Genomic DNA, 269,417 nt, shown 5'->3' on the forward strand with positions numbered 1-269,417 from the left:
GCTGAGAAAACAGTCACTATATCACTATAATAATATTACATGATTTCATCAACACATTTCTGTCTCAAGGGGCCCAGTTCTATTTTATTTTCTAGTAACACATTACCTATCTAATTCCTGTCTCTGACTTAAGAGATGAGCAACATACAATTTCTTCAATGTCTACTTATCACATGAGGAAGTCAACAAACCTCTTTTCACAGTTACAAGCAGTTTTCAAAGACGTGACAGTTCGCTCCAGTCATCAACTGACCCTGAACAAGTTGGAAAATATAAAAGGATCAATAAATGTGAGAAAGACCTTTGGTATTAGGGAACCCAGACAAACTGGTGCAGCTTTCTTCCCTATTGATTCAAAGAGAATGCTGTTTCACTGCTGCTTATATGGATAATCCACAAATTATTTGCTATTCTTTTTAGCCAAAGGGCTAAGGCAGTACCATCAGCAACTTCATAATATACCCTGAAACAAGAATCAGATATTACAGCTCCAAGTCTGAGGAAAGAGCATCAATGATTAAGACAGCTGTAACATGGAAGGCATGGTAAGTGGCAGTTGTATAAGGCCCTAGCAATTTATCAGGGCTCTCTTTCAAATGCTGGCATTTTCTGTGACTTTGATTTTGCCTATTATTATGAGATCATTACATCACCTATCACACAAGTGTAACTTTGTTAACTTTGAAATAAAAGCTGCTAGACAATATACAACACAAAGTGAGACAAGCGAGGGAAGTACACAGTGATTTCACAGGCAATCTGGAATTGGGCACCTGACTTTAATTCCTGACTTTGAAAACCTCTCTCCAAATGATTTACCATCTTTCACTAAGATCCAGCAGCAGTTCTCTCCTGTGCCTCATGCTCTTCTTTAGTCATCCAAAGCCCACGGAGCTGCACTGCAAGCTTGAAGACCAGTATGCCAGCTTCATGTCCTATTTCTGTCACCTAGTTTTTATGTACCGTTTCTCGCTAATCAAAAGGCCCAGTGATTCCTCATCACACATCACACTTGAGTTAGTACATCCAAGCATTATTTTTGCAGCACTACATTTACACGGATTAGCTGTTGAACCCTCCAGATGAGGTACTGCTTTTCAAGAAGGGTGTAGTATAACTGGTGAGAGTCTACAGTAAGTCCAAGAGGGTGCTCAATGATGTACAAAAGTCTGACTTCAAAGTATAAATTGAAAAACAGCTGCTTAACCTGGAAAGGGCAATACTGAAGAGAAATAACAATGTTTAAACTCTAAAAGGTAGCTATAAAGAAAAACTTTTGTGTAAATCCACTGCACACAGGACACGGAATCATGGGGCTTAAATTACAACCTGAAAAACTTAGGGTATGTAGCAATCTTTGCAACAGTAGTAATAATTACAGGAAATGTTTAAGAATAAATTAGGCAAGCATTTGTCAAGAATGATACAGAAAGTTGATCATTCACCTCTAGAATGAGAGCAATACTAGACTATCTTTAAAGGTTCTTCTTTCCCCATTGCTGTCCCTCTGTGTATTTCTACCCTCACCAAACACAAGCATCATCCCCAGCTGTGCACTTACATTATATCTGCATATGCACATGTCTACATATGCAAATTTATTTCTTTGTTACACACAGTTGAAGGAGATTACTCATAGGTAAGCCAATTTACATAAACAGCATTTGAAAGTTAAACACCTCAGCTTCTTGCAAAACGTTAGCCCAACAGAACACCGGGAGCGGTATGTAATCCTTATTCCAAAACTGTGTTCTCTTAAATCTTATGAAAACCATTTCTAATATAAAGCCTAACTTGTCTATTTTCTGACATTCCCCTTCTCTGTCATTAGGTACTTATTAGATAGTAAAACAACTGACTGGGGGCAAACACCATAACTAGCAAAATAGCTGACTTCTGTAGCAGTTGCATATCATGTCTGAATAAATGTGAGTTTAGTAGGTATACAGGTAGATACACATTCATAAATGCACAAGAACTGAAAGGAGTAATCTGTAACTGGTAGACTAAGAACACTGCAATAGGATGCAGTGTAAATCAACATGCATCTATAGGGAAGGGAAGTACAGAAACATTCTTCTGGATTAAAAAAAAAAAAATACACAGCAATGGTAGGAAAAGGTACTTGGAACGTGTCACTTTCAATTCACTGAAAGAATGCCTGCAACAGCAGTAAGAACACTGGCAAACTACCTTCTCTGTTCCGCAGTGCCTTGAAACCAATATGCATTGTCTGTTGCCAGTTGCCATTAGCAAACAAAGGCACTGCGATCAGTAGAAGTGTGTAGGACACCAAAAATGAAACTTTTTAATATGTCACATACAAGATCCTCATTCTCAGTACAGTCTACAAGGTTACACAATTGTAAAATAATTTGTGAGAATGAGAATCCTGAAGTTTGCCTTGGGTTAAAAAAGTTTTAAAATTCCGTTTTGTTTTGAGTTTTTTTCCAAGGGTTTTAGAAATAAAAGCATCTTGGTAAAGTGATTTTCACACACTGCACAGACACACACAGTGTTTTTCCCACTGTGAGAGGAGTATAAAAATACTCTTATCTATATGTTAGACAAGAGTGACCAAGGTCACAGGAGAATATGTACTTTTCCACTAATTACAAGGAACGGGCCAGGTGCTTTGTGCCTCCTATGCAGCCGGAGCATGCAGTTGCCTGGTAACTTGTTCTGAGCTATTGCATTTTAATCACACATACATGTAGGAATACCAAGCTGACCGCTTAGGTTTATCAGCCAAAATAGTTTACAGCAACACAATAGTTTATAGCAATTCAGTAAGTTTAACACTGAATTTAGGTATGTGTTTATATGGTTTGATGAACAGAACTTTTATAAATGAAAAGGAAACAACAGAAGTTATTTATATGTGACTTTAGAGCATACAAAAGGTATAGTCTACAAACCAAGTATCAATTATTAGCAATATTTATCTATTCAAAGGGCATCATGTAATGTTTCAGACTCAACAAGCATAAACTGACAGACTGTTATGATTTGAAAATTTTACAAAAGTTCTAATAGTGTACCCAAAACGGAGGTGTTTCAGTGTTCAGGCTAGACTCATTGTCTCCAGTAAATACATATCTTAATTCTAACACAGGATAAAAACTGATTTATAAATTTCCTCTTGTAAAAATGAAACTGTTCCAATTACACTGTTCACTCCTATTTAAAATCTTAAATAGTGCAAATAAGAAGTAACTTTAACCAATCCCTCCCACCCAGCTACAAACCATGACCATATACAGTCCTTGCAGACTACACAAGACCCTGTTTCATTCCAGCCATATCATTAGCATAAGCTGTGCAAACCCATTTAAATCAACAGGTTTTTCAGGCATAAAAGCAGAATCCAACAGCAGTTAAACCACTTCTTACAATTGACAATGTAATACTTCCATCACTGATGATAGCACCATAACAAAAAAGAATGGGTCTTTATTGTCCTTAATGAACTTGAGGGGCTGCAAGAAACCAGTGAAGTTACGAGCGTGGATTCTGTAAGGTCACTATCAGCATAATTTCCAGATCAAAGATCCAGCCTCCTGTTAAGATCATCAAATATAATTTTGATTTCAGAGGACAAGTCATCACAACACTATGTTAGGTAGAGTATAAAACCTTATCATCAGATTCTCAGCTAGTTTCAGTCAATGTATTCTGTGTATTCTGCTGAAGTCAATGAAACCAAACACACTACCATACGACAGAGATATTTCAGTAAGCCTCAGACCTGGAAAACTATCTTGAAAAATGTCCATAACTTTTAACACAAATTCTCTGCATTTCCCACGATCTCTCAACACTAAGCAGTAGTAAGACCCTAACATTTACTTGCAACATATTTCTTGCATAACATTAAATTTTATTTTAATTTTAAAAGGGGCAACTAATAAATAAGATTTTTGCAGCTACTCACAAAAATCAATAAGCAAATACATCTGTTCCAAGATTTAAATTACTTGTATAATTTAAAGACTATCAAAGCTCTATAAAGTAAAATAGATACATTTACCTACTAATGTAGGAAACTACAGACAAACTTCAGGAAATGACCAAAGGTGCAGAGGATAGGCTAATAGGCTAAGGTAGAAAAATAAAAAAAAAAAAACAAACCAGGAGTTCTATGGAAAAATGAGTGAGCAGCCCACAGCACTGGCAGACAACAGACTTTTTATCCTCACTTCCTCCACCCCTTCCTCTTCTTTCTCTTCCCCCCCCCCTCCTTTTTTTTAAAGGAAATAATTTTTCTATTGTGAAACATATTGTCAGTGATGCAGTTGAAGCCAAAAGTTTAAATCAGTTCAGGAGAGGACTAGCCAAATTCTAAGACATGTGCCAACACAACTGCTGTAGAAAGGATCTGTATCATGGTGAAATGCAAACAGCTACTCTGATAATGACACATTATTATTCACTAAATTTGCCTTTTACCCTGTTGTATAGTTACTAATGTTGAAAAGAGTCACTGCTGTGCAAGAAACTAAAACTTACGGTGCTTTATGCTTGGAGAGAACTGTGGCCCATCAGCTCATGGCTGTGAAGTCTTACAACTTAACACGTTTCAGTTGCACACCAAAAAGTTCTCAGGTGGACTGCTGACTGTATTCAATAGTCACAGCTGATGTAGGAGCATATGATAAACTTTATTTATTTGCCTTTAACCGATGCTCCAAATATTTTAAAGTCATTCTTAAAGTAGGTTACCGGTTTGATTACCCTTCATACAAAATCCTCCTTCAAATGTAGGTTTCTCTTCAGATTTAAGGCATGAGCAGAAATCACACCTGCATAATCACTGAAATCAGTGCGTATTTTTCAATAAACTTTAGCAGCATCAGAATTTGTCCTCAAGTACCGTTCATAAAGCAAATGCTTCATTCTTCAAAACTTTTTTTGGCAAATGTTAGTAATGCTGTACCACAGACTCTCACGCCCAGTCACACATGTTCTTCCTGAGACTGTTATGCAGCTTAGTATTTTAAAAATCACCATCCTAACTGTGTACCTGATACTGGTTCTCCCCTTTTTAAAGTCTGATGTTAAGGAAAAGCTGCAAGTACTACAAAACCAGGCAGACTTGCTTGTTCTTGCCAAAGAGAAAAAGGTTAAGCATTATTAAAAAATAAGACTATTGCCTATCTCTAAGTATCCATAAAGCTATGAACATGAACTGTATGGTGGCTCGTTAGCATCAATATTTGAACACAGGCATGCAAAATGTCCTTCAGTTAAATTCCAAACTCTATGAATTAATTGGTGGGCAATTCCCCAAGGATAAGACATCTATTAAAAGCCAACAGTAAGCCAGAAATCTCTTTCCATTTCATATGGTAAAAAAAATAAAAAATACAGTGAATCCTGAAAAAAGAAATAGATATTAGACAGGGAAAGCCTATATAGTTATAGGACAAGTAACAAAACATTTAGTGTTTTATTTTTTTCTTTATGTCATCACAATAGTTAGACAAACATGGAAACATTTGCAACAGCAATACTTGGGTTACTTTAAAATCTTGGTAACACTGAAATACAGGTCAGCAAAAACTAATGATGTGGGGAGGGCACTTTAGGTCTTATTATTTTCATACACATTCACACACACACACGTATCTATATACACACGCACACTCCACAACTCCAAAGAGCTATCTTAACTATGTCTGCAAGTAAACTGAAATAGTAGGCAGAAAGGAACCATATCCATACTAAGACAGTTAGCTGTGTCGTAAAACTGAACATCACTGCAACCAGTGCCATCTTAAAGAAGAAAAAAAACAACCAAAAAAACTGAAAGGAACCATCACTGTGCATGTCATAAGCATGAAGTTATTTTAACCTGATGACTACTCTGCTCTAAACTTTAAGCATCATTAAGTTTTTATGTATTTTTAAAATCTAAGGTTATTATTTTAAATGACCTACTTGTAGTGGCAGCCTAAGTAGCATTCTGGAGAACACCACAGTGTCCACAACTTGTACAGGACACTGCAGTATGATTAAGCACTACATTTCTAGGGGAGGAAAACCAAAAAACACTACCACTCATTTATTCAATTGAAAAGCTTATTACCTGCACTTCCAAAGAAACAGGCTACAGGAATACTGAATGCAAAGTAAACCAGACCCATCTGGAATACTTTGACTTCTCAGCTCCAAGTTACACATCTTTCATTTCATATTTTAATGAATTAACAGCATTTGGATGCACAGAAACTGTCTTTACAGTGATGTCTGCAGACCTCCGAGTCATAAGTTAAAATGTCTTCCTAAAATATAACAGTTTTAGCACTTCCTCTCAAAGGAGTGAAAAATCCACAACCAGGGAAGGAGGAAGTGACACAATACTAAGGTTTTTTTCCAGAGATAACAAAATCCTGAGAGAACAAGATGTTTGTGCCATCAGAATAAAAATCCCCAAAGAAACAAAAGAGTTTACCTTTCTATTTGAAAAGTTACTTTTGAGTCAAGATCTGCTCTTTTTCTCTCCCAAGCATGAAATCTCTCTTCAGCTTAAGACTGTCTTCTACTGCAGTAGAAATTTAGTGCACACACTGGAACCTGTATAGAAACTTATTAAAAAAAAAAAACCAATACAATAGTACTACAGTGGCTAGAAATCTTTTAAGTATTCTGATGAAAAGACTCAAGTTATTTCTAGGAAATAAAGTGTTCGGGGCCAAAGCCAACAGATGATGTTCATGTAAGGTTTAAAAAAAATTTTATTTATTTTTTTTTTTCAAATTGATGTATTGAAAAAAGCTGGAGAAGGAAGTGGGGACAGAAATGAAAAACCATTCAGGGAGTCAGTGGTATGGATTGTCACCATGCAATCTAAATATTGTAACTGCAGATCACGTAGTCAGAACAAGTGAGTCAAAAGTAGCACACTCCCTGGGAGAGGGGTGGGAGTCTCTTTCCCCTTGTATTTCAAGCCAAGACCCAACTAGCAGAAGGCAGCTTTTCTGTCAGATAAAGCAAGGCAAAAGGATCAAGTACAGCAACTTCCTTGCAGCCTCTTGCTCCTGAGCGCCCTTCTTCAACTCTTTCTTTCTTATTCTGGTGATGGGAAGGCAAAGCATGTTCTGTTCCTGTGAGCCCATACTGCTTGTCCCTATAGTAACAGCAGGCACCTGTGATTCCTCTCCAAAGACATTTACACACAGAAATCAGTTGAGTAGTGTGTTACGGAAGCATAAGCTGCAGTGGACATAATTTAGAATCAGTTATTTTTTTGTCCATCATGACAAAATAAAACCAGCAATTTCTTACTTTATAGAAATTCTCCTGAAGTAGTACTTGCCCCCAATAGCTGTCAAGTTTTTGTATCACAGGAGAACAAATGCAGCCAAAAGAACGTTTTCTCTAAAATGACTACTCAGAACTACACAAGCAGGCAGGCACAGGCAGCTCCCAATTTAATTAAGTATATGTATACAGCACCACTTAGTGGTGCAAGCAGAGTCACCACTGACAGGAATGAGAAGTTTGAACACCAACCTTCCTGCCCCGGCCCCCCGGACATGAACGATGTCTGGTCTGTCTGTCCTCACTCGCCAAATACCACTACAATGCCTTTACTATAAGAAAGTACATCTGCCAAGCAAAACAAGTCCAAGAGTGCTGAACCTCAAGGCCAGCAGAACCAACGGCTGCTGAGCATCAAACAGATGCATCCACTTTGAAGAGCTTTCAGAATTCTACAGCACTCTACCACATGGTTTCTGGTGACACAGCCTGAAGCAGTGTTTAAACAAATGATGCAGCTTAGTATCTGCCTGTACTGCAAAGAATAGCAATCTCTTGGCTCACGATTTGAGTTTTATATAGACTTGGGCCATAAACAAATGCAATAGATGTAGAAAAACTGAAGACTGACAGCAACTGGAACGTAACTATTATTTTTCCACTCCATCAACCAGCTGGAAAACTAACTCACTCGTGCACTTACATAACAGAACACAAAGAGAACAAAAAAAAAAGGCTTTTATTCAGAACAAATTAGTGTGTCTTTACAAGAAAGTAATGATTTCAACTTACTAAATCAGCATTATCATTAGCGATGCACCTTTCCTGAAGGGGAAATCCTTCTCTTATATCAAATGTCAATTCCAAGAGTCTGTAAACAAAACAAACAAACAACCCACACCAAAACCCACCCACACCATTACCCCAAAAGCTCTGTTTAGATTACACACACACACACATATAAAAAACATGTCTTCACAGATGACAACTGTATCAATTTATACTTCAGGTCCTTCTCCTCCAGGAACCCCCTATAAAAGAAGACAACAATTTTGCGTTTGTGCCATAGATCTGAGTTTTACAAACCCATACATGACAGTTCTTGCTTTACAACATTTTAGCAGACGGAGACTTCACTGGTAGACCACAAAAGCGGTTTTTCGATTCAGTATTATCTTCCTCTCCCAACAGAGGAAGTCAGTTATTGCCACAGAAGCATAGGACAGAAAGAATCTCCAAAATACAAAGAAAGTTTAACAAAACACAAAGGAGTTCCTAGATAACAAACATTTTGGTTTTTGTCTTTGGTATTCACCTCAAGGAAATGATTCTGTCTAGAAACACTACAGCTCATTTTTAAAAGGACAAAGAACATCCTTCCTTTCGTGAATAATTTCTCCAATTGCTGATTCCTCCCCAGACTGTCACTATACTGGGAAGTTGGTTTCCTCTTTCCAACTTCTGTCGTTAAGCAGAGCTCAAAAACTAATACAGAGCCTGAACCCTTCCACAGGCAGCAGGGACTAATTTTCCTGGGAAGAAAGTAAAGAACTGAACAACAGAAAAAGAAATACAAAAGGAAAAACATGAGTGAGGGAAAAAAAGAAGAGGATAACCATTGCTTTTACTGGTACATTCTTAATAATTAGCTGAGCACTTCTAAAGAGGAAGAACTTCACTGCTTTCAGGACCGAAGTAAGAAAAAGTCTAAAGCATAGTCTTCCTGACATGGGAAGATGTGTCCGCAAGAGAGACACAAGATCTGATACAGAAACCTATCTCTGTCTCGCTGAAAATTTGCACTATAAGCATCACCAGCTTCTGCTTCAAGGGCAGTATACCACCAGCTTAACTGGATGGTAGTAATTTTACCCCATACAAGAAGTCAGAACATGCACTATCCTTTAAGGAGGCAGAACAATAACCAAAGCAGAAGAAGGCTTAGAAATTAAGTCAAGACAGCACTTGCTCAGACACACAATGAGGAGGTGCAAGGTGGGTAAGAGAGCAAAATGGAGATTGTTCCTCGTTCACACAGAGCTGACTTCGACTCAAGTTGGTCTTCCTCTCCTCTTCCCACAAAATTAGGAATGCTTTTACATAGGAAGTTCCGACTTTGTAGCCATCTATGCTGACAAGCAAAAAACTATTCTAGGTCTGCTTTTGTGGTATTTAGGAAGTTGCAGAATTCGGCTTAGGGATGCATAATCACAGTATTTAATTACTGTTTCAGTACTGATCTACATACACCAGCAGATAACAAACTAAAAATCATAGTGCTTCTGATTTGGTATAATCCAACAGACCTCCAGATTTTTTTCAGAGCATGTAAAGGTACAGCTCTCTGGGCATCACATGGTAATCATAACTGCCAAATGACTTGACGAGCTTGTAAGCATCCAAACTGCTGCAAACACATCTATACATACAATAATGGATAAAGTGTAGATGCATTCCACCTACATGCTTATGCAGGCAAACACTCATGAGTTAAAAGCCACTGTATGAACCAGCTTACGGAGTGCTTAACAAAGCCAGTGATTCCCTTGCACACCTGAAGACCAGAAAAACATTCACCAAAATAAAGTTAGGGACATGCTTTTTTTTTTTTTTTTTTTTAAACTGTAACATGTACTAAGACAGCAAGATCACTTTTCTAGCATCGTTCATACACACATATGCCCCGGAAGCTACTTGAAAGTACCTTGTGTAATGGAATTGTCTGGAAAGCTCAGCTTAAAGTAGTTGAGCTCAGTTACTGATCGATTTACAGGTACAGAAAATAAATGCATGCAGCATTTTAACAATGATGACTTACCATTGTTATGTTATTTCCATTTAGCAAAATCTGGTCTAGCTTTGTGATTTTTCTGCCCTCAGATGGAATCTCACTGAAGCAGCATTAGAAAAAGTAAGTAAGAACACATAACCAGGGGCAACGATTCCAGTTTTGATTACAGAACTGACATAAATCTCTACATTAAGATGACAGTTGTTGGAACTAACAAATAAATTGGCCACACTGCAGCCTGATCTTGATAAATTGACCACCTGGGTAAAGAAAGCTATCTGGCAACTAAAAAGATCCATTGTACTTTTCTGCTCAGTACACATAAAGATACAGATTCACCCTCTAAATCTTGGCAATTTCTTGAATACCACCAATACTCAGAACAGGTTTCAAATAGCAACGTGGCATGACAAAGTAATAAATACTTATCCTTAAGTCTGCTAACTTTTAAAATCTTTGCCTAGACCTTAAGGAAATGTAAAAGCAAACAAACTACTGGAAAGTTCAATACACAATCCACGCAAAGTTAAGGCTACAAAGTAGGAACCTCATTACAAGTATAAATCATGCAACAGCTACTCTGTGACATGGCTGTGCTGAATAGACCACCCTCTATAGTTTAAGTCCAAGGTACAAACCATTCAGCTGGCAAGTATTCAAAAAATATAAAAACACTTTGCTTACAGATCTTACACAGTATTTTTCCTCAGGAAACCAAACGTTGAATAGGAACAGGAGGCAGAAACAATACTTACAATTCTGTAACGTCTTCTAACACCATATCTGAAAATCCAGTTTCAAGGAAAATAAGGCCCCAAATTTAAAAATAAAACTATTTAAAGTTATATCCATGTCACACTGAGCTGTGATTTTACCTGTAAGATAAAAAAATCAGAATAATACAACTGATCCGTACAAAAAGGCTCTCCTATCCGGTGAACTCAAACCTCTCAAAAGCAGTAACATAATTGAGCTGGAGCATAAACTGGACAGCCTTAAACACCTCCATCAAAGGATACGGACAAAGTCATCAAATCCTAGAAGTGTTCCAACAATTTCTTATCAGTCTTCATCACAATATGAACGCGTGGACCTATGCATTTGTCCACAAATTCTGTAGACTGAAAGGCACAAGAGATTGCTTTATAGAACATACATTTTTCGAGCAAAAACCTTAACATTGTGGCGGCAAAAAAAGTAATTGCCGCGGGCACTGGTAAAAACCACAAAAAGAAGGGGGAAAAAAAAGAGACAGGAAAAAATACATTGAAAAACCCGCTTCCTCGCACGCTTAACTGCTGCCGGTACCTCCACAAGTTTCTGGGGCCGCAGGAACACGTTCCCTCCACCGAGAGCACCTCGGTGTCGCCGGTCCGCAGCACATCACCGCGGGTCTGCCGAGCGCCACAGCTCGTCCCCAGCCGGCCTTTGCAAACCTCGGCCCGGAGCCGCTCCCCCGCTCGCTGCCCGCGCCGGAGACCGGGACGCCCCAGCGCCTCTCCGCCGCCGCGGGCAGGGGCCGCGCCGCTGACAGGCCCGGCCGCGGCTCCCGAGCGGCGGGAAGCCCCGCGGCCTCACGCAGACGCCTGACTGACGAGACCGGAGGGCCGCCCCGCCCGCAGCCCCGGCCCCTCAGCCCCGGCCCGGTGAGGATTTTTCCCTTGTCGGCCAAGAACGCCGGACGCTGCGGCCGGACCCGCGCACTTCACCCCGGCTGCGAAGGCGACGGGCTTCGCCGCCCGCCGCCGCGCCGAAGCGGGGGGGCGGCGCGGCGCGGCCCGGCCCCTCCCCGCTGGCCCCCCTCGCCCCATCCAGCCGCTCGCCCTCCCTCGCATCCCGCCGCCTCCGCACAGACCGGCACCCCCGGGCTGCCCGAGGAAACCCTCGCCTCACGGGCGCCGCCCGCCGCCTCCTCACAGACCGGCACCCCCGGGCTGCCCGAGGAAACCCTCGCCTCACGGGAGCCGCCACCTCCGCACAGCCCCGCACCTCCGGGGTGAGCTGAGCTGATTGGCTGAGCTCCAATCTCCGCAGAAACCTCTGCCCTGACACCGGAGTCTCTTAAAACAGTTTCTGACCTCTTTTGGCACGTTTTCTACTCGCCTCCCTGTTGTGGTTTAACCCCAGCCAGCAACTAGGCACCACGCAGCCGCTCACTCACTCCCCCCCACCCAGTGGGATGGGGGAGAAAATCGGGAAAAGAAGTAAAACTCGTGGGTTGAGATAAGAACGGTTTCATAGAACAGAAAAGAAGAAACTAATAATGATAATGATAACACTAATAAAATGACAACAGCAATAATAAAAGGATTGGAATGTACAAATTACGCACAGTGCAATTGCTTACCACCTGCCGATCAACACCCAGTTAGTCCCCGAGAGGTGATCCCCTGCCCCCACTTTATACACTAGATGTGCCGTCCCATGGTATGGCATACCCCGTTGGCCAGTTTGGGTCAGGTGCCCTGGCTCTGTCCTGTGCCAATTTCTTGTACCCCTACAGCTTTCTCGCTGGCTGGGCTTGAGAAGCTGAAAAATCCTTGACTTTAGGCTAAACACTACTTAAAAACATCAGTGTTATCGCATACTGAACTCAAAACATAGCACCATACCAGCTACTAGGAAGACAATTAACTCTATCCCAGCTGAAACCAGGACACTCCCTCATTGCTGGGGAGCTGTGACATCTGCCTCCACCTGTGGAAGTCCCACCCAGCAGTCCCACCCAGCAGTCCCACCATAGCTCTATACCCTCCCCTTCCTGAAAATTTTTGCTTCCCATTTTTGGGGGGTCCTAATTTCCCCTTGAGCCAAGGGTACTGGAGGTCCTGTCCACACAGAGTCCACAGCTACTGACCCCATTGCCACTGAAGCTGTCATCATCTTTGCTGTTGTTATTGATACTGCCGGCATTCTGAAAGAAGTTTGGCTGAGTCCTTGGCTGAGTCTTCCTGAAAACACAAACCCCACTACTTAGACGTTTGTGTGAGACAGACACCTCTGCCTCCAGTTGAAACCTCACTTTCCCTCTCTGTGTCTATTCCCACGCACCATGGTACCTAGGGAAAAGCTCATCTTACCTGAGAAGCTGCCATGATGCATCCCAGCACCAGAAGATGGAGTCAGGAACATAACACAAATTTGCTCCTCCGTTGCTCTTTCCTCGGATTGGGGTACCTGTGCCCTTCATGTTGGCGCTCTACAGGATGCTGAACCTGAGGCTGGATTTACAAGGAACAGCCAGATCCTGCCACCTCAGCCCTGTCTGAGCCAAGCCCTGATATATCCCCACCGGGTTTCTTGGTACTGCCAGTCTCTGCCATGGCTTATCACTTATCACCCTCTCTACCACTCCCTTTTGCCTCTGCCTCAACTTTGTTTTCTCTTCATCCACGTTCTCCAGTTTCTCAGGGACGCAAGCTTTTGGCTCTGAGATTTCAAGGCCACGCCAATGAATTGCCACAGTCCCCAGTCAGTGGCTCATAAGTGAGGCTCTTCCTGTTGTCCTGCTATGGGTCTTCCAGGGAAGGACTTTTCTCTGTGCCCTAGTGGGATTTCCACTGTTCCAACTTGTGCACATGGGGAAACTTAAGACCAGAGTAGGATCTTCCTGAAGTACAGGGTGTAGGGCCTTGTAGTGTTCACCATGATTGAGCTCCTGCCAGGCATGGACAGAGCTGCTGCAACCCCAGACAAGGCATGAACCATGGTGCATGAGAACATGAAGGGCTTCTTATTCCATTGGGGTGACTGCCCCATTCCAGAGCTGAACTGAAGTCCCACAGGCAGTGAGGCATGGGGCGAGGGCAAGTGTGAGAGCACTGACTCCTACCTTGTTCCATCTCCTCAGCCTCAAGTTCTGTCACTCCTCCTGAAGCTGGGGTAAGAAGTGAGGCATCCAGGTACCTAAACCCATGTGGAGAGAGAACTCGGGCATTCTGCCCCTCCCCTTGACAGCAGTAGTGAGTGATTAGAGCCAGTCAAAAATTCACCCTGCTGGGAGGACACTAAGAACTTTGGCATTATTGTGATGATTGATAAGCTTTGATTCCCTTTGTGATTCCCTGTTTCCCAGTGGAGGAACTCCACTGCCCTGATTCTCAATGGAGGGGTCATGGCTGAGCCAGAGTCACTGGGGAGTGGTGGAGTGTCGTGGTCAAATGGGGAACTGCAGCAAAGTCTTGGACACATCCCCCTTTTCACAGCAGAGCCTACAGTCCCCGCGGTGCCTCTCACAGCAGAATCAGCAGAACCAGCAGAACCAACACCTTCTCAGCTTCCTCCAGGCTCCCTGCAGGTGAAGGAGAGACATTGGTGACACTCCAAGGAGGGGAGAACAGAAGAAGGAGCTGGGATGAGGCTGGGAGCCAGAACGCCTGTGTTCCCACCTCAGTGCCAGGTAGGTAGTACGAAAGGTCTAGGAGGCCAGATGCCTGCCTATAGGGCCATGACTTGATCTGCTGGGTCCATGAGCCCACAGGATGGGACACAGACTTGATCATGTTGACACTATTATTCACAGGGGATTTCTGTGTTCCCCTACCACGCTGGGGAGATGTGCCCTCTGACCAGAGGAAGAGGAAGAGGAGAAGAAGGAAGAGGAAGAGGAGACACAGGGCCAAGAGTCTCCCCTCCATGTTTGGCTCTGAGCAGAGCTGATGGGAACCGGAGCTTTGACCAGATGTCTGCACGGGGCTGCTCCTGTCCACCCATAGGGAACTTCCTAACCTGAGCAGGGCCCTTGCCTAATGTGCTAGGCACTTCACATAGGTCCAGCAGGCATTGTATATGTAAGCCATGAGGTTTGTGCCTCTCTGCGTGTGCGTGCGCACGTGCGTGCACAAGGTCGGTATGTGCGACCATGGGATTGTGCGGCTGTGTCTCTTTGTGTGAGAAACGGGGTGCGTATAATGGTGTGTAATCACAACAGGGGGGGTGTGTACAGGGAGTGTGTTCAACGTGGTTTGTGGGTGTACACGTGCAATGAGTGTGTGTGAAACTGTGAGTACACACGAGTATGTGTGTGTTCGTGCACGCCATGGTGTGTACCCAACAGTAAGCATGTGCAGTGGTGTGTGTGTATACACATCCATGTGTGTTTCTGTGGGTTTGTGTCCCCATTTGTCCATGTCTCCCCCTACCCCCAAACATGATTACCCTGTAATTGTTTTCCTCTCCCTGGCCTGCTGCATCAGGGAGTGATTGGCAACGTGTCCAGGGCCTGGGACTGAGATTCATTCAGCTGGAAACCAGGAACCCTGGAGATCTCAGGTAATGGGCAGTGGAAGGATAAGGGGAGAGAATCATCATCACTGGGAATAGTCTTACTAGGGCCGGTGTGGAGGAGAACCTTGCTAGCACTGGTTGGGCACATATGATGCCCAGGGGAGAGGGGATCTCACTCCTGTCACTCTCTGGGGCACTATGCACACCCTACAGGCAGAGGGGTCAAAGGGGACTGAGTGCCTGAATGCCGGGGTCCTCTTCCCTTCTATGGGGAGATTCCAGGGCTTAGTGGAATCGAAGTGAGGGAATGGGGGAGCAGCCTGGGTGCCCAAGCTGTACTGGAGGGATTAAAGCCCCATGTGTGAGGAATTAAAGGTCTTGCTTTTGTGATAATTGTGCCTGTCTTATAAGTGGGGAGGGTGTTTTGCTGACACCCAAAGATGTCTCCTGGGGCAGAGCCCCCTGCTGTGGACATCACTCTGGTCCTACATTCTGTCATGCCAAAGACAATAGTGATTAACAGCCAGAAATGAAATCTCTTTGGATGAAGGCTGAGAACAGGACCCAGGTATCTGGCTTCTCAGTACCTCCTTCCCTTTCTGTATCGCTGTGGTTATCTGCTCCATGCCCAGAGCCAGAAAGAATCCAGATGTTGGAGTTACTGTTCCTTTTATGCCCAGCCCCATACTTCTTTCCCGATGGAGAGGTGATGCACCTGATTTGAGGTGGAGTGCAGACAACCTTCCCATCTAGTGCTGGGCAGTTTATTTGTCCCATAAGCAAACCCCAGGAAAGAGAATGCACAGTTGGACGGGTGCAGTTGAGATTTTGACCACGCGGTAGGACCATTAACTGCTGAAAGAGCAGGACTCTCTGCCGCTCTGTGTCCATGTCACGACCGCCCTCACGTCCCCAGTCTGCACCCAGCTCCTCCAAAGTGTGCAGAGGGGCTTCCAGCCCTGGCTCAGCAGGCATCCACATAAGATCCCCCAGCCAAGAGGGGGATGTATGCTCACCTGCCATGTCAATACCATTGGTACATTAAAAGCCACCCCCCAACACTTTCCCCAGAAGTGATTGTGGGAGGCTTTTCATTCATCTGGCTGTAAACCCCCTCCTCCTCAGGGAAACCAACATCCAGGCATGCCTTGCTCTAATTCCCCAAATCCACTGCCCTCCGAGGAATAAAAGGTGTCTGGGCCGCTACCCTGGCTCTAATCTGCAGATACACCTGGCTTCCCAGAAGTAGGCTGAGAAAGCCAGCATTAAGGCAGTCCTTCCAACTCCTAGATCCACAAAATCCTCAGAGAAAAGAAGAAAAATAGCCTCTTCACTGCAGCATGAAGTAAATAAACTTGGGGGACACAAGAGGCCAGTTCTCCCGGGGTCAATGGAAAGGAGGGGTGGATGCAACATATCTGAGGATTTTCCATGTGCACAGCTGAAACACCCATGGCTCAAGCAGGGATGTATCCCATTTATGTCAGTTCCTCCCCATTTCTCATCCCCAAAAGACAAACTCGGGCCTCTGCCTTCTCCATGTGTAGCTCCCCACTCCCTTCAGCATGGAGCTGTGAGGCTCTGGGTTTGTGGAGAACCACAGATGGGAAACCAAGGCTACTAACGGTGACCACAGAGAACAGACCAACTTGGAGGGGGTGAGGAGGGCTGATGCGCAATTTCTACATTTGAATTTGCTGGGAACTTTGTGGGAGTCACAAGCTTGCAAACCACAACCCCAGCTATCTAAGACATGGGCTTATCACGATCACAAACCTCCAGGAGGAGGCAACCCAGGAATTACCTTGAGCCAAATGCAGGGGCAGTCTCCCCACCTGCCCTGTATTGGCAGGCATTGGGGTCTATGGTTTAAAGGGGTGAGGGAGGCAACAGGAGCTAAATTGTGAGTTGTCCCCACCCACAGCAGGAGATGTCCCAGGTGAGCCATGGGATGGCCCTGGTGACCAGGATGAGAAACACCTGGAGAAGTTTCAGAAGGGATTGTTGGGACCTCCACTGTTTCCTAGCATCTGGTCTGGCCCACCCACTGCATCCCCTGATGCTTGCCTCAAGACAAGAGGGCTGCCCTGACTTGCCTACTCTTCTTTATCTCCAGTGCTGCTGAATAGCTGGATAGTGGAAGTCCCCGGGGGAATCTGATGCTCAGGTGTATTTTCACAGGCCACCAAGGACAGAAGCTGAGAAATCCTTCATGGATTGTGATGCATAGGCCTGGTCAGGTGTGCTCCAGTTCATGCTGTAGGTGTGGCGAGAGGGAGATGCTGTCTGGCACACAAGTGTGCAACACCAGTGTCCACCTGTGGATCCAGCATCTCCTGCTTAGTACCTGCGTGCAGTTTTTCTCATGCCTTTTGGTGAGCTTTCTTCCTCAGAGAAACAGCGAGTTGGGTGACACCCCGCCAGCCTTCTCCTTCCCAGCACCATGAGGCAGAAGTACCACCAGGGATCCTAGCCCATTTCCTCCTGCTTCTCCTTCCCTGTCGCCAGGTAGAGCTCCAGGCACAGAGTCCGACAGTTCCTATGAGGAGGGAGAGGTGCTGCCAGCAGGGCTCAGCATGGTGGAGACCTCTGTCATTTGTTGCCTGGGTTCCTGTCACCCTTGCCACTCTCCCAGCTGTTCATCCCTGCGCCCATCGCGCTCCCCAGCTAGCCCGTGCTGAATTTGCCCCATTCAGGAGAGGCCATGTGGATGTCCTTCTGAGCAGAAACACCTGAGGGCGCTGTGGAGAGGGTGCCAGTGAATGCGGGAGAGGATGCTCACCTGAATCTGGTGAGCCTGTGAGCAGAGCAAAAGAGAGGTGTCACTGGTAGAGCATGAAATTGCACCGTACAGCTGCTTTCAAGACCCTAGTGGTCTCACCGGCTGCATCCCAGCGGCACCTCCCCCCCCCCCCCGGAGGACAAGCTCAGTCCTGCCAGAAAAGGAAACCATCTTGGACAGGTTGACTCACAGGGCAAAGGGGGCAACGACACAGATGGTCTCAGTCCCTGAGCGCTCCTCCAATCTGCCAGACAAAGTGTGCTCCTGAAGCAGAGCTGCCAGAAGCCCTTGCCCCAGAGGCAGCACCAGGCTGAGACACCCAGGGCTCCCCAGCTAGGCCCCAGGGAGAAGCCGTCTCTGGAAGAACTTGGGCTACTGCCTGTCAGGAAGGAAGGTGGAGGGAGAGGCCACCCTGGCCCCAGCTCTCAGCAGCTCTTCTCCCCCTTGCCTCCCGCTCTGGGCCACACTCGATTCTTTCTTCCTTCCCATGCCAGTGCATTGACTGTCCCTGGGCTCTTCACAGGCGTTTACCTTCCTCTCCTACCCCTCTCACCAGCTCTGCTGGACCAGGGCTGGAGGGAGCCCTGCTCACACCCACCCACACACACCGACCCCTCGTATACCTCCTGTCTCCGTCACAGTGATTACCACACCAGCCTGGAGCTCTTCCAGTGCTCAGACATGTGCGTGACTGGCCTGGCTGGAGCGGGCAAAGGCTCGGGACACTGAGCACCTCCTGTCCCTGCAGTCCCTCTGTGGAGGAGAGAGGGCTGCGGAAAGCAGCCAGGAAAGGGGCTCCTGCCCCTCCTAGTCCCAGGATGAGAGGTGTTATGGCTAGGGATAGCATGGGGTAGCCGAGACCCCCATCCCACTCTTTTTCCTTTGTGATGTTCACAAACATTCCCAACTCTGCTGCAGAGAGTAAGAGAAACTATGTGCACTGGGACAAACAGTTCCCTGCAGGAGAGCGGCTGGAAGCTGCAGGCACTGTTTTGCTATTCAGGGAAAGGGATGGGGGAAGAGCTTCACTGCAAAGCCCATGAGAGCCCTCAGCAGGTGGAACGCTTGGGCTGTTGTGGTGTCTTTCCTGGTCCTGCCTCTCACTGACGTTAATTGCTGTGCTCACAGTACTGCACAGAGAAAAAGAGCCCTCACACAGCCAGGGGAAAAAAAAACAGAGAACCAGCCACGGCTGGGGGAGAGAGGTAAAATGCATGGGAAAATGCAAGGGGCCTGGGTGTGTCCTTCGTACCTCATCCCTCCAGCTCTCAAGGACTTCAGAAGAAGGGGACCTCTCAGCATTCCTCTGCCTTGCACACACTCACACTCACATGCAACCTCAGCATAGTCCTGTCCACGCAACCCCCTTCTCCCCTCCCGCATCTCTGCAGGGTTTATACTTTCCTGTGATTGTGTGCGTCATTCCCCAGTGTTCCCAGCCAGCCAATCCTTTCTCACATTTCATGTCCTGCCCAACCCCGATATGTCTCCTCCTCATTCAGTGCTTCCTCTTCACACATCTCTGGGCAGCTACAAAAGGCAGGTCCCTGAAAGGACAGGGCCTTTTTCCCCATGGTTCCCTGCTGGTTCTTTGTGGCCATGCTGGCCCCTGTGGGTAAGTGAACTCAGCTCACCCCTGAGCACCTACATCGATTCCACTGCTGCTGTCCCAGCTGTGTACCCAGTTGCTGGCAGTGCTCCATTCCCCAAGGCTTCCTGCGCTGAGGATGGGCAGTGAATGAGGGGGGCAGGAATCCCTGAATCCCCTGCAATGGCTGTCTATTTTTTCTCCTGTGCACAGCCCCCCCAGTGGTTCCTTTTTTGGGCACAAACTGCCCAGGAATGTTTCTTGCCTATCGGAGAGAGACTGGAAACTCACCTGCTGATCTGAAGAGCTGTCCCATCCCTTCCACTGCTCCCTAGCCCATCCTGTTCCTTCTCATCCTCTTCTCTACCAACCCATGGTGCCTAGTTCACGTTTTTCCATTTTTTCCTCTTCCTCAACGCTCCTCCTTTTCCCTTCCAGTGTTGGCTCTGGAACAGTCCCCAGACACAGTGATACGACAAGGCCAGTCCACGAATCTGAGCTGTTCCGAGAAGAAATCCTCCAACACGGTTATGTACTGGTTCAAGCTGCCTTTGGGGAAGGACTCCAGGCTAATCCTAGTGGCTTCTGCAATAGAAGGTACTAAAGCAAACGTTGAGGAGGAATTCCGCAGCCGTTTCAGCAGCAGTGAGATACAAGGAGACAGCGTGACCCTCTTGATACAGCGTGCCTTTCTCAATGACTCGGGCATGTATTACTGTGCTGAGAGTGAAACACAGTGGCTAGGCTGCTGAGGGAGCTGAGCGCAAAACTCCTGCTGCACAAAAGGGACCTGCTTTCCTCCTTGTTGGTGCTGCACAAGGCAGGATGATCCCTTTCCACTCATTACCTCCTCTGCTTCCTAGCCTTCCCTTCCTCCTCTTCTCAGACTCTGTGAGTTTATTTGCCCTGCTTTCTCTCCTTGCCACCCCACTCCTCCTTGCCTCCCTCTTCGTTTAACTCTCATTTCCATTATATTCACTTCCGTCAATGCTTCTTCCCCTCTCTGCCTCCCTTTCTCTCCCCACCTTCTTCTGTCTGTCTTCAATCTGCACTCCACAGGCTTCCTCTAACTCCAGCCAACCCTGCTCATCCTTCTCGCTGTCAAACAGAAAGGATGTTCGTGTGAGAAGTTCTTGGTGCACCTTTAGATACAGGCAAGGCCAGGCAGGGGGTGTAATAGCCAGTACCAAGTGGGAGCTGCCCACATGCTCCTGTGTTACAACGACCTATTTGAGGTTATTCTGCAGCCAAGGGATACGTGCAGCACAGCACAGGCCTGCGCCTACTCAGGTAGGCTGTTATGTAGACCACTAACTCCTCCGTGTACAGTGGTCTCCAGGTCAGGATCGCTACCTTCCACCCCTTGATCCACCTAGACTTTACCTTTCCCAAAAATATTACATAAATCACAGATTGTTAACAAGCTGTGCAGCTAACTGAAAGTTTCCTGACTGGTTAGAGTGTTCTCTCTGTCATAACGTACAGCAGTGTGCGGCACAAGCCGGCACGGGGCAGGTTCCCACACTGCAGCTTCTCATGTTAACATGCTGGCTTCTCAAGCCCTAAGCACAAGGCCCAACAGAGCAGGCATGGCCTGTTCGGATCACTAGCTCCTCGAACACCACGTGTTCTGCAAGGCTCCCAATGCACTGCCCTGCCACCTGCACATCCTGGGGAACCCCATGGGAAATGGAGACCCCTCCCATGGACACATCAGGCACAGCCTCCTCTCAGCTGGAGTGCTGGGAGTGTTGGGGAGGGTGTTCTTCCTGTTGCCCGCACAATTTAGCCCACCGTCTTTGTTCGTTTCTCCCTTTCCTTCTGAGGAATCCGGGGTCATTCCTGAATCTCCCGTAGGCAGTTTGTGGAAATGAATGCAATGGGACACACTTGGACCTGCAACAGAGGGCCTGGGAGCTGGAGGCGTTGCTGCAACCTTCTGCTAAAAGGACACAGAGGAACGTCTTCACTGCAAAGCCCATGACACCCTTGAGCAGCTGGATCGTGCGCTCTCTGGTATGGGCCGGCCTTCCACTGTGTGCATTGCTGAGCCCACTGCTCATACAGTGAATACCCTTCTCAGAAATCACTCTGTGGTGCAGTCTCCCGAGAGGCAGTCCCAGTGCAGAGCCAAAAGCAGCCTTTTCTCTGCTTGAGATCTCCCTTTGGAGGAAGAGGAGAACAGTTGGAGAAGTCCTCTCTGTCATGCTACAACAGACACCAGGATGACAGGTCAGCAGCCTTTCCCATACCTGGGCAACATGATGAGCAGCACTGGGAGAAGCAGAGAAGATTCCACATTGCAGCTCGCAGGGTTGGGAGTCTGTGGGTGCGAGGGTGTCTAGAGAGGAGGCTCAGCTGAGGAGCACAGACTGAGCTCTCTTCCTCTTCCCTTCATTTGGTGCCCCTTTGTGCATCCCCGTGCCGTGCACACACTCAGGCTGCCACAGAGCACCATCATGCTCCTGTGATAACATTTATCTCCCACACACACTCTCACACACGGCAGGAAGTCAGTGGAGCAGGGTACGCGCACCTCACGCCTGCACGCAGGTGTCCTTCCCCACTGTTCCCAGCCAGCCAACTGGCTTCTCACATTTCAGGCTCCCTCTCACTGCCCTGCCCAGCTGCAAAGAGACGTGTCTCTTCCTGTCTCAACCTTTCCTCTCCACACATCTCTCGGGCAGGTTGCTGGAAGGAGGTGGCCTTTCTCCATGGTTCTCCACTGGTTCCTTGTGGCCATCCTGGCCCCTGTGGGTAAGTGAGCTTCCCTTCCACTTGAACAGCTCCACTGGAGCCGCTGCTGCTGCCTCCGCTGTGTGCCCAGTTGTTGGCAGTGCCCCATTCCCCAAGGCTTCCAGTGGGAGGGCAGGCAGTGAACGAGGTGAGCTTTTCCTCAACCTCTTAACTCCAAAAACTCTACAGATCTACAAATGGTTTTTTTTTCTGTCCCATTTTAGTACTTCGATTGAGAGTACTGAAGTCATTATTTTTCATAACAAATTTGCAATTGTATTTGAAGCTGCTTTGTGGGTTTTTTTTCTCCTGTGTGTCTCTCAGGGAAATGGGACAGTGTCCCATAGCTTGCCAACATCCTTATGACACCCCACCCCACCCCATGTCATACTTCAAGGATGTGTTTTTGTGTCCCCTTCAGTGCGTTTCACTCCTCACATGTCTTCCCTTCTCTTTCCAGGCCAGGCCCTTCAGCAATCGCCAGACACAGTTGTCCGAGTGGGAGACTCTGTGACTCTCAACTGTTCCCAAAAGGGAAAAGTAATCTACACCATGTACTGGTACAAGCTGCCCATGGGGAAGGATGCCACTCTGCAGCTGGTTGTACGCTCAGTGGAAGGTGGCGTGGCAGAGTTTGAGAAGGAATTCAGAAACCACTTCCAGAGTAATGGGACTAAGGGCAACCGCTTATCTGTGAAGATAGCTCATGCCCTACTCAATGACTCAGGCACATATTTCTGTGCTGAGCAAGACCCACAGTGATGCAAAAGCTGGAGCAGCATAGCACAAACCTTTCCATGCAAACAGGGATCTGCCGCCAGCACACACACAGAGCCCTGCATTTGACAGCACCCCATTTTCTCCCCGTGCCCTCCAGCTCTGCCTACTTAAGGAAAGTGGTGGTATCATCTGTCTGTCTTCTACCTGGTCTCCAATTTCCTTCCTGTTCTTTCTCATCTCTGAATCACCTTTTGACCCTCCTTTCTTCTTTTACTCACTGCCTTGCCTCATTTCTCTGCCATCCATAGACTGCCTCTCCCTTTCCTCCTCTACTCTCTTTCTCTCTGTCCCCTTCCCCTTTCTGCTCTGTCCTCTCTCACATCTGTCCCCCTCCTGTTCCCTTCATCCTCTTCCACTTCTCCCTTTTAGCCTGTTACACTAACTCATGGCTAAGCAGGATGTGGAATAGTTCACGCAGCCCTTTCCTTCTCCACCAGCTGGAAAGCCAAGGCCAACCTGAAGATGAATCTGGCACGGGATCCCAGAACTGAGCACTCCTGCGTGTGCTTGTGTGTCTGTGAGCTTCAAGGGTCTCCTGCGATTGCTCACACTGCAGTTTCCAAGAGTACAGGTGCCTCGCTGGTAACCTGGGGCTCAGCACGCTGCCATTTGTGAGGGGCTCAGCGTTCCAGAGCGCCAGCAGAACCATGCCACTGAGCGCTTCTATGTGCGTGCTTGTCCCTTGGCCCCACCAGACTCCGGGGAATGGGCATGCTGCTGTGCACCAGGGTCCCCGAGTTGCGCCACTACCCTGTGACCTGAACGCTCTCATGTATGCGATGTAGCCCAGGTCTCGATGGCATCTGGGGATGGAGCACAGCCCTGTAGGTGAGGAGCCCCAAGCCGCAAGGTGCTCTGTGGCAATAACCCACCATACCTGTGGCTCTGCTAGCCAGAATGGAGCTCTCAGGGCCAGGAAGGGGATCATTCCGCCACCCTGTTCCACACTGAGGGGGCCACAGCTGTGGACTGGAACCACCTTGCGTCCCCAGGACAAGGCAAAGTCTGTCAGGGGTCTTGGAGATGGTGAGCACTGGAACACAGGGCAGGCGGGGAGCGGTTGAGGGTTCTGGGTTTGTCTGGCTAGAAGACGAGAAGGCAGGGGAGCGTTAGTTGCAGCCTCTCATTCCCCGGAGGAAGCTGAGGACAGGTTAGAGACAGACTCTTCTTGGAGGTGCCCAGGAAGGGACTGAAAGGTGATGGGCACAAGCTGGGACGGGGAAATTCTGCTGAGGCAGAGGGACAAATCCTTTGCCAGAGGAGTGAGGCAGCCCTGGGGCAGGGCCTGGTACTCGAAGGAGTGGTTTGCATCTGGGGAAGCTTTCCAAACTGCCCTGGTCCAGGCCCTGAGAGACCTGCTCCAATTCTAGAGCCAACCCTTACCTGAGCGGAGGGCAGACTGGAAACCTTTGGATACCACCCCACCAAGTACCTCTGTGAGCCTTTGTTGTATTCCCCAGTGCGGTACAGCTTTCAAGAAGAATGGGGGAATGTTGGATGAGAGGGTCTTTGTGGTACTCACATAGACTGCTGGTTCTCCATTAAAGTCCTGCCAAGAAAGACAAATGTGTGTTAACCATCTCTGGCGACGGGAAGAAGGGGATAGAACGTTACTCTCTGTGGAAGAAAGGTGCCCTCCGTCCCTCTTCCCTATGCAGACCATTTCATGGTTCAGGTGTTACAGGTAAACACCTTTGCTGAAACCAGTTCTGGGGTTCTTAAAAAGCCCCTGTGATTTCAAAGAGATTCTAGTGGCATCCCATCACACAGGATTCCAGTCTTAGATCAGGGCCCCAGGCTTTGTCCAATATGAGTGTCCTCAAGCCATGACTGAACATCCAGTGCTCCTTACTCCATCACACAGAAGAGCTCAGCTCCCTTTCAGCCATTGGGGCTGCACTCCACTCTACCTGGACCTCTCTGGACCGGACCAACCCAGCCTGGCTGCCCCTGTCCCCACTTCCCTTTGTCCCTTGGTCAGAGTGGGATGGATGCCCTGCCTGAGGCAGGAGGTGGAGCCAAGGCCTGGGGTTTCTCCCACATCCCACTTACATCCTGGCCATTCAAAGCATTGTTGACCACGATCCTGCTGTTGAACCTGCCTTTGCCCTGGGAAGACAAAGGGATGTCACCCTCTGCCAGTGTGAAGCGGGGGCCACTCTGTACCACTGCCCAGGGCCAATGTTCAGCTATCAGCCCAAACCTCTGCCCACACAGGTCCAGCCTGGGAACTGACTGCTCTGCACTCCTGTCTCCAGGTTATAGGGCGCAGACAGCTTCCCCGGAGAAGGAGAGGTCATAATCCACTTGGGGATTAATCCCATAAGTCCCCGAGGAAGTGATCCCATAATTCTTTGGGGATTAATCCTATTACCCCAATGAAAAGAATTCTGTAATGCCGTTGAGGAGTAATACCATAACCCTCCTGAGGCTAGTCCCATAAGCTCAGTGGGGATTAATCCTGTAACCCCAAATGGGAAAAACTCTGAAATCCCATTTGGGATTATTCCCAAACTACACATGGGCATTAAGCAGGTAATTGCTATGTGATTAAACCCATAATTGCAATTCTATTTCTCTCATAATACCAGTGGGAAATAATCCCATATCCCTGCCGAGAGAGAAGCCAGAAGTAATCCTGAGACAGAGACCATCCACCTTTTTCCCTGAGGGAGAATCACAGGGCTGCAAACGGCGTGGTTCAGGATGCCTAAACCTTTTTGTGCAATTTTGCATAGTAGGTATTAGGGGTTAATTTTTCTGCCCTCAGCTGCAGTGGCAACACAAGACTGCCTCTCAGGGAACTCAGTCCTCAACTTTGGACCCAGCCCTGCCCTGAGAAGAGGGGAGAGTGAGGTCCTCGAGGAGACCTCCCTCTCCACCTCCCTGGTCCTTCTGTGTCTGTGGTCCGTACCCTCCCTGTCCCCAGGTTTGTTACTCTTTGCACATTCCCCAGAGACAGAGACTTGCCCCACCACTGCCCTGGGCTGTGTATGTTTTCACCTGGACTTGGCAGAGAAGCCCTAGCCCCACTTCATGACCCTATGCAGAGCGCTCAGCCTGGTGGGAGGAAGGGGCAAGTTTGTTTGCTACTCATCACGATGAGGATATGAAATCTGGGTTCACGGCACACAGAAACTCTGAAGAGGAACACAGGGAGCAAAGCAGGTCTCCCACCACCACCTCCCACCCCCAAGCCAAGGAGAGGAGAGGGGCCACAGCTGCATGCTGGCTGCTCACGGTCACCTTTCTGATTCCGCCATTGTTCTGAAAGCTTTCGGACTCCCCCATGGAAGCTCTTGCATGCAATCAAAAGGGTGATGGGTGGGGGTGGAGGGGTATGGGGGTGGGGGGGTGTGAGCTCCATGCTTCCTGGGACATGGAGGATCTTGACTTTTCCCCAGACCCACCCTCTGAATGATATGAACCAGATTACACAGAGCCAGTCCCCAGGGATACATGGAGCTAGGACTTGGTGTCCCTATATTGGGCATGACGGCTCCTTGGATCCCCTCTGTGGGGACTCCAGGGGTAAGCAGTAAAACCAGACACCCTCTGTGGTGCCGTTCTCAGACACTCGGTGGGTAAACCCCCGAGTAGCACAGAAGCTACTGTTATGGGGCAGGTTGTTGGCTTTGCTCTCCCAAGTGACGTCCCGGGAGCACAAGATGTTTGACTTGAGCCCTAGGCTCCTAAGCCACGGAGGAGGCTCCTAAATCACTTTGGACTCAGTGACATACCCTGAGGAGGAGCGCAGGGGCCACCAGCCCTCCCTGTGTCCAAGAGTAGGCACATCAGCAAAAGAAACAGACCAGGCAGGTTCTCCACCCCTAGGAAGGTGGGATTTGGGACGGCTAGGCCTCCTTCTGTGGTGCCGCAAGCACAGCACACGACGTCCCAGTCAATCTCCAGGCAAGGACCAACTCTTCCACATGGCAGATCCAAAGTCTCTGCTTCAATGCCCTGCCTCCTTCTGACCTCCTCGCAAAACACCACCTTCTCTCCTCTTCCATTCCTCCCTGCTCCCCCTTCCCTCATTCATACAATGCCATGGATCACCTGCCCTTCCAGCAGGGACAAAATGGTTAGCAGTGACACAAGTTCTTTCCTCCAGCTCACATATTTGCTTTCAGCCATCCAGGGAGCTACAGGCAAGTATGAGCATCAAAACCCACAGGAGCAGATCCTATGCATTGGCCCAGATGGCACTTTGCGCACAGGAGACATTTCCGTGCAAGCCTGGAAGTCTGTTAGTGCACATAGCTTTCTCCGGCATATCTTTCACCTGTGAAGAACCCAGAAGCAACAGAGCTTTTGAACAGCTGCTTTCAAGTTCCTCCTCATCCTTCCACTCATAAACAGAACCATAGAGCACTATGCTTGTAAAACTGCGTATCACAGTACCTCCAAAGCACTGAGCCAGGCTGTTTAAACGTGAGTCTGGCAAAGAACAAGAAAGCTTCTAGGGAAAATGGACACATCAGCCCAAGGACAGAGTTGTCTGGGAAGGATGCGGGTGAGTGGATGTGGCTGTGTCTTGATGAAACGAGGCTTCCGTGCTCTGAGTGTGTGTCCCAGCAAGCATTCCGCTTGCTGCTTTCATAAGGTAGATGTCCGCTTTCATAAGGTAGATATCCACTTTCATAAAGTAGATGGACATGCTGACCATGTCAACTATGCAGGTCTTTCCATCAGCACACTGCTTTTTATGTTACATACCATCAAGAGCACTGGACGTTTTAAAGTGGATGCAATCCATGTGAAGGAAAGAAAGTGTCCTGTTCTACCACAAATGACCCTCAAGGAGGAGGCAGGCATTAGATTTAACCTTGTCCTGTGTCCTTGAGGGGGAATTCCTGCCCAGCTTCTTCCCACTACCCTTACCCCCAAATAATCATTTTCACTCCCAGTGTAAGGCCAAGGGAATTTTTTTCTCCCTTCAGATCTCTCTTTGGAGGAGAAAGGTGCATTTGTGCAAGTCCCCTCTGTCAAGCTAAAACGGACACCAGGATCATTACGTCAGCAGCCTGCTCTGTGCCAGGGGCAATGGCATGAACAGCATTGGGCTGAGCAGAGATGATCCCACACTGTGGCTTGTGGGGTCAGGGCCTGTGAAGTTTTGGAGAGTCTAGAATGGAGTGTCAGATGTGGGAGAAAGAAGCAAAAAACATGCCCCATATCTCTGTCTCTTTTGCATAATCCCTCTTTTCTGGACATCTCAGCTGATGCAGAAGGAAGAAAGGAAAACCCCACAGCATCCCCCCTGCACTGCCTCGCACTCAGGCTCCCATCCAGCCCCATCATGTTCCTGTGATTGCACGCACAGACATACACACATATAAAGACAGCTGTGCAGGCTTCAGATGACCCACTGCTGCGTGTGAGTGTTATCTGCCACTGATCCCAGGAAAAACCAACTACTTGCTCACATTTCAGGCACCCTCACACTGCCCTGCCCACCGCCAATGTCATGGACACAAGTGTGCAACACCAGTGTCCACCTGTGGATCCAGCGTCTCCTGCTTAGTACCTGCGTGCAGTTTTTCTCATGCCTTTTGGTGAGCTTTCTTCCTCAGAGAAACAGCGAGTTGGGTGACACCCCGCCAGCCTTCTCCTTCCCAGCACCATGAGGCAGAAGTACCACCAGGGATCCTAGCCCATTTCCTCCTGCTTCTCCTTCCCTGTCGCCAGGTAGAGCTCCAGGCACAGAGTCCGACAGTTCCTATGAGGAGGGAGAGGTGCTGCCAGCAGGGCTCAGCATGGTGGAGACCTCTGTCATTTGTTGCCTGGGTTCCTGTCACCCTTGCCACTCTCCCAGCTGTTCATCCCTGCGCCCATCGCGCTCCCCAGCTAGCCCGTGCTGAATTTGCCCCATTCAGGAGAGGCCATGTGGATGTCCTTCTGAGCAGAAACACCTGAGGGCGCTGTGGAGAGGGTGCCAGTGAATGCGGGAGAGGATGCTCACCTGAATCTGGTGAGCCTGTGAGCAGAGCAGCAGAGAGGTGTCACTGGTAGAGCATGAAATTGCACCGTACAGCTGCTTTCAAGACCCTAGTGGTCTCACCGGCTGCATCCCAGCGGCACCCCCCCCCCCCCCCCCGGAGGACAAGCTCAGTCCTGCCAGAAAAGGAAACCATCTTGGACAGGTTGACTCACAGGGCAAAGGGGGCAACGACACAGATGGTCTCAGTCCCTGAGCGCTCCTCCAATCTGCCAGACAAAGTGTGCTCCTGAAGCAGAGCTGCCAGAAGCCCTTGCCCCAGAGGCAGCACCAGGCTGAGACACCCAGGGCTCCCCAGCTAGGCCCCAGGGAGAAGCCGTCTCTGGAAGAACTTGGGCTACTGCCTGTCAGGAAGGAAGGTGGAGGGAGAGGCCACCCTGGCCCCAGCTCTCAGCAGCTCTTCTCCCCCTTGCCTCCCGCTCTGGGCCACACTCGATTCTTTCTTCCTTCCCATGCCAGTGCATTGACTGTCCCTGGGCTCTTCACAGGCGTTTACCTTCCTCTCCTACCCCTCTCACCAGCTCTGCTGGACCAGGGCTGGAGGGAGCCCTGCTCACACCCACCCACACACACCGACCCCTCGTATACCTCCTGTCTCCGTCACAGTGATTACCGCACCAGCCTGGAGCTCTTCCAGTGCTCAGACATGTGCGTGACCGGCCTGGCTGGAGTGGGCAAAGGCTCGGGACACTGAGCACCTCCTGTCCCTGCAGTCCCTCTGTGGAGGAGAGAGGGCTGCGGAAAGCAGCCAGGAAAGGGGCTCCTGCCCCTCCTAGTCCCAGGATGAGAGGTGTTATGGCTAGGGATAGCATGGGGTAGCCGAGACCCCCATCCCACTCTTTTTCCTTTGTGATGTTCACAAACATTCCCAACTCTGCTGCAGAGAGTAAGAGAAACTATGTGCACTGGGACAAACAGTTCCCTGCAGGAGAGCGGCTGGAAGCTGCAGGCACTGTTTTGCTATTCAGGGAAAGGGATGGGGGAAGAGCTTCACTGCAAAGCCCATGAGAGCCCTCAGCAGGCGGAACGCTTGGGCTGTTGTGGTGTCTTTCCTGGTCCTGCCTCTCACTGACGTTAATTGCTGTGCTCACAGTACTGCACAGAGAAAAAGAGCCCTCACACAGCCAGGGGAAAAAAAAACAGAGAACCAGCCACGGCTGGGGGAGAGAGGTAAAATGCATGGGAAAATGCAAGGGGCCTGGGTGTGTCCTTCGTACCTCATCCCTCCAGCTCTCAAGGACTTCAGAAGAAGGGGACCTCTCAGCATTCCTCTGCCTTGCACACACTCACACTCACATGCAACCTCAGCATAGTCCTGTCCACGCAACCCCCTTCTCCCCTCCCGCATCTCTGCAGGGTTTATACTTTCCTGTGATTGTGTGCGTCATTCCCCAGTGTTCCCAGCCAGCCAATCCTTTCTCACATTTCATGTCCTGCCCAACCCCGATATGTCTCCTCCTCATTCAGTGCTTCCTCTTCACACATCTCTGGGCAGCTACAAAAGGCAGGTCCCTGAAAGGACAGGGCCTTTTTCCCCATGGTTCCCTGCTGGTTCTTTGTGGCCATGCTGGCCCCTGTGGGTAAGTGAACTCAGCTCACCCCTGAGCACCTACATCGATTCCACTGCTGCTGTCCCAGCTGTGTACCCAGTTGCTGGCAGTGCTCCATTCCCCAAGGCTTCCTGCGCTGAGGATGGGCAGTGAATGAGGGGGGCAGGAATCCCTGAATCCCCTGCAATGGCTGTCTATTTTTTCTCCTGTGCACAGCCCCCCCAGTGGTTCCTTTTTTGGGCACAAACTGCCCAGGAATGTTTCTTGCCTATCGGAGAGAGACTGGAAACTCACCTGCTGATCTGAAGAGCTGTCCCATCCCTTCCACTGCTCCCTAGCCCATCCTGTTCCTTCTCATCCTCTTCTCTACCAACCCATGGTGCCTAGTTCACGTTTTTCCATTTTTTCCTCTTCCTCAACGCTCCTCCTTTTCCCTTCCAGTGTTGGCTCTGGAACAGTCCCCAGACACAGTGATACGACAAGGCCAGTCCACGAATCTGAGCTGTTCCGAGAAGAAATCCTCCAACGTGGCTATGTACTGGTACAAGCTGCCTTTGGGGAAGGACTCCAGGCTAATCCTAGTGGCTTCTGCACTACAAGGTACTAAAGCAAACGTTGAGGAGGAATTCCGCAGCCGTTTCAGCAGCAGTGAGATACAAGGAGACAGCGTGACCCTCTTGATACAGCGTGCCTTTCTCAATGACTCGGGCATGTATTACTGTGCTGAGAGTGAAACACAGTGGCTAGGCTGCTGAGGGAGCTGAGCGCAAAACTCCTGCTGCACAAAAGGGACCTGCTTTCCTCCTTGTTGGTGCTGCACAAGGCAGGATGATCCCTTTCCACTCATTACCTCCTCTGCTTCCTAGCCTTCCCTTCCTCCTCTTCTCAGACTCTGTGAGTTTATTTGCCCTGCTTTCTCTCCTTGCCACCCCACTCCTCCTTGCCTCCCTCTTCGTTTAACTCTCATTTCCATTATATTCACTTCCGTCAATGCTTCTTCCCCTCTCTGCCTCCCTTTCTCTCCCCACCTTCTTCTGTCTGTCTTCAATCTGCACTCCACAGGCTTCCTCTAACTCCAGCCAACCCTGCTCATCCTTCTCGCTGTCAAACAGAAAGGATGTTCGTGTGAGAAGTTCTTGGTGCACCTTTAGATACAGGCAAGGCCAGGCAGGGGGTGTAATAGCCAGTACCAAGTGGGAGCTGCCCACATGCTCCTGTGTTACAACGACCTATTTGAGGTTATTCTGCAGCCAAGGGATACGTGCAGCACAGCACAGGCCTGCGCCTACTCAGGTAGGCTGTTATGTAGACCACTAACTCCTCCGTGTACAGTGGTCTCCAGGTCAGGATCGCTACCTTCCACCCCTTGATCCACCTAGACTTTACCTTTCCCAAAAATATTACATAAATCACAGATTGTTAACAAGCTGTGCAGCTAACTGAAAGTTTCCTGACTGGTTAGAGTGTTCTCTCTGTCATAACGTACAGCAGTGTGCGGCACAAGCCGGCACGGGGCAGGTTCCCACACTGCAGCTTCTCATGTTAACATGCTGGCTTCTCAAGCCCTAAGCACAAGGCCCAACAGAGCAGGCATGGCCTGTTCGGATCACTAGCTCCTCGAACACCACGTGTTCTGCAAGGCTCCCAATGCACTGCCCTGCCACCTGCACATCCTGGGGAACCCCATGGGAAATGGAGACCCCTCCCATGGACACATCAGGCACAGCCTCCTCTCAGCTGGAGTGCTGGGAGTGTTGGGGAGGGTGTTCTTCCTGTTGCCCGCACAATTTAGCCCACCGTCTTTGTTCGTTTCTCCCTTTCCTTCTGAGGAATCCGGGGTCATTCCTGAATCTCCCGTAGGCAGTTTGTGGAAATGAATGCAATGGGACACACTTGGACCTGCAACAGAGGGCCTGGGAGCTGGAGGCGTTGCTGCAACCTTCTGCTAAAAGGACACAGAGGAACGTCTTCACTGCAAAGCCCATGACACCCTTGAGCAGCTGGATCGTGCGCTCTCTGGTATGGGCCGGCCTTCCACTGTGTGCATTGCTGAGCCCACAGCACGGCACGGACCTGCAGAGGCTCTGTCAGGCCTCTGACAGACAGAGAGTGTGTCAGTGTACACAGACAGCAAGCCGCACTTCCTGCCTGCAGTGATTTCCCACAGCCTTGAGTTAGTGAACAAGGCTGTGCCCTATGTAGAGAGGAAGACAGGATTTTCTTCTGTCCATCCTCATCCTGCTGCTCCTTTGCAGAATGGTACAAAAATGAGAGTATCAGCTCTTCTCTGGCCTGGAGAATGTAAGTCTGTACCACCATATCCCACGGTGAATACCCTTCTCAGAAATCACTCTGTGGTGCAGTCTCCCGAGAGGCAGTCCAAGTGCAGAGCCAAAAGCAGCCTTTTCTCTGCTTGAGATCTCCCTTTGGAGGAAGAGGAGAACAGTTGGAGAAGTCCTCTCTGTCATGCTACAACAGACACCAGGATGACAGGTCAGCAGCCTTTCCCATACCTGGGCAACATGATGAGCAGCACTGGGAGAAGCAGAGAAGATTCCACATTGCAGCTCGTAGGGTTGGGAGTCTGCGGGTGCGAGGGTGTCTAGAGAGGAGGCTCAGCTGAGGAGCACAGACTGAGCTCTCTTTCTCTTCCCTTCATTTCGTGCCCCTTTGTGCATCCCCGTGCCGTGCACACACTCAGGCTGCCACAGAGCACCATCATGCTCCTGTGATAACATTTATCTCCCACACACACTCTCACACACGGCAGGAAGTCAGTGGAGCAGGGTACGCGCACCTCACGCCTGCACGCAGGTGTCCTTCCCCACTGTTCCCAGCCAGCCAACTGGCTTCTCACATTTCAGGCTCCCTCTCACTGCCCTGCCCAGCTGCAAAGAGACGTGTCTCTTCCTGTCTCAACCTTTCCTCTCCACACATCTCTCGGGCAGGTTGCTGGAAGGAGGTGGCCTTTCTCCATGGTTCTCCGCTGGTTCCTTGTGGCCATCCTGGCCCCTGTGGGTAAGTGAGCTTCCCTTCCACTTGAACAGCTCCACTGGAGCCGCTGCTGCTGCCTCCGCTGTGTGCCCAGTTGTTGGCAGTGCCCCATTCCCCAAGGCTTCCAGTGGGAGGGCAGGCAGTGAACGAGGTGAGCTTTTCCTCAACCTCTTAACTCCAAAAACTCTACAGATCTACAAATGGTTTTTTTTCTGTCCCATTTTAGTACTTCGATTGAGAGTACTGAAGTCATTATTTTTCATAACAAATTTGCAATTGTATTTGAAGCTGCTTTGTGGGTTTTTTTCTCCTGTGTGTCTCTCAGGGAAATGGGACAGTGTCCCATAGCTTGCCGACATCCTTATGACACCCCACCCCATGTCATACTTCAAGGATGTGTTTTTGTGTCCCCTTCAGTGCGTTTCACTCCTCACATGTCTTCCCTTCTCTTTCCAGGCCAGGCCCTTCAGCAATCGCCAGACACAGTTGTCCGAGTGGGAGACTCTGTGACTCTCAACTGTTCCCAAAAGGGGAATTTATTCTCCAATATGTACTGGTACAAGCTGCCCATGGGGAAGGATGCCACTCTGCAGCTGGTTGTACGCTCAGTGGAAGGTGGCGTGGCAGAGTTTGAGAAGGAATTCAGAAACCACTTCCAGAGTAATGGGACTAAGGGCAACCGCTTATCTGTGAAGATAGCTCATGCCCTACTCAATGACTCAGGCACATATTTCTGTGCTGAGCAAGACCCACAGTGATGCAAAAGCTGGAGCAGCATAGCACAAACCTTTCCATGCAAACAGGGATCTGCCGCCAGCACACACACAGAGCCCTGCATTTGACAGCACCCCATTTTCTCCCCGTGCCCTCCAGCTCTGCCTACTTAAGGAAAGTGGTGGTATCATCTGTCTGTCTTCTACCTGGTCTCCAATTTCCTTCCTGTTCTTTCTCATCTCTGAATCACCTTTTGACCCTCCTTTCTTCTTTTACTCACTGCCTTGCCTCATTTCTCTGCCATCCATAGACTGCCTCTCCCTTTCCTCCTCTACTCTCTTTCTCTCTGTCCCCTTCCCCTTTCTGCTCTGTCCTCTCTCACATCTGTCCCCCTCCTGTTCCCTTCATCCTCTTCCACTTCTCCCTTTTAGCCTGTTACACTAACTCATGGCTAAGCAGGATGTGGAATAGTTCACGCAGCCCTTTCCTTCTCCACCAGCTGGAAAGCCAAGGCCAACCTGAAGATGAATCTGGCACGGGATCCCAGAACTGAGCACTCCTGCGTGTGCTTGTGTGTCTGTGAGCTTCAAGGGTCTCCTGCGATTGCTCACACTGCAGTTTCCAAGAGTACAGGTGCCTCGCTGGTAACCTGGGGCTCAGCACGCTGCCATTTGTGAGGGGCTCAGCGTTCCAGAGCGCCAGCAGAACCATGCCACTGAGCGCTTCTATTTGCGTGCTTGTCCCTTGGCCCCACCAGACTCCGGGGAATGGGCATGCTGCTGTGCACCAGGGTCCCCGAGTCGCGCTGCTACCTGTTGCTTTGGGCTTCGAGCCACCCAGGAGAAGAGCTTGTCCTACTAACCCCCAACAGAAAGTGCCCCACTAGCATCACACAGCATCACCTGGGCAAGGGTTTTATAAAGCACAATCACAGCAAAAGGGAACAGCTGGGAACTTCACTGTTCTCATGGGTTTCCACAGGTGGTCACTGAGTCAAGTGCTCCCACAGCTACCATGTGACCTGAACACTCTGATGTATGCGATGTAGCCCAGGTCTCGATGGTATCTGGGGATGGAGCACGGCCCTGTAGGTGAGGAGCCCCAAGCCGCAAGGTGCTCTGTGGCAATAACCCACCATACCTTTGGCTCTGCTAGCCTCCCTGCTCCCTCTTCCACATGGCAGATCCAAAGTCTCTGCTTCAATGCCCTGCCTCCTTCTGACCTCCTCGCAAAACACCACCTTCTCTCCTCTTCCATTCCTCCCTGCTCCCCCTTCCCTCATTCATACAATGCCATGGATCACCTGCCCTTCCAGCAGGGACAAAATGGTGAGCAGTGACACAAGTTCTTTCCTCCAGCTCACATATTTGCTTTCAGCCATCCAGGGAGCTACAGGCAAGTATGAGCATCAAAACCCACAGGAGCAGATCCTATGCATTGGCCCAGATGGCACTTTGCGCACAGGAGACATTTCCGTGCAAGCCTGGAAGTCTGTTAGTGCACATAGCTTTCTCCGGCATATCTTTCACCCGTGAAGAACCCAGAAGCAACAGAGCTTGTAAGAGGGCCCTGTAAGCCATGTAAGAGGGGAGATCCTGTGAGGATATTCCAGCAATCTGAAAATCAAGAATGGCCTATAATCTGGAAAATGCAATTTCTTCTTTACTGACTGGAGACCTTGACACATGGGGGGATAGTGACAGAGGACTTGGACTGTTTCCAGACTACTCTTCTCAACATCCCTGTCTGTCACATTTGAGAATGCACTCTGCCTGACAATAGAAGTATTTCTTTCCCCCATTTTCATCTTGTCATCTTTTCATTGCATCCTCTCCTCTGTCCTCCAACTTTTTCTTCTTTCTCTAACATACAGGCAAAGATATCAACCACCCTACACTCACAGTGGTCAGGGAGGGAGAACCTGTGACAGAGGATAAGAACTCTGTCTCCTGGTCAAAATAGGCTGAAGGGAAGGATGCCAGGCTACAGCTCAGGGATTTTTTCTGGTAAAGGGCATACGCAGAGAAGGAATTCAACAAGTGCTTCCAGAGCAACGGGATGCAAAGCTAAGGTCTGATCCTGTTTGTATATTGTGCCTATCTCAATGACACAGACACCTCTTACTCTCCTAGGAGGTATCTCAGTGACAATGCATCTGAGAGCACCAGGCACAAACCTCTTTGTAGGCAAATGGCACTTGTTCCTTCATGCCCTGCTCTTATCCTCTCCCTCCCTTTCCTCCAGTGTCAGATTTCTTTTAATTTTCACCCCACTTCACCTATTTTCTGCTCTTTCTATCCTTTTATTTTACTCCAACTCTCTATTTCCCTTTTCTTTTTCAGAAGACAGCTACACAGCCTTTTGGCAACTTTGGCAGCTTTATCATGGACTTCCAACTCCGGTGCCAGTTGGGGTCAGAAGGAGATAAAACCAGAACCCAGGAACATCTCTGACCTTTTGACTCTTCCAGGAAAACTATGCAAGCCCAGCATGACCAGTTAACTTAGCAAAAAGGTATAGACAGCAGCCCCAGTGGCATTGGTACATGAAGAGAATGAGCCCTAGCAAGAGGTTGTTTCATTCCCCAAGTAGAGCTTTCAGGGAGGTTCCACCAGGGAATGTTAAGTCATATTGTTGGGGGTGGGAGCAGGGGGCTGGGGAACATTTGTGTTGCTGCCTGCTGTTTTCTACAGTAGGAGTATGCTGCCTGTGTGATTCAGCATACTCCCTCAGCTGGTTTAGGTAGTTTTGTAGCACCTGAGCATGTGCTGATAAACAGAAAAGTTGTTCTGCTCCAGAAATGGCTGCATGTAACTGACTGAAAGACACCTGAAGATGAGTCTGCAAATTGTTCCAAGATCCTGCTAGTTGAGAGGCACTACAAATATTAAATATTTTCTCCAGAGTGACATTCCTTGCCTTTGTCCTCCATGCCGTAGCCTATGGAAGTACCCAGAGAAACGTTGCACAAAGAAAGGGTGCCTGAAAGTCTTTATTTTTTGATAATTTTTGTATGCCCAGTCCCAAAACAAAAGAAAATGATGAGAAGAAAAAGTGGGTCACATAGAACGAGAGTGTCTCAGTTGGCAGACATAGTTGCTTTGATCCAGGAGACATAATTGCAAACCTTAGTGTAAACCCCGGGATAGCCTTTCTGCGCACATCCAATACCCCAGGAAACAATGCCCTGGAGCTGCCCATTGCAGACTACTGGACCACCGGAATCCCCCTGTGCACATAAAGAACACAGATATTCAGCAAATGGTATCAGCGTAAGTGGTGAGCCAGAGGTCCCAGAAATCACTGACATTCGAGGGAGCTCCATTGGGCTTTTTCTACACAGAAGTTCTACAAAGGTCATTTCTGATTACCACTCTACACCTGATGCTACTGTGCCTTACTTTATCTCCAAGGGCACCACAGCTAAGGATGAGTAAGCTCCCTATTTTTGATGGATGCAGTCCTTGGCAGACACTTAGGATACGTGTGTCTTAAACATTATTCTGCCAAATATTTCCATGGAGCTAGGCACATGTAAAATGCAGAGCAATTGTCAAGTGTGTTCATTTTCCAGACTGCCTGGATCTTGGCATACTGGCTATTTCATTTTCAGTGAGTCCAAAACTAACATTTGCATCATAAGCTCTAAAGTCACTGTGATTAATATTGACTCTCTGGTGCAGCACTCCTCCATTTTCAATAGCCTAAGGTGCAGGAGGTGGCATAGTCTGCTTGTGGAGATATAGGGCAGAGGTATTCGCTGACTCAAAAAAGGGACAATGACTAACTGAGTGGAAAAAAACCTAGTCTCACTCAATAAGCAACTTTCACCCTAAGCCTCCTCTGTTGTTCAAAAAACCAGCATTCAGACATGCTAGTGCAGTGAGTATAGCAGATTCTCTAACATGATGGCCTCTTCTACTGGCAAAAGGCAGGAGAGAAACATATGTGAAAGGAGAGGCAGATGTTTTACCTGGCAGGAGTCTTTTCCTCCCTCCATGAATCCTACACACATCATGTTCTTGGTAATTTCCCCAGGGTAGGCTTTGGTGCACTGGCTTGAGGAGAGTACAGGAGCCTTCAGGCACTGCAACGTGTCTGGATACGCATCTACAATAAAAGAGGGAGAGATGGTTGATTACATCTCTGAGTTCATGTCAGAGCCCAGAGAAGATCTTTCTTAGCAGAAAAGTAATCACTGAATTTCCTGGTTTAGCAGTCATCATTTTTCCTCTGAACAGTAATCACAGCATGGATTCCTTTTGTTTAGATAGAACAGGTTCTACCCATGGGTCCACCTTTCTACACTGCAGCCATGTTAATTTTTCTGATACCTAGAAAATCATCAATTGGCAAGTGTGGAGCTAAGAGCTACTCTTATAGCACATACGCTGCAGGGAACCTGGGCCTCAGGAAAACCATCCTCTCCTCTGGTGTAGGTTTCGTTGTTGTCAGTGGATTAGACACCAGTCACCATCCACATCTCTGACCATGGAGCTCTCTTGTAGTAATTTTAGATCGACAGTCACAGATCTTGATCTTGTTCTCAGAGAACTGACAACTCTATTGACATTAGTTAAATCGCCAGTGCTTGGCACTGCACAGCTGATAGCGCCAGGCCACAAAATTTATGGCAGTGTGAACATGCTGATGAACAGCACATGGATGACTTAAGTGATTCCATGTTCGTAACGCAGAACAAGAGGAAGGACCTTGTAAAAGCTTGCCTTTAAGGCAGTTAAATGGTTACTGTCCTACACAGACTGATTGCTCAAAAAGGCCTGTCACACAGCACTTCTCTGTGCTTTACCCTGTACTGTTTGGAGCCAATTATGAGGTCTTAGAGTGTCTCCCAGGCCCTCACGATGCTGTACATTCCCCAGAGTACTCACTGGCATTGCTGAGTGTGTTGCCCCAGCCAGAGATTAGGCATGTGGTGCCTGTGGTCACACAGCTGGTAGGCAGAGGAATGGTTTGGACAGCGCGGTTGAGCTGGGCTGGTTTGGCAAGTTTGATGAGCATAATGTCATTGTCCAGTGTTCTGGAGCTGTAGCCAGGGTGGCGGATTACTGCAGCTGAACTAATCAACTGCTGTGACGATTCTGTGAGTGCCAGGTTATGTTTCCCGAGCTGCACTTGGATGCGACTGGAAAAGAGAAGGAATGGTGTATACGTTACTGCTACCGACAGGTTATGGGGAACCTCCCTGTTACTGCATGCACTCGCTTCAACATCGCTACCGTAGTTGCTGTTTCCATGCAGGTTGTCTGTCTTGTCCTGCAATAAGTCCTGGGGATCCACGCTGAGATCTTACCCACTCCCACTACAGGTGGTGAATTTCTGCAGGTTTATTTTGCTGAGCTGGGACAAGTTGAATATCTAACAGTGCTTTATACAAACATTCTGGCAAAAAGCAAACTGCTATCACCCTGACCTTATTCCTCTTCCTGTTGTCCAGTAACTAAGTTTTAGCAAGATTAATGCAATTTATAAGAAATCACAGCCCGTAATTCATTGCTAGATTATCACATTATCACTTCAGAAAGTGCTCTGCATTCACAGAAACTTTTGCAGAAGTGGAAAACCCCTTATGATGCCTCAGCCCAGCTTCCTGAATGAGCCACCCATTCCTTGACTGTCTCCTGTCAGAATGGAGTCACTTACATATTTGGATCTCACAGCTCAGAATTCCTGCTAGAAGTGAACTGGAACAAAGAAGCAGGTTATGGAAGAATTTATTTTTTTCTACTTACGACTTGTAGCAGTGAGCAGCTGACACTACCCACTGGCTGTTGATGAGGGAACCTCCACAGAAGTGATACCCAGAATTCAGGGACACCTGATAGGGGACAGAGTTCACTGCACAGGTGTAGCCTCCCACAATCTTGTCATCATCATCATCAGCGGCAGCGTCGATGGGGAAGGCAACTGGGGGATAAGAAGTGGCATATGTCAACATCTGGCATAAGGAATCTTGTGCCTCTGTGACTGACTGAAGCATCTCACTTGTAGGCTCTACTTCTACAAAAACTCATGGTAGCAGTGTTGGGAAGCACTCACCCATAGTCCAAAAATTTAGAGAAGCTTTAGGACTTCCTGGGCCAGAGGTGTTATCTTTATACCTCATAGTCCTTAAGAGAAAGACAGTCTTTTTTTGAACATATGGACACATTTCAGTATTCCTGGGTCAAGAACACCTGTGAAGGCATTCATTCCCCATTTTGTGACACAAGCAATTATGAACAGACAGCAGTCAGAAGATGTTACAGTCCTCTGCCTTAAAACTTTTGTAAGTTGAAACTGGACTTCACTTTCCCATAATAGACTACCTTGTAAATTTCCTCAGAAAATAAGCTTCCTTATAAATTACAAAAATAGAAGGAAAAAATATACTTACCAGCCACACCAACAAAGGTGACAAACAGTATGTACTTCATGATCTTGACACAGCCTCAAGCCCAGACTGGTGGACTGGAAGCCTGAGCTGCTAGAAATACATTTTTTGAAATGGCCTTATCTCTAGTCCAAGGTTTTCTGCAGACAAAAAGTACACAGTGGAAAATTTGAAGATCCAAATGTGGGCATTAACAGGCACTGCTAGAAAGTACAAATAACATATCTGTTAATCATAAACCTTTCCTAAGATAGAAAGCTATCTAAAATTATTTCAGAGTGCAGCCTTCAATTTAAAAATACGTTTGGGCTTTGAAAGATGTGTAGTTGTTTGCCTGTCTCATTCTTACACGCAGCATCTGTTGAGAGCAACCCTCAAACCCCTTTGAGGTTCCTCTGCGCTGATGGTGTCATTCTTAAAAATGCATATTAAAAATGCTGAATATTGTAGGTAATGGACAGTAAGATACTATACATTTATTTTGGAAAAGAAAACCAACAAAAAAAACCCAAAACAAAACCAAAAAAAACCTCTCAGCGTTAAGTTTGTTAAGTTTATTTTAGCAAATTCCTTTTCTTGAATAATATGTGTGTCTGGTTTTATCATATAGAACACAGTGTTCTCCCAAATAAAATTATTCAAAAGTAATTTCAATAAGTGAGTACAAAAAACCTATTCTGTGCCCCCCCCCCACCTCCCAAGTTAAACAGTTTAATGTGGGAATGCACACCCACATTTCTCTTTGAAAGATTTCTCCCTTTCCTAATTTCTCTCCCCTAATCTATATGAAAATATTGGCCCAAGTACTGAACCACGTCTTTTATTTAGCATTGGAATGTTCTACAGACACTCATGTTTGCTACAGAAGGATTTCAATATAACGTTGATGTTTATGGAGGTAATGTATACAAACAAAAATACTGTGACCACAAATCATGAGATCTTCTGAAATCCTTCTCTGAAAGAGTGATAATTTCTCTCACGATGCTGAGTTTGCTAAAGCTTGATGCATTTGATGAATAATCATTTTCCAAGCAGCTGCCAACTTCATCATATTAGCTCCTGAAAGACAAGGGATAACCTCAAGTGACAGTGAACAGAAATCATACGCTTTGAGATGCTGAAATGGCATGAGAGACTAAATAGGAATAATCTTTCTACTCCATTTCTTAATCAATTTTTTTGAGAGCCCTGGAGGACTGGTACACACAGTGGCACTGTCCAGGTGGAAATTTTCTTTCATGTTAAAGGGCAAGTCCAAGGCCAGGGACTCCTCCAGGGAGATGCATGACTTGTCTTGGGCTTTAAACTGGTATCAGTGCACAGTTTTCTTACAAACATGTTTTATCCTGAGAAACAAATAAGGACTAGAGGCTTCCTGTGGAGAAGGGAAAGATCCATAATAGGACTAAGCATGGCAAAAATTACCAAAGCTATCCAATCCCATCCTAACTAAGCAGAGCAAGAACAATTCCTAATCTACAGTAGTGTATAATTTGATGTCCCTGTGGATTTGTAATTTCTTTGTCCAAAACATGCCATTGGCATAGAGACAGGCTGTCATCAGATATTTTAAAGTATTTTTCCTGAGATATAGCTCTAATAACCTATTAGGTAACACCTAGGCTATGAAGGACAGCTTCCTTTTCCTTCTTTTCACAGGGTTTAATATTTGGTTTAGTACCCACCCAAATGTCAGGAAAATCCAGTAATTCAGCATCTGAATTGGGAAGCTCAACCATACCTGCTTTTGTCTTTGTACTTTCTGTGTTTTCACTTGTTACTTATTTAATCTACTCTGATCTTTAACTGATCAGTTATTCTTAACAGCAGGAAAGGCATCATATAGGGCTGGCTCCTTTCTCCTTGAAGAAAAAGGTGTCTCTGAGACTCTCTATGCTACTTGCTTAAATCAACTATTAACCCCTTCCCAGGCTACTGCCAGAGCTCACGGCAGAAGTCCTGGGTCATAGTTCCTGTGGTTCTGGTGTTCCTAAGGCTATGATGGCAGACATCTGGTGAACATACCTCACCCAAGTCCCTCCCATTCTCCTATGTGCCTCTCAGGGCCCCTTCTAGAGGCTCCCATAAATCCTAGAACTCCACAGTGCATGCCAGCAGGGCAGCTCATAGAGCAAACTGATCTCAAATGAAGGCAAATGGGGTGTTTGTGATGCACAACTTGGAGGTCATTCAGCAGACAGACTGCTTCAGAACAGTCCTTCAGGCCTTTCAGTGAGAGCTGTGAATGATGAACAGACTTCTTTCATTCAGGCTGAAATTGGAACACCTCCTCCTGCCTCTCCTTCTTTTCTTTAAGACTATGAATGCTTACCTGAAATGTAAATACCGCCTCCTGCTCAATGCTGCTGAACATTCAACAGACCATTGTAAGGTTTTTTTCCAGGGTCTTTCAAAAAGTACGCTCCGGGGATACATCTCCAGCTGCAGACAAGTTTCTCATTTAATGCAGTGATGCTGCAGCAGGATGCTGGTGGCTCCAGGGACACGGGAAGGAGGAGGATTGGTGAATGGAGGGCAGATGTGTTAGGTATTATCAATGGACAAGCAATGGCAGCTTGCATTTCTAGAAACCTATGTTCCTAGTTCAAGTATTTCGGTCAACTGTATCACCACTGGACTCAGATAAAGTAAATAGGTTTGTCCAGGCTGATGCAAGATCATGGGAAAAGGAAACCTGGCGAGACCGCAGGCTAACAGAGATAAAGCTTCCCAGGAGCATAAAGCAGAGGAGTTTCTCAAGCTAGTCTTTGTACATCTCACAGAGCTTGGTGGTGGAGGTGCCATTGATTCTCTTTTCCCAAGTCTCTCCTGCCTGGGAGGAGCTGGTTGAAAGGCACCCCATGTGACCTAGGATCATCAAGTCCCCAGTTGCTGGAAGCCAGGAGAGTGTCTGGGGAAGGGTTTTGCATCTTCTGCTCTTTGCATCTCCAATCGATGGTCAGAGACAGGCTCCTGGTTTACAATGTTCCAGCGCAGGGGTCTCCAAAGGGGAGTCCATGCACCCCTGGGGGTGTGCATGACGATCCACTGGCATGTGGGAAGAAAACATTAGAACTTCAGTATTACACATATATAATTATCAATTACTAAATATACATATACTCCGGGTGTGTGCTCAAAAGTATTTTACTGATAGGGGTGCACAATGAAAAATGTTTGGAGACCACTGTTCTAGTGGTTTCAACAAATAACTTACACGTTCTTTCTTACATTCTGCTATAACATCAGCCTCGAACTCTGCCGAGCCTTCATGTTCTCTCCGATTTCTTCACTACCAGGGCTTCCTTCCTCTCTTGCTCACTCCTAGCTTCCCCCCAGCAAATTAAAATTCTGCTGACACTCTCAACTGCATTTGCCATTTTCCATTTCTCAACCTACACAAATGTGCACCATGTGCTCTCCACCATGACACAGCTACTGCATCGTGTTCCAAAGGTGCCATGGAAGTGAAGGTGTCAGTGTGAAGACTGCACACGTTTGTTTGTGAAGTTCTTTGGCAGCTTCTAGGCTCTTCTGTTCTCCTCCTGACTCAGGGTGGTAAAGACAAAGCCTCATGTTTCAGAGTAGCACAGAAAAAACTCAGGACGATATTTCAGGAATTGCTGTGAAGACTTCTGATGTTTCAAACTCTTTCGGCTCTTGCTAATTCCTCTGTAGCTCATTGGCTACTGCTACACTTTAAGACAATGGATTCAGGTCTGGTGCTGTGAAACGCAGTCCTCTTTCTCTCAGTTGCTTTTCCTGGGGACGCTGATGATAACAAGATTGTGGGATGCTACAGTTGCCCAGAGCATTCAGTTCCCTACCAGTGTCCTTGAACGTTGAGTATCACTTCTGCGGTGGTTCCCTCACCAACAACCAGTGGTTCCTGTCAGCTACTCACTGCTAGAAATTGTAAGTATGGATTGGGTTGTGTATCTGGATTCTAGTCAAATCTTGCAAAGTCACCAGATTTGGAATATGATGCCTACCAAAAGAAGAGAATCCAAGGTGGCAGCACATGGTGTATCTGAAACCAAAGGAGAAACACTACCTTCTGTCTCACTGCATTACATGATCTTTCTAATATACCTGCACTCTCGGCATCCTTTTCTGTGCATCCTAACATGCCCTTCTGTGCACATTTGCATTCCTCCAGACTTTCTCCATGGATCTTTCTTGTCCTAATTTTAGGGCATACCTCTGCAGAGAGAGCACAGATCAAGGATCATGCTCCTCTGCAATAGGAAATGTAATCTTCCTTCCCTAAGCATTGCTCTCAGTGTCTGAAGTGATCCATCTATTCTGGCACCAATTCCACAGTTGCCAGCTGGGGATCCACTGGACAGGATACCCAACTAGCAAGGGTCTCCAGACTCTGTCTTTCATGAAATCATAAAGCTCCTAGAGCTCTGTGACACATGCACCTTTGATTAGGGCAACACTCCCTTACTCTATTCCAAGTGTCTGCCAGTCCCCCTGTGGCACCAAGTTGTTCTACCCATGGTTAATGGCTGCTCTTCTCTGCTGGCAATTTTGCAGGCATATACAAGTCAGGATGGGAGAGTACAACGCTGATGTGAAAGAACACAGTGAACTAGTCAGGAGTGCCACATTAATCATTCACCATCCTAGATATGATTCAAGAAGCCTTGATAATGACATTATGTTGATCAAGCTGGCAACCACCATGGACTACAGTGCTGACATTCAACCCACAGGTCTGCCCAGCACCCGTGCCAAGGAGGGGCCCAAGTGCCTTTTTCAAGGTGAGGAAACACGCTGAGCAGTGGCTGTGAGTATCAGTGTATGTTGCACGTACCTGGTCACGCTTCTCCTCCTTTACTGCCAGGCTCATGAGATCCCTGTACGTTTCACTCCTGCTTTGCAGCCTTTCCATGTTCTGCCTGCATGTTCCCCAAACGGTCCTGCCAGTGTGCCTCAATCAACAATGCCCTTTGCATTTGCTCATGCAGGTGAAGGGGTCGCCCTGCTTTGCTGGATGGCTCTCACATATACATCTACAGGTTTCTCTCTTCACTGACAGTGCTGAGTCCCAAGACAAAACCTAATTTTCACTGCTGTCCCAGCAGCCAATTTCTCTAAGGTTCTCCAGTGACTGAGAGCTCCAGTGCTGAGTAACCAGAAGTGCCAAGAGGCTTACCCGGGCCAGATCACCAGCAACATGATCTGTGTAAGATTCCTGGATGGTGGGAAAGACTCATGCCAGGTAAGCATTGATGTCGGCACAGAGCCCTGGGTCACACACTTGAGGGTGCCTCAGGTGCACAGCATATGTCAGAGCTTGGCAGAGTGCTTAGGCCTCCTCATCTCCAGGTTTTCTGTTCTGACACAGTATCCTTCAGCAGGGTTTCAGTACAGAATGGACTTCACCCAAACTAGCAGGTCCAGCTACATCTGCTGGGCACTGAGTGCAGTAGCAGTGAATTGTTGGGATTAGGGGAGTCAGCAAATAAGGGGTGCTATCTTTCTGTGCTCCCAGATCAGGACTTGCGGCACTTCATTTTGCATTCCCTGGATTTTTTTGTACCAGGTCAAAACCTTTCGAGGTGAGATCAGCTCATGCTTCTAAATTTTTCTCTCCAGGGTGACTCAGGTGGCCCAGCTGTATGCATTGGAAAACCCCAGGGAATCGTGTCACAGGGAACTGAGTGTGCTCTGAAAGGTCATCTCAGTGTCTACACCAAGGTTTGCAATTACATTGATTAAATAAAAGAAACCATTGCAGCTTAGTGATATGTTGATGACTGCCTGGCTCCTTGGCCACTACCTTCCTGCCCTATCACTCCTCTTAAGAAGATAATAGCATAAATAAAAGTCTTACTTAAACAGCCTTACAGATAGATGTGCTGGGGACTGACAACCACCATACACAAGTGGGGTTCCCTGCAGCCTCACACCAGCTCCTCCTGAACCTTCCCTCCTGTTCTGGTTTGGGTGTGTATGCTAGGAGCAGTGCCCTAGAACTGCTGGGCTAGGGGATAGGGAACTGTGCAACCATCTAGGAAGTCTTCTGAGCCAGGTACCTGCTTTTCTTTACTCCTGGCCCTCTTACTGAGAAAGGGAGGAGAAGGAACAAGTCCCTAGGGAGGAGGTTCCGACATCTGTGGGCTGGAGTCCCATTTTGCTCCTGCCAATGGTGAAGTTATCATCTCACTGGTACCGTGACAGCTTTGACAGTGGTCATTTCAGCTATGGTGGTAGGTCTAAGAGTGATCAGAGACCACAGGCGCAGAGCAATCAGGTCATGGGCAATGGCCGTGACCAATGATCATCAGCTTTCCCCTTCACTTCCTCAGGGACATCTGAGGTGATTGTCCTGAGGGACATCCAGGTGAATCCACCTGGATCTAGCAGGTAACATAGATTAGCTGCTAGGGAAAGGAAAAAAAATAGCAAGCAGGTGGGGAAAAGGCCCATGACCTCATAGTAGTGTAAAGCATGGATTAAGAAAGGAAGGATGGGAAGGTGAGGGGCAGGGGCAGTGGCAGCACTAGCTGCATATTTATGTTTACCCTGCTGCTATTCTGGTTTTTGTTAAGTTCTCTTTTTCAGAAGAAGGAAAGTTATGTCTTCTTTCAGAGTGCCTGAGCTCAGGAACTACGGATGGATCCTGGACGACTGCGGGCCAGAGGCACTGGGGGAATAATGAAGTAAGGAGAGACCATGGTACTGGGGAGAAGGGTAGGAAACGCATGAGAATAACAGTGGTCCCACATGGAGCCAGAAGTGGATATACTGCCACAGCCTTTGAGGTAAGAAACAGACTGCGTCCCAGGAATCTTCAGGAAATGGCTAGACCAGAAAGGAAAGGAAGGACCCTGAAAGGACATAGCAGATGGGAGAGATCAGATTTTAAAGTATTAATTTAATCCACCTCATCCAGCACATGATCTGTAGTGAGCAGCCAAAAAAACCTCCCCTGAAGGGTCTGTGCACCCTAAGCCTGTGTAAACTGGGCCCCTACTGGGCAATTCTAACATCTCCAAACTTAGAAACTGCCCCTTTGCTGTGAGAATAAAGGTTGGAGAGTTTGGGAAAGAAAAGGGAGGCCAAAGAGGGGCTGGAAAAAGTGTAAAGGTGGTGAGATGGAAAGTCAGGTGGTCTAAAAAAGCTGGGGAAGGAGTTTAGAGGTGGCAGCCAGTGAGGCTGGCACAGTGAAATAGAATAGATGAGGAAGGGGAACTTGCACCAGATAAGCAGACACAGCTGGATTAGAAATGGAATTAGAATGGACTGGTTGGGGATAAGAGATGTGAAAGGAGCAGCACAGGTCTGACTGGGCAAGGAATCTGGGATGACAAGCCTGAGGAGGAAGGATTTGTCTAAGAATTGTCTGCAAACAAGTGGCCCTAGAGAAACTTTCTGTACCCCCCTCCAATAGATGTCGGGGACTCCCCTGCTCCCTCAAGTTGCCACCTCCCACTGGTCTTGCCATTAGAGACACACACACACCTGGAACCCAGGTCACTTCACTTACTTGTTAGCTAGTCTGGCTTCATGTTCTCTAGTGATCACACACTCACATACCCTCCTTTGCCCCAGCTGCTGGCATGACGAACATGGCCACTCTTACCTGTGGCCCTAGTCCAGTTTCTGGCACTTATGTTCACTCACTCTGGTCTCTCCAGTTGCTGGTACCTGTGGTCTGACTCTAGTTCCTAGCACTTAGACCTCCATACACAAAACACATGTGGACAGAATAGACAGTCCCTCCCTCAGGGAAACACTTAGAAATGGAATTTCATAAGACACGGATACACTGAATGAAGCAGGCACAAGGCATAGCCAGACAAGCATACTCGCCAGCAACCTGTTTACCCTTTTATAACGTTATTCCTCTATTTTCTTACATCTATTCTTCCCCAAATCCAGTAGTTCAGGTTCTGATTTGGGAAGCTCGGCCATATCTGCTTTTATCTTGGTACTTTTGTGTTTTCCCTTGTTTCTTCTTTAATCTTAGCAGAAAATAGACTGAAAGAATTAGACGTTTTGAACTGAAAAACTAAAAGGCTGTCAAGCTAGCTACTCTTCAGAAGGCAGCAACATGTTAGGCAATTCCTGAGAGACACACTAGAGGTCCTGAGTTGCATCCTCCAGATACTTCCTTCTTTCCAAGAGTGTGCAAACATTTTTTGGTTTCCTAAAATGGAGAAGTTACTCTGAATAAAAAACTTCATCCTGGAATGAGTAGTAAATTCTAATGCATGTGACTAGAGAAGAATGTGCAGCCCAGCTGCACTGAAATGATTTTGCCATGTCTCAGAGTTCTTACACAGCATAATCTTAGAATTAATTCCCACAGTCTCCATAGCCTGTTTCATTTCCCATCAAGTTTCTGAAATAGTTTCTCCCTTCAGGACTTGAGGTCTGATTACCACTGGAAGAAAAGTTTTTTAACAGGTCCAGCCTGACAGACAATAATCAAACTAAAAATCCTGTAGTATCTCCATGCACAAGACATGTAGGGGTCATTTTAGGACATTCATCAAAGCAGCAGTGTCCCATGGAACTGTCTCAACATGGTCCATGGAAGTGTCTCAAGGAGTTCCGTCCTAGCAGTAAGGTGAAAGGGCAAAATGTCAGTAAATTCAGATGAGATGAAGAACAAGCAAAATCAAGACAAGACTTCCATGGAAGATCAAAAAGAATAGGTTGTAGTGAGTAAATGCTAAAAATATGCATTAAAGGATAATCCGTGTCAAAACAATAAAAGAATATAAAGGCATATTAAATTTGGTCAAACTCATTTGCTAACTGCTGTATTGACTTTGAAAGCAGCACAAAAATTCAAAGAAAAATGTAAAAGATATGGAAGGTAATTAAAAAACAAATTCTGTATTGTCTACAATTCCTTGACAAGTCACTGAAACTGTAATACACCCAGCACAGGGCTCAACCTTGCTGGAGCACAGGTAAGGAATAATTTCTCCTGAGAAAACCTGCAGTGGCAAGAATTGGCAGGGACTGAACAGGAGCCATGGTCAAAACCCTAATTCTCATATACTAAGTGTCCATGACACTTGACATCATACAAAACTTTTACACATCATAGAGAATATATTTTCTTTCCTGTCTGGGAAGAAGCTATAGCTTCTCAGGTAATTTGTGTTAACTTCTTAAAAAAGCAGGATTGAAAAAGTGAGACAGGAAACATTCACTACCAAAATTTGTGAGATCCACACTGCTCTGAATTCTGGTATGACCCTAGGAGCTCAGCCTTAGGCCCAGACAAAGTACAATATCACTCGGCTCACAGACAGAACATGCCTTTTCTACAAATACATAAAGGTCAAGGGAAGATATGAATCTCTCTAGAGCTTCAGGCAAATATGGGAGGGGGGATATCAACAAAGTGGGAATAAAAAGAGAAAACCTCAGTAATATTCCTTATTGTTTGGAAGATGCAACATCAGGATTACTGAAAAAGATAATTGAAACTAAATATGTATATTTCATTCAGAGTACTAGTGAAGAAAGAATCAGCTACAATAATGTAAGTTTTTTGAACCTTACATATTCAGAAAATAATAGAGTGGTATAGGTTAAGGCAAGGCTTGTACTTGGCAGACTAGAAGAAACAGACTGTTCTTGAGGCTAATGTCTAACCACAGTTTTTGCTTTCAGAAATAAAAGCTGGCAGAGATGCCTTGTTTTTTGCAATTAGAAAGTGAATTAGAGCTCTCAGGAGGATTAAACTGCAGGGAACATGCTTCCCTCACTGGAAAACTGAAGAAATTAGGATGTGATTAAACACGATTTTTGTGCCTCCACTATCTTGGTCTATCATCTTTGCTTCTGTCTAACATAAGTTCTGAGTTGTGAGGTATCACCTTTCAGGTATTAAGAACATCTCTCCGGACTGAAACAATATATGTTTACATTTACTGGAATAGACCCTTCTGGAAAGATGGCCTGAGTTCTATCCACAGGTGCAAATGAGTCAAAAAATCATTTATGAGGCCAATATTCCCAGGTTCATGGCTGACAGATCCAATATGCAGACATGCATGATGATGGAATGACAGACAGTACAACATTCAGCCAGCAACTTACTGGTCTGCAAGCAATCCCACATTTTTGTCAAGAGCTCAGAACACTACCTGTCTTGTGGAAAGGCTAAAGCAAAACTTACAGTCACATGAATACTTAGCTTTGCTTTTAATGGCTCACCAAAGAGGGTATCAAAGGTGGACTGTCTCCTCTCTTCTCTGCCCAAGCTTGATGGAAAGATCAGAACAAGGGGAGGGGCATCAGTCTCTCTAGCTTCTTCTCTCTTAACTGACAATGAGCAGTAACACACTGTTCTGGGACAGCTGACGGGCCATGCTGACTCTTTTGCTTGCTCTTTTACCTGGTGAGAGGCAACGGATCCATCTGCAGCACAGCTCTCATCCAAGCCATGCAGAGCTGGTGTGAGGTAGAGGACCTGTTTTGGCCATCATCTGTACTTCTTCTCCTCCCTTTCTCTTTTTCTCTCTCACTCATGCAGGTGCTGGTGTCGGAAGGCTCATCACACAGTGGCCAGCAGAAATCCTTAACAGAGCTGGAGAGACTGTGGACATCTCCTGCTACCAGAATTATACCACACTTGCCTATATGTTGTGGTACCAGCAGACTCCAAGAAATGGTCTGAATTTAGTAGCCAGTACTTCTCCATGGATGCATAACTCTTATGAGGAAGGTTACAATGAGGCCAAGTTTGAGATAAACAGAAATCATAATGATCATTCTGTGATGACCATCAAGAATGTAACATCCAAGGATGCAGCCACATATTTCTGTGCTGCGAGTGATCACACGGTACAGTGAGGGGGTTGAACACTAAGATAAAATCCCCGCCTTGGCTGAGTGAGAGATGGAGTCTCTGAAAAAAGTGAGACAGATTGGAGAGGGGCAGAGGAAGAGCAGAACTAAAACAAGGGAGAAATGGGGGAATAGAGCCAGGACTTTTTGGAAGGAAAAGGGACAAAGCAAGCAGTGCAGCAGCATCTAGTTTCAAAGACAAAAAGCCTTCAGAAATACAAACCCATGGATCAGCAATAAGAATTGAGGCACTGCTGCTGTGGTTAGTGAAAGGCAGCAGATACTTCTTAAGATTGGTACTACAGAAGCACAGCCATGTTCTGGGCCACTAGTTCCCCACCATAGCACCAAGAAAAGAATACAAACCAAGAGGGAGAATTCAAGGTTCTTCCACACACTCATGATCCACCCAAAGACAGAGGTGCCCTGTGAGAGATTGATTGGTGTGGGAGGAGATGCCAGCCTCTGATTATGGACATAGGAGGATGGCACCAGTACAGGTGGGAGGAAACATACCCAGGGGACCAGGCATATCTTCCACTGTGGGAGGAACAGCCCCTTGGCAGCTTTACAAGCAACAGTGTACCCTGCAGCGCTTCTGTTCACCTGCTCCACACACTGCTTAACTGCAGGATCCCTCTCTTCCTTGCCACACAAATGCATACAGTTCTGAGCTGGACCAAGGACTTCACAGCAAAACCTCATGAGCAGAGAAAGGAAACCACAAAAAGCTGCTGTCACCTGGTACTCCCCTTGTAAGGGACAGCTGAAGGCAGAAATTGCCTCCCATTGTGCCTCTGTCTTCATTGCTTGCAGAGATGAGCTTTTGATGAACTAATTGCTCTTCTGTGATGGGCCTGGGAAAAGTGAGGGCAGGGTATTATGAGGGTTCCCCCACCTACCATTGCCTGTCTGTGCTCCTGTTTTTATTGCATAACCTAGGACTTATCTTTTCTTCAAAGAAAGGGAAATGGCACATAAAAGAGCAAAAGCTATCTTTAAGAAAGTATGGCTATACACTTGTGTATTGGGGGCTTCTGTTTTTAGGTCATGTCTTTGACAGTCTGTGTACCATTGAGCATGGACCAATTGTTTATCTCATATGCTCATATGGAAGACATAGCACAACTATCACAAGTAGCAAATGTACTATCCTGCTCACTGATGTGGCAAAACTGGATATGCTGAAATGAAACATACTATTTGATACAGCAAAAAAAGGTCCTAGTCTCCTGATCAACCACACTGTATAAATGTTACTTTGCCTCCAGGCTCTGCTCTAAAAGAAGCTAAACTATTCCTGGCTAGGGAAATCTGGACACGACAGAAACTTGTGTTCATTGTAGTCTCACCCTGGAGGTGGAGGCTCTCAAGAGGCTAAAACTAGTTGCATCCCAGACTTACTCCAGTCCTCCAAAGACATTTCTGAAAGACTCGGCTTCACACACCACTCCTTGCACACCTTGGTAGCCAGTGTTCTTCTGACTCCAGGAACTGCTCAGCAACAAGTGTTACACACCATTCCTTGCTCCCAGGGAGCACTCATCTGCTCCTCAGAACACTCTCAGGTCCATGATCTACTCACTGTTCATACCAGGCTACAGACATATAGCAGGGAAGCACTGGGAAAGCATTGTGTCTCACATAGCAGAGGCATGCTGAGTTTCTTATTCTCTTCAGCCTCTGATCTTCTTATATAGAGATCATCTTTACACAGGTACCAAACACATTCACTCTGTTGCTGTCTGGAATTACTACTGCTGATCCAAATACCCTGTGAAAGTTTTAGGAAAAGTAATTTATGCTAGAATCATTAAGGAATATAAACACCATAGTGGTAACTTTGGGAGTGACTTTTGGGTGATTTTTTTTTTTTTTAATTCTCTTTTAATAAATTACCAGTTCATGAAAATCATAATGTCACAGTCCTAGCTCAGACCTCTTGCATAAACACTGAAAAACAGCTTTATCAGTTCTGGGAACATAACAGAGGAAGGATCCCTTTCTATTGCTCAACTCTTGAACACTTTTAGTTTAGAGTGACAAATGCAATTTTAAGGCCCTGTGAAAACAAACTTATCAGTAGCCTTCAAAGTCCAGCAGATTAATGAGCTGGCTATTGACTGGTCACAGCTGTGCAATTTCCAGGTCTCCACAGAGGTCTCTAGTGGTCATTGCCATCTTGAAGGTCTGCAGTCACAGTTCCCTATTCCAGATCTGACGTACAATATTCTCCTGTGCAGTGCTTCTTTTGCCAGCTTGAACTGGCACTGCACAAAAAGCAGCTATTCTAAGAAGTTTCTCATGAAACAGCTGCTCTCCTCCTTGTTGCACTCCCCGTCCTCATATTTATTCTTCGTCTCCTGCTGTAGAAGGTGGCAGGGGAGCTGTAGCTACAGAAACCATAGTCAAAGGTACTTGTTTTAGGTGCTCACCACTGACATCTCAGGCACGTCTGTGTAAACAGCTGTATATTTGCAATGAACAGCCTACCTGCAGTCTAGATGTTATACTGGCTACTCAGAAGATAAGATGATGGAAGGAGAGGCTGTGTAAAGTCACATCTCTACGCAGATAATGATGTTATACCATGTGATGTGGTCATCCTGGAACTACAGGGAGGGTTTCGAAGAAACATAGAACCACAGAATCACAGAATGTTTGAGGTTGGAAGGAGCCTCTGAGGGTCATCTTGTCCAAAACCCCTGCTCAAGCAGGGCCACTAGGAGCCAGTGGTCCAGGACTTTGTCTAGACAGCTTTTGAATATCTCTAAGCATGCAGACTCCACAACCTCCCTAGGCAACCTACTCCAGCGCTCAGTCACCCTCACAGTAAAAAAGTCTTTCCTCATGTTCAGAAGGAACCTCCTGTGTTTCAGTCTATGCCCATTGCCTCTCGTCCGGTCACTGGGCACCACTGAAAAAAGCCTGTCTCCATCCTCTTTGCACCCTCCCTTCAGGTACTTAAATACATTAATCAGATCCCTCCTGAGCCTTCTCTCTCTAGGCTAAACAGTCCCAGCTCTCCCAGCCTCTCCTATCTGAAGTGCTCCAGTCCCTTAATCATCTTTGTGGCCCTTTGTTGAATGCTCTCCAGTATGTTCATGTCTCTCTTGTAGTGAAGAGCCCAGAATTGGACACAGTACTCCAGGTGTGGCCTTAACAGTGCTGAATAAAGGGGAAGGATCACCTCCCTAGACCTGCTGGCAACATTCCTCCTAATGCAGCCCAGGATACCATTCACCTTCTTTGCAGCAAGAGCACACTGCTGGCTCATGTTCAACCTGCTGTCCACCAGGAGCCCCAGATCCTTTCCTGCCAAGCTGCTTTCCAGCTGGGTGGCCCCCAGCATATACTGGTTCATGGGACTATTCCTCCCCAGGTGTGGGACTTTGCACTTCCCCTTGTTGAACTTCATGAGGATGCTGTCAGCCCATTTCTCCAGCCTGTCGAGGTCCCTCTGGATGGCAGCATGACCCTGTGGCGTACCAGCCACTCCTCCCAGTTTGGTGTTGTCTGCAAAGTTGCTGAGGGTGTACTCTCCCCCATCATCCAGATCATTAATGAAGATATTAAACAGAAGATGTTTCCCACTACAGCTGCTGTTTCTCAGGCTTCCTGTGACACAAGAACTGACACGGAACAGAAATAACAGGACAGATAACCTTGTGTTAGTCATCCAATACAGGTATTGGGTTGGGAGCAGAAGATGAACTTTTGGGAAACAATATTGTTCTTTAGTGGAACAACTTGGGCACAAATCAATGGCATCTAACAAGAAGCTTCAGTAGACACAGGCTGGAAGAGAAGGGAAATAAAGGAAAAATACATACGTAGGATGGTATAGCATCACTATCTGCATAGGGATGTGTATTGGGTCTGGCTGGGATGGAGTTAACCTCCCCATAGCAGCCCTCATAGTGCTGTGCTTTGTAGCTAGAAAGGTGTTGATAACACACCAGTGTTTCGGCTACTGCTGAGCAGTGCTCGCACAGCATCAAGGCTGTCTCTCCAAACACCCCCCTCCCCACCCCCGCTCCTCTCGTGGTTTAACCCCAGCCAGCAACTAAGCACCACGCAGCCACTTACTCACTCCCCCCGCAACCAGTGGGAAGGGAGAGATAATTGGGAAAAAAAAAGGTAGAACTCGTGGGTTGAGATAAGAACAGTGTAATAGAACAGAAAGGAAGAAACTAATAATGACAATAATAATAACAATATTAAAATGACAATAATAAGAATAAAAGGATTGGAATATACAAGTGATGCACAATGCAATTGCTCACCACCCACTGACCAATGCCCAGTTAGTTCCTGATGAGGGATCCCCCCAGGAAAACTCCCCCCAGTTTATATACTGGGCATGACATCACATGGTATGGAATACCCCTCTGGCCAGTTTGGGTCAGCTGCCCTGGCTGTGTCCCCTCCCAGCTTCTTGTGCCCCCCAACCCTTCTTGCTGGCTGGGCATGAGAAGCTGAAAAATCCTTGACTTGGTATACAACAACTGAAAACATCATTGTGTTATCAACATTCTTCTCATACTAAACCCAAAGCATTAGCACTATACCAGCTACTAGGAAGACAATTAACTCTGTCCCAGCTGAAACCAGGACAACTCCAAAGGCCAGTAGGCTGGGTGTGGGCAAGAGGTTGGGAGGGGACATAGCCAGAAAAGCTGACCTGAGCGGACCAAAGGGATATTCCATACCATATGATGTCATTCTCAGCAATAAAAAGCTAAGAAAAAGGAGGAGGAGCAGGGACATTTAGGATTAAGGCATTTGTCTTCTGGAGCAACTGCTACATGTACTGAGGCTCTACTTCCCAGAACGTGGCTGAATATCGCCTTCAGACGGGAAGTAGAGAATATATCTTTTTGTTTACCTTTGCTTCTGCATGTGGCCTTTGCTTTTTCTTTATTAACTGCCTTTATCAGGATGCACAAGCTCTTTTTCATCTTATTTTCTCCCACCCATCCTGCTGAGGAGGGGAAGTGATAGAGGGCCTTGGTGAGCACCTGGCAGCCAGCCAAGGCCAACCCACCACAGTATGTGATTTTTCACATCCTCTCCTTGCATCATCTTGTCTTTTCAGTACACAGATATTCCCTGAAAAGGGGCTGTTGCTTAATTTTAGGGGTTTGTGGCCAAAAGAACTGAATGTTTATGAAAAGAACTTCCTATTGTCCCTAAAACAAATCTGTAAAGCTCAGGGTGTCTCTGTAGTTCTGCCTGCTTCTTTGTAGCTGCTTCTTCTGTAAACTCTAAAGAAGAATCTAGTACTGATGTAAGTGATACGATCACTATTTTCCTGTGAAATTCCCCACTAAAATGACACCATTGTTAGAAAATACAGCCCTAAATGTCTCTTGCTTGCATATTCTTGCCTTTCCTTTTTGTCTGAATTTTTACACAGCTTGGCCCATGAAGCCTCCTATGAGAGACATGGAAATAAAAATCAAGGAATTCTCTTTCCTCTCTTCTCTCCCTCTCACCCATTTAAATTCATGGCCTACAAGGCCTTTCCTTTTGACAGGTTACAGATGAACAAAATGGGGCAAGACTGGTCTCTGCTGGCATATCTTGGAAATTCCCTTATGAACATGCCCTGAGGAGATTTTAGCATCACATAGAAACACTCCTTCAAAATTAATAGAGGTGATCTGCTTTTTTTTTAAATGAAAGACACCATATGGGAGAGAGTCTGTTAGTGACAGTAAGGACACTAATGGAGCTGTAGACTGGAGAGGGAGACAGAATAATCTTAAATGAATTTCAGTAGAATGGTTTTAGACCCTGAATAAACAGTCCTGAGATCAGAGGCAGACTAAGACCAAGGCAGGCAAATAAGATCTCACTATTAGTGTTATTATTTAGGCAGAGCCAGACAAATAAAATCCTAAATGTATTTTTAAAAAGACTTCAATCTAAACAAAGACAAATGTCTGCAGTCATTCCCGTAATTAGTGACTTAAGCACACAGTTTTGCTGTTGTAGAAGACAGGATACTGTAGGGACACCTGAGATCAGCTGTCCAGTATCTTACCTTCTGGAATTCTATATCTTGGTCCTAAATGTTTCAGCTTAGTCTATGTTTCTCATTCCCTTCTGGGACACTAACAGCTGTTCCCAGCTGAGCAGGCTGTATCAGAAATTATGGGTTCTTCTGTGATACCTGAAAATAAAGGAAAATAATTTGTGATTTTCCTAGTAGAATTACCTTGTTTCAGAGGATTGTGTTCTGTACCTACAGCCTATTTTTTTATATTAAGACAGACTGAAGTGAAACCATTAATGACCAATGTGAACTACATGTTTACTGCAGGTACTCAGTTGCCGACTAGGTGTTGACCTTTTATGTGAGAACACTAGGTCAGGATGGGCTGCGTATGCCCCAAACCTAAACCGGTTTGTTCATGTGCCTCTCTTTCCCTGTATTGCCTCAGTGTGTGCTGGTATGCACAGTCTCACGGGCACAGATCTTTCCCTCTTGGGAGCTACACGTCATACCTGCACAAACCTATGGGGGAAAATACAGTTTTGTGTCTCCATTTAGTTATGTGTAAGGGAGGGAGACAAAAGTATCCTGTTACCTGTCACTGCCAGTCCCCATCCGCTTCAGACAGTCCAAAACAAAGTCACGCTCCTCCTCCTAGATGAAGCCTTTTCATAGTAAGGGTCACAGGCACCTGGAGAAGCTTGTACTTCTGCTTCCTGTAACAGGGCAGTCAGAGGAATACAAACTTAAGAGCGCAGCACCCTGCTTCCTGCCCTTTCAGAGCAAATGTCACAAATGCAGCACAGATCAAAGAGGATATTCACAATCTGGTCAAGCTACAAACAGAAATACCAGTCTGTAGTAAGCAAATTGCTCTCAATGCAAACTAGTTACTGTGGGCTTGAGGTCTGTTTATCATCCTGAGCAGAAGAAAAAAAAGAGTGGGAAGGAAAGCAGCATGAACACTGTCTTGAAGTTACCAAGTGAAAAATAACTGCATTTAAAACCAGCTAATAAAAGAAAAAAAAAATTACTTTTTTGTCTATAGGATAAAATTGTCGGGATTATAAATTCAGGGATAATGGACACACTAAGAGGTAATCGGGCTTATCACACAGAAACAGCAACGGCAGAGGAAGGATGTGGCTGGTGCTTCCCATGGCAATCTTTCATGGTGACTGCGTGACAAAAATGGGAGGGCGGAGCCATGGGTGGGATTGTTTTTGTACAAGGTTGTATCGTTGTGGGGACAGGATCCACAATGATACATTCCCCATGAAGCCTTTACAAAAACCCGTATGTGCAAAAAGCTTGTAGGAGAGTGTGTTAAGGCAGCTACAGAGAATTCTGCAGCACAGCGGGCATGTTCTGTCTTGTTTTTTCTTGATAGACCTAGCATGCTAGGACTTACTTTCATCATCTGAGAACCAAGCCTACCCTCTCTGGAAAACAAGCCAGGAGATTCTGAGACATAGAAATAATTTTCAGCAAGCCACATTGACTGCAGATGCACCTAAAACCTATCAGAGGACGTGAAGCAGAGAATTAATATTTTTTTTTCTGATGAGATAATGTTTGCAATAGACCACAAAATGCTTCTTTATTAATGTGATAAAAGCTTTAGAAAAATAATTCTGATGTACCTGGTATCTTTCAGAGGCACTAAATAAAATGTATTGGGGTTCTCTCTCTTAAATAAGCCTCCGGTGTCCACTGACTGACTCATGCCTGTGAGCACAAAGGTTTTCTCTAATCCTTCTCCACACTCGTCTCACTGCAGTTCTTCCTAATGGATATCAAGGGTTTGTCTGAGACCAGCCAACTGATTCTTCTGGACTCTCCTTGTGTGGATTACTTTTAACCTATCAGAAAATTGAGTAGGATCCAGAAAGACTATTCAAGATGGCTGGCCTGCCATTGAAGGGAAAACAAATGGATTCGTTTTAGTTCAGTGCCACAAAGGTGAACCACCTATATGAAAAGGCATGTGACTATGACAACCACAAAGCAAGTATTATTTGATTATTAACTCCGCAAGTTACAGAAGGGAAGGCTTTGCAATGCTTAGAGTACAAGACTGACAGTAAAGAAGCTCTAGTTGTAGAGGAATTATATTTCTAGACAATGACAACCTCTACCACTTTGGGTACATCTGCATGGTTTCTACATCTGCAAAATCAGAACAGCAGGTAATATCAGTGAGATAACATGGAGATTAGAGAAAGGTTGTAAAACAACTTGAGGTGAAATGTAGACATTAAAATTAAGTATCAAAAAACTCTGGGAAATGCTTTTATAAATGCTACAGGTTATACAATGGGATTTCAAGCTGGTTTTCTGCCAAAGCCCTTCAGACAGAGATTGAGGGATCTTTAGGGTTCCACATACCGTAAACAATGCTTAAGCTTCTGCTTACTAAACTCGGCTGCAGGGCATCCATTTTCTTAGCTTATGATACAACACTTTGTCACTGTGACCAACAATAAACTGACTTTCGGCGATGGCACAAAACTTACAGTAATAGGTAAGAAATTTTTATTTTTATCTTTTAAATCACTTCAAATTCCAGGTTTTCTCTTTAAAGATCTTCACTTATTCTCCCTTTCATTATTAAACTGGTGTTTTCCTGATGTGGTAGTAACCCAGTCTACTTTGGAGAATAGACTAAGTTTAGTACTCTAGGTAGGGACACACATTTCACTTTGGTGAACTGAATGAATGCATTTTCAGTGAATAAAAAGTTGTCCATAGAAAGAATTAGGATGAGGAATTGGTAAAGAAATATGTGTATATCATAAGTATATTGTCTTAATAAATCAACATCTGCAAAAATCACTATTCCCCAGAAGTATTCTCCATAATGCTAGTTCTCCTGGGGCTACAGGTGATTACAGACAAGTCAATGAAAGGCTATCTGTCTGGAGAGAACTGAGTTACAGTTACACTTTGGGACAGGTCTAGAAAACAAAATCAAGACTCTACAAACTTAAATTACTTTGGATCTTTTCAGGGTGAACTAAAGCATGTGTTATCTCAGATAACTGGGAAAGACAAATAAGCGTACTAGCATTTTTAGTTGACAAAACAGAAGCCACAAATAAATACTCAGCTTTATCATAAGCAATACTAACAGCTCTCTGCAGCTGTTTAATTCTTTGTTGTTATAGAAAACAACTCTCCACAGCACAGCAAGTTTCTTTCCACAAAACAGGCTCATCAGGATGGTGATGAAAAGATCATTTAGGACAATGGTCTTACTATTTCAGAATAGATGCTAAAAGGCCGCTGAAAACCACAAAAACAGAATATGTGTTCGTTTCAAATAAAAGTAGCTCTCAGGGAATGTTTCTCTTTGGGTCACACTTCTGGATTTGGACTCTGTCCAGAGGAAAACAAGGCTGCTTCTAAGACTTTGATAAATGATGGTGATCTCGTCTTCTCATGGTGTTGTTCCTGGAGTCAGAAGAATTGATGCCTCAGGCTTTTGTACCACACCATTCCACTGCAGAGTAAAATCATTACAAGTGATAAAATTCAATCTCCATAGGAAAAATTCAGTTATCAGCACATTTTTTGAAATCCAGGGAGAATCTGAGGTGCCTGAGCTGATGCAAATCAATACATTGATCCCTCATTGACCATAGTCAATTATGCAGCTAACTTTAGTAATCATAGCTAAGAGAACAGAGAGAATAAAAGCAGAGACTTCCTTCCAGAGAAAGAGAAAGCGAGGGATCTTTAGGAACTGCTACAATGGGGAATGTGGACCAGGGTCCTGTGTTACATATTACGAGTTATTTTGTAAGTAAAAAGACAGACAGACATTTGTTTTACAAGAGAATAATATTCATGATGTTGAAAGGAAATGAGGAAATTAAAGAAATGAGGCTGTTTAGGTGAAAAAAGCAAAGAAAATTACTCTGTCTGCATATGGGAAATACTTTCTAATAGTACACCTAGATAAATAGATAAATGTCCTCTAAAGAAATGGTGAAAGTTGCAACAACTGATTCCCCTAAGCCTGAAGCAAAAGGGCTCTGGAAAAGGTATTTCTGAGATTGATCTCACCTGGTTAGATACACAGATGTGGTGGTGTTCCCTTTCAGACCTTTCTTTTTTTTTAGGGGACCATAAATTAATGTATGTTGTGTTTCTTCTTTTGCTGGTACTGCATGAGGGGAGGGTTAGTCCACAGGTTTGGCTCAGGGAACTGAGAGTAGAGGAGAGGTTTTCCTGCAGCTGCGAAACAGTGTGAATAATGAAAAACTGTACTTTGGCAGTGGGACAAAACTCACAGTCCTAGGTAAGACAGAAGCCATATCTCTGTGATATATGTGATACTGGTTTAAGGGGCAAGAGCATTCTTAATTAACAGCAGAATAATGATTTTTTTTCATACAGCCATGAGGACAGGATTAATGCTTTATTGGTTGCTTATTAAAATCGGATGTGCCTATATGTGTAGGATTTGCAGGCATGAATTTTTAGATCCTTGTGTGTGCTGCCTTTGTCTTCCCTTACTGGGAACTTCATGGAGAAAGGTAGAAATAATTCTATTTCCTCCTATTCTCCAAGAAAACATTGTATAGGTTGGGAATGAAGGATTGCTCTCCGGTCTGCAAAGTTTTGCCATTCATCTATGTAACAATCAAAAGCAACATTTCAGAGGTAGAGTCTGGATTCTTGTGCCTGCTGAATCAGGCAGGGAAAGAGTAGTCTTGCTGGTACTTTGCTCCCTTCTCCATAGATGGTGGGCAGGCTGCCTAAAGTTGCTTTGGGACACTAGCTTCCTCTAACAGTCCTTTTCACGACTTCTAATTCTCAAAAAGGACTATGTTCTTTTTCTCTCAGTGCACTTTTCTCCTCTATTCTTTCTCTTTTTCCCCATTTGCTTTCTCTGCCTTCTCCCATCTCAGGAAAGGATTTAAAATCACCTATATCAAGGCATTTTGGAATCACAGGGCAAAATAACCATCTACTGTTGTCACATCTAATAGCAAACTGTAGAAATACACACTGGTGTCTGCTCCTTTAAACAGTACCATTTTAAGGAACTAAGTGGCTGGCAAGAAGAGCATAATGACACTGTGGGTTATAGTCTGATCATGTACAGCTGTGCTTTTTAACTGCGCCACTTACCTTTGGAGATGGCACTTTGCTCAGAGTTATAGGTAAGTAGCTGTGATTAAACCAAGTGCTCAATGTGGAGGACACTTGAAAATTTCCCTCGCATTAAGGATAAGTAGCATATACACTGATGATTTTAAAATAAGAGTAGGAGTGAAAGATAACAAGAAATCATTAAACTGACCTTGCCATGATGGGAATGGAAGAACTGTGGTACTTTTTCTCTTAGGTGGGTGAAGAATGTGTGACAGGGAATGCATGAGTTTATGCATGGAAGTGATTGTGCCAATGTCTGCCATGAACACCGTGGAAGATCAGAACAGAATGGGCTGTTGATAACACTTTTTTGTCATCTCTGCTCCTGCTTGTACCAGTCTCCTTACTGCATTTTAGGCATGCTCATTCTCTGGCTTTCTTTGTCTTTCCAGTAGTTTTATCATTCTTTCTGTCTGCCTTTTTCACCTGCCTTCCTCTTTGTCTGTTTTTGGTTTAGTCTGTTAAATCTCTCTCATTTTTCTCTTGTGTCCTCCCTGTCTGTTTCCATGTCTTCACTCATTAGCCATTTAGGCTATGAGCCAATGAATTAATGTCAGAGATACTTTTAGGATAGGAAAAAAATTCATAAAGCCAAGTACTAGAAGGGAGCAGTAAAAGTGATCAACCTCTCCTCATATCCACTGGAAGAAAAGCAGAGCAGTGCCAAATCTTCTAGGGAGTTATCTCTATTACTATCTAGTTACCTCTTCCGAAGTCTGTACAAGCTCATACATTTTCACAGAAGCATCCCAGGGATCTTTGTAGAGTAAGCACTGACAACCACAATTAAGGTTAACAGTTGAAAGCAAACACTAGGGCTTAGGGGTCAAGATCTATGCAAGATATAAGTTTCTGCTAATTCTGCTAATTCTCTCCACTCTAGAAAGGAGGGAGTCATCAGAAAGAACATCTACAATTTATAGTGTTATAGTGCCTTCACACTGAAAAAAGTAAACATTTTCTCTTTGGCCCATAGTTCTCTCTGCATTTCTGTTTCCATGTGCACTCTGCAGACCTGGAATAAACCCTGGTGGGTTTATCATGCTAGATTAGTAAAAAAGGCACTCTAATGAAGTATATGACACCGCCCCCGCCCCATGTTTTTTAGAGTCACTACCTAGCTTCTGAGTAACATCTCATTGTTGCCTTGTACATCCTTTTGACTGTAGAAGTCTGTTGTCTTTAGTCTTATATGTAGATATTAAACAGTTTAAGACAGGGGAGAGCTTTTGGTTTGTGAGTGTATAGAATCTTGCATCATTTTGGGAAGATGTGTAGTCTAGGATGAGGGCTTCTCATACCTAGGATAACCTAAATAATGAAGAACATAAAGAGAAATTTCAGTCTTAAAAAAGGATGGCAAGGCCTGAAGCAAAACTTGTCCTAGGCAGATTCAGGTTACCTACATAAAGTGTTCTTCACTTCAGACAGTGAGAAAGATTAGTTCCTCCCTTTCAAGTCACGTCTTAGATGGGGCTGGGGTTGGGGGGGGGGGGGGGGGGGAGGGGGGGGGGGGGCTGTCCATATAGGGTATCACCTGGCAGTATAATTCTGAAAACTGCAATAACCATCATGTTTTACTATGTCTCCAGGAATGTAACACAGACAGTTGAAGATGCTTGTGCCTTATAAAACAATTAGTTGAAGATGCTTGTGTCTTTTAACACAGACTCATGTCTATTAGTACAATATTACAAATACAGGCTTTATAGCACTACTGGGTACTTTTCTGCCTACCTGTTTGCTCAGCTTCTTTTCAGCTTTCCTATTCTTCTGACAAATACTAGAAATTCAAACACTCATGCATTTCTGTAGCCAGACCTTTTATTTTTCTGTGTAGTGAGTGAAGACAAATGCTTTCAGTTTCCTGGTGTCTACGTACCTAATAGATATTAATCATCTAATAGACAGTTGTTAAAAGGCCAGATATATCAGGAGTCACACAGCACAAATACAGTACAATTTTAAGGGGTTTCTGACTGAAGACAGTAATGAAGGCTCTGGGCCATATTGCTTTCTGTTTCAGGGAAGAACGATGAAATCATACCTCCAGCTGTGGCCATCTTTTCCCCATCAAAGCAAGAGATCCAACAGAAGAGCAAGGCCACGCTGGTATGCCTGGCCTCTGGTTTCTACCCTGACCACCTAAATCTGGTCTGGAAGGTGAATGGTGCTAAAAGGACAGAAGGGGTGGGGACAGATGAGTTTTCCACATGGAATGGGAGTACCTACTCATTGACCAGCCGACTGAGGATCTCAGCCCAGGAATGGTTCAACCCTTTAAATCGTTTTGAGTGTGTTGCCAATTTTTTTGAGAACGGAACCCTGGAATCAATACACAAATTACTCTACGGTGATGCTGGTGAGTAAAAAATATGTATCACCATGCTGTACAAACTAGAAATCACAAATCAAAAAGGTTATGATGTGAAACACTTCTATATCCAACTTCTATACAGGTGGTTGTTATGGCACAAATATATATGTAAATATGTAGGTATTTTCATATGTCTCTTCCTACTCCTGGGCCTCTGTATCTTCATTATCATTATACATCTATAGTTTTTCAAAGTTTTCTTCAGATTTTCACTAAGAAATCTCTGTCATATATTATTATACTATACATTTTACTATATACAGTACAGTAAAATTAATCAGGCAGTATATAGTAAACTGAAGCTTCTAAAATTTGTGTTCTGTTTGTATTGAAGAGAAACTTGACTTTTAATTCATTTTTGTCTTTCAGGTTGTGCACTCACGGAAGGTATGTGTGTCTTCTCACAGGCAAATATCTGTATGTATTTTAATTCCAGTTTTACTTAACACTAAGTACAAGCTGTGTGAGATTTCTACTATAAGAATAACTTGTACTTCCTCATCAATGATTTGTATGTTAGATTTTAAAAAAAAAGAAGAAAAAAAGACTTTGGGATGGTTGTATGTGCATGCTGTTGAGGTTTGGGTTTTTTAGCTGTTCTTTATGATTCCCTTTCAAATTAATGGAAGAAATTTTGGAACCTCCCTATAGAGTGTAATTTGCTCTTTTTATCATCTCCTCCAGTCCTTAACACTGCCTTCTGCTGGGAAGCTGCTTGCTCAGCCATGAAAGAAAAAATTCATACTTAGACAAGTGATTATGACATCAAGATTCAGAATCCAGAATTCTGAATATTTCTCAGTATCAGGTTCAGAATACTTCTGATTACAAGCCACATTCCCCTCCAAACTGTGAGGATATCCGTATTAAAAATTATGTTTCTTTCCTCTATGTATGCATATTTACACACTCTTTTTTTTCACCAACTTCTTTAATGCTTCAGGAATCTTAAGGCTGAACAAAGATCAGGCTGGTGTCTCCATACTACTGCAATTCCTTAAGAGTAAAAAATCTACAAGAATAAAAGTTCTAGATACCATGTTATTCTGGGCTATGTAAAACTTCCCTGATATATAAGCAGCACTCACAAGGCCACTGACAATAACAAGTGAAAAAAATTCCCATCTTGTGATGCAGCTTAATTTGAGTTTCTAAGAGGGGATTCACATGAACAGCCTAATTTTTCAGTAGATGTGGCAGCACAATGGTCAAACATTCCCAATCAGGACATACTTTCTTTGCATAAAGCCAATCTCTGTCTTTCCTAGACTCACTTTCTTTTTTGGTTCTTTGAATCACAGTGTTCTTTCCCATCCCTTGCTATTTTGTGTCAACAGAGCCATTCATTTGGCTCTAGTTCCTTTGTGTCGCTTAGCTAAAGATTTCAAGGCCTCATATATGATTAAAGCTACATTAGATTTTGTCTTTTGTGATGATGATAATTCAATACACAAATGATGTTTGATTTGCAGAGTCCTACTTGTGGTATGGAAATTCTCTGAAGCTCACTTACCTCATTCTCTGTGGCAAAGCCTTGCTCTATGCAGTTTTGGTGAGCAGTCTGGTGTGGACAGCCAAGGTAGGCTAGTGTGCCACGTGAAGGTTAAGCTTACTCACTAGTACAAGGATCAGTGGATACAGACTAAATCTGTTCTCAGTTGTGGGGTTGTTCTCCATGTGCTCTGCTGGGCTTTATGCAGGCTAGTTTGAAAAATCACAAGTTAGGAGTTTTCTATTATTGATTTTCCAGAACTCAAATAAAATAAATGCTATCTAGCAGAGAAATTCCTTCTCAAAATACTCTTTAAACACATGGAAAAAGATGAGAATTAAGGACAAATTCTCCAGAATGTAAAGAAGGGAAATATCAGATATATCATACTTTTTTGTAAGCATTGAAAAGGGACTCATGCCTGCTGTGAAAGTAATAAACAGCATTTTTGAGGAGTAAACGTGGGATAATCTGAACAACGATTTACAAAGATTTACAAAGAACAATGGGCTAAATCCAAACAAATGGGAGAAGTTTAACTAACTACCAGGAAATACTTTTTATCAGTAAGTTTCTCATATGGCTGAAAGATCTTCCTAGTGAGAGTGGTGGAAGCCTCAAAGCTTGTTCCTTTAAAAGCAGGACTGGGAGATGTATTTGAAGAGTAACCTGCTAGAGTTGAGGGTGAGTATGAGCACATCTCAATTATGGTTTTGTGTCCTTTTTCAAAGATACTAGAGGGAGTAGGTTTGTACTTTACTGGATCACAGTCATAGAATCATAGAATGGCTTGGATCAGAAGGAACCTTTAAAGGTCATCTGGTCCAACCCCCCCCTGCCATAGGCAGGGACATCTTTCACTAGATCAGGTTGCTCAAATGCCTATCCAACTTGACTTTGAACACTTCCAGTGATGGGGCATCCACGGCTTCTCTGGGAAACCTGTTCCAGTGTCTCACCACCCTCATCATAACAAATTCTTCCTTATAGCCAATCTAAAGCTACCCTGTATCAGTTTAAAAGTGTTGCCCCTAGTCCTGTCACTGCAGGCCCTGGTGGAAAGTCTCTCTCCATCTTTCTTGTAAGCCCCTTTGTATATTGAAAGGCCACAAGAAGGTCTCCCCAGAGGCTTCTCTTCTCCAGGCTCAACAACGGCAACTCTCTCAGCCTTTCTTCACAGGAGAGCTGTTCCAGCCCTCTGACCATTTTTGTGGCCTTCTTCTGGACCTGCTCTAACATGTCCATGTCTTTCTTGCACTGGGGCCCCCAGAACTGGATGCAGTACTCCAGGTGGGGTCACATGAGTGCAGAGTAGAGGGCCAGAATCGCTTCCCTTGACCTGCTGGCCACGCTTCTCTTGATGCAGCCCAGGATACAATTGGCTGTCTGGGCTGCAAGTGCACATGGCCGGCTGACATACACTTTTTCATCCACCAGTATTGCCAAGTCCTTCTCCACAGGGCTGCTCTCAAGCCATTCATCCCCCAGACTGTACTGATCCTGGTGATTGCCCCAACCCATGTGCAGGACCTTGCCCTTGGCCTTGTTGAACTTCATGATGTTCACATGGGCCCACTCCTCAAGCCTGTCCAGGTCCCTCTGGCTGGCATCCCTTCCCTCAAGCGTATCAACTGCACCACTCAGCTGGTGTCATTCACAGACTTACTGAGGGTGCACTCAATCCCACTACCAATGACACAATGAGGGCGGTATTAAATGGTATCAGTCCCAGTATGGACCCTTGAGGGAAACCACTCGTTACTGGTTTCCACTTGGACATTGAGCCATTGACTGCAAGTCTTTGGGCATGGTCATCCAGCCAGTTCCTTACCCATGTAACTGTCCATCCATAAACCCCATATCTCTCCAATTTATTGGCAAGAATGTTGTGGGGGACCGTATCAAAGGCCTTACAGAAGTCCAGGTAGATGACACCTGTAGCTCTTCCTTTGTCCGCTGGTGCAGTCACTCCATTATAGAAGGCCACCAGATTAGTCATCTAACACACAAAGTTGTACGTAAAGATATTTGTTCAGTATGTAAGTAAATAATTTGTACAAGTTAAGACCCTTCCTTGGTACAAAAAGGGGAGAAAGCATGGAGGTACATGGTCATTTCTGTTAATGCTCTCAGGAGACACAACAGTTGGGACACATAAATATGGTCTATTTCCTAGATTATTGTATTTGTTCCGTTTGCTTCTTTTTTTAATTTGTTTATTCTGTTTTGTTTTCAATTAGGCTGGTGGCAAGTTGTATAGAGAATAAATCAAGAGTCCTCTTCATCACATCAGCAGGAACACAGCAAATTATACTTTCTACCTTTCCATAGCAAAGGATTTATGCTTCTGTCTATGAACTTCTGAATATTATTTCTTGGTGACTCTCTGTCCCCCTCCTGTTCTTTCCACTTTGTTGTAATCACTGCTGGGTTTTCCCTGTACTTCAATATCACATTGTATTGTATCGTATTGTATCATATCATATAGTATCATGTCTTTAAAACTAACACCTTCTTAATGATCAGAAGCTGAGAACCCAGCTCCTTGAATTAGGAATAAAGTTTTAGCTTCTTTTCCATTCAAGAAGCACAAGTTGTTGTTTTTTAATTTGGTCTTTTGTAGCAATAATGTCCCACAACAAAAACTTCCAGTGATGTGTAGTACCATAAGGAACTCACATTAAAGAACATTCACTGACAATCCTTATAGGAATACCTTATCTGTTAGAAGAACAGTAGAAGGCTCATCCGGTGTTTACACTGTGTACCAACAACTGGAGTGGGGCTGTAGGCTTCAGAGGCTTGCACACTCCAGTACCAGTGACTGGGAGAGTGAGCATCCAGGGCCAGCTAGCAAGCAGACTGCATGTCTAAGGCTAGTTTCTGGGTCTGTTAGTGCCATCTGTGTTTGCACGAGTGTTTCTGTCTGTATTGATTTGTGTGGCTGTCTGTCTGTACAAGAATATTTGTATTGTGTATGTGTTTGCATGCCTATTGGGAATACACACTCAGCCTTGCTAGTGGGTGCACCTAGGGAAAGGGAGCTGCAGCAGCCTTGCCACTATTGGGCTATTGGATTCAGTAAGCCCAGATAAAATAGTTAGAACTTACGATTCAATTCTAGCATCTTAGAGTATTTAGGACATTAATCAACTCATGCCTACTGGACAGCACTATTTCGATGGACAGTGGTACATTTTGTCGGCATTAGGAAAAGTAGACTTCCTATGTTTCATCCCAACCTTGTCAATAGTTTTTGTGCCACAGCTGTTCAGAATCTGCAACGATGGGTCCAATCTTAGACTAAATGAAGAAAAGAAAAATGGGGGTGGAGGGTAGAAGGGGTGAGGCTGTAGTTTTACAGTAATAAATTTACTGGCTGCAGAGGAAGGAAAAAACTAGAAGTCTTTAGTCTTTTTTGGTATTGCCTGCAATATTATGCATGTTGCCTTCTGGGAAGTATGGAAGCATCTACACACCAGCACAGCTCCCCCATACACTTATTATGAAATGTAACCCCTGCTGCTGTTACAGCTGTTACACTGCTGCCTTTCTCATCACAGATGCTAAGTACTACATACGCCATGAAGACTGAGTTGCTCTTTTGCCCATAGTACAGAAGCTAAAGTAAGGGTACATCCAAGTAAATGAAGTTTAGACACTTATTTGGACAAAAATTTTATATATTTATATAGATTTTTTTATATTTAAAATTTATATATTTTATATATTTAAGATTTATATATTTTATATTTATATAGATTTTTTTATTTATTTATATAGAATTTATATATTTCAGAGTGGTAATAAAAGAAAATAACAAATATATTTTTTAACTCCTACACAAAAAGAAGTACTGGCAGGACATGTGTGAACAGCATTCCATCTATTGTGTACTACTGTTTAACACTCATAAGGCTCTTCAGTATGTCCTCCTGTACTTTTGCCCACACCCACCCTGATATGTGATTGGGGTGATGCTATTGTTTTTATATTGCTAGAGGATAAACACACTGTTCTACTGCATCCAGCAATGGATAAGGATGTGAGATGATGGTATCATGTGAGAAATGCAGGAAGGCTGTGAAAATGAAAGTTTGACTACTATCAAAATGTAATCCTGGGAAGAAGACTGAAAGTAACAGAAGCAACATCTCCCAAGAAATGTGTATAGTAGGAATTCTTTCTGGCGGTGATGATAAAACTTTACCTTGAAAAGGACATCTAGTTTTGGGTCCCTCATGACTTGAAGCAGGCAGACCATTAATTATGGGAGAGGAGAAAACAGATTTTGCAGGTTAGGCACCTGATTATTGTAAGAATTATAGGAAGGAGGGTGCATGGGTAAGGGATTTCCAATTAGGTGATTCAAAATTCTGCAGAATTAAGGAAGGCATGAGGGCAAATGTCAGGCTGTGTGGTTACACTTTAGTGTGCTGGACTGTGAAATGGTAGGATATATGATGGTAAGTGGCCTAAAAAAAAAGAAAAGTCATTGTCTGGAACACTTAACAGTCAGGGTTTTGCTAAATCCCATGCCTAAAAGCAGTATTTGTAGGTTCATGGGGAAGAGGCTACTTAATGTCAAAACAGATTAAATGAAAATATTTTTTTATTAAGCTTGAAAGAAAGGGAAGTAAAGAGACTGAAGGACTGCAAGGGAAGGATGAACAGGATCTTCCCTGTGGTCCTGGTATTTCAATGCTGTAGGCATTACCTAAGTGAAGTAGCATATTGCATCTCCAGGAGCTAGTACAACCCTTTCAGGAGCGGGGAATCTTTCAGGAGTGGCTTTTCTGGGTATGGTAGATTAGGAAATAGAAACTTTGTGCCAATGAGGAGGAGGAAGAGAGAACAAGCTCCTCAGAGAATTTTTATATGAAGGCCAGAAGTAATACTGTATTTTGAAAAAGGAACATGGCTCACTGTTCTAGGTAAGAAAAAAAAAAGTGCAGTGGAAGAGTTTGAGTCAGCAGAGCTTCACTACGAAGGCTAAATATGGTGTTTCAGGAAAGACAGGTCAAGAAAGAAGGAGATAGTAGGGACTGTGAAGAAGAAGAGGACAAATTAACCAATTGAATTATTGTTATTAAATTTGCCCTGTGAATAGGACAGTTTGGTGTTAATCTGTCAGATTAATAAAACTGTGGCGAAAGGTAGCAAGCAAGCAAGCTTAATGGAATAAAATGAAGGGAGTGAGAAGGATGAGACAAAACCAAAGAAGAGACCTCAAGTCAAATAAGTGTATTTTGAAAGAATATATACTACTTCTACAATGCAGAACTCCCAAAGGCTCTACTCAGTGTTTGCTGAGTCTACTGGCTCTATTCTACCAGAAATTAACTGTGTGACTGACCAAGTCTTTTCCCCAGAATTAAATTGCCTACAGAATGAACTAATCATTATGATTCCCTCTTATTCCTACAGTCTATCTCCCACTGTTATATCCAAATGGAATGTGTGTCCATGAAAAAGACAAAGGCAAAAGAAGTAGGACTGGAAAGGATGTGCAGGTATTCATAAGGAATTGACAAAAGATGTGGAGGCTGGAGAGAAAGAAAGTGAGAGTGGATACAAATGAAGGAGACTGGATCTTACAATATATATCATGATTCCTAAAAATTGTGAGGATATTGATGTCAAACTACAGCACCAGACAGTAAAGTGCTTTACTAATGACAGAGAAATGAAGGGCTGTTTTTATGCTGTGATCCAAATCATCATTAGAAAACAATGCCAAATATTTAATAACCAAGTACTACAAAGATAGACTGATATACTTCCTTTTCAGCACAGCTTTGGCTACTAGTCTGCAAAAAAATATGGTATTTGAAGGTTTAACATGGTTATCACTGGACAGCATCCCAGGACACGTGTGACTAGTTTTGATATTACACTGTGAGGCTGTGCTCTGCCAATACTCAGTATTTTGGAGAAGGAACAAAAGTAACAGTTCTGGGCAAGTGGGAATCATGAGAAGAGTGTATTAGGTTGTGCAAGGGGCAAGATTCTGGGAGTGTGACAAGAGTAAACACAGATGGAAGCCTTTGGATTCAGATGATGGGTTCTTTTCCCAAGATGCCTCATTATTCATGCTCTCTAAAGTTAGGGTAGACAAGAGCACAGCAGAATGGAGTATAAAAAATAATTCCAGCTCTGTCTGGAACACATTAAGGTTATAAGGACATTTGGTGCAAATGGCTGCATTTATCAAGCCTATTAAAAAAATCCTGATCAATCTTGTTCTCACGCAGACTTTCAGAGTGGTTATGGGGGAGCTTGGTCAAAGTGAATGGGGGAGCAACTTGGGGATAAGTGTCTTGGAGCAGACAAACTACATTTTGGAGGAGTGACACAACTAAACAGTTCTATGTAAGAAAGAAATATAGCAAATACCAGAGAGTTCCTTTAAGATTCTGGAATAAAAAGGAAGAGAATTTTTGATGGCATCTAAATCAGTAGAGTCTGGTGATTCTCACTGGGATTCTCTAGAAGATAGAGAGAAAAAAGCCAGGCAACACAGCATATTTAAGAACAGGTAAGCAAATGGCCATTGTGGTGCCAAAGTACTTTTGTGCATGAGTGAACAAACCTACTGTGATCTGGCTCTGGTGAAAATCAATATATAGCTGAAGAAATCCAGTTCGCAGTGTAGATAGTGTGATACCATCTATGCATTTCCTAATTGACAGCATTTATGCTTTGAGAAGGTAGGATCCAGATACCATTTTAAGGGAAAGAGAAATGACCTGCATATCCAACTACATGAAAACTGGCAAAATGCCATTTTTCTCAAGTTAGATGCAGGCAACCTAGTGCTGACCCTGAACTATAACACTGGATCCAGAAAGCAAAATAGAAAACCAAATAAAGTGTTTCATTGAAATGAGTAATAAAGCTTCCACCAATTTCATCAGAGTCAAAATTCTACCCTCCATTTTTACTTGCAGTCTGGTTTCTTATGCACTATTTAGAGTCATTAAAGTTATTTTTACCATGACATCTCTAAGCTGTCTACCATGCTGTGTGGCTGTTCAGATTTCAGATGTATACGCTGCATTCCTAGCAGACAGATGGGGAAAGAGAAAGAGCGGAGAAGGAGATGGTCAAATGAGTCTGAGAAAGAAAGTCAGGAAAAACTATAAATGCTGATGTGGGAAAAAATTCTGTAAAGTCATCCAATGAGGGTGTAAGAAAAGTTAAATGGGAAGAATCCGAATTAAAGAGGTTATATCACAGAACATTTCTGTAGCAGGGGAAATATTCATACATAATGCACACACAGAACCACAAAACTCAAGCATTCATATTTTCAGACACAGAGAAACAGATTTTGGCAAGAGGAATTATTGTCTAGCATTTAACCCTGTTTTTTTCTGATCTCAGTTCTTTTCTGCATTGCTATCAGTTTATGCAAGGAGAAAATAGGAGGTAGTTTTAATAGAAATGATGGAGCTGACAAGTCCTGTGACATTGGCACAAGAAACACAGCTGAAGTACCATTTGCTTCTTTTCATAGTCTAACAAACTTGTACTTTGTGTCCTTTTTGGCACCAAGAGAAAACACCAAGGATCTACTACACTTATTTTTCCTCAAGCAGAATGGAAATGGTATTAGCAGTGCAGAGTCAAGCTTTCACAATTCCAATCCTTATTTTGCTCAATAGGTGTGTGGGGTGGGGGATTTATTACTCTGGATATGAGCAACGTTTTGTGGCAGGAACTAAGCTGACTGACTTAGGTAAGAAAAGATGGCCTACTATTTCTTTGCTAAATAAAACACATTCACTCTTAGTTCTTTTGGGAAACTTTGTAGGTTAAAAATTTTGTAGGTTATACATTTGGGGGGGTGGTAAATTTTTTTGCTTGTTTATTTTTGTTTTTAAAACTGTAGGAGAAGGAGAAGGAGAGATTGAGGTGAAGTAAGCCAAGAAATTTCAGAAAAATCTTGACTCAGGACCTGAGGAGATGGACATACACAGAAAGAGATAAAAACAATAGAGGGTGAATGCGCAGGATCAGTTTGCCCCCTGCTCATTTTATAGCTTAACACAACAAACCAGAGAACTAAATTGTTTTTCAATTAGTACCTTAGCTTCAGTAAGCTCAGCTATTTTGTCAGTAGCCAGAGAAAAAGTTTTGTACTCACTCTGTACCTTTATATTTTAAATCCTGGAGCCACATTCTGTTCAAGTAACCCATTGAATTTGATTTAAATGGCATAGATAGCATGGCATATTTAGTACATACTATGTTGGAAAGACAATTAAAAATTAACATAAATATAATGGTCTTTTAGACTGAAGGAGGCATAGAATGGAGACCCTGAAGGGAACTTCTGTCTAGCATAGTCAGGGTCATCAACAGAAGGGGGAATTATCTCTGAAGGCCTCAGCAGAAAACAGTACCTCAGAACCAGAGCAGATTACATGCCAAAATGCACTTGAAAATATCTCTTTAAGGGAACAGCAGTTGAATTTTAGCAAAACAGGATGCGGTTTGACATTTACTCAAAAAAATGTTCAGATAAAGCATCAGTGTCTCTTACCACAACATCACCCCAGCTTCTCAGGATGAGGCAGCGTGCTGCTCTCACCATATTACAGTTGGACAGAAATAGTGACACATACGGGCCTTATGAAAGTTGGTGGTTTTTTTGTCTCATGTTACCATGCAGCCTTCTTGTTATTGAAGTCTGCAGATGGATTTTGCATGTGCAGCTGCTGTTTCTGTTGTGCAACACACAAAAACCGAAAGACTTGTGGGTTTGGGGGAGTTGCTGGCCTGCTTTTACGAATTAAAAAAAATCCCTACACTTTCTAGCTATCTCAAAACAGCAAAGCAAGATGATAAAAACCATATGCTTGTAGAAAAATTTTGATGGAAGGGGACATCTGGAGGCCTCTCTGTCCAAATTGCTGTTCAAACCAGGGCTAACTCCAAAGCTAGATCATGTTGCTCAGAGCCTTGTCCAAGTGATTTCTGAATATCTTCAAGGACAGAGATTTGAACAGCTCTCTGACAAATCTGTTCCAGTGCTGAAGCACCCTCAAGAGGATGTATTTTTTTGTTATGTCTAATCAGAGTTTATCTTCCTGCAGCTTGTTCCCACTGGCTTCCACTGTGCCCCTCTAAGACCTAAACTCTGTTTAGGCAGTTGGAGTCATGCAATTAGCCATCCTTTAGCCTTTTTCTCCTCAAGATGAACAAAATCAATTCCCTCAGCCTTTCCTCTTACGTTTCTGCTCCAGTCCCCTGATCATCTTAGTGACCCTTTGCTGGACTCTCTACAATTTGTTGCTATCTCTGTGGTACTGGCGCTGGGGCGGGGTAGCGGTGTGTATGAACAATACAGGTAGTATTCCAAATACAGCCTCAAAAGTGCTTCAACATGCTAACTGCATTCTTGCTAATGCAACCAAAAAATGTAATTAGCCTTCATTGCTGAAAGGGCTTGCTGCTTATTCATGTTCAATTGCTTTTCTGCAAAGCTGTTCCCCTGCCAGTCAGCTGATATTTAAAGGACTCAGATAAAGGTTCTTTCACATTTTCCACAGGGAAAGTGCCTGTAATCCAGTAACTCCTTTCCCAATGAGGAAATGCTGTGCAATAATCACAAATTGAAATTTCCCCTTGAATATCAGTATGCTTATCCTGCACATGTGGTAATATAGATACTTCCTTGCCCTACAGCATTTACAATATAATTTGACATAATTCAGATTGTGATAAGAATAATCTCAGAATGTGGATGCTGTGTCTAATTACGGAATGTTCCCATTCTACTTCCTTTCTTTAAACTTTCTAGACCCCTCTGACTGGAAACACATTATTATTATTCATTTCAGTACTAGGTGACTTTTACACATCACAAGAACTTTGCTTAGTGCTTTCTTGCTTTAGGACAATTTAGGACAATTTGTTATATTACCATCATTGAATGCTTACACCAAAGAGTATCTCATGCTATGACTAATCCCATTGCATCAGTGACACTATCTGGGAGAACGGTGGTGCTGGAAAGACACTGGTGGGTGTTTTTATCTGAGACACAAGACTTTTCATGCTAAACCTGAAATATTACATCAGGAAGAGTTTATATAGTAAATAAAATTACATTCACATCCTGCTTGTTCATCCTTCTACTTTTTCATCTTCAAAATATGAATGCTTTCTGGAGTAGTGTTCATATTAGGGCTTAGCTCAAAGTCCAAGAGAACTACAAGACTTTGAATGAGGAACATCGCAAAGTTGCCTGGGAGAAAAAAAAAACCTCAGAACTCATCCATAGAGAGAAGAAATAAACCAGATTAATATAGACTGTGTTGCTGCTTATTAAGCTGTGAGAGAGGTATAAGTATGAGGCATAAAGAGATAGATGTGACACACATAGTGGCATGTGTTTCACTGTGTAGCCAGAAGTAAACTGGATAGTCAGAACAATTTCTGAGTAAATGGAAATCTACATGTTATTTTTCTTGAATGTGAATTCATTTTAAGTTGCATACTACTTTGTACTATCTCCCTTTCCTCTTTATATCCTCCATACACATGTAACTTTTCAGGACTGTGTCTATGCACTTGCAGACCACAGTAATGGCTGCTCTTCTGTCATTTTAATCCAATCTGTGGCATATTAGTTCTGTTTAGCTTCTATTCTTATTTCATCTTTTCTTCAGGCCCCTTCTCATTACTGTTGACAGTCTTAGCTCTACAGATTTCTTGTGATTAGGGTAACCTTTCCAGGCACAGTGAAAAACATTGTGGCTTTCACTGCTTGATAATATTCAGAGAGGAATGAGAGTGCACATACAAGTCACTATCTCTAAAGTATTTCAGACTTAGACATATGTATATTTCACGTAACTGTTCTGTGTTAGGTAAGAAGATGGCTTAGGGGACAATAATTTGTGGCTGTGTAGATTGCAGTTTCCATTTCCTTTATTTTATGTCTGCATTTGGTTAACAACCTTTATTGATTGTTCTGATGAGATAGAGAATAAATGGCTGATCAGGAAGGAGTTCAGCAATTAACCTGCACTTCAAAGACCTATTCCGCCCCTCTTGTTCCAACTCCTTGGCAACATCTGGTTTGTGAATAGGCTATCGGCCTGCACACCCTTCTCCTGTGCTGAGAGCGGCTCCCTTCTAAGGGAAGGTGCTGGAAAGGAGAAAAGTTTACGTAAAGAAAGCAAGCGACTTTGAAGTGTTGTGTCCAAACTGCTGGCACAGAAATAAACAGCTGAATCATTCATCTTCACAGATAAAAGTCTGTGAGGTTTAACCAGTTAGCTTTGTATCCAGTGTGAATGTCACCCTCTTGTTCCTGATTTGCACCAATGGAATAATAGAGCAGTTGCAGCCCCTTCCCTGGCTGCTGCAGATACCAGTATATAGAAATGGGATAATCATTTTGACTGCATGTTAGAGTAGCTTTCTCATTTTCTTTCAACACAAGACTTGAGGTTTGGGTCATTTTAACTCCTATAAGACAAAGCAAAACAAAAACACAGTAAAACAAGTAAACTACATTATCCCAGCAGCGCAGCAGAGCAGGTATCATGGCTCTACTGATTCCTTACTTGCTCCAAAGAAGTATGTGGCTACACACCAAGCTGTCCACATCCTCATTTCTGCCTCAATAGTCAGTGAGCATGCCCCTATAAGGGACTTACATAGGTCCATTTTACATGTTTCTCTTAAACCAATAGCAGATATCTCTGTAACAGCTAAATCTATGTTGAAAACCAAGTTCCTTCCTGCAAGAAATTTCAAGCGAACACTTTTAAGTGTATCTGTTGAAAACACACAGAAAGTTTCATACTAACTCAGGTGGAAGTACTTCTTATTCTACCAGACAGGATATTGTAATATATGATGCTTGTCTTCTTATTTACCCTTGTATGTTTTATTTTACCTTTTGGTATTTTGTTTCCAGAATAAAACAGAAAACGTTTAGTGTAACCAAGCAAAGCAGGTTTTTTGCATTGGTGACTGCTAGAATTTTTCTTTTTGGAAAAAGAGCAGATACAATACATATGCTCAGACCTTAATAATTTTTCTTCCTTCTCCACGTATCAGAACCAGCATGCATGATCTTGTTTTGGGAAGAGCTTTATATGGGAGCCTGTTGTAGCCTTAGCACACACCAAAAGTGAAGGAAACTTGGGTTGTTCCTGAAGCAAACATCTAATAACTTCTTTTCCCTTAGTTGTCCCAGTAGTACTGTACTAATTATAAACTCAACTTCCAGGATTCAGAGTGATACCACTGTCTCTGACACAATCTTTTAACCTGTGTTAAGAAGACTGATCACTGCTCTACCATGGTATTTTGGATGCACAGTGGGAACCATCACAGCAGTCATATTTGCCATCTATAGCTTTGAAATGAGGCCCTAGAGACCAATGCCAAAATCAAACAACCTAAGATCTGTGCTACTGAAACTATTCTTTCTTACTTAAGTGAAAGGATACCATCTGGTGGAACGAATGGGTATTTACAGTGATCCCTAGGGGCTGTATTTCCCACAGTTCTCTATTTTTGCGTTGGCAGAACTGCATAGAAGGGGAACTGGAACTAATGCACCAGAGGTATGTATGTCTGTCATTAAACTGGTGACTGTGAAACGCTGAATTGAATGTGTTGACTCAGAAATACACAAGTTCTTTATCTGTAGGAGAAAGATCTCAGACCTGATATTGAGAATGGGATTTCACAAAGCCAACATAATGCGGCTGAGGGAGGGAACTACCGTGTGAAGTAGTTGATGAGGTACCTAACTAGATAGGCTGTAAAAGTTGTCCTAAGATCCAGGTAAATGGGCTGGAAAAATAAACTTCCTTTCACACAGAACATAGAGTTTTCTTCTGGGTCTGTGTGGGACTAGGGGCAGAGGAGTGGCCTACAGCAATATAATAGGTAAAACATTCGAGGAGAATATCTAGATTCAAAGACCATGTTGTTGTTGTTTCAAGCCAGACAAACCAACCCTCTAGTGTACTATGTTGTAGGGTATCGTGAAGTGATTAATGACAAATGTTTTTCTACTGTATAAAAAATACACATTTATAGCCTAGACTTTTCACATGAGACAGATTCTATGTCTGATTAATAAATATTTAAGTGAAAGAATTGCAAGAGGAAAATCTGACCCACAACATCCTGTTACACACCAGTGCTTAAGTCAAGGCCAAAGCAAGCACGGGGAAGAATAAAACCTAGTCTGCTAATTTGCAGCTGAGTATTTTACTTCTAGAACTACTAAGTGTGGGCAGTTGGAGGGAGAGACCTCATCACCTAATCCTGGCAGTGAGTTTGTTGGGAGACTGGACTTCTTGATGGAGTTGTAAAAATAAAGGTATCAAAACATCTTGCTATGTCTCTGAGCATAACGTGACCTGGGTAATCATCAGCTCAATGCTGAGGTTGGCTTACTTTCTTCTCAGTGGGAACGAATGTCTGCGACATGGGCTTCATGAAGTTGGTATCCAGGAACATAGGAAAGCTACATCTGAGGGCATATAAAGCAATTGTTTTGAAAAATTGCAGCACTACTATCTGTGGGACCAGACCACTGAACACCGCTACATCCTGACAGGGTATTATACAAAGCTGGACCAGCATATTCAGATACTGTATGCTCTATGTACCTAGGATACATATAAACACATTTATAGCCACATCCCATGACTGCACCATTCCCCAAATATGCCATGATTATCCTTTTAGCCAGTTATTTGGGGGTTTTTGTGTGACTCTGAAATTGCAGAATGTGGAAAAAAATTGTTATTAGCAAGGTTAACATTTACAAGAACAAAACATGCTGAGAACTGCTTCAGTAAATACAAATATGTCTTCTAAGAAAAAAAAAATATTACACCTACAATTTAAAAAAAGTTTAGCAAAAATACTGCTTTTTTGTGAAAAAAGTTTATTTGTTTGAATCTCCTAACCATCATCCTGTTGGGGAAAAAAGCCAAGATGAAATGTACAAAACATGCCCTTTTTTTCCTGGATTCCTCCAATTTATTTAAAAATTAATGTCAGATTTGCCACCTTCCAGTCATATGTATCAAGAACATTTTACATGAGAGATTACGCACTCCTGTCTGTAAGGCAGCAGTTTCAGACTTGTGTTGTCATAGGATTCGTATTGGAAAAAGATCTGATGATGGCAATTTAGTATCATTTGCTTGTTCCATAACCTATTCTCTGGTCAATTCAATTTCAGACAACACTTCTGGTGAGGACCGGTTACACAAAGGATTTCAGTATGGGTTTCAGCATGGATTTCGTCTGTTTCATAGCATCAACAGATGTTAAGAAATAATTTAGTTCATTTGCAGGTGTCTCTTAGCACTCTTTATTGATAGAATTCTGAATGCTACTATTATTCAGGGCTGAGTAATAGATTTCCTTTCAGGAGATCTCTAACTCATTGATAGTGCCTCTGCTTCAGATCCCTGTGTGTTACTTGCTCAATATACCTGAGGGTCATGGAAATTTCAGCACAGCACAAGACTGTTGCTCTTACTGTTAGGCCACTGGCAGTGTAGATCTGGTACTATCACCTTCCTGCTCAGTTCTAGAATTTCAATCCAGATTCATTGAGATGGCTGCTTTTTTTTCATTTGAACCAGTTCTAAATTCTTATTGCAGATACTATTGTTTTGCCATCAGCACAGTTTATCTGGGCTGTGTATTTTGTATTCTCAATTATATTATTCTGCTCACTCTAGTCTTTCCTTCAAATTTCTGGTCTGACATGCCATGTTCAGTTAGGGCTGCACATACCAGTTCCCCCTCTTATTTATTAGACTTTAACATAAGTGAAAACAGATATATCACTGTTTTGTTCTCTTCTGAGCATCTTATTTCAATTGAGTTCTCTTCCGCATTCTCCACCTGATTAATTCCATCCTCTGATCTAACCATCTCCTGAGATTGAAGAATTTCCATTACTTCAACCATAAAAGAAACATCATCTCAAACCATCTTCTGCACTTGTGACGACATGAAAATATATTAATGTAGCTTGAATCACAGTGCAAATTTAAATAGAGAGGCCTATATAGGTACCTATTAAGACTTGAGATATCAGATAGCCCAGCAGCGGTGAGGCTGCTGCAGCTCCCTGTCTCTAGGTTCATCCACTAGCAAGGCTGAGCGTGTATTCCCAATAGCATGCAAACACATACACAATACAAATATACGTATACACGCAGCCAGCCACACAAATCAATACAGACAGAAACGCTCATGCAAACACAGATGGCACTAACAGACCTTCATCCTGTGTCCCTCTCTGGCTGATCAGGATGAAGGTCTGTTAGCAGGTAACATGTATATAACCACAGTGCGGACAGCCCCAGGTCTAACTGGCCTTAGACACTCAGCCTATCCAGCAGCTGGCCCTGGATCCTTGGTATCCTCACGCACTGGCACCCGGACATATGAGCCCCTGGGGCCTGCAGCCCCACGCCACGTCCTGGTACAGAGCCCCTCACTCACAGGTACAAACCCTGATGCATTCCTTTGCACACGTGTGCGCCTGCACGCGCACACACACACACATGCTGGACCCCGGTAACTGGCCTTAGACACTCAGTCTACCCTGAACTCCCTGGTTCTCCGGTTAGCTCACACAACCACATGCACACTGCAACCCACACAGATAGATTAGCTAGATTGGAGCACTGGGCAATCATCAGTGGCGTGAAATTTAACAAGAACAAATGCTGGATTCTGCACCTGGGACGGAGTAACACCAGGCACAAGTATAAACTGGGCACTTTGGAACCTAATGAACAGAAGCAGGTAAGATCTAACTACATACAGTTCTCAGAAGGGTGACTCTCACTGATAGACCTTGCAGAAGTAGCTCCATGACGTTTCCCATAAAACCTACTGTATTTCTAGGATGACATCTCCCTGAGCTTGTTTGTACAAGGCCTGAGTTACTCTCTCAGTAATGCTAATGGGATCTGAGAAGGTTTCCAATCAATGTCTGTATTTTGGCAAAGTAATATAGCCTTGCGTCATTGGCAAGACCTTGAGCTGGCCTTTCCTGAATGACACTCTGCCTTTAAAATGCTCCCAAGAACCTTTTTGCACCAATCCAGTGGTCACTAAGCAGGAGAGAAAGCCTTTAGATGAGCCATCAAGAGACTGTCAACATGAGAACAGGCAATTTGTAAATATGTTCCATGAGAGACCACTAGCGCTTTTTCTAACAACAAATGCAAAGCAGGACAATGGTGCATCTCACCCAGCAACGCAACAAAAAGTACCTCCCAGGCAAGCAGCTCGCAGCTCCTCCTGGTAACTGAATGCGCTCTGTCACTGCAAGGAAACTCCAATGTTCCTGATACAGAGCTGTGCACTACAGCTCACTTGAATAAAAATGCTTCGCTCACTAATGCTCAGACTGAGCTGCATTTCACCCTGTTTTTGCTTTAGAACTCAGCATCGCTTTCCTTTTGCACACCTCATGATTTTTTTTTTTCCAAAAGGAGGTGTCTCTCCTAACTTAACTGGCTCTGGGTGTGGAATCCTGCTGCCCTCTGCTGCTCATTTTCTGCTGTCTGCAAAAAAGACAATGTTCTTGACACTAGCTGAAGGAGCTTTAGATCATGTGGCAGAAACCACGTATTAATCAAGAAAAAGCTGCTAAAAGGTTGGAGGTTTTGTTGCTGTGGTGGCACTATGCAAGACCACCCTGACTTAGTCTCAAGTCACCTTAGGTAGTCCAAATGAAATTAATCAGGATGACATTTCTCTATAGCAACTTCATTCAGTGAAGAAAAACTGGCTGTTGTGTTTGAATGTTCTAAGGTTACTTCTGTTTCAGCAGTTGCAACCTCAATTTTCCAGTGTGTAAAACCCACAGAGATGTCCTAGGAAAGGAATCACACTTACAGACAAAAATGTAATTATTCTACCAGAATTTACCACCAATGCGAGCTTTAAGAAAAATAGAACAATAACTTTAAAAACCTAGTGATAATGACATTAATATTGAGCTTTTCTGGGAGCAATAAGAGCAAGGGAAGAAGGCTGTTTCTTCCCACAACAGAAGAAATGTAAGACCACAAGACAGGCAGAAGCAGCATCCTCACTGATAAGGCCACAGTCCCACAGTACCCAAGCAGGGCTGGTAACAATGAGAGGTTCCATCAACTGATCATCAAATAAATACAAAGTGACAAGCCAAGTCCGCATTCCATCCATGAACCAAATCAACATGCCAGAAACAACAAAGGCAAAGGCTAGGTACTACCTACAACATAGCTTAGACAGGGAATGTGTGCCTAGGTTTGAGCTCAAATACAGCTCCTGGGGCAATGGACAGAGACTGAATTGTTGGAGGGTGCAGGTGAGGTTGTTCAGGGCAATTAAGGCTTATTGGTGCACTCAAGACTCTGATTGTCTTGGTTGAAAGAGTACAGCTTCAGCAAGCATCATAGAGGAAATCATAGACTTATAGAAAAAAAGACTTCTTTAAAAACTAACTTAATTTTCCACAGTGTAACACCACATTGTGTCACAAGGATAATGCTGAATTTAAACAGAGAGCACCCATTGTTTCAAGACATTTGCTGCAGCACAGAGAAGCCCAGCAGTGTAGTAGTTAGTGATTAATCACAGTCACTTAGAAATCATGAGTATCCCTGCAATGCCAGGTAGACATGGTAGGTAGTTTCAAAATAATTTCTCAGTAATGAGTTCAGTTGGTTGAAGGAAATAAACCTACCCTGAACTATGCAGTGCTAATAAGTACCCTGAAACAGAGAGGGTTAGTACTTTTCCAAGCTTTGTTTTTTCCATGGAATTTCTAAAATTTTTGTACACAATGCTTTTATACCTCTCCTTCTAGTAAATGGTACTCATGTGAAGCATCAGCTGGAGATCAGTGGAGACTGATATCCCTACTCGCAGGTTTTGTTGTGCTTTGCGATGCTTGGATGTTAAGCAGCATGCTGTTCTGTTAGCTAACAATACCACTTCTGTCCACGGAGTAGCACTGTTCAATTACAGAAATACAAAGTGGAGTCCTCTGGTCCCCAACACGTGGGTTTTGAAAGAGGCACTCCTAAATTGCATGCTTTATGTGATTTTACACCCACAATGAACTAGAATTCCATGCTTTCTCGAAAGAACTAGGGAAATGCTAGACTCTCCACATATTACCTTAGCGTCTGAACCCCTGTATACAGACTTCAGCGCAACGAAAATTTTATTACTCCTTCTCAAACACCTCCCCTGGCTCTCTATTCTCTCGAGATCCAGTTCAAAAGTACACTCCCTTCTCCAAGTTCTTCTTCAATTCTTTTGTCTATTATTCTCACATATCTTAGTCCTCTCTGTTCACATCCTGGACTCGAATACATACAAACTGGGGAATAAGAGGCTGGACAGCAGATCTGTGGAAAGAGATCTGGGGGTTTGAGTTGATGGCAAGTTGAATATGAGTCAACAGTGTGCCCTGGCAGGCAAAAGGGCCAGCCGTGTCCTGGGGTGCATCAAGCACAGTGTAGCTAGCCAGCTGAGGGAGGTGATTGTCCCACTCTACACTGCACTGGTGCAGTCCCACTTTGAGTATTGTGTGCAGTTGTGGGCTCATCAATATAAGAAGGACATCAAACTATTAGAGTGTGTCCAGAGGAGGACAACCAAGATGGTGAAAGGTCTTGAGAGCAAGAGGTTACTTGGTTTGTTCAGCTTAGAGAAAAGAAGGATGAGAGGTAACCTCATCGCAGTCTACAACTTCCTCAAGGGGTGCAGTGGAGGGGGAGGTGCTGATCTGGTGACCAGCAATAGGACACAAGGAAATCATAGAATCACTTAGGTTGGAAAAGACCTTTAAGATCATCGAGTCCAACTGTAAACTTAACACTGCCAAGTCCACTGCTAAGCCATATCCCTAAGTGCCACATGTACACATCTTTTAAATAACTCCAGGGATGGTGACTCAACCACTTCCCTGGGCTGCCTGTTCCAATGCCTGACAACCCTTTTGGTGAAGAAATCTTTCCTAATATCCAATCTAAACCTCCCCTGGTGCAACTTGAGGCCATTTCCTCTTGTCCTATCACTTGTTACTTGGGAGAAGAGATGGACACCCACCTCTCTACAACCTCCTTCCAGGTAGTTGTACAGAGCAATAAGGTCTCCCCTGAGCCTCCTTTTCTCCAGGCTAAACAACCCCAGTTCCCTCAGCCACTCCTCATAAGACTTGTTCTCTAGACCCTTCACTAGCCTCGTTGCTTTTCTTTGGATGTGCTCCAGCACCTCAATGTCTTTCTTGTAGTGAAGGGCCTGAAAAGGAACACAGTATTCGAGGTGCGGCCTCACCAGTGCCGAGTACGGGGGGATGATCACTGCCCTAGTCCTTCTGCCCACATTGTTTCTGATACAAGCCAGGATGCCGTTGGCCTTCTTGGCCACCTGGGCACGCTGCTTGCTCATATTCAGCCAGCTGTTGACCAGCACCCCCAGGTCCTTTTCCACCAGGCAGCTTTCCAGCCACTCTTCCCCAAGCCTGTGGCGCTGCATAGGGTTGTTGTGATGCAAGTGCAGGACTCGGGACTTGGCCTTGTTGAACCTCATACAATTGGCCCTGGTCCATCGATCCAGCTTGTCCAAATCCCTCTGTAGAGCCTTCCTACCCTCAAGCAGATCAACGCTCCCGCCCAACTTGGTGTTGTCTGAAAACTTACTGAGGGTGCACTCGATCCCCTCGTCCAGATCATTGATAAAGATATTAAACAGAACTGGCCCCAATACTGAGCCCTGGGGAACACCACTTGTGACTGGCCACCCACTGCATTTAAGTCCATTCTCCACCACTCTTTGGGACTGGCCATCTGGCCAGCTTTTTACCCAGTGAAGAGTACACCAGTCCAAGCCATGAGCAGCCAGTTTCTCCAGGAGAATGCTGTGGGAAGTGGTGTCAAAGGCTTTACTAAAGTCCGGGTAAACAACAGCCTTTCCCTCAACCATTAAGTGGGTCATCTTGTCACAGAAGAAGATCAGGTGAGTCAAGCAGGACCTGCCTTTCACAAACCCATGCTGACTGGGCCTGATCACCTGGTTGTCCTGTACGTGCTGTGTGATGGCACTCAAGATGATCTGCTCCATAACCTTCCCCGGCACCAAGATCAGGCTGACAGGCCTGTAGTTCCCTGGATCCTCCTTCCAGCCCATCTTGTAGATGAGTGTCACATTTGCTAACCTCCAGTTAACTGGGACCTCCCCAGCTGGCCAGGACTGCTGATAAATGATGGAAAGTGGCTTGGTGAGCACTTCTGCCAGCTCCCTCAGTACTCTTGGGTGGATCCCATCCGGCCCATGGACTTGTGTGTGTCCCAGTGGTGTAGCAGGTCGCTAACCATTTCCCCTTGGATTATAGGAACTTTATTCTGCTCCCCATCCCTGTCTTCCAGCTCAGGGGGCTGGGTACCCGGAGCACAACTGGTCTTACTATTAAAAGACTGAAGCAAAGAAGGTATTAAGTACCTCAGCCTTTTCCTCATCCTTTGTCACTATGTTTCCCCCAACATCCAATAAAGGATGGAGGTTTTCCTTAGCCCTCCTTTTGTTGCTAATGTATTTATAAAAACATTTTTTATTGTCTTTTCATTCGATTGAAATGGAATGAAGCTGCCTCAGGGGAAGTTCAGACTGGACATCAGGAAAAGGTTCTTCACTGAGAGGGTGGTCAGTCACTGGAACAGGCTCCCCAGGGAAGTGGTCATGGCACCAAGCCTGTCAGAGTTCAAGGAGTATCTGGGCAGCACTCTTAGTCATACGGTTTAGTTTTAGGTAGTCCTGTGAGGAGCAAGGGAGTTGGGCTTGATGATCCTTATGGGTCCCTTCCAACTCGAGATATTCTATGATTCTATAATTCTGTGATTCAGGAAGATAGGCAAGAGAGATGAGATGATTATAATAGATCATTCTCCACCATGACAAACAGAAGCAGTCATTCATTGCTACTGTTACCTTTGAGGTGCTTGCTCACCTTTTCCAGGAGTGCTGCCTAATACATAGGAGTTTTATTCTTTTCATGTTATGCTGTGGTTAAACCTGGGTGATTTCCCACCCCCATACCCCCCAGTGTAGCAGATTTACTGAACAATGGCATTTCAACAATTTCTAGAGGCATTTCCAAGTTTAGCTTTAGTTTCCTGCATAGTTTATGAAGGATTTTCTTTCTTTTCCAGCTTTATTTTTGGTGGGTAGAGAACAGTTTCAGTCACTGACTGCAAGAGCAATGGGTAGTGAAAACCCATCCCTATTATGGGATACTCCATATTAAAGGCCTTATACTCTAGGGAGTGGCTTATGTCCACTTTAAACATACATCAACTGGATTGCTGCTAAAAGGGGCAGTCTTGCCTCTCCCTCCCCAACCTGCACATTCTCTGCCTTCCCATCCATCTTCCAGCTGTAGCATTTGTACAGCTCTGTAAAGTCTCCTGCACATACTCTAAAATTTTACATACAATTTTTGCTGAATTAGTTTTCAGCTGGATCAGTTCCTTGATCCAGGTCACTGCACAAATCTTTGCTGCCAGCACAGGGAAGGTGATGAGGACATACATCTCAGGGCAGAGAAAAGAGAGAGTAAGGTTGTCTATCTCAGTAGAGACTTGCATTCTTGTGGGGTTGAAATGTCTGTGGGACCACAGCCTTAGAAGCAGTTCCCATTTTGCACTACAGTGATTTTAAACTGTTTTCTACAAATATGTTGTCACCACCAGGTTCCTGAGCATGCCAGTCTGTGCATGGGAGATGGAATGAGTGAAGGGAGAAAATCATGTTTCCTGTTGAGATGTTTCGATGCCTTACAAATAATTAAGCATTCCCTGGGGAAGAAACTGGCACCCCGGCTACAGACTGGGACCCAGGAACTGCCAGGCTACAGACTTGTTCTGTTCATGAAACACCTCCTCTGACAGCAGATTTATGTATCTAGCCGTTCATTTCCCTCTTTGAAGAGCTCCTGAAATAAGTAAGTTAAATGGAGTATTTAATGCTAAACAAAATTAATTGTTTTAACACTTCCCACATTCTTTTTCTCTCAGAAAGAAATTATTTTACTCCAATCCAAACTAAACTTGTAGTTCTCCTTCCTACTCATTTTTCAGCCAAGAGCTAAACTGAAACTGCAGTTATTTAGATAACTGTAACCCTTACTGTAACCTGGAGCAGGCTCAGAGACGCTGTACTTTGACACAGGGTGGTGCAAGCTGCCCAGTTTGGGAGCCAAAGAGAACCAGTCCGTTGGCACCTTATGTTCTCTTACAGAACCTCAGCTCCATTCCCTTTCAGCTTACTGATAGTGTTTAACCTTCACTGCTCTGCCTTTCAACTTCAGTAACGTACTGTCCTTATTTTTCTGCTGGGCTTCCAAGAACAAGTTGTATGTTATGGGATCTTTTTAGCAAGGCAATTTTGCTTAAATCTTTCATTCTTCAGATGAGCAACATTCACCTAAATCTAGCACAGAACTGCTCTAAGTGTGGAATACTTCTAAACACTCTTATTGAAGCAACAAAACACTGGGATAATTGCAGTTTATTTGAGCCCCTCTTCCTTCCAAGTCAAACAGACAATACTGAAAAAAGTACAGTGGTGCTTTGTCTATGCTATTCCAACAAGACTTTGCAGTTCCTGTTGTTCTCAAATCCAGCAGAAATTAGAAATCTCATGCTTGGTCAAGAACTGGGGTCACAGCATACCTCCAAAGGAAGTGAGTGAAGCTTGGAACATGGATCGACATGGATCAGCAGAGAGAAAAGGCTAGTCTCAGGTGCTTGATAGAATATAGAGAAGATTGCCAGAGGTGTATACACATTTATAAGAGATATACACACCTTTATAAGAGATATACTGATACATTCATACTTTCTAGGGAGTTAGTAGGACTTTAGTAACAACATGCACAAGATAAATATACATCTCTCTCACTTACGGCTGCACGTTTCTGTTCCTGAGTCATGGCTGTAGGGGTCATGAATTCCCCCCCCCCCCGCCCTTTGGCAGCTTCAGAAACCCTGTAGTGTCTCATGTCCCAGTAAGCTTCAAATTAATTTACTAGGTCTGGGCATTCAGGTAAAAAGCTAGCAGCCAGTATTGAACTTACCCAGCTGGATTGCAGGTCTACACAGAATTGACCGAATATACCCAAAGTGCCCAGTCCCAGCATGGAACTAGGCTTATTGTAAAACCAGTCATGGATTTCCAGGCAGCTATTTCTCCTTTTAAATGTTCCCCAAATCCTGGACCACAGCATAAATGACTGGTTTTCCTTCTGGGTGTTAGCATTATGAACACTAGCACTTAATCTGTGTGATGTGTGTGTCAAAACGCTTGAATTGTATAGGCAGACTGCTAGAAAATGGATAGATTAACAGACATTTAGATTGTAGCTCCAGTGAACTGGCACAAGTCTAGCTGTTCTTTCACCTTCGAGACTGTCATGAAAATTTGCAACTGGCCCGTGCCAATTGAGGAGGGAGGTTAGGATGCAAAGTATAGAATTACAAGGGTAAATATTAATTCATGCGCATGAGGTGTCCCAGCCAAACTGGGGCAACCCGAATGTGGTTTTACACATGATTCTTATACCCTTCAAACGTTCAGGTACTACACAATTTGACTAATCACTAATACCCACACTACTGATTACTAATCATAGTAAAACTCTGCAAAGCAACTATATTTTTGCAGCATTCTTGCTGCTTTTCTATTGATCCAGATGTCCCTGGAGTCAGTCTTGCTATAGCTATGCTTACCTATGATACCAGATGATGCTGGGAGGGTTTCAAACTCATGGGCTAGGATGCTGGCATTATCTTGGTTGTCCAGGGGGTATCCTTTATCCTTCATGGACAAAGCAAGCTTCCAAGAAGCAAAGTCCTTATTTCCAGGACTGGGCTGTCCTTTAGGTTCTTTTACTTGGAACCTGGAGGTACAATACAAACGTCTTCAGTAAAATTTCACTACCTCATAACAATACAGTGTATAATGTGAACTAATATATATATTAACAAAGCTAATACACTGTCATACTATAAGGACTGGTTGATATAATAGTTAAGGAAGGGAATTTTCATAACAACTGATACACGTGCTTAATAGCAATAGTAATTAAAAATACAGGTGGGTGCATATTCAGCTAATGTAGATTGTTTTTTTTCCCCTCTTTGGTTTAGATTTATTTCCATCAAAGCTTAGGAAACAATGCTCTAAGCAGAAGTGAGTGATGGCAGAGAAGGAACAAAGCAGAGAACAAGTCTGCTCTGTAAGCAGAAACATGCAGCTTATTTCAAGGGAGAACTGAAACCCATAAGAAGCCTCCTTGCTTGTAGAAAATCTCCTTATTTGTGACAAAGATTAAAAAAAAAAATAATGCATTACTGTATACTAATGGCTACCAAAAGCCAGTGTAGAGACTGTGAAACTGCAGGGTCTGGTCTTTCACACTCCATCTTGGGCTGCCCCTCAGTCCTCTTGCAGTTCTGAGCTTCCCTAAATTCTCTTCACTTACCTCTTATTAATTTTCTGTAAGCTTCTTCTTTTTCTATGCTGGGCTTTCTTAGGGAGAAAATACCTTTGTACTTCACCAAACACATCAACAAACAAGATAAGACCATAATATATGGTATCCAGAAGGGTATTATAGGGCTTTAATCTACAGATCTGTATGATTATTTTTCAGAAATCTGGGAAGGAAATGTGCTATTTTAGACTTTTGAAGTGATAAATCTGCCCTTGAAAAAATCTTGAAGATTTTATCCACTAACAACAGTTCTGCTTCAAAACTGCTTGTCAAACATGTCCTCTCATGTATAAATAGTACCCTTCTTACTCTTTCCCCGCCCGCTCTTCTATTTGCTATTCCCAGCTCCTCCCTTTCTTCTTTGCATGCCTTTCTTTCCTTGTCTGTCTTTCATAGTTACTCTGTGTGTATCTTGCTTTCTCTACCTCTGTCTTCCACCTCTCTCGCTCTTACCCTCCTTTTTCTCTCTTTTTCCTTTGAAACTCTATTCCCCTTGTCTTAGCCTTACCCCTCCCTTTTATCCTCCTCAGCTATTCTGTCATGGGTGGTTTTCTTCTCTGGTTTGTGTGGTCTGCCCTGCACATTCCAACTCTTTTCAAGACCTAACATGTTTCACACAGTGAGGAGATTATTTATGAAATGAATTATGCTTTGCTATTGTGACCATTGTTTTAATAACTGCACCTTCTTCTTTTGCTTTAAATATTATGAGATCTGTTTGTGCATCTGGATATTTGCAACTCTCTATTGTGTGGAATTCTGTGTCTATAAAATCAATGTCTGTCTATGTAAGCTGGAGCACATGATTGTCTACATCAGTGGTCTCCAAACTTTTTTGATCATGTACCCCCTATTGGTTAAAACCTTTAGCATACACCCCCAATATACATACATTTACTTATTTACAAATTATATACATGTACTACTGAAGCTCTAATGTTTTATTCCTGCACCCCAATGGGTCATCTTGCACACCCCTTGGGGTACATGCACCCCATTTTGGAGACCACTGATCTATATCACGCAGCCACACTGTTGCATAAGGTACGCTGGTTTTCTCACATTTAAGATTGACCTGAGAATCCGATCCATCCGTGGTAGTCTGTGATGGAGAGCTTTTGTTTCTCTGTTGCTGTCATGTCTGGGTGTGATTGCTTACATTCTGAAGATACAAATGCATGCATTGCAAAATGCTGCAGCACTGAAGAAAGAACATTTAAACTCTGCCTTAAAATTAATCCCTAGTAAAGGATTGACTGTCTGTCATCTTGCCCTCCACCAAGTGCATTTTAAACAGGGTTTGGATGTTGCCCGTGCACGCGCGAGTCCCTGTAGCACAAGAACTTTTGCGAAACTTCCCTGTTCAGAGTAGCACCTCACTCATTCTTGGCTTTCATTCCACAAGGCGGCGGGGGGGGGGAATATTCCATTACCACAAAGGGGTGGAAGTGTTTCTGCAGCTATTGAACAAAGCAGCTAGTTAACATCTTTCAAGCCCCCGGTGCAATGGTACAGTCCCACTGCTCCTTTCTAGGAGCCAGACGCTCCTCCTATACTACAACGAGGAAGAAAGGAAAACATATGTGCAAAAATTTGCTACCGAACTGAGTAAGGACCAGATTCCAAGAGGAGCCGAGTACCTGCAATTTCTCCTGAAGTCAATTTCTTTTAGAATCAGGCCGGGGCGGGAGTTGGAAGGAAAGAGGTCTGTTGTAATTGGTGTCTGGAAAACCTCACAGAGAGGATTAAGAAACTATGCAGTCTGGGAAGAGGTAGGTATTTGTGTTATCCTGCATATATACAGAACTGCTAGAAAAGGCTGTGCTGTGTGGAAACTAGCCATGGCTTTTTGAACTCTGAGATGTGGCACTATCTGCTGATAGTACTTCTTTTAAGCAGAATTTTATACATTTTATCATGCAGTGGGGTGTCCAATGTGCATTAGTGCTTTTGTATGTGTACCAGCGTTTTACACGGAAGGGAATCATGGTCACTTTATATTGTATGTAATGTGAAGCTCATACTTGAAACCAAAGGAAGTCACTTTGGCAGCAGAAGCCCAAAATTCTGCTCTGTGTTATCGCAGAAGTATTTGTGAATTGTAAGCCACTGAGTTTTGATATATTTTCCGTTCAGTCCCAATGGGGACACTCTGCTTGCACTGTAGCTCACAGCACGCTCATTTTCAGCCACTTGTCCGTGTAACTCACCAAATGGTAGGTACAATCAGCGGCTTATGCAGCATGCCTCATCCTCTAGCATTTCTCCGTCATCAGCCCAGTGGCATCTGTAGATTTGAGCAGGTAGACTCTTGTTCTTGCACTAGCAGGAGACAGGAGTTCCCCAGAAAGATGCGTCCAGTCCTTTGTCTCTACACTGGAAGCTGAGGTTCTCCTTTGGGAGAATGGAGGAACCCCAGTTGATTCATCCGTGCCATTGCTGGTTGAGTTGAGGTTTGTTAGTACCTGGAATCAAGGAGGCACCTTGAGGTGACATATGATCTCGAGCATCTGGAAGCGGCGTGCAAGTAAGCACATACACGCTAACGTTAAGCCAGGTTGCCACAGAACAACAGCGGACGCCACAGAGCAACGTGGATTTCAACGATGCTGAGGGAGACTGACCAAGGCTCGGTAGTTCGGGCCGTTACTCCCGTACTCCCACACTGTACCTTCTGGCGGGAACCTGGCGGGGCGGGGGGGGGCACGCCGGCCATCACGCTCGGGCATCCCCACAGCAAGCCCGGCCGCAGCGAGGCAGCGGGGTAGGCAAGGCGCGGGCCGGGCCCGCAGCTCCGGCGCTGTGGCGAGGGAAGACCCACTCGGAGAGCCCCTCTCTGACGGACGCTGGGTGGCCGAGGCGGGAAGGGAGCCTGAGCCGCCAAGCCTTGACTCGAGGACGGACCCCGGTGCGGCTCAGTGGCCCGCCCAGCCGAGCGGCTATGAGGGAGAGAGAGAGAGAGAGGGAGGGGCGGCTCCGCGCCCCGCTCCATCCATCCCTGCTGGCCCCGGCGGCCGGCAGCGGGCAGCCCGCGGCGGCGGGGGACGAGGGGGCCGCCGGCGCTGGGACAGGGGACAGGGACCGCCGCGGATGTGACAGGAGGGGCCGCCGCCGCCTCCCACTGTGGGATCTGCCTGCGCCCCCACCCCCATTTGCCGTCGCGTGCAGCTGCGCTAGGCTGGGCCTCTGCAAAGGAAAGCAGGTCGGGGGCGGGGGGAGGAGGAGGGGCACGGCGAGGAGGGGAGGGGGGAGAGCAGGAGAGCGAGAGAGAGGAGCCCGGAGAAAGGGACGAGGCAGATCCCGGGAAGCGGGAGGAAGGGAGACTGCTGTAGGACAGGGATCCGGGCCGGGGGGGGGGGGGACACACACGACAGAAATCCGTTCCCGGGGAAGGGCCTGGAGAGGAGCGCGAGGATCGGGACCGCTCGCAAGCATCCGACCTGTTGAAGGCATCGATCGAGGGCCGGGGGCTGTGCCCGGGGCCGGGGGACAAAGCGGCAGTGGGTGCGGAGCGAGCGGGACTTGGCGCTAGCCCGTCGAGATGGTGTGGCCGACGCGGTGAAAACGGCCTTTGTCCAACTTTTCTGATGGCGGGAGGCCGGTCGGCACGGCTCTAGCGGGAAGGGCTCCTGCGAAAACTGCTTGAGTAATGCTGGGAAGTGAAGGGGGTGTTGCTGGAGTCCTGCAAAAGGTATTGTGGCGGGCGAGCGGGCCGGCGGGGAAGGGCATTGTGAGCCTGGCCGAGGAGGTCTGAGGAGGAGAGCCGCGGCCGAGGAGATCCTCGGGTCTCTGCCATCGGGTGGGGGGGGTCTCGGGGGGGCACAAAAGAAGCGAGTACTACTTCTGGAAGGGATTAAAACTCCTAAGGTTGTGGGTGTTTTCTCCTCTCCTGGTGTCCCCTGTCTGTGTTACTGGGACCCGGAGCGCACCACCCTCCTGTCAGGTGCCGTGTGCCGGCACAGAGGGAGAAGCTGCGAAATCGGGTCGCGGTTTCTCTGCTCAAGGAAATTGCTCTCAAACCCGGGTGTCTTCCACATATGCATGGTGTCTTTGGTCCGCTCCTATGTGTGTTGTTTCTCTCTCTCTCTCCCCAGCTCCTTGAAGAGCCATAGTTAAATGCTGCCTTTGAAGTCCCTGGAGCAGGAAGGCAGGGATAGATGTGTGCTGGTGCAGGTTCCCCATCCTCGTGCAACGACACAAGGAAGGCTTTGTGGCCTTCTCTGTGGGTAGGGTTGTTTAATGTTCTTGTGGGGGACAGATGGCTGTATGAGTGCTCGTGGCAGAGAAAAGCCATGTTAACCTATTTTTCAAGGAGATGATGCAAGTTACTACTATCCATGCTAAATAAATCAGTGAATGTGGGAGGGGCTGCTGTGATGGGTAATTTTAAATTTGCCTTTCACGGATCCACTGAGATGATTTCACTTACTCTGAAGTTTCTCTTGCTATTACCACACTCGTTCAGCTGGGGAGAAGAGTGAATATCACCTGCCTCCCCCACAAGTTCTAGAAATAAGACAGTAAAGATGGGGAAGCAAATGTCCCAAGGGCCATCCTTCATCAGCAGTGAAGTCATGCAGATTGATGAGGAAGGAGAGTGATGAGGAAGGAGAGTGAGAGGGCAAATGGAAACAACAAAGTCAAGACAGTAGGAAGAGTAGCTGCCACCAGACACATCTGTTACAGAGACAGGTCTGCAGCCTCGGCTGGGATGAACAAGGGAGGCTCCCTTCTTCCTTGTTATGTAGGTTCTAACCAGAAACATGGAAACTGGGTGTTGCTGCACCTCTTGTTTAGTCACAGCTGATCCACCTGCCCCAAGCCACTAATACAAGATTTAGTGAGTATTTTTAGGTCTTTCTTCATTCCCAGTTTGAAATCATTCCAGTGCTGAGGTTCCTTTGGGAGTAGGAAAGGAAGAGATAATCCACAATCTAATAATCCTTTTTCTTTGATGTTACCCAATCTCTGTGCTGAAAAAAAAAATCTGTTTTTCTCTAGAAATTAATTCCCTAAATTCAACACCTTGTACCACTTCAGTTTATTTTGCTAGTGTTTTGGCAAGCCTCAGATAACTTCATGTAATTGCATCCTTTCCTTTACTGCCTTTTGCACGTATGTCCTCTTAGCCAAATTACACATGCAGTTTTTAATTCCTTGACATGTATGCATGCCCCTTTAGCCACTAAAATGTTTTTTTCTTGTCTTCTGGGTTCTCTATTTGACTTTCTTGCGCTTGCACTGAGCCTCATGGAATTGCTTGTATGGCCATGTGTTTTGATACTTGGAAATACCATTACTTTGGGGCACTGGAGCTTGTATGCCAAAACCCTGCAGAAAGGCATGTTTTCTTGCTTTGTTCTGAGGTTCTCAGCTCTTCCAAGCTGTTATCTGTGGCGAGAACAGCTTGGGTTATAGAGACTGGTTTTGGAGGGGGTTGGGGGAGGGATGTCTCCTCTCTTTTCTTTTGCCCAAGGCTGCTACTGTCTTCACCTTCTGTATTTGACTTGCAGGCTGACCAATGACACAGTGTGAATGCTTTTGGGGGGAAAGGCAGCTGGTGGCTCCAAGGAGACAGCTGCTTATTCCCTAGCATGCTCCCATAGGCTGCCAGCAGATGTGTCTGATGAGAGCTGATCCTTCAGTCCATTGAGAATTGTCATGTTTATGCGTATACAAATTCACTGTGTACATTCCTCTTTGTGCCCAGGTGCAGATGTCTCCCCCTTCTCCCCTTTGATACTGCATGTGCCATATGCAGAGAATCATGTAAGAGATCACTACAGTTTCTCACCCTTTACTTTGTGTGCCTCCATTAAGATAGAGCTTCTTTGTGGTCAACTCTCCTTCCCTGGATAGCTGCACTGTTACGAGATTTATGCATGCTTTTCCTCTGGCTCAGGAATGCTTCCCTCTATAGGTCTGCTCCCCCTGAAACCCGCTTTCCCTTGTTATCCATGAATTATCCCTCAGCAGCCCCTGTGTGGAAGGTTCTCCTAAAGTCCCTACAGAGGAGTGCAAAGTATTTTTAGAACACATTTAAGGTTGTGCAGTTTATTTTTATTTCTCATTTCTGTGGCCATGTTGCATATGTTTGCTGCACACACAAACAATAGAAGATGGAAGAAGTAGAAACTGGTATGTATGGTCAAGCTAGACCTTTACAGTGTGGTTTAGCCACCAAAAAGGATGGCAGTATCACCCAGAAAAGGTGCTATTGTGAAAAAGTGTTTGTTAAGAATATCGCAGATCGGCTGTTCTCAGTCATAAACATATAATGATTTTTTTCAAAAAGCTAAAAGACTCATTTCTATGAAGAGAAAAGTTGATTAAAGCTTTAGGAGGAATCTGATGAGGCTCCTACAATTTTGTCATTATTTTCTCATGTTTTTTCTTAAACCTGCTTTAATATTGTATTTCTGTTATATCTTACTGTTTAAAAAAAGGAAAATTTGTATTTTGTTAGGAAGTTTTATATAATCTTACAGCAATACAGTTAACATACTTTTTCCAGCTACTAATTCCACAAATTCGGCAGTTTTCCATCTCTTTGCAACCTTATCACTTAGCTTCTGCCTGTTAAGTCATTGACTGGACATCCCCCTTCTCTCCATATTTGGTCTCTTTGGCAACCATGCAGTGTCGTGGACTTCAGGGAGTGTGCCCAAGTATAACTTACGTGGATTTTGTAAATAATTCTGTAGGTGTTGTACAGCAGCAGACTAGCTCTCTGTCTTGACTGGTGCCAGCTGTGCTACATAAACAGACCCCCAAAAGAATAAAAACTCCTTAATTACTCATGTCAGCCATGGTACTCTGACATGTGAGCAGCAAATCTGCTGAGTAAGAAAATGCCATTTCATGTTGTCACTCTTCTCACATTTGATTTATACAAGGAGTTTTAAACTTCATAAAGAGAAGAACTACACTAGTACTTTCTTGTCAGAAGCTTGTGTTGTGCTTTTAAGACGTACTCCTCTGCCACCAGGAATAGTATTTTATTTTAAGTGTACTATTAATACATGTGGTATTTAAAAAAAAAATGTGTACTTTATGGAAGTACTAGCACAATATTTTATACAGAAGACGCAGTCTTGCCTCTTAAAAAGTCACTGTGGAGCAGGCTGATGCTCCTGTCGCGGAGGTGCTACTTGAAGATTGATCTTGAGACCACTTCTGAGAAAAGCAGCAGCTTTGGAAGTCAAGCTCTTCCAGTCACTGGTTTCAATTTTCCACGCCTCCAGAGGCCCCTGTGCATTCTGCTACTCAGGGCTTGCTTGTCAAGAAAATTTTTGTTGAAGTGTTTCACGTGAGCACACACTCTCTCATATGCATGCATACATGCACATGCCCATGTATGCATACAACAGTTAAAGAGGAGAAAAAAAGTGCTGTCATGGGGGTAGAGAAGATGCTGGATACTATGAGAACACAGCCTATCCAGTCTGGAAACTATAGCCTTACATATGAAGGCTGGATCCTTAAGGTCTTGGTTCACCTTAGGATGGAAATTCTCACGAGCCCAGACCTGTATATTGAAACATACATGACTTCATTTTCAGACAGGCTTTTTCTTTTTTTTTTCTTCCCAAGCTTGCCAAGTAAATGATTCCTCTGCTGATTCTGCAGTTTCCAAGTGCAGTTTTTTTTCTCTGTGCCATGTCTCTGGAAAATATCCAATGTGTCTAAATCATGTAATTAAACCCTAGAAGCTAGAGATTGAGGACTACTGACTCTTTGTAACTTATTTCTGTTTTAGCATACTGATGTTCCTCCAAGTTACTGTAAAGCTTTCAAAGCTCCCTAAATGACCTGATCTCTCTCCCACTTACTGTAAAACACTCACATGGTATGAATCTATTTGGCCCAGCTGACCACTTCAGAGACAGTGTGTAGGATACAGACGCCTGTGTGGAGGCCTTTACCATCAGGCTTACCACAGGTTCTCTCAGATCCTGAGGATGTCTACAAATGGAAGCAGGGTTCCTTGGCAGAACGCTCTTATCTTCCTAACTATTCTTTAAGAAGAGGGTGGGATGTCACAAGACGGATATTGTTGTGGAGATTTCTGGCAGGTTTTGAAAAATTTCAATTTGGAAATTCAAATTGGACTGTTTATAAAACTGAATTTCCAAATGTTAAGTTTCACTCACGGCTAGGATCAATTTGATTCCAGTAAGAAGAATCTGAAATGCTTTCTGCACCCGGAAGATGTTTGAAATTATTCCTTCTTGGTTTTGAGCCAGGAAGAAGCTGCTGGAAGCACAGCTGGATCGAGATGCTTGCCTGCAGTTGTCTCTCAGCTGGTCCCTTCCCTTGCTAATGTCAGTAGGCTTTGAGCTGATGCCAGCAGCAATGGGAATGCAAATATGTACTGGCATTTTCACTTTTCAGTGAGTTTGCTAATCCCGTTTGGAGCATGTGTTGTTCATAAAGGGGCCACCATATCAGCAGTTATCACTGCCATCATTATGGTATCAGGAATGGAGTAGGTCTGATGAGGAATGTTCATTTAATTACTATGCAGAGAGATCTTAGTGGCCTTCTCCTCCAGTATCTAAGCATGTTAGAAATCAGTAAAGGTGCAGTACAACATGATCTGAGAACAAATTGTACTGACCTGAGTATAAATCAGTGGTCTGTTAAAATCTAGCAGACAGATAGAGGCTTGACAGAAGGAATTTTCTGTAGTATGCTTGTATCTTGGTGTTGTGTTCTGCTGGGACACGTATGTGGAGTCAGATGCTGAAGAGTAATTAGTTTTCTTTTGGAGCCTTACTGTAGCACCTTTTTGCTCAGGGCCCCAGGCTGAACACCAGAAAGACATTTGGTGAAATAACGTAATGGGAATGATGCATGACTTGTGCTCCTTGTTTCAGTCAAAAGTCCTCCTAATGCTGCCTGGAAGAATCATGTTGACAATTGCATGTTTCTCATGGATAATTTCATGCATCTTGAATTAGAAGTGTCTCTGGATGGTCTCAGAGAGCTGCAGGTTGCTGCAACTAAGGAAATCAGATTAGTGACTAGATCCCTGTTACCTGAAGATAATGGCTTAAAAAAATGTTTCCTAAATAGATTCTTTTGACTCTGTCTAATGAATTACCCCCAAAAGAGTGTGTGCGGTGACAGGGTGTAAAGAAAACAAATCAGTCTTTGGAAACAGAGTAAAAATAAAAATGTTCAATTCTTTAAAAGAATTAAGCTAAAGCAAGATTTACTCTCTTTAGTAAAATAACACCTACTGGACAACTCTAATTGAAAGGATCAGAATAGGCTCATTGAATTGTTTTACCTGTCTTGACTGTCAGATAGTCAGTACCAGCCCACTGTGTCTAAGAGCATTACAGAGTTGTGTGGATAGAAATCAGAGTGGGAAGGGGGAACTTGCCCTAAAACCTCAGAAGGTTATTTTAACATTTTTAGATGATTCTTTTGAAAAAGGCTTTGCTTTTTTCCCCCCCAGATCATAGCAGATCAACCCAGTGTTTTCTCCTGTGTTTTCTCTTGTGCTTCTGAACCTGTGGTGTTGAAATTGGACAATCCCTGACTTTATGGCACTAATTCAAATGCACATGGACTATTTGTATTTGACTGTGTGAACTTGTCTGCCACAGCACTGAGGAACTGGGAGCTCAGTGAAGAGCAACAGAAGTGATTAGGAGACTGTAGGGAATTTTTGGCATGGTGTTGAAAAGAACTGGCTTAATGATGACTGAAAAAGGGTTACTCTGGGGTACCTATAGTACCTGGGAGACTATTGACAGCATCCTAGGCAATGTGGCTAAAGTAAAAGGGCTGGTTCAAATTGCCTGAAGTAGATGATTTCAGGTTCAGTGTTAAGGCAAGTTTTCTTCCAGCAAGGGTCTAAGTAGATTATAGGAAGTCATGGAAACCCTATTGCTTATGTAATTTAAAAATACAACTAGGAAAGCTTAAAGGAATATGCAGACAAAAATCCTGCAGTTGACAGGGGACTGTAGGCCAGATGTTGTCTAAATAAAGATGCCCATCCCCCTCTTTTAGTTTCTATTATTACAGTCTCACCAGCAACTGGGGAGGGACTACCTTCCCGACAGAAAATGCATCTTGGATCTGCTGTGTTACAACCAAGACTGGTTGGTATCCAAGGAAAAAAGTGGTGTGTTGTACTTGCTCCATTTTTGGTGTAATCCTTTGGTTTGAAGTTGGACGTGGCTGTAACAAGAGCAGTGAGCCCCAGCATCCACACTGAAATATAAATAAACCTTTGAGACACAGAGAGGCAGGATGAGCTCTGAGATTTATATGTTATTGCTTTCATTTCTGGCATGAAAAATAATACAAACATGCATTAGAAAGAGATGCTATGAGCCTGAAGTATCTTTCTACTGTAATGTGCTTGGCCTTCCTTTTTCCTCTTAAGACTTTTTCTGTTCTGCTGAAGTATTTATTAGTGGCACGTTAGGTTCCTATTTCCTGAGGGTGGAAACAACGAACTGGAAATGCAGGATGGAGGAGGAGGGAAGGACCTGAGAATGGAACTGGCTGCTCTGCAGGCTCTGCCAGTGGCAAATTCAAATTTTTGGTGGGGCTTTAACCCGCTTTCACTGCACATGGGCTCCCTATGGTGCTTCACTGAACTCAGGTAATTGTTCCACCCAGTCATTCCCTTTCAGATCGTCTCTCTCTTCTTTGCAGCCTTGATTTCACTTCTCTTCTTCAAGCTGCCATTTCTGCCTCATTGCTCTCTCAACTGTTTCCTAGACAAGAGCCAATTTTGGGCAACCTGACTCCCAGAACCAAAGTTAGAGCTTGGTCTAAGCCTTGAACCAGCATGAATCATTAATGTTGTCCTCTAAATAAATATCTATATATCATTGACAAAAGGTAAAAGAAGCTTAGTGTTAAAGACCAGGTCATATGTTTCTGAAGTTGAATAGGATCCTTGTATTGTCTGTTCTTGTTGCTTAGTTCTGTCTTTTTAACAGTGAGACCAAGGTAATGTGAGGGAAGGAGACTGAGTCTGAATGAAGATTATGGATTTGGAGACTGGAACTGAAGAGGGCAAAACTGGAGAAATCAGCTATTTTCTTAAAGTTTTCCCAGAATAAGTTCTACGTCTCATAGTTCCTGTCTCTGTGTTCTTACTGTGCCTTGAGTGATTGCTACCAAGGTAGCTCCCTAGTTGCTTGTTACTGCACAGTGCAGTAACACCTTCTGCAAAAATGGTTATAGACAGACTGGTTAGTGTTGCTATGCAGTTCTGCGGAGTATGGTCAGTGCAGTGCAGGATTATTTTGTAGTGTTTTAGTGCGTAATGGGAACATGAGGCTCAAACTAATGGTGGAACAGCCAGAATTCCCATCTAGGCAAACAGTGGTCATATAAGGATGAAAATGTGTAGTAGAACTCTTTTCTGAGCCATTTTCTCTCTCCCTCATAGCTTCCTAGTTTTGTGCATGTATTTCCACATCAAACACTCTAATTTACATGCTGGAGCTAAAGCTTGTGTACTGTATAGCCTGTTGGTGCAGTCAGCAAAATTTAAGGGAATCGTCTTGACTGAAGATAATTTCTTATTCCCACTTCCATTCAGGGAATATGTTACATTACAGGCCTCTGTTAGGGCAACTACGAACTTGAAAGCTGGTATTTGCAATAGGGGTAGGGGTATAACTGGATGGAAGCTAGCTGGTAATCGACTGCATGGAGTGGGGCTGGGGGAGGAGGTTTGGATAGCAAGATCAGGGCAATTAACAAGTCAGTAAAGTGATTGTGCTTCAGTGCTTTTCTGCCTTGTTGTTTTACAAAGAAGCATTCTTTCCTTGCTTCTCTTAACAGGAATAAAAATGGTGATGATAAATAATGTTAATAATTAAATAGTTTTACAAATAAAAGTAGCCTCTATCCGCAAATGCATGCAGCCAACAATTTGAGAACTAAGCTCTATGACAGCCCAAGGCTGTGAAACTGATTAAAATGGAAAAAAGTAGTTATAATTAATCTTTAAATCAAGAAGCACATTCTCTGAAAACCCAGGTTGCCTCCTTGAAGCCAGAAAGGAGGTTAATAAAAAGAGCAGCACTTAAATGAAGATGTTTTAATATTATTAGTTCTTTCTGCAGTCTGTTTTGGAAATGTCAGTTTCTCTCATGCAATTAAACGTGATTTCAAAATGCAGGGAATTTCCATAGAAGAGGAACATTATCTTTTAACCGACTGTCAGTGCTGCCACTATCTCCTAATGGACAGCATAAGTTTGGATACTGTGAATATGAATAGCATGCATTTTCTGCTTATGCTAAATATTCCTTACTCTAAAACCCTCATAAAGTCAAAACCAAAATTAGATGTGAAGTCAGTAAGTATATTTTTACCAAAAAAATGAAGATTCTTTACTGCAGCTGAAGAAAATCTTAATCATTACTAAAGGGCTTTGCAAACTTTTGTCCACAAAGAGCAGTTTAAGAAAGGTATTCTCAGTTTGGTTTTTACCCTCCATTGTATATTTTGAGTGTTTGTGCATAGATCTTGGTTCATATATTTCTAGCCATGCCATGTAAGGCTACATTCTTAATTTAAAATGGGAAGCAGCATTAGTATAAAACATACATTTTCTTAGGCTTATCCGTATCTTACTTTTGCAAGCCACTCGGACTTTTCCCCCCACTCAACCCTTCAGGCCCTTGATTTGTTTTCCAGCATCCTGACAGTGCCTTTAAGGCCCTTTTGCAGCTCTGTGCTTTGTTTGTCTATGCAGATTTGCAGATGCTCTCACAGACTTGGTCAGCAAATGTCAAGGTTACTTGTTTGATTTGTGGCGTTGCATGTCTTGCCATTGCTAACACTGTGCTTGACCTCTTTATCATCCATCAGCAATCAGAACTTGGTATATAATAAAACTTTGATTTCAGATGAAAAAGAAGCAAGTTCAGTATTGCTGAGTAGATGAGAACATGATTTTAGGGACATATTCTTTACATCACATATCCTTTGTTTAAATACTGTTTGTGAAAAAGTTTATTTCCCTTCCCCTTTTTTAATGCCAAAATAGTATGCATCTCTTTCCTTGTTGTTTTCAAACTTGTTCTGTCACAAGATTACTGTGAAATTTGAAGTGTTTACTTAAACTTAGCTATTGCCAGTTGTACTGGAGAAGGAAATGGCAATTTTCAAAGAATTTTTACTACCACAGAATTTTTTCACCTAGAAGTTAATAATGTGGCCATCTTCAGCGCTACCTAAGTCAAATGCCCTAAACATAAAATTCTGTGCTTAGAATTTTGGAAATACAACCTTTTACACAGTGCTTGAGAAGGGTTTGCTGCTGTGCCCTAGAGCTTGTAAATTACCTATTTTTTTCCTCTGTGAAGCCTTATGTCTTCCTTTTATGCAGATAAAAGTATACTTGTTAAAGATAAATCATACTTGAAGTTGAAAACATTGTGTTTATTTCCACATAGATAAAAGTGAATTGCAAGGATCTGTACACAGTTCTACTGAGAGAAGTTTCCTGAGAAATTAGAGTAAAATTGATAAAAGCACAGTGAAACCATACCCAGTAGGTACAGCTGTTATCTTCTCTTTCCATCAAAGAAGATAAATGTGATGGGCAGGTGCTGATTCTTTTTCTCCCTCTTTCTGCAGTCTCCTTTATTTACTGTATGAAAATTCAAAGGGAGTAATTTCTGTATCACTCCAATTCCTATTATTTTTTAGGAGAGTTTCTATCAGGCAAGTGATGGATAACATACACAGCAATGCATTTCTTCACATTTTTCATTCTATAATGTTACTAATGTTCTAGAGCTGGGATTTTGCTTCCAGGTGTTAATGTTAGAAACTTGAGTACAGTTACCAATGTTTCTTTGAAAAGTACATGAATCACTATAAAAATTGTCAATTAAGTCAAGTCTTGTGAGGTGGGAAGAGATTTTATTAAGGAGCTTTGTTGTACTGAATATGCATGTAATTCAAGAACCTAATAAGCAGGTGGAAGAAAGAATCTGTATCTTTAATAAAATAAAAAATTTTCTAGATTGCAATAGTTTCAAGAGACCCATGTCCATCTTGTTAGGCATAGCAGAAACATTATGGGGAGATTCTGCAGAAACACAGGGTAGCAGTGAATGAATTTTGGTTAGGAGATAAACTGGGATCACAAGCAAAGCTGTGAGGCTTCTCTAGCCAAGTATATGTGTTATGGCAGAGAAGAGAGATTTAAAGGAAAGCACTGTGTTTATCTAAAGAAATGCTAACGTGGCCACCCATATGGGTTGGAAGACAGCACAGAGGCTCAGAACCTCCCCAGATACCTTCAGGCTGCACCTAAGGAGTCATCTGGAAGGGGCTGTTTAGCTGTCCATATCTCCCTTTTTTAATTAGTGCAGATCTTAGGTACCTACTGAAGATGATTCAGCTCAGTCCACTGACTGTAGAGCTTGTCTGAGTGATTATGCTTCTAATTTGGGCACCCTATCTGAGCCCTGAGGCTTAATAAAAATTCATGAAAATAAGCATCTGTCCCCTTTAAGGGCTATGGAGGTTCTTAACTTGGATCCCACTAGGAAATGTATAGTCAGAGCATGGAAGATCAGCTTCAAGACTCCTGGTGTTTCTGCGGTAAACAAAGAAATTAATCCCTTTCTTTGGAGAACATTCAAAATCGACCTTTGGATTGTCGTTGTAAACTTAAAGAATCCCAAAAGACACAGCCGCAACACTATTTAGATAATATGTAAGAAACAAATGATCAAGCCAGCTAGAGGAAATCTTTTATGAAGTAAGTTGTTGAGGAAGAATTCCTTTAAGCTTAGTTATACATTAGCACCTAGAGCCTTTCTCTCAAAATTAAACTAATAAACTGAATGGTCCATAAAAAATCCACAAGGCTTTGATACACATTCCACTCTCAGATATTTTAAAAATATTTTGGAGTCATTCAAAATAATCTCAAGTAGTAACAGAGGATAAAAGGATATACAGCAACTATTGAAATGATTTATATATTTAATTAAACATTTCCCTGTGCTGCTATATGTGCCCCAGTGATAATTTTTTTGAAGAAAAACACATTAACTTCATAATATTCAAACTCTGAGCAGTAAATTATCTGTTGTTCTCCCTCCATTCACTTCCTGTTTGGGGTGTAGAAAGATTTGTATGAATAGCCATTATTGTAATTATTGTCTAAGAAAGAAGATAGGCGGTATTATGTCATGCTCAAAAGTGTTGCACAGGCATTGAGTGACAGGTTTTCACAACAGCATTGTGAGATTTAACCTTGTGAGATGTGTGACCGTAGTGGCAAGGGCATCTCAGTGGTGAAGGAGCAGTTATAGTAGGAGAGAACTGGGGGAAATGAGAGAGGAAGGCCTCTTGCTTGATTTATAACACTATCATGGTTCCTTATTTATCATGAATGAGAAGTACTAATTCTATTTTTTGTACTCTGCCTAAATGTGATGAATCAGTGTGCAGCACAAATTAATTGGAATAGTAGTTTATTGACTCTCCCAGATGTTGTGCTCATTTATCTTTTTAATACTTCTCACTGAGAGATATTAAGCTTTTCTGAGTCCTAGTGCAAAACATGCAAGAGGAGGAAAGACTGTGCTTGTACATGTACAGCATTTACTCTGCCCTGAAGAATTTTTGAGGTGCATTTATTTTGCATCTAGATGCTTTGTGTGAGGAAGAAGTATGACAAATATGAGGGAAATCTGTTGAATCAAGTGTAGCAGAGGGAGGCTATACCCATATAATGATTTCTACTGTGAAATAGGCTTAGAGGAGTCATTAACAATGGAGGAAAAAACATTGTTCCAGTGGGAGGAAACAAGATGATTTGAAAAAGTTCTTGGGACAGTTAAGAAGAATAGAAAGAGTAGGAATCTGGCAGTGTTACAATTTCAGCTTCTGTTAGTAGAACGATTTAAAAATATGTAAAAGTACTTTGTTGCATAGGGATAGATATCTTTTCAAATCTGTTGCAAGTTCAAAACAGGGACCAGATAAATTCGTAAAGAGATACTAAGGGGAATGGATTGGGGTATACTCTCTAGCAACCCTAGTCTTGTATTTCTGCATGCTGGAGGAATAGGAGGGGAGTGGACCACATAGAGGCCAGGCTTGCAAGCTGTCTCCAAATACCACCTCTTCCTGGCACTGGAGACAGATAAAAATTGGGTTAGATGGACGTTGATCTGCTTCAGTGTTCTTTCTTGTGTTTTGAAATGTAGTTTGCACTAAAACACGCAGAATTGTTATTCTCTTGACCGCACATTCAAAAACACAAGTGTTCTTGCAATAAGGAAGGCTGTCAGGAGCTCTTAATTAAGAACTGACAATTTTTATATTGTGTTGACAGCCCCATTGTTTCCATTAGCCTCCATGCCTCCTGGGAATGAGATACTTGGACTGGTATTAGAGTTGGGATTTCTACAAAGTAATGTAGGATGAAGCATCCTCTCTGCAGTGGATCAAGCTCCTGTCACCTTTTAGGGAACAGAGTTTTGGAACTGCCCTTAGGTCTCCTGTAGGAATTGGGGCTATGGGACTAACAGTTCTCCCTACTGCCTCTGGTTTGCTCTACTTTCACAGAACTCAAAGAAACAGCTACATTCCCTGCATGGAGAGGAAGGACCTGTCAGGCCCTCATCTTTTCTCCAGGAGGCTTGTGCAGTGCCTGAACAATCCTAGCTTTTTTCTTGATCCTAAAGGCATGCCTGAATTCCTCCTGCAGAACCCAGACAGGTGCAATGTTCAGATGAATGCTTAACTGCTATTTGATGTCAGGTTCTGCAGGTGGTACCTGTCAGAGGGAAATAGGGTCAATGTGCATTACTTTCTGATCTGTGTCTACATATTGTCTGCATACTAAGCTAGAACATGCTTCAGCAAAGGTCTGTCTAAAGACTTATGGGTGGAATCAAAAGCATTAGAAAGCAAGGGGTTTTCTTTAACGCTTAGGTCCAGCAGAACCTGTGGCCAGCAGAGAAATAATACAGTTTATCTAGTTGTCACTGTTCTTGATCAGTCTCAGAGTGCCAGGCAAACCCAGAAGAAAAAAAGCAGTCCATTCTAAGGAGATCCTTCTTAGGTTTGTCATGTGCATGACCACCTCCATCAAGGCTCAAGACATATGCCATTGGTGTACTCTAAAATAAGTGACTACACAAACCTAGGAGCAAATCTGCTTCCCTTCTAATAAAAGCACATGCACTGATGGAAGACAATTTTGAATCAATGCTGACCTGTTTAGCAACACTAGTGCCCTGTGGCTCTTCAGGTATTGTCACTGACAGTGCTTGAACTTTGAGGGAGTCCTTTATTTGCATAAGCAAACTGCTGCAGAGATACTGGCTGCATGAAATACTTCATGTTTGCCACAGTTTACATACAGGATGGTGTTGTGGTTTAAGCCCAGCCGGTAACAAAGCACCATGCAGCTTCTCGCTCACTGCCCCCCCACCCCAGACACGGTGGAATGAGAAGAAAATATAAAGGCAGGCTCGTGGGTCGAGACAAGGACAGGGAGGGATCACTCCCCACTTATGGTCACGGGCAAAAGACAGGCTCAACTTGGGGAAGAAACAAAATCAATTTGACTTACTACCAATCAAAACAAAACAAGGATATTGGGAAGCAAAACCCAACCTGAGAACAGCTTCCCCCCACCCCTCCCTCCTTCCCGCCTCAACTCCGCTCCCGGTTCTCTCCCCCTCCTCCCCGCGGCGGCGCAGGGGAGCAGGGGACGGGGTCAGCTCGTCATACCTTGTCTCTGCTGCTCCTTCCTCCTCAGGGGCAGGGCTCCTCACTCGGCCCCAGCTCCACCGTGGGATCCCTCCCACGGGAGACAGCCCTTCACGAACTTCTCCAACGTGAGTCCTTCCCGCGGGCTGCAGTTCCTCACAAACTGCTCCAGTATGGGTCCTTTCCGCAGGCTTCAGCTCTTCCCGAACTTCCTTGGCGTGCGTCCTTTCCGCAGGCCGATCTTCAGTCACAGACTGCTCCAGCACAGGCTTTCCCATGGAGTCCTGGCCATCTTGGGGGGCATCCCCCTACTCCAGCATGGGCTCCTCCCCGGGCTGCAGGTGGGCATCTGCTCCCCCGCTCCCCTCCATGGGCTGGGGGGGGACAGCCTGCCGCCTCACCACGGGCTGCGGGGGCATCCCCTCCTCCCCGCTCCTCCTGCTCCTTCACTGACCTGGTATCCGCAGAGGGGTTCCTCTCACATTCCAATCCCCCGACTCACTGCAGGTTCCCCTTCTTAAATCTGTTCTCCCACAGGTGTTACCACTGACACTGACGGGCTCGGCCTGGGCCAGAGGCCGGTCCGACTTGGAGCCCGGGGAGCTTCGAGCAGCTTCTCACAGGAGCTGGCCCTGCGGCCCCCTCCCCGCTACCAAAAAAACCCCCGCGCCACACTAACCCAAAACAGATGGGCACAGAGCAGCCCCCTTTGTGACAGAAATCTCAAAAGCATAGACCTGTACAAGTGTCAGTTGTCCTAGTACGTATGGGAGCACTATCGCTATCTGCCCTGTAGCACTGAGCATCATTTGCCTGGAGACTGTACTAAAGTGTTCCAACTACAAGACTGAGTTCAGAAAAAGTGAGAAATTGCAGCACTGCTTCTGTCTGGTGAGAAGAAACAGGCTGTAAACAGTGCAAGTTAAGCCAGGCATACTATGTTTCACATTCAAGGCTTTCTAGCTCAAATGGTTTGTGTTTGCAGCCTTGTGTAGAAGAAGCTTTGAGATGCTGGGCAAGAGCTGACTCTCTTCTGTTGAGATATACAATAAAAGAGAGCAAAGGAGATTCTGACTATATATAAAGAAGAAAAAAGAAAATCCCTAGTAGTGGTTCAGGACTGGAACAGATGCCCAAAGAAGCTGGGGAATCTCCATCCTTGGAGACGTTCAAAACTTGCCTTGACAAGCTTCCCAAAGAAGCTGGTTGTTCAGCTAAGAAACCAGGATTCTTTAAAATACTGGTGATGGTTGTATTCATCTGTCATACTGGGATCTTGAACATAATTAAATTTTGGTAATCCACATACCAGCGATGGTGCCAAAGTAAACAGTCATGATGGCATTGGTGAATAACGTAAGGAGATAACCTGGATACTTCTATCTCCTGTCTCTTGGAGCTTGGTACTAAAGCAAAGGCAACACATAACTGGTCTTTTCTGACTGCTTGCGATCTTCACTGTTTTATAGGGTTGAATTATTAAAAGATATTCGGATCCTCAGGAACTGTCATGCTTTTCAGATGCTTTATGATTTTCAGGACTTCCAAGGAGTTGGAGATCATTCCACTAGCCGAGGAAGTATATGCCCCCAAATGGTTTAGAATCCTTTATGGAAGGGTTAACATAAGAAGGATTGACAGGTGGTACATGGGTGGCAAGTTCTATGTAGCTGGAAGAGAGAGAGGATGAGAAGGGGTATTTAAGGAAGTTTGTTGAAAGATCCTGTGCAGGGAAGGTGTATTACTTTGCAGTTGGATTTGGAGGAGAATTGGGGGATAGTGGATTCTGTAGCAAGGAGAGGCGATCTGTCTGAGAGTGGTTTTGGAAGAAGTAACAAGCTGAGAAGGCCATGGAAAGGTGCTTGTGTGGACAAGAGAAGAGGGTGGTTTAAAAGTTGGGATGGTTTGAGGTTTCTGTTTAAGTAGTTTGGTGTAGAGAAGAAATAGTAGGAGAACTGAAGAATGAAAGATGAGTGTCTTTGGGTGTAGTCAAATTCTGCACACATCAAGTGCTGGGGGGAAGGGTAGGGCACTGGTTAGCAATTTAGGGGCTTGGTACTCTTTAATTCAGAGAGGCTAGTGCTTCCCTCCTACTCTCCCTTAAATGCTTCCATAATGTTCTCCTCTATCCTTCATTGTGGAGTAAGCATTTTTCATTGAGGTGTGGAAGAGGCAGAATCAAAAAAAAATTGACAGATTTACCTTCTTTAACTGCTAAATCAAAGCCAGCTCTTTGGTTTAGCCACAGTTTATTTCAGCAAAAAATAATTTTCCAGTCTAATCCAGACAAAGGCTGTATGATGCCTCATGAAGAGCAGTGCAACATTGCTGGGATACGGGGTCTACCAGGGTAAGCTGAACAGATGCTGTAAGAGAGATGTGCAGGTAGGGAGGGAAGGAGAAAAATTGGTTTCCTTGGAGCCAGAAATTATTTTGTGTCTGCTTCTTGGTAGCAGGGGTGTTTTAGTTCTGTCTGTTTTGTGGTAGCAAACTGATTTCCTCCTCACATATTACCTAGTAATTTCAAGACTTTGGCCTGAGATCCATCAGCCAGAGCATATTTGGGTTCTGCTTCCTGCTCTGCCACTCATAAGTTATGTGACACTGAGAAAGCCTGATTTGTGGGCTGTTTTCAAACCTTCTGTAATGAATGTAGTCTTATTGACTGAAATGAAAGTTTTCTTCAGTTTATTTGACCTCTGTTTCTGCATTTATTTGCCTTCAAAATAAATGTTTGAAAGTCCCCATCTCTCAGGATGTTGGCTGGCCTAAAAAAAAGGCTTTTAGATGTTACAATGTCATAGATTGACTGGTAGTACAAATGCAGAGTATTCATGTCGCCGTGTAATCATGCAGGCTAGATTCCAGTGTACCCAGTCTTGTGTTTGGTGGCTCAGGCAGTAGTCTTCAGCCCTGTTCCTGGAGACCACTGCTATGTTGGATAGCTCTTTCTGTAAAGAAGGGGTTTCTGATCATTCAGCCTGGAATTTCTCTCCTTTTACAGTTTCATCCAGTGGTGTTTTTCTTCTGTGGTGTATACATGCTTCATAAACTAATATCAGTACCTGTATTATATCCATCCTCCCATTTAATCTTCATTTTTCCTCAGGTATACTTAACTGATTTTATTTTTGTCTTTCCTCATAAATAATGAATCAAGGTTTTTGCTTTTTCCTGAGGTCTTTTTTGTTTCCTTATGTTTTAGTGATGCTCAGTGTGCTTTTGGTTTATCTGTGTTTGGTGCTCTAGGTTCTCATTAGGGGCAGTGTAAGACAGAACTATTCCATCCTGTCCAGTAATTTCTCCCCCTCTTTAGTAAAGCAAATCAAAGTGCACTCCATTGCCCTTTCTCATACTCCCCAGGCTGCTTTTTTCTCTGCTATGCCGAACTTGCTCAAATCCCCCATTGCTAGGTTTTCAGATAATTGCAGTGAGGCTGCCCCTTTTAATTACAACTCTCCTCTCCCCTATTGCAGCCAAGTTATTGAGCCATTTCTCTGTATTGCCTGAGACATTTTTCCTTCTTAGCTACGCTTCACTGTCTCACTGAAGACATTGAAGTGTTTTCAATGCTCTGCGCAAAGAGCACCTAAAGAAACAAAACATACTGGCTTTTTGCATGTAACCTACATATTACCATGATATTTCTCTCGTGGGCTAAGAATTGGGCAGATGGAGCCAGAAATACCTTGCTTAGCAAAATTATTGTGCTGGGCTGAACTAATGCAGTGCTGGATTACGCTACATGCTGCTCCCTGACTGTGAGATAAGCCTTTATGTCAGGTTCTTAATGGTGGTGGTGGAGTTTTGTTTGGTTTTGTTTGGATTTTTTTCCCACTTAAGGTAATAAATTTGGACTGGTGTGCTTTTCCTGGCTGTAACTATTTGACCTTAAATATCACAACGTTTGCTTCCTCACCTATGACATATTAATGGGAAAAATACTGTCCAGCTTCAATAGTGTTGTACAGTCATATGCTTAAAGGGACAAATGCCTGCATCTGAAATGCGGTTACAAGTGTGGCAGCAGTGCAGATTTGTCATAAATTGTCATAATTTGTCATAATTGTCATAAATGGTGAAAACTCTCCTGTCAAGGCTACTGCCCTGCAGAGTCCTGAAAAGGCAAAGCATAAATTGTAAGCGACAGAATTTGGAAAGCATACAGGAGAAATGGAATGGAGACCTTCCAAGAGACTTTGCCAAAGATGCAAAGGGTCAGGACTTAAGTAAGAATACAGCCTATGTTGGGGGACAGATTAACATTGATCTGGAAACCCCACTGTCACTGATGCCATGAATGTCTCAAAATCTCTGTGTACTGTCAGTATACAAAACAACTGGGACTGAAGACTTGAGGGGTGAGAGATGTGGGTATATGGTAAATACTGGGTCTGTGCCACTCTTTTTTACATGTATCTCAGAAGTAGTAAATGATGGAGTGGGTGTATAAAAACTGCCAGTTCTGTATTATTGTGACCTGATTTCTGTTTCCACCTTCTGTTTTTTCTTAACCAGTATTTCTGTGGGAAGGCCTCTGTGCTTTGATTTGGGAAGGTATTAAAACATTCCAAGAAATCTCTGACCATTTCAAGGGAGTGGTGTCTGTTTTTTGGAGATGGTGGTATCTACAGAGAATCTTCATGGATTCTAATGCTGGCATCAGTGCAAGAAGAGTGGCAGGAATGGGTTGGCTCTGGGTCGTCTGCTTCCTTCATCTAGTCACCTCACTAGAAGGTAAGAACAGATTTTATATAATGCAACAACTTAACAAAGTTTTCTCTAAAGGAAAAAAAGTGTGCTCTCCAGTATGCTTATCCTAGTCCAGATGAGCATTGAGCGCATGTCTTTCGGTGTGATGGTTGATCACTATCTCATGAGATGTAAAAAGATATTAGTATTGTTTCTAGTGGGACAGGCAAACCCTCTTATGAAGGACCATTAATGAACATTCCTACTAGCTATCTCAGAAGCAACAGTCCTAAAGAATAAAACTTTTGCCCTGGGAATAAGCTCCTTGTTTATGCTTTGTGTGTATTTAATGCTTGTGTTCCTGCTCTTTCACCATGTTTGTTTTGTGAAACAATCTTTCAATGCTTATGCTGTTCTAGAAGGCAGCATCCAGTGGGCTGAAATCAGGAATTTTTGTCTCTGCCATCTGAACAGCTTGCCTCATATAATAGATATGGAGATAATGCTTTGCATTAACAAGAAGAGGCAGTTTGTGTTCAGCCAGCAGAGGAGAGGAGGGAGACAGCAGTGAAGACAGGATAGAGAAAAGGTGGGCAGGGGAAAAGAGAGGCCAAGAAAACTGGAGAATAAAGAGCATATGATAGGAAGGAGGGTGATGAGAGCAGGAGATAAGATGAGAGCTATGGGAGAGAGTTAGAGAAGGGCAGAGGTATTGTAAACAATCCCCTTGTTTGTTCCAAGAAATATCCTTGCAGCTACATGTGCTCAATGAACTGCACAGCTTTGTGATGAATGTTCATCTCTTGCATACGTGAAAGCCTCTGAAAAAAAAGGCTTGTTTTTTTCTTAGTAATAATGAAGAGGAAAGCTTGTTAAAGCATCCCTTCTCTTAATAGGAGGGCAAGGGAGTGGGAGGGAGTTCAGAGAGGAAATAATTGATGTAAGATTATAATACAAATTCTTAAATCTCTGCAACTCTGTTAATTGCTGATTTAAAAAATGATTTTACAGAGTACTATGTTATTCCTTAGTATAACTGGTAGAGGAACTGAGGTAGAAGGGGGAGAGAAAACGTCCATCCTTTGCAAATATGTAGTATCTCAGTGGTGCCTGTAGGAACGGATGTTTTTGGATTTCAGAGATCACTCCTGTAAGTTTGTAGAGAGAAAAGAATTTAGAAAACACTGTGTGATACAGCTTCACAGATCACATGGTTGAATTGCCTGGATTAAAATAGGACAGTAAAATTCTGCCTGTGGAGATAAAGCAGTAAAGGTGCCCATGAGCTGACTTTCAACTCTCAATTCAGAGTCAGGGGAGTCAGCACCTTGCATTGTGACTGTACTACATGGTCCTAGGATTGCACTCCAAAGCTAATTTGCATCTCAGAGGTAAGTATTTTTGTTGTGGTCAAAAGTCAAAGAAGAATTATACATTAGGGGAAGGAAAGTCTGATGATAACTACCGAGTTACCCATAAGGAAGAAAAAAGGCCCATGGCCATTTTGTTGACTCATTATTATACATAGTAGAAACTTGAACTTCAGGTTTCAGATTTAAGGTGAAAAATACAGGGAATATCCAGTTCGGTCTTTAGTTTTTGTAAAGGTTTCTTAGAAGTTTTAGATGGTGTCTAAAATATGTCTTGCCTCTAACTGAAGGGGATTGACTGACTGGGAGAATCAATCAAGGTAATTCTTCTTCCAAGTGTTTCTCAGGCATTTGAGTTAGATTTAAACAGTCTGAATGTAAATCACTTTTTTCCTCAAACTAAGCTTTGTTTGAAATTTTCTAACAGGAGAAAAACAATATTGATAAAATCTTAATGTAAATTGTTAAGAAAAGAAAGAGAGGCTGTAGAGAGGGGAAGAAAAGTAGCCAAAGTATTCAAACCATCTTTCTATGCATTCTGAAGAGAGCAAATACTTTTTATGCAGAATGCTTTTTAGATACAAGGAAGGCAGTACACTTTTACAGGACCTAATGGGACTTTAAAGCCCATTAGGACTCAGAAGTAAGGAAGTTCTTGTAAGCAATTGAAAATGTTTTTGTTGTTGTTGTTGTTGTTGTTGTTTTTAATGCATAAAAAGGAATCATTAGGCTGAACTTATTTGATACAGATCTAGTATTTGGACACACTGATTTCACTGGGAACGAGTATGTCTGTCCAAAATTTTCCAGGCATGATTTTTAGACTAGAAAAAACCTGCATGGGAAGCATAAGGGGAAACTGTTTTGCAAACAGAAGACATTTGTGAATGTATTATTTTAGCTTTATAAAAGGAAACAAGATTGCATTTCCCAATGTTTATGGCTCTGCAAGAGTTTTTGAGGTTTTAGTTTGGGGAGCGTTATTTTTGAGCTACACGCTGGGTCAAAAAAATAGATTTTTTTTCCTTTTTCTCAAAAATACATAAAGAAATACACAGAAATTTTATTTCTGTGAGTATCTATATATGTATGTAATTACTGTCTACAGTTTAACATTTTTGTAGCTTAACCTTTCTGATTGTAAAAGTTAATGAAGCATAGAATTAAAGAATGCCTGATGGGCTACAGTTAAAATAGCTGAGAACAAGTGATAACTTGCTAATGAAATAGCTCTTACTAGGGCACAGAGTTGAATTTTCTGTGGAATATTGGTTTTGCTTTGACTGAGTTATAAATGTTTACAGCTGTAAACACAAGCAGAGTTCATTTTGCAGAACTCATTAAATATGTTCCAAAGGAATGATGTGTTCTGCATGTGAGTGACTGCATTTATTTTGCAACAAACTCTCCAGCCTGCAGAATGGCTGGACAGCCTTTCTAAATATCATCCAGAAGTTCAAGATATAGAGGGGATTATTCTTCAGCTTTGGTAGAAACTTTTTGCATTAAAAGTTTCTCCTTAGCAAAAGGGAATATGCAAGAAAAAGGTTGTGAGGTCAGGCATTCTTATTTCATTTTTTCCCCTATCTTTTCTACTAGCTGGTTGTCATCTTGGGCTATTGAAAATAATGTATTGATTGCTCAAATTGGCTTGACTTTGAAATGCAGGAAAACTATACTTTCCTCAAAGGTAATCTTCAGAGTAAAAAACACCATTGCTTTTTGTTTTATTATACACAAAGAAAGGTTTAAATGGATGTTATTTTACTTCAGGGGAAAAAAAAATAGTCAAATTAACTTTTTACTTCAGTTGCTTGTGATTCACGTGAGTTACTAAAATCCTAGCAAAGGTTTTCTGTTATGTTCTTCCCGGTTCGTTCCTGACAGTTCCCTGCATGCCAAAATCTTTGCCACATGCTTGGAAAGTGCGGGGCAGAGGAATCTCCTGTTGTAGACATTCAGAAGGTGAATGGTACTGGGCTGGATGTGCAGCCTTTTTGTAAGGGGAGGGGTGTTTGGGTTATCCCATTGGTCAGTCTCAGCAGCTCCGCTTGATTTGTTTTGCCCCACAATAGATTTCTCTGTAGTCCCTCTGCTAGGACATCCCCATTCCCAGGTATTTACCATAGCCCTGTGTTGAAACTGTTCACAAGGTGCAGGCTAGCTCTTGCTGCTTGGAGGCCAGTAGCACAGTAGAAGCTACTCGTGCTGGAACTAACACTGTTTATATTCAAAGCTAATTAAAGCTTCAAAGAAAAGGAACAGCATTCTTGTAATATACGGTATCTGGGACTTTCAGTATATGCTTCAGTGAAACCGTGGAAGACCCAAGCTCACTTTTTAATGTTTATGAAAAAAAATAGGCAGGAAAACATAGCTAAACTTTAAAAATCTCACTGTACTGTCATCAAAAGTAGCCAGTTTGATGGCAGTGGCAATTGGTTAAGTTCTAGACTCAATAGTGGGTGTTTGCAGACTGAATCTCTTAAGCTGTGGAAGAATACATATTATATTGTATTACTAGGAAAGTTGTAGATAATAGTTTAATTTGATTGCATATGCAAAGTTGAAACTAAGTATTTAATGTCATTTTTTTTTATTTCCTGATGTCTGCATTTCCTGACATCAGCAGAGGAATTAGTGCAATATGCTAATCCTGGCAGTTTCCCTAGACCTTTAACAAAAGAATAGGGGAAGTGAAGAGAAAAATAGACAGTCATTCACAAAGCTTAAAAGCTATGCTACCTTGCAAATAGCTGTGTATTTCCATATCCTCAACCATTTGGCTGTCATTTCTCTTTTTCACAGATGGTACATAACTCCTGATTGGGGGGTGAGAATTCCTCCATGCAGTTGACAACTTTGATGTTCTGATAGTGTCAGCATTTTGCTCTGACATGACAAGTAGTTAAAAAATATTATACTTCATGGAACTCACTAAATACATATCCCATTGGCTCCAAATAGCTTTTTTAATTAATTGCATTAGAGTACAGAAGTAATACAGGAACATTCATTGCAGGAATGGCTTCACAGTATGGATTTATCCTAGAAAAAAATCAAACTCCTTTGTCTCATATAGGTTGGTTTTGTATATATTCTCTTATATTAGGAGGCATATTTTATAACTCTGTAGCTTTTTTTTCATATTAAGTCATAGCTGAACTGTAAAAAAGACATTTTTTGTTAAAAAGTACCAGCAATCTTTGTATTAAGTAGTTATGAACAAGTGGGATTTTTTGGCTATTTTTGTTTGACTTTTTACTTGTTTCATCAACTCATTCTTGAAAAATAAAATACTTGTTACAGTTGCATATGTCACTAGCCATTGATATATTACTTACTTCACCACAATAGCTGTTTAGTTTTGGAAGAAGTTCTAGTGTATTTAAGGCTTCCCAAAGGTTTCACTGTATTCTGTCTCCAAGTGATAGACCCCGTATATACATATATTTGTTCAGCTGCATGATAAAAGGCTCCTCTCCCCACACTCTAAAGAGCACAGAGGAACAATGAAAGGCAGGGGAACCTGAATAACCTAATAGGGAAATCAGCACCCTGTCCAAGCTTCTCCCAGGACTATCACAGGAGTGTGATCAGCCCAGTGAGTGGGTTCCATTAAGATAAGTCAATGGAAGTGCTCTCTGAAACACCTTGCAGTCTGCTGAGGGGGGTTACTGCCAGCAGGGGCATGGGACTTGTTATGGGATGTAGAGAAGGTCATTTGGGGCTTCTGCAAAACTTACTGTGGGTTATTTAGGGGCAGAACCATAGGTGGGGAAAGGGGTTGAGGTGGTTTCGGGGAGGATCAAGTGTGAGAAAATAGAGAGATAAGGGGTCAGTCATGTGTAAACAGGCTGCTGGTCAGTATGTCTGTTAGGCCTTGACATGCACCTGATCACCACAGTCTATCCTGTCTTGTTATTAAATTCAATTTTTCACTAGTTACCTGGGTGAGGAGGCTTTATTTTGTGTGTATGCATGTGTTTAAATGCCAGCAGCTGGAGTCAAACCATAGGTCATAGGGGACCATGTGTCAGCGCTGCCAGCAACTGGAGAGCCCAGAATGGATGAAAATCAAGTGCCAGGAACTCAAGTTGGATCACAGGTCATAGGATCTGTGCATTTGTGATGCTTATATGAGCTCTGATCTCTAGCAAATACCAAGCCAGACTAGCTGGTTAGTAGAGTAAATGGGTTGGGAAGCCAGGGAGAGACCAGAGAGTCTGGGGGATGAATGAGACACCTCTTTGTATGTGTGTGTGTCTGTGAGTGAGACAGCTGGAGGAGCTATCTTCTGAGGGCATCAGGCGGTCCAGGCCAACTACCAGGGAGACCATAAGTTCTGGGGGTTCTTTGGGAGTCCTGTCTGTATATTGTGTATCTCCGTGCAACCAGAGACAAGACGATCCAAGGGCCAGCTCCTGGGTAGGCCGAGTGTCTAAGGCCAGTTACTGGAAGAATCTGTAGTGTGTGTGCCTGTGCATGTGTTTGTATGTGTAAGTGGGGTTCTGTGGAGTGGAGCAGCACTACAGCAACTGGCTATGGGCCTTGGGGGTTCACATGTCCAAGTGCCAGCAACCTAGGAGAACAAGAATCCAGGGCCAGCTACTGGGTAGACTGCATGCCTAAAACCAGTTAGTAGAGGATCAATAGTGTGCCTGTGTGTGTGTGTGAAGGGACCTATCAGTGAGTGAGAGTGATCTATCAGTGAGTGAAGACTAGGAACAGGAGTGGGGCTGCAAGCTTGAGGTGCTTATATGTGCAGGTACCAGCAAATGGGGATACCACATACCACAGATCCAGAGGTCAGCTACCGGAGACTGAATGTTTAAGGACAGCTATTGCAGGGATCCATACTGTATATAAATGCATATATATTTCCCACTAACAGACCTTCATCCTGACCAGCCAGAAAGGGGAGCAGGATGAGGCCATTGGTGGTGCTCTTTCTGTTTGCATGACTGGTGAGTGTTTCTGTCTGTGTTGATCTTTGTGGCTGGCCATTTGTATATGTGCAGTGCCTACATGTGTTTGTGTGTGTGCCTATTGGGAATACCCACTCAGCCTTGCTGTTCATTGGACCTGGGGACATGGAGCTGCAGCAGCCTTGCTTATGTGAGGTTACTGGATTTGGCAGCCCCTAACAGTATTTTTGCACAAGCCCAGAGAATGCTTTCTCTTTCCAGCCCTCTCAGAGAGCATTCGCAGTCTTCCTACTTGTTCATGTTCAAGGCATGATCATACAAGGCAGAATAAGCCCATTAATATTTCAGTTGTTTTCAAGAAGTCTGTTAAGCCAGAGAGCTTTGCTGCTTGGGGCATTCAGCTGCATAGCAAAGCAAACTCTCTGAATGTTACCTTTTACCCTAGTGCCCTTTGCCTGATCTACCAATGTACATGTGCATTTGGATATATTCAGAATTCAACTGGAAAGGCCTTGAGCAACCTAGTGTACTTTAGCCTGGCCTTGAGAGGGGTGTTGATCAAGATGACCTCTATACCTCCCTTCTAGTTTGTTTCATTCTGTGATTCTATCATCTGATCATTCTTAGCACCAGCTTCTCATCCCACAGGTAAAGGGATTATTTTGCTGTCTTCTCAGGATCAACCCTCTTCTCAGTGGCTATAGTTTGCCTAAACTTGGGTTGTATAATTCCCTCTTGCACCACTCTGTTGTTAAGACATTGAGGACAAGTGTTCTTCAATCCAGAAAGCTGTTAGGCCATCTTTGCAATCCAGAAAGCTGTTAGGCCATCTCTGCCTTCATGAAGGTTGTCCAAGGGTCAATCATCCTTGGGTGAATTGTCATCCTCTTGCATCAGGGGTACATTTTGCCTGTAACGCAAACACTAAAGTGTCTTGCTTGAAAGTATAGGCTAACCAAAATCTGAAAATCATTAACATGCCTGTTCTGAACAGCCTGATCTGTAATGGCAACTTCCAACCTCTGCCCAGTTGATCTGGATGTTGACATTATAGTGTAGTGCAGCCCAAGAGATTGGTTTGTGGTGTAAGTGTAGACTGGTACTAGCATAAGTCTTTGGTATTTTTTTCACCCTTTCTGGCCTGCAAGAACAGAGGATGCAGAAATGAGAGTGTAGTTAATTCTGAATTTTGTTTTATGAAGAATGTAATGAATCTATTTGACTCTGCTATAAAAGATGATTTTTTTTTTTTTTTTAGTTTAGGGAACACATATACAGGAGAACCTCTCATCAGCTGTTTTTCTCTTCTTTGAACTAAAATAACAGTCTTAATAAGAAATTGGAATCTCATTCTTCAAAAATGTAAGATTAAAGCAGGAGTCAAAGAAGAATTGTCATCATTTCATGTGTTTAAAAGCCTCCAGATTGCTCTGATACCTTGCTTATTCCTCATTTTTAATCCAGAGTGGAATACTGTTGTGTTGATACTCTGAGGTCACCTCAGTAAGTGTTGTCTCTAGCAGCATCATAGACTGTTCCAGGCCTGGGTCTGACCTGATCTTGCAAGACCCTTGATTTTGAGCAAGATAGAAAGGGTGAAAGCCATTTTTCTTCCAGGTTGGTAAATTCAGCTGAACACATCATTGTTATCTGCACTGAAGAGCAGCAGAATACTGGTGTGGCCCAGCACACTGAGGATGTGGAATGCTACATCAGTACTAAAAAAGTGGCAAAGTGAAGGCTTATACCTGTACACTGGTATGTAGTCATTTATACTGTTAAATTATTAGCACAGTCATGGGTTTGGCCCATGCCAACTAACCTTCTAAACAGTGCCTGGGCATAGGTCAGAGGTTAGGATGGACCAAGAACCATTCCTGAGAGATGGTTTGGATGCAACCATGTACTTCTGTGGGGTTGAAGTTTTTAGCCATGTGAACATGAACCATACTGTGGCTGTTGTCCTCAGACTTAGAGAGCAGTCTAACATCTTGTTAGATTTATGAGTGTACATGCAGCTAGTGTGACTGCAGATCTGATTCAAGGCATACAGCCAGTAGGAGAGGGAGAAAAAGAAGAAAAATAGGGACTTTTGACTATAGGTGACCAAATGAGATTTATGCACACAATGTTCTTGTGTACTTTTATTATTTTTCTAATGCTTCCTGACTTAAAATACTCACTGTGAGAGTTCTGTCTGCTTCAGGCTGCCTATATCTGTTTGCCTGTGAAATATTCATGTACTTGATAAAGATTACCTTGCTCGCTGGTGAGAAGCTGTCTGGAGAATATGCGTCCCGATAGTTGTGGCAGAGCCCAGGCTGCTGAGCAAGTCTTGTCTATTTTCTCTCTTCTCGTAACAGAATCATAGAATCATAGAATGGTTTGAGTTGGAAGGGACCTTAAAGATCATCTAGTTCCAACCCCGCTGCCATGGGCAGGGACACCTTCCACTAGACCAGGTAGCTCAAAGCCCCATCTAGCCTGGCCTTGGAACTTCCAGGCATGGGGCATCCACAGCCTCCCTGGGCAACCTGTTCCCGTGCCTCACCACCCTCACAGTAAAGAACTTCTTCCTTACATCTAATCTAAATCTACCGTCTTTCAGTTTAAAGCCATTACCCCTTGTCCTGTCACTATGTGCCCTTGTAAAAAGCCCCTCCCTGGCTTTCTTATAGGCCCTTTTTAGGTACTGCAAGGCTGCTATAAGGTCTTCCCAGAGCCTTCTCTTCTCCAGGCTGAACAACCCCAACTCTCTCAGCCTGTCTTCATAGGAGACGTGCTCCAGCCCCCTGATCATCTTCATGGCTCTCCTCTGGACTCACTCCAACAGGTCCATGTCCTTCTTATGTTGGGGGCCCCAGAGCTGAACACAGTACTCCAGGTGGGGTCTCATGAGAGCAGAGTAGAGGGGGAGAATTACCTCCCTCCACCTGCTGGTCACGCTTCTTTTGATGCAGCCCAGAATGCAATTGGCTTTCTGGGCTGCAAATGCACATTGCCGGGTCATGTTGAGCTTCTCGTCAACCAACATCCACAAGTCCTTCTCTGCAGGGCTGCTGTCAATCCACTCATCACCCAGCCTGTATTTGTGCTTGGGATTTCCCCGACCCATGTGCAGGACCTTGCCCTTGGCCTTGTTGGACTTCATGATGTTCGCACAGGCCCACATCTCAAGGCTGTCAAGGCATCCCTTCCCTCCAGCGTGTCGACTGCACCACACAGCTTGGTGTTGTCAGCAGACTTGCTGAGGGTGCACTCAATCCCACTGTCCATGTCACCAACAAAGATGGTAAAACAGCACCAGTCCCATTACCAACCCCTGAGGAACGCCACACGTCACTGGTCTTCACTTGGACATTATGCTGTTGACTGCGACTCTTTGAGTGTGACCATCCAGCCAAGCCCTTATCCACCGACTGGTCCATCTGTCAAATCCACGTCTCTCCAATTTAGAGACAAGGATGTCATGCGGGACAGTGTCAAACGCTTTGCACAAGTCCAGGTAGATGACGTCAGTTGCTCTTCCCTTATCCACCAACACTGTAACCCCATCACGGAAGGCCACTAAATTTGTCAGGCACGATTTGCCCTTAGCGAAGCCATGTTGGCTGTCACCAGTCACCTCCTTATTTTCCATGTGCTTTAGCATAATTTCCAGGAGGATCTGCTCCGTGATCTTGCCAGGCACAGAGGTGAGACTGACTGGCCTGTAGTTGCCCAGGTCTTCCTTTTTTCCCTTCCTTTCTCCTTTCCTTTCTCACTTTTTATCTGGCTTTCCATGCCCTGATTAACTTTTCTCTATTTTATTTTCTCCTAGAGTTTCCATGGGGTAGTTGCATTATACTTTGGTAAATGGAAGACTCAGACCTGATTAGAAAAAAAGTTCTTTCTTTGTTGAAAAATTACCTTGTATATTATTCCAGCATATCAAAGCCATGTTTGGGAACCCAGTGGCAAAGTACTGATATGGCGGCGTGCAACCTCTGTGCCAGACTGTGCAACCGAGACAGTAATGTGCATGGGGGAATGCCAAGTCCCTCTGCTGCCAGGACAGCCCAGGGGAAGACTATGCCTCAAGGAAGCACAGGCCTTTCACAGATGTTTTTTCACTCAGAGGAGCCATCTGAGCTGAGCTATCCTTGAGTACCAAGCTGCTCAGCATTTCCTGAGGTCTGTTAGGTAATTTTAGTGGCGTTGTACTTAAGCTGTAACCAGTAGCTCTTTCCAGTTCTGGCAAGCCAGCCCAGGTATTTTGCCCTGCTTTGAAGCAAGGAACTGCACTGGCTCCTCAGGAAGGTCTAAGAAACATATAATCTCCTGTAGGAATATAGGGTACATCAGTTTGGGGTCGTCGATGAAGTCTGAGGTCTGGATAAACTTACACACTTGAACATGTCTGCTTTAGGATGAGTCTAGTCTTTCCTTTCTGCTGATTAATGTAGAGTGAATCCCCAGGAGCACTGTTAGGGATAGTGAAGTCAGCAATCCGTAATTTGGAAATAGAAACTTTTGAGGATCTCTCCTGCATAAAACATGGGACAATCATATCATTAAACCTTTGCAAGGGAATAATGAGTCCTGTTTGTAAATAAGCTGGATGTTGCTGTTGGGTTTGGGGTTTTTTTCTGTTTGTTTGTTTTTTTTTAAACAAAGTAACAAATGAAAATTAAAATAAGCAAACAAAAGAGACTGACTTCTCAGAATTTAAGAAAAAGCAGTCGATTCATACAGTATGTATCAACACATGTAAATACCTATTTGAAGGAGTCTTTTTCTTCCCCTATGTCCTCATTATAAATGTACACAGAAAAGCACAGGTGCTTGCATACCAATAAGTTTCAGGATGGTCTGAGACCTTGTCATTCACTTCTGGAGAATACTATGTGTATAGCTTGCACTGTCACAATCTCTTCTGTATTTCTTTGTACCTGAACAGAGAAAAACATCTCTAAGAGCAGTCAAGTCTAGTACCTGTCTCCAGTGGTAGATTCAGTAACAATGGAAATGCAGACTAGTTGTGGGAATAAACTAGGCCTGTGAAGTTCTGCATGTACCCTACTCCTGAGCATTATAATGCAAGAGACTGTTTAATACTAATTTTCTGATAAAACTGGGACTCGTACACAGGCTTGCAGCCTAATGTCCAGCTCCAGAACAAAGTGAATCCATTACAGGATCAACGGGGTCATCATCCTAAACTCCCACAGAAATTTGATTCCAGAGCTGGAAACAAAAGTGTCTTGGCCTTGTGTCCACATTTACACCTGCAAATAAAATAGGCAACCATGGTCCTGAGGAGACTGGCATGCATTCATATAACTCATCTCTCTGTCCCACACCCACCCTTTCCTTTCCAAAAAGAGGGTGGCCTCATCTGTACTGCTTGTTATAACAACTCTGCTCCATGCTGTCAGTGTGCTTACACTTTGCCTGGGAAAGCTTTCTTCTGGCCAGAATATTGCCAAGCAACTTGCTAACTGTGAGGTAGCATGATTATGTGCCCAGTGCCTCTACCCCTGTCTTGGCCCTGCTTAATTTACTAGTATGGACGTAACCTGTCATATTTAATCTCAAAACATGAATGTATAATCTGGGTGTGTAGAAGCCCTCTACAAGACATGTTTGGGGGATTTTTTTTCAGAGACAATCTTGTGAGGGACAGATAAGATTTTAGCCTGACTTGGAAAAGCACAAAATACTTCTTTTATTTCATTTTTTAAAATATAAACAGAAATACTTCTGGATACAACTGGAGAGACTTCAGAGATTGGCTGGACCACCCACCCTTCTGATGGGGTAAGCATTTCCCTTGTCCTCTTCTTGACTGCACCTCTTCTGCAAAGGCATGCATGCATCTGACGAAGAAAGGGAAACTGGAACCAATGTGACTTGTTTTATGGATTTTGTACATATTAACAATTTGAACACAGTATGTTGTGCAAAGCCAGATTGTTAAGAGAGGAGGATACTGGGTGGGATACTATTGCCTCCTCCTTGCCTTCTTCCTTCCACCCTCCTTCAGAAATGCTCATGAGGTTTCCAGCCATCCCTCCACACAGAGAGAATAGAATAGAATAGAATAGAATAGAATAGAATAGAATAGAATAGAATAGAATATTTCAGTTGGAAGGGACCTACAATGATCATCTAATCCAACTGCCTGACCACTTCAGGGCTGACCAAGTTAAAGCATGTTATTAAGGGCGTTGTCCAAATGTCTCTCCAACACTGACAGGCTTGGGGCATCGACCACATCTCTAGGAAGCCTGTTCAAGTGTATGACCACCCTCTCGGTAAAGAAATGTTTCCTAATGTCCAGTCTAAACCTCCCCTGGCACAGCTTTGACCCGATCCCAGGCATCCTATCACTGGATAGCAGGGAGAAGAGATCAACACCTCCCTTTCCCCTTCCCCTCCTCAGGAAGCTGTCGAGAGCAATGAGGTCGCCCCTCAGCCTCCTCTTCTCCAAACTAGACAAGCCCAAAGCCCTCAGCCGCTCCTCAGAGGACATGCCTTCCAGCCCTGTTACCAGCTTTGTGGCCTTCCTCTGGACACACTCAAGGACCTTCACATCCTTCTTAAACTGTGGGGCCCAGAACAGCACACAGCACTCAAGGTGAGGCTGTACCAACGCCGAATACAGCGGGATCATCCCCTCTCTTGACCGGCCAGTTATGCCATGTTTGATGCCCCCCAGGATGGGGTTTGCCCTCTTGGCTGCCAGGGCACACACTGCTGACTCCTGTTGAGCCTCCTGTCAACCAGCACCCCCAGATCCCTTTCCACAGGGCTGCTCTCCAGCCACCCCTCTCCCAGTTTATACTTGTGCCTGGTGTTACTCTGTCCCAAGTGCAGAATCCAGCTCTTCAACTATTAAATTTCATGCCATTGATGATTGCCCAGTGCTCCGATCTACCTAGATCCCTCTGCAAGGCCTCTTGTCCCTCGAGAGAGTCAACAGCACCTCCCAGTTCGGTATCATCAGCAAACTTGCTAATGGTGCATTCAACTTCTGCATCCAGATCATTGATAAAAATAGTGAACAGAACTGGCAGCAGAACTGAGCCCTGAAGAACACTGCTGGTGACCAGGTGCCGGCCAGGTGTAGCCCCATTCACTAGAACCCTTTGAGCCCTGCTGTCCAGCCAGTTCTTCACCCAGTGCACCGTGTACCTGCTCATCTCACAGCTGGACAACTTTTCCAGAAAGATACCATGAGGAACAGTATTGAAAGCCTTACTAAAATACAGAAAAATTACATCTACTGTCTTCCCTTCATCCACTAGGTGGGCGACGTTATAGTAGAAGGATATCAAATTAGTTAGACAGGACTTTCCCTTTGTGAACCCATGTTGACTGTGCCTGATGATTGCATTGTTCTTTAAATGCTTTCCAGTAGCACCCAGTATTATTTTTTCCATAATTTTCTTCGTACTGAGGTTAGACTAACAGGTCTATAGTTTCCTGCATCTTCCCTCACGCCCTTTTTGTAAATTGGAATAACACTGGCTAGCTTCCAGTCAGCAGGGACCTCCCCAAACTCCCAAGACCTTTGGTAGATGATCGAGAGGGGTCCTGCCATAACATCTGCTAGCTCCTTTGGTACTCTGGGATGAATCCCATCAGGTCCCATGAACTTGTGAACATTCAGCTGATGCAGCTGGTGCCTTACAATTTCAGTGTTCATAAAGGGAAAGTCACTGTTCCCACACATGTGGTCCTCCGACTCAGGGGACTGGGCAGCCCAAGGTCTATCAGTATTATTAAAGACTGAGGCAAAAAAACGCATTGATATGCCTCTGCTTTTTCTTCATCCCTATTAGTCAGGTGACCATCTTGAACAAGTATCTGTCCAATGTTTTCTTTAAACCTCCTCTTGCTAAGTACTTAAAAAAGCCTGTCCTGTTGTCTGACACAAGACTGGCCAGTTTCATCTCTAATTGAGCTTTGGCCTTTCCTGTCTTTTCCCTGCATATACGAACCACAGCTCTGTAATCTTCCTGCAAAGCCTGACCTCACTTCCAGATATCATACAATTTCTTTTTCCTCTTGAACTCCATGAGGAGTTTTGTGTTCAGCTAAGATGGTCTTCTGCCCTGCTTGCTTGACTTACGAGACAGTGGAATTGCCTGCTCCTGTGCTTCTAAAAGGTGGTTCTTAAAGACTGACCAGCACTCATGGACTCCTAAGCCCTCAAAAGCAAATTCCCAGGGGACACTGCTAAGTAGCTCCCTGAATAGCTTAAAGTTTGCTCTCTTGAAATCCAGAGCAGAAACTCTGCTGTCCTTTTTTCTCATTACACTGAAAACTTTAAACTCAACCATTCACAATCACTTGTGGCCAAGACAGCCGCTTACCATCACATCTCCCACAAGTCCTTCTCTATTCAAAAAAGCAAATCTAGGAGGGCCTCTTTTGTAGTTGGCTCACCGAGTATTTGTGACAATAAGTTTTCTTCCCCAAACTTCAGAAATTTCCCAGACTTGCTCATCACAGCAGCATGGTATTCCCAGTTGATGTCTGGGAGGTTGACATCTCTCATAAGGACAAGGGCTAAAGATCCAGAGATTTCTCCTAATTGCCTATAGAATAACTCATCACTGCTAACCTCCTGGCTGGGCGATCAGTAGTAGACACCTGCTACAACATCTCCTTTGTTTTCCATCGCCCTAATTGTCACCCAGAGCCCCTCAACCACATCATCACGAACTGTAAGGGCTGTACAATCAAACCTCTCCCTCACGTACAGTGCAGCTCCTCTACTTCCCCTGCCCTGCCTGCCTCTCCTGAGCAGCCTGTAGCCCTCCATCCCAGCACTCCACTTGTGGAACTCATTACTCCAGCTCCCACTAATACCAATAATATCATAGCTCTGGGAACTGACCAATGCTTCCAGTTCATCCAGTTTGTTTCTCATACTGCGTGCGTTGGTATACAAGCATTTCAGATATGCTCCTGAGCCCTCCATGCTCCCAGGAGCAGCATAAACGTTCTCACTAGCATTGCCACCCTCAGGCAATGCCATGCCAACCCTTGGCTTACCTTCAGGTCTCCTGTTGGTATCCCCTTCCCCCATCAGTTCTAGATTAAAGCCCTCAATCAGTCCTGCCAGCTTGCAAGCAAAGATGCATTTCCCCCATTGGGACAGGTGGGTCCCATCAGGCCCCAGCATACCTTGTGCCTCAAAGACACTTCCATGGTTATAAAACCAAAAGTTTTGGCAGAGGCACCAGTCCTGAAGCCAGGTATTGATATCTTGGGATCACCTGTTTCTTCCAAAGTCTCTCCCCATTACTGGGAGGATTGAGGAAAACACTGCCTGTGCTCCTGAATTTTTTAGCATTCTTCCCAGGACCCTGAAATCTGTTTTGATCAACCTTAGACTTTTTGTTGCAACATCATTAGTACCCACATGAAAGAGCAGGAGTGGATAATAGTCTGAAGGCTGTACTAAGCTCTTCCATTGCCTGGTGACATCGCTAACCCACGCCCTAGGGAGGCAGCAAACTTCCCTGAAAAGACAGTCCAGTCTGCAGATGGGTACTTCTGTTTCACCCAGGAGGGAGTCACTGATGACCATAACTTGCCGTTGTTTCTTCTCGGCTCTGGTCTTAATGCAGATCTTGTTGCGAGGAGTTGGTCAATCTGACCTTGGCGAGAGTGTTTGCAGTTTCCTTCTATTTCATTATGCACTTCGTGTATCATACCCAGGGCCTCGTACCTATTCTGTAAAGCTAGTTGAGAGGGTAAAGGGGGGGGGTTCTCTTACAGCTTTGCGTGCTAACCTGCTTCCACCCCTCCCTATCTCTCCCTTGTGCCTTCCTCCTGGCACAAAACAGATCCCAGACCTGCCCCCATAGTGCCATGCTGAGTTGGCTTGTGTGCATTGGAAATGGCAGAGCACAGCTCCAACTGTGATAAAGTTGGGTAGAAGGGACTTCTGCTTTAATGTTTTCTCCAGAGAACAGTGTCTTGTTTCTCTGTCTCATTTGTTTGTGTTGTGCGTCTTGTCTCTGGAGATGAGAGATAGGAGGGAAGAAAGGGTGACACTGATTTTAAGATTCTCAATGCCATGTGAGAGGTTTGCATGAGTTAGTTTTCTGTCACAACAGTTCTTACTTGCAAGCTTTAACAGCTCTTCTTTACAGGGTCATACTTTGTCCTGTCTAGAGTGCTGGGCTGCACGTGCCATCAGCAGGTTCAAGTCTTGTCATAGAACTGGCAAGGAGAAGGGAGGGGAAGAAGAAGACCTGTCTTGTATTTTTGGTGCAGTTGAACACTGAATCCATATGTTTTTTTACTATTTCTTCTTCCTTTTCTCTCCCATATATCCATTATAGTGGGATGAGGTAAGTGTCCTGGATGACAAGAAGCACCTGATCCGGACCTTTGAAGTCTGTAACGTGGCTGAACCAGGTCAGAATAACTGGTTGCGTACCCACTTCATAGAGCGACGCGGAGCCCACCGAGTCCATGTCCGCCTCCGTTTCTCAGTGAGAGACTGTGCCAGCATGCGCACTGTAGCCTCTTCTTGCAAGGAGACTTTCACACTCTACTACCACCAGTCGGAGGCTGACATAGCCTCTCAGGAACTGCCAGAGTGGCGTGAGGGCCCCTGGACCAAAGTGGATACTATTGCAGCCGATGAAAGCTTTTCCCAGGTGGACAGCACTGGGAAGGTGGTAAAGATGAATGTTAAAGTACGTAGCTTTGGGCCACTCACCAAGCATGGCTTCTACCTGGCCTTCCAGGACTCAGGAGCCTGCATGTCCCTGGTGGCAGTCCAAGTCTTCTTCTACAAGTGCCCAGCTGTGGTGAAAGGATTTGCCTCCTTCCCTGAAACTTTTGCTGGAGGGGAAAGGACCTCACTGGTGGAGTCACCAGGGACGTGTGTACCAAATGCTGAAGAGACAAGCACAACTGGGTCTTCAGGTGTTCGGTTGCACTGCAATGGAGAAGGGGAGTGGATGGTGGCCATTGGACGATGCACCTGCAAGGCTGGCTACCAGCCTGTTGATGATGAACGAGCCTGCCAAGGTGAGAGACCCTTTTTCCCCACCCCTTAGGCAGCCACTTCTTTGTTGGTTCTCTGTATTAGTAGTGTTTGGCATTTACCAAAAGTTCACAGAGCTAGGAGATTAAATGATTTGTCACAGAGCGCACTTACTGGCAGCCTCTTCTGACACTTTTGGCACCTAAGACTGGAGTGACCACTTCTTGCTGCTAAGAACATGGTTGGAAACTCCACTCAGGCCTTAGTTCAAGCTGCCATCAGAGACAGCCTGTTAAGCTACATATACAGAATTAGCAAGAGTTGTATCTAGCCAGATCTTACAGAGTTCCACTTTACCAAGAGGCAACAGCATTAGAGGAAAGATGCCACATGGAGCTAATACACTCTACCATCCTCACTAGTTTGTGCCCTTTTGCTAGTGCTGTTGGAACTAGTGATGAAAGAAAGGGGAAATGGCAGCACCCTGGTCATGGGACAGGGAACACGTAGCAGGGATCTATGAACGTGGCTCGGTAAGAAAAAATGGTCATAATGGTATTATCATTACTTCTAATGTGCTTTCTGCCCTGGGGCCCATGGTATTTTCTGTGATATGCTTGTAGGAGGAAGTAGAATAAATTACGTACCACCCAGTAATGGTATTGGGCCAAAATCTGGCCAAGCCTGAACACCCAGTCTAATGTCATGACTGTCTTCCTATGTCAAGCTTAAGACAGTCCATTAGACCAAACTGCTTATGTTGTTTATATAATTTTGTGTATAATGTTATTCTGGTGCTTCCTTGGTTTTAATATGCATCTACTCAAGATCTCTTAGCAATGTAAAATGTTGCTGCACCACAGTTAGTACTCTAAAAAATAAATGTAATGTGGAACCCAGTTTTGGCTGCAGGCACAGTTTTAAAGTTGGATTGTAATTTATTCAAATAAGAGTTTGACTAGGACATTGAGAGTACAAATCTTATAGTTAGCACCGAGTGTAAATGCAGTCGATAGTTAATGGTTGTCAATATGTTACCTTAAATTCCTGTTTCATTAAGTGATTGGGGTTGTGCAAAATAACTTTATTAAAATACAGTTCATTCTGCTGGAGACATATAAAGCAATTAAAATTGGTAAGTGCTTTTTATTTGTATAAGCTTTGAGAATGATTAAAATGTGTGCGCCTTTTTATCCTGCTCATCCTGAAAAAAATGTGACTACATTCATATAGTGCTGCTCCTGAGACAGAAAGCTCAGACGGACATAGAGCAGCTCTGTATGGCACTAGCTTTGTTGTCTGCATCAGCAGCATGACTAGTTCACAATCCAGGTGAACTGCCAGTCAATAATTTAGTAGTCTTAAGCACTCAAAAAATATGGAAATTAGGCTTGGCAAATAAAAATAGGGATTTTTTTTTAAATCTATCTTCCCTTTTTTGTAGTGTTCAATGAAAGCTGATACTCCCTTGCAGCCCCATTATCACAGAAGCTGGAGATAGATGAAAATGGTAAATATTTTAAGGAATAACTGAAAAGACAGTCTATCAAACTACAAAACACTGTTCCCATAATTTACTTCCTGAGATTCCATGAGCAGCTTAGAGCAGCCAAAGACAACCAGATAATGAACCTTAATGTTAGAAGGTATTTTTTCACTTCATGTTTCTTGTAAACTCCTCTGGCTTGATCACCATTCCTGATCTCTTCTCCTGCTAACAATGTGTTACTGTCCTGTCTGAATGGAGCCACGTTTAGCTAGTGTAGTTTGTCCCCTTGCTTGGTGTTTCTTTGCATGGACTCCTTTCCAGGACTTCTCCTCTGTATGTTCTCTCTTCCTAAAAGCAGAAGTACACTGTGATACAGGGTTGCTACAGTGTCCTATATGAAACACAGAACAAAAGCAAGAGCCCAAGGGTAGATTTCTGTTGATCCTGCAGAGCTCTTCTTAATAAGACTGAAGAATGAACCAAGGATAGGAAGGAGAAGCAAGTTTCCTTCTTATACTTTAGTAGAAGAGTATGTGGGCATTGCCTTCCCCCTCACCATATGGAAGCCTGTGGAGTCCTTCCTGGACCAGCTGTTACCTCTTTATTTAGAACAAAGAATCTGACAAGAGCCATTCTGAGCAGATAGATAGAAAGCCCTTTTTTTTTTTCTGTCCCCTACCATGAGTTAAGATAATTTCTTTCATTAGTTTCATAAGACTGCCTGCTGTTTCTTACTATACGGACAATTTCTCCAGCTAAATAGAAGAGTGAAACAACATCCTTTGGTAAGCCCTCTTAAGTGATGTGGGATGTGGTGTCATGTGGGATTCACTTTTGACTTTATCCAAGTAGACTTTTTCTCATGCTGAACAGTCAGAAAGGAGAATGGCAGTTTACAGAGGAAAAAGGAAGGTTGGGACCTTAGCTCCTTTTCTTTCTGTAGATGTATATCCACAGGGTGCCTTGCCTTGCAAGGTTTCCTGCAATTCTTAAGTGTTTTTCCACATAGAAGGCCAGAAATGGAAAGTTCTGGGTGATTAGGCCATCCTAGGCTACTGGTTCCCAAAATTCTGGACTGATTGGCTGTTCTCCCAAGTCTTCCCTCAGATCAACAGATTCATTACTGAAAAGAGTTGTTCCCAGATTCCATCCCCACAATATTTCGTAAAATATATTTTACAATATAATGTGTTTCTTGGGATTCACTGCCCACTGCTTATCATCGCCTTTTAGCTAGAAGTCACATGGGATTTAAGTTGCCAGATGCTTTTGAAAATAGTACTTAGAATTCATGATTGAGATATTTTAAAAAATATTTTTTAAATGACAATGTGGAGAAAAAAGAGAAGAGAAATGACTGCTAGATAAAGTGCTGACTTCCAAAGGAAGAAGTAAGGTGAGCTCTTAGCTTGAAAAATCACTGAAATAGAACTATTAATTTACTAATATGGAATTTATCTTTTTTTGTCTTTCAAGTTCAAATACAAATTAATTCCAAGTCAGTTCTGCCAGTCAAGTTCCATGTCTGTTTTTCAACTCAGTCCCATAGCAGTATCCAGTATGATGTTTGTCCCACATCACTGAAAACGTGCCATTACTATATCAGTATATCCCTACAGCTGCAATTACCCTCCAACTACCCACCTGCTGTTTCTGTAGCTCAGAGAACTGACTCTTCTCCCTTTATCCAGCTTTGATGTCTGAGGGAGAGAAGATCATGGGACTATAGAAGAAAAACGTAGATGGAACCATATTTAGAAAGGGATAGAGTGGAGGGAGCTATTTCAGTCATGAGACTGGGGGCAGGTCTTTGCATCCTTGTTGAAGTCTCCTTGTTGGACTTGGGCTGCTGATCCCCTTGTTGGGTATCATCATGTATTGGGTTTACGTGGCAAGGTTCTGGTATTGGTGGGGGCTGACAGGGTGGCCTCTGCGGCAAGAGGGCAGGGGCTGTCCCATGCCAGACGTAGCTTTTTCCAGACAGCTCTGCAATGGACCCACCACAGGACAAGAGCTGAGATCATTAGCCATGTGTGTGGCACCTCTGTACAAACTTACTTAAGAAGGAGCAGAAAACATCAGCCAGAGAGGGGAGGAAGGAACAAAAACAGTGAGAAACAGCAGAGGGAACACCAAGATCAGAGAAGGAGGAGGGGAGGTACTCCAGCCACTGGAGCAGATACTCTCTGTAGCTTGTGGAAGAGCTTATGCCAGAGCAGATATCCACACTGCAGCCTGTGAAGGATCCCATGCTGGAGCAGATGGATATTTGCTGAAGGGACTCTGGCTCATGGAGAGCCCACACTGGAGCAGGGGAAAAGTGTGGGGGGGAAGAAGTGACAGAGAGAAACTGTATACCGCATATCCTACCCTGTGATGCTTGGGTGGAGTAGAAGAGTTTGGCGTGAAAAGAGTTAAGTTGAGCTTGGGAGAAGAGGGAGGAGGAAAAGTGTTGGTTTAATGTTTGTTTTTGTTTTCTCATTACCCAAATCCATTTTAATCAGCAATAAATTAAATTAATTTTCCCCAAGCCAAGTCTGTTTTGCCTGTGATAGTAATTAGTAAACAATCTTCCTGTCTTTATCGCTACCCACAAACTTTCTTATCCTGTTTTCTCCCTATGTCTTGCTGAGGACGGGGAGTGAGAGAGTGGCTGGGTGGGCATTTGGCTGTTTACTAGGGTTAACCCACCACACGGCTGCTTCTGTCGTCTTGCCCTGGATGTTTCTGAGAGTTTTAAGGAAAGGTCTGCCTGTCTTCTGTAGTAGCTATAACTGGCTCTTCTTCTGTAGGATGCAAGGGTGTATGAAGAAGTCATATGGAGAAGAGGATTCCATAAAATAGCCCATGTCCTGTGGCCATATGTAGTCCCTTCAGATTGCAAAGGAATCACATCTGTGTTACTGATAACTACAGGAGCTAGTAACTGTGCACACAGCTGTTTGAGGGTTCACTTGGGAAGAATATTGCATGATTATTTTTGTATTATTAAAAGATGTTCTTCCTCACCAGCTTGGATAAACTTTTTTCAGTGTGTGAGGCTAAGGAAATGTTAAGATTTATGTTAAAGCATAACCTTCAGTAGTCTACTAAAAATATGCATATCCTATTAGCAAAAAAAAAACCCCACAATAAGCTCTTCTCAAATTTTAATCACTTACATGATGCTTCCTTTAAAAACATAGAATAATCTACATTGCAGGGACCTGTGGAAGTCATCTGTGCCAACCCCATGCTTTGAGCAGGACCAAATTGGGTTAGGTCAGTCAAGGCCTATCCTAGTGTAGTTTTCAGTATTCCTAAAGATGAAGATTCCACAACGTCCCTGGGCAACTGTTTCAATATATGACAACACCCATGGTGAAATTTCTTTTTCCTATATAGGCGATTGTAATAAGATGTAATAAGAGATTATTACAACTTGTGTCCGTTGTCTCATGTTCTACCACTCTGTGCCTACACCTTCTTTATATCCTCCCATTAGGTGGCTGATGCCACCCATAAGTTGCCCCCCCCCAAGCCTTCTCTTCTTTACAATTAACAAACCCAGTGTCTTAGCCTCTCCTGAGTAAGAGCTTCAACTTCGAGGTAAACTCACAGTTGATAATAATGTTCGGTGCCTTGTGCTAGATTACCTTTTTTTTTTTTTCTTACGTATTTCTCCTTTCATCAACTTCTCCAGCCTTATTCTGCTACATGCACATACATTTTGGTGCTTTTCAAGTAGTTTGCTGCTTTTCCTAAATCCAGTGGCTGCTCTCTACTCATATTCCATCCTTCTGTTTCCTCTCTTGTTTTGCCTTTTTTTCTTCACCCAGCCCATTCCCTGGCAGTCCTCCCAATATATTACTAGCTAGTAATTGCTTCAGCTCCACCTCTTTTACCTAAAAATCCCTTACTCAACTGATCTCCTATCAACGGTTCAGCGGGAAACAATACTTAGTCACTTCATTTATTTTATCTCAGCTGATTTGATGCTCTCCTTCTCCATTTAAAAAACCCAAAAGCCACACTCTTCTCTCCTTATGTTTATTTTATTTTCCGCTATCTCTTCCCCAGCTAAACAGTTGTAGAAACTATGAAACTCTAAATCAACCTAGGGCCCTATCGCTTCACCATGCCTTCTAAATCTGGCTGATCCCACCTTATTCAGAACCAGATGCAAGATACACAGTAACAGTCACTGTCTAATAGCCTGCCCCAGTGGGAAATTACTTCCTATCACCATAAGCTACCCGTAGGCTTATTTCTGGCGACAAAAAAAAGCAGTGATTTTCTAAAAGTTACTTAGATTTTTCTTTTCTAGTGTGTCTTCTGCATGTTAATTATGCCATCTTTCTTGCATTATAAAAGAGTAATGTCTAAATAGTATTTCTACAATATTATCAATTATTGAATCCTTTCCATCATCCTTCCCCCTGTAACTGCCAAACTCCATCCCTCTTCCCAGCTGATTCAGTTCAGGGCTTATTCTAGCAGTGACTCCCATTGTCTAGTTAAAGCAAGTGGCATGGCCCGTACCAGTTATCTTCTCTTTAAAACTCCATGCTGATTCTGCTTTGCCTAGAGTCATTCTCATTTGAGGCCCTCTGTAGCTCTGCACATCCAGTTTTCCCCAGGCCTCAAATTCAGCTATGTCCATTCATCCCTCCCAGTTTGACTCCAGTGCTAGCTTTGACACTCTGTTCATTTTCAATACTCTCACATCTAGCATTCATTCTTGCTGCCCCACACTACACCTGGGAGCAGAGCTCCCATATAAGAAACAGATCACTTGTCTCCGCCAAGAAGAGAGCAATTTTATGCTCTTCTAAATGTCTTCCTATGTCCCAGCTCAGTTCCAAATCAAAAGTCAGTGACAAAAGTCAGTGTCACCTGTATCACGTTCCCTGAATACGCTTCTAGGGTACCTAAAGCTCTGTTGAAGTTTCTGACTGCCCTTCTTGGTCCCTCTCCCCTTGCTGTATTTTGTTTTACTCTTGGAATATTTCCTCTCTGCCCTTATTGTCCAAGTGAGCTTTTCAATGCCTCTTTCTCTAACTACTTTTGTTCTTGGTCTGTCCCCTCCCCATTTTCAGTTTCTTCACCCCCCTCCCCCCCACACTCCGTGATTCCAGCACTTTTCTCTGCTGATATTTGTTTTTGTTAGAAGTCTGTCAGAAGCTGCTCCTCTGGCCTCCCAGGTAAAACTTGTCTCTATTGAGCAGTCAGGCAAATACAGGCAACACAGGGGCGAGCGTTGTAGGGGGGAGCTGAGGAAAATTGGGTCAGTGTCTCTGAGATGAGCTGTGCCGAGCTGAACTGTTGTGGCATTCTGACACTGTGCCAAGATATGAAAAATGACTGAGACAAGCTGAGAGAAAAGCGCTTGTGCACTCCAAACTCTGCCTTCTCCTTTCATAGTAACCTTGCCTTGATGGGAAGTGGCAGCTTGCTCTGCCCCCTGAGGTGCTAGCTCTGCAACCCTCTTTCCTTGCATTGGATATTGTGAATCAATGAGAGCTAAATCGGTGTTTTCTTGGAAAGTGCTGGTGCCTGGGAGATGATCAAGTCATACCATCCCCAGTGACAAGGCCTGTGGCTTAACTGGTGTTGGTGTTTGTATGAAGTTGTTCTGCAGGCACACAGTGGAGGTGTTTCAGGAGAAGCTGCTCTTGTTCAGGCTTTCCCTGGGATGGTCCTGAAATGGTAATGTTCACTAAAGCAAAACATGCTAGTCCTAGTGATGGTGGGCTTGCTTCAGCTCGGGTATTAGTTATGACTGTCTCCAGTGAGCACAGTAGTCACGCACAGAGATTGTAGGACCACGTCAAGTGGACAGGGAAAGGGAATGTAAGGTACATGAAAACTGAAAAATCTCATGGTGTGAAAAAAGGGATCCTTCAGAAACAAATGAGAGATGGATTCTGTCTGTGTGTAGAAAGACAGCCCTAGGCTTACTGTAACTGCTGGAATAAAAGGAAGTGGCTTTTGCCTATTTAGATTGCTAGGGAATTTTTTTCCTCCCAACTTGACCTTTGATATACTATTTATAGAGTGACTGGACTGAGGCAATGCCAGGAAAAGCTCCATGTCATGGGAACAATTATTGTTGCCATCTGTGGGCTGAAGTCCTGAGTGCAGAGAGCTAGCATATCTTAGGCAATTTTGGAAAGGGATAAAGGTGCTTGTGAATGTAAGCTGCTCCCTGACTGGATGCAGCAGCAGGAGGTAGGGTTTAGGTGGAAGCAGAAGGTCTGTGATAACTGCAGTCCTGCCCGTGGAGGCCATTCTTTAGCTGCATGGAGTCCAGTAAGTGTCTGCTGTAGTCAATCCAACCTTATTGACCAAAATTGCAAATGTAAAATACAAGATACAAGTAACTACAAATTTTAGGTTATAGTCTTTTTTTTTTTTTTTTTTTTTGCAACTGTCTTTTCATCAGGAAGGTGGGGGAGATGTGAATCATGTTTAATCACTGCAAATCCGCTTTGCTTGCAGTATGCTGTATGATTTCATTTTACTGTTTTCCTTCTGGAAGTAGAAATACCCAGGGGCAGAATGAGAGTTTCAAAGCATGATCCTTTCTCTGTGTCTGCCATCTCTCCTGGAAATACCAGCATGAGATTATAGGTTTATGTAGTCGTTAATTTTTTTCAATAGACAATACAAAAATAATCACTGTGGAGAAATCTTTCCTCCTAAGTTTCTCTGGATTCCACTCCATAGTTCCTCAGCTGCCATTTCTGTCATGTGAGTTGAACTGGGTAGGTGAGTCTCTTCCTTACCGCTTTCCTTTACACTTTTCCTGTCTCCTTTAAACTCTTTTCTTAGGTTCCTCCATCAGAGGGAACCTGCCAATCCTATTCTCATTTCAATTCTGAACATCTGAAATGAGATGTAGCCTAGTGTCAAGAACTTTCCATTCATTGTTCCGTGTTTACCCACAATCATGTATGTGGTGAAAGATCTGGCAGTGGGGCAGCCAAGACCACAGGGATCTATCCGCACATTTAAATTTGCATATGTTTAAGGGAAATCACAGAATAGCTGAACCTGGAAGAGACCTCTCCGGAGGACATCTTCTCCAACCTCCCCTGCTCAAGCAGGGTCACCTTGAGCAGGTTGCCCAGCACTACGTCCAGACCACTTTTGAATTTCTCCAAGGAGGGAGACTCCACAACCCCTCTGGGTAACCTTCTCCAGTGCTCTGTCACCCTCATGGTAAAAAGTGTTTCCTTATGTTCAGAAGGAACCTCCTGTGTTTCAGTTTGTGCCCATCACCTCTGGGCCTGTCACTGGGCACCACTGAAAAGAGCCGTCTCTGTCCTCTTTGCACCCTCCCTTCAAGTATTTGTGCACATTCATGAGATCCCTGGAAGCCTTCTCTTCTCCAGGCTGAACACTCCCGGCTCTCTCAGCCTCTCCTCCTGTGAGAGATGCTCCATTGCCTTAATCATCTTTGTGGCTGTTTGCTGGATTCTCACCAGAATCTGGATGACCTCACCAGAGCTGAGTAGAGGGGAAGGATCACCTGCCTTGACCTGCTGGCAACACTCCTCCTGATGCATCCCAGGATACCATTAGCCTTCTTTGCCACAAGGACACATTGCTGGCTCCTGTTCAACCTGGTGTCCACCAGGACGCTTTCTGCCAAGCTGCTTGCCAGGTGGTCAGCCCCCAGCCTATAGTGGTTCATGGGATTATTCCTGCCCAGGTGCAGGACTCTGCATTTCCCTTTGTTGAACTTCATGAGGACCCAGTCAGCCCATTTCTGCAGCCTGTCGATCCCTCTGGATGGCAGCGCAGCCCGCTGGTGTATCAGCCTCTCCTCCCAGTTTTGTATCATCAGCAAACTTGCTGAGGGTACGCTCTGCCCCATCAACCATGTCATTAGTGAAGATGTTGAACAGTATTGGACCCAGTATTGACCCCTGGGGTACACCGCTAGGTGCTGGCCTCCATCTAGACTTCATTGCAGTGGTCACCACCCTCTGGGCTCAGTTGTTCAGGCAGTTTTCAATTAACCTCACTGTCTGCTCACCTGCCCCATACTTCATCAGGTTGTCTATGAGGATATTATGGGAGACAGTGCTTAAAGCCCATGCTATGTTCTCCATGAGGACATAGGCAGATAGGACATAGGAACAGTGGAAACCCAGCACCTACTGGAATGCAATTTGGATGACAGAGGGAATGGTTGCCAGGGGCCTCTCAAATGTATGGGCAACTGAATTGCTCCATTGCTCGTTAGGTTCCACTGATTGTGTTGACTGGGGATGGGATTCAGCTGCCTATCGTGGGTATCTGTGCAGAATATGGACTGAGTGTCACATGCCAGAGATGTTCGTGGTCTACTGAGAATGGCACTTGGCTGTGCTCCGCATAAGTGGGGATCACCATGTACCATTATACTAGCCTGCTCTCTTGATTTTTTTCTTACAGGGAGCCTTCTTAGCTCCCTTCTCTCTGTGATGTGGTTACTTAATATTTTAGGGTTGTTTTTTTGCATAGAAAATTAATTAGCCACCGTAGTTGGTGGTTTTTTTGTACTTGACTCACCTTATAAAAATTATACACCTTAATGGAGACTTTAACTCACTGTATGTACCCCTCTTTCATCTGTTTCTTTGGGTCACTGAGGAGGAATATGATAGCCAAAATGGCAGAAATTCCACCTCTTCTCCCAAAAGGGAGAGAGCATGTGAGGACAGAGAAATATTACTGAAATTTGTTTTGTTGGTGAAACATCTGCAGTGGAATGTTATTTGTCCAGTTTACTCAGGTGTAGTGGAATGCTTATAAATGAGCCTATGTGGCTGCTTCACATTCTGCTTGTTGTTAAATACAGGACAAGGGAGTATTGGACCTGGAGACACTGGGAGGCGGAGATGTGTTTACATTGTCTGCTACTTTGCTCTCAGTGGCAACTGTATCACAAAATCACTTCAGAAACAGGCTACCTTCCTTCTTAAATGTGGTTAAGCTTTTTTTTTTGTCTGCTGCTTGTATTGGAAGTTTTTCTCAGAAGCCTGCTGCTTTAGTTAGTAGAAGCATTCTTCTTACTTAAACTTGTAATTTACTGTAAAGTCACCTGTTTTCATGCTGACATCACTCTTCAGCATAAACAAACAATTCTTCATTCACTGACTTTAACTGGGATTACATTCAAGAACAGATGCTGCCTCAACGAGTAAGAGAGAGAATAGATAGCAAGAAACCACCTAAGTATGACAGCACGAAAAGCATAGCACACTGGGCAGTGCTGGGGGAGACAGCAGTAACCTGCCTTCGCATATGATGCAAGTGTATAGTGGCAAGGACAGTGCATGGATGAAGAAATTAGATTTTGTGAGGCAAATACAAAAGAATAGCTGTAAGTATGTGGTCTCTAGTATTTGTTAAGAGTACCTTTTCCAAAGTGTCGTCTCTGTAGTATTGTACTGTATCTGTATCATCTGTACGGTATGAGTAGATAACATTGTAATCCATTAGGACACACCATGTCCCTATACGAAGGTTTGTATTCTTGCTGGGTTGGTTGGTTGGTTGGTTTTTATAAGCAGCTGTTGAATGCTTTTGGTCAATTGGAGTGACTGTATAGTATTAATGAAATCTTGCATGGCCTTTTAAGCAATAGACTTGCTCTGCCTTATATAAACTGGCTTTCTTTACTGAGGTGGTAGTGCTACTGGAACGTTCATTCCATTATGTAAAACCTACAACATCGCACTTTTGCTTAATACCTTTGTCTAGCTCATCAACAGTGTGCCATCCCTGCAGACCTTGTCCCTGCATCCCCAGTCTCAACAGCAAGTTGCCAGTAGAGTTCAAAGCACCATGTAAAAAATGTTTGTTTATTTTTAACACAACCATGTTTATTCTAAAATAAATTTTATTTACTAAATACCAGACAAATTCTTCTTCATTCACAGCTTTGTCTAGCTTTCCATATGATTTGCAATTAGGCTAGAGATTAATCTACCTGAATTCTCTTAGCACTACCCTTGTAGGGTAAGTATGTTTTTGCACTGCAGGGGTAAAGTCTGTATCCTCTATAGATTTCCTTTTAGCATCACATAGACTGCAGGCATTATCATTACCTGTTCATTTTCACTATTGTGACTAGCAGCAAGGTCATTGTCGCGCTTCATGTCAGGGTCTGTATAACTGAATAAAGAAAAAGAACCATTCTCCAGGGTCTACCTTGACAAGTGGAATGAATGTGCCATTAGTTCTAAGCCTTGACAAAAGCTTGAGATGGGGTTCGATGCAAGAAAAACCGGATGAGGTAAAATGACTTGTAAGAAAATAAAGACATTCACATTCAGTTCAGCATTCTTAAATTTATTCTTAAATAGTTAAAGGAAGATCCCTGAAAGTGGTAAATTTTGGTTGAATGACTGTGCACTGAGGTGGATGAGAACTTCCTATTCATAATACTCATAGTTTCAGTACAGGTGTATTTGCCAAGAAATGTGAAAATTATATTCTACATCTGTGGCTGTTAGCAGAGCCTTAAACTGAATGAAAGGGATACAATTCATAAAGTGGACAAAATCTTACTTACTTTTTGTCCGTAGGAACATAGGGACAGATCTTTCTATATGAGAATAATTTGATTTTTCTGCTGGATAAAGGCCTGAAGGCAAAGGCAGTTGCTCTTTCCTTATCATCATCCATCATATGCAAAATTACAATCTATTCTTCCCCCTTCCTTTCCATATGGCAATGTATCACATACTGCATGTTGTCATTTTCTGAGTGCTGAGAAGAATCGGTGTTCTCCTATCTAATAGCTATCAATCAGAGTTATTGAAGTCCCTTTTATGGTCTGAACTGTTCCAGGACTTACCACTCTTATCACAGTACATGTGGAGGTTACTCTGCAGCCAAGAAGACTTCTGACAGAGAAGATGAAGTAATATAACAGGCATAAAGCTGATGAGGCTCCACAGATGTTATTGGCTGTTACGTCTGGACTGCGGCTGTAACCTTTTCAGCTTTGTTAAGGTTTGCATACCTGCAGTCCCACAGTATACATCAAAAATTCTGCAATGGGCTTTGAAAACCCAAAGCAAAGGCAGCTGAACACATATATGAGAAGAGGGTTAGATAAGCAAGCTACTCTGTTTTTCTGAAGTTGTTTATTTGTTAAGAAAGATGCATCAATGGCCACTCAGCACCGATGTGGGTTAGAAACATTTCCAAATAATTGTTATTGGAGGTGGAAGCCTGTAAGTACAGTAAGTAATAACCAGATGGGCTAATTCTGCAGCTTCTGGTGTGGCGTTCTGTTTCAGAACATTCATTAGATACTCTAATTTTGTATTAACACCTGTATACAATATTCTTCTCTTACACATTTTTCTTTTTTTACATAACTTTTTGCTATCCACAATCCTTTGGAATGTTCTGCTTATGGTAATCACTAGGACAGTTCTTCACTTGAGTGTGTTCCTTGTGTCTTTTGACAGCAAATGCTCATCTGGGGTCTATCTGAAAGTTTCCCCTTCCCTGTAAATGCTCTTTATTGTGAAGTTAACTAACCAATGTCAGTCCACAAATGAACTTTCACCTGAGCTTGTTAGTCCATAAAATAAGAGCTGTATCTATTTATATAGAAAATCAGCTTTAGAAAACTTACATAAAACTGACATAAAAATTGTAAAAGCTTTATCCTAGCACTTCAGTGTAGATCGAAGCACCTTCTGTTATGTAATTCAGCATAGCATCTTTGCCAAACCTAGAATTTGCCATACTCCCATATTGTTAATAAATTATTATTTTTTTCATTTTCTTTCCCTGTAGGATGGATTTCCATCCTTGTTTCAGTTTTTTGCATAGGCATGTTCCTGTGCATTTGCAGATTAAATTTGACTAAATCAGGAGGCTTTTATCCATTATTGGGAAGTTTCCAGACCTACAGGAAAATAGGACTGCCAATCTGAGCGCCTGCTCCTAATTTTGATGCTAAATCAACTATGGTAGATTATATTACTTTAAGCAATGAAACTGTTGAAGACAGCATAAAAAATCCATTTTGGTAGCTGTATTGGGTGGGGAGGAGGAGGTGTGGATGATACCTGTAACTGCTAAGGCTATTTCCAGACAGATCACATGACTATGCTCTTTGGCTCCTCCAACGCTAAAGCTCTTTGAGTGAGTAATGAGAAGACAATTATTTCAGATGGCCAGAGCTGTCTCTGGACTGGTTCTCTTTCATCTGCCAATGAATCAATTTAAGCACCTATTGTATAGAATAAAATAAACTGTTTTGAAATTGCAACTTCAACTATACATGCTCCATAAAGCAGCAAAACCACTTAGTAGATACTATATGTAATAATTTCTCCCAGCAGCAGCAGCCTGAGTTAAATGTAAATAAGACTGCATTGTTTCTGGAATCTGAATTAATGAGTTTCCTGCTTTTGCCTCTCTCATTTTCCTCCTCTTAGCCTGTCCCCTTGGTTTCTTTAAAGTATCTGTGGGAGATGACCCCTGCTATCTATGCCCTGCCCACAGCCACGCTCCACTGCCAGGTTCCAGTGAATGTGTGTGTCAGAACCGCTACTATCGATCTGCTTCGGACAATTCTGATGCTCCCTGCACTGGTAAGTATTTGGATGGAGTGTTTGAAAGCAAGAAGGGCAGCTAATGAGAGAGAATGTGCCTGAATGATTCAGGGGAGTTGCAGTTCACCTCTTCTCATGACCTCTGAAATAACCCAAAATTTCCCTTTGCTCCTCCAGTTGACTACAGTGTATATCCACTCACTGAATGTAAATGAGAAAGCAGAAGTGTACCCACATGCTTTTTACAATGTTGATGCATTGGTGAAACTATGTTTTGAGAATACTGGGGTGTTGCAATACTAGCTGCTCAGAAAAATGTCAAATTTTAGATAACTCCTGCAACCTTAAATAAGTCCATTGCAAATATGCATAAGGTACAACTTTTAACAATAATATACTAATTTCTCATGAAACGCGAAACTCATTTCATACACGGGGTAAACATTGTTCATTGAAGGAGTTGACCAGTATTTTCTTCCCTTTATCACTGAAAGTGTGAAGACCATATTTACTGCACAGAATTAAAATTCTGCAAATTTTATTTATGGGAAAATAATTAATTTTTTTATTGGCTTCTCTATGGTTCTCATCAGTTTTGACTTTTCACAGTCATTGGTTATGAATATTAATAGGTCAAGAAAGAATAATTAGATGCAGAAAATGAAATAAAGTTATTGATTAGCATTCAAAAATATAGTTTAAATAATATATCAAACATCACCCTTAAACTTTGTGGAAGTGACAGGGAAAAAAATTAACTTTTTAAAGCATCTTGCAAACACTTTATGGCTCTGAAGTTAAACACTCAGAAATTAGGAAATGTGATTGTGGTTTTTTTCTGTAATTCTTTGCTTCCTATACTGCACAGAATCCATCTTCAGCAGCATCAAGCAGTCTTTACCTCACAGGGATTATTTTTCCTGAGCAGTTATCTATCCTTTGCATTGACTGTGATAAGAATCCTCAGGGAAAACTAATATGTGATCATGCAGTTAAATACTACACAATGCAAATGCTGAGTGGCCCAGTTAAGATCACAAAAGAAAATTTAATTCTGACATTCCCTGATGTACAAATGCTTCATCTTGTCAGTAATACATTTTTTAAACAGTCTTCTGTGTGCAGTTTTCCAGCATAATTTATTTTTTTTAACAATACTGGAAATGTGAGTCCCCAGGGAAATACAGCTATTGGAAATACTCAAATGCTCCAGCAATGAATTAGATTGCAGCCAGAGAGGTCCCCCAAAAAGACTTCATCCACCTGTACTAATAGACGGTGTCATCCTTTATACTGATCAGTGTTAGAGAAAAGGCTTTGCCCTTAGTTTTCATTGATATTTCTTCCCGATAGAGTAATGATGAGAATGAAGATTCTTGGATTTCATTACGGCCTTTGGAGGGAAATGTTCTGTAAATCATGTTTCCCTTGCCCCTCCCTGTTACTGAGTTCAGCCTTTCTGTCCCTGCCCTTCCAGTCTTGATTTGTGCCCATGCCCAGCTTTAGCAGTGCAACACTGCTGCTTATTTTCACCTGTCTGAGCTTTTCATTTTCTGGCTCCAGAATCTTGTCCCATTCTCATCCCCATGCTATCTTCTCATCCTCTGCATTTTCCTCCTTCTCTTCACTGTCTCTGTGCCAGTAGGGGAAGTGTTGGATGCACAGAACAGGCAGTTTATCAGCTGTCAGGTTACTCCTGATGCCATTCGGGAATCTGGCTGGCAACAGAAATAATCATAGGGAAACTGATGTTCAGTTCCTGCAATAGATGGAACAGGCTAAGTGAAGTCTGAGAGAGTTCAGAGATATTGGGTGCAAAAGGAGAGAATTAGAGGTCTCAGTAGAGACAAATCTTTACTAAGTTTGTGCAAAGTTTAAAATTTCAAAGGCTTGGAATTTCCCTAAACACTGGCTGTTCTTTTAGGGAAAAGTAAAAGTCGCACCCTTGAAACAAAGACCCTTCCTGTTAATTTTGTTTCTCTAAAATGTACTAGTACAGTTGCTCTTTTGTGTATGTAAGTGTATGTTTGATGTATCAAAAAATATATTTTTCTTAGCCTTGTTCAGAGAAACAACTAGAGAAGAGTAAGAATGGGAAGAAAAATCAACTTGTTCTCCTGTTCTTTTCCCCCTGCTTTGTCTTCTCCCCTCCCCCACCTCTCTCCTATTCTTTCATGGGATTTTGATCTTCTGTCTTCTAGGCATCCCGTCTGCTCCGCGTGACCTTAGCTATGAAATCGTTGGCTCCAACGTGCTCCTGACCTGGCGCCTCCCCAAGGACCTGGGTGGCCGCAAGGATGTTTTCTTCAATGTCATCTGCAAAGTATGCCCAGCAGGGTCCTCAGGGCCATGCGTGCGCTGTGGGGACAGCGTACAATTTGAACCACGCCAAGTGGGCCTGACAGAAAGTCGTGTGCAAGTCTCCAACCTCTTGGCCCGCGTGCAGTACACCTTTGAGATCCAGGCTGTCAACTTGGTGACTGAATTGAGTTCAGAAGCACCCCACTATGCCACCATCAATGTTAGCACCAGCCAGTCAGGTGAGGAGACCCCTGTGTATGAGTCCCAAAGTTTCCAGTTCTGTCTCTCATTTGATTTGCTTTTATCTTTTGAATCCTAGAGCTTTGTCTTCTTACTTGTGTGTTGTGCCCTTTTTTATCTTGCCCTGCTAGTTCCATGATTTCACTTCTGCCCTTCTCATTCCTGCTTTCTCTGAATGGGCTTTCCTTTCTTCGCTCTTGACAGAAAAAACTGAGTTTAGCAGCTGATGTGGTTGTATATGGAGAAGAGTTGTTGGGGTGGACGCTGCCCCAGAGAAGATGGCAACGGGAGATGTGGTTCTGTGGATCAGACCAAGCGTGTTGCTTCACTGTGCAAGACAGGGGACTCTGTCAGGGTTTGAGGGGGATGTTGTGAGCGTCAGCTTGCCACAGCAGGTCTTAGAGAGCATTTCTTCATTTCCTCTTCACCTTCTCTATCTCCTACTCTTCTCCATTTCATCTTCTTATACTTCAGTCAGTCTTTGTAGCATTTTTCACCTGTTCACTTTTCTTTTTTGTCTATGTTTTGACATACTCTGTTTTTCCATCCTTTCTTGTTCCCATACACCACCTTCCATTCTCCTCATTTCAGTTCATACTCTAGTGCACTTTAACAAGTGGTACTGAGTGTTTCATCAAATCTGTCCACCTTTGCCTTGCTGCATATCAAAGTAAGGAATTGGAAAATAGAGAGACAGATAGGCACTGTCTAATGATGAAGATACAGTTAAGGATACAGGTTGGTGCTGTATGACAAGAAAGAATGTATACAATGATATTTACTCATCACCTAAATATATGTGACCCTGGGATGGCATGTGTTAATGCTGTGCAGTCCTGTGGGTTATAAAAGGATATGAAAACTACAGTTTTCTGAAACTACTCTGGGTTCTTCTGCATGCCATGTATTTTCTTCTACCTTGTTCATGCCTTTTCAACTTTGCTGTTCTGATAAGTGGTCTTGGAATATTATTCTCCTGTCAATAGGAAACAAAGATTATTTTTTTTTGCTTGTTACATGGCAGAAATATTAAAATGTGGTGTTGTTGCAGAAACACTAGGCCAACAGCGATATGTTTCAAAAGTCAACTTTCTTTAATGATTTCAAAATGCAACGTTCAAATTAAACAGGAATGTTATGTGGTACTGAGATATAACAGCCAGATTGAACAGGAATATTAGGTGGTAAACGCTGCGACAAACACAACTTATTTACATGTTCAGGATGTCAGTTGGGAACTATCACTACATGAACTGTAACGAAATCTAAGCTTAGAATGACAGCTCAAATGCGTGTATCACAATAAGGCAAGGCCATGAATCCCAGGAAGTTTACTTAGACGGTGTCCTGATCTAAGGGGAGAGTCTCTGACTGCAGATCCACTGCTCCGAGGAAGATTGGCTCAAAGGGGTCTCCTGGCAGGCTCCGTTTATACCCTGGGTCAGGTCGGGGCTTGTGGTCATATGTGGTCAGGGGTCTAGAAACTTCTCTTAACCGAGATGATGCATTGGATGAGGTGCTTCTGGCAGGCTCAGGTAGCTGGAGTGCGTGACTTGGGGCACTCTGTGTACGTGACTCCACATGGGCTGGGCAGCTCGACCCCCAAACCACAGCTTCTAGTTTAGCCTTTTCCTTTCAGCGGTCGAGAACTTTCAGTCTTTATCAGGGCGGGTGTACCTGCCACACTTGTACAGTTCTATCAAAGGTGCTGTGATCCTTATAACTAGGAACTAAACCACAGGGATGACTAAACTAAAATACTAATGGTTTGTGTGAGCATTCAAAGGAAGGGGAGAGATTAAAGAGTTGTAGAGTAGGTCAGACTGATGGATAGCATACAGAAAGCTTATATATATGGAGGAAAATGGAGAACAGCATCAAGCAAATTCTGATTTTCTGTAAATACCATATACGAGGACTGGAACTGGAGAGAGCCACATGCATACAGGCATACAGTTCTGCTAAATGTCAACAATAAGAAACTGGGCATATGTTGTTCTTTACAAGCATGTATAAGCTAGTATGGAGAGGAATTGTACACAGCTTGTTTAAGAGGATATAATGAGGAGTAATGTGAGGAGGAGGAGAAAGGGGGAACAATTTGAACTGAGTGAGAGCAAATGTCTGTAAACATTTAGAGATGTGTAAATGTTAAACTCAAACAAATCCCTAATGAGATTCCACAGTGTAGTTGTGGAAATCCCTGCAAAACCAGGCTTCAGTAAAGCTCAAGAGAAATGGTGCAAAACCAGATGTGGCATCATCATGCTCTTGGTTAAATCACATCTTGTCATTTCTGCTTCTGTGCTATGGAAAGGAAGGGAATATATATACACCCCAAGTAATTTCCTACTGTTAGCCGGTGCCAGGGGTTTGACAACATCTGTTTCTTCACTTTGAAATGTTACCTGACAGGCATTGAGTAGCAGAGCATGTATAGGATACCTGGTCCCCTTAAGAGGCTGGCTGCAAGTGGGTGATCAGTTTTTGTTTACAGTAAAAGATGTAGCTGAGTAATTTGTATGGTAATTGCAGGCAGTTCCTTTGGCTTCTCCTGGAGAGAGGTGGGTGTTCTATTAACATCCTAAAGAATTCTCTTTCTTCGTGCTTCTCATCTCAGCCTTCTTCATCTATATCTGAGGTAATTTAATTGAGTAGCTGCTTCCTTCTCCTGCCTGGAATCACCAAATCTACCCTCTTCTTTTGCTTCTGTTTGGCTTTTCTGACCACTCCTGTTCCTCCAGGTGTCTCTTGCTGTCTCTGGGTGTGTTGGGTATCTCTCTTTAAGGTGCTTCTCTTGTGCACTGAAACAGTTCCAGGGGAGGCCAACTTAAACAGCAATGTGTACTGAATGGCTTCTTTGTGTGTTTGGGTTTTTTTCCCTTGCTCTTCCTCAAGATCGTTAGGAGTGAGCTTGAGATGAGCTGCCCTCGATTCATAGTGACAGCTCATACTAACAAGGCCCTGCTTCCTCCATCACGTGGCCTGTCTCATCCATACCCCCCTCCCTTCAATCCCTTCAGCAGCTTTTCACTTTAGCATGGCTTATTGTTGTTGTTGTGTTATTATAACAATTATTATTATTACTATTATTATTATACAAGCAGAGATGGACATTTCAGGATCTTATGTTCTGAAAGAGAAGGAGGCGACAGGAAGGTATGAAGAGTATTGTTCTGGTTTCGGCTGGGATAGAGTTAATTTTCTTCTCAATAGCTGATACAGTGTGGTTTGGATTTAGTGTGAGAATAATATTGATAACACACTGATGGTTTAGTTGTTGCTAAGTATGCTTACCCTAAGTTAAGGATTTTTCAGTTCCCCATGGTCTGCTAACAAGCAGGGGCACAAGAAGCTGGGAGGGACCATGGCCAGGACAGCTGACCCGAACTAGCCAAAGGGATATTCCATGCCATAGAATGTCATGCTCAGCATATAAACCAGGGGGAGTTGGCCAGGAGGGGCAGATCACTGCTCAGGCATCGGTCAGTGGGTGGTGAGCAATTGTATTGTGCATCACTTGTCTTTTCTTGTTTTTCTTTTTTCCTTTATTTTATTTTATTTCATTCCTTTTCATTACAATTATTATTATAGTTTATTATTATTACTGTTAGTATTACATTTTATTTTACTTTAATTATTCAATAGTTCTTATCTCAACCCACAAGTTTTACCTTTTTTTTTCCCCTCTCCCAATTCTCTCCCCTATCCCACTTGGTGGAGGGCGGGGGAGTGAGCGAGCAGCTGCGTGGTGCCTAGTTGATGGCTGGGCTTAAACCACGACAGGTATAAAAAAAGCAAACTGGAGAAAGATAAGCTTTCAGAATAAATGGCCATAGCAAAAATTTTCTCTCTGTTGAGTTAAAGGTGACCAAAGAAAGACCCTCCAGCCCTGGCAGTTTCTGAATATTCTGCTTACTCATAGATCAGTCAGAGTTAGCTTGCTTCTTCCAGTTGCTGATCCAAAAAGTCCTCCTCCCCACCCTCTGTCCCTTTGTGAAGGGTATCTTGGGCAATATTCTGTGCTGGAACAGGTCTACTTTTCTTTTTCCCCTGCTAGCTATTTGCTCTTCATCTTTGTCTCCAAAACACTGTTCATCTGAGAGTTTGCTTATCTCTAACAGTCTGCTAGCCCTTTAGTTATACAATCATGTTTTTCTGTGGTAGTCTGATTATGATGTTCCTACTCTTCAGTGACTATGTGTCTGAAGACAGAATAAGAAGGGCTAGCACTTAAAAACTTCCTTTGATGTAGTAAGACTTCTTAACCTCCTATAGCAAAAAGCATCTGAAACCTGTTTGGATGGTAATAATAAAACCTGCTTAGATAGTAATAGTATGACATGCAAATATGATATGCAAATTACCAGAAGGAAAAACTGTCCATAGATGAGACAAGAGAGAAGGGAATTGCTTTCACCTCAGGTTTGAAGTGCTGAGGGTGAATACCTAAAGAACTGTCAGGATATATAGAAAGATGTTGGGAGGCTGTTCCAGACAGCATGCACTGCATGAGGAAAGACTATTGTGTAATTGTAGTGGAGTTACGCTTCTTCGCAGAGGGGAACCTGACACAAAGAAAGCAAAGAACTTAAAATCCAACCATATTATTTAAAAAAAAAAAATTAAACTGACTAAAATTTTAATTATTATTTTAACATATTCAAGTGTACTTATCAGGCTAAACAAATATCTCTTCTCATGTGTCAGGACAGAAGTGAGGTTTTCATTTAAAGGATTGTGAAAAAAATTTCTCTGTGCACAGCTATAGGTACCTGTCCATTTTTTTTCCCTACACCTTCCACTGAAGCATGTGGTAATATCTGTTGCCAGAGACATGCTACTGAACTTACTCATTCAGGCAGTTGTTACATACCTAGAATGAAGAGGAAGAGAGAAAGACAGCAGAGACCCAAATGTTGGAGCAAATATATGCAGACTTTTAAAAGCAAGTAGATTCTCTTTTTAAACTGAATCCAGACATTATGAGAGATAATGGAGATATGCGAGGATAAAGGTTATGTGACCAGGTTGCCTTGTACCTGTGAAAAGATATGTAGAAGCCTTCTACATCAGCTGGATTCAGAACAGTGGGACCTGGCAATAGCAAAAATCTGTAGAACTGCAGAAATGAAAGCTAGACAGACTGAAGGCTTGTGTAAGAGGCTGAATGGGGACAAGGGCAGTTATGGGTAGTGCCAGGAAATTTAAGAGGACCTGACAGAAGATTTTCAGGTGAAATGGTGTGAGAAGAGGAAAATAATTAAATGCCAAGTATGATTATGAGATTATGAAGGGAAATGGATGAGTTGCTTGAAGATGTTTGCTTTTCCAAAGAGAGGCAAGAGTCTAGTAGACTTAGTTGGCAAGAGCAGGGACACGGACGAGGCGTTTTCTTGATCAAAACAGGAAAGGAATAAAAAGAGAGCTGTCAAAAGCTACATACTACTGTGTTTTGCCAGGCTAAAACCAGCAGGTAAAACAAGTGGAGTGTGAGCTCTGTGTTTGTTATCCTCTGAATGAACTACATTAAGTTTCAAAGTAACAAGCTGTTTGTTTATTTACAATCTAATTGCCAACTCTGAGCACTCACCAAAGGTCCCTAAGAATTTAATTTTTTTTTTAATTGTTTTCTTCTTACATAGGGACAACAAAAATACTCTTAAGGTTTAATTTTTGCCTTAGTGACATTTGTCAACTTTGCCATCTTTAGCAGATTTGCCCAGTTATGTCTGGGACTTAATAAAAATTTCTGTGGTCACTCAACAAAAAGAAACTTCCAGTTTCTCTCTTTACTATGCCCTATCTCTGCAGCATGGGCAGAGAATAAATGTGCTTGTTTTCACATTTCAGGTTTCAGCAACTGTTTAAATGAAGACAAACTTTTTCAGCAAGTAGAAATAGGAGGTGCATAGTAAAATGTGGCACCTTGTGGCATAAAGGATTTTGTCCTGTTTATTAGGAATGAGTGGAACCCATACACAAAAAGTAGTAATAATAGAGGTAAGGGAAGTGAAAATAACTAAGTAATTTGCCTTTCTAAAGCACTTTTCATCCACAGGAAGTAAAGTACAAGGTTATGATAGAAGAAAACCCAAGATACTTTTAAAGTATTTTCAGGTATTTAGTGAAAGGGATCGGAACTAAACTGAAGTCTGTGGAAAAGACATAGGACATTCTCAAAATCAAGATAAGAGATTAAACACATAAAGAAGGGAATTTCCGTGCTATATTCAGACTGATTGTCCATGAAGATGATATGTGGGAAGATGTGTGGAACAAAGCTAGGGTCTTCATGCCATTTGCTTAGAATATGAGGATCATAGGATACCTGAAGAAGTGACGAAGGAGAAATAAGAATGTGAGAGTGGTAGATTTGGGGCTAGTATTAGAGAATATGGAGGCATATTAGAGTACATGAGAGGCATAGCTGAGGCTGATCAAACTATATGAAATACAATGAACGAGACACTGGATGCTTTCAGAAGGGGAAGAAAACCCATAAATAACTAGAAGAAACACACAGACCCTCACAGGGTTTAGTTTGAAACCCAATTAAGTGATGACCTGTGAGCCAGTTGTCTGAAGTTCTGTTGTAGTCCATGGATCTCTAGTCAGTACTGCTGAGTGAGTGATTCAGCTGTCTGGTCAGAATCAGAAAATACCTGAACCTGGAAGAGACCTCTCCGGAGGACATCTTCTCCAACCTCCCCTGCTCAAGCAGGGTCACCTTGAGCAGGTTGCCCAGCACTACGTCCAGACCACTTTTGAATTTCTCCAAGGAGGGAGACTCCACAACCCCTCTGGGTAACCTTCTCCAGTGCTCTGTCACCCTCATGGTAAAAAGTGTTTCCTTATGTTCAGAAGGAACCTCCTGTGTTTCAGTTTGTGCCCATCACCTCTGGGCCTGTCACTGGGCACCACTGAAAAGAGCCGTCTCTGTCCTCTTTGCACCCTCCCTTCAAGTATTTGTGCACATTCATGAGATCCCTGGAAGCCTTCTCTTCTCCAGGCTGAACACTCCCGGCTCTCTCAGCCTCTCCTCCTGTGAGAGATGCTCCATTGCCTTAATCATCTTTGTGGCTGTTTGCTGGATTCTCACCAGAATCTGGATGACCTCACCAGAGCTGAGTAGAGGGGAAGGATCACCTGCCTTGACCTGCTGGCAACACTCCTCCTGATGCATCCCAGGATACCATTAGCCTTCTTTGCCACAAGGACACATTGCTGGCTCCTGTTCAACCTGGTGTCCACCAGGACGCTTTCTGCCAAGCTGCTTGCCAGGTGGTCAGCCCCCAGCCTATAGTGGTTCATGGGATTATTCCTGCCCAGGTGCAGGACTCTGCATTTCCCTTTGTTGAACTTCATGAGGACCCAGTCAGCCCATTTCTGCAGCCTGTCGATCCCTCTGGATGGCAGCGCAGCCCGCTGGTGTATCAGCCTCTCCTCCCAGTTTTGTATCATCAGCAAACTTGCTGAGGGTACGCTCTGCCCCATCAACCATGTCATTAGTGAAGATGTTGAACAGTATTGGACCCAGTATTGACCCCTGGGGTACACCGCTAGGTGCTGGCCTCCATCTAGACTTCATTGCAGTGGTCACCACCCTCTGGGCTCAGTTGTTCAGGCAGTTTTCAATTAACCTCACTGTCTGCTCACCTGCCCCATACTTCATCAGGTTGTCTATGAGGATATTATGGGAGACAGTGCTTAAAGCCCATGCTATGTTCTCCATGAGGACATAGGCAGATAGGACATAGGAACAGTGGAAGACCCAGCACCTACTGGAATGCAATTTGGATGACAGAGGGAATGGTTGCCAGGGGCCTCTCAAATGTATGGGCAACTGAATTGCTCCATTGCTCGTTAGGTTCCACTGATTGTATTGACTGGGGATGGGATTCAGCTGCCTATCGTGGGTATCTGTGCAGAATATGGACTGAGTGTCACATGCCAGAGATGTTCGTGGTCTACTGAGAATGGCACTTGGCTGTGCTCCGCATAAGTGGGGATCACCATGTACCATTATACTAGCCTGCACTTCCTTCACATTCCTTCCTTACATGTTGATTTAGGTAGATTTTTAGGCTTGCAGGCACATGTTGTTGGTCTAAGGAGATACTACAGTCAAGGACATCAGCTTTAGTAGAAAACAGCAGAAACGTGTCAAACATTAATAACTCAGAGAATGTAGCATTTTCAAGGTACTCAAAATATCTTAAATCCACCCCTGTGTGCTAACAGGAAAAAATTTGTCCTGCCATGTAGAAGAGTTGCAACTGACAGCCCACCAAAAATAGAATCTGGGTGCTGTATTTAACTGTTGTTTGGACTGCTTTATGGCTTTGATTAGGTTTTATATGTGCAAGAATTTTTTGCATACATTTGCTATTTTATAAATAGTATACAAAAAGCAGTCCTTTTTCCATCTTCCTTAGAGGTCTGATCTCACAACATGTTGTCTGCACTCATAATAGAATAAATATAGAATAGAATAGAATAGAATAGAATAGTTCAATTGGAAGGGACCTACAACCATTATCTAGTCCAACTTCCCAGATTGGATTGAATCAGGCCCTGTGATTTCAGCTGTCATTAGACGCAGACCTAGCATGTCTTCATTTATAAACCCCATGTGAAAAGAGCAAAATGAATAAAAGTGGCAAATCAACATAGAACTGGACACTTATATACATGAAACAAGCTTTGAAAGCAACGTTCTGTTATAAACATTCTTAATAGTTGGCATGCATACAAAGGAAAATACTCATCTAGCACTTCTGTGGCAGCAGAGGTAGGGTAGTTTGGATGTTGTGTTAAGACATAAAACCTTGAACTTTATACTTCCTAATTTATTAACACTGGGAGAGTAACTTTATCATACACTAATGACGGGAAATATGTACTTAGTCCACCCACAAATATGTTTTGCATCACCTTAGTATTAGTATTCACGTTACCTTAGTATGAAATTTTTCAAAGGAGAAATATAGATATCTTTTTTACTTGAAGTGGTGGGAGAGCTCCCTGGCCAGCATTTCCTAAGTTTTGTCCTTAAAAGAGAGGCAAACACGTGTATCAAAATCTGAACTCTATCTAAGAGAGGTAGATTAAAGCCAACCTGTCTTGCATTGATTCATAGCTATTTTTAATACTGAGCATTTTTACTCATTTAGGCTTTTGCCTTAAGTAGTATCTGCTTATTAGGTACATATCACCAAAATGACTATTTTTAATACAGCAGACTACATTATCATGGGCATCCCCACCACCCCCCAATTACCCTGAGTGATGGACATACCTGGATAATAGGGGCATTCTAAAATGCTGCGGCGCATGGTTAAGAGATATACACAGTGTAACTCTGGGCAAAGCTACTCCAGTGATATTTTGCTTATGTTTCCCAATATTTCTCATTCCACTAGCTTTAACCTGCTTCTGCATACTGCCCATCTGAGTAGAGTAGCATTTATCATCATTGTTCTGGTGCAGACTTTGCTGTGCCTAAATGTACTATGCACAGTGCCAGCTCAGGTCTTTGTACCCTTGGCAAAAGATAACCTGTTGATGGGTAGCTGAAAATTCATAGAGCATATTAACATCAGAATAGATAAGTTTTAACTAAATTACAGGTCAAATATCCCTAGTTGACTTTGAGTATTCCTTCCAGGTAGGGGAAAAATTGTGGATTGGGAAGAAATGAGAGGGGTGGCAAGAATAACTGACGGACGTGGGAAGGAGAGGAATGAAAAGAGATGGAAGGACAGGAATGGAGGGGAGATTTAACTTTGATCATTCTGCAAAATCTTCATCTGAAACTAGAAGGAAGTGTGCTCTTCCCTGGCACTATAGCTGTGTATTTAGGTTTGCACCTCTCCCTGTGTGTGCTTTATGACCCATCAGAAGGAAGTTACATTTTTCACAACATTAAAATGTAGTGAAATCTGTCTTCATCAAATGTTAACTCACCAATTATCCCATTCTCCTCACATTATCATTTGCATACAGTGTTATTCGTTTATGTCTCAAATGCTACATATGGTCTTGGTTAATTGCTGCTGTCTTCCATCCTTGTCTCGACATTGTCATTAGCAGGTGAAGTAGTTGTGCAATCTTGTTTGAAAGACAAGCAATTGTAAAAAATAAAAGGAGTAAGGATGAGAGAAAGCATTTTATTGTTTATACTCTTACATTTTTGTTTCATTTACATTTTTAACTGGTTCCCACTTGCCTGAGCTGTTTGAAGCCCATTTGAATTATGTCTTTCAGAATAATTTTATCTTGTTATTAAAAACAAACCTTTCATCTTTTTCACAACTAATGAGGGAAGAAAATGCTATTCTGCAGTTTTTGATCATTTGCCAAATGTCTCTGCTTCATTCCTCATATCAAGGAAGTTTATGTCTATTGTGTAAAACCAGTGGAGTTAGGTGGCAGCTTTTCATTGGCATGCTGTTTCTGGAAAATTTAAATGTTGCTGAAAATGTTACTTCCATTAGGAAAATGAGGGTTCCCTAGCTGCCTACCTGGAGGTTTCTTGGCAACATGACATTTTGCTTACAGAGAGAAAGCAAAACTTGAGAAGAGCTTTGTGGACAGACAGCTGGCAGGCTGAAAGATCCTCTTCCAATTATCCTGAAATTTTTGCTTGGAAATCTCTTCCTTACAAGAAACTCATATTCTTTTAGCTTTTGCATGAACCTGGAGAGTGTGTGTGTGTATAAATTCATGGATGTTTTCTGTAGAAGTGGATTTTCATTCTCCAGAAAGCTTCACATGCAAGTGGCTTTAACAACCATTCATCTCCCTTCTGAGGATCATCCAGCTCTGGGGACATTTTTTAGAAGAACTAACTACTTCAGGAAAGGGCCTGCTATTAAATAGATGTTCTGTACTTTTGTTGTCTTCAGGAGGACAAAAAAATGAAAAGCAAAACTACCCCAAATAGTAGCTTGGATTGTTTCTCATTGTAATCTAATTTTAGTTCAGTGAACAGTGTTTGAATCATTAATCATATTATCTTCAAGATAATATTTTGTTTCCTTCCTACTGATTTAATGAATTTCAGGTTAGTGAGAAGTAACGGCAATTACACAAGTCTCAAAGTCTTGAACTGAACTTCAGACTTTTAGAATAGGCAATCAAAAGATTTCCAAAATTGGTAGACACAAGTTCCTGCTTGCTTTCTGGTTTAGATTCGTGCTTCCAAAGCCCTCTTTTGTGTTTGATGTCCAGATCCTTGCTTTCTACATAAAGGGAAGTTGACATTTTCCCACAGTAATTAATATCTGACACAGACTATAAGCACTTAATTTCATAATGGAATCAAGAGAGCTAACAGCTCCATCTGGGTAGTATACCATGCTGGCCTGTTCACCAAAAGACAGAAACTTAGCAAGCTATTTAAGAACAGACAGAAAAACTGTACATGCACACTTAACAGTTACCTTTAGGTTGTGGTTCCAGACAGTAGTGCTAGTTAGAAGCCCATTCAGACTGGACTTCTGTGGTTCAATGGCCTAGAGGGACTGAGAGTCTCAAATACAGTGGTAGTTTTGACATCTGGGCAACAATCCGGACAGGGATTGGCCTGAGATCCAGGAGCTAGTCTGAACACAAGGCTGCATATCAGGCTATAAAACTGAGATGCTTTCGTTCTCTATGATCTGCAACTGAACTGGGACCACTGAACTGAGGAATGCTTCAAAGTCTGTTCCTTAACACATCAGTGTTCTCATCTGCCTCCATCTTGATTTGAAACCGTGATCTGGTAGTGAAAAGCCTCCATTACTCTGATAGCCCATACTTGATTTTTTCCCCAGGAAAAGAATTATACTCTGGGGGAGAAGCAGAAGAGAGGTAGTGTGCTCTATGTTTGCTCTGACCGCTATCACATTGTTTGTCCAAGCGTGATCCTAGAACAAGGCAGTGGCACTGAACACCTTGTCATCTTGCATGTAAAATTTGCAAATTTGAAGATCAGAATAATGTTCCAGCAATAATATAGATATTTTCATAATTCTTGTACATGATCAGTTGGATGTGGATTTCTTTGTTTTCTTTCTAAGTTGTCAGTGACGGTATCTCCCAGCAGAGTAGTATTGTGCCTGGATTTATTCTGGTTATTTTATAAAGTACTTCATAATGCAAATTAAGGGAGATTACAGGAAGAGCTGACCTTATTAACTCATCATAATGAATATTCAATTATAGTTCATTGTTAAGCTTATCCCTTTGCAATCTCTCCTTCCTCTCTTCTATTCCAGTCCCCTCTGCAGTCCCTATGATGCATCAGGTGAGTCGTACTACCAATAGCATCACACTGTCATGGCCTCAGCCAGACCAGCCCAATGGGATCATCCTGGATTACCAGCTACGCTACTTTGACAAGGTGAGCAGAAAGTGATGCAGTGCTGATTGTTGTATAGTTGTTACGCAAAAGAGAACAGGGAAATCTTGTGTCTGGGAGATGCACCCCTGGATCAGGATGGGTAAGGTGGAGAAAAATGCACGCTTCATCTAACCTCAGTCCATTTGCATTCCCAACTTGGAATGATCTAGGGGCAATGCAAACAAAAAAGGAGAAGGTAGCTAAGCTAAAAAGCTGTGGCTACCAACCTAGTAAGTTTAGCACCAGCTGACACAAGTAACAGTGGAAGGGGCTTAAGTTTCCAAATGCGTATGCTGGAATTGGACACACTGCAACATTCTGTTTTGTGTTCGTGGAGGGAAGTCCTGTGTCCCCATTTGTGCCTGGACAGACATCTCTAAGAAATTCTGGGAGGAGGAATGCACTCTTTCATTCACTTAAGTGGTGGATACGAGTTACCTGTTTATGTGCTGGAATTACAGGGTGCCAAATACAAAGTTGTTCTCCATTTACATCTTTCATGACTCCTAATCCAACTGATTTGAGGGGAAGAAGTACGTAGGGCTGTTCAGACAAGCTCCCATTCCATATTCTTGATCTTTCACATAAACATTTTTGCAGGATTGTGCAGGGCTACTGTTTTTCTAGCAGTAAAAGGGCCTGCTATTTGTAATAAAATGTCTAGCAGCTTCCTGTATTTTTTATGGATATGCTTAGCAAGGAACCACAGGACAAGGTAGTTTTGTCTCTCACTCTTGTTTAGGTCAGGACTGAGGGTCTTTGGCAGAGCTTTGTGGGAAGCCCAGGCCCAAGGGAATGAAAAGCAGCAGTGAGGAACAATGAGTAGTGTGCGAGGAAGTCAGGTCTGGAATGGCAGTTGTGGTTGGAAGGCTCTGTAACAGGTTCAAATAATATTGGGCCAACATGGAAACTAGCATTCCTTGGTGAGGACAGTGATCGGGGTGGGCAGAAGTCTCACATTCCTTTCTGGTCACTGATATTCACAGGCAGAAGATGAGGATAATTCATTCACCTTGACTAGCGAAACCAACATGGCCACCATATCAAATCTGAGCCCAGGCAAGATCTATGCCTTCCAAGTACGAGCTAGAACAGCAGTGGGCTATGGCCCATACAGTGGAAAGATGTATTTCCAGACTTTAATGGGAGGTAAGTGCTACCATTGTGTACTCAGATCTGCATGTGACCATCTTTCACTTGGGTGTGTCCGTGAGAGTATTAGCTTATCCTCTGGAGGACTGCAACCAGACACTCCTACTCAACTTGTATTTCTGTATATCATAATTTGCATATGCAAGATTTGTTCACTCAAAGAAGCTTCATACTGTCAGAGCATCTTATTTATGCTACCACCATATTCCCCAGTCCTACTGATTGTTGCCCCTGCACCTCTGACCAGCAGGAGCAGAGTGTGTCAGTAGAACTCTCTTTAGGAGGGTGTTACAGTACGTAGCACTATACACTGCTGTAGTTTGGTCTCCAGCCATCACAGGACATCTTACAGCTGAATGCTCTGTGAAAGTCTTAAAGACAGGTGGGACACAGGACATGCACCCAGAAGCTTGCCTTCCAGCAGTATTACCATCTATTCATGCAGAGAGCAACATATTACCTTGTGATACTCTTTGGTCTGGATCAAAGGTATTCGTGTATGTCATCTACAAGCTAAATTAATAGGGGACAATGGGATCAAAGCCCAGGTGTAGAGCTAGCCTATACTTAAGTGGCTAGTCAGGTGTCAGTGGACCAGGGGAAGGAAAAGTGGATTCAGAGGGAGCACTGGCTTTTCAAAAGTAGGAAGGAAGGCACTGGAGAAGCACAGTGACTGGAGGGGTAAAGGGATAACCAAGTCAAGCATTTGTTGAACTGCCAGGACTAGCCTGGGAAGCAGAGGGCTGGTAGGGATGGAATTATGGGTGAGAGCTAGTTGAGTAGAGGGGAGACTCTAACAGTTCCTGTCCTCTGCATTTGTGTGTGTATGCATGTGTCTTCCTTGCTAGGGGAGCGCTCGGAGATGGTGCAGGACCGACTGCCGCTTATCGTGGGCTCAGCGCTCGGTGGTCTAGCCTTCTTGGTAATTGCTGCCATTGCCATCCTTGCCATCATCTTCAAGAGGTGAATTCCTTGACCTGCTCATGTGCACTGCAGACAGTGGAACTTTCCTACCCCCGCTACATAACCCCGTCCCAAGGGAAACAGCCTGATCTACATTTATCCAGATGTCCTTGAGATGCCATTTTCTAATTAAGGAAAGATCCTGCCCCATTACTCCTATCTGAGGAGCCTCTCCTTTGGTAAACCGCTCATGTACTTAGCTGATATTTGGCTAGTTAGCAATATGAACACAAAGGAAGCATTTTAAAGCTGGTGCTCAAAAGACATTTAAATGCATCACTGTAAACAAGGGACTGTAAATTGCATTTTAGGCAAGCAAGTGGAGAACGAAACAATGTAGTGAAGAAGGACTGGTGAAATAAGTATTTAGATCCACTATTTAGAAGGTGCTAAATGCCCTTTAACCAAGGACCAAGAGACAATAGCTCATTTGCTGAAGAATAAAAGCTGTACAACCCCAATGGTTCCATGGAACACTAACTCATAAAATACAGGTTAAAGAAAGCAAATACCACTTCCCATTTTGGAAAGAAAAAAGGGCAGATAAGTCAATGTAGAGATAATCTGTTATGGCAAAAAAGGACAGAAATTTTAAAGAGAAAGAGAGAAAAGTAAGGGTCACTACTTTTGTAGAGGTACAAAAGTAAACAATGGGGGTTTTGTTATTTGAAGAAAAGAAAAAGTCATTACCAGCTCCTTGAATTTACCGAGGTTTGAACTTAATCCCCTAGATGATTGTCAGTAATGGATTTCTGTGTCTTTGCTCTACTCTGCCTCTGCACAAGAGGGACTTTTTAGCTTTTTCTGCTGACCTAAAAAATGTATAAACTACTTAACTTTGGAAAGTGACATCTAGTTTTAGTTATTTCTTTTTTGTTCTCTTCCCTTTTCTACATTTGTTTTCTCCTTCTGTGTATAGTGTCTTAATATTTTTCTTTCTGGAAAGAAAAGAATTATCAAGTATTGTTATATATGCACTGTTGCCTCCTTTTGTAGCTTTGAACTGTTAAAAATATAATTTCTTGTTACAGCTGGAAATGTGATATTATGTGCACAACTCAATAAAGCGTATATTTTTCTAAAAAAAATAAACCAAACCCAGAATAAATTAATATTACCAAAACTGTGTTGGGGAAAGACATTAATGGATTTCTGTAAATGTATCTGCATAAAAAAGAAGTATCATAAAAAATAGATTCATTGATACTTGAAGGATCATGTGCAAATAATAGACAGTTGTTTGGAAAAAGTGGAGATACCAAATTTCTACTTTAAATTTGTCCTTGATAAGAAAAGTACGTTTGAAGAGGTAGGAAATGAGGAACACCACATGAAGTGAGTAGTTCTTTAAAAGGTTGAATATATGTAGAGTCAAATGCTATAATTTTAACTCGGTTTTGTAAATTGTTGGTACACATTTTCCAGGCAATATGCAATGTGAAACACCTATTTTAGCTAATTGTTGGGGTTTTTTTAATAATGGAAAACCATTGGTATATCAGATAACCTAAAAAAAAATTGTGAATGTAGACCTGACTTTCAGATACAACAGCAGAGTTAGAGCTCTTACGTATAGGCCCCCAGTAAAGCCAATTTCTTTCCACAACAGAACAGATTTTGAAGGTAGAACGCTCTGTGCTTTTGCAGTCTTAGCAGAATTTGAAGACATAAGCCTGACAAGTAAGAATAATACACAAAGTTACCTGTTAGAATGACAGCATTAGTTATGTTAGTAAAGAAAAGTAACGTAGGGTTTCATGGTAATCTTGTCATCAGATGTTAATTGAATCAGCAGCTAGATGGTCTTGTGCTGAAACAGCAAAGCACATGAGTTGACACAAATCCATGCATACAGCAGGGATACTACAGGGTTTGATTTACAATCTAGTCTAATTAATATGATTTAGAAAAGATTGTAAACTAGCATGAAGTGTACACTTTTGGAAAAAAAATATGAAAACTATTGGGAACAAAGGCAGTAACTTGAAAATGGAAAATATGTTTAGAGCAAACCAAGAATAGGATGAAACTTATAACACAATTAGATCATGTGGGAAAAAAATTGCTTGAATCACACACATTTAAGAGGAGAATGAAATCTGAGAAATGCCTATGCTGAGAAGGATCTATGCTTACTAGAAATTAGATGCATATATGCAATAAATATTACAATAATAAAGACTATACCGGTTTTGATCTGCACGTGCAAAAAATCACATAATGGAACAGATTTCTGTCCTTCTGGCTCTGTGTGGTTGGTTTTGGGTACCATACTTACGAAAAGAATAGTCAAAGTAAATGCTGTTAAAGAGACCAGGAGGAAAAACAAAGAATTAACATTTGGGGGAAATTTACACAAATTAAGCATTAGAGTAAATGGCTCTTAGAATGTTTTTGAAGAACTTAAAAGGCATCACAGGAGATGGCTTAGATTAGTATTGAAAAGAATGATTTGTTGTAATTAAATGAAATTAAAATGCAGTTTTAGCCTGAATAGCAAGAAAACTTCCAGGGCAGTAATGTTAGACTCTAATGTTTTTTTTTCAGGATAGTGCTGGAGGCCTTATCATTTGTCATATCTAAAGTGGGGATGCAAACACTGGTGTAAAAACTACCACATAGAAAACAAGCATGCACTAGTTACCAAGAGATGGGCAGGATCTTAACACCCATCTTCTATCCCTAAATTCAAGGATTCTCTGAGTCTTGCATTGAGAAGCCTACCCCAACATCCTATGAGAGACTCTTGTGTGTGTTTTGACTTTCCTTTCCTTTATGTCCCGCAGTAAAAGGCGAGAGACTCCATACACAGACCGCCTCCAGCAGTATATCAGTGCACGAGGTAAGAGTTCTTGAGCAACAGATGGCAAGGGCCTGTCTCTTTTCAGGACTCGTTAACACCCGTGTCTCTCAGGGTTTGATTCTGGTGATGTTTTGGGCTGTCTCCTCCACTGCAGGACTTGGAGTGAAGTATTACATTGATCCTTCAACCTATGAAGATCCCAATGAAGCTATTCGAGAATTTGCCAAGGAGATTGATGTGTCCTTCATCAAGATTGAGGAGGTCATTGGATCAGGTAGTGTGAGAATCTGCAGATTTTGAAGTGCCTTCTTGTTCACCTTGAGACCTGGCACATTACTGGCCTCAAATGGACCCAGCCATGGTACATCAAGTGTCTCAGGATAGCTAACCTTCATTTTTACCAAAATTCATCTTAACCTACTTACCCTTAGATGCTGGCTCCAAACCAAGTTTAAAACACCCTTTGAAGACTCAGAGCTCCTCAGTTGAACCCGGAGGATGTAGTCTCCAACCTGAGCCATCATCAAGAACTTTACCTTAATCCAAATAGTCCTAGTAACCCTATTTCCAAGCAGCACCTGGAGTCTTCCACAATAGAATGTTTTAGTGCACCTGACCAAAATTCTTTGCTGTGTTTCCTTACTTGAGGTGTGTTTCTTCCCTCCCTGACAGGAGAGTTTGGAGAGGTGTGCTTTGGGCGCCTAAAACACCCAGGGAAGCGTGAATACACAGTAGCTATTAAGACCCTGAAGTCAGGTTACACAGATGAACAGCGACGGGAGTTCCTGAGCGAGGCCAGCATCATGGGGCAATTTGAGCATCCCAATGTCATCCATCTGGAGGGTGTGGTCACCAAGAGCCGACCAGTCATGATTGTCACAGAGTTCATGGAGAATGGATCACTGGATTCCTTCCTCAGGGTACCACAACTAGAGTCTCCACAACCGTTACCTCTTCATCTTGCTGTGTGCCAGTCTCAGATCTGATAATTTTGCCTGTCCTTCCTCTTCACTCCTGTCTCTATAAGTCCTCAGTTGCCCTCTTCAGGTGCAATAGAAATAATAGCAAATTACCAGAATAAGTGATTTTGGGCCAACATGGTGAAAATACTCCAAAAGCTCACCCATCCGATAAAATTTCTTCATTATTTTAGACTTCTCCAGCTCAAATAATTAATGGTAAACAGTACTAAATTGTTTATCTTTGTACACAGCCTTCCAGTTCCTTATGTGCATGCTCCAAAGTTTGCTTTTCTAATAATGCTTTTCAGACTTTATTCCACTGAATGTTTTCAAGTTTCAACATTGTAATGAAGTAATGAAACTTGTAGTTATTTTTGGACTCGGAGTTTCCAGTGTTTTTTCTAGTAATGAAACATAAATACAGGCATTTTTGTAGTATAGAGGCTTCACTACTTTTTTTTTTTACTGATTCATATGCTAATTCAACCACAAATGCTTTGACAGGTATATTTTGAAGAGCACATGAACCCATTGTGTAGAATTGGATAGAACCCATTATAAAGATCTTAAAACAGTAAGAGCAGATTTGTCTGCTCCCTTTCATTTAGCCATCTTAGTAGTTAATGAGACTAGGCGGAATATGCTAAAGGAGGCTATGGCCGCAAGATGAGACTTGTCTTCAGAAAAACCAGTGTCTGACTTCATTTGAGATTCATTGCTTTAAGCCCACCCTCCTTTCTTATTTGCTGTCCCTGAACCTTCAGACTTTGGCTGAAGTTAAGATGTATGTTCTCTAACTTCATAAATCCGCCTTGTTACCTTGCTCTTTGTTAGTCTTCCCTGTTGGCTTCATGTTCTCTGGTCATAAAAGCCTATGTTTGCCTCCTCACTTGCAGCAGAAGGAGGGACAGTTCAGTGTGTTACAGCTGGTGGGCATGCTACGGGGGATTGCGGCTGGCATGCGCTACCTTTCAGACATGAACTATGTGCATCGTGACCTGGCAGCACGTAACATCTTAGTCAACAGTAACCTTGTGTGCAAGGTGTCAGACTTTGGTTTGTCCCGCTTTCTGGAGGATGATGCTTCAAATCCCACCTATACTGGAGCTCTGGTGAGTTACCGCTATCGAGTGAGTTACTGCAGTGCTGCCAGCTATCATTTTTTCCTGTGTTCCTCCTTAATTTGGTTTACCCTTTTTCATCCATCTTGAGACCAGAGAGACCAGTGGGGTAGAGCCTTCTATCTTGTGGGCTGTCTATTCCAAACCAGCAAAACCCAAAAATAACTGAATATCTGATCCACTCTGCCATGTGAAATGGAGACTCAGTGCTGTTCTTTGTGGAATGATGGTGAATAGGACAAACCTCATAACCTGATGTAGGTGTTGTCTTTCCCCTTACATTAGCTTCTTACAAGAAGTATAAAGGACTGAAGGAGAGATTGAAGTCCTGTACTACCACCCTTCGAGAGTTGTTTTTCTCCTACAGAAAAGATAATGGGCATAAGTATATTTATGGGCTTACAACCAACCATCAAATTAATTTATTGCCTATGAAGGTCTGACACCTGTTATACATACTACAAAATGGGTGGGAGTATAACAGGTGGGTTGAACCTACCATTTGGTATGCAGGTGATGAAGAAGAATTCAGTCACTGAAAAGTGAAACAAATTTTAGATGTATGTGTTTTGAAGAACCAGCACCTAAATAATATTTCATCTGGCAGGTCATCAGTGTAGTCAGAGAGGTCAAGATGGAAAAAGGAAGGAGTTAATGCTAGCCACTCAGTGTATCTGTCCTTGATGTTGCAGGTTGGGATTGTTTAAATGGCTTTAGATTTCCAAATGATTGTGACTTTCAGGAGGACTTTATTATCTGCCACCTCTCAAATGCTGCAAAGAAGAGCTATAAAAGTTAAAATCTATTATGTCATGGGATTTGTAGCAGCAAGGAGGCATGATTCTGTTTTTTCATCTATATTTGTCAATAGAACAAGGTGGAAACCTTGAATGTAGTTTGAATTTAAACCAACAATGTCTACAAGACAGCATCAACTGGACTAGCACCCCATGCTCAGAGTTGTGTCGTGCTACCAGCATCTGATCAGTTCAGTGATGTCATTTTCACAAATAGTGCTTATCTCACTAACATTCTGGTTGCTCTCTGACTGCTTTCTAGGGCTGCAAAATCCCCATCCGTTGGACTGCCCCTGAAGCTGTCCAGTATCGCAAGTTCACCTCCTCCAGTGATGTCTGGAGCTATGGCATTGTCATGTGGGAGGTCATGTCCTATGGTGAGAGGCCTTACTGGGACATGTCCAATCAGGATGTAAGTTTTAGAAGTGGTGAGAATGTACATCTGCCTCTCTTCCTATTCAAGTAGAAGAAAGTCATACACCACCAAGTGATTGAAGCTTGTTTGTCTTTTATTTTCCCAGCTGTGATAAAGCTTTGTTCTTCTTTTCCTGCAGGTAATTAATGCCATTGACCAGGACTATCGCCTGCCACCACCCCCAGACTGCCCAACTGTTTTGCACTTGCTGATGCTTGACTGCTGGCAGAAGGAGCGGGTCCAGAGACCCAAATTTGAACAAATAGTCAGTGCCCTAGATAAAATGATCCGCAAGCCATCTGCCCTCAAAGCCACTGGCACTGGGAGCAGCAGGTGAGATGAGGATTTAATGCAAAATAATAGGGCTTGTCTCTCAGTAGGCATCATGAGGAAAAGCAAGCAGTAAATCAGGCTATATAGTATTTTTTCCAACCCTCTCATCTGAGACTGGAAACAATTAGGAAGGGAAAAAAAATTAGGGAGAGGGTTGGAAGAACTGTATATCCTGATTGACTTAATGGGTGATGTGGAGTTGTGAATGCTGAATGTGAGGGGAGATAAATCTCTTGATGAGGTGCACTGAGGATGAACTAGTGAGGGATCTTCGGGAATGAAGGCAGGGACAAATCTGGGTGCAGTTACACAAGATATTCTGTGATCACACAATACTGTGTGATCACAAGAGGTGATGAAGGAAGAGAAGACCTTAGTTTATGGAGGGAAGGAAATCGGTAGCCTTAGCTACAGATTACAGATTAGTTCTACTAATTAGAACTGCAGCTTGCATCCCGTATTTTCCCAACCACATTTTGCAACCTGATGGAACCAGAGGCAGCAGGTTGGCAAAGGAGAAGTCTCTGGGGGCTAAATGGCACCAAGATTAGATGGCTGTTGGGCTGATGGTGGAATTACATCCTGCTGGCCTGGAGGGTTTTTCCCCTGTTGTTATAAACCTTGTCTCAGTGGAATGTACTCCACAGCTGGGGGAGGGAAAAAGTGCCTAGTCATGCCCAGTTTACTAAAAACAGCACATAAAGAGAGTTACAGCTTTGGGACAGATTCAGATGACGGGGCAAATAGCAAATGCCATGTATAAACAGTCATTTCTTTGGCCTTTTACTGCTATGCTTTTATCAGATGGGTGTTGGACCTGAAACAACGCGCTCATTGTCGCATAGGTTACTTTCTGATCCAAGGAGTGCATCTAGGAGAGGGAGAGCTAGTCACAAAGTTAAAAAGGTATAATGTCTCATCTCTGCCTCAGAAACCTCCTCACTGCAACTCTTTGCCCATCTAATAGGTCTACACCCAGAAAGTGTGGAAAGTTCTCGGGCAACAAGAAGAGAATGTGCCTGAGAGAGTATAAAATGGGAAGGAAGGATCAATTTCTTGGGTTAGGTTGATTGTTTTCAGGTGGAAAAGGGAACATGAGTAGTCTAGAAACAGGTCATCAAGGTGGGACTTTAGGAATCAGGGCATGAATAACAAATATTGTTCTCCATTCGATGCTCTTCAGGGGTTGCATTCTCTCCCTCTCATAACTCTTACCTTACTGGTGTGGTCAGCTGATGTTGATAACTTGGGTTTTTAGAACCTGCCTCTTTTGCAGACCATCTCAGCCTCTCCTGAGCAACTGTCCTCCAGATTTCCCTTCACTCAGCAATGCCCATGAGTGGTTGGATGCTATCAAGATGGGTCGTTACAAGGAGAATTTTGACCAGGCTGGTCTGATTACATTTGATGTCATATCACGCATGACTCTGGAGTAAGTAGAGGGGTAGAGAGCAGAAGATACCAGACACTGAGTTTTCCATGCAGAAAGTGAAAGCAGTCTGAGAAGTATTTAGTAAGGGCTATATGGAGAATACATACACATGAAAAAGGAGAGAGAAGCCAGAGCAAAGTAGCTACTGTTTCTTACATGTTATTAGGGCCTCTGGACACCCTCCATAGCAATATACATTTGTAATCTGTTTCTATAAGCACCAATACTGATCCCATGTACACTACAAAACGTATTGTCAGTATTGCAGAGAGACTGTTACATCAGAATATTCATGACAGCTGCCACAGGTAGTAACCACTTTAAAGGAGATATGTAGAACCAGCCATACCATATACTGGGTAGAAGTGTTATGTAGAAGACAGGAGCCAGGAAAAGGAACATTCTTAGAATCATAGAATGGTGTGGGTTGGAAGGGACCTTTAAAGATCATCCAGTCCAACCCTCCTGCCATGAGCAGAGACATCTTTTACTAGATCATGTTGCTCAAAGGCCTGTCCAACCTAACTTTGAATGCTTCCAGGGATGGGGCATTCACAACTTCTCCTGGCAACCTGTTCTAGTGTCTTACCACCCTCATCATAACAAATTCTTCCTTATATCCAATCTAAACCTGTTCTCTTTCAGTTTAAAACCGTTGCCCCTAGTCCTGTCACTACAGACCCTGGAAAAGTCTCTCTCCATCTTTCTTGTAAGCCCCCTTTATATATTGAAAGACTGCAAGAAGTTCTCTCCGGAGCCTTTTCTTCAGGCTGAACAACCCCAACTCCCTCAGCCTTTCTTCATAGAAGAGGTGTTCCAGCCCTCTGATCATTTTCATGGCCCACTTCAAATGCTTCTTTTTGTATCATGACCTACCAGGTTCTGCCACACCCCCTCCACCCTGTAGTGGGTTGACCCTGGCTGGGTGCCAGGTGCCCACCAAAGCTGCTCTATCACTGCCCCTTCTCAGCTGGACAGGGGGGAGAAAATATAACAAAAGGCTCATGGGTCAAGATAAGGACAGTTTAATAAAGTGAAAGCAAAGGTTGCGCGCGAAAGCAAAGAAAAACAAATGATGTTATTCTCTACTTCCCATCAGCAGGCGATGTCTAGCCACTTCCTGGGAAGCAGGGCTTCAGTACGCGTGGTGGTTGCTCCGGAAGACAAAAATGCCTCCCACTTCAGTCTCCCTTTACTTAGCTTTTATATCTGAGCTGATGTCATATGGTATGGAATATCTGTTTGGTTAGTTTAGGTCAGTTGTCCTGGTTATGTCCCCTCCCAAGATCTTGCCCTGCCCCAGCCTGCCATTGAGGGGGGGGCAAAAATGTTGGGGAGACAGCCTTGATGCTGTGCCAGCACTGCTCAGCAGTAGCCAAAACACTGGTGTGTTATCAACACCTTTCTAGCTACTAATGCAGAGCACAGCTCTATGAGGGCTGCTATGGGGAGTATTAACTCCATCTCAGCCAGACCCAATACACACCCACACACATTTGCCAAGCAAAAGCAGAAGCCTTGTCAAATGTTTCTCAAAGATATGCATACACATTTATTTGGATCTACAGGGAAATGGACTGGGAGTGTTCAGAACAAGAAGCCCATTATAACACCTTCCACATCCTCTATTCTCTTGCAGAGATATCCAGCGTATTGGCATCACCCTTGTTGGCCACCAGAAGAAGATTCTAAACAGCATCCAGCTCATGCGAGTCCATTTGAATCAGCTTGAACCAGTTGAAGTGTGATGTTTACACCATCCTTATTCCACTAGTCTCAAACTCTGGAAAGGTTCAGGGGAATTCAGAGGAATTTTCACTGTAAGAAAAAAGAGATGTCAGTATGCTACTTGAAGACTTAATGCACCCAGAGAGTGCACACTACATGTGCCGTTCCATGAACAAAAACAAAGCCTTGTCATGATTTGAAAGCAGAGCTATATAACTAGTGGCATTTAAATGTGGCTGACATCATGCATCGGGAATGGGTTGGGGGAGGGAAAGTTATAGTGACATGGGGAGAAGATGGAATAATAGCTTGGACAGATCACAAGCACCTGTTGCCTCTTCTCTGCCAACAAAAGGTATCAGACAATTTTTATAAAGCCATCAGCAGGCTTTATCTGTGGCTGGGAGCCCAGCAAAGCTACAAAGACATAATAAAGGCAACAAAAAAATTACCATTTTTTTTCCAAAAGGATGCCATTATGGTGTGAGAGATTATTACTCAGGTGGAGATGAGCATCAGGCTATCACTTGGTATGCCAGCTCAGTCCAGAACTGAAGTTCCAGTTAGTGTACAATATGTGGTAAGCAATAAGATATGTCACCTGGTAAAGAGGTTGAGAGTAAAGGGCTCAAAAGTCTATGCTATTTCATGTGCAGTTACTGGGTCTGCTCTATGATCCAGGAGGTAAACTTGCTAATCCTTTGTGCTGACGCAAGGAACAGCAAGTCCTTGGTGCTACTTAACTCTTTTTATGGGACTGCAACAGAATGGAACAATAAGGATTCCTAGAATCCATCCTCCTGGATCTGCAAGTGGAGAGGGAAACAATTAGGTTCTGGTCCTCACAAGCCCATTCTTAAGAGGAAAGACATAAGTTGTGATGTTCTGAAATCCTGAGCACCCAGAATTTGGGTTTTGTTTTCTTCTGACCCTCTTACAGACATTGAAGACCATGACAAAAAAGTCTGAAGCCCTTTGCTGTTGAAAAATACTTGCTCTTTTTCTCACCCTAACCAGCTACATCAATGGGCACAGGTGATTGAATATTGTTTCTGAAGAAAATGCAGACCCACAGTAGTCAACTCTAAATAGACACTTGGAACAAGGGAGGTGATACTCTTTCACAAGTTTTTGTCAAGAGTGATCAGGGAAGAGCATCAGTCCCACAAGTCACTTCAGTCCTTAAAGGAATAACAGTGTGCTTGGGATCAACTATGTTGTCTGGTAGAGATACATGAGAATGACCAGAATGACAGAGCTTTTGACTCCCTTCAGACAGACTAGTACCTGCTTAAGGAGGAGCAGAGCTTCAGGACTGTAACTCTGTATGTATCCCTAGGCAGGAATGTGAAAACATGAATCTGAGCTTGAGAGGTAAACTCATAAACTATACACTTGTCTACCTCACCAACACATTGGAAAGGAAATGGAAATGGCCTTGTTAAGCAAGAGCCCAATGAAGACATTACATAAAAAGATAGCTTCTTTGTGTCTAGAGAGGAAATAACCCTAGCTGTTCCGATATGTCCCCATCTGTTGGCTCACTGTGAACTAGTCATGAACTTACTGTATTTCTCCAGCTGTCAAGGTTAGAATAGCACAACTTCTGCAGACACTACTCCTGTACAGATTTAAGGATTCTCCCAGTCAGCCCAGCAACTGAAGACTGAGAAGCCACATTTAATATGTATTGAAGAGTCCCATAACATGACAGGAGGTGCTCCAGAATAGTTGCACTAGAACAGCCAACACAGTTGACTCTTTATTACACCATTAGAGCAACATTATTGTTAATTTTTTTTAGTTGACGAGGGAGAATGGCAGTGCATTCTTTCAAGATATAAAAAAGTCAATACAAAAACTAATACAAGGAAACAAGAATAAAACATTGATGGCAGTAGAAAAAGTGTGAAAATAATTTAAAAAAAAAAACAACCACATTAGACTAGAGAGAGTCCAACCCTAGAAAATTTGAGTCTATTGCTTTTTAAAGGATTTCTACAAACTTGTAATACAAATCCAGTTACATGTATGCTGACTGTCAGCTCCACCTACAGCATCTGAGACTGAACAAGTGATGTCTTCTTCAGAAAGTGTATTGAGCACAAGATGTTGAGGGCAATCTGTGGTCTCTAGCACCTTCCATATGTATTCACCAGAGGAAAACAATGCATATTCATATATGAATGTCTTCTAGAAGTTCTGCTGGCCATTTGGGGAAACATGGCAGGCTATGTTTTCCATGTTTTCGGTGGTCAAGATTAGTGGAGAAATTGGTGATCTAGTTCAAATCCTATGGCCTTTTTTCAGCCTACTGGAAACTTACATGCAGAAAATAACTTTCTCTGTCTTCATGCAATGGGAGACAAAATGGGAGCCTTGTCTGAATTTCATACCAATGACAATGAGGTTTAATAGCCCCTTATGGGGAGGTGCAGTGAAATGAATTGTTTGGTTGTAGTTCAGGCAGTAGGACATTTACTTTTGCATATGAAGTCTATGGCAAAGTTGTCTTCACAGTGGGAGGAAAGGGATTTACTTGCTATACTAAGGCAGGCAAGTAGTGATTGGATGTCATAGAGCTCTGCCTCCTGTTCTAAGGCAAGGTTTAAATGTCCCTATGATAGTTCCAAGTGGTAAAGTGTCAAGATATCCTGGCTGTGGCTAGAACTGCACAGGGACAGGCTTGGGGTCACAGACAGAGTGCAAAAGGATAACTGTTTTCTGTAAGAAGTCTATTCTCTTTATTCCCAGGGTGTTCCCTATTTTCAGAGTACTTAACTTCTTCCATAATTTGAGATGCAAAGGCTCTCATGTCACAATGCATCTTGTGTTATTTGTCATCATGTTGGCCCTCAACTCTGCAAGCATGGAGGAAAGGCAGTCATGGCAAAAGCATTAGAAATATCCTGATCTTACTTTTCTCAGTCATGTGAAAGCAGAAATCCAACATTCTGTTTCCACAGGTGTCATCTGGGATGTCCTGCAGTACATGGGCACCCTCAACAGGTAGGGATGAGAATCATGAGGGAAAGGAGTGGGGCTCACCTAGGCACCTGGTATCTGTACTTTACCAGAAGAGTGAGAAACAATGCAAAAAAGTCTTACAGAGCCATATTCTTTGCCAGAGAAGCAATGGGAGCTTAACAAGTTATCGCCAACATTTACTCCATATGATATCTATAATATGCAGTGAATAGGAAGACTGAGTAAATTAAATGCACCAGTATCAATGTGTAGAGCTTCATGAGGGCATTAGGCATTTGTATGAAAACTCAGAAGATTCATACTTAGAGTTGGAAGGAATATATTGCAAAGACCAATAGCTCTTCTGCCTGAACATGAACTTTTCACTATCTGGAAACAGGAAGAAACTTCACCTTAAGGCAAGCTGTTTTGTAATTATTCCTGATGAGGTTCTTTGCACCTGCCTTTTAGGCGTCTGTTGTTGGACAGCCTCCCAGACAATTGGGTCTGCACCAGTATGTCAGTTAATGTATCGTGCTGCCAAAGAGCACATCAGGCAAGCAAGTTCCCACCTATGCTCCTTTGGCAGCCAAGTGAAATCCTCAGCCAGGAGCTACATGTCTGTGCACCCCCTGCCTCACTAAGCCATGGCATGTTTATGTCAAAAGCAAGCCCTGCTCAGCCAGAGTATTCAAAGACAAGCACATAAGCTAAGATTTTTGCATCCATGCCGGAAATGATGTTGAGGAAAGGCTCAATGACAGTATGACTTAGTGATTCCTGTGTTTGGCACCCAAGTATCCTCAGTGCACATGCAGATGATACGGCTTGCAGTCCCTATTTTTTGTATTGTTTGTTTGTTTTTTAAAATTCAAGGATGTAATCTTAGTGCATACTTTGATAACACTGTATTAGGGCTAGTTGAAGGAGCACAAGCTGCTTGATGCTACTGAAGGAGAGCTGAAAGAATCTATCTAGTACAAATATATGCAGCACCTGGGACTATCTAAAAAGAAAGAATCTCCTCTAGCTTCCTTAGTCCCAGACAATTCACATGTTATTAAGCTGAATGAAACCTCTGGGTGTGGTGAGAAATGGTGAGCAACACCAAGGAACTTACCTTTAATACGCAAACAAAGGTAGAGCTGTCCCTATGGCTGGATCCTCTTTGGTCAGGGATTCCAGCCAACAAATCTACCTGGGAGCTAGTCTAAGTGAAGGTAAGCAGCCTGAATCCATCCTGCCTTTGGCACACTTTCTCAGCAGTCAACTACACAGCTCTTATGCATACAGGTGCAGCTAAGCAATAGATTTGGATTCAGGACAAAACCCATTCTTTCTCTTCCCTGAAACCAGCAGATGCTAGAGAGGGCAATGCAATGAGCTGTTCACATATATGCCGTGCAACTATTCATGAGTATCGAGCATCCTAAGGATTGTAGATCACATGTAAATTTGAATCTCTGGATATCATTAAAGGACAGCATGGAAGAGCAAACCTCATGTCTTACGAAAATGCTAGTCTAATCCTTTCTTTTTCAAATCTGTATGGAAAAAATGGCAGCACTCTCAGAATTTACATTTTGTTGTGGCATTCAAGATCATCATGCTCTGTGTACGAAGCTGTTCCACTTCTGTGTTACTGAAAGGCCTGCACTGAGCTAGTAAGAAATGACTGTGTCTTCCGGAGCTTGCCGTGTTGTACCTCGGACCTGTTCAGAGAGGAATTGCCCCCCCTGGTGTTCCGCTACCTCAAACACAAAAGAGAAGGCTCGACTACCCTCAAGAAGCCTTGTAGCTTATATTCTTTATTTCCCTTTTCTGGGATGATGAGAAAACTCTGTTCCTGAAATAGTCTCAGTTGAAACATGCAGATTCATGAAAACGTATCAAGATTTCTTCCTAGTTTCTTCCATGACCTTTTTTCCTTGAATGACCAGAGTAATGTGGTCTTTTAGTCAACTGCTGTAAGAGCAAGTCACAAGTATGAGTACAGTGGGTTAGCATCTATGCCTCAACTAGGTAATAGAGTTTGGTCTGTTATTTATGTCTCTCATACAAGACCAAGTGTGCTTGGCTAACAGTGATAATGCTGCTTGCTTCTGAAAACTAATCCCTTGAATTCAGGCCATGCTAAGTAAGGTTGGCTTTTTTCTAGTTTACAGTGGCACTAGAAATTATTCATGCTGCTGGCTAAAACTAGAATTTTAGTTACATCTATGCAACTCTCTCTCTCTCATTGCATTTTGGTAACTTTTATACAAACCTACTACTGTCCATGCAGTTGGACAGCTGTAACAAATTGATCATTTATAAACAATTCAGTTGCAGAGAACAGACTCTAGTCGTCTTTGAATGATATTGACTTTGCAAGTGAACAGAAGATTAAAAATAAGAAAATCAGGTTTATTCAGAGAAGTCAGCTAGTTTGACAGATATGAATGAGAAGGCACTATCTGAAATAAGCTATTTAAAAACAGGTCTATTAGTGTTGCTCTGTAAAAAAGGACAGCAATTATAATGTACCCTAATGTCTCTACTATAAGTTAAGTTGCAAAACTGTTGCTATTTTAACCTGTCATCTCTGCAGATTCATAACAAGAACAAACTAACAACAACAATAATAACAATGATTATGAAAAACAAATGTGGTTTTCCCCAATGAAGAGAACTGCAGTAAAAATAGCAGTAGTCCAGCAGCTGGGTTGCCTGTGATTTGTACTGAGAAGCAATGTATTTTTTTGACAGGTGAAATATTATTGCAAACTGAAAGATCAGTTTATCAAACCTACCAATTAGGAAACGAAATGTCAGCTTAGGAACATACTTAGGATCATGTGAACAGCTGCTTAACTGCATGCACATAATATTTATTGTTAGGACTGCTAGACTTTTTATTCATATTTAGAATGCTTTTTTAAGACCTCTCTAGGAAATAGTACCAAGTTATTAAGCTAACACTGAGGATCTTAGGTTGAGTAGCTTCACACAAATATATATCATAAAATCAGTGAACTGTTCTTGAGACTTCTCTTATGCAGCTACAGCCAGAATGCAGCACAATTGGCAAGTTAAACTGTAAGTTCAGCTTTCAGTACCACAGACGTAGGTGTGGTCCAACCCCCCCTGCCATAGGCAGGGACATCTTTCACTAGATCAGGTTGCTCAAATGCCTATCCAACTTGACTTTGAACACTTCCAGTGATGGGGCATCCACGGCTTCTCTAGGAAACCTGTTCCAGTGTCTCACCACCCTCATCATAACAAATTCTTCCTTATAGCCAATCTAAAGCTACCCTGTATCAGTTTAAAAGTGTTGCCCCTAGTCCTGTCACTGCAGGCCCTGGTGGAAAGTCTCTCCATCTTTCTTGTAAGCTCCTTTGTATATTGAAAGGCCACAAGAAGGTCTCCCCAGAGGCTTCTCTTCTCCAGGCTCAACAACGGCAACTCTCTCAGCCTTTCTTCACAGGAGAGCTGTTCCAGCCCTCTGACCATTTTTGTGGCCTTCTTCTGGACCTGCTCTAACATGTCCATGTCTTTCTTGCACTGGGGCCCCCAGAACTGGATGCAGTACTCCAGGTGGGGTCACATGAGTGCAGAGTAGAGGGCCACAATCGCTTCCCTTGACCTGCTGGCCACGCTTCTCTTGATGCAGCCCAGGATACAATTGGCTGTCTGGGCTGCAAGTGCACATGGCCGGCTGACATACACTTTTTCATCCACCAGTATTGCCAAGTCCTTCTCCACAGGGCTGCTCTCAAGCCATTCATCCCCCAGACTGTACTGATCCTGGTGATTGCCCCAACCCATGTGCAGGACCTTGCCCTTGGCCTTGTTGAACTTCATGATGTTCACATGGGCCCACTCCTCAAGCCTGTCCAGGTCCCTCTGGCTGGCATCCCTTCCCTCAAGCGTATCAACTGCACCACTCAGCTGGTGTCATCCACAGACTTACTGAGGGTGCACTCAATCCCACTACCAATGACACAATGAGGGCGGTATTAAATGGTATCAGTCCCAGTATGGACCCTTGAGGGAAACCACTCGTTACTGGTTTCCACTTGGACATTGAGCCATTGACTGCAAGTCTTTGGGCATGGTCATCCAGCCAGTTCCTTACCCATGTAACTGTCCATCCATAAACCCCATATCTCTCCAATTTATTGGCAAGAATGTTGTGGGGGACCGTATCAAAGGCCTTACAGAAGTCCAGGTAGATGACACCTGTAGCTCTTCCTTTGTCCGCTGGTGCAGTCGCTCCATTGTAGAAGGCCACTAAATCAGTCAGGCAAAACTTGTGTTTGGTGACACCGTGTTGGCTGTCTCCAATCACCTCCCCAGATTCCATATGTTTCAAGATATCTTCCATGAGGATCTGTTCCATGATTTTACCGGGCACAGAGGTAAGTCTGACTGGCTGGTACTTCCCAGGGTCCTCCTTTTTACCCTTTTTAAAAATGGGGGTGATGCTTCTTTTTCTCCAGTCACTGGGGACTTCACCTGACTGCCATGACTTTTCAAATATGATGGAAAGTGGCTTGACAACTACATCAGCCAGTTCTCTCAGGACCCTGGGATGCATCTGATTGGGTCCCATTGACTTATGTATGTTCAGGTTCCTCAGGTGGTTTTTACCTTGACCTTCACTTACAATGGGTGGGACTTCATTTCCCTAATCCCTGCCTTCAGGTTCAGGGGCTTGAGAGATGTGGGAATAGAGACTACCATTGAAAACCGAGGCAAAAAAATTGTTTAGTACCTCAGCCTTCTCCATGTCAGATTTCACCAGTTCTCTTGTCTTATTTATCGGGGCGGGGGGGGGGGGTGTGGGGGTGTGGGTGTTACATTTTCTTTAATCTTCCTTTTCTGGGCCAATGTACCTGTAGAAGCCCTTCTTATTATTCTTTCCATCCTTTGCCAAATTCAGCTTAGTCTAAGGAAAACTGATTTAGGTCTCAACTGCTAACAGAAGATGGCTACCTAATCATCTCACAGTCAGGTTCCCAGTTGTAGACAACCTAGTAGAGGATGATTTTCAGAGGTTCTGGGCATTTGCATTGCCAAAGAGTTCACCCAGAATTGTGGATACCTATTCCACAGAATATGGCCATGGATATTTCATATTGTCCATTGAACTGGGGCACTAAAAATCACAAGCAGTTTTCAAAGTCCTAGCTGCTTCTCTTCCATGACTCTGTTTCCTCATCCATGAAATGGAAATAAATCATCAGTTTCTGAGAGGTGTTGATAAGCAGAGCTCTCTGTTAACACCTTTACATACTTTTCACACACAAGAGCAAGAAGAGAATGAGGGAAGAGGTTTTGAATAAAAAAGAGGCAGACTAATACAGTATCACATAATAGCCACTTGTTTAGCTAGTCCACATAGGGCGGACCTGTCCGCTATCTTGACTACATCATGTAGCCTAAATGTCCCCAGAACTGGAAGCAGCCAGCTTTAGAATGCCTTAAAGTTTCAGACAGTGTTATAGGATTTAAAGTGTGCTTCTCAGGAGGAAGTGCTACTTCTTCCTTCATACTGACATACTATGGCTGTGAGAAATATTGCATAGACAGGCACAGGCATGCCTATCACTGTGGCTCCCTAAAATATGGGCAATCTATTGCAGTATCATGCTGACTTTCAGTGCAGGCCATAAAAGCTTATTCAGGAACTCCAAATATGCTTCTAGGACATGCTGAAGCCTATGCTGCCTTGTTATTTTGACCTGGGAAAGCTAGAGTGAAGCTCTTGAGTCACTCCATTAAGTCTGCAGGGTGGCAGTCTACACTCTCCCTGTGTAGGCTTAGTCACTTCGGGATATGAAGGGGACATGAAGAATCAGATACCCACAACAGTTTCTGCACATATATAGTATCGTCTCTGTTTTGGTGTTGTCTTGAAGTTTCAGAGGTCAGTAAATGCAGCGGATGGTGAAGCAGATCATGTAGAGCACATAGGACACAGTGAGGATACAGAAACTGCTACATCCATATTTACTCCACTTCAAACTCACCAGCTCAGTAACAGGAGTAAGATCAAGGACCATCTGGGCCTCAGAAAAGAAGCCAGACTAAATTTACATTGTCAATCAGGAGAAGAGTAACCTATGAACAACTCACCCCAGACTGGGAAGACTGTCATTCCCAAAGTTATCACAAACCAAAATGAAGTAGCACCTTCCAGTCTTGGCAGTACCTTGCTCTGCCTGTCAAACACAAATGATTGAAATGCCACAGGCAGAGAAAGACTAATAGAAAAAGCAACAGTTTTTCTCACTGACCTATTCACTCCTTTACTGCCACTGCACCGATTTAAAGACAAAGACCCAGTGTACTCACTAGATAAACAACACCATAATGACAACAGAGAAAGAACCTAGGTTAAGGGGAACGTACGAGGAAAAGAGGACACAGGGACCAGGCCATTCTTGGACATTCAACCTGAATTCCTCTGAGATTATGCCAGTAGCAATGTTCCACTGTAACAGCTGCACTCCTAGCTTTCAACACGTGGACAATTCTAATATTCTGGGATATTTAGAAAGTGTGCAAAACTTTGTCAGTGAAAGAAGGAGTTAGAGATCAAATAATACACTTCTCTCTTCCTTGTGTTGATGGTAAGTTCCAAGAGAGAATGGTCCATCTTCCCATGAGTCAATCTCAGTGAGGTCATACAAGGTGGAAGTCAAAGGGCCAAAATTCCACTGGACATGGGTTTTTTTTTTCATGAGGTACTGAAATAGCTAATTAATGAGATGGGAACAGCTGAAACAATAAAAACATTTGCTCAAACCAATCTCCTTTATAGTCTCTCCAGGTTTCCCAGCTGCCTTACTCTCCTGCAAAGAGAGAATGGACTTGTCAGTCTCTGGTGTTACCAGGTTCTCAAGCTAAGTAAGCTGATCTGGGTCAATAGCAGGGTGGAAAGACTTCCAAAAATCCCCACGTGTTACAAGCATTACCAGTTTAACAGAGGTCCTCTTTTCCCTCAGCCAGGACTGACCCAAGTCCTTGCTGTGATGTTAGGTGATTGGCAATAGATGTTTTGCCTCCTAAGTCGCTACTGACCAGAATAGCGCTCTGATACACTGTATGATAACTTGATGATGATGCAGGAGTGCAGAAGCTCTCACTGGATCAGCACAGGTCCAGTCTTATCACATTTTACCTTGGGCAGCTGCATTTCTGCATCTAAATGGTCCTATACACAGGTAATCCATCAACTCCGTCAGTTCAGGAGGTGATACAGTGACAATATCTTTAGGTAATCTGAATGGTATTCACATACTCACTATATGCTGCCTTCTATGCCTGCTAGCTTGAATGCAGTGAGTCCCTTGTTGTTAGGAATCTGGTTCAGGGCTTCCTACCCCATGTTATTCCTTTCATAAGAGAGGATGAGATTGTACATCTGGCAGGCAAAGGTTTTGTTGGGTTGAAGAACCAGGATATGGAGAACAGTGTTACCTGTAGAGGTCTGACAGAAAATGAGATCCGTGAAACAGTAAGATAAAAAAAACCCTCATCTCCTAGTTATGACAGACTCTTAGGCTGTCTCTACTCGGCTTCAGTAAGAGAAAGCAATTTGTTAGCACCCTGCAGACCCTCAGTGCCCTACAAACAAATGCACTTTAAAATCTAAGGATAGCAGCTGCCAAGTAGAGGTGTTCAATATACAAGAAAAATTATCAAAAAAGGTAGTTTGCTGCTGACTGAAGTGGATGGGATAGGTTATCAGTACAAGAGCCTCTTTCCTTTCTGATTTAGGACTAGTGAGTTTGGAACTGAGCATTTCTCTGTCTAGGTAGCTCTAGGATCACAACCTCCCCAGAGGAGATTGTTTACTCCCCCTGGTTTTCAGTTGGTATTGGTTACATCTTTGAAATTTGAGGATGCAATTCTCACACAATGCACAGAATTGCTATGTAAATATTCTAAAAAAGTGACTATATTTACAGTGTCACTATATTCACACTGAAGTAATCAAGAGTAAGATTAGACCACCATCTGTAGCAGATTTTATCTGAAAAATGGCTACCTCTCTGAGAAGTTGCTTTTATTAAACAAGTACACAGAGAGCCAAGTGACCCTCTTTTGGAAGCTTTCATGCTTTCTCAGTCTGAAATTAGACAATGGCCCAGTAGCAGTTTTAGAGGAGAATATTGAAAACTCAATGGGATGGAAAGATCTATGATGCTAGTTTCAGTAGGAGTAGATTTTAATGTTATTGGGAAAGAAATGGAAGTAGAAGTGTAATATACACATATGTACATGCATATATAAATACAACATACATATATATACACACACCACAGGTATATACATATATACAAAACACAGATGTCTGACTGAAAAAGAATTGAAGAGTCAGTCTAAAAAGTAGCAGTAAATTTCTCTCCTAAACTTATTTGCTTACACTCTTAGATCCTGGCATTGGCAATTACTAAATACAGTGGCCAGATCATTGTCTAACATAAATCAACTAACGACATTTATTGCACTATTCCAGTTTTTATCAAATTACAGAAGTGTGAAAATATGAGTGGGAACGTAAGTGGAATAAACAAGGTGCTGAAACACTTTAATGAAAAATGCTGAGAGTGAATATTGGTCATTCTGAGTGGCAATTTACTTCACAGTTACAATATCTGCCTTTGGATCAAAACAAATTAAAGACCGCATGGATAAGAAACTAGGCCAGATCTTGTGGTCCTTCTCACAGGACAAAATCCAGAATGTCTCCTGCAAAGTCACTCCTAATGTGCTTCTGTAATAGCTTCTATGTGAGTATCTCAAGCATATGGAAATGTTACTTCACCAAATTTTACATCAACCTTTGTTTATGGCTCTGAAATAATTCATGATATTTTACAGGTGGAGAAACTGAGGCACAGAGAAATGTTCAGAGAGAGGCAAATGACCTAGCTAGGTTTTCCACATAAATCACTGTATTCCCTACTTTTTCAGTCTTTTTCTGAAATAGGAGGATGCAATTCTCACACAATGCACAGAATTGCTATGAAAACATACTAAAAAAGTGACATCCTCTTTGAAAAATTCACAGAGTTAACTGTAATGTTCACCCTGAGATTTAGGCAAAACAGAATAAATACTGCTGCTCCTGAGGACTACATGAGTGTACAAGAGCTTCAGATACATTCTCCTCTCAGTGAGTGTGTTTGGTCAGGGACGAGGCTCCTCCCCAGGACTGCTTACGGTGCTTCCTCTGGCATGTCTCTGTGTAGCAACATATGTGAGAATGAGCTTCAGATAGGAAAAGCATCATCTGAATCCGTACTGCTTCTTGCAGCATTGAAACATATCTGCAAATCTTACCACAAAGTGATCTTGCTCAGTTATCAATCCAGACAAATCAAATGGGTTATATTCCAAGGACAAAATTAACTTCTGGTTTTTTAGGTCAGCATATGTACACAGTTCAGGTACAGAGGTTTTTTTAGATCAATGTAGGTACACAGTTTACTTCTTGGAGAGAAAGCAGAGTATCCAGAGGTGTCAAGCAACTGAGTCACGGGACAATCAATAGAACATCCTTGAGTAGGTCATTTTCACTGGCTGTTAGGGATCCTGAGTGAATGTCTAACATGGATCTAGACCATTATTGGACTATTTTGGACCATTTGGGTGTCCTGACACTGTTCTTTCAGCTCAGCATTTTTACCTGCTTACAGCTCAGGTGTCATTACTTCATTGACAAGCTCTGGGGCTGCCTCCGTCACAGCCTGAGCAGCATCCACACTGTCATACAAGGCAGCCACATGAAGGGCTGTCTCCCCCAGTGCACCTAGAGAGACAATAATAAATTTACCATCTCAGTGCTGAATCCCCACCATTCAGCTGTTTCCACTCCACCCTGGCAAGTTTATTCTCTGCTACAGCTACAGCCCTGTGCCCGTTATCCAAATATGCAGACCCCAGAAGTTTTCTTCTCAAAAGCATTTCAGTCAAGGCTAGTACAAGAAGGGGCACTACCTCTCTGATGAGTACCACAGGCTTTACAAGCAAGAAGTTTCTGAGTAGCTTGCATATGATTGTCCTTTGAGGCCTGGAGCAGGGGAGATTCCCAGAGCCCGGAACAATAAAAATTGCCCATTTGTAGTCTTAAAATAAACATAGTGGTTCTAGGAAAGAAATCTTACTGCATCAGCAAAACAGACTTGGTTAGAGTTTTTTGTTCTCAAGATAACAGACACTTTTGAGAACTGTCAAGACACATTCATGAATGAACAACTTTTTAAAGATCAGACATTTTGCATAACAAGAAGATCTATAATTCAGCTTTTAAATGACTAGAGAGCTGATGAAAATGTCACAAAGGAAATATAATTCTGACTCAGGTAATTTAGCATTCCAGGGTAATTGCGCGTTTACTGTTCTTGACTAGACTTTGTACAAAGTGTCAAATTACCTTCAAATATTACACTGCTAGGCCTTAGCATTTTCTAGCAGATGACACCTGAGATCCATGCAGAAATTGCACATATTCCCTGCATTATTTCTGGATTTCTGTTCCCATTTCAAGTTCATCAGCCAGTCTCAAGTAGGCTGGATCATTGATTCTTGTCATAATACAAAATTCATTAACCAAATCCTTTCTTTCTGACAGATGGAAATACACTGGCAGAACACAAACTGTCTTTTGACTCCTAGCCCTCCCCTCTATCCAGGAAACTCAGGTAGAAAAAGAATCCTAATTAAATTTTCAAACCTTTCATCTTGCTCCATCCCAGCATGGGAGCTTCAGCTGAATACGATACATAATGATCCCTCTGGAAAGTTTGAAAATAAAGACATCATTGTTAACAGCAATAAATAATTTTTAAGAAAAATAAAGGTTGGCTGCATGCCCATTGTAATTATCTCTGATGCTGAGAGCCACAGGGCTTCTGTCTGTAGGTACCTAGCCAGCTTAATTGGCCAAAATGAAGGAAAAAAAAAAAAAAAAAAAAAAAAAAAAAAAGAAGAAGAAAGAAGCTGCTGCTTCATCAGCTTATTAACTTAAGTAAAATAAGGCGATACCCTAAGAAAATGTACTAACAACATGCAGCATCATGCTTTTCATAAGGAGAGAATGAAAACCACTCTGCCTGCTTTTAATGGGGTGGGCTGTGCTTAAGAAAATGAGAAGTCAAGCCTGAAGTTACTGACAAACCTGCTGAAAGGGCAAGATTGGGGTAACAGAGAATCTTGCCAACAGGTATTACACCACAGCTATATAAGGTTGAAGAACTAAATTAGGAAAAGGGCTACATGTCTCTGCTGACCTGCATCTGCAAAATGGCATGCTGAAACCAAAGAAGAAAGAGCAGAAAAGATACAGAAGAGGAATGGAGTATGCTTAAATATATGATCAACACTTGTTCAGCATTCACTGGCACTGCATAACACTAGGTAGTGCTGTCAGCTACTCATCTTTACCAGCAATGCAGTTCCTGATTTATTAAAGAGATAAATAAGATAAAATGGTTATAATGGTTCCTTAATAGTTCAGTGGGTAATATAAACATCTGCAGTTACAATCCAGGACCTCTGCCTCTCAATGAACAAGGAAACGAAGGTATTATGTATGTGTATTTGGATGCTAGTCTCAATGAAAAATTGAAAGAAGACATAGGGCTCATCATTTACCCTAAATTGATTGTGGAAAGTGGGCCCTGATCTTCCATAAGTATCCCAGAAAAAGATGGGAGAAACCTTTCTACCAAGTCTTGTATGTTCCCTTCATATTTCTTGGTTTCTCCTTGGTTTCTTTGCACTTCATAGAGAAGGGGACTGCTCTGAAGTCTTTACAGCTTCTCTCTATCCATGCAGACTATGATGTTTTCAGTGATTAGGACTAGATGGCAGAATGGTAGAAGATGGCAGTAGATGGCAGAAACCAGGTCTCTCCTTCAGGAGCAGCATGGAATAATAGTTCAACAAACAAATAGCTTGCTTCCTTCAGTGAGTCAAGATGAAAATTCTGGACTGAGATTGCAGCTGCAGGAGGCATGCAAGATGTGCAGAGACTGAAAAAGGAACGGTTCTCCCACAAAACACAATTTTAGGATTCCCCTTCATCCTGTAGTTAGTTGCCTGAGCTAACTGTAGAAGGAACAGTTTGTTCACACAAGACAGGTGACAGATGACATTTCTCATTACAAAATCTTTGAGTGTTCCTCAGTTTAGCAGGTTCCTCAGGAACACTGATGAAACCTTCACAGTCACCATCCCTTCCTGTCAGTTGTTACTCTTAGAGAAAGTCAAGAATGAACTAAAGGCATTGAACTTGAGTGTTTACAAAAGGGTTAGTAGGCTGGAAATATGCATTGTCTCTCTGTGCAACGTTTATTTAGGGGAGAGATTCCAGTTTCCTGGGTTCAGTAGTTCAAAATAAAATATGTCTAAAGGACAATGGCCAGCTTACAAAAGGAGAATGGCAGTCCTAAGAGTGAGTCACCATATAGTAGCTGTTCACCATATAGAATCTGCTCTGGACAGTTTCTTGTCAGGGAAATATCCAAAGCATTCTTCTATCCCAGGTGCAGATATACAGCAGATGCACTGGGCAGAGCAAGACTTGAGCACATGAAACACCTTGAGGCTGCTGGCTGAAATCCAAGGGAGGGAGATGGCCCAAGGAACACTGTAGGTTACATCTAAAAGGTGAGAGTGAGAAATTAGAGAGCTGACAAGAGTCAGCTGGCACTACTGTTCAGGTTGCTTTTACACTCCCTCCAGAAGTGACTCTAAGAAGTCCCTGAGAACATTGTAAAATCTCTGCGAAACTAATACAGTCCAGAACTAATTCACCTCCTGAAAATGAATTCCCAATCTTTACAATGGATCACATCATCGATCACATCATCTGCAATTTTCTTTGAAGACACAAAGAAGATAATGAGAAGAAAAGGCTTTCCTCTCTAGCTAATCTTCTCTAGACCCACACAGCAAATGGTCCGCTTTGCCATACTTAAGCAAAAAGTTCGTACCTCCCAAGGGGTTTGTTGAGGTTCTTCTGCCCCTCAAAAGCCAGAGAATAAGGTGGGAGGCCTGAATCTCATTACAGACCAATCAACTAGAAGTTTTAGAAATGAAAACAGTAAATCTCTAAGACTGAAGTGGATCTGATGCCTTTATGAAAGATTGTCTGAACTACATATAAGGAAAGAAACTAGAAGCTGATTACAGAATAATTAAACATTTGAACATGGAGTTGCAGGACGTCATAAAAAAAATGGTCAAAAGTCAAGCCTGAAAAAATAATTTCTCTCAGCAGAAAATATATACAAAAGTTAGGAATGTCTTTTTATTGTGATCTACTCTGGATAGTCTGAGATCATACTTTCTGCCATTTCTGAAGTCTAAATCATTTACATTCCAAATGCTTGGGCTTCTGTGCTTGAGGTGACTGTTTCATAGCCTTACAGAGCTGTAATTGTGCAGAAGGATCTCTTATCCTACCCGAATCTTCTGGTTTTGCCTAATTGTTTTCTTTAGTTCTCTGTGTTCTTTCAGGCCACCCTAAACAATTTCTATTGCTTTAAGGATAAGATCACTGTCTGTATAACTCTACCTTTGTCTTAAAATTATTGGTACCTGTGCCTAACAGGCTCTCCATCTTTATTCTCAGCAGGTTGTTCGTGAAGCTAAAATGCCTAAAATGAATTTTTAAAGCCTACCATTAAAAATTTGTGAAGATGCAGTAAATGTAATATCATTTAATTAAAACATTAATGAAAATTCTGTAAAATGTATTATATATTATTTGGAATAATTTCTAAAGCAGGTGCTCATCACCTGATTGGATATGTGCATGTAAGGCTGGATAGTTATACAGATCTGGTGAACTTGTCTAACAGGACTCTGGAAGAGTGTGTGTGTTGATGTACTACTACCTATGAAGTGTCCAGGAATTAAGAAATTACTTTCTTTTATTACAGAAGCTTATTTTTAGCATGCTAAAATTTGCTCCAAAGGGATTAATCTATCCACAGGAAAATATAAGCTCATGACTGGAAAAAGGTAAAAGAACATGGTTTATGAACTAGGGTTCTTCAGGGTGTCTATTCCCTGTCCAGTCATTTTAGAAGCAGCAGAAAGGCTGGTGAGAATTTTCACCCTTCAGTGAGCACGGAAAATGACTTGATCAATCTTTAGGCATGCAACTGTTCAGAAAAGTCGTTTTGCTGATGACAGGTTTCTTGCTGCTTCTTCCTCTGAGAAATACGTATGTTGTGAAAGCAAGTGGCCTGTTTATTACTTACAGGCTAAATAATCCATTTTCACAATTTTTCTTCCCTTTCACATGATGGTCTAACTTTTCCAGATAGGCTAACTAGCCTAATAACCCTAAATATGACTGTACTTGTTGCAGTAGTTTTCAAATACAAAGAAAATACAAGCTTGAATCAAATAGTATCTTCTCTGCTCTAGGTAACTAGGTAGAAATAATCCACTTGCTCGATGAAGTGAACATTTTTTAAACATTTTAAGTGAGAATTCTTTCTTCCTAATTATTGTTACACATCTGAATAATGGCTTGGGAAAAAAAAAAATAGAAGGGAAACTAAAAATCTGCCATTCAGGAATTCAAGGCTAAGTTCCACATCTGGAATGGAACTAACCTATGACTGACTTCAGGCCAGGGACTGACTGACCAGGGGACAGCTCTGCAGCAAGACTTCCAACCTGAACATGCGTCAGCAGTGTAATGTGCCTTTGTGGCATTGCCATTTAGCTACTTACTGTGATGTACTAGGAAAAGCATAACCATCAGGGCAAAAGAAGTGATTATTTGCCCCAGCACAGATGAGGTTGCATCTAGAAAAAAGTTTTGGGTTGACCTCTGCAGTACAGGAGAGACTATGATGGAGTGAGCACAGTTAACAATCACTATGATACTTAGAGTGGTGGAGCACATGATGTATGAGGAGAGGCTGAGGATGGCTCATTTGTTCAGCTTGGAGAAGCCTGGGGCAGATATAATTACTATCTTCCAATACCCATGGGGAGAGGAGAAAAAGGAGTCAAACTCTTCTCAGAACAACACAGTGAGAGAGAGAGGCAACAGAACAAGTCACATTAAGGAAAATTCTGATAGGACATAAGGAAAAATTTCTCCTCTTGAGAGTGGTTCAGGCTCAGCACTAGAAAAGGTACCCAGAGAGCCTGGGGAATCTAGATTCCTCGAGATGTTCAGAATTCACCTGAACAGCTTGATCTGACTTTGGAGTTAATCATGCTGTAAGTAAGGGTTTGGAGTAGAAAATTCCAGATCAGAAACTGCCAGAGGTCCCTTCCCACGTAAATATTTGTATAATTGCACCTAGATTAAATTCCTCCCCCCCCCCCGCCTTGAATTTTGTCTCTAAAAACAATTATTTCTTCCAGGTAACAAAAGCCCAATTTTGAGACTTGTTAAAAAATTATAATTTCAGTAAAGAAACATTTAACATATTTTGATTAAAATTATAATGAAAAGTATCAAAGTACCACTTGCCTGGTACTTCCATGCTCTAAAATACTATTGCTAATCTGTAGTGAAGTTCCCATCAATGGAGGAAGAGAAGAGGGAGACTTTCTCCCTCTTCTCCAACAGTGAACATTCCAACAATGTCACAGTATCTAAACAACGACAGAACTTCAGGCTTCCAAAGTTGCACAGCCTAGCCTTGCTTTTATTTGAACAAACATAAGATCTACTCCCTTTGGTAGAAAAGTTGCATCTTTCTACACAGCACTTCAGTGGTGGTCTCAGAAGTGGTGCCACTTCATTTACCCATCTCGTACCCAGAGAGCTGCCTCATGATATCCAGCTAGGATTGGCTTGACTGACAGTTTAGGTAAGAACAATTCTGACAGGTGTGTTAGTGGCCTGCAGAAGATAAACATATGATTTTGTCCGGGACACAGAGCTGAGTGGCATGGATTTTGCTGGGAGAAGAGCAGCAGGATACATATATTGACCAGCTTATTATTGCAGTGCTTTAATTTGTTTGGGGTTTTTTGTTTGTTTGTTTGTTTCTTCCCCCCCCCCCCCCCCCCCCCCCCCCCCCCCCGACTTAGTGATACTGTCTCTAAGAAAACAAGGCCAACATTGAAATGGCAGCAAATCTGATGCCAGGTGGAAAAGGTACCAGATATAGACAGATGGATGTGAACTTCTCGGACTGCAAAAACTTAGCTTGAGAGTTTCACAGAAGTACACTTATTTTGCACAAAAGTTGTGTATCTTTCTTCACACTGGGCTGGGAAGACTGTATGGATGATGTTGTCGCCATGCTGAAGAGGCAAAAAAACCATCCAGAGCAACATATGTGGGCAGGTTCAATGGATTGTTGGCCTGAATGGGAAAACTTTTTACACAAATTTCTACAAATCAAAGGCAGATGCAAAAAATAATATGATTGAAAATTATCCTAATACTAATAGATCTATCTAAATTTGCTAACCATCCACAAAGGAATCCTGCATATCAGTTTCCATGCAAAGGTTCCAGATTTAGGTTTTGGGGTGATTTATTTTTTGGAATTAAATATAATTCATTTGATCTGAGACAGGAACAATAGTCTATTTTATTTTTAACACTAAAATCTGGAAAGAATTTGCTGAGCTGAGAAATGTCTAGCATGACTCAGCACAAAAAAGCCTACCGTAGATGACTACCTCAAATGCTTCTCAACTTGAAACTCTCAATCTTGATTGTTACTCTGAGATCCTAGACAGTTTTGTGGTGATACCATAGCCATTCTACTGCAGGGAAACTAAATAACCACAAGATAGCAGCAGAGATCTGAGCAGAAAACAGGGAGGGCTTGAGGAAATTAATCTCTGCCTGAACCCGAGAGATGAAGACTTGCTCAGTACATGTCTGTTTAGAGTAAATACATATGTGGCAACCTCAGTTAAACACAAACCATTTGAACTAGGTTTTAGTTCAAATTGCTACAAACTTCAACGTAACGCCATCTTAAGACTCATCTTTGGCTAAGCCATTGACACCTTGGTGTAAATCAGACACTAAATATAAAATGTGCACAGGCTTTATGAGGCCAGTTTTAAAACCTTGGAATGCAGCTGCTACCTCTAAAGTCAGGGAGTTTGTCCATACAAACTATATACCTTGTTCTTCTTCCCAGGCTTGACTCCACCCTGGCTCAAACAATAAGTCTCACTTATTTCATTTGAAGATGCTATTTTATCAGCTAACAGAGCTCTTGTAATAAGGGGGCGGGGGGGGGGGGGGGGGGGGGGGAAGCAGCCTTCTTCCTCTGCCGGATTTTATTACATTTTCCTTAACTGTGCTATACCTTCGGCTCCTGAACCCCACAGTACAAACTCCTTCCCTGAGTATTACAAACATCATATCCAGGCAGTTACGTATTGTGCCCTCCAGAACAGATGTTTAGTCTAACAAGAGCTGAGTCAGTTTGAAGAGCTGTGGGTAGAAGAGCAGCTTGTCATAGAACTTTTTTCTGGAGCAATTCCCTACTGTCACTTCTGTATCTATGACTCAGCCCAAGAATACAGAAATTCCAGAATGATAAAACAGCAGACTGATGGGTGTTTTCTTAATGTATTCCCACTCCCTATCACTACCCCTCGCTGCAGATTATGTCTCAGCACAGAACTGAAGCCAGCGCTATCATATTTTATATCTATGACATGCTATTGCTACAATGCTGTTCAGCAAACACTCTGGGTGCACATGTGTCATAAACAAAGGCATTTTGTGACTTCACAAAGATGCATATCTCATTCAGATACTCTGAATAATAGGGGCTGTCTGAACTCCATGGATTGCCTGATGGCAATCCAAAATTTGCTGCTTTTCTAGGATTTTTGCCCTACACTTTCTTCTCTGCCATATCACAATCCTGCTATTGCTCCATCTAAAAGGAGAATCGCTAGTGAAGAACAGTGAAGTCTACAAATGACCAGGTAGCCTGGAATGGGACTGAGTCACATCATGTACCAACTCTCAGTAACCTTCATCCCTCACACTACACTCAGCAAGGTCCTCGAACAAGGACTTGGTACTTTCCACAACACACCGGATTTGGGCAAGACCTGAGCCAGTTATAGGACTCTGTAGCTCTGGGCAGAACATTTCCTTTTATGTCTCAGATACTCAGGTAACGCTTGAAAAGCACCCTGGGAATCTGACATGAAAATCATGTGTTCTCTTTTCAAATAAGCTTGTCTTTCTGCCAGTAATCTTGTTGCCACGTGAATAGAATGCTGCAACAAAGAGCCCCAGCTTCTAGTTTGTGTCTAGCCTTGGGCACTGAAAGGAACACAGGTCCCCTTCCTTCATTTCTGCTATGCTGCAGACACACCTGCTGTGCTCCTCATGGTCACCAGGCCAGTCACAGGCTTCAAGAGCAATTTAACTGGATCATGTTGCTTTTACCTCAGAGGATTTACTAGATATCTTAAACATACCAGTAGCACCACACTACCAGTCATTTCTGCTTTTAGGGAATGTTCTGTGCTCCACTGAGATCATTGGTGACTCCATGACTTCTTGGATACCCTGATTCCCCAGAACATCAGGGGTTTTAGCAGAGAATCCTTGGATCCATCTCACCTGCCATTTAGATGGCATTTCTGAGAATACTTTTAAGTATTCACAGAATAGGTTGCTCATAGATGTCACCCTAGTTGCAACTGTCCTGGAAGTTACACACTTCCATGTGGATGATCCATTTGACTGAACATCAAACCGAAACGAAAATAAAAACAGCAAGGCAGAAGTCTATACTACAGACAATTTTATATTTGTGCTTCCTTTCAGAGAACAGAACTTTATAAAACTCCCAAAGTTCTTGATATAAACTACAGTAATATGCGGATAAAATATATTTGTTTCCAGATATACTTTATATATATATAAAGTATCTTTTGAATGAAATTAAGACCTCAATCAAAAAATTCTTCTGTTGGTCTAGACAAATAAAAAAACCTTACTTATAGTTTTTGTAATCACAATGAGTTTCACCATTTTCATAATAAAAAAGACTACAAGTGACTCTAACACTGGCATTGTTTGCAACAGCACCTGTTCTCTGGAAAGTGATCCTGCAAAGTCCATACAGTTTCTAATCAGGAACAATTTAAACATATATATGCTGACTGCTGATGATATATCTTACACAAGAGGTCAACACTAACAACCCTTTCAAGTCATTTCAGCACACCAGTTTCTGATCAAAACACATAATCTCTTGATATATTAATACTTCCTGTTATCCTTTCTGTTCATCACTCTGAATACGCTATGGTGATTCATTTGGCATGAAATTAAGCAAACCAAACTACAGTCTTTCCCCTCTTTCTCCTTTCCAGACATACCTAAATGTAATCTAGGAATTATCCATACAAAGCACTTGATTAGAATTACTGTTATAGTAAACTCCTATGTAACAGCTATTCTATTCCAGAACAACACAGATCTTTTTTCCAGAATAAATAAATATTGCGCTTTGGAAGTGTATACAGTTTTGTAAGAAAGGGTAACATTATATCACCAGGAGCCTTTCAGGAATATGTGCCCAGCAGGTTATCCGTTAGTGGCAATTTTAGCCAAATTCACTGCATGGACAAGCTGTTACTTCATCCTTCCAGCTCCTAAGGAACAGAGAAACAGGACAGATCATATCTGCTTGCTTTTTTACCATCCTCATCTCCATCTCAGCAGAAACCAGAATTGCCAGCACACTATATTCAGTGTATTATTGGAAATAATTAATCTAGGGCAATTCTTTAGGGACATTCCAGTAAACCTTGAAAATGTAGCCTTTGTTTCAAAATAAAAGCCAAAGGTGAATAGATTATTTTCCAAGGTATTAACTGTGAGTGCTCTTTTACCTTCTTCAGAATGATATAGCACAGGGTATCAACAGAGATGGTATAGTGGATTAGAAAGGCCTCTGGTCAGTCCAAGTTTAAAACCACTAAAATAATAGTTTATTATTTCAGACCTATTCAATGAAAACAATTTTAAAGGAACAATACTAAATACTCCTCTACTATGGTCATCAAAATTAAAAACTTGGAAAGTTCCAAATAAAACTTGTGATCTTTCCTTACTAGACCAGAGTTCTTTTCCAAAATACAGCTAGTACAGCTAGGCTAGAAACATAATATCTACTACTCTATTTGTTCCAGGTATAGGTGACTCAGGAGATAAGGATTTCCTCTCCCCTGGAAGATCATGTCACCTCCAATATATCTTGGTTTTAAAAGTCTTAGGGGTTGAGTTCTTTGAGAAATGTGCTAAAGGGGAAGGACCTTCATTAGAAGGAATATAGATTATATGACATTATAAGGTAGTGGTGTCTGTAAGTCTAAAAGTACTCTATTTTGCCCCAGAAGATAGAGCTTTGAGAAGCACTTACATACTGAACTTCTGATGCATAAATGCAACAAAGTGGATATGTTTGAGATCCTCATCAGGTTATTTTAGTAAAGAAAACATGTGAACATAAAAAATGTCTTTGGAATAAATTACTATCAAAACAAACAGTATCACACTTGAGATATTTGATTTGGTACACTGGAGAGTTCATTTTTTTTAAGAATAAACCTTAGTTTAGGTTAAGATTGGAACCTAATACTCTTGAAATTAGGACTCAACCGTATCTTAATTTTGGCCACAGGGTACTTCTAGGGCAAAGTTGTTAGAATGTCACCACAAGAACCTGGAGTAGTTTGGCAAATGAGAATCGCTTTGCAATTATCTGTGATATCCATTGGTAGAACCTCTTGACTAGAGTAGTGCTGAGGCATATCAAACTTCCTGAAATCTATCAGAACTAAAAAACTCTGCATGTCTTGAATATTCATACTTGGGTTTACTCTACTTAAACTAATGGAATTGAGGATTTGTTGGGGATGGTTTTATAATTTTTGGCAAATACTTTATTTGCAGGAAAATGCAGTTTGGGTTATCTTGGTTATCTTGGTTATTCTTGGCCTATTCAAGAATTTGGAAGTAATTTTACAACTAGTTTATAACGAAAAATTATGAATCAGTTATACATTTTGGATTGAGGCACAAATAAGCAGAACTATCACACACAAAATTTAAAAGAAGAGTAAAAAATATTTTATTGTGTCTTTCAATTCAGTCACCTACTCTGTGACAGCACTGAATTTAAAACCATATAATATATGATTCAGAGCAGGATTTGAATCAAAGGCTCAGGAAATGGGTCTGACCAGACTCCTACCAGGTATTCCTTATTAAACTGCTCTCAGTATCTCCATGTGGAAGATAGTTTCTCTCGTTTTGGACTAATTATAAGGAAATGGTAAAAAGCTGGAGAACTGCTAATTCTGCAAAAATCCTACAGTTCAGCAATGTGTGCAGTCTCCTGCAAGGAAAGACTCATCCCTACTTTGAATCAAAGATAATAAATATTAGAACCTGAGTTTCTCATATTACTGTGGCGAGCCATCTCTATGGTGCTCAGGAAGCTCTCCCTCAGCTTCTGTTAAAAGAGTAGACCTGCTAAAGACACCTGTTTTGTAGAGTAGAGCACAAAACTGTGTTTAAGTAGATTTTTTTTTCCACCCATTTATTTCAATTTACTGAATTTACTATGCATGTCTGTTTACCTGATGAAATCATCTACCAAAGCCTTGGGAGCCTGGGGAGGTCATCACTGACTGGAAGCTAGCCAACATTATTCCAATTTACAAGAAGGGTGTGAGGGAAGATGCAGGAAACTATAGACCTGTTAGTCTAACCTCAGTACGAAGAAAATTATGGAAAAAATAATACTGGGTGCTACTGGAAAGCATTTAAAGAACAATGCAATCATCAGGCACAGTCAACATGGGTTCACAAAGGGAAAGTCCTGTCTAACTAATTTGATATCCTTCTACTATAACGTCGCCCACCTAGAGGATGAAGGGAAGGCAGTAGATGTAATTTTTCTGTGTTTTAGTAAGGCTTTCAATACTGTTCCTCATGGTATCTTTCTGGAAAAGTTGTCCAGCTGTGAGATGAGCAGGTACACGGTGCACTGGGTGAAGAACTGTCTGGACAGCAGGGCTCAAAGGGTTCTAGTGAATGGGGCTACATCTGGCCGGCACCTGGTCACCAGCAGTGTTCTTCAGGGCTCAGTTCTGCTGCCAGTTCTGTTCACTATTTTTATCAATGATCTGGATGCAGAAGTTGAATGCACCATTAGCAAGTTTGCTGATGATACCGAACTGGGAGTTGCTGTTGACTCTCTCGAGGGACAAGAGGCCTTGCAGAGGGATCTAGATAGATTGGAGCACTGGGCAATCATCAATGGCATGAAATTTAATAGTTGAAGAGCTGGATTCTGCACTTGGGACAGAGTAACACCAGGCACAAGTATAAACTGGGAGAGGTGTGGCTGGAGAGCAGCCCTGTGGAAAGGGATCTGGGGGTGCTGGTTGACAGGAGGCTCAACAGGAGTCAGCAGTGTGTGCCCTGGCAGCCAAGAGGGCAAACCCCATCCTGGGGGGCATCAAACATGGCATAACCGGCCGGTCAAGAGAGGGGATGATCCCGCTGTATTCGGCGTTGGTACAGCCTCACCTTGAGTGCTGTGTGCTGTTCTGGGCCCCACAGTTTAAGAAGGATGTGAAGGTCCTTGAGTGTGTCCAGAGGAAGGCCACAAAGCTGGTGACAGGGCTGGAAGGCATGTCCTCTGAGGAGCGGCTGAGGACTTTGGGCTTGTCTAGTTTGGAGAAGAGGAGGCTGAGGGGCGACCTCATTGCTCTCGACAGCTTCCTGAGGAGGGGAAGGGGAAAGGGAGGTGCTGATCTCTTCTCCCTGCTATCCAGTGATAGGATGCCTGGGATCGGGTCAAAGCTGTGCCAGGAGAGGTTTAGACTGGACATTAGGAAACATTTCTTTACCGAGAGCATGGTCATACACTGAAACAGGCTTCCTGGAGAGGTGGTCGATGCCCAATGCCTGTCAGTGTTGGAGAGACATTTGGACAACGCCCTTAATAACATGCTTTAACTTGGTCAGCCCTGAAGTGGTCAGGCAGTTGGACAAGATGATCATTGTAGGTCCTTACCAACTAGAACTATACTATTCTATTCTAATTTTAAAAGAAAATGAAACAGGATTTCAAACATGAGAAAAACCTTAAACTGTTTGTGTAGCCTCATGAGACAACAGAGGAGGAGGTGATAACTGGTCAGAAGGTCATCTGTTCTTGGACCCACTTGGACAGGCTAACTGAGGTCAATGGGGTTGGACAGTGACACTGAGAGTAGGATTTAGCTCATAAAAATGCAACAGCTGTGGGCTGTTTGTGTTACATAATAAACCTTTAGATAAACCTGTTAGAAAAAGTCACTCTTAAAAATACAGTCATTTATGGTAATGACTACTTTCCTAATACTCTATTAGCAGTGCTGCATTCCTCAGCATGTTATCTATGTAATCATCTAGAAGAATGTCCCAGACAGTTCTACATGAAATTCCAGTTCCTGCTAGGTGGTAGGGTGCTTTTCAGATATCTGAATAAACAACATTGGTGTAACATGAAACATGAACACACCAGTGACAGCACTTGGCCTTACCTACATCAGGAATGCATGTATTGTTGAAAAGTGTTATGCATTTTTAACCATATATGCATAATCCAATGATATATAATAATTTTAAAATGCATAATCAAAATATATGTAATCATTTAAATAAAAAAAAAAACCTCTGGAAGATCAACTCAGTCCTATTTTTAAGGCAACCAGGAATTACAGTATGTTACCTCTTAAGATATAGTCAAAGTTTTTAACCAACATTGACCTACTGGGACACATAAGTTCACCAAAAGGGAAGCTCTACCCTGCAGATTGTAAGATTGAAAATGGGGAGAGGTAACACAAGTTATCCAAGGCCATGCATCACAATTAAAATTCAGGGTTATGTGACGTTTGTAACGATTTCCCTTTTTATTGTGTGAAACTAAGGTAACATAGCCTTGGCCGTACTGTGACACAATGGCAGCTCACTAACTCAGTGTTCTGTCAGAACACGGCCAGTGACATGTATGATGCAGAAAGATGCCAGAGGTTTTTTAAATGCTAATATCAGGATCAGATCCACTCATGAAGTATATAAAGGCAGTTAAGAATGCCAGTTGGTAGGGAGGTGGTGTCATGTAAACTAGCATAACAGCATTGACGATGGGAGAATCTGCAGTACGTTTAACTGTCCCTTTCCTTCCCTGTAGAGCTTCACCTTGAGAATGCTGTTAAACAAGTCTCTTGCATCTCTGACTGCATACAGTAGATTTATGCTACTAGCCATGGTATGAATGTAATCTACCTTAAAAAAAAAAAACCCAAACTCTAGATTCTCTACACTTTATTTTTTTGTGCTGTGCTTTTCACCTCACTATATCCTGTTCCAGAAGTAAATTACACTTTCTGTAAAAAGCACTTTTTTTTTTTTAAATTTGGCAACATCTCTTATTTCTTCCATTATATGAAGGACAGGATCATCCTCCTCTTTCTCATTCATTGTTTTCAGAAATCTTCCCTCTATGCACACACCCTCCCACTTACTAATCTTTCTAAACCAAACAATTTCAACTCTGTCTCACATCATATTTTTTTCATGCTTTAAATAAGTTTTTGTACCCATTGTTACATTCCCCTCATTTTTTTGAGACAGGATAACCAAAGCTGAACACGTGATTTCAGCAGAAAGTTGTTTCACTCATTTGCAGAATGGGACAGGGGCAAGTTTTCTGAAGGATGTTGGCTCTGTGACTGTTTATTTCTCTCATTCAGCTTGTAGCTGCTTCTAGCCCTAAGCATTACAATATTCTCATTGTTATTCTCTTCCTATTTTTAAATAGGCTAAAATTTTAAAAAGGAAGTCACTAACAATGAAAATATTCTAACATCTCACCCCTTTCCTGTTTTCAGACATGTTCCATTAATTTAATTATTTGCTTTGAACGGTTCATTAATTCAGTGGTAGTGAACATTGGTAATAGAGCAGGATGGCTTAGAATAAAGGTTTCCAGTTGCTAACCTTCCAGTTACTGTGTAATTACTGGCCCCCTGGACTTCAGTTCTCAAGCCAAGTTTTACTGCCTTCATGTTCACGAACTCCTCAGGTGTAAGCCATCATGATTAAGCCACATAGAATTACAGTATGCACACCCTAAGACTTAATAGAATAAATAACTGATCAAGCCAGTCCTATGATTCACCTATTTGGCCACCCACAGGAAATAATCACCCACACTGCAGTACTCCGTTTCCCCAAATACCTTGCAAGAACAGAGTCCAGAGCAGCTACTATGTTAGCATTGTGAAGATCTTTTTACCCTGACAAAAGTTTTTTTCTGTATTCTGACCACCCAGCTATAGAGCAGCAGGTCACCTTGATCATCCCCTCCCTCTCCGAAATATCATTTAAGTAACACTGATGCTATGGCCCCTATGCTATGGATCCTGAAAATTAGTAACAATGATGATTGTTATACATAGCCCCCTGCAAGTACGGATGAGATACTTCTCAGACAGCTAAAACTCAGAGGAACTAGTTTGCTACCCATCCACTGAGCACACTTCAGTGTTGAAGTGGTAGTCCCTTTCCCAGCCTGATTTCAGACGGTTTGGCTATCCCCCACCTCACTGGGCGTCACTGTCAGAAGAGGAGGATGTCAAATCCTCTGCATGGCAGCAGAGCAAGGTGGATCAACAGTTGGTATGTTGTGTCTTGGGTTGCGGCTACGCAACCATTTTGGGGGGGGGGGGGGGGGGCTCAGCCCCACCCTTGTCTCTGCCCCGGGTATGCATTCTTCCATACCTCCTTGTGCCAGGGTTAATCCTTGTTCAGTTCACAACACATCAAGAACCCATCCAGCTGAAAACAACCCTTTTTCTCAGGTTTCTAGTCTGCAGCAAGCTCACTTCTCTGCTCCAGCTCACAGCACAGCCACATTAACATCAGTGCTGGCACAAGGAATGTGATAAGAGTAGATGTAGAAGCTTTTGGACACAGGTAGAAGACTTCTGCTTTCAGTGGCAGCCAAAACACATAACACCAGCTCACTGTGACCACATAAATTCAGCCTCACTGAAGAGGCTATACAATTTCTCATCGGCCGCCTTTCTTCCCCTAGGACTTCGCATGTGGATGGTGGAAGATTCCTGTAATCTCTGCTTTATTCTTCTCCACAGTCACACAGTTTTAAAATGCTTTAAAAATTTGTCCCTCTCCACAAATATTTCAGCAGAGACATATCAGAGAGGATATGTAATAATCATGGGTGTGACACATCAAATTTGTGGTTGCGATTGGGCCAAAGGTCAGAGCATGGCTCCCTCGAGACCACAGACTATTAATGATGGCAAAAGATTCCTATGATCTCTGTTGTGCTTTCCCTGACAATTTGGAGCTGCTGAATTCTCAGCTGCCAAATCAGCTATGCATGCTATTGTGTTGTAGTGTCCTTTAGCTTGTCCTTAGCATCTTTGGAATGCCCATTTCTTAACATCCAATGATATATGAAAGGAGGAACTGTTTCCAAGCTGCCTGGAGACAGCAATTATTCTCTGCATCAAAGTCTAGGGCAGAAAACAGGTAAACACCAGGTGGGGACAGCAGACAAGAAAAAAAACCTGAAGCAAGAAGCAGAAAGGAACAGCAAGTCTTGGACATACCTTTTTTTGCTGCAGTAGGTTGATTTCACCCAGGCACCTAACCTGAGTTCTTTCACCCTGTAAGCTGTGTAAAAAAGAGCTCCAGAGCCAGAGGAGCAACCCATGATCCTTAGGCAAGACCATCCGCATGGATCTGTGCCCTCCTCAGCTGAACTCAAACCACCACCTCCATCTCTTTCTCCCTTTAATGTGTAAATGACACTTCCTCCGCCTGTTCCACCTGGGCTAAGACAATCCAAATGGGAAACAGGTGCTTCTACAGTAAAGGTCAGTGCAGAATAGTGGCAGAAAGTTGCAACACTTGGCTAAGGCAGGCAACTTGGCTGAGTTTCAGAGACAGGCGGCCTGCTGGAAAGTTGCTGAGTGAAAGACAGCAAGCACACACCTCTCTTCCAAACTACTTCCTGATTTAAAGAGAGGCAGCTTTCTTCAGAAGCTGTAAGAAGTCTACTGTGTTCCCTGAATAGTCTTGTTTATACTCCACACAGGACTTCCAGCACATATTTTCAAGAACAGATTTTTAAGAGAAACAGCAGAGTTATAAAAGAAGTGCCAAAGGTTGTCAGGGGCTCCATTTCACCTCCTCTCCCTTTCACTTTCTTTCTCTTTCAGGTATATTTTGTCCCTGTCTGCAGAAGAGAGAGCAATGATAGTGACAGGAGACCAAATGGGAAGGTTTGCTTGAAGCTCTTCTGCTTTAAGCTCCAGGCAAACTTCTCTTGTGTCTCTTTCCACCACAAGCAAGCCCACATGCGTATGCTTAAAACCCTGTCCCAGGTAGCAGCTACCCGTGCCCTTTGGCTATCCTAAGATGTTCTTTTCCCCCTGTGTGAGTCATCAAACCAAAAGTATATCAGCAAAGGGACTGAAAAGGAGTCATCTCCGTAAGTTCTCTTTAATGCAGACACTCGTGCACCTACAAAAATATCCTTGCAGGTACTTGCTATCCCTGAATAAAAATTTCATCCTGCTGGATTAGGAATAAAAAAATGTGAGGGCCCAGGAATCAGACTGTCGTTTCTTCTCTCTCATGCTGCTCAACTGAATGAGCATGAAAAGCACACCAACACAAAACTGATACATGAGACTGAGTTAGGTCACAGGTCTCTTCTTAAACAGACATAACAAAGCCACGGTATCATCTAGCTGTCACCATAAACCAAGGATGTCAGCCTCATTCTCTAATCATGACCAGAAACCAAAGAAAACTTGTTTTGATCCATAAAGCATGAGCTGGAATGATTGTAATCTGCTGCAGGTTTGGCAGGCTGGCTTGAGCCAGGTCTCTGGGTACAGTCTGTCTGCTGAACTGCATGAGGATAAACCCTGTGAACTCAGAGTCTCACCACGCTGATGGATGTAAGACCGCTGCTTTCCTTCCAAATGAATTGCAGGGGGGAGGGAGAAAGAGGAGGGTATACATGGACGAGTGTGAGAACCTTAGTGACTGGGAAGATGAACCTCTATTGCCTTCTAGCATCAGGAACAGTTAGGATGAGAGATCTGTCTTCATGCAAACAGATGAATGGCTTTAAAGGGTTGGGGGGAACATATGTAACTCAGTCTATATAGCTGCCTATCATCTTTCTGACATGAGGGTCTTTGTAAGTGAGTTCAGGTTAGATAGGAACACATGTGTTCACGCCAGCAAAAGCAATTTACATATAACTGCTCTGCTGATGGTTGTGACCAGCCTTTCCTTTAAGGACAGCAATGATGCTTGTGTTCTCAGGAACACCTATTAGAAATACCAGGCAAACATAATTTGTTCTAGTTCTCTTAGCTGAAGAACAGTCTCTTGAGAAGTGATTAAATATCAAGGGCCTGACTTCTGACAAGGAAAAGGGGTAAAATCCTGTCCTGTCCTCTCAGAACAAACTATCTCTCACTCCCTATCAACCATTTAGGTGCTTTGAAAGAGCTGACACATTATCTTTACTCAGAAAAGTCAGATCAGACACAGAAGATAGATAGATAGAATTTGTTTTCCTCACAGCTCAGCAGCCACCAAAACAAAGTACAAGCTTATCCACAAGAGGACACAGACAAGTTTGGATGCCACAGTGTTCACATTGGTGCATATACCAAGCAGGAATTCCTACAGACCAGTGATGGGGCTGAAGTACACATTACAACATAGCAGTCAGACTGAGAATTGTTTTAAATAAGGTTACTCCAATACACACAGGAAAATGGAAATTTGTCCAGACAAAAAAGATTATGTAACAAATGCTCAAGAGACTGATGGTCTGATTTTCCTAAAGTTTGTGGGGAAAATATTCTGGAATATCAAAATATTTTTCTAGTGTTTTCAAAAAACATTTCAGTTAGTTGAGTGCAGATGTTTCTTTTACTTACTGCACCACTATAGTTATCTCAGGTATATACTAAAGCGACATTAATATGACAGCAGCTGTGCTGCCAAATACTTTTAGTTCCTTGGGCAGCTCAACTCTATATCTCAATTCCATCATATACAAAATGGGAACAACACCACTAAATTTTATTTGTCTTAGTGTGACCAATTAGCTTTCAATCTTCCATGATAATCTCAAATACTACTATGGTGAATGGCTTTTATGTCCTTAATATTTGTAACTCTCTGTAGGCAAGAGATGCTAGGAAATGCTTAAGAGTCATTGTGCAAGGCACAGAAAGCGCATCAATTACTTACATACTAAATTTGCTGTGCTGATGGTAAGAACTATTGCAGGGGGTAGGGAGAAGGGAGTATGTAGTTTTGTGGAGGTTATAGTCTGCAATGGAGTTAGCAAGGCAAGTTTAAGCCTAAGTGGGCTATGGTACTACCTCTTAACTCTAACACTAACAAGAACCTTCTCTCAATTAGGGCTTTATCATGAGTTAGCTAAATTTAGGTGAGAATTCATTCCTGCATTCCCATTTCCTCCTTTCCCTCCATAAAACACTGCCAAGACTAAAAAAGCTGGTATTTGAGGATACTGATTTTATTATTTTCTTATTCAGCCACTGTCATGATTTAAACCCAGCTGACAACTAAGCCACTCACTCACACCCCCCAGTGGGATGGGGGAGAGAATTGGAAGAGTAAAAGTGAGAAAACTGGTGGCTTGAGATAAAGGCAGTTTAACAGGTAAAGCAAGAGCTGTGCACGCAAGCAAAGCAAAATGAGGAATTCCTTCACCACTTCCCATCAGCAGGCAGGTGTTCAGCCATATCCAGGAAAGCAGGGCTCCATCATGCATAATGGTGACTTGGGAAGACAAAATGCCACAACTCTGAATGTCCCCCCTTCCTTCTTCTTCCCCCAGAACTATATGCTGTGCATGATGTCCTATGGTTTGGAATATCCCTTTGGTCAGTTGGGGTCAACTGTCCCGGCTGTGTCCCCTCCCAACTTCTTGTGCACCCCCAGCCTCCTCGCTGGTGGGGTGGTGTAAGAAGCAGAAAAGCCCTTGGATCTGTGCAAGCACTGCTCAGCAGTAACTGAAACATCCCTGTGTTATCAACACTGTTCTCAGCACAAATCCAAAACACAGTACCATACTAGCTACTGTGAAGAAAATTTTCAAGTGTAGTTCAGCTTTGGGAAGTGAACCCTAAATATGTAGCCTACACAGAACTCCATACTTACCATCTACTCTTTGGTAGTATCCTCTCTGATTCAACTTTTTCATTTGAAAATTAAAAATGTCTAGCTCCACATTAACCTGGGGACTAAGAGGCAAGCAATCTTGTTTCTTGTTCTCCAAATTTAGTCATCCTATAAAATAAAATGTTGCAAAGCATGCTAGATATCAAAACAGTAATAGATCAGCAGTGCAAGATGACAACTCTCACACATTAATACAGTGATTTTACATGGTAGCAAATAAAACAAATATATTCTGTTGTGATGGGTTTCAAAATCATATAGTAATGGCTGTGCTCCCTGACTAGCTTACTGACATTTTTAAAGCATGGAAATAACAAATACCTCAAATAAGCAAGCGCTTCTTCATGCAATTTTTCAGATCCTAATAATCAGACAAATTCAAGGACTGATAGACATTTATCAATATAAAAATCTTCTTAACTGAAAAAAGTATTCCAGAAATAGCAATGGAGTGAGGGATGTGATGTTCACAAATCCTTCTCTGGAGAATTCAAAAACTATCTCTAGCTACCATATTCAACTGTTCAATAACATCACTGAATGTTAATATGGTCAGGCTCCCAAAAGGTGTGAAGTGCTAGCTGTATTGATAAGTCTGGTTACCTTTGCAACTCCTGCTACTTTCTGAAGTAGAGGCTACAGAGAACAAGCTAAAGTAACATCTCATAGTGAGTTGAGGATGAAGAGAGCAAGCTGAGCTAATGAAAAATACATGGGTAATGGAAGGATGGGTGGAAAGGAAGAAAAAGCCCTTCAGAATGAAGGAAATATTTAATGAGTAGGCAGAACTGAAGACACAGTCCAGAAAAAATCAGAAGGAAACAAACAAAAATTCTGAAGAAATAGGGGGGGAAAAGCAAGAATATTAAGAGGAAATAATCCTGGAAGTCAATGGAAGTACAATCTCTCATTTACACTTTAGGGAGTTGGTATTTACAGTATTATAAATTCTAATCTCATTTGGAAGGGGGTTACTTACAGTAAATATGAACCTCATACCTGTGGAATAATATCCTGCATTAGAACTGAACTACTATGTGACCAGCAGTTTCCAGTAAGCCTTCCTGACATGCTAAATATCCCTTCTGGATTTCTGATTGAAAAGTAGCCCTAACTTAGAGATTTAGAAGCATTCAGTTCATGCTGCAAATGAGGTTATTCAGGTCAAAGCAGAAGGCAGATCTCCAAAATGATACTGAGGCAGGTGATAGAGTTGAGTTCCTTTTGTTTTTTGTAATTACAAATTGTGTGAAGTGCAAACATTAAATAAATGGACACTTTCACTATAATCTCAAAGAAGGTGACGTGTTACCTGTTTAGCTGTGTTGCACTTCCACTTACAAAGGGGAAATACTATAAACTTCCCCTAAAGGGAAATTGAAAGGAAAAACATGAAAGTTTAAATTTTATCTAGTCTCTCAATGCTGTTTTATTTCTGGTTCAAATGCAGCTGCCTGTCTTTTAACAGCTGTCCAGATTTTTATCATAATATAGAAACGGCTCCCAAGTGGGTGAAATGATTGTTAAGAAGTAGACCGCTTGCAGACGAATCAAAGTTGAAATGCACACCACTAACTGTTGCTACTTTCAGAGGTCATAAATATTCGCTAACCTGCAGTTACTGTTAATTTAGACTAGTCTAAACACGCATGTTTTAAAAGTAACAAGTATCTTATCACAGCAAAATCCTGCTAAGCAAGTGAGTGCTAAGGAAGAATCTTCCTTGAAGCTCAAGGTATTAGGTCTTGATTGATGCAGAGGCAGACATCTAATCTAAATGATAGACATCTGTATGTCACTAGTCAGATAGCCAACAAGTTCCCTCCATAATTGAGAGAGGCTCCCAAGGCAGGATGTGTTCCCTCCCATCTGAAGCAGTCTCCCACTGTTGACCATTGAGAAAACCTGACATAGAGCAGCTGCCTAATATTTACATGATTAAAGTTAAGGGAAATGCACTCACTGCCTGATGTCAGAAATGAACTTCTGGGTAGTTTTAGTTGGAATCAAGTAGATGACCTTGTATACAGAAACATGTCTATGTTTTCCACTGTAATTGTTTGGTATGTTTTTCATGATCCTGTATTTGTTTATTAGATTTCTTTATTTTTTACTGTTTGTGTGATTTATTTAAAGCTTGTTAAGTTTGTGAAAGGGATTATATGGTAACATGGTCTTGTGATATTGAGGAATCAAACTTCACGACCCTTCCTGGCACACAGTATATATAGTTTTGCACCATGGAATTTTCTACCTCTCTGCACTAGCAAAAAAAGCTAACATACCTCCCAGCTTTGAAAACAATCTCTAAATATAGTCATATGAACAATCCCTGACATCATCTGTATATAAGGAATGAAGGAAAAGCCTTTTAATGTGTTCTTCAGTTGCATCGATTTCCTGAACAAAGAGGAGTTAGACAAGGCAATTACAGAGTGGCTGTTGGAGGAAACAGTCCACCCCCAATGAGTGCATTGCTAGGTCATCACTGCTCTGAATGGAGAAACACATCCACTTAGCTATGCATCATTAGCATCATTAGCCTCATACAGCTAGAAGCTGATAGACATCAGTTCAGAGGTTGGTGTCTGAACTTCTGTTACTGTTAAGATCTGGCTATAGAAGACTAATGCCTTTAAGATTCCATGTAGACAGAGTTGTCTGTACGAGAAACAGGTTTAGAGTGTTCTTATACGGGCAGCAGCACTACCAATTCCCTATATGTCCAACGGGAAAAATAATCTTGAGTATCAGGCAGTTGTAAATTGCTTGGAGATTTATGGACTGAAGAGAGCAATGCACTGTCACCATGGAAAATTGCTGTTAAACAACTTAACCCCTACCTGCTGCTCCTGGAAAATAAGTGCCAAACTGCTGTGTTAACAGATGCTGTGGTAGGGGAAATGCTCATTCCTAATGAGCGTGCTAGTCAATCTTGCTCTAGATCAGCTTAGCTCTCCACAAAGAGCCAAATTAAAAATCTCAGTAAAGCTGGGCCACAAGACATTGCCATAGGAGGTCATGACCGGAAGACAGTTCTGTGCTTGGAACATGTAAGAACAAAGAGAAGAACAATTTTTTGTGTTGAGGTCTAACAGCGGTTTCTCATGCAATTTTGGACATCATTTAGGTTGAACACTCAGGGATCTTCAGATCTTGTGTGCCTGATTTGGTAGACCCAGTAACTAAGCTCCCTCTAAACTGTGGGAGTTTTAAATGAGTCTTCTTTTCAGTTCCTTAAATTTGACTATTGCTAGGATGTATAATTATGTCTCACTTTATAGGATATTTCAAGTGTTTTGACATCTTTGCATGGTTCAGGATATAGAAATGTAAAATGTTATTGACAACACTCAAGATAAAGTTACAGGAAAGCAGGTGAAAGCCTGCTATATATTACACACTCTGGAAACAAAACACAGTGGAAGGTTTTGAGCTGAACCGGCCACATGATTTGGTCTTATAGAGCAAGATGCAATTAGAAATTGGGAGCATATATCCAGCATTATAAATCTGAACTCTTCTCTCCTCAACCTGGAGAGGGGACACTTTGACTCTTCATAGGCAGCCTACTTATTTATTAAAGTAAGCCTTTACCAGAGTGGTCACCAAGTGTCTAGAATTACTAGAACACATGTCCCAGTTCCAAAAAGGTTGAGCAGTTTATTCTGTTATTTTAACCTCCTTTGGGATCCAGAGAATAGGAGCTCTGTAGTACAAGACTTTTGATGAGCTTAATCTGCTGCCTAAAAGTACTGATTCTGCTGTTGTTTTCTTACAGACAGATACTGCAGAAGAGTTGGTTGTTAAGAGAAAATGCTCAATGTTAAAATTTTATTTTCCAGTGGCCTTTATTTTAAAAAAGGAAAATCTGTTTTTTCTTTTTACTTTTGTCATTGTTTTAATCAGAGCAGTCATCAGCCTCCAACATATACACATACACAGAAATTCTATTCTTTCTTGTACACTTACCTTCAAGGTTGACTTTGCAGTTGCATTTAATTTTTTTTTTTTAATTTTTTTGTTGTTGTTGTTCCACTTATCCACTATCATTTTGTAGAGTTTGTATTTTCCTCAGGGTAAAACCTCAACCCATACATTGTTGTTTCTCTTTGAAGCATGGAGGTCTGAATACTAACATGAGCCAACACGAACAGGTACTGAAACTGTCAACCGTAACTTACCAGTTTATTAAGTAAATTAGGCAGCTGTTATGAGAAAAAGCTCTTAATGACACCACTCAGCTAAAAACATCACTGAGATATAAATGTATCCCTAATGGACTGCCACCAGACTGACATTCACCTTCCACAGGTACTAAAAGGAAAAAAATATGACAGAAACTGAAAGCAAATTCATACACGAGTGTGCACACATGAATATTCACAAGGTGACAGGCACACAGATATGAATGACGCCAAAGCTCAGAGTCCTTTATATGCTTACTTAAAGCATAACATTTTTAATTTTGATCTTCTGTAATGAAATTGCTGTCCCTGGTAAGCACTGTGGGAACATCCACACAGCCAGGAGTCATTGGCCCCCTGAATAGTCAATAGGTTTTCTATTTTGCTTTTCTCTGTTTCATTCCATGTCCTCATAACCATTCCTCTGTCTGTAATGAGAAATCAGAGCTATTTTCTACTTCTACCTTCTTCAGTCTATGCAGGATTTTTTCACCTTTGCATTCTTTGGAGTCACTGAGTTCATAGGGAGAAACATAAATGGTGTATCTGCCTTTAACCCCTCTGATCCTCTGTTTTCTTATATCTTTAAGACTTTTTAAGGTTAAGCCAAGACAATACTTCACACTATGTCTGGCAGACCTATTACTGAGGACTGTTGTCTTCTATTTATGCCCTGAGCAGAAAACATAAAGAAAAAGACCTGGCAGAATCTTGGATACATCTTCATGTCACAATGTTTTGCGGTTTCCTGTCATGTCTCTGGGAAATCTCTATTTCACATATGCACTGTCCATACTAAACAGCTCTACCTGGTTAGGTTTCTTCTGATTTTTCAGTGACAAGACAATGGATGAAAGATCACCCACAGAAAGGTTAAATAGTGGTTAATCACTTTTGGATTTGTTTCATGCATTCACTTTCCTTCTAATCACTTTTTAAAAACTCTCCTGTCCTTAATGGATTTTGTTTTATCTAGTGACATGTAGAACTAGTCAGGTTTCTCACCATTGCTGACTTTATTTTTTTGATGTGTAACAGGGTTTTCCCAGTCTCAAAGGTAAAACATACAAGTAGGTGGCAAATACGAACAGGAAAGAGTTACTTGTATGTATGCTGAAGTTTGTAAGTGATGAAAATTCTCAATGGTTACAGGCAAGGAATTCCCACTTGTGTGTATGTGGGTGTGTGTTTGATGTGATCAAAATGAATAGAAATAGACTAACCAAGTGCCTCCAAAGGTTCAGAAATCTTATTTCAAAAGGATGCAACTCATAAAACAAACATAATAATTTGAAAATGAAAGAAAGAGGTAGAAATTGAAGATCAGTTGCAGATAATAGAAGAGGACTGAAACAGCATGACTAAGGAGCGGCCTGAAAACATGTGACCCTTAACTAACAGTGACTGTGAAGGTAAATGGAAACAAGGAGCCCATAATAATGAACTACCTGAAATACTCAGAAGAAAAGAAAAAAAAAAGCAAAGACTGCAGGAATTCAGATACCATTATTCAAGACAACTCCTACTACTGAGCTGTAATACTGCACTTCTCTTTACCAGATCTCATAGTATTTTATAAATAATGATGAATTTAAATAAAATTAGATCAGAGTACAAGTTAAACACTAGTAGATTCACTCCATAGTGTGGGGTTTTAAGGCACTTATTTAGTGTTCAGAAGGTCAAATCCACATCTTTTTTTAATGACTAATTACAAAAAAGTTGAGTAGCTTCATGAGGACAGGCTGAAAGAGCCACAGCCTGGATGTAATGGCTGTGTATTCTGGGTTTGTACCTTGAAAATAAGTTGAACCGTTTTTAGACACATAAGTCCAAGGAAGTTTTGAGAGCTGCTGAGATATCTCCTGTTGATTTGACATTATCTACCAATAATATGCAGGACTGTCCAGTCATCTCTCCTCCCTTAAGCATTTCTTATTTGCTGACTCAGATGGTTTCTCAACCAAGTTTCTGTGTAGTATGAATTTTTTTGGTGTTTCACCGTTGTGAGTTAACCCTGGTAGGCAGCTGAGCCCCACAGAGAAACAAACACTCACTCACTTCCCCTCTAGTGGGATGGGAAAGAGAATTGGAAGGGTAAAAGTGAGAAAACTTATGGGCTGAGATAAAGACAGCTTAATAGATAAAGAAAAAGCTGAATGCGCAAGCAAAGCAAAATAAAGAATTCATTCACTACTCCCCATCAGCAGGCAGGTGTTTAGCCATTTGCAGGAAAGCAGGGCTTCATCATGTGTAAGTTTCTTGGGAAGACAAATGTCCCCCCTTCCTCCTTCTTCCCCCAGCTTTTATTTCTGAGCACATCATCATATAGTATGGACTATCCCTTTGGTCAGCTGGGGTCAGCTGTCCCAGATGTGTCCCCTCCCAAATTCTTGTGCCCCCCCAGCCTCCTCGCTGGTGGGGTGGGGTGAGAAGCAGAAAAGGCCTTGATGCTGTGCAAACACTGCTCAGCAATAACTAACACATCCCTGTGTTATCAACGCTGTTTTAATCACAAATCTAAAACACAGCACCATACAAGCTACTCTGAAGAAAATTAGCACTATCCCAAGCAAAACCAGTGCATTCAATTGATTTTCTCTGTGTATTATTGTGCAGGAATCCTAGATGGCTAAATGACAGCAGAAGATACCAGTGTGGGAGAAACCCCCAAATTAGTCAGTACAATAATGATACAAGACAAGAACCCAGCCACCAAACCTCCAAACTCAGGCCATATGTCTAATGAAGTAATGTGAAGCCCCAGGAGAATGATTTAAAGCAACCTGCATTAAGTACCTAGTTATCTTATGTGCTGCTATATCCATTTTGCATATTCTTCAGGTATGCCTACAGAAAAGAAAATACTATGGAAATTGCCTGAACTTTTCTGTAAGTCCTGTGTTACTCTGTGGTCCTCAAAATGCTTTTGAAGCTGCTATGCAATTACCATTAAAAATAAAGATTCTAATAACAATGTAGCATTTGTGTCTGACCATAAAGACAAATTCAAGAGTAAACCTCTGCAGTTCCTGAGAAGAAAACAAATATGTTTTGTATAAACAGAGGAGAACCTAGGTATAGGTGTCTTGTAGAAGTGTTGGTATGTACAGATAAACTTTCAAATGGATTTCAGCAATTAGGAGTCTGCAAAGATGATAATGAAAAACTGTTTTGTAAATTGGTAGTCTATCTCATTTCTGACCTTTGGCAATGTCACTCTGAATGACAAGTCCATTATGAGGAGGGACATGGTAGCTTTTTTCCCATTACTGTGGAAAATAAATGGTTATGCCTTTGTTCTCATGGGCCCCATCTTCTTAGTACATTATTATACATAGTCAGCACTACAACAGGTGCAGTTATGTTTCTCTTTATTTCAGTTTTTTGAATTAGATTCCTTTGCCTTTTGTTATGAGCTTATACTGAATGTACTACTTTGCATACCTTTTGCATAGGGCTCAGTGCGTAAGTGGAGGTGCCCCACAGACAAATACAGTTCTAGGCTTCCTTGAATTGTATGCTACTCCAGAAGAAAATTGTGTCTGAAGATGAAACTGATGTGATTAAGAGGTAGACAGAAGACTAGGAGAAGACCCAGGGGAAAATATATATGTGAGGAATATCTCAGAAGCTTGAGATTTTTTCTGTATTTTAGCCCCAGGGTAAGATCTTCCTATAAAATCATAGCCTAACAGGCTATGCACATTAGTTTTAGTATCAGGTTGCATGTGATATTAAAAAGGGAGCTTGTGTTTGTCACAGCTGCAAAACCCTCTAAAGCAGCTTCTAAGTCTATCATGTAATAAAACTATGGAAAGTCTTGATCATATCATTGCCTGTCAGGGAGTGGCCCCAGTGCTACTGATTGACAAAAGGCATTTGGGATAAAAATAGAGAGTTTTAAAAGGCAAGCTGGCAGATTATTCCATACTCAAAGAATTATACGGAAGTATATAGGGAAGGAGCTGCTGGAGTAGTGAACAAAGAGAAGGACAGAAGGACAGAAACAGAAAAATAGTTCTTCCTTCCTACTAAAGAAAATCCAGACATACAGGAGGTTAAAATACGAAGACAAATGCACATCTAGACAAAGTATTTCTCAGAACCACTTATCACCAACACCACAGACATGACTGCCGTAAATTAAAGGATTTATTTAATTAGCTATTAGCAATATCCTCTGACCAGTCAATAGGAGAGCTAGTCTCACACAGGCAGACACACTTAAATATAAAGGTTTTATTACTTTAGCATTCAATCATATGCCTGAATGGTTGGACTTAAGTCTTTGGAAAGCATTGGTGAGGTAAGGGCTTAGAAAAGACCTTCCCAAGAACATACAGAGCTCCTGACTGTATCACTTTACCCTTTTGCTTTTAATAGTGAAGAGTTGTGCTATAGTTAGAAAATGCCCTCACTTTTCAGAATTTATATATATTTGAGTTTAAATAGGTCACCTATTTTGTATTATGAGTAGGTAGTTCTGACACTGGATCATTTGGTCTGTATTAATTGTTTTGCCAACAAGAGAAGCACCATTGTGGCTGCATTTATACTTTTCTAAGGGAGTGCTCCCTCAGGCTATCCTAGCACCCAGTTCACCAAGCACTGATATTGGAAAGCCCTCTTAAAAACACTCAAAAATCACTTCCAATCATGCTTGCTTTACCCAAGCAGTATTCAAGGCTATAGATCAAATATTCATGAAGGAAAGATGTTGAACAAAACCATAAATGGCAACTGCTGTTTGGAGTGATGAAGAGGGGGGAAATACAATGCCACTATACGTAAAAAGCATTTCAAAATATCCTATCTTTGCCCTTCACAGAGAATAGGAGGAGAACATCCAGGCTTATTGTGAAAAGGTGGTGGCTAAAGATCTTAGCACAACCAAATAACCTGGACTGACCACATGCCTTCTTTCAGCATGGATTCCACCAGACCATGAGTCTGATGAAACTGTTATGCTCTAAGACCAGCTAGGATCACCATCTGCAAGCTGGTGAGCCAGTCCTTCCATCAGCCCCTCCCTGGTGAGATGAGTATTTGTTAAAGGTCAGTTGCTTTAGCATTATGATTGACACCCAGATATGCATGTGCAGGCTGTCCAGAGCCAGTGCCAGCTGTTGACACAATGCCATGAAGGTGACCTTTTGCACATTGACATTTATGATCCATTCCTGATTATTTCATATGTGGAATATCATGTGATTTTACCAATGGGAGTTGGTGAAGCCCATTCCAAACATCGAGACATAGGAGGAATTAGCATGCCAGCGTTCTCAAGCACCTCAGCCACATCCCCAGTGTATTGCATTAGGGTGAGCCAGTCTCTATTGCTTCCACAGTCCAGGGCACGCTCCCCAGGAGACCAAGGAAGCTAACAGTACCATGAGCCTGAATAAAGATCTAACTTATATCTGAATCCATTAGATTCTGTTTCATGTCTGTCATGAAGGATAATATGTTGAAGCAGTATGTGTATCTACATGCAGAAGCAGCATAGATGGAGTTCTGGGAAAATTATGAGCAGCTGTGATCTCATTGCTTTGTGAAAAAAAAAGGAAACTTAGAATCATAGTTCAGATTCTTCTGCTTGCATCTGCCTTGTACCTCCTTAAAACCTATTCTTGTCATTTTATTATCTTTCATTTCAAGTGCAAGAAAATTCATTGTATCCCAACCTAGTCTGAACTCACAGTTTATAACCAGTTTAAACAAATAGTTGAAGAGAAAACTTTCAACCTATAATGCACACTTCTCATTGATTTAATGTAAAAATTACTTCAGGAATAGGATTTCTGTGATTCTTTTCTCCTTTTCTGACTACAGCAGTTCTAGGAAACTCTTTATCTAATGAGAGAGAAAAAAAGCCTTTAAGGAGATGCGGACGTTTTTGGCAGAGGCAAAGTGGCCCAGCTGTCATTTATTAAGAATGGATTTTGCCTTGGTCAGGTAACAGCATGTCAACTCAACTTCAACACTTCAAATGAAAAAAAAAAAAAAAAATAGACCTCTCCCCCACACTTTCTCTCCCTCCCTCCCTCCCATTCTTCCCTCCCTTTCTCCCTCCCTGCCTCTTTCCTTCTCCCCTTCACTCCTTACCTGCTTCCTTCCTCCCTTCCTCTCTCCCTTCTTTTCTTCCCTTCTACACCTCCTTCCTCCCTCCTTCCTCTCATATGATTTGATCATATCACAAACACCCTGATATCTAAACACCCATGTCTGTTCCTTGTTAATCCCCAAATGTCTGCATTAGCACTTAGTAAATTTTTATGATCACTAAATTCCAGTCTTATTTCTGCCAAAGAGGTGTTTCTGGTTTTTGGACTCTGTCAACTCTAAGATATTAAAAATGTACCACAACATTGCAATATTATAAAGATGTATTCCTGCTGTAAAGCAAAGTTTTAAAATGGTGAGCAGCTTCCTCTGAAGTTAGGAGCTGAATAGTCATTCTTCAGTGTTTACCCATTTTATTGTCCCAAAGTTGGGAAACAATATTTATAAAAATCAACTTTCCTGACTTATTCACAGGGACACTACTCTGAAAACTGTGTGACAGTATGACACAGCAACCAGTTTCTTCTCCAGCATGTACAGGCTTAATCAACAGTACTGATACCTTTTCATTAGTCTGAGCCCCAGCCGTGGCCAGCAAGCTTGAGTAGACCCTGGGGTGGTGGTGTAAATGTTACACCATGTGCTGCAAGCTTGGTGAAATCAGGGAAAGGCTGAATCATGAAAAAATTGCACATGAACTACAATTTAAGAAAAAGGTGCCAAGCTAAGGTGGGGTGCAGATTCAGTGACTTAGGAGAAAACCCTCATACTTTCTTTAATGACAGGCCAAACTGTTTCAGTCTTATCTTCTGTAGCACATAAACTGTAAACTTTGCAAAATATGGTGAGCTTAGCGCTTCAGAAAGTCTTCTTTGAGGCTACAAAGGAAAATCAGCCTTCTGTTGTCTTGTTGATGTGCCTTAAGCAAGACACTCAGGGAACAGAGTTTTCAAAATTATTCTTGTTGTCCTATTTATCAATTTATGACATTTTGTGTGAAGCCTACTGGGAAATTTATGAAGACCCATACCCTCCAAATTACTTCCAGAGGGCTTTCAAAATGCTTCAGCTGATGTCCTTCAGCAGGTAAGGGCTTCACAACTTACTAGTTTGTAAGGTGACCCATAAGGCTATCTGAATGGCACTATCAATTATACCCTTAACCCCAGGGGATACAAGGTTATTGTTCATACTGGGGATCAGAAAAACACCAAGACAATTGTCCGACTTTATACTATATCCTAAGTGGCATTAAGCAAATTTTTTTTAGCTCAAATTTTTCATCTGTAATTATAAAACTCACCTCTTCAGTATTGCAGTAATTAATGTGATTTGTATATGTATATATCTAAGCCTATACGAATTCACATTGAGCTCTAAAATGCTGGTGGAGGACAAAATATATGCACAAGACCAGATGGGAGAGGGGAAATTACAGGAGAGAGTAAAGATGGACTTCCAATTTCATTTTATTTTAAATCTTCATTTTTTGGGGGGGTGAAGATTCAAATAAAGACGACTATTAATGTCTCAGTAATAAGGGACAATGATCAATTGTGACTTGAGAGGTTCAGGTTGGACATTAGGAAAAATATTCTGACCACAAGGCTGGTGCAGCACAGAAACAGGTACACAGAGGAGTTCTGGATCTCCATCTTTAAGATTTTCAAGACTCTGGAAGACAAAGTCACAGCAGACATGGTCTGATGTTGGATGATCTCAGATGTCCTTTACAACCAATTCTTCTATGAGCCAATAGATAAATCTTAATAGAAATCCGCTAACCTCAAGCCTTTCATTCATTTTTTTAATATCTTGCTTCTCTTATATCTTCAAATCCAAGCTGACTTGCAAAATTCTCCCATAGATAATGCTACTGATTAGTGATTAGAATCACTGGTATTTATTTGTGAGAAGAATGAGTCTAGTCTATTTCACCTCTAGGTGAAAAACCAGAGCTTTATTTGTCAAGCACTGAACACTAAAAGAAAGGATGAAGGGTGAACGAGTCAAATTTCCTCCCAGAAGAGTTTTTCCGGGCAAGCTAGTGAATTTTCTATTATCTATCAGAAGCATAATGGGAAAAGCCAGAGAATGGTTTACAACATAAATGAGAATAGCACTGGGCAAGTACCTTTTATAACTTACTCTTACTTCCTGAAAGGCAGGACTGTTTATTCTGCTCGACGGAATTTGCCATAAAATTCTTTTTGATGGGGAACCAGATCTCATATTTTCCTATTTAAAAAGTTTTCCAAATGGACATAATCTGAAACAGTGAGGAGACAGTAACTAATACCCTAACATCTGGTTGGATCTGTGGGAAGCCTGAAAGCACAGCTACAAGAGGTGTGAAGTGCCTCACTCATCTCAGTCAAAGCTTTAGATGTTCTGTACTTAAGCAGCTGGGCAGTTTGAAAACTTCTTTCTCAAGATGCTACAGAAATCAGCACATCTGACAAGGAATCTGTAATTTTTCCATCTGGTTGCTGGCATTTCGTTTGCCCAGCTATCCCCTTGGGAATTCTAGGAAGCTACCACTTTCTCTTCAACTTTCCCTCCATGTCCCAGACAGAAGTGGGGCCAGCATCAATGCACAGCATGGTTTTGCCAAGTGGCTTCCAGTCCAGCTTGACTATACTAATAATATAGTTGATTAGTATGTGTTGCAGATATTGTCCCCCTAGAAACTTTAATTTATTGATATTTTATATTGAAAGTCCTAGATCAACTTAGAACTTCTCAGAGGTTTTTAAAAATCATTCATTCTGACACTATAGGCTGGTTGAGCTTATGGAACACTGTAGTATCTTCTTTCCCAGTTCTGCTTCTTTCTGAGATAGTCTCAATTAATTCATTGCAACAAAAAGAGAACTTCAGCCAACCAATGCATTTGATTAATGAGTAGGAAGGTGTTCTAAGGACAAAGTTTTCATGTATGCAGAGTGATGATGGTAAAGTGTGCTTCTGTTGGAGCAGCAGAGAGGGAAAAATAGCAGCAGATCTTACATACTTTGCAATTATCAACCCTGCATAAAACAGTAGCGAGACCAGAGGCTTATCTTACAGCCCAGCTCGGAGACGCTTGCTTACATCTTCACTAGTTTCTTGTCTTGTAGATTTCTCAAGGCAGGCCCAAAACTCTTGCCAAAGAGTTCTCTGTGCACAGTTGAGAGCTTGATTAAAACGTTATCATTTCAGAAATAAAAATAACTTTATTCTTAAAATCAATGGTTAATAGCTCTATATATTACCCTAATCTTCTATGAACCAAGTATTTGTTGGATTGGTTTATTCCCATTTAGAAAGCTTTCAAAAATACAACTTAAAGTGTTGTTTTAACTTGTTTACTTCTACCTAAGACATAGATAAATACAGTAACAAATCTGCCCTTATTATAAAAATCTGAAAAAAATAGCCTACATTACTGGGACTAAAGTTAGATATTGCAAACAAAAAAAGAGAAAAAACAAGTGCAAATTCAAAGCCCAATTAAACTATTGTTTTAGTATATTAGCAACTTTATTGTTATCTAATAAAGGAGCAAGACCCTTTGTTTACAGCTGAGTTCCTCAAGAGTACAGAATGCACTTCAATAGGAGTTTATGGAAATTCATTCATCAGGATTCATCCCATTAGTCTAGCTTGCACTTTCTTTGCCTGGCTTGCTTTAATGCATAATGTAAGATGAAGCCCTTAACCAGACTAGAAAGGAAATCATAGTAATCATTTAAGAAATGGTGTAAACATCAAATTCATCAAATAGCCCAGTTTTGTGTGTATCTGTATGTTTTGCATGTGTATTACTGAGAAAACTCTCTGTACTTAAGCACATTTTATTGCAAGCAGCTATAGAAAGGACTATCACCTCACCATCCAAAATGGGCCATTCCACCAACATGCAAATACGGCTGCTTCTCCGAAGAGCTTGTACTGCATTTTCACTAAACACTCAATGACTTTAAAAAATAAGGGCCTTGACAGTTCTTTCTTTGAACTGGAAATCAGTATTTGAAACTCCATACACATTTTACATAAAGAAATTTCTGAAGTGGATTGCTGTGGAAAAACAGCTTTAGGTCAAAAAATTTAACATGGACCCAAACATGACAATCCAAACAACTTGTCAATTAACATCCATGATTGCTAATAGAGAAACAAACACAAAAATTGCCCCATGATATTTTAGACACAAAGAAGCAGACAAGATACTCCACCTATTTAATATTTTTATTTTCAGCAAAATACTTCTCATTTTACTACAAGCAACTGGATCAAAACATTCATTCTTATCACATTATCATAAACTCAGAAGTTGCTCCAGTAACATAGAAGATAGTCTGAGGTTAGCAGTTTCAAGGAGGGGAGGAATGTCTTCTTTGAAATTACTGCAATATTGTTAAAAGGCAGAGGAAAGACACCTTGCAACAGCAAGAAGCAGCAGCACTGTTTCAGAATTTTAGCATATAACTGCATCACAAAATGCAAAAATTTGAAGCAAATCATGAAGCAGCACATTTGTGCAGAATATTACAGCAGAAGTGCTTTGCCTTTGTGTGACTGTAGTCATTGCTGTTTCCGAGTCTAAGCCAGATTGCATCGAAACAGCTCAAGTGTTAGTCTAGTGCCTCCTATTACTTCATCATCTGAGGCTCACATGGGCACAGCTCATGTGTATATGTCCTAATGGAAGAGGGTAGGTATTCCACATTTACATATTAAATTTAATATTTCCAACTTCTGGTGTGCCCATTGTATCTGCTGACTTATCCCACCTCAAATTTTTTTCTATAGCTGTTTATCCTCCAGATCAAATAAATAATGCTAAAAATGGTCTGCAACCACTTATCATCAACTAAAAGATTATGCAAAGTTGACTGGGGAATAATTTACTATCGGTAAAATATTCTGCCCCCTTTTGTATAAGGTCTTTTTCCAGGATTTTTTTTTAATATGAAGTCACCTCAGGAAACTGGAAGCCAAATTCTAATAGCAGTTAGGAAGAAATTTTTTCTATGAGAGTGGTGCAACACTGGAACAGGTTGCCCAGAGAGATGGTAGATGCTCCATCCCTGGAAACATTCAGTGTGAGGTTGGACGGGGCTCTGAGCAACCTGATGTAGTTGAAGATGTCCCTGCTCATTCCAGTAGGGTTGCAGTAGATGACCTGTAAAGGTCCCTTCCAACCCAAAATATTCTATGATTCTCTATCTTATTTACATTAGGCAACTCCAAAGACAGGAAATAAATCACACAGTTCTGATGCTGTTCTGTGGGTAGGTTCTGTGCAAGGAGTTTGAAAGCTAACTCCTTGTTACAGAATGTAATATTACATGAGAAGGCACTTCCTTAAAAATACCTGCTACTGGATTTTTTGTTTTCTTTTTATGGAGAGCAGATACAGAAATCTATAAAGGCCTAGCACTGTCAACTGAGTACTGTTCTGTCTCCTGCAGTGTCAATATGTTGTTTTGAGTTTGAAGATCAAAATTCTTATTATTGTTTACAGAGATAAAGAACACAAAATCAGAAGCAGGGCTTACACAGCTTGTACTTCAAACTAGCTTTTAAAATATTATCATTATTATTATTAATAGTAGTAGTATGTCACAAAGAGGAGTCCTTTTGTAGAAATGGCTATATGTGGCTTCATCTTAATTGTATTTCTGCAGGTTTTCAAACTAGTGAAAAGACTACTATACTTGGGGGTGGGGGGAGGAGGGGGAAGGCATCAGTTCTCCCCTTCCTGCTATTTCCTATTCACTAGGAAAGAAAATTGATCTACAGTTAGAGCAGCAATTCACAGTTCTGGTTAATGTACCACATTGTTCCCATCTCCATAGACTACCAGTACAAACCCCAAAGGTTTTGGGAAGGACTGACAACACTTGAGTGAGACCAGGCAACACTTTCAGTTCAAGAAAATGAGTCAACTCAAAAGCATGCAGTTGAATTCCAGAGAGACAGTCTTCTGTCAGTTTTCCATTGGAGCATAAATACACATTCAGGTAAGAGAAAGAGGACATTTAAATAAACACACATAATTGCAAAGATCATGATGCTCATTACAGCACCTGCACGAGAGGAGATGTTTGCTGTGATATTTCAATACAATCAGAAATCCACTGGATTCAGCTTTTTCATTATCTGCTTTGATTATCACAGGGTGATTTGGCTCAAAGTCTAGTGCTAGATAATAAACCTTGGTTTCTTAAAAAATAAAGTTTCTGTTACTAGTCCTGGTGGAAGGAAATGTTAAGACCATGGATTGCTTTCCACTTACTTCTATTCAAATGAAACTCCACACTCCTGAGAATATAAAAAAACCTGAAATGACAGTCCATTTCTCTGAACATTTCTCCATTTTTCTTAAAGTGGCCCTAGGAAGATGACAAACTGACAGACTGGCACAGCATCGTACCTGGAAGGGAACTGAGGATGACTCAGTTGTTCATTGGATAGTTTTAGACTTTCAGAGAGAGGGAGAGAGAGCACGCACCAGTTTCTGAATTAACTGCCTCTGCAATAGCTCTCATTCATGTATCCAACATTTCCTCTCCATTTCTTTCAGCACTATATTGTAGCTCACTACCCAACCTTGATGGCTCAGTTATAAGTCAGAGAACTATGATTCGGAATCCTACTCTTCTACAGCAAAAAGACCAGCTTCAGCTCATTTGGGAGATTAATAGCTTTGTTGAAATTTCACACTGCTGAAAGTCACCTAACCAGGTCATACATGCTCTCATTAGGAAAAGAAGTTCCCACTTCAGATTCTTCAGAATCCTCCCAGGAACAGCAATCACTTCTTTCCAAAAGCTTAAAGTGCATTCATGTGACAACAAAATAAAACAAACAAACAAAAAAACCCCATCACCAAAAAACCCTAAACAAGCAAACTAAACCAAAACCAAAACAGTCCTGCTAAGATAGCAATGATGAAAATGCAGCTAATAGAGACTGCGTTTCTTCAGAGGGCAAAATCTGTCAGGCCCTGAATGCCAGCTGAGTAGTTACAGTTCTTTTAATCATCACAGTGTCAGCAACTACCTTAATTCCTGAGCTTAGTTACAGGGGTTTTTTTCAGTTCTGTACCAAATCATAAAACGGAACCTCAGTCAGCTCTCTTTGCTATGAGAGCATTGGGATTTTGTGAAACTGGAGGGAGCGACTATACTGTATGTAACAGTCTGGGAGAAGGTTTACTGATCGCTTCTTCGTAAATGGATGAAATCCCATTGCTGGCTTCTTTTGCTCATTTCTGTAGGGCATTGCAAAGCACGACAAATCACCACAGACCTTAGCCCAACAATCCCACCAGCTTGGTGCAAAAATCAGTGCAACAGCAGAGACACTCAAATGTAGGAGAGAAAAGACTGCATTCACATGTCATAGCACAGATGCCATGAGCTGTTCATTAACTGTTCACCACCAGAGTTCATCAAGGCTGATGAATGTCTGTAGCATGCTGGAGTGTGTATGAACAGTTGGAGAAGACAACTGTTGTGGCAAAAGTGATCCATGTTGTGGAGTAAAAGAAGAGGCTTCTTAGACATCATAGACCTCCTCTTCCATGGCATGACTGACCTCTCCACGAAGTTGATGGAAGGTGTTGCGCCTCAGGATCTCCCAGCCACGGTGAGAACTAGTCCTGGATGTGCTCCGTGACAATGACAGAGCAGACAGTTCCTTCTTATACAGGATGTCCCTATCGATTTCCAGCTTTTCCAAACCTTTGTCATAGTTATCCCTATCCTGAGCCTTAAATGCTTCTGTGTACCGCATCATCTTGTGTTTGTGGGGATCAATCCTGTCTTCAACTCTGTAAGAGGATTAAAAAACATAAACTGAATGCAGTAGAAACGTGTCAGCTTATCAACAAAACTGAGCAGCCACAGGAAGCAAGCCCCTCCCAAAAATAGGGCTACTAACCCAGACATAGGCATGGTGCTAGCAGCTGCCAGCACACAATTATCTCCTAGATCTTCATCCCCATCATTGACTTCAGTACCCTCATCTGCCCATGGTTTCCTGTCCTTCAACTCATTTCCCAGTCATGATTTGCCCTTTCCATTTTGCCAGCTGTAAGCTATTGGCAGACCTACCCCACCTGACTCTAGCTCCAGACCCTTTGTATATACACATATATTCATCCATCTTCTTTGTTCTTGCCTTTGCTCCTCTGATATTTCATGGCTGCTAGCCTCAGGATGTCACTTATCTTTTGCTGAACTTTTATTTAAATGCTCCACTTCCACCAACCCTTCTCTACATTACTTATGACTTGTCTTCTGAAATACTGTCCCACAATATATACAATGAACATACATGTAATTTGACAGAACTAGATCACACCAATACTCTTTTCTCATAGCATCCAATGAAGAATTGTTGCTGGGATACTGCTCTTGCAAAGTTATATTCTGCACCTTGGACTGAAGGTGTTGCATATTGGTACCACTTTAGATCTGCTTGTTCTGCCCAGCAAACCTGAAAATCCACAAGGTTCATTTCTCTGCTAAAACCTGCAGAAAGTCCTATTTCATACAGCCTCCACTCCCCCTTCTGGCTTTATCAGCAAAAGATGATGCAGTTAGGAAAGACATGTGCCCAAACAAAGTTTAATCTTTTCTCACCCTGGTATAAATATTGATTAAAATCAGAAATAATGCGGAATCTAGCGTTACCTAGACTACAGATTGTTTTGTTATTTCAGTGCCTAAACTGAAATCCAGGACCTAAGACTTTGCCACCTGATGCAGTCTTTGCAAAGTATAACATAGTTACTAGGTTCACACGAGAAAGAAATCATGCCTTTAGTCCTGTTCTGCTTTGGAATCATCTGTAGTGCAGTTCATTGCTGCTGAATGTCTAATTGATTCATTCTGCCTCTGCCATTTCATGCATCTAATGGATAGAGACAGCCAACCAAGCACTGCAGTAAAGTTTTGTGATACTCATCGTAAGAAGTTTGAAAGAATAATTTAGGCCTTGTAATGCATGCAATTTCTGGGGTCTGTCTCCTATGACTACCGGATTAGAAAACATCAGCTGATTTCACAAGTAATTGCACAGCAGAGCTTTCTGAAGGGAGCAGTGCTTGCCCATCAGTCACAGAAAACAGATTGGGGTCTGCATTCCGGAAGGGAAGGACTCCAAACACTCCTCCTAAGGCCACTAGAAAGGCTCTTTATTAACATCTGTACATTGGATTCTTCTTTTGGGATCCTTACGTGCACACACTAGAAGTGAACCCACCTGAGATACCATCGGTCCCCTAGCCCATACTCCCGCCCGCAGATTCCAGAGCGAGGCCAGAGACACCGTGGCAGTTTCCGCTCCAGCATGACAGTAGTAGCCACAACCTTTAGAACAAAAAAAAAAACCCAAAAAAACCCCAAAAAACCAAACACAGATGAATTAGAAAAAAAATCAGACTCTCTTTCAAAATTATCAGTTTCATGAGTACTGACCCATTACTGTACTTCATTACAGCTGCATATGCAATGAAGAAAAATCAGTCAATACTCCATTTATTATATGGCAATTCACTATTTCAGTCCTAACTGTGCCATGTTTTGAGGAAGCAATAGTGCTCTTAAAACACTGTTAAATTTCTTTCCTTTTATATCTGATGACAACAAGTAGGGTAATTAATTTGCAAGCTAGAGAAGAGAACAGTATTTATATCTGCATTAACCATCATTAGAACTTACCAATGTGGCCACACAACTACATTTAACCATTTGACTTACTCTTTTCTCACAGAAAAATACTAGGAAATGGATTTCCTGTTGAACAGCTATATAACTGATCTGGTTGAATTTTTTTGCCTTTTGAGTAAGAGAGTCAGGCCAACTTCTCGTAATGGATCTATAGAGGTTACTGACCTACTTGTAATCATTACCTTGCATTCCATCTCCCCTCAGTCAATCCCTATAATTATAATTAAACTCTCAGTTACACAGAAATGTGATTTGTAAAAAAAGATGCAACTTTAATTCTATTTAACAAGAGATTCCATGCATAAGCAACAGCTCGGGAGACACAGGATGGACTAGAAAGGCCGGATGGGCTTCTAGCTGCTATTTGAAATAAGGTAGGAATACCCACATAGCAAAGATATACTGGAAGACAGTTTCACATGGGAAGATGTGCAGAAGAATAGTCTTGCACTTGGACACTTCAGACTCATAGAAAGGATGAAAGAAATTTTGTGGCTGATGTACAGAAGCTGTAAAACAGAATTAAAAGGACATGGCTTATTTTATTAGCTCCTAAGAAAAGTGAAGGCCAGGGAAAGGCTTTAAAGTACCTCCTCTAGAGCACAGACGGCAGAGTAATTAATTGCACTGTCTAGTACATTTTGCCTGGACAACTTTTCCTCCTCTTTATTCAAAGCGAACCCCCTACCACCTAAACTAGGTTACCTGGGCTCTCCAGAGCTCATCCCGCTCGTGGGCCACTCTCCAGTGGGTGTCACCCATCATGGCAATTAACAAGTTGAGCATAAGGAGGGTGGCAATGATGGCGAAGGCAAAGTATACCACGCTGTACATAAAGGGCAGGTCCACATCATAGTTTGCAGGGCCATCAATGATAGTGAGGAACAGCTCAAAGGTGGTGAACAAGGACATGGGATAGTTGTAGAACTGCCCAAGGTTTTCAGGGTTCTCTGTCTGGAAGATGACGTAAAAAGCTAGAAGAGACCAATGGGGAAAAAAAGAAAGAGAGAGTTTAACAACGGGAATCATATTCCAAGAGCAACAACAGGGTCCTTTAAAGAGATACTGACAACGCAAAGTGGTCTGGGAAGGAGCTACACTTGTTTCTATGCTAGTGCAGTACCCAGCATAACAAGGACAAAGAATCACTGGTCTCCATTATAAAATGACTCAATTACTCTGATTATTTATTTGTTCTCAAAATAGTGATCTTCTCTTCTTCAAGGATATAATAAAGCTATGTGTGTTAATCTCATTTTCCAAAGACAAATATCGTAAAGGCAGTATGTTTTCAAATCTTGACTTATATATACGTGGAATTATCTGGATTATCCTAATTTCTATTACCCTGGAAAGAGCAAGAATTGAAAACCAAACTCATGAGAACAGAAATCAGTACTGGGAAAGTGACCATAATCAAAAAACCAGAAGCTATACATCATCACCAAGTTTGCCAGCTAACTCAGAGGGCAACCTGAGAATAAATCAAAACCCATGCACTTAATTCATACTAAAGAAGTTGGCAGGGGTAACATGTTGCTGTTTTCCTTTTGTAGACTCACCTGATGCAAAGCCTAGTATCACCACAGCCATGAGCCAGCAAAAGCGCATCAGATCTCCAAATATCATCTGTAGAGCAAAGACAGAGCCACCATAAGGCCCACCTGTCCCACCAAGTCACAATGCAACCCTATGTAAACCGTTTTCCAGACTCTAAGACCGTGAGTGGACTAAAGGAAACTTCTGCACTAAGGAGAGAATGTGAAAGTCCCAAACCCTCTGTGCAGACAAGAACTTGTCCATTTACCATTAATGCTAGTCCTGAGGGAGGAAAAAATATTCTTTCAGTTCTCCCAGTCTGCAAGAGGTGTCAGGATGTGTGTAACAAGCCCATACTTGTTTGTGTCTTATACCTTCTGAATCATGATGGTAAAGGGTCCGAGCATCTGGAAGCCTCGTGCGAAGTACATGACATTGCACCATCCTAGCACCAGGGCAAAGGACATGGGCACCACCTCACCAGTTGTGCTGGTGAGACGCATCACCATGGTTACTAGAATCATGCAAGCATATGTGATGCTGCAAAGGAAGAAAAGACAGTGAAAAAAGTTCAGTAAAGGAATCTTACCCTCCTTTTTGTTTTCTTTTCAAAAATTCCAAGACAGGCATATACAGCCACCAGCCCCATAGACAAAGACCTCTCAGCACTGTCAACTCTACCTGTCCACTCACCTGGTTTCCTACACACCAGTTGAGCCAGTGAGAGAAATAAATCAAGAGAAGGAATATTCTAAAAGAACAGAGAAAGTGACTCATCTGGCAAAAGACAGCAGTGGGGAAAATGAGAGGCAATATATTTATTTGACTTAAAAAGTGGTGTACTTACACAATGATGTGGAAAGGCCCTCCCAGGATGGTTTGTCCGAAGTATTTCGCTGCTCCAACTCTAAGGATATCTGGGATCTAAGAGAGACATCCTATTGACTTTAGGACTCAGACAGATTCCATTATACCATTAAATGTCATGGTAACCACCAATATTCACAGGATCTTGGGGCCAGCTGCATCTGCTTTGTTTGCTGGTTCAGTTTGATTTCTATATTATTTTAAAAACAGAATGATTGGGCCCATCTCACAATGTGATAGAGATTGCTGGAAAATCTAAGAACGCTTGGGCAGATTGAGAGACTTTGGTATGTGGCAGAGAGGTGTTGCAGCACAGACCTGTGAGCCTGAAGTTCATACAGATTACTGAGAAGAGACCAGACAAACAGCTGAGCCTCAGAAAGGAAGACAAAAAATACCTGCTTGGGGAATCAAAGGCATTTCTTATAATTCTCACTGTGTTAGTTGCAGTGTAGCCCCAGAATCCTGACCAAACACAGGAAGAAGGACCTGTCCTTCTGGAACATATATGGGGAGAGAGAAAGCTGTTCACAAGCCCTGTTTTATTTCAGTTCTCCCTGGCATGATCCTTTGAGTTTTCTCATATAAAAGTTTCAGTCTTCTATTTCATATTATAATAAAATCAAGTGGGGGATGTATTTGTTTTAATTTAAAGAACTTTTGCTTTATTTTTTGGAGACTTCATAGTAAGGAGAACACCTAAACATGTCCACCTCAGAACTCTGGTTGAGTAAGGCTCCTGTTATAGGTCCACAGAGTCACTGATCTCCAATTAAATATAAACTTTTCTGTGTACACACAGAAATTACTTCACCCAACACCCCTAAACACATGAGTATTCAGGGGTCCTGGGTGAAGAATCTCTAAGAATCTCATGCAACAGCTAGGATTCAGCTGGACCTACAGATGGTGCGAATGGGAACTGTGGCATTACCCTACAGATAGTATTTGGGTGTGGCCAGTCCTTCTAATTGCTCCTTCCACACCTGGACTCTTACTAGTACATTGTCACAGTCTGTTTCATCCAACAGATACTGTTGCCAGTGTCTATTGCCACAGGTGTATATCAAAACCAAGTTGTGAGTACAAACTCATGTTTGTCTAGGAAGTAAAACCTGTCTTGATGAAACTTGCAACTATACAGCTCACTGTTTCTCCTACCTCAAGGATCAAAATTACAGCAGCTCCAATGACTGTGATCAGCTCCCCCACCAGCCTCAGTTCATCCTCATATGTCACATATGATTCCTGAAAAAAAAAAAAAAGTGAATGGAAATTAAAATTAAATTTTAAAGGGAGTGAAAGGAAATTAAAAAAGAGGATGGGGGAAAAGAAGGCCCACTGTTAATGTAATAAACATGACTAGGCCTGACAAGGCCACAGGAACCAGCTCAGCCCCAGCAGCAGAGAACAGAGCACACCCCATGTTCCTCATTGACAAAGGTCAGCTAGCAGAAAGAGAGGAGGACAGCTACAGTAGCTGGGAACTGGGAAATACTTGGACTTTCCAGTTAAGTAGGTTAGATGAGAATTGCCCAATGCTGCCTATGAGGCTCTGACTCCTATAGACACAGTACCTGCAGCATTTTCTGGACATAGATTGTATTGTCTCTGCTGCTTGTTTTGTTGCCTGTTCGGGGTTTCAGAGGTCGGTAGACACAGCACATAGTGAAGCAGACCATGTAGAGTATATAGAATAAAGCCAGGAAACAGAAATAGGGACGGCCATACATATTCCACTTCAGGCTCACCAGCTCCTTCACAGGTGTTAGGTCCAAGATCTGGCGTGCCTGAGAAAGATAGAAAGAAGGAATTAATTGCCATAAGGGCATTTGTTTATAAACATTCACACTGTTTCCTGGGAGAACGTCAACATACTATTCTCACCTACTCTATTGAGCATTTGGAAGCTGAATTTATTTTGCAAAAATGGAATGCTCAAGTGGGTTTGGATTTGCTCAGTTTGCCAGTAAAGAGCTTTGGAAAAAAACAGTAAAACATATATCCTGCAGAGAACAGCTTTTGAGTACCAGTGAGAAGCGCAAGAAAAGCATATTAGATACCGGAATAAGTTTGTTGTCTGTGTAGGCCTGGACACGTATAAACACTTGAGATAGACCTATGATCTAGATCCATGAATGCTAATATATGAGGATGTATTACAGAAAATAAAAAACACTATTTAAAATAGCATTTGATACCATCCTTTATGAAAGATCCCATTATCTTTTACAAGGCTATATACAGAGTATAAGATATATACATATTAAGGTTGGGCTAACTTTACAGTGTCAGAAAGTTTATTTATACTGTGAACTCTAGGGATTCAAACACGTACAAAACTACTTCTACTCATGAATTGCCTTTTACTGTAACTGGAATGAATTTTGAAGAATATTTTCTGTTAAGCAAGACAGCACAGTGCACTCTGCAGCAAACAGATACTCTCCTCTGTGCAAAATATACATTATTAGAACACAGAATTGAAAATAAGATAATTTGGATTCTATTTTCACCTACAGAAAAAAGTTTCTGTGCAAGCTTGCAAAATTCACTTAGATTTTTTTCTCCAAATTGGAGTTCTGCATTTATACATGTAAGTTAACATTGGTTTCAACAGCTATTTCTATCAACTTTGCTAGCTTTTGTAGAACTCTTCATCTGTAGGAAACATATCAAAAGGTCCTTTAGATGATCAGCTCTCTTTGAAAACTGACACTGATATTACCTTGATTTAGCAGGCAACTAAGAGGACTTTGGAAAAATTTCCAAAGTTCCTTAATTTCTATCTAAATGCAGCCTGTTAATGGACTGGATTTTCAAAAGTTTTTGCCATTAAGCTATGATGATAAAACCTGCACTATACCCCCAGTGAGATATACTATGAAAAAAACCAGGCTCTTTCAACTTACTTCCTTTAGATTATTTATATCATATTCAATGTTTTGGCCCTTCTTTTTAGAATCTCAGTGGTGCAGCTCAAATATACCTAGACGACCACAGACATTTTCAGGAATAAACAGAAGCTTCAGTGAGCATCTTGCACGCATGAAAAATAGTGCTGCTGCATGCCTTAGGGTTGTGTTTCTGTCAAAGATCTGCATGTATCCATACATACTGAGTAGCTGAGGAATTCTATACAAAAAGAAAGCTTCATCAAAAAAGTTGAGACCATAGTTTTAGAAGTGACAAAGAGGGTCTGTAAAAATTAAGAACAGAGGAGTTATGAGCACTGGAGGGAAGAATCCTCTCCTATCATACAATTCCATTTCAAAAACTAACAGGAAGAATACAGAAATTTTCTTAAGTGCCCTCATGGTTGATCTGGTTGATTTGCACACATGCATATAAAGGACAAAGAAAATACAGAGAGATGTTATGGGAAAAAAAAAAATTCAACATCTTTTCCTCTGTTGAACATTGCTCATCTATGCCTCTGAGTAAATCTCTTGATTTGCTGCTGGGATGACAACTATAAAACTTGGAAAGATCAATGTCACTCCGCTCTTTTAAACTGGTTTCCCAGAACAAGATGAAATTGCAACTACACGAAATGTCTAATAAATGTCATTACTTCTTCCTACAAACTTTGCCTCATCTGTGTCCTTAGAGTATCACTACTACCAGTAACCCCATCACATAACTTTAGGCACCTAAAGGAGGTATCTTCATTAGTGATGTGGTTACCCCAAGATTTTTCTCCTTGTAGGCAATAGGGTCCCACAGATTGCTATTCAGCTCACCTAAGATCTAAACTGCTCTCTGGAGATACTTAGTTACTTGCATTTCTCTATCATCCACATGTAAAATGTAGGGAATCTGTATTCCTTAATTAGACACCTCAGTTGGAGAAAAAAATTAGATGGGATGAATCTAGGCCAAGTGCACTTCTTTAGCTTAATTTGTCCAATGTGAACACAAAATATTGTGTGCAAAAAAGTAATCACTCTCAAGGCCACCCAAAACTAGATGCTCTGCTTAGTAAACTAGTCTGTGAGGAAAGAATGAAACACATGGGAAAGATGTTAATTTTAGTATGTAGTGCACTATTGGAATGTATTCAACAACATAGTGACAAGAGCACTATGCTGATATGAATAAGATGTAAGACAGAATATTAGGGTCTTTTCATACCGAGTTCTTTTGAAAAATTTGGCCTGTGATTCCCTACTGATCATAAAATACATAGAGTCCTACTGTGAGGAAGTATGTTCCACAGAAGTGACAAATGTTATTTTCAAAGTAGATGGATGATAATGACTCAGGTTATCATGGCCTCCAAGATCTGTGTTAGCTGAAGAGCTAGATCTCTACTTTGGAATCAAATGGATCACCTTAAAGTATTTTCAAAACAAATTTTCTTTTTCATTCAGTTATAAGCCATATTCTGTTAAAATGAAAGTAAAACAAAGATACTTTATTTACTGGCACCTGCAAGCCCAGAAAATCAGCATGGAGTCTTTTTGTGTTTTTCTGTCATCTCATTATAACTGTTTTGGGTCCATTCCCAATCTGGAAGAAATCAGTATAGCTGAATTGAAGCTATAATTGTACTGGTTTCCTACAGTTGAAAAGTGAGCCTGTAGTCCCTCATCTGTCTTCCCTATATGGAAGTGTAATTTCTATTGATGTAAGTAGAATATGTAAATACTCAGTCCAGAAACAGGACTAGGGCTTGTATGTTTATGAAGGATCAAAGTTTTCTTTGTAGGTCAAGGGGCTTGATCTACTCCAGAGATAGTCAAAGACAGTTGGATTCAGCTACTTTAAGACAGTCAGTGTTATTTCATTTGCAGTTTCTCTACCTATGAAAAAGGGAAGAAGTTATTTGGCCATTCTCACAGAACATATGCAGGGGTCACGTGAGCAATAAGCTACTTTTCCAAGAATCCTTTCTGAGGTTGCTAACCAAGCGTCAAAATGTCAACAAGGCCTTTTCTGTAAAAGGGAAACAAAGGCATATATATAATTGATTGGAAATTACCCTCAGTTCTGATGACATCTTGAGGGTAAAACAGAAACTAACAACTAAAATTTATCTGATAAATCTTTGAAATGTTTTTGTTGTTTGTAGGAACATAGAACTGAGGATGACAGAATATTCTTGTTAGTACAGCAATACAAGTCTTTTGTATCAGAATATTTAGGATAAGAAAATTGGAACATTTTTCCAGAAGAGACTAGTACTTGTCATCTATATCAAGCCTTCACCTTCTGCTAGAAAAATGACACTTAGAGCATAAGTAGGACAAACAGGGTATACTTTACACCTTGCTTATGAATTTGTCCCACAAACTTTATTAAATGCTTCTAGACCTACTTCCTATTGTAATATTTAGGGGACCACTGAAATAAACAAGGAGAAGTAAGTCAAATTGGCATAAGTGAGTTACTTTAAAGGAAAACTTCTTATTGCACTCTAGATGTTTTCCTTCTCTTGCTACATTGCCCTGCTTCCTCTAAGTCAGCCAAAGACAGATTGCACATAGTGCAAGGAATACGTATGTTTCAGTAAATGGACATGACTCTAACAGAACTCTTGAATGGCCTAAGAAACATCCTAAAGGATCAAAACTAAGTGAGAGGTAATGAACCTAGCTAGATAGCCTGAGGTGTTGTTTTCTGCAGAAGTCAGTATCCTAGAATTCTTTGCACAGGAGAGTAAATTTCATTTGCAAAAGGATGATGTAAGCTTGAAGCTTACTATAATCTTCCTGTAGTTTAGTTCCCTTCTATTTTTTCCACTTTTCATCCACTTAAGGGTCAGAAAATATATCTCAGTACCTACTTGTGCATGTATTCCCCTTAACACAAGAGGAACCTGCTTCTGATTGGAGCCTAAAGATGCTCCTCTGGTCCAATACTGGACTGGGAGGGTATGATAGGATGGGGTGACCACATAGCATTCTTCTGGAGGAGACAGCAAACATTTTGGGCCAAACATATATCAAATGCAAAAAAGAACTACTAGTTACACATGCAAAAATTGCAATTGTTCATATTTAAGAGCATTCTAGAAAATAAAAATCATAATATCTCATGGTATTTGGGGACATCTTGTCCTCTGAAATTAGGAATTTTAGATCTGCATGCACTACATGTTTTGGGATAAGATAAGAGGCACAATATTCTGCTTTCTTTAAAATTATGGTTTAGTCTTCTGGACAACTTCTAATGGTGTTCTATTTTTTGACATAGACTGCTTTCCCTTGAATTTCCATATGTACAACCACACATAGAATTTTAGAGGATTTTAAATAAAAGCAAATGAGAGTTTCATAGACTTCTTCCACACTGTGCAAAGCTCTCCAGTAGCTGAAACTTCTGTTAAAGAAGTTTGACTAAAATTTTGATAGATGGAAATAATACAGGGTGGGTAGAATTGTGGTAATTAAAGTGTCTGCTGATTCATTTCCTGTCCTATTAGGATTATTTAAGGTGATTACAACTGATAGGGTACTGTACCTTTAAAGTCTTAAGGAGATCTGCCCATGGTTGCCATTACACTCTGCTATTTTTATATCAGTGATCCCTTTATAAGTTTTTGAGCCTACAGCAGAGATAATTCACCCACTTTGAGTCATAACCTGGACGAGCAATGTCATTAAGTAAAGGAGATAATAACGAGTGGTTTTAAAATGCACTCCAGTTTAGTATTTCTGAACATAGCCGTGTCTCACAGGGACATTGTGGGAGTTAATCAGTATCAGTTATAGAAAGCTACTTGCTAGAGCTGCTCTAGAGGTACTTGTTACTGATATCTTTGAGCCTGGTGAAAGAGAGACAACCCTTTACTGAATCACACAATGTCATTTCCTGTAGCTTGCTCATATTAAGTTCTTTCAGTCATCTGCAAGTTTCACACCTCAGAAGAAACTGTATATAAAGCATCAGATGTAGCCCAAACATTAGTAAGCTGCTACATTTCACATATTCCCTGCAGCACACGGTACAAAGTCCTTGCTCTATGCATGATATAAAAGAGCTTGAACCTTCAAACTCATCATTCTTTTTATAATCACCATGGTCTGCATATAGAAAGCATGTGGTGCCCACAGTACCTCTCTCTTCTTGCTTGAGACAATGAGCTCAAGGAAGGACTGATCTTCAGCCCAAGAGTCAATCTCTGTGAGATCATAGAGCACAGTGGTCAAGGGGCCAAAGGACCAGAGATTGTGCTTCCGCTTCTGCATAAGGTGTTGAAACATCTGAGGAGAGAAGGGGGTCAAGGATATCACAAGCTTTCCAGTATATAGTGTATTTGCAATGAGAACAAATAAAGTTGTTAAAAACCCTTAATTACAATGTATTTTCCTTGTTGTGGTTCTCATATCTCTCAGGGACAATTACAGCAGGTTAAGAAGTGGAAGAACTTTTTCTGATTCCCATTTGATTATTAGCTCATGCTTGAGGTAAGGGATGAGTGAATTTTACTCAAATTCTAATCAAACTCCTGAAGTTATTTGACACAGTTATACATTTTGACAACAGAAAGAGGTGTGGCAAGGGAAATGATCCTGTCTTTTGTGGATCTACAGAAGAAACACTAACCACCTTTGCCTTTTTGTTAAGGGGAAGGATGAGAGTTTACATTAAATATTGAGTTCTTGTCTATGAATAACTGTCTGTGGATACCTGAGGAAGTTTCCCTGTGTGTCACACTTAAGGTAATGAAATCTAGACAACAAAGACAAACAATTTCAGGCAGACTTTCAAAAAATTACTGGGGGTGGATCTTTCTGTTAATACCTGTTTAACTCAAAATACTTAAAAAATTGGGTCAAAAGATCTATTCTTTAAGCACTTGTTTCTTTCACTAGGATAAAGAAATTTCTTATAAAGGGTTTTCTGGTCCTACATGAGACTTATGGGAAAAAAAAAAAAAAAAAGGACTTGTTATGTATCTTCTACCCACTAAGAATATGCACAAACTCCCTCGGTCTGCATGATTTTATTTCAAGTTCTCCATTTCTCTTCTATATGGAGGCAACTGTGTCACTCAAACTCACCACAGTGTTGCCCTCAACTCCAGCCAGTTTGAATGGAGTAAGCCCCTCATTGTTAGGAATCAACTCAAGTGAACCTGGTCCCTCTTTGTTCCTGTCATAGGAAAGTATCAGGCTGTACATGTGGCAGGCAAACGTCTTATTAGGTTGGAGAACCAGGATGTGAAGAACAGTGTTACCTATGAAGGAAGCAGACCAGATAAAGTATGTGGAATAGCCCAGCCCTGTGCAAAGACTGGCAATTGACTAATGGCTTTCATTTTCCTCACATCCCACGGCTGTTTGTGATGAGAGAAAAATATGTGCATGCACAGATGACAGTCTGATTTTAAAGCATCCAGATTCACCATATGCAATTCACTAGGCCGCACAGCACATACCCAGATAATCTTGAGCTCTAATGTCAGCTCCATTTTCAATGAGCAACTGTACAATTTCCTCATTTCCCACACAGGCAGCAAATGATAAAACATGTTCTCCTGCAAAGAAAGGAATGGGGAGAAACAACATTAAGACCCCAGTAGGCAGGAGAGGTTGAAGCATGCTGAGGGAAAGCTATCTATGCTATGAAGCCAGAGATATGAAAGGAAGAGTTACTTCAGGTAACCTGTAAATTTCCTGCCCCACTCCTCATCCTACTCAGAAAGGAAGAAAAAGTCCTGCCCCCCTGTCATGGTTTAACCCCAGCCAGCAACTAAGCACCACGCAGCCGCTCACTCACTCCCCCCTCACCCAGTGGGATGGGGGAGAAAATCAGGAAAAAGAAGCAAAACCCACGGATTGAGATAAGAACAGTTTAATAGGACAGAAAAGAAGAAACTAGTAATGATAATGATAACACTAATAAAATGACAACAGCAATAATGAAAGGATTGGAATGTACAAATGATGTGCAGTGCAATTGCTCACCACCTGCCGACTGACACCCCGCTAGTCCCCGAGGGAGCGATTCCCCGCCCCCACTTCCCAGTTCCTATACTAAATGGGACGTCACATGGTATGGAATACCCTGTTGGCCAGTTTGGGTCAGGTGCCCTGGCTGTGTCCTGTGCCAACTTCTTGTGCCCCTCCAGCTTTCTCACTGGCTGGGCATGAGAAGCTGAAAAATCCTTGACATTAGTCTAAACACTACTTAGCAACAACTGAAAACATCAGTGTTATCAACATTCTTCACATACTGAACTCAAAACATAGCACCATACCAGCTACTAGGAAGACAGTTAACTCTATCCCAGCTGAAACTAGGACACCCCCACAACACTAAAAGGAATAAGTATTCTTTTTGGGATATTATCTAAATAAGGAGGTTTACAAGTAAGTTGCAGTATATGCTGCTAGGAAGAAGTAAATTATAATTTTTATGCAATGTACATTTTTTTGCATACATGCAGATATATAAAACGTGTATGATTTATATATTTATGTAGTATTTACATACTCAGATGTATCCTACTGTCTGCTAAAAGGTGTGTGACTGATGACACCTAGAGACACTTAGAGATAAGCCTCTGCTTATCCGGTTTAGATAGATACTAAAGCAAGCCTCCCTTATGTTCCCTCATCACTCTGCTGGTTCCCTCCCATAGCAGCAAGGGGAGAAGACAAGACTGTACCAAAATAGAGAAGGTTCTGGGAGCTGCGCCTGAAGAAGTGCCCAGTGGCCTGTGCTGTGCAGGCATTGGCCCCTCTCTTGAGTAAAGCCTTCACCAAAGTGATGTTCTGGTTCACAGCTGCAATGTGGAGAGCTGTCTGCCCTGTAAGACACAGAAATAAAACCTTGCTTTCCAAGAAAGCAACTTCAGGCTGATCAGTAGCCTGCAGTTCACACTTCAGTCATGGTACATCAGAGTTTTTTGGGACTGCATCCATAGTTGCTATGTGAGTTATCTTTGAAGTTATCCCTGTTGTGTGCAGAGGGTTGGACTACTGATTTTCCAGAGGTCCCATTCTACATAAATCTTTTTATGAATTCATGAAAACTGACTTTACAACCTGCCAAAAAATCCAACAGGATGCACTTTCTGGATTTTTTTCTGGGAGAAACCAAGATATGCCACACTCTTCCAGGAAGCATGCTGAAAGCTGTGTGACTGACTATGCTTTCCTTCATGGGACATGAAGATCAGGTCAAGACAAAGCTCCCAAAGACGACTTGCTCTAATCCTTCAAACTAGGTGATAGAATTTTTAAAACCCCATCATTATTATTTTAGTAGTTTCAAGATTCTGTCTGGTATTCCTGTGTAGTCAATCAGAACCATTCTTTAAAAACCTGGCTCAGAGTCTAGACTCAAAAGCGGTGGCCATATTTGTTTTCAATCCCTATTCTTTGTCAACCAAAGAACTACTTTTTTCTCCTTTCAGAGGAGATCAGGTAGGTTACCCCTTTGTTACACATGAGTATGCCAGAAAGCAAACTGTACATATCTTTGCAATCCCACTACAGCCAACAGGCCCACCTGTGGTTAAGGGTTTATCGATTATACATCTGCATGTTTGCACATGTGTGTACTTGGGTTTAATATAATTCCACCTTCCATAAATGGTCAGGAGCCATTTATATGTTGGTTTTGCTATGTAACAGTTTAGCAATATATTGAACCAGGAACAGTATAAGCCACTTTCCTAAATGTACAGGTAGTACTTCCTCCCTGGCCCTGCAGAGAATCCTGCCCATCCTCATTCCACGAGTCGTTACCTTCATAGAGCTCTGATGTCATCCTCTCATTGACAAGCTCAGGAGCTGCTTCCATCAGAGTCACTGCCGCCTCCATGTTATCATACAAGGCAGCTACATGAAGGGCGGTCTCCCCCACTGCACCTAGAAACAGTAGGAGAAGCTTGTGAGTAGTCTAGACATTCAACTACATGGGACAAAAGCAGAAATGGATTTATTGGGGTAGAGAATTACAGGAGTGCTAGGTCCCCCCTTAAGTAGTGCCAGGTGCCATCTCATCATATGACATGGTAACAGCCACATAACTGCATAGTCTGTCCTTCACTCCATCAAAATCTGAAAGCTGAACAAAGACTTCAGGTGTTTGTAAGTGACAGCAGACTCAGGCGTGGAGTGAATCAACACAGCCCTTCCACTGACCACCTTTCACAACAAACCACCTCCCTCAGTCCCCCTAGAAAAATGGGCCCATTCAAGCTGTAAACCTCTGATCATCACCATTCCCCAGAGTTTGATGAGCTGTCCAAGTCAGAAAACTCACTTTGTTGCAAAGCTGCTGACACAGAGTTAAGTAGTTTGAGTCTGCTAATGCAAATGTTTTAGCAAACTAACAAACATACTACTCTTCTCGTTGTAGCAGACTCTTGCCTTCCACAGAAAACCATCTGTCACAAATAATAAAGTTACCTCTCTGATAAATATCACATGTTCCATCAGTGAGAAGCTTCCTAATGGCTGGGAGGTTGTTCTCTTTGGCAGCCTGGAGGAGTGGGGATTCCCAGATCCTGTAGTCAAGAAAAAGCAGCTGATAAGGAACACAGTTAAACACATGGTGCCTCTCTCCAGAGCTAGCATGGCCTTTGCTTGAGACAGTATGTATCTTCAACACTTTCACTGAAAAATCAGTAATGGACACCTACCATCTGAATTACTCCCATAATGAATGGAAAAGTACAAACAAGAATTCCCCCTGTGTTGTAGCAATGCTTCCTATGGTATAATTAAAAGAAAGAGCTCTGAAATGTAGTTCCTCATCATATAAGTTTATGAGGAAAAATTTGAAAGCTTAGCTATACTGTTTTTTTTCTCTGATGCTGAGAAAATTGAGGAAATTGTTGAGAATGGAAATGTATGCCTGTACTGGGAAAGAGCATGCCATCCATCAAACAAGTTCCAGACTGAATGGTTCACTTAGAGTTGAAGAGTGCCTTTGAGTATGCCATGAGGCTCTGGGTTATTTCAGTATATCTTTTGGGGCTGATGAAGAATTTACAAGTACAGTCACCAAACTTCACTACAGCAAGGTCCTTTCATGCAAACAGCAGGTCAAGGGAGGTGATCCTCCCCATCTACTCAGCTCTGGAAAGGCCATACCTAGAGTCTGTATCCAGTTCTAGGATCCTCAGTACAAAAGACATATGGAGCTACTGGAGAGAGTTCAGCAAAGGGCCACAAAGATGGATTCGTAGTTTCAGCCCAGCCGGTAACAAAGCACCGGGCAGCCGCTCGCTCACTGCCCCCCCTCCGGACACGGTGGGATGAGAAGAAAATATAACGGCAAGCGCATGGGTCGAGACAAGGACAGGGAGGGATCACTCCCCACATATGGTCACGGGCAAAAGACAGGCTCAACTTGGGGAAGAAACAAAATCAATTTAACTTACTACCAATCAAAACAAAACAAGGATATTGGGAAGCAAAACCCAACCTGAGAACAGCTTCCCCCCACCCCTCCCTCCTTCCCGCCTCAACTCCGCTCCCGGTTCTCTCCCCCTCCTCCCCGCGGCGGCGCAGGGGAACAGGGGACGGGGCTGGGGTCGGTTCCTCACACCTTGTCTCTGCCGCTCCTTCCTCCTCAGGGGGAGGAGGACTCCGCGCTCCGCCCCTGCTCCGCCGTGGGGTCCCTCCCGCGGGAGACAGCCCTTCACCAACTTCTCCAACGTGAGTCCTTCCCGCGGGCTGCAGTTCCTCACAAACTGCTCCAGCGTGGGTCCCTTCCACAGGGTGCAGTCGTTCAGGCACAGACTGCTCCAGCGCAGGAGTCGCGGCCATTTTGGGGGACATCTGCTCCCCCGCTCCCCTCCATGGGCTGGGGGGGGACAGCCTGCCGCCTCACCACGGGCTGCGGGGGCATCCCCTCCTCCCCGCTCCTCCTGCTCCTTCACTGACCTGGTATCCGCAGAGGGGTTCCTCTCACATTCCAATCCCCCGACTCACTGCAGGTTCCCCTTCTTAAATCTGTTCTCCCACAGGTGTTACCACCGTCACTGACGGGCTCGGCCTGGGCCAGAGGCGGGTCCGGCCTGGAGCCCGGGGAGCTTCGAGCAGCTTCTGACAGAAGCCGGCCCTGCGGCCCCCTCCCCTGCTACCAAAAAAAACCCCGCGCCACACAAACCCCAAACAGATGTTTATAGGACTAGAGCATCTCTCATATGAAGAAAAGCTGAGAGAACTGGGACTGTCTAGCCTGGAGAAGAGAAGGCTTGGGTGGGGTTCTTATCAATGTGTATAAGTACCTGAAGGGAGGGTGCAAAGAGTTACCTGTAAAGCCTGTTTGCTCAGCATCCAAATGAGCTTTGCCAATGTTCAAAATAATGAGTTGGCCACCCAAAAATCACAAAATATAGAACAAAATCTACTAATTTGGGGTAAATACTTCTGTTATCCTTGAACATTTTCAAATTTATCTTTTAGCTCATGAAAAGTGGTTTGGGGTAGGGTTTTTTTATTTTTGTTTTTATACAAATAAAGAATTCAAAGTAGCCCAAGTTCAGGAGCTAAAGATTTAAGGGGAAGAAAGACCCTCAAACCCAAAGAAACAGCCTACATCTCATGAATTTTCAGTATAAAATAGAAGGAGATTCCTCTCCCCAAATAGGATAAATTCAGTTTTAGATCTCTGTTGAGATACAAATGTTGTGCTTTTATCTCACCTCTGCTTTCTTGTAGTACAGATGTTTAATTTGTTCTTAATTATCTAGCATGGCTCAGGTCAAGCTGTAATGTGTGATGTGGAATAAGTCTAAGGAACACAGTAGAACAATGACAAATTCAAGCTGATATGAAAAAGGAGAACATCAGCCCTCATTTTCCTACCAGCCCCAGTCTGTCCTTTTACTACAATCTAACAGCTGCCAATAGACTGGATGTTAGTCTCGCACACACACACAGACACACACAAAAGCATGTGGGAAAAATACATTAGTCAAACCGTATACCTGGAGATATATTCAATGCTTTTTCCTTGTGATGTCCCAGATTTCTTCCTTGTATTCTGGTACTATTTAGTTACAAGATTTTCGGGATACAGTTTTAGGGCAAATACTCTATAAAGCAATAGGTGTTTTGCACTAAGTGATAACACTGATGTTGGAATACATTATTAATATAACTCTATTATAAGCCAGAAGAAAACCCACATCAGAGAAAGAGAGAGAATATAAATGGCCCATTGCACAAAATGTTTTCTCAGAACTTGTGCTTATTAGGTATAGGATAATTTAACAATAAAACTGTAGGAAAACAGGCAACATAGATTCTGTGGCTTATAGAAATATGTATTTATTGCTTTAAATTATTCTTTTATGAACAATAGAACCTTGAACCAAAAAAAAAAATTATTTGATATGCCATTATCTCTGGATTTAATCCACCTGAAATGTGCAAGTTCTGTACAACTTTGTAGCAGAAAATACTGACACGCTTGAGAGAACTTGGGGGATAAAGCAAAACAAAGAGAAGTATCAGAATTACACAGATAAATAGGAATCATTTGAATAAGTGTAAATTAATGGGCATGGGCTACAAATAAAAAAAGCATAACTGAACATTACATTTATCATTCCATGAAAGGAGCATTTCCCATCACCAGCAGCACCGCATTATCTAAGTTACTAGAAACTAGACTAGAAAAACTCTGAAGAACAGAGGAGAAATAAAAACATTCGGAATATAAAGAACCATGCTGAACAAACCAGGGAGCCATTCTGAGATATTTTTATGTGTCCTTCAAACTCTTAGCCTTGCTGCTTTGAGAAGTATTCCTTCTTTAGCTTACTCATGCCTCAGTTGCATTAGTTGCTAATTACAATATGATTTGATGAGAACATTGCATCTAGGATCAGACAAATAGGAATAAAATAGAGAGGCACTCTGAGCAAAAGTTGGAAGATTCAGTATCAGTGAAGCAAGCTTGCCACCTCTGCCATTATTTTGGCTGAGAAGGACTCAGTGTTCCTGGACAATGTTAAGTTTCAGAGGCAGGAAGTGGGAAGGAGGTGAGGTGTCAATAGTATAAACAATGCTACAATTAATATGTTGATGCTTTACTTGGTAGGCCTTTATCCCTCAAATGACCTCAGAGAGGAGGAAGGATTGGGCAAGAGACCATGTGGGAGGAAACAAACACAATACCTTTCTCACAAAATTCTCTAAAGCCCTTGTAAACAACTAATTAAATTACAAGCCTGCTAAGAGGGAGACACCTAATAACTACTATACTCAGCTTTCAGAAATTTAGGGCAAAATTGTCAAACCTTTTTACTTATTGTAGGAACGTCCAACTGGACTTAAAGAATCAGAGATCCCAGGCCAAACAGCAAGCTGGTGAAGATCCCAGAAGTGTTGGCAAATGTCATGGCATGCCGCCTCTGATGCCTGAAAGGTCCGTGACTTACACGTTTATACTATATGCTTTTACTCTCATCTAATTTTCTGTCCCATAATTGGGGAAACATTTTACTCTCATTTAAAACATACCATTATAATTATCAACTCATTTTTAATACATTACAGCAATGTGCTGAGCATATAAATGTCAAGTACTAGGTGAGCCAAATTCACTAATATAAAAAATAAAACAAAGTCACCTGAATCTAGAACCTTCAAAACATTTTAATTTCTTCCTGGCCCATCAAACACAGCATGAATTTCACATTTTACAACTCTAGTTTCTGTGTGTCAAGGCAGCAGCAGGTAAAATCTGTAACTTAGTCTCTTAACAAAGCTGCCTACAGTAGATGCTTAGTTTCCATAAAGTACCATTGTGTGGAGAGGGTGGCTTTCAGAAAATGATTCAGCAGAGACCTGTTTAGACACTCTGAGAAGACAATTCAGCACATCTAAGTTAAGATCCTGTTCTAAATCAATCTCTTCATCAGCTATGGAGTCAAGGGACACTAAGCTCTTAATTTAGCCTGCTAAGTTAGGTCTGTAGCACTAGGCAGTACTGATGTTGCCTTATAGGATCAGTTTATGATAAGCATAGCTACATGGCTAACCAGTAGTTTGACAGACAATGAAAACCACAACAGTATTCACCTGGAAGTGCTCCTGGATCTTCTTACTGAGCTAAGGAATGTAGCTGTGTTGAGGCACTTAGGAAGCCTTGATCATGCATTACTATCAGTCAGTTTTCTTAACAGATGATTCAATGATATGCTCAGGAAGCTGTTTTTCAATATAGGTGAGGACAAAATCAGGAACACCCGAAAATCCATTGTGAAACAAAGAGAAGATAGAATGTAGGTCAGATTCTGACTGAGGGAGTCACGTAAAGTAGTTTTAAACAAGGTTAAGGATTTCACAAGCACTTTCTGCTGGTAATATGTACCCTTTTGGATTTACAGCTTCTTAAGCACTTCTTTTGGAGTGCATCCTGCTCATTACACTTATGAAGAGATAAAGAATGCAAGGACAAGTCCATAAGTCTTAACTCTTTTATAAAAAGAGGAATTTGGATTTATAGGTTTATTCTTTTAAAACAAGGAAATATGTTAAATATATGAACTGTCTGGACAGCAACCAATCTGAAGCTTCTTTTTCAAGACTGAGCTCAGCAGAGGTGCAAAGGAGCATCTCTTTCTCTTCTTTCCTTCCCTTCTCAGATTCTACTACTTGAGTCATTCACTGTATGGAATTTTCCTATTGTTTGCTCTAGTTTAGTTTGGCATCTGCTAGTGTCATGCTTTACCCCCATAACTATGTCAGTTACTGAGGTTCTAAAGCAATTCTTCCTAACTAACTGAGCTATAAATTCATCAGCAGGGTATTATTTCAGTTTTCTTTTCTTTCCCTGTTGTGGTGCTCAGAATATCCATGCTCAATACTTCATCCGGAAATTGCCAAAGGAGGTTCTCCATTCCTTCTCCTAGTATGTTTATGTAAATGTATGCAAGACCGCAAGACAGTAGAGGAGTGCTCAGAGGAAGCTAACCAGCCAGAAAGAGGATCAATGCAATCATCCAACAAGATGCTAAAGAATGAGTTAGGAAGTAATAGCACAAAGTGAAAAGGAGACAGATAACAGGGGCTTGGACAATCAACAGGGCCAACAAATTTCTTCAGCATCGACAGCAAGACTCAGCAAATTAACTGGAACCTCTTGTGCATGTATGTCAAAGCCCCTTCAGCTTACAGTAAACAGAGCTTCTCTGGAAATAAATTAAACAGGTTACTAATTGCCGAAGCTACCAGGCAAAAAACAGGGAAGTCTTATCCTTTCAGATATTTAGCTATCTACCACACTAAGCAATAGAAATCTTGCTCAGTCACTTCCAGCAGGGCAATCTCCTTGCATTAATCTCCTGTTCTTAATTCTGCATCTGAGACCATCCTAAGAATAATCTCATGCTAGAACTGGATTAACACTTCAGCAGATGTTATTCTTTATTATCACTGAGTTATTCATAAAACAAATTTGTTCTCTGAAGCATAACCTCATCCTGCATCAAAACTTCCAACTCTCTCCAATAGGGCTTTTCTTGCAGATTTATTCTAGGTTGTGTTCCTCACCCTGTGGCTAATTAGTTTTCTGTAACAACTTTTTAATTTGAGGTGTTTTTTTCTCAGAGCACAGATTTCATGTTTACTTCTTCACAAGGAAACCTATAGCCAAGTTTAAGGCGGCTAATAGCTTCCTAAATCTATGAGCCTAAGCTACGTCTCAGGCACTGAGGTCAGATGTGTGTACATGCATTGTTGGGGAAATGTCAGTTCTGGAGGACCTTTGCACTTGTGAAATTAAGGAGGCTTGTTTTCCATTATTAGACTCAAAACTTCCATTAGGATGAAGGTGTAACAGCATAAGGAAAGACCAGAAATGCTACCAGTGATGCCTTTGACTTTATTTTACATGCAGCAGCAGAGTTTCCAACAGGATGTTCTTTGCATCTTGACTACTCAGAAGCACTGTTATTGAAACATATTACAAATGAAGTGGTGGAAATGGGAGCTGGCATCTTTATTTCACTGTCACCTTTGGGAGCAAAGGAACCAATTAATACTGACAGGCATTGTGGATTTTAAGACAGGACAGTCCTACATTAATTTGTGCACTGAAAACTCAGTAATGTTGTTTAGACAAATGAACAGCAAAACTATGGTAACATCTCTCATTCACTACCAGCTTGAGAAAGATTTGTTTCCAGTATAAGCAAAGCACTTCGCTAACATGTCTGTGAGACTAAAAAGCCACAAAAAAATTTGGAAACTAAAGGGGATATAAAATTTTTATTGCAACATGTTTGGAATGACCATAGCTCTCTGCAAGTTATGCAAATTGTCCCAAGCACCTCTAATGCATTATTTCTCATAGCACAGATTTCTATAGTTAATTAGTGTGTAAAAATGCTTTGTTTTATGTTTAGGGTTTTTTTTAAAATGTACCACACAAGTTAAATATTTTATTGTCATTATAATAATTAAGCCTCAAAGCATCCCACAAAGGCCAGGTGATACCACTAATCCCTAAGCAGCAGCTGTGAAAGAGAAGAGACACACAGAAGATAGGTTATTTATCAAAGTTATAGAGGCAGGAAATAGCAGAAAGAAAAATATTACATAATTGACCTGGATCCATGTACTCACTTGCGCTGCTTTCTGATTTATTTTTTAGTTATTTTTTATGAACAGTGCAAATCTCATACGGTGGAATTTCTAAAATTACATGCTAGGGAGATTTTGTTCACATCTCCTTAGAACCTCTTAAACTGAAATCTGGACTAAAAAAAATAAATCAAGCAATGGCTTTCATAATTTCTGGAAGATCTATTAGACTGTGACAGGCATGTGATTCCTCTTCACCTCTATCAGGCCTGAATTTTCATAAGTATTTATCTCTTTGATCCCCATGATTATGAACTATGTTGGATTTTTATGTTCATATGCTCCAATGTATGTAGATCCCAGAGTTTACTTCCAAAGATAGTTCTAGAAAGGACATATGAGATGTGACCACTGTCCCTGGGACTCCACAGGCTGTTTAAGAAGGAGAGTCTTGAATAGAAAGAAACCAGCAGAGTAAGGCAAAATAAACTCAAAGTCATTTTTAATATTAGGAGATTGTATCACATTTCCTGAACTTGGATGGCGTTTTGGGAAATGTTACACAGTGCAGGATTAAGCCAAAGAAATCCCTCACTGTAGATAATGCTGAGATCAACTGCCAATAAGATTCAAAGAACTATTACACATGAAGAAAGAGAATGAACAGCAATTCCAGTGAAGGTGAGAACTACCAAAACAGTTAGCTTTCAGATATTATCATCACCAGCTGTAGGACAGGAAAAAGCATTGTTCTTCTCTTGCAGACTTCCTGTGTGCAGTCACAGCATACTAGTTACATAGTAATATAGTTACCACTGGCTTTCAATAAGATAATAGCAGAATTTAATTGCTACTCATTACTGTATGTATTCCAGCACCATTAACACTAAGAAGAATTCAAGCTGAAGCCACAACACTGCAATTCCACGCAACAAAAATGACAGGATCAAGTAAAAGCCCTCTTGTCTTACAACAGTTTTTCCACAAAAGCAAAGGTTTTATAAAAGTAGCTCTCATATACAAGTCACCACAGAAGGTTTTCCTCTTGTGTTTTTCTATCTGTACATAATTAAGAATATGAAAGCAATAAAACTTATTCCAATCCTCTGCAAAATGTTAATTTTCTTTCTCCTCAAACTCTAAGCATCTCTGGGGACAAGAAAGGAAAGGAAAGAGTAGGACAATAAGCGGGAGAAATGGTCCTGTCCCTCTTCAGGAAAAGAGTATCCACATGTTGGCACCACATAATTTCTGACCAAATAGCAGAAGGCGAATTTATGTTAGTTGAAAGCTGTGGGAAACTTATAGACCTAAAGTGGAAGGGAACAGTGGTGTCCCCATGCAACCCTGATTTCACAGATAATGATATCATATACACTACATGTGTTGTTACACAGTTTTATAAAGAAACCAAGAAATGTTAGTTTTGGGGACCACTGGGGTTGCACTATAGCCATCTAAGAGAGTTTATGAAGAAGGGTTTATATGCCTAACAGTTTTTCTGTTTTCCCTAATCAGTAGCAACACACAAGATGTTCATGGGCCTGCAGCACATGACTAATGAGGATTGTCAAGCAAACAGAAGGTTGAACAGGAATCTAATAGCAGCCTATGTGAAAGGGAGCAACAAAAAAGGAAGGGACCAAACCCTTCTTGTTAACAGCACATGGGAAAACAAGGGGCTACAGCATCAAATGATGATTTTGGAGGTTCAGATTGAACATTTGGAAAAAAAAGTTTTTCACTAGGAGGTTACTACAACACTGTAACAGGTACCTAAAGATACAGTGGAATCTCTGTCCTGGATGGCTTTCAAGACTGAGCTAGAAAAAGCCAAAGTAATGTGATCTATTGCTGGCAATAGTCCAGCTTCAAGTGGGAGATTAGATAGAGACCTTCAGAGGTCCCTTCCACATCTCTGTGACTTTAAAATGTGAAGATAATGTTATAATTATAAAAATATTAATAGATTTAGACTTTTCTTTTGCACACATTCATTTGGATATTGATGAATCTGCCGAGAACTTATTTCTCAGTTACCTGTGATGCATCTCATGAACATCCCAAAATGTAAACACTTCAGCATTCTATGGAGACACTATTGTTCCCACTGTCCCTCCCATTTTAAGTGTATTTAAGTCCTACTGCTCTGAAGTAAAATAGAACAGGTTTTTGTTATTTGGTCAGAAGTTAGATGATGGTATATGTAAGTTCTTTCCCTAAAGACAGATATGTACATTTGTCTCTCTTAAGGTACTATTCTACTCATCTCTATACATATATGTGTGTATACGTACATATGGAGAGAGAGAGAGAGAGAGATATTTTGTCCCACATAGCCACCTTTTTGTCCCCAGAGATGTTCAGAGTTTTGTGAGGAAAGAAAAAAACAAATTTTACAAAGGACTGGAAGCAATTTGTTAATTGAGTACTGCAGTGTTCATACATGCAGAAATGACAAGGAACAATGAAAAACAGATTCAGCTGGGTTTCCATGAATACTCCTGCATTCCTGTGTGTGGAGGGAGCAACCCTGCACAGCAGTAACAAACAGCCTTGATTCAGTATTTGCATGTGAAGACACAGGCAATCTTCATGATAATGTTAAGGTCTAAGAGGAGTCATTGTACATGTTGACCCCAGCGCCATGGGGGTGAGAAACAGCAGTCCGACCCAGGAAGTGACTGACCACCAGAATGTGGAATAACATTAAGTCCACTCTATCCCACAGTAAGGGCAACATTTAGAGAGACAGAAAGCAGAATCTTTGCAAAAAAGCCATTAATTCAGCTGACTGCAGCATATACGTCACACGCCCCCCCTTAATTAAAAAAAAACCCAAACCAGTCCCTCATGCATTTTCTTGTGAGCTTTACCAATGAAGCAGGAAAGACAAGAGTATAAGTTATTAATTTGTGACTGAAGTCCAGCACTCAAGGTAATTCAGTTGTGACCTAGTAAACCCACCTGTGAAAGCAGATAAGATTGGAACTCCAGAAGCATTCCACCTTGAAAGAAGAAATCTGATAGAGAAAAGTGCTCCAGGGTTGTTTAAAGTTTATCTACTGGCAGAAAAGCCTGAGGGAAAAGAGTGAGAATCAGCTACAAGGGGAGAGCAGCAGAAGAAAGGGAAGACAAGAAGGCTGAAACGCACTGTACCTTTTCTGCTGGAGTAAGTAGATTTCATCCAGATGTTTATCCCAGGATTTTTTGCCTTGCAACTTCTGACTCAGTCCATTCCAGATCCGGAAATAGAAGGGCTTGCTATCCCCAAATAAAGGTACCCCCATAGCACGTCCCTTTTTCTCTCTTGCCTAGCTGCCTGAAAGCCAGCAATCCCACTTTGAAAAAAGTCAGAGAAGGCTCACTACAGGTCACCACTCCTCCGCCCCCAGTCTGTTACTTACAGAGGAGACTGTCCGTCAGCTGCGTCAGCTGATCAAAGTACATGTAAAAAACACAAAATAAAATCACTTGTCCCTAGCAGACCATACCTTGAGCCTCATCGAGTACTTAGTTTCCAAAATAGCCCAACCCAAAGGTGTGTCTGATTTAGAAGTAGCTCGCCAGCAGCTTACCCCTCACAAAGACCCTATATAGCACTGAAGAATTCATACAGCATCAATGTCCTAAGCTTCTAGTATTTCATTTCTGATGTCTAGAATTTAGAAGTAATCATCCTTTGTATGTATCTCTGAATTCCTCTGGAAAGCAACATGTAAGCAATTTTGAAATAGACAGCTGAACAAGTCAGGCAAAACACCTTTTAGGTGAGTGAACATGTGGGAACGTGCCCTAAAAGACACTGCGCTCTGGGAAGGTAGTATAGAGGAGGACACACCTCCCACTCCAACTATCTGCAAATCCCATTAAAGAAATTATCATTATAGACTCCACCTTCTCTACGTCAAGCAAAATCACTTTACTTCACAAGTTAGAAGAAGACTTTCTGTAGATTAATGTGTAAACTTTGCATATTTCATTTTCCTTTGATGTTCTACAATCTCTCATTGTTTCTTCACATTTCTTCACATTTCTTCCAGAAAAGCTTATTTAGGAAAGGGATGAAAATTTCTATTTAACAAAAACTAGGTTTTGGTGTAGAAAGACATCATCAAGGTCATGTGGGGGGTGTCTGCAAAGCAATAGACAAAATATCAAAATAAAGAAAGGAAACATCCTTCTTCTTGTGAAGAAGCTGGAAGCTATGTGGGAGAAAAAAAGAAAAGAAAAGAAAAAAAAAGCTCCTAGTTTCTAATCTTCTTCCCCTAAAGACTTGTACTAATATTCTTGCATCTCGAATCAACAGAAATGTCCCTTCCTTCTCACTCCCGCTGTAGCAGAAAAGGATTCTGTTCAGGATGTCTGGACCTAGGCAGAATCAGTGTGTCAAGGGAGAAAAGCGTGTAAAGCAATGGGGCTGAGTCATCTCTTTGAAACTCCTGGTTTATTTAGAGGTTGCTTAGACTTACCAAACCAAGATTCACATCCAAACTTCTGTAAACTCATGATGTATCCTATCCTATAAAAACGTAAATTGCCACACAGAAAAAACAATGCTTTAAGGCAAACTTGAGGAATCATATCCTAAAATGTGAGATTTACTGAATTGTCCCATTCTAGGAGGAAGTGTCAAGTTAAACTGTCATAATGGGAAAAATTAATTACTTGCTACATTGAGAGGTTAGAGTGTAACACAAGCCAGATGTTATGAGCAAAGTGTGAAGGGTTTTTAACAATATCAATAATGTATCCCTCCTAACATTCCTGAGGGGTGGAAGCAAGTCCACTCAAAGTTGAAAAAGATATTTGGACACTGAGGTGTTAAGTGCCTATGACAGACAAACACAATCTCTATTTTCCCGGGCTGTTCTCCCAAGCAGAGAATACTTTCTACTGCCTATCCAAGGACTAAAAGCCCTAGAAGACTGGTATCAGCAGGACAAGCAAGCAGTGACACATTCCTCTCTCTTCTGGGCAGCAGTGCTACTGCCACCCAGGCAGCAGCGCTGAGGTACAAGAAGTCAGTAACAGTCAGACAGCAGGTTGAGGAGAGAGTTCGCAGCCAGCCATGAAGGCAAGAGCTGCAGCAGCCAGGGCAGTTCAAACAACTGCAAACCAGTATCTCGTGTGGACTCCCTACATTCTCGTGGGGGGCTCGTTCCAGCTCTTATTATAGCTTCAGATTGCAGTAAATCTGACTCAGTAGTTTTCCTTTGCCCATCTGTATGGATATAAAAATCTTAATACTGCAAAAGAGTGTTTTCTTGTAATTCATGATAGAGGTAATTTTCAAAGGTAATAGAATACAGAGATGAAAGATAGATGAAATATGTAAGAGTATTGCATGGACCAAAGTCTCTTTAGCAGATCATGGTCATACCTCTTAAGCACTGCTGGGCTTGCAGTCTAGCAGGAGGCTATAAACAGTTTTTCAAAAACTAAGGACCTGATAAAGCCTAGTAGTTGAGGGGTGGATTGTAAGTCTGTACAATTTTGGTGTATGTGGTTTCCCACATACCTTATACCTGCTTTTAGCTCTTTGTATCCCTTTCCACAGCTCCCGAGTCATACTGTGACTCTGTCTCCTAGCCCTCATTCTCAAGGCCTGACTTTAGCTCCTGACATTTTTCTAGCTCTGCCTGTTCCTTGTTCCAGGGTCCTACTGCGAATAGGGTCTTTATCCTGGCTGCCAGTGATGCCCTTTCCTGGTGTGTGTCTTGACTTCTCTTGTTTCTGACTTGGGCTGATTCTGACTGACCTGATTCCTGGAATCTCTTGATTCCAGCTTGGCCCTACCTAACAAATATGACAGCTGATGTCAAAATCTCCTTACGCATAGTTAGTTTCCCTCCTATGTCCATAGGCCACGAGTAGCAATGTAAGCATGAAGAAATACAAAGCACAACCTGGCCAAATGTGTTCCTCACACCACAGTGTCTACAACACAAAATCAGGAGCAGACTGGCAATGATAGGATGATGTTAGTTCTGTGCAGTTCAGTCACCTCATGGTTCTAGGGGATCTATCAATATTGCATATGATACAGTTAGGATGTGCTCCCCTGTATAAATAAGCCCATATGTGGAAATACTTCAGCAACAACCAAGAAATTCCTATTTTCACATACCTGCTACAAATACAAGGTAACAAAGGTACAAACTTTGCCACTGTGGATTGTGATCTTGCCAGAGACACTACACTTTTTTGTAGTGCATTGCATTTTTTTTAGGTCAGACTAGATTAAAAAAAAAATAATACCATAAATCTGAATACCTGGGTATGAATGAACTGACTTTTGGTGACCCTGGAATTTAAATTAGCCTTTTCCAGCAACATACCTGAAAAGGAAAAATTATTACAGAAAAATCATAGAAGGCGGCTACAGGAAAATTTTCTACATAGTCTCCAATTTTCTCTTCATCCCAACCACTTCTTCAGTTCCTTCTTTCTTTCAAACATAAATAAAAATGGCTATTACCTGGCCTATTATAAAAGTAATTTCAGTGCTAATGTAGAGACAGACATAATTTGCACAGTACATGGCATGGATTCCTTTCCTTCTGAATGGCTCTGACCCTTACATTCCATGTTCTCACAAAACTCCTGTTAACCTTCCTGGAAATTTTGAGTGCTGAAGGTATGTAGGATTGAATCCAATGTGCTTATCTGGTGACAAATCAGGATGGGAGTGCATATTCTTTTTTCTCTTTCTCTGTTTTTCTCTTACAGTTTCTTTAGAGGTGGTAAAATTGTAAGGCCTGGGTGATATTTTAAAGTTATTATGAAGATATAAGTGTAATCCTAGTCTTTCACAAAGTCCACGAGAATGTGAACTGTGATTAGCAGGAAATGGGGAAGATAAAAGGCATTGTAAAAGTAAGGAAGCCTGTTGAACCTAAAGGAGAAACAATATTAGCTGCACGTGATAAAAGTCCCCATTTTTGTCTTCTGAAAAGATTTTAAAGGTTTCTGTTAAGCACAGAATGTGCTTGTGTAATGAATGGTATCAGGAAAACTTACACAAAGTGGCTTTTGAAGAGAAAAGGAAGAAAGGGAAGTCAACTTATTTGTTATGATGAATTGAAAGTGTCTTCTACATTTGCTTCCAAATTTTCCCCCCAAATCCTGTTAAGCATCTGGTAGACAAATAAAGTAGCATAATTTGATGCTTAACACATCTTCAGAGCATTGTACAGCCACTGAGTAGCCAAGCTGTCTTGGCTAGCCTATAGCCAGTCTAGGCTGTTTATGTCAGAGATAAGTATTGCCCCAACCCTTCTGCTTGGACAAATTTCAGCACAAAGATTTGCCTGTTTTACTGTCTCAGGGACAGCATCAGAGCCACAGGCTGCCAGGCCATTTCAGAAGCTCTTATTCTTCCACTGCATATTTCTCCCTGTCTTGTTCCATATAGTCTTTCTGATTCCCATGTATGCTTAAATCTTAAAAATAAAATGACATTTTCTATTTTTTGCTCCAATTCACAAAAATCTTTCACCTTACCTCTAATAAAAATTTGCTCTTAAAAAATTCCCACATTCAGAAATCACAAGAGAAATTGTCATTTCAGCAACAGCAAAAACAAAGTGCATGAATGCATACCCAAGTTTAGGCTACCATCTTAAGAGCAAGAGTGGAAGTGCAGCCTACAACCAGACTTCAGTCTTTCAACATTGCCCCTGTACATTTCTGGTTGTACTGCAATTCTTGTCTGAAATCGCAGCACCTAATAAAATCTCTAAAGATGTGAGTTGTGAGATAAAAGAATGAGAGAAGCAGAAGTACAGGAAAAAGCAATGAAAAATAACAGTTTCTGAGTACAAACAGAACGCAGAACAGAAAGTCAAGAACTCGCCATGTCAGCAGTAAGTTGTAATGTAGTTTCTCCATGTGTATAATAGATAATCTTCCATCTGAGAAGGTTCTAATAATGACTAGCCAACAACTGCTTGATGTATTACAGGTATGTTAGGGAATCCTGTTAGATATTTCTAGAAGTTCAGGTTATAGTATCTTACTTGTGTAGCATAGGAAAACAGTGTCATGGATGTTTGCATGCAAATACACAGTATTATGTACGGTTTCATATCACAAAACTGATTGGTGATGTGTATCAAAACCCAAAACTATGTAACAGAGGAAAATAACTTGATATTCCACAAAAAGCATACTAGTAGTGTTATCTCCACCACTCTTGAGAAACTCTTGTCTTCACAAGATCTCATCTACTGTGTAAATAGGAATTACTTAACCACCAGTAAATCACAGATAACTCAGAAATAGAAGTAACTAAACAATGCATTATAAACTATATCAGGGCATAGGTGTCCTTTAAGAAGCTACTATGTATTATGCAACTAATCCTGATGTGTAATTCTGCGAATCTGTCTCCTGGCCTGAAGGAGTGCAAAAGGCTGGAGGCAAGCTTGTTTTATTATGCTGAATTATCTTAATAGTGTGTATTTGTTGTGTATGAACGTGTGTGTGTAGTAAGCCTGGTTAAGAAAAGACTTAAAGTCACTTCTTGACTTGGAGCAGCAGAAGCAAGGCTAACTAGTTGCGGTGGAGTATGGCAGCAGAGGCACAGACTCCTTCGAAAGATGCATTCCCAAGGTCCTGGTGAGTTGGATGAGGGATCAGCAATAGTTCCATTGGCTGTTACAGAAAATCCTGGTGCAGCAGCACAAAGATCACTAGACTTCATAAAACTGACCCCACCAACATTTGCAGCAGACTTTGTAGCATTTCCAGGATAAGCCAAAAGAGACAATAGCAAGAACTGAAGACCTCTGGTGTCCAGCTTGGAACCTCACCTAGACTGTAGACTAACATAAAAATTGTGACAGTAGGATTTGAAGCTACAAAATATTGAAATCAAGCCATGAGAGCCTTCTTATTTGGATTTCCTCAAAGGAGGTCTGGGATTTTAAGATAGCCCAATGGTGTTGCTAGGAATCTCTAAAACCAGCCTGTAACACAGTAGGAGAAAGCATTAGCAAAAAAGAGCACCTCACTAATTAGTTTTACCTTGTGGTCAGGAGTGCCATAAGAATACCTAAGTCTTTAATTCAGTAACTGTAAAGTTCTGTGTGTGAGTCTTGAAATTGGTAGAACCTGCTTTTTGTAGTAGAAGTTCTTGCTCCTAAAGATACACAAAAGGGTGAAAGTACGTATCTGGGATGCATCCATGGGAATGTTAACCTCCAAATCTGTGGCTAGCAACACTTTTGCAGTTTGGAAAAAGGAAGTAGTGTGACAGCTGCTTGGTGTTCATGCCTTATAGTGTTGAATTAAGACTAGGTGTGAGTACGCTGACTCCCAATTTCATAGCTGGCATCAGGCTTTAAAGATTCTCAGCAACCTCTGAAAAATGAATCCATCCTGATTTGACTTTGAGTTTTTTGATTCTTAGCCTGTAGTAATTGTGCTACTATGTCAGGATAGCAGACATGAAATCAAACTTGGATTATGACTCGTTTATTTGTATGAGAACAGGTGACACCACTTAGTACTTGGAACACAGCTCTGAGTTATGCTGGTGTCCAAAGCATCATTAGGGAGCTCCTGAATATATGTTTTGGTGGAAGAGGGAGAATTTTGAAGGTAACTCCTGATGACAAGGGTTCAGCTTTGGGCCTGGCTAATATGACAAATCTGGGCCCTGATAAATGTTTGTCTTTAAGAATATTTCTTGCTTATGGCTTGGTAGAGCCATTCAACTCTACATCACAGATTATAGGGCATGATACAAACATCTGTAACCTGTGAAATCCCAGAGCAGAGTCAAAATATTTTACTTCTTTTTATTCCCCTCTTCCACCTTGGTGAGGTCCTTGAGTGTACTAAAATGCTTTAATGGCCCTGACCAGCCTCACCTGGGGTCTCCACCCACACACTCATCACCTCAAAGCCTGTCCAACCTCCCAGGTTTCCTGGGGGTAGTTTGGACTCTTCTCCTTGCCCTGCCCTGCTTCCAGAGTTTGTCAGGGATGGAGTGAATTTCTCTCTCACTTGTCCCCCCTCTACTCTCAAGCCCACCCAGCCTTTAAGGACCTCACAGGCAGCCTGAGCTCCGCTATCCAGCCCCAAGTCTCCCGTGCCTTCTGTCTTTCTCAGTACCCTGTGCTTGGCTCTGTGTCCCCTGAAATAGTTCTGTGAAAACCCACGACAATTAAGCCACTCTACAAACAGTCCTTTCTGACCCCAGACCCCTGTAAGGTGTGAGGATGTGTGCTGCTGGGAGGGAACACTATTGTTAGGTGCCTGAGTGCACTCATGGGCTTTGAAGGCCCTGACCAGGCTAACTCAGGGCCTTCACACACACACATGTATACATATATGCCTTGCCCATGAGTATAGATGCCCCATTTAAGATCTGTCTTGGGCCTTCAGTTCCTGCCTGAGCTATTTTGTAAGAGCATAAATTTTTAGCTGAGCTACAGTTATGCTTGTGTTTGGCCATGGGCTCCAATGATCTGGACACTGACCTACTGACTGACTTGTAGCTTAACTTCAAAATTGCCTTGTCAACATGGACCTACCTAGTGATAAGTGGACCTTGGTTACCATCACTGGACATCAATCTGATCAAGGGATTAACTTCCTAGCTTGATCTGAGACCTGCCTCATCACCACAAAATTGCCTGACAATCCAGGCTCTTGCTTGAACCTGGCTTCCATCTCCAGGTCTGCCTACTCACCTTGCCCAAGTAGTGTGGGGCTGTACCCTAGCTGATGAGGCCCCTGTACTGTCTGGCGTGAAGTCATGCTCAGCTTCCTATCCCTTAGGGTGCAGCCAGCCCTTGCCACTTCCTAACATTTCCCTCACAATTTAAGAGGTCCTATAAATAACTCTGCACATATTACTCTTCAAATTATAGTATCAAAGATTGTCCCAGTGAAGTCTTGACCTGTTCTTGAAAGTTTTGGCAGTAGCAAGAGATCATGGGAAGAGGCCAGATCTGACTGGTTGTTCTGCAAACTTAATTTCAACAACCCGCTGTTCCTAGAAGTGGTATTAAAGTAGAAACCAAAATCTCTGCTTTCATGAACTTGTTGCTTTCAACAACAGAAATAATCACTGAAAAATAGTAAAGTCCACTTACGGTATCTGAAGAACTGCTTATAGAATTTTCCTGGTAGAGAAGCGACAAAGGAGCCAGTGGTTTCTTGCATTAACTATTGGAAGGCCTTCGATTAGGTGAGTATATCACAGCTTGATGCCAAGCAGACAGAGTTTAAAAAGGTGCCCTCTGAAAAAGAGCAGAGAAGGTAGAAATGTTCCTCTCAAGCAGGTTATCCTGAAGAAGGATATTCATCAAACGACTTGCCCATAGACAGAGGAAGTATTTGTCTATTTATCATCTTTGGTTAGCTAACCCAGTGAAGGTTCAGGTTACTGTGTGAGCAATCCTGTTCTCTCTGTGCAGGTATGGTATTACAATAGTTAAGAAAGATACTCAAAGGCTGTAGCACTCATTGTCCTGAGCTTCTGGGAAAAGGACTGTTATACACCTCATGGAAAATTTTATGGTAGAAACTGAAGAGTGCTGTATGCAAAGTGGATCTGATTCAGGGAGAAGGCAGTGAACTAAATTTAAATGAAATTTTAACAGCACTGAGAAAGGAAATGACAAATCTATAAAATGGTACTGGTTGTCTTCTATTTAATTTTCTATTTATTGAAGTAACTACTAAAACTAAAATCATTTATTTGTAAATTTAGTTACTTATCAGCATTTAGTTATTTTCCCCTTTATTTCTGCTGGAAAAGTTGGTGGTTGAGACTTTTTTGTTGTTTGGATTTTTGTTTTTCCTCAGATTCTGTTGTTTTCACCCTATTTAATAATGCAGACGACTTCTTTTTTGTGCCTGCCATAACACTGTGCTGGATCAGAAAGTTTCATTTCATTATCATTCTTTTGCACTTTTTGTAACGATTTGAGGTTTTCTTCACATTCATGTTACCCAATTAGACTTCATCAGGTAATGAATTTTGAGCCTGATACACTATGACACCCAAAGAGCTACAAGAGCTATATTTGCGTTGGTGATTTGTTCCCCCCATCCCCGCCAAGAAGTTGAGAGAAGTTTTACTCCATAGCAGAAACAGGTTTGTCATTACAACTACCTAATTAAGAACATGATGAATGATCAAAAGTAAACATTACCCTCTATTCCCTCTGAGAATGTTGAATATACCAGAAAGCTGTTCCCTAAAACAGACCTGCACTGATTAAAAACTGAGTACAGAACAGAAATTATTCTGAGAAGTCAGGTCTTCACGCACTTGTACGTACTCCAGGCAGTGCCTGGGCTGAGCCAAAGTGATGAACCCCTGTTGTCTCTGGGTCTTTTTTTTTCTTTTTTTTTTAAACTGTTTTTTTTTGCCAGGAGCAGCTGAATTCGTCTATTATGAAGAGTCTCCCGAAGCATATGAAGCATATGTTTTCAGTGACTACTAACTAGGTTAAGGGGAAAGAAGTTCCATTGACTTACATAACTGAATAGGACAGGCATTTAGAAAACAAACTATTAGAGCAAGTGTTCTATCTTTCTGAGGGTTTCTGAGATTAGAACTTCAAATAAAAAGTTACCTTTTTCTTTGCAAGGGAATGTCATGATTCATGACATTTTCCAGGCAGAGACTCATTTATAGCCTCCTGGAAGTCTCTTACTGTCAGTGGCCATGGACCAAACAATTAAATATGTTTACACCTTCTTTAAACTACATATTCACCAAGGGTTTCTTTTTGTTGCTGTTGTTTAGATGATCCAAAATGACACTTTTTCCTTGAGTAGGCAACAAAAATATCACTCGTGCTGCTGAAGGGAGTATAGGTAATGTGACACAAAGATCACAACTTAACAAAGCACCACAAATTTGATATCATAAAATGGCATTAGATGACTCAGTAGTAACCTCACTTCTCCTTGGTTCAGTCCTTACGTCCCAATATAGAGGTGTGGTCACGGTACATCCACTATCACTAAACACAAGCTCAAGGCTCAATGTAATGCCCAACAATTGAATATCAAACATAAATGCATATTTTATTTTAGTTATTGCCAACGGTCTCTGTAGTGGGTGTCCTAGTTTTTAACCTACTTACCTATGACGCACTACAAGAGCTGGTGTAGGGGTGGTGTGTATGCTTTGATATTCCTCTGTGCCGTGTGTTAATTAGCAGAGACTGACTGCCCTCTCCTGGAGTGATGACAGTTCGTTCACATTGTTAATGTTATCACAAATACATTCAAAGGGTGCCTTCAATAAGTTTGCAGATGACACCAAAATGTGGGGAGTGGTTGCTATGCTGGAGGGCAGGGCTGCCATTCAGAGACTACTTGATAAAATGAAGTAACAGGCCAGCAGGAAGCTCATGGAGTTCAACAAAGACAAATACCCAGCCTGGGGTCTGGGATAGAAAAACCTCTATGTGTCAGTACAGGCTAGGGAAAGATTAGCTGGGGACCATCTCTGCTGAAAAGAGCCTGCAAGTTGAACATAAGCCAGCAGTGTGCCCTTGCAGCAATGAAGGTCAACCACATGCTAGACTGCATTAGCAATACTGTAGGCAGTACGTCAAGAGAAAATTGTTATTCCCTTCCATTTCAGAGCAGTTACGCTGCATATAAGAGACTGCGTCCAGGGCTGGGCCCCCCAGTGCAGGAGAGGTACTGGCAAACTGGAGCGTGTCAAACAGAGGGCCACTAAGATGGACAATACTGTTCGAGGAGCCTGAGGGAGCTGGGTTTGTTTATCATGGAGATAGCTAAGGAGGGGGTGGGGAGTGGAGGGGAAGGCGCAGGTCTAATTGCAGTGTCTAACCACCTTAAACGGGGTCATAGAAAAGATGGAGCCAGACTCTTTGCAGAGGTACCAAGGACAAAAAGCAACAACTTTGAAACGCTGCAGTGAGCGTGGTTGAGCAGTGGAATAGGTTGTCAAGAGAGGCTGTAAAATCTTCATTCTCTGAGCTTTTCAAAACTCAGTTGAACAAGACTCTGAGCAAGCTGATCTAGTTTTGATGCTGGCACTGCTTTGAGACAGAAGAGAGTACAGCCTTTTTAAAGGCTATGAATCTATAGAAGTGCTTTTAAGAACTAAAAATTTGACAACTCTTTAATTATACTTTGTTAATTAACATATGAACTTCCTGTATCTACCTGTTCACTGATGTTGTTGCATGCTAGAGCTGTACAGCCATCAAAATTACATTACTGTCATCTTCTTCAAGCATCAGCCAAAGCAGATACTGGAGGTGAACAACTATCCAATAAATGTGACTCTCTTGTCCTTCAGGGAGTTTTGTGTGAACCAGCTCTATTTGTATTTTCAGCACTTGCTGAGACCTGAATACTGCTTACAAACACACTTCAATTTGTGATAGAGTCATAAATTGTTACAGCTAAATCAACAAATTATACTTAAAAGTAGCAAAGAGCTAAAGCTGCATCTCTTATTTCTGCTGAAAAATAATTTTTAAAGGCTGACCTTAGGAAACAAGAGAAAATTCACTTTGTAGTATTAAATTTTTAATTATTTTCTGGACTGAAGTGTATGAGGTTTGGAGGATTTGAATTTTGCTAAAATAAACTTGCAAGATCTCAATTTGCAGGGAAAAAAAGAAGAATTTGCCTTTCATTAACACCTGGAAAACAACTGTCTTCCCAAGATGTACCCTCTACCAAATAGTTTTAACCTTGACCTGTTTGGAATATATAGACACCAAGGGTACAAGCACACTGTAGTCACCATAGTATCTCTGTGTATTAGCTAAAGGATTTTGGGTGAGAGCCTGCCACCAAACAGCCATAGCAGCTAAGAATTCAGTGTAAACTGATAACTGCTGCCTCCAACCAAGCTAGCTAATTTAGAGCTAGCTTAGGTATCTCACAACTACAGGCTGCAGGGTAAACCTGCTTCAACAAAGACCCTTTTAGCTTTCTCTGCACGCAAGAGTCCCCTATGAACCATTCTGCTTCTTAATCTGGTATCTCTTGAAACATATATGAAATTTGCATTTATAGTTAGGAAGAAGCAACTTCTCATCTGCTCCTCATTTTTCAGATTTCAGAGTGATTTCAGAGTCAAGTTGCTGGAGGTGCAAGGCCATCATTTACCAAAAAAATAAAATGGTAGCGTCACATTTTGTGGGAAGAGACCTCTTGAGGTATCCAGTGTAACCTCTCACTTTGAGTGACACCTTCACAAACACTAAGTCAGATTAGCTGAAGCTCTTAAGTAGATGATTTCCCATTAATACAGCAGAGTAACCAGTATTAGGGCCCAAGTCTTTGCCCATCTTCTGATTTTAAGCCTGTAAGATCAGAGGTCACATCTCTAAGAACTGCTGTAAGAACACTACATCTGGGTCACCTTCATCCAAACCCTGGGGAAAAGACCACAAAGTATTTTTCCGCCTGAACATCACCTGTGCACCCACGGCATTTTTCCATAATTTGCCCTTTGGAGTCACCAAGTTTACTGAAAAAGAAATGCTAACCGAATATGCTTATTCCATTTGGCTTCTCCTGTATGCGGGATTGCCAAGGAAAATTGTTATGTATTAAAGCCTTCTCTGCCTCTTAAGTTCCTTCTGAAGTCAACTATAAATATTGACTCCCAATCTATTTTCACATGATGCCATATACAAACTTTATTTGAAAACTGATTGTTTTTATTACAGACCAGATCATCAGTTTAGTGTTTTGGTTCCAGTCTTTATAAAAAGTGTAATGTCACCTCTTACTCTTTTCTTTTTTAGGCTATGTAGTGTTTTTAATCTTTCCTCATTTGGAAATTTCCTTTTCCCAGCAGTCTGAGATTTTCATTTCCACCATCCAGTAACAAAACTCCGATACCTGTTTCTTTATCAGAAATAATGTAATCAGAACTTGCAGTATGGGAAGCATGTACATATAATCAATATGCTAATGCTTATAAAACCCATAGGAATTGTTTTGCCAGCTCATTTCCACAGTTCACAAAACACTGCTGATTTGCAGATCCATGAGTGCTCTACAGCTCTGCAACTATTTCATGGACACTTCCAGCTCCGTAACATTTTCGGTTAAAAGTGCCTTTTGAGAGGATACATTATTGTCAAGGAGAAGTTGAGGACTGATAGTTACTTACTATGTAAAAAAAAATTGCAAGAAACAATACTGACAATATAAATTTAAACTGTGTTACTAAAATTCTTATCTGAACTGGTAGTTCCTTCAGCTACCGCAGCTATGTCTGAAACTACCTATACTGATTTCTTTGCTATGGTATGATGAACACAAACTCTTAGCTGCATTTTTAGTTCACATGCTGCCATGTGTGAGTGTTTCATAAAGATATCTTTGTGATGACTCTATGAATTGGGGCAGTCATTCAGCTACTGTTGCTTTTTTGCATTATCTGTGGGAGATAAATTTTTAAATAATAAATAGAGAAATGATAATCTGATAATAAATTGTAAGATAATTTAACACTAAATAATTTAAATTATCAGAGTGTTTCCACAGCTATCTACCCCAGGGGAGGGATATACATTGAAACCTTACCCAAATGAACAAATGACTTTAAAAGCCAGGAGTAACTTACTATAGGGCTAATAAAAGATCATTTTGCAATTTTAAGAATACTTCTCACTACCAGGAAGCAAATACAATTTCTACCATTTTATATTTTGTGTCAGTTTTTAAATATTGCCTATGCTCTGTGAAATATTATCCTTTCCTATGAAACTATATAAAATATTTTTATATTAATAGCGTATTGATTATGTTATGTAGAAACAGCAAACATTCCAAGCCATGATTAGGAAGTCATGGGAGAAAACCCTAACAATATACCTTTTAACTATGTCATTTCACTTGAAAAGAAGCTCAAAAGGCAGTCACATAAGTTACTAAACATCAGGCATTTGAACTTCCCCACCTTTAGGGTTTATCTTCACAAAAACACTCGTGAATCTGCTATCTTTGGAAAGAAGGAGGAACAGCAACAGAAAAAATCTTCAAAACAGCTCCTGCTATTTGTTTCCCAGGGCTAGACTACAAGACACACAAAGAAAGTCAATATGAAGCTGAGCTCAGATGCTGCAGTGGTGGGTATGGTTCACATTCCAAAACATACAGATCAGATTACAGATTGGGCATCACATTATCAAGAGTATTATGGGAAGAATGTACGTTCTGGCAACTTCTGCCCTCTGTTGCAATTCTGAGAAAGCATAACAGTATTATGGTACTAGGGAGTACTTCTGCCACAACTACACTTTCAGAACATGTTCACTTGCATTGTAAACGGGAAATGTAATTGGTTGACAGGATCAATGTATTCCCATTTTTGAAGGAGTATCTGTAAAAGGGTGGGCCCCAGGTTTAAAAGAGCTTTATCCAATAGATAAAGAGAAGGTCAAGCACATTACAGAAGATGTAGATAATGCAAAACATTTAAGATCGTATCTTTGCAGCTGCACCCATTACTTGTCCAGTCTGTCCTGCAACACAGTCCTCTCAGTCCAAATGCTTCACAGTGGGACACAAATACTTCTCTCTCCCTCTCCACACAACTCTATTTACACAATTGAAACAATTTACCAAGAAATCACATTGAAACATTCAATTTTGGGTTGACTGAGGTTTTTTCAGCAAACTGAAAGCAAAAAAAAAAAAAGCACTCTCGAACTTCTAGAGTACTGTATTGTGTAACTACCTATGGCAGGCACCTTGAAGACTATTTGTAATACTCCCACTTAGCTAGTACACATGCAGATACTTCTTAAGCAAAATCTTGGCTCCAAATGAAGCCATTGCTATTTTGCAACTGACTTCTTTTCAAAATCTGAATACAGTTACATTTAAAGGGGCAGTGCAATCTCTTACATCTGCCTATTCCATTACAGCAAGTCAGTATTGCAAACCCAGGCTTATAAATACCGAAGGAAGAAACGGTGAGACTGGAGGGTTAAAACTTCTCTGAACAGAGGGAAACTGGAATGATATCTATCCCATGGGAAATTCAGAAGTGAAAGTCACTGAGGTTAACATACAGTGTTCCATGGCTATTTAGAAAACACGATTAGAATAATAAGAATGAAATAAGAGTAATTTTCTTAATAATCACATTTAATTGTTTAAACACAGAATTATTTATTTGGTTCTTTTAATACTAAATATTCTTCCTTGCTAGTAAGAGTGACTGAAATATATTGCATGATACAGATTGTGCAGCTTCAGGGGCAGTTCATAGTAACACCTCTGACAGCAGTGAACTATCACAGTTTCTTACAAACTACCTAATTATCTTGGATCTCCATCTTATCATTGTACTGCCCTCATTTACCCCAAACCAAATTACAGTCTGGAAGGAGACTGCAGCAGTGATTTGTGTACCTTATCTAATGAATAGTTACATCATGTGGTCAACTCTGGAACAGGTTCAAGAGAAATTAAGACAGAACCTTGTATAATTGCCCATTCATAAAGAAAGCATGTCAGAACAATGTTGCTGATGTTTTGCCTGGGGAGAAAGGGATTCAAGGCCCTGACAATGCACCTAATGACTTTTGCATTCCCACGGTAGCTATACCATTTCTCTTCTCTGTACTTTCGATAAGTGCATGGAGAGTTGCCTCACATTCTCATTTGCAAGAACTCTGGGTATATGTAGCCTCCACCCATTTGGAGGCCTCGTTCTATTGCCATAATGATATATATTCATTTATTAAACAATAATGACTAATTATATTTATTAATTTAATTAAAAATCATGAAATTGTATCTTTTCCACATAGGCCTTAGATCACTTCACAAATGAAGAAAACCATTAATATCTGCATCATAAAAGCTGAATAAAAAACAGAGGGATGGATATATGCAGATTTCCTGGGAAATGAACATAATTTGCATTGTACAAGCACTACAATGCCTTCTGCAGAAAGACCTTGAAGCCTACAGTGCATATTGGACTAAGTCCCTGAATTTTGCCAGCTTTTTAAAAAGTGGCTTCCTAGATTTCATTACTAAAAAAAAAGAACCCTGAAAATATTAAGCAAGCATATTCAGAAAGCAGAAGGCAAACAACATTTTGCATATTGTATTTCTTACAATCTTAAAGACAGTTTATTAATTTTCTTAAGATTTTGCTTAACTATGACTTTCTGAAATAATAAGTATAAGAAGCTGAAACTCTTTTGAAGTAATTTGTGTCTTATCTTATGTCTAAATTGGCCCAGGGTAGCCTGAAGTAAATTAGAGAAAAAAACATAAGAATGCTTTCAAACAAACATAGTAAGACCGTTGTAAAGGAGATTTCAACATTTATTGAATGCATAGGGAGGTGGTTGATGATTGTCATAAAGATATTTGGATAAATGATGTGAGGCTTGACAGGCCAGACAGAAAGGTGCTTCAACAGTTAAATGTGCTTCTCCTTAGGCTACGCTGACTCCTCTACTGCTGCTGAAGGCATCAGGTTCTTCATGCTTTTAAAAGAAGGGGCCTGGCGGGCAAGCAGTGGAGTAGTCCAATATAGAAGCTCCCAGCTGTGAACTTCCTCTCTTATCTGAATTCACTTCCTTCAAAATAACAAGCAGGGGTGCTTATCTCACTTAAATCTAGATATTTAAAATTTAGTTAAGTCTGAGTTAGTGTCAAAAGTAATTTAATTTATCCTGTCCTACTACAGCTCTTCAAGCTGTTAGGAAAGGGTTGCCTCATGGAAGTGACTCTCTCTCTTGCTATTAAAGAAGACTAGGTTTAATACAGGTTTGATTCACACTACGTATCTTGCATATGCTTCCACTGTTATTATTTTAAATAATTAACAGCAATCAAGACAAAAGCAGATGAAAACAGAAATGGCATAAGAAGAGAATGAGAAGAGAAAGCAGCAATATAGCCCATGCTTCAGTGGAAATCCAATTTGTACTCTTTTTTTAAATGATCATCAGCCATTGTCACCATCACTCCCAGATCAGGAGCTTTTCATTTCTTGTTACTGTGTCATGGTGAGATAAATGAAACCTCTCGGGTAAGGATGTTATCTTCATCTCTTGCACGGGATGCTACAACCTGACTGCTGGTATCTGCTGTTAGAGGCAAGATATTTTTATTTTCAGGATCCAATATTAGTGATGAAAAATGGCCACATTTTGAAACCCCAGACAGGTTGCTGCTCTTTTTCACCCCTCTTTCCAAGTTTTCTATGTACTGATGACCTTAGAAGCTGTGAATTCTGCATGAGAAAGCAAAGGGGGAGAGTGCATGCCTTCTGTGTAACGCATGTGACAGTTATGAAAATCAGATTCCAGAAGACTAGTTACCATTCTGATAATAAGCATGACAGAAAAATAAAAAGAACTGTTTGCCAGAGGGGAACTAGTTTCTTAGAATTTGCAGTGCACTTTTTGACTCCCTGCAACACCAGATCAGTAGCCATAATGTAGAACTGTGTGCAGTCACTTCACCACACACCTCCACTCACAACTGCCTGTGGCCTGAGCTGCAGCCGTTCATCCATCTCAAACCCAGAACTTCCAACATCCATCGTTCATGTCTTGCAGCTGCCCAGTCATTCCCATCCTATGGTCCCCAAAAACCTCTGCCAATTCCCTCTGTCCTGCCCTGCATCTCTCCACTCATTTCTGTTCTGGGATCTTCACACAGTTCTGCTTGTGCCATTCCCTCCTACCCTATTCCCTGGCTTTTGTAGTTCTGGGCACTCCCAAGAGGATCTGCTCTCGGTCATGTTCTGTAGTCCCCCATTACAGACTGGAGTACCCCCAAGTTCTCCATCTTTATCATTTTTCTGATCGTGGCATCAAAATCAGCCAGTGGGTGTGCCTTGAGTTGCCTGGAACTATCCTGTTCTCTGAGGAATACAGCCTTGGGGTAGGATGCAGAAATTCACTGATTATGATCTTTCGGTCCATTTCCTTTCCTCCCTTCATTGGCTCCTTTTTGCCTCAAGGGCCTCACTGCTCCATCTTGGGAATGACTTTACAGCCTCCTCCACCTCCTCATTAGAAATCCAGTGGGGTTTTGACCTCACATAGGAGAGTCATCTGATGCAGACAGTGATAACCTTCCTGGTGCTGCCAATTGTCCTGTGCTTCACTGGACCGGAGAGCTGCTTTACTAGATTTCATGCACCAGCTCTTTCAAACTGATGAGGGAGAAAGCATACATTAACTAGTTTGTCTTATCCCCCTCCCCCGGCCCAATATGAGAGCAGTGGCCAATGTGCTGCACTGGCTTGGATATTTTCATTGTTTTTGCACCTCACACTGGGTCATGTTGCAGAATTAGCTGAGGGAGGAAAAATGAAATATTGAGTCAAAATCCCTAGAAAGATAAATTATTGCTAGGACTCTGGTTTATCCAATTGTTTCAATGTATTCATCTCTCTCATAGGCTGCTTGTTCCCCACCACTGGATCCACTGCACGGACAGAGGAATCCGTATCCACTGTTCTTTTCTACCTTGGAGCCTCTACTTCAGAGGAGTCCAAGGGCAGTCCTTTGGACCGCACTAAGAATCCACTCCACTGGCTACAGAAATGCTCCTGTATCTCTTGGTCTGGTTAGAAAAGTGCAGCCTTAGGCAGGAATCTGTTGTCCAGTGTGTGTCTGCAGTCAGTGTGACAATAAGCAGAAACAAAAGGACAAGGCCACCTGGAGTGAGATTTTTGAATGCAAGTCAGTCCTCTTCAGCAGCAGGAGGTGATGTTAACCTACTAGTGTGCAGGCCAGGGAGCCCAAGCACAAAAAGACTCAGTTCAAAATATGTCCAACTTATGCACAATATCCAACTATTTTTTAAACAAATTAGTTTAATTGATTGAAGGTAGATTTGTATAATGTAGAGCACTCTTTGCCTCCACATGGGGTATCAGTGCTGACAAAGTGTGATTTAATTCTGGGAATAGAGATGAAGTGCAAAGAAAAGGTTAATATGACTTTGATTCTTTCAACCTTTTTTTGCTCTATCTTTCTTGTGCTGAATGCATACAAATTGAAATTTTCACATATACTCGCACCCACACATGCAAAACACTGTAACAGGGAACATCCAGAGAAATATGCATACAAGGTCTGAGATGGACAGCTGAATATCCTACTACTGTCAGTCACACTGAGTAAAAACCCATTTGCTAGACAGTCTGGTTCTGTTCTCCATCTTTTTTCTTTTTTTAAAAAAGAATTTTGCATTTTGATTTTATGAACTCTTCAGCTATGGAGCTTGTTTCAGAAGCACTGCTATTAGCTTTAATCTTTCTCACTTAACATTTCATCTTACTTAGTACATCCCTTTCCTATTCTCACTGCACATATTCTTTGCTGGTGAACATATATAACCACAAATGAGGGAAAAAAAGAGTCAGAACTCTCTGAACCCAAGCAAGGTTTGCGTAGTCACTCTGTCTCTTTAAGGCCATGGCTTCTATTGAATTTGTAGTGTGCGGCACTCAGAAAAGGGCAGTCTAGCCTTCCTCTGTCCCACCCCAACCATTTGTTTCTACTGCCTAGCCACAGACTGGCATTTGTGTGACTGCACAGTTAACTGGATCCAAAACTCACCCATTAGAAAAGTGACCTAATAAAACCTGTATTTAAAACGGTTTTGTCACCTAATATGCTTCATTAACGGAGCCACACCAACACTAGCATTAGCACAGGAAAAGATGTGGGAGCAAGCGTCCTGTGGCAGGATCCCTTGTTGAGGCAGGAGCCTGGACTTATGCCAGAATGAGTATGTCACTATGACCTCAGTAATAGTATGAGTTTCCACGTCTGGCATCTATTTACTTACCTACTTTGGTAAAATAAAGAATTTCAGAGGTGCAGGTGAGGACTTGAAAGTATTCCACACTCCCTGTGAGGAATGCAGAACACCTTTGATATACAATCTTACACTGAATAGGGTACAGATTCCTTTAGATCCAGAGATCTCTGTAGGGAACATGCCCCTTGAAGTTGCTTTACTAGTCTCATTGCAGGACTGAAAATTCCACTTTCCCTCTCACTCTGTCTGACATGCTCTGCCTTCAGATCTGTTGAAGCTTCTGTCCTTCTGTGTTAGAGTATATAGCTACTGATACCTGGCATATTGATCTCATTCCTTATTACACATCATTCAGTAGGAGACAGTATATAAGAAATTTATACAGCCATGTAATATTCAACCATTCAACTTAATGAGTACTTCTGAAAAATTGATATTCTAAGTTCCTGAAGTATGGTTCTAATCAGCACTTTCTGGGCTGAGTGCAAAATCTTTTGAAGACTATCTGGAAAAAAAATCCTTTAATGTTTTGGACAGCAAGCTGAAGATGACCCAAGACCACCACCTGGTGTAGAAATCTCTGTCTATAAATCAGAGTGTATATATCCTTGCATGTGCTTACTTCTGTAGTGACTTTCATAAGCCTGGGATGATTATTATCTTGATTTGACAAGATAAATGCCTGACCTGCCTAAATTCCAGACAGGTTTTTGACATTTGAGAAAAAACATGAAGATCTTGAATAAAAAGACCATTATTAATAGTAGATAAGAAAAGGGCTGGGGGGGGGGGGTGTG

The 269,417-nt window shown here is 42.4% G+C and overlaps 4 protein-coding genes, 1 long non-coding RNA gene and 7 gene segments (V, D, J or C); 7 read left to right on the forward strand and 5 right to left on the reverse strand.

The window, feature by feature from the left end:
• Positions 1 to 8: 8 nt before the first annotated feature.
• Positions 9 to 6,448, reverse strand: LOC121233455. Of its 3 annotated transcripts, none has more exons than XR_005932901.1 (3): positions 6,089 to 6,448; positions 5,024 to 5,376; positions 9 to 1,222 (listed from the first exon to the last, which is right to left on the reverse strand). It is a non-coding gene; the product is annotated as an uncharacterized LOC121233455 (long non-coding RNA). The 3 variants fall into 3 exon arrangements; XR_005932900.1 differs by having other exon boundaries at positions 5,941 to 6,448; XR_005932902.1 differs by lacking the exons at positions 5,024 to 5,376; positions 6,089 to 6,448 and adding exons at positions 4,035 to 4,098; positions 4,510 to 5,017.
• A 308-nt stretch (positions 6,449 to 6,756) lies between these two features.
• Positions 6,757 to 13,244, reverse strand: LOC115343646. Its single transcript, XM_030019858.2, is given in 7 exon segments — positions 6,757 to 8,294; positions 10,082 to 10,154; positions 10,810 to 10,837; positions 11,074 to 11,115; positions 11,118 to 11,627; positions 12,875 to 13,005; positions 13,135 to 13,244. Coding segments are annotated over 7 exon segments (927 nt in total). The 3' UTR covers positions 6,757 to 8,261.
• Positions 13,245 to 19,469: 6,225 nt separating this feature from the next.
• Positions 19,470 to 21,808, forward strand: LOC115344015. The segment is given in 2 exon segments: positions 19,470 to 19,677; positions 20,089 to 21,808. Coding segments are annotated over 2 exon segments (357 nt in total).
• Positions 21,809 to 22,303: 495 nt separating this feature from the next.
• On the forward strand, positions 22,304 to 23,438 carry LOC115344016. The segment is given in 2 exon segments: positions 22,304 to 22,407; positions 22,847 to 23,438. Coding segments are annotated over 2 exon segments (345 nt in total).
• A 7,016-nt stretch (positions 23,439 to 30,454) lies between these two features.
• On the forward strand, positions 30,455 to 32,533 carry LOC121233453. The segment is given in 2 exon segments: positions 30,455 to 30,747; positions 31,159 to 32,533. Coding segments are annotated over 2 exon segments (357 nt in total).
• A 1,114-nt stretch (positions 32,534 to 33,647) lies between these two features.
• Positions 33,648 to 34,759, forward strand: LOC115344017. The segment is given in 2 exon segments: positions 33,648 to 33,735; positions 34,168 to 34,759. Coding segments are annotated over 2 exon segments (345 nt in total).
• A 2,651-nt stretch (positions 34,760 to 37,410) lies between these two features.
• LOC115344013 (trypsin I-P1-like) lies at positions 37,411 to 93,816 on the reverse strand. Its single transcript, XM_041125009.1, has 11 exons — positions 93,464 to 93,816; positions 90,487 to 90,656; positions 58,246 to 58,366; positions 57,699 to 57,827; positions 44,040 to 49,398; positions 43,155 to 43,870; positions 40,823 to 43,061; positions 40,179 to 40,353; positions 39,318 to 39,571; positions 38,399 to 38,535; positions 37,411 to 37,654 (listed from the first exon to the last, which is right to left on the reverse strand). The coding sequence occupies exons 7-11, from the start codon at positions 40,860 to 40,862 to the stop codon at positions 37,505 to 37,507; spliced, it is 756 nt and encodes a 251-aa protein (XP_040980943.1). The 5' UTR covers positions 40,863 to 43,061; positions 43,155 to 43,870; positions 44,040 to 49,398; positions 57,699 to 57,827; positions 58,246 to 58,366; positions 90,487 to 90,656; positions 93,464 to 93,816; the 3' UTR covers positions 37,411 to 37,504.
• Positions 51,170 to 51,655, forward strand: LOC121233454. The segment is given in 2 exon segments: positions 51,170 to 51,200; positions 51,336 to 51,655. Coding segments are annotated over 2 exon segments (351 nt in total).
• On the forward strand, positions 58,901 to 69,261 carry LOC115344014. The segment is given in 5 exon segments: positions 58,901 to 60,174; positions 64,840 to 65,175; positions 65,560 to 65,577; positions 66,663 to 66,769; positions 68,923 to 69,261. Coding segments are annotated over 5 exon segments (561 nt in total).
• Positions 77,540 to 78,313, reverse strand: LOC121233452. The segment is given in 2 exon segments: positions 77,540 to 78,166; positions 78,265 to 78,313. Coding segments are annotated over 2 exon segments (491 nt in total).
• LOC115344012 (ephrin type-B receptor 5) lies at positions 92,800 to 172,293 on the forward strand. 13 transcript variants are annotated; one of them, XM_030020728.2, is made up of 19 exons: positions 94,588 to 94,944; positions 95,348 to 95,479; positions 96,964 to 97,022; positions 113,508 to 113,726; positions 125,714 to 125,778; positions 130,323 to 131,019; positions 144,902 to 145,057; positions 147,220 to 147,558; positions 159,826 to 159,950; positions 160,937 to 161,099; positions 161,951 to 162,065; positions 164,852 to 164,907; positions 165,023 to 165,142; positions 165,541 to 165,788; positions 166,727 to 166,942; positions 168,011 to 168,160; positions 168,303 to 168,496; positions 169,773 to 169,928; positions 171,568 to 172,293. In XM_030020728.2, the coding sequence occupies exons 2-19, from the start codon at positions 95,370 to 95,372 to the stop codon at positions 171,674 to 171,676; spliced, it is 3,297 nt and encodes a 1,098-aa protein (XP_029876588.1). In that variant the 5' UTR covers positions 94,588 to 94,944; positions 95,348 to 95,369; the 3' UTR covers positions 171,677 to 172,293. The 13 variants fall into 13 exon arrangements, with proteins under 13 accessions (XP_029876594.1, XP_029876595.1, XP_029876601.1 ...); XM_030020730.2 differs by lacking the exons at positions 95,348 to 95,479; positions 96,964 to 97,022 and adding an exon at positions 111,266 to 111,339; XM_030020727.2 differs by lacking the exon at positions 94,588 to 94,944 and having other exon boundaries at positions 95,002 to 95,479.
• Positions 172,294 to 219,475: 47,182 nt separating this feature from the next.
• On the reverse strand, positions 219,476 to 249,623 carry LOC115344127 (transient receptor potential cation channel subfamily V member 6-like). 2 transcript variants are annotated; one of them, XM_030021044.2, is made up of 15 exons: positions 248,992 to 249,623; positions 238,696 to 238,793; positions 238,030 to 238,152; positions 236,946 to 237,086; positions 235,713 to 235,811; positions 235,336 to 235,511; positions 234,388 to 234,534; positions 228,904 to 229,116; positions 228,488 to 228,574; positions 227,307 to 227,383; positions 226,834 to 226,999; positions 226,483 to 226,549; positions 225,626 to 225,894; positions 224,454 to 224,560; positions 219,476 to 223,017 (listed from the first exon to the last, which is right to left on the reverse strand). In XM_030021044.2, exons 1-15 carry the CDS (start codon positions 249,120 to 249,122, stop codon positions 222,744 to 222,746), a joined length of 2,175 nt encoding a protein of 724 aa, XP_029876904.1. In that variant the 5' UTR covers positions 249,123 to 249,623; the 3' UTR covers positions 219,476 to 222,743. The 2 variants fall into 2 exon arrangements, with proteins under 2 accessions (XP_029876904.1, XP_029876903.1); XM_030021043.2 differs by lacking the exon at positions 248,992 to 249,623 and adding an exon at positions 239,838 to 239,882.
• Positions 249,624 to 269,417: the final 19,794 nt, after the last annotated feature.

The sequence above is a fragment of the Aquila chrysaetos genome, chromosome 7 (assembly GCF_900496995.4).
Source record: "Aquila chrysaetos chrysaetos chromosome 7, bAquChr1.4, whole genome shotgun sequence".
NCBI classification, from domain to species: Eukaryota; Metazoa; Chordata; class Aves; order Accipitriformes; family Accipitridae; genus Aquila; species Aquila chrysaetos.

What these genes read in the sequence shown, in the direction of transcription:
- LOC115344013 (XM_041125009.1), bottom strand. Translation starts at nt 40,862, where the DNA reads ATGAAGTACATACTGTTTGTCACCTTTGTTGGTGTGGCTG. An exon ending in CACCTTTGTTGGTGTGGCTG is followed by an intron (nt 40,354 to 40,822) that starts GTAAGTATATTT and finishes CTTATCCCCCAG; the next exon opens with TTGCCTTCCCCATCGACGCT. An exon ending in GAGGAAAAGACTCCTGCCAG is followed by an intron (nt 37,655 to 38,398) that starts GTAAAACATCTG and finishes TTATGTGCACAG; the next exon opens with GGGGATTCCGGTGGTCCAGT.
- LOC115344012 (XM_030020728.2), top strand. Translation starts at nt 95,370, where the DNA reads ATGCTGCCTTTGAAGTCCCTGGAGCAGGAAGGCAGGGATAGATGTGTG. An exon ending in CTTTGTGGCCTTCTCTGTGG is followed by an intron (nt 95,480 to 96,963) that starts GTAGGGTTGTTT and finishes CTTTGTGCCCAG; the next exon opens with GTGCAGATGTCTCCCCCTTC. An exon ending in TGCCATATGCAGAGAATCAT is followed by an intron (nt 97,023 to 113,507) that starts GTAAGAGATCAC and finishes TTTCTTAACCAG; the next exon opens with TATTTCTGTGGGAAGGCCTC.
- LOC115344127 (XM_030021044.2), bottom strand. Translation starts at nt 249,122, where the DNA reads ATGGGGGTACCTTTATTTGGGGATAGCAAGCCCTTCTATTTCCGGATC. An exon ending in ATGTCCAGAAAATGCTGCAG is followed by an intron (nt 228,575 to 228,903) that starts GTACTGTGTCTA and finishes TTTTTTTTTCAG; the next exon opens with GAATCATATGTGACATATGA. An exon ending in TTACCATCATGATTCAGAAG is followed by an intron (nt 226,550 to 226,833) that starts GTATAAGACACA and finishes TTTGCTCTACAG; the next exon opens with ATGATATTTGGAGATCTGAT.